Raw genomic sequence first — 288358 nt, 5'->3', positions numbered from 1 at the left:
GCATAGGCTCAAAAGTTTACAATCCGTGAGAAGAAAACCAAAAACTGAAGTGGGAAATTGGTTCTTTCTGTCTGTTGTGACTCTTTCTTCAAACAAAAACCCCTGGGGTTTTAATGATGCGTGCACAGATTAAATCACTTAAATCACTTCTTTCACTTTCTATCGTTGAAAACTAAACAAAAAAACAAACAAAAAGAAGCGTCCGATTGGAATATACAACAATACATTCACGTAAACGCAGCACGGCACAGTCAAAAAACTGTGAAAGAAAACTGATCACTTATAACAGATCAAATAGACCTCGCACCAATCATGTATGACCTCACTTCCTCTCAGGAAGCTCACCAAAATAAAACATCAATGCAAAAATGGCTTTTACAAGGTCTTTAAGTGTGAACATCTCTTACACTCACCTGCACATGTATCAGACAAATAAAATAAACTCAATAAAAAATAATCAAATAATCCCTTACTGTAGGTGGCAAAACATTCATACTATGGATCAAAACCAGTATGAAGATGTTGAAGAGTGAATGTTAAACTTTGGCTCATTATCAACACATTTTAATACAAAAACATTTTAACTTTGTTCAGTGTAAATTTAATCAAGTGTCTTAATAAGTTACTAACTGGTATTTCATTGTATTGTTTCATAAAGCCTGCCCAGGGACAAAGACGCCTGATATCGTCACATGTTCCATATTATCTGTGGCAAAACTAAATAAATATAGTCTGGAAAAAAATGAAGCTGGTGGAGGTAAAATTAATATATTACCTGACAAGTTTTCTCATTCATGATCAGAGGCACGTTTTTTTCCCCCCCCAATGAAATATATAAAATATAATCCTCTTTTTACAAGAGATAAAATGACTTTATTCTAAAAAGTCTTGGGATTAAAGGAGGTGAAATATTTCCATTGTTTTGTAAACATGTTTTTGTGTATGTGAACTCACTGAGTATGTTGGCTGTGTTCTCCGTCGTGATCTCTATCTCCGGCTCTGTGAAATATTCTGACGCCACACACCTGCCCTTCTCTGGTCCTGGGAGAGACAGAGAGAGAGAGAAAAGGTGAAAAGAGTAAGAAAGAAAAAATGGAAGAGATGATTGTTGGAAGCGACTCCGGGTCACAAACAATAAAAAAAAAGGGGGGGGGGGATAGATGCATATGGAAATAAAGAAGGAGAGTAAATAAAAAACAGCAATAAACCAAGGTTAAGAAAGAAAGAGAGCGACAGGGGAAACAAACAGAAAGATTCAGAGAAAGGACGAATGATAAGAGAGGTGAAAGAGGTGAGAGAGAAGGTGGAGGAAGAAGAAAAACAGGAAAGCAGAGAAATGGAAAAGTGGAAAGTGAATTAGAAGAAGAGACGGACGGAGGGCAGGAGGTTGAGGAGGAAACAAGGAGCTGAATACAGACACAGACATTAACCCCACACACACAAAACATCTATATATGCATGAAAGTATCTCAGCTGGACGACGGTGCGTTCAGGGACAGACAAACATGTCAGTCTCTCTCTCCATCCTCTGGACGTCGGACATTCAAATTCGAGCAGTGACCTGAGGACCGAACCCTCAAAGCTTTTTTTTTTTTTTTTTTTTTTAAACACCCCCGAGCTGTGTTTCCTGCAGCCGTTGTGTCAGTTTATACCTCAGGCTACAACTCTAGTGGTGTCACGTAGGCTACCTCAGGGGATCGGGGTTCGATTCTTGGTGAATTCAAACGCCCTTGAACATCCAAAGGTTCAACACTGCAAAAACTCAAAATCTTACCAAGAATATTTGTCTTATTTCTAGTCAGAATGTAATTTCTAGTCAAAACAAATCTGATTATACTTAAAATAAGAGTCATCACATTAAAACGTAGCTTGTTTTTAGACAATTTTTTTCCTTCTTTCAAGCATATTTTCAATTGAAATAAGTAGAAAAATCTGATAGTGGAGCAAGTTTTTCTGTCTTATTACAAGCACAAAGAACTTGCTTTCACTGGCAGACTTATTTCAATTGAAAATTAGTTTGAAACAAGTGAAAATGATCTGAAAACAAGTTAATTTTTAGGCGATGAGTCTTATTTTAAGTGGAAAGAGATTCGTTTTGACTAGAAATGAGACATTTTGACAAGAAATAAGACAAATATTCTTGGAAAGATTTTGAGTTTCTGTAGTGAAGGAACTTAAAACAGCTCATTGAAGAACTTGACCTGAGGTTTGAGGAACTTTTTTTTTTTTTTAACTCCCGGCCGGCACCAAAAGTGAAGATGGAAAAAGTGCCCGGAGGTGAAGCTCCCTCCTCCTCACCCTCGACCCCTCCTGCCCCCCCCCACAGAGACGGAGGCGGCGGGAAGGAGAAAGGGAGAAGGAGGAGGAGGAGGTGGAGGGTTACGTCACAGAGAGCCGAGAGTAGATGACATTACACTGCAGCATGAAGGACAGTTTTCAGAGAAGCCTGCATGTGTGTGATTTTACTACATGTAGTAACGCTGCTGCACTGTGTGTCTCTGCAGAGGCTGGTTGACACACACACACACACACACATACAAACATACACACACAGACACACAAAGTCGCTCCAAATGCCACCAGCGTTTCCCTCCTCTGACCTTTTGTACCAGGCGTCCGACAACAGGGAAACACAAATATGGCCGCCTCCCCAGAGCAACACCATCATGACCCGAAACACACAGAGGCAGCTACTGCAATAAGGACAGTTATTTGTATCCGTGGTGTCCACCCCAGTGTGTGTGTGTGTGTGTGTGTGTGTGTGTGTGTGTGCATGAATGAACAGTTGTTGGAGAACCGGGATCTTACGAGGCAAAATCCAGCAGGATGTGACTCACTCCTCATGATTCATAAACTCGTATTTGGAAAAAATCATGTTAATTAAATCATATTAATCCAACATTAGATGTGATGGTGAGGGTTTTTTTTCTTTTTTTTTGTCTCTCTGGGCTTCCGTAGTGCCCTGAGAGAATCAAACATGGAGCAGCGGCTCAGCAAAGCTAACGGCTGTTTAGCACTTTCTTGCAACAGAGAAGAGACGAGTGAAACGATTTTGTGTTGATTAATAAATCGCTGCTTTACAGACGACAAGACGACACGTCTCCTCCGTGGTGGACATGTAATGATGAAGCGCCTCGTCGTCTCTCGCGCTCTCGGTTGTTTAATGGACAGCAAGTTAATGCAAGTGGACATATTTGTACTTCATGATGGCTCGCAGCGAGTCCATGTCCAGGACAGAGACGTTAACAAACCGGACACAGCTGATGTAACAGCCTCTGTTTATTTCACATGTTGCAGCTGGTGGAGCGAGCAGCGAGAGACGATGGCACTAATTTGGACTTAAAATAAAGTGTCAGATCTGAAGTTTCATATGTGCAAATTCTGTTTTTTTTTTTACATTTTTTCCTGTGCAGCTAAATGTATGTGCTGAATTCTTATCTCCAGAACAACCACAGTTTGACAAGACATGCACTTAAAGGGATAGTTCAACATTTTGGCAAATTGGCCCATTGCCATTATCCCTATAGTCATAGCAGTTGGTTCGTTACCTTTAATTGTCGGTGCAAGCTATTTTTAGAACGGCGGAGCAGAGCCGCAAGCTGCTCAGAGCTATGCTACGGAGGCTAATGGGATTTCTTGGTTTCCCTCATCAAACTCATTAAATACACAATCCAACAACTCCAAAACGCTCTGGTGGACAAGTTGTGACCTGCACATTCACCACGCTATGAGATAATAACACAACGTTACCAGACAGAGTTGTTTTAGAGGTAAATTAATGCAAAACCGCTGATGCGTGTTCACGTCGGGGGCAGTTTTTCAGCAAACAGTCTCTGCATTTGCCTCTAAAACAACTCTGTCTGGTAACGTTCTGTTATTATCTCATAATGTGGTGAATGTGCAGGTCACAACTTGTCCACCATTGATTTGTTTGATGAGGGAAACCAAGAAGTCCCATCAGCCTCCGTAGCGTAGCTCTGAGCAGCTCACGGCTCTGCTCCGCCGTTCTAAAAATAGCTTGCACCAACAATTAAAGGTAACGAATCTACTGCTATGACTATAGGGATTATGGCAATGGATCAATGTGCCAAAATGTTGAACTATCCCTTTAAATGAACTGTAGATTGACTTAAAAGAGGTTCAATCACCCTCCAATACAAAACAAACTGTCTCTGAGGCTTTTTTATAAAATCCTTTTCACAACATGAATTTACATCAAATTATGATAAATGAACACCAAATGACTCTAAATGTCACTAAAGGTGAAGCTGCTTCATGATGACATAATCATGACAGCGAGACCGACCTGCGACGAAGCAGACCCTCCACAGGCCCGAGTGAAGCGCCATCTTGACCTCGGTGGTCTGGTTCTGCTGCAGGACGATCCCCTCCTCCATCAGCAGCCAGTAGTCCGTCGACACGGCGACGCCCACCAGCAGCAAACCGCAGGCCCCAAACACCGACGAGAGCAGCGTCAGGGCCCTGGTGCTGAACGAACTCATCTGTGGAGAGGAGGAGGAGAAGATGAAGAAGAGGAGGACAAGTAAACACTTCAATAATTTCTGTTTAAATTAATAAACCAAAGGTGCACTGCAAAAAATATAATATCTTACCAAGAATATTTGTCTTATTTTTAGTGAAAATGTCTCATTTCTAGTCAAAAGAAATCTCATTCTACTTAAAATAAGACTCATCACATAAAAAGAAGCTTGTTTTTAGACACTTTTTTACTTCTTTCAAGCATATTTTCACTTGAAATAAGTAGAAAAATCTGATAGTGGAGCAGGTTTTTCTTCCTTATTACAAGCACAAAAAACTTGCTTTCACTGGCAGATTTTTCTACTTATTTCAAGTGAAAATGTGTTTGAAACAAGTGAAAATGATCTAAAAACAAGTTCATTTTTAGGTGATGAGTCTTATTTTAAGTGGAAAGAGATTAGTTTAGACTAGAAATTAGACATTTTGACAAGAAATAAGACAAATATTCTTGGAAAGATTTTGAGTTTTTGCAGTGTGGGAGCAGAGGACAGCTTCGGTTCATTATTTAAAGATTAGAGAGGCGAATAAATTAGAAAACAAGAAATATATAAAAAAAAAGAAAACAGAAAGGTGACCCCAGGACAGAAGAATTGATTTAATTTTTCTTTTTTCTTTTTTAAAGTACACAGAGCAGCGAGGTATGGAAACGAGGGAGGGGAATCTGTGAGTTTAATCTGTCTTGACTTTCATTGACTCCAGCCGTTAAATATGGATGTGAAATTGGACAGTGGAGAGAAGATGGAGGGAGACGAGAGGCCAGAGGAGAGGAGGAGAGGAGAGAGCAGAACAACCTTGGCTGAATTGAACCGTTTTCATTTTCAGTTCAGAATCAGCAGCGGCAACACAAACACACCAGCTCTCAGGTGCGAGGAGCCTCCAACGGCTTCTTCACACTCACATTTCACTGTGTTTCATCTTCACATGTCGAAGGACAATGACTACAGAAGCTTTGAAGAAACTCAGACCACTCGAGAAAGAGTTGAAGAAGAAGAAGAAGAAGAAGAAGAAGAAGAAGAAGAAGAAGAAGAAGAAGAAGAAGAAGAAGAAGAAGAAGAAGAAGAAGAAGAAGAAGAAGAAGAAGAAGAAGAAGATGTAGAAATGGCCTTAAGTCAAACACAAACATGGAGCTTCAAATCTGTGAGGTCAAGACGTAAAAAACTTCAAATAAAACCAGATAAGCTAAGTGACAACACACAAATACTTCTTTGGCCAATTGTTCACTTTATGGACTGAAAGTTTTTACTTCACACTTTATAATGGAGGAAAATACAGCAGAGTGAAGACATCGACAAAAACCAACAAAAAACACACTGTACAACAATAAACACAAAGTGCACAAAGTGTTTTGTGTCTTTAAAAAAGTCATGCATTTAATCTGGCTTCAGGCATTTATCAATAATCAATCCTATAATTTGTCTGGGTTTTTTTGTTGTTGCCAAAAACAGCGAGAATGTATGAAAATGACAAAAGCCTCTTGTTTATAGTTACATCAGAGAAACAGAGAAAACAAACTGTAATAAGAAAAAAAAAAATCAAAGTAAATGATTTTGAATTTGTGAGAAATCAAAAGCTGGACTGTTTGTCTCTGGAAAAAGTCCAACAACAGATTTTTTAAATTAAATTATGAATGAAACGAGACATGTATTCTATCCAATGTGCACTTGGCAATAAAAAGAATATATATATATATAAAAAAAAAAAAAGATGCTCACTCAAAAAAAAAAAAAAAAAAAAAGATGAATGAAATATGATTTAGTATCTGTGTACTGTAAATAATAATAATCATCATCATAATATTGATCTTGACTTGGCCGATCATCTGTGGTGATGAGCTCATCAGGTTACATGCAGTGCAGTTTAACACTCACTAGGTGGCAGAGATGCTGCCTCAGCTACAGTAAGCAACACACACACACACACACACACACACACACACACACACACACACACACACACACACACACACACACACACACACACACACACACACACACACACACACACACACACACACACACACACACACAATCACACAATCACACATTCATCCATCCAGTCAAAATGGAGGTCACATTCACCATTGTGTGGTTGGTGTTGGAGAAGCATCGTGTTGATGTTCTCACACACACACACACACACACACACACACACTGGGGCTTCAGAGCAAGACCAACATCTGGGTCCAAAGTCTCCTCTCAGACCATGATCTCTACGTTTTGTCGACTTCTACTAAACCACCTGAAGTTCACGTCTTCTGCAGCCACAGAGAAAAAACCTGCACTGAAATCTGAGGCTTGATCCCTGCTGGTTAATAGTATACACTTCACTAAATAACTAATGATCATTTATAAAACGCATTTTCTATTTGTCTGACAGTAATCCAGATGTGCAGAGACACTGACGAGTGAAGTATTGACGAGCTCTGACACACGACACAGCAGAAAGTGTCCAAATAAAACACAAGACATTGATTTTCAAAGCTGGGTTCTCTGAGCTGTGATATTTAGGTTTGAGGGAAATAGCAGGTCAACATAAAGACATAATGATATCATGACCAAGGTCAAGACCATTTCGAATTAACTTTATTGTAAGTTATAATAGCTAAGTGACAGTCTTTTCTTGTGGTTTTAGAGGTTTCACTGTCTCTATTTTTGTCAAAGACGACCTTATACTCTATCTTAATGTGTTTAACTTCCAATTTTTAAATCAAATCATTAGCTAATCCTTGCTTTTTGCACATAGTACTATGATCATTTTGCATGGAATATAGTTATAGAAAGCCACTTGAATTTCATTATTATTATTATTATTATAGCGGTCAGAAATATAAAAACACAATGATGTTACCGTTGCAAAAGTGTTTCTTTATCCTCTAACCTCCAGGCAGACACACTTTTTTTATTGTCTTACATCATCTAACTTGCTGCCAGTTTGTTGCAACAAGAAAACAGTCAAGTGATTAATTTGATTTTGTTAAAACTTCCAGACGGAGCACAGAGGGCGACTTGTTGACTTGAAGTGAACTCAGTGGGGAGAAGTGATGATGAACCTGGACAAACTCCAGAGGCCCAGTGGCTTCAGGTCGTTATATATGAGTTCACTGTGCATTCACAATGAATACGCAAAGAAAGGAAGGAAGGTTTCTCTTTAGAGTATCCCTGATCATAAATGACATTCAAAACAGGATGTCGAAGGCGGTTCAGTGCCTCTTAAAATGTTGTTTACGAGGCCGAGAAGGAACGAGTCAAGATAAGTGAGCGGTGCAGAACAGAACGAACTCGGCCCGACAAGATCAGAGCTGAGCAGAGATAAGCAGCAGAGAGGAGGAGGAGGAGGAGGAGGAGGAGGAGGAGGAGGAGTGACCTCATCACTGAGGCTCGTTCAGCAGCGTCGAAGAGGATTCGCTCACTCAGACATGAGTCACCTGTTACAAATATTTGATACGGTAAAACACTCGCTCACCTCGACTGAACCACCACTCGCTCGCTGCTGCCGGGTGAACCAATCAGATAATCCCCCTGCAGAGACGGTGGCAGGCAGGCATGCAGGTGTGTGGCACAGTGTGGCAGAGTGTGTGTGCAAACTGAGTGGATAGATGAACAAAACACACAAAAATACACACATAAATAGTGTAGGCCTTTTGTGCATGCACACACACACACACACACTGAGCTTCATTTCAGCTCTTCTAAGTTCATTGAAACAGTTGATCTTGCTCTTATGACCGACCACAACAATTCTTAAATCCTTAAACTTGCATAGATTTTTGAAATCCCATAACATGAAATATGTGTGTGTGTTTTTTTGAGCCACACATGCATTTTAAAACTCTACTATATTTGTGGAGTTAAAAATCAAAAACGATCTCAATGTAGTTTTACATCCTTTCTAGGGCTTTTCTGTGGAGCTCAGGTCGGTATCAGCCAATCAGAAGAGAGGAAGCTGTGAGCCTCTCTTCTGATTGGCTGACTGTTTCCTGGTGATCCAAAAAAATATTCATTTCAGATTTCAAGGTAAAACACTCAGGGAAACCAAATCCTGCAAGTGTTTGATGGTGCGTCCAGGTTGTGGGCGGGGCTTGGTTGACTGCTTTGTTGTGACATCACAAAGTGACAGGAAGTCCTGACGGCTGGTTTTAAGGCTCAGTTTCTGAATACAGGCTGTGTGCGTTTCTCTGTGGACTGAGGCTTTGATACTTTCACAGTATTAATATAGAACCTAGAGCTGCTTTATAATCACACTACACATGGACATCTACCTTTATACTGTATGGAGCTTTAACACAAACATCTACCTTTATACTGTATGGAGCTTTAACACAAACATCTACCTTTATACTGTATGGAGCTTTAACACAAACATCTACCTTTATACTGTGTGGAGATTTAATATTTATACCGCATGAAGCTTTAATACAAACATCTACCTGTATACTGTACGAAGCTTTACAGCAGAGTTTGACTTTATACTGTACTATGTCCAGACTGCAGCAGTGCACACATCACATGTAAACGTTTACAAAGACTTCCTTCTGTCTCCAGAGTCAAACACAGAGACGTTACTACACTAAAAAATGACGTCCAGCGCTTTAATAAAAATCAGTGTCTCAGAAAGTCACATCGCCTGAGTGAGACAAAGGTGATTTGTGCTTGGCTCGTGTAAATAAGCATCAGTCTTAGTGATGGAAATGTCAGGCCACACAACACGAGCGGCAGTCAGACGCTCGGCACTGCTGAGTCAAAACACACAAAATCCATCCACTTAGAGCAGAGCAGAGGGAGCCGAGGACCTGCAGGGTGCAGATAACTGTCTCACCCCGGCTTCATTCATGCAGTTTTTTACGTTTTGTCGACTAAAAAAACATACATAATGTGAAGATTTTCCAGACTTGAGGCAGCGAGCTGGGGATGAAGCCGGTTGTTTTGGTTTTGTTTGGTTTGGTAATTTCGTGAGATCTGAGAGTTTGCTCATGTAGCTGCTGTAGCTCTTTGAAAAGCACAAACTGTACCGTCCTAAAGGCAAAGAGCAGTATTTACAGAAGGAGCAAAAAAAAAAAAAAGAAAAAAAAGGAAAGGGTTTAAAACTTTCAAGCTGACTGGAGCTGGAACTGTGCAGCACACACAGGCTGTAAGGGTTTCATTATAATGCCTTCTTTTCCCCCTGAACCTCAAACAAATCAATGCTACCTAATCCACATAATACCGGCATCAGCACAGTTTGCTTATGGATTTTCAAGGAACACAAGAAAAACAAAACTCAAAATCTGGTTCATCTGTGTCTTACTGATTCTTACTTTAATATTCTTAATCAAATCTGCCATATATCTGCATATGTACCTTTGACACACACTTAGATTCCACTTAACCCTCTACTGAGATGACAGTACTGCTAGCCTGCTAAGCTAGTTACGTTTAGCAAAGCTTTAGCAATGCTAGGCCTCATTAGATATAGAGTCTACATCAGAATTAGTTGGTTTAGCGGTGACTGAAATTTAATTGGTTTTAATACACATTTCGAGTAAATTATTGACTTTTCTGTTAATGCTTTCTGTTTCATTGTGTTTTGCATAAGGTAATACATTTAAAAATGCTTTTATTTTAAAAATGTGTGCACTGAAATCACACTGGCAGGAAAAAGGGAAAGATTTAAGAGTTATTGAGTACTATATGTTTATGTCTTCATCCTCAAAAAGTGATTTGAACACAGCTTTTCTATGTGTTTAAAGGTGCAGCGTGTCAGATTTAATGACACCTAGTGGTGAGGATGGATAATGCAACTAAATAAATAATCATCCACTTTCACACATCTACAGAGAATCTACGCAACAATTCTCAGTTTCAGGTGATTAAACGCTGAAAACACTATGTTTTATTCTACTGTATTTCTGCAAATTGATTCAGCTAAATTTAGCTTTAAAAGAATATTTTTATATATATTTCAACTGCCATATTGACGGGCGCTATCGGTTTCTTTCAGAGACCTTCTAACGTTTCTTTTCAGCATTTATGGTCTGATTTAGTTTTTTGTCACTTTGCTGTTGCCTCGGTATTTTCTTCATGTGAGGAACTTTGTTAACTGTAAACAAAGTCGACGGATGTTTGGGCTTCTGGTTTATCTGCATTAAACTCTGCACACCATTTTTTTTTCTTTAACTGTGACTTTAAAACTGCAGAGAGACCAAAGCCTGGAGAAAATGTGGGTTTACAGGACAAGAACTGTAGTGATGGGTCAGTGCACCAAGTATTTCAGATAGCTCTCTCCCTCTCTCTCACACACACAGACACAGACACGTGCACACACACACACACAAATGAAACCAGGCCTGTGTTTGCTGAGATAGCTGACAACAAATGGGCTGGGATCAGGTTGTCTTTGTAGTTTAAGCCCTGAGAATATAACCACAATTCCCAGGTTGCACCAGCCACTAACTAACTCTGTGTGTGTGCAGGGGGGGGAAACCCAGGAGCAGAGGCGCTGTAATGAATTCCAGATGAATGGAGCAGCCGTGCTTCGGAGCAAACAGTCAGAGGTAATGATACGGGGAGAAAGGAGTGAGAGAAGGTGAAGGAAAGAAGAAAAGGAAAAGGAGAGCAATGGAGTAAAGGGAGAGAAGGTTGGATGCTTATGAGGAAGAAGGAAGGAGGTGAGGAAAAGGGAAACTGAATGAAATGAAGATAAAGAAAGTTATAGAAAAAGGGGGAAGAGAAGCTACATAAGAAAAAGAAGAAGACGACGGGAAGGTCAACAGAAGGAGAATAGAGAATGAAAAGGTGAATGGAGGTTATAATACAGAGGGTTGGAGGAATGAAGACATGATTACGGACTGATTAAAGCAAACTCTGAGGGAGATAATAATTACTTCATTTCAGTGCTGACAGATTGAAATGGAAGTTTCTTTCCAGCAAATCAAAAAGAAACGTTTTCCCATCAGTGACTGTTGTGCAAATATCTCACAAGAGTCCATAATAAAAAATAAAAAAAATGATGCAGCTAACTTTCTGTCTGATGCAGCATGTTTTAGTTTGGTACTGTAGATCGTCTTTTTTCAGGAGGCGCAAACGGTAAATGGAGCAAGCAGGTGTTGCTAAAGATATATATTTCTTTACTTAGTCGTCTCCATACATACAGGTCAGGATGCATCGTGTAATGTTTATTTAACAGTGTGTAACCGTGTGAACGCAGGAACTTTTGTCTCTGGTCCAGCAGTGAGCAGCAGACCGAGGAGCTGTCCACCACCGTGGTGCTGAAATCCTCACTACAGTCGACTGCACTGATTCCCCTCCTCCCTCCCTCTCTTCACTCACTCGCTTCCTTTCTCTTTCTTCCTCTCCAGACTCGATTTTTGTCTCTGTTATAAATCAGAAAGCCTTTTACGGAGGATTTTGCTCTTAATAGCAACAAAAATGATGAAACCGCAATGGAGAGAGAATGGGTAAAAAAGAAAGGACTTTACCACAGTTAATACGACAGATTTCTCTTTCCCTGCTTTAGTCATGTCATTGTTTTTATCTATAATGACCTTTATGAGTAATGTAAGCTTATTTGTTTCAAGTTATTAAATGTAATAGTGATGAATGTGCTAATTTATAACCAGTAGAAGTGGTATGACACTGGATAACACGCTTCTTATGACAATTTATAAGGTATGTTGTTATTAATAGTGGAAAATAAACACATCTTAGGATTGGGAACAGATGTAAAACATGTTATGAATGAAAATTCATGTTACGAGCTTTCACATACCCTCTCTCTTTGGTTCCTAGATTCAGACACTGCTTTTTGAACCAACGCCTCTTAGAGAAGAAATGGAGGTTGGTAATTTAACATTGAATAAACACAGGTTTATTTCCACTACAGCTCTCAGTCTAAACCACATGACTACAGAGATTTATTTCTGTGATATTTTCTCTCTTTCAGAAAGAAAGTGAGTTTCCAATAAGGAGGGAGGCTGCAGAGAGCTCAGAGCTCAGAGGTCAAAGGTCAGCTGCTTCTCTTGCTCAGGGGCACTTCAACCGTCTCTGATTTCATTCGTTCTTGTCATGCCGTTGTATCGCATCTGAGTATTTGTCTCTTTTTTTTTCTTTTTATATCTCCGCTAGCCGACTATGTAAAGTCATTCAGTTTGCCATTTTATAGTCACAGACCTGAGGCGCTGTGAGCCAGTCAGCTGTGGCCCCTCAGCACAGGCTCCAAAAGTAGAAAAAAAAAAGAAAAAGAACATTGCAGTGGGTTTCACTTTATCCACGGGCGAACTTCTTCATTACAAAGCAGCAGCAGCAGCAGGCGCCGCTCTGTACTCCCCAGCACGATTTAAATTTTTGCTCCGATTCATTATTAATTCTGTTTAATTTTATTGGAGGCTTAGAAGCATCCTCAATGAAGTCCAACTTAATGAATGAGTGTGCCTTGCTAATTAAGGCATTAAAGCAGGGTTGTCAGTGTAGGAGTGATAATAAGTTCCCTTAATCAGGAGCTTTGTACATATGAATTAATTTCCCGGAAATAGGCAATTTACTTAATAAAGAGCCCATTGTGCCGTAGAGTCCGTAGTAGAGATGGTTTTTATCTACTTATCAACAAGCCTCTTTACCGGTGATTATTGTGTTGTGTTTGTGTTGGTAATTGTGCGTCTACGGTCTAACTTAATGAGTAAAGTCTCAGTTTGAGGCACAAAAGAAGATAAACCTGTAATCAGATGAAAATGGACTGATAATGAGGCTTTAATAAGAGATACAAAGAAGTAGGACTCATTAAAAAGTGGTGAGTGAGTCACCATAAGAGACGGATCGATGATGTTAAAGACAAAACTTTCATGTCTTAAAGGCCGAGGAAACTTCCTCATTCAGCTTCAGTGATGAGTTCCTGCAATAAATCCTGCAAAAAAAAATTCAAAACACTCACTGTCACATTTAAACTGTGAACCACCAATCAGGATTTTTAGCTACTGAATGAGAATCTGATGAGTGTCAGTGGATTGTTTGGTCACTGTCAGTCACATCTGATCAAAACACACCCACACAGTCCAGATGAAGCAAATTAACTTCTGAGCTTTTGAAGGTTCAAAACTTCAAAACACTGTTTTTCTTTTAATTCTAATTTCACTAAAACTAACAGAAAGATGAAGAAGAAACCGCACAGACCGAGGTCATGGCTGAAGTTCTGGGAATTTTGATGGTTTTATATCATGGGGAGATTTTTGAAACATACTGTAAACATTGACAAGTATGGTTTTTAAAGCCTGTATTTGAATATCATAGGCTACAGCTTCCCAAAACAACAAATAAGCCAATACTAAAAAAAATTGGGGATAAAATAACAATACATGACTAAATAAAGATGAAACTATTGCAAAATAAGAAAAACTTCTTTAGGTTAGTCATATTTTTCCTGGATTGCTGTAGTTGCATCAATCCATATTCAACTAATAATGTCAGTATTACCAAAATACTAAACCAGACAAGCATCATGACTTTAACGGATGTAAATACTCTCTTTGGAAAAAGCAAATACTTCTTTAAAACCACAAAGCCGAAGTGACATTGATATGAATCACATCTCTGTCTCTGAGCTCTTCAGGACTCTGAGACGCTATCTGAGGACTAACGATGCTCCTGGCTCCAAAAATTAAGAAATGGAGAAGAAACAAAAGAGAAAAAAAAAAGAAAGAAAAAGAAAAAGGGAATCAGCTGGAGCCGAGATGAAAGACGCCGCAGCATCGACGTGGTCAGTGTGGAGCAACTGCTGAGCATCGCCAAACTACATGTCCCATGGTGCCGGGCGGGACTCCACAGATGGCGTTCCCAGGTTCGCTATAGCCTATATACCGTCGGAGGAGGTGGTGGTGGAGGGGTAGAGGGGCGGAGGAGGGGAGTGGGGGGAGGGGGGGGAGTGGGGTGGAGGGGGCTGTTTTCTGTTGAGAAGGCAATATGTCCCTCTGTCAGCAGTGAGAGGCTCGAGCCAACTGGCAGGAGAAGAGATGGATATTTAAGGATGGGAAGAGTGCAAGACAAGACGGGGAGAGGGAGGGAGAGGTGAAGGAAGGAAGGAAGGAAGGAAGGAAGGAAGGAAGGAAGGAAGGAAGGAAGGAAGGAAGGAAGGAAGGAAGGACAGAGGATGGAGGAGTGGAGGGGGAGTGGGGGGTGAGAGGAAGAGGAAGAGGAAGAAGGAGGAAGTAAGTGCTCATCAAAGGGAAGGACATTTGCCAACTAAAGTACGGTGGCCCTGAGGTGCAAATCACAACAGCAAATGAGAAAACACACAACAACAAAAGAGAAAACACAACGGCAAATCAGAAAACACAACACAAAAAGAGAAACACAAGAAGAGAAAACACAACGCAAAAAGAGAAAACACAACGGCAAAAAAGTAAACACAATGGCAAAAGAGAAAACACTACAGCAAAAGAGAAAACACAACGGAAAAGAGAAAACACAACGACAAATAGTTAGTAATTTGTCATTGTGTTGTGTTTTCTCTTTTCCGTTGTGTTTTCTCTTTTGTTGTTGTGTTTTCTCTTTTGCCGTTGTGTTTTCTCTTTTTCTGTTGTGATTTGTACCTCAGGGCCACCGTACTAAAATGCCAAAAACAAACAAACAAACAAAAAAAAACTGCATAAAAAATTTTCTAGGAACGACTCTGAAACTTGGTTCACGTCTCCGGTGACGTGAACGCGGCGAAGACTCTCATTTCTCAAAGCGGTACTTAAGACGATGAAAGCTTTGGGAAACAAACCCCTCGTCTTGTAGTCTGTAGAACGACTGCTGGACTGATAAAGATAATTAGCTTATGCGGCGGGTAAGAAAACACACACACACACACACACAATAGAGAAGATGAAGCAGGGCCTGAGAGAGACTGTTAATGTGGCGAGGAGGAGAGGTAGATAAAGGAGAGAGGGAGAGATAACGGAGAGATACGGTGAGAAAGAGAGAGAGAGAAAGAGAGAATAACCAGGGAGAAGGAAAGACGGCAAACAGGAAAAGACCTTGGCCCAAAAAACTGAGGAAAGTCCTTGTTACCACACACACACACACACAGTCTTTACGTCACACCCACACATATGCACCAGGGCTGGCAGGCAGGCAGCGTTAAGTGTGACACATCCTACATGCCAGTGCCTGTGTGTGTGCAGTCACACACAAACCGAACACACACACAGACACAGACACACACACACACACACATCTCCATTCACCTTCACTCAGTTTGAACGTTGTGTAATTTGAATATGAGGTCACATTGGGCTTTGACTGACCTGAAGGGGAATTGACCTTAACTGTGCCTGATCCAAACACTGAGGATGTATCTGATGGGTGGAAAAGCTGCATCTCCCTCTGTTTTCCTCTTCACTGCTATGATGCGTGCATGTGTGTGTGTGTGTGTGTGTGTGTGTGTTCTTGTACATGCTACGTTGTGAGGACTGGAACGAGTTTTTAACCAACAGAGTGAGGACATTTTTGGGAGGTGAGGACATTTTGGGCTTTTTCAGGGCTAAGACTTTATAAATATAAATAGTTATAAATAGGTTTAAATTAGGTTTAGAGTAATGGTTAAGTTTAGGCATTTGTTTTGGATGGTTAAGGTTAGGGTAAGGGGCTAGGGAATACATTATGTCAATGACATGTCCTCACAAAGATAGATTTACAAGGATGTGTGTGTGTGTGTCTCTGTGTGGTTGTGTGGGTTCTGATTTTCAGCTTGAACATGAACGGACCTGACCCAGTGGCTGAATCTGGGCCAGGTTGCATAAAAGAGAACAGAACAGGTCGATCCCATAAACAAACCCACTTCACCAGGTGAGCAAAGCAAAAGCAAAGACACCCTGTCACATTTAATCTTTTTTTTTCTTTTTTCTTTTTTTTTTTGGTCCTTACTTCAGTTGTTGTCTCTGCTCTGCTCTGCTCTGCTCACACAGCTCCTTTCCCTTTCATCAGTTCCTGTTCCACAGTGAATCCCGTGGAGGACACAGTGTATGAAAGCTTCTTCCCCTTATCCCCATTTGTTGGATTAATTGTGTCGAGACAACAAAGACGCAAGAGACACAGCACTTGGAGGAGGGAGATTGGAAAAGCAGCAGAGTGGTGCAGGCAGAGGAGAGGAGAGGATTTCTGCCTTTGGCCTTCAACCATGGCTTCTCATAATGAAAAAAAAAGAAAAGAAAAAAAAAACACTTTTGTTTTTCGGTGTCATTGGAGGACATGAACTACTGCATTGTACTGAAACTTAAACTGCAGCAACTTCTTAAACAATCCTTATGCATTTTCAGATTCTGCTGCAGTTCTGGTTGGATGACATTGTCGGTCAGTTCCAGCTCTTGTATGAAACGTTCACTGACACAATCTCTACACCCTCTATAGATCAGGTTTGAATTAAATTAAGGCAACTAATGTACAGCTACTTGGTCAATGGGAGGGAAAGATCACGGTCAAATTCAGAAGAAACCAGCATCACAGGTTGAGGGGTCAGGGTCAGATAGATTAGGGCCGTACACTCCCGTCTACTCCTTAAAACTGCTTTATGCTACTTCTGCCTTTGCTATATCTGAGCAACCACAAGAGGAGGAAATAACATAAGTTGCTTTAAGTATTTCAATTCTTTTGTTTCTCCAAGGAGAACAGTGTCACAAATTAGCAAACACGCTCTGGATGATTAAAGACCAAACAACATGCAACAGCAAGCCAACACAGCAGGAGCACCTGGCTCCAAGGTCGTCCCTTTCTCCTTTATACTGGGACCTCAACTCATCATGAGCTGCTGTTACCACGTTTCATTTGCTGGTCAGTATAAGTGATGTGGATTGTTTCAACGGATACATCTGATCAGGATTTAGTGAAAAAACTCCAAACTAATCAGTCCTGTCAAGCTCCCAGAGGTCTGGATGAATCTGGAAGTCAGGAAAGTCTGGCCAACACCAAAGAAAAACCAAACGAAGGTGCTGTTACCTTCAATTGTCGGTGCAAGCTGTTTTTAGAACGGCAGAGCAGAGCCGCGAGCTGCTCAGAGCTACACTACGGAGGCTAATGGGATTTCTTGGTTTCCCTCATCAAACTCATCAAATACACAATCCAACAACTCCAAAACGCTCTGGTGGACAAGTTGTGACCTGCACATTCACCACGCTATGAGATAATAACAGAACGTTACCAGACAGAGTTGTTTTAGAGGTAAATTCATGCAAACCGCTGATGTGCGTTCTCATCGGGGGCAGTTTTTTGGCAAGCAGTCTCTGCATTTACCTCTAAAACAACTCTATCTTGTTATTATCTCATAGCATGGTGAATGTGCAGGTCACAACTTGTCCACCAGAGCGTTTTGGAGTTGTTGGATTGTGTATTTGATGAGTTTGATGAGGAAAACCAAGAAATCCCATTAGCCTCCGTAGCGTAGCTCTGAGCAGCTCACAGCTCTGCTCCACCATTCTAAAAATAGCTTGCACCGACTATTAAAGGTAACGAACCTACTGCTATGACTATAGGAATTATGGCAATGGGCCAATTCGCCAAAATGTTGAACTATCCCTTTAAGCTTGACCTTGACAAGACCCAGTGCAGATCCAGGTGTTTTATAACCTCAATGGTTCCAGCTGCAAGTTGCAGTTTGTCACAACTACCAGCTGATCTCTGTAGAGAGAAGCTGTTGCATGTAGTTGACCATAAAACACTGAGTATCACTCCATCTGACATCCTGCAGTGTTGATATGGCAGCGGCGCTGTGTTGTTATTGCTGTGCCGGACAAATGTCTTTGAAACACTTGGAGTGAGTGACCCCCGGTGGGAGAAAATGAAGCACTGACCGCGCCATCGTCAGTGACTCACGCCATTAATCAACCGTTTAAACAACTTAAGTTCACGTGTGATTCATTTCCCCGTGACCTGAAGAGAGCAGTCCAGCCAACTGACGACAATGACACTTCATATTTCATACAACCACTGACTGCACAGCTGCACAAGGCTCTGCTCACGTCCCTGCAGGTAAAATGTATTGTGTGTGTATTGTGTAGTGGACATTCTTACACAGTGTTCAGTCCATTATAGCTCGAATCAATTCACTAATACCCACTCACACTTTCAAGAGCAACTTGTGCTTTGATGCCATTTATATTCCACAACTGAAGGGTGAACTACAGTATGCATTACGTAAATTCTCAAATAAAAGCCGAGTCTCAAACAGACGTAGGTCCCCTATACTGACAGAAACCGGGTCTATTTTCCGTGCAAGTTCTTGTGAATGTATATAACCTCTCAAAAGCCAACTAGATCCGTCCTATCTGGATCCGTTTGAGCAGTTTCTAAGCTGCTTAATTCATGCAGACAATAGTTAGACGGTGCTGCTTAAAACGCTCTTTTTCCATAGTGTAACCGGATCCCCACTCCTGGTTAGTACGCTATAGGTTCGTGAGGAGCTAAGGGACAGGACTGCTGAAACATACAGGAAAGTACACACGACAAGGTAGGTTGCAAAATGTATGTTTTAGTTAAGTAACTTGCAGGTGATAATTCACAACATGAAATAACATATGAATTACAATGAAATAAAAATGGGCCCTTTAAAATAATAAATCTGGTCAGTCAAAAAAGAGTCAATCTGTCAAGTCTGTACTGTGATCTCTGTCACAATAAATTGTCTTTCAAATCCAGTGTCTGGAGATTCCTTAGTATTCAAGTGTCCAATGTTCTCATGAATGTTCCTGGGAAGAGTGAATGTGAATGTGTGAATGTGTGTGACAGTCCTGGCGGCTGACACCACCCTACCACCAGGTGGAGTATTCGATGAATCGGGTCTCAGTTCCAAGCAGAATCACGCTGGGAGGCTCGCCATCAATGGATCTCCTGAAGAAGTTCTCACTCTATCCATAAGACCTGACCTGTTTAGTTTTACAAAACAGGAATTTATTGTCTGATCTTATCTATTTGTTGTACAACTATCACTCCAAAGCATAACAATAATGTAACACTAAGCATAACATATAGTATAATACTTAATGAACACATATTAAGGCCTTTCATTACACTTCAGTTCAATAACTTTAAATCTCAATCATTGCAGTAGTATTATACAGTCAGCAAACATTACCGTATTTTACTGTACAGATTATAAACTGTAAACCTGCCACATATGGCTCTGCTGATGTTTGCAATGCCTACTCTTAAGTGAAAATACAAATACATTTAGGCTAAATAACTCACATCTCTCACAGTAAACTGTTTAAACATTCACATCTTCAAAAGAATAACACAATAAAATGAACATATTATGGTATTTCAATACCCTCTTCCCATAATATACTGTTGAGTTGACTAATTAGCAGCATTAACATTACCATTCTGCTTGATATTAGCAGCTAGGCCGCTAGCATTGACCGACTCAATAGCAGGCTGGCTGCCTGACACAGTACACAGTTAGCAACATTAGCACAACACTGCTATCTTACCGAGATCGACCGATGAAAAAACCGAGACTTCCTCACTCCGGACCGTCTCCAGGGATTTCACCGGCGGGTTATATTGATTCACTGGCGTGCATAAACTATGTGTTTTAGCAGCTATAACCGTAACTTGTTAATTCTCTTCCCTTTCCTTTTTTTAAGCTCCGTCTGCTATGAGCTCGTCTCCGCACTTCCACACACAGCTGATCACGCAGGTACGTCGTGATCTGTCAATCACGCTCAACCGGAGGCGGGACTTGACCAACTCCGTGTTTTGATTGGCTGTCATTTCTCACTCTCACAGCATAGAAATAGTGCATCTAGATTGACACATTATTACTTTTAACCTGTGTTTTTATTCACTGGGTTACACCCTCCCCTTCTAAATAGACATGAGTCCCTTCATGTTCTGTCTTTCAGAAGGATTGTTACTTTCAAATGTTTCAACTAGAACTCTATTAAATCCTTCCACTAAACTTTGAGCAAAGGAAATCAAGGGATTTCCAAGTTGTGGATAAGTAAACTTCCCAGGTGGTCTCTTTGAACGTTCAGATCTACGTACACTGTCCATACTTTGTTCACTAATAGCACCATCTGTTTTTTCTACAGGAACATGGCCATTAGCGGTAGCTGGATGGTTATGATCTGTCTGAGGAGCATCAGCTAAGTCACATGAACTTGGCAAAGGAGTAACTTCTGCTTCTTCAATAGTCTGCTCTTGAGAACTGTTTGGAGTGGTTAACTGTTTCTGCTCTCTCTCCATTAGTTGTTCATCCCTTTCCATTCCTGATACGGATGCATGAGGTGAGCTTTGAAGTTCAGTCGTATCATTTTGTTTTTCCATCTGATCAATGTGTTTTTCTGTTTCATCACAGAGGTTGTTTTCAGGTTCCTGTTCCATTGGGTTATTTTCCACAGGTGAGTTCAACACATCTGCCGTTGAAAGTTCAGGTAAGTTCACAGGTAAGTTTCCCGGTTCCATTTCAGGTACATTTTCCAGATCAGGTGAGGTTTTTGTTTGAGGACCTGTTTCACTTTCAGTTGTTTGAGGTCCTGTTTCACTTTCAGTCGTTTGAGGTCCTGTTTCACTTTCAGTTGGTACTTCCTTCTCAGGTAAAGTCATACTGACAGGCTCAAGGATCCTTGCTTCTGTCTCAACCATTTCAACTGGATAAAATAACGGACTGTCATCTTCTTCCTCAGAATCCAGAGGTCTCTCATCGGGTTGGACTAGGGTTCGTCTTGTTCTAGGCCTAACAGTGGGTCTGGTTTGTTCAGGCTCTCCCTCTACTTCAGAGAGGAATCCGCATGGGAGTAATAGATCCCGGTGCAGTGTGCGCGTTGGGCCATCCTGACCTTCAGGGCAAACTGTATAGACAGGTAAGTCTCCTGCTCTCCGCTGCACCACATAAACAGTGGACTCCCACCGGTCAGCGAGTTTGTGCTTACTGCGCAGGCGGAGATTACGCACCAGAACCCTATCTCCTATCTCCAGACTCGACTCTCTCACCCTCATGTCAAACCTTTGTTTGTTTTTGTCCGCTACTTTCTTTGCATTTGACATAGCTAATTGGTAGCTTGCTGTCAAGTAAGACTTCAAGTTTTTCACATATTGTGAGTGTGAAGTGGCTGAGCTGTCTCTGACTGGCAACCCGAAAGCAATGTCAATGGGTAGTCTCGGCTGTCGCCCAAACATAAGCTCATAGGGTGAGAAGCCAGTTACTTCGCTCCTCGTGCAGTTATATGCATGAGCGAGCGGCTTCACATACTCACGCCACTTTGTCTTTTCCTTTTCCTTTAGAGTACCCAGCATGCTCAGTAGTGTGCGGTTAAACCGCTCCACTGGGTTTCCTCTGGGATGGTACGGACTCGTCCTGGTCTTCTTTATACCTACTAAGGTGCAAAGCTCCTTAATGATCAGAGACTCAAAGTCACGGCCCTGATCACTATGGAGACGCTCTGGGAATCCATAATGAACAAGAAACTGCTCCCACAGACATCCAGCTACTGTGGTGGCCTTCTGGTCTCTGGTAGGTATAGCGATGGCGTATTTTGTGAAATGGTCTGTAATGACCAGGACATCTTTGGTGTTATGACTGTCCGGTTCCAGGGACAGGAAGTCCATACAGACAAGTTCCATCGGTCGGCTGGTTTTGATACTGACCAAAGGTGCAGCCCTTTCTGGCTGGCTTTTCCTTTTGACACATCTTTCACAGGTTTTGACCTTTGCTTCAACATCAGATGACATTTTAGGCCAATAAAACCTAGATCTTGCCAGCTCCAGGGTGCGCTCCATCCCAACATGACCCATCTCATTGTGAAGGCTGGTGAGCACAGATGACCTCAACACATGTGGGAGAACAAGTTGATACACTGGTCTGTTGTCACATTGTCGCCTCCTGTATAGTAGACCATCCTTCAGTTCAAAACGACTCATCTCTCGCAGCATTAACCGAAACTCAGGTGACTCAGAGTTTAGTCGGGCAGGTGCTGGTTCTCCTGACTGAATCAACTTTATGATACCAATGATGTCGGGGTCTGCTTGCTGTAGTCTGGCCAACTCGGTGTCACTATACCTCGGGACCGTGGAAAGCCCTTTAAAGGAGTCCTCCTCTTCAAATGCAGCTGGAATAGCATCTGGATGAATGGCGAGTGACTCAATTAGACAAGGGGGCAGTGATGGTTCGTCCTGTTCCACAATGTGATACTGACAGGTTGCCTTGACTACATCCACAGGAGCCAGGTGGTGTGAGGTAAACTCACGAATCCGTGAACTCTCTTCTTGAGAACAGCTGTCATCAGTCAACTCTCCATGTGGCCTCCTCGACAAGCCATCTGCGTCCTGATTCTGCTTTCCCGCACGATATTTGATATCAAATGAGAAAGTGGACAGGGAGGCTAACCAGCGGTAGCTAGTGGCATCCAGTTTGGCGGTGGTGAGTATGTACCGGAGGGGGTTGTTGTCGGTTACTACTGTGAAGGTGTTTCCATACAAGTAGTCGTGGAATTTTTCAGTGATAGCCCACTTTAAAGCGAGAAATTCCAGCTTGTGGGCTGGATATCTAGCTTCACTGCATGACAACCCTCTACTTGCAAAAGCAACAGCACGACTCTCCCCATCCTGCACCTGGTACAATGCCGCTCCAAGACCGGTTGTACTTGCGTCCGTATGAAGGACATATGGTAGCTGAGGATTAGCGAACCCTAGGACTGGAGAAGAGGTAAGTTTACCTATGATTTCCTCGAAAGCCTTCTCACAATCGGGTGTCCATCTTTCTCCAAACTGCTCCTTGGGATTGAAGTATTTGGCATCGGTTTTGATTACTTTGGTCCCTTTACGTGTCGGCGGATAACCTGCAGTGAGATTTGTTAAGGGCTTCACAATCTTAGCATAGTCTTGTACAAATCTCCTGTAATAACCGGAGAAGCCAAGAAAGGACTTCAGCTCTTTCAATGTTTGAGGTCTCGGCCAGGTCTTAAGTGCTTTGACCTTTTCTGGGTCCGTTTCAACGCCGTTTCTTGACACAATGTGCCCCAGGTAGCGTACTGAGGTTTGAAAAAACCGGCACTTCTCTGGTGAGAGCTTGAGGCCATTATCTCTCAGTCGATTCAAAACATTGGTCAATCGGATCTCATGTTCTTCCAAGGATGTGGAAAAAACAATCAAATCATCAAGGAAAACGAGCACTTCCCGCAGGTGTATGCTGCCCATGCACTTCTCCATTAGGCGCTGGAATGTGGAAGGTGCATTCGTTATTCCTTGCGGCATTCTATTCCACTCCCAAAATCCCAAAGGACATACAAAAGCTGTTTTTGGTTTGTCGCTCTCCTCCATCTCAATCTGATAATACCCCGATTTCAGATCCATTACAGAGAACCATTGAGCCCCACTGAGTGCAGAAAAGGATTCCTCCAAGTTAGGTAATGCATATGCATCCTTGATGGTTTGAAGGTTTAATTTCCTGTAATCCACACACAGTCTGATGTCACCATTCTTCTTCTTGACAACCACAATGGGTGACGAGAAGGGGGACTCAGATTCCCTGATGACACCGGCATCGAGGAGGGATTGGAGATGGCGGCGCACAGCTGCATAGTCCTGTGGATGTATAGGGCGGGGCCGCTGTTTGAAAGGTGTTTCATCCTTCAATCTGATATGATGTTTTACCTTTGTTGCATGACCGAAATCAAGCTCATGATGAGAAAAGACATCAGAATAGGAGTTCAATGTTTTTGTTATTCGAGTCCTCCACTCCATGGGAAGTGGAGAGTCTCCAAAATCGAACTTGAGGCTCTCAGGCATGTTGCATGGCTGTGGATTTGTGTTGTTAGCCGATTGTTGTTGTGTCGAGGAGCTAACTGTTTGTGATCGACATGAATGACTAACTTCTGGTTGCTGCCGACTGGTGGTGTCCTGGGCTTGTATGATTTCTTGAGGAACACTAAGCTCAGCAATAACACAGTTAGTAGGTAGAACAACATCATGACTAGTTTCGTTTCTCAACACAACAGGGATCTTGTATGGAGACTGCGTTGGAATGGAAATCAGACAACCATCAGTGAAGATTCCACCAGGTAAGGATGAAAAGGTAGGTTGTTCAAGTAGTGCCCATTTCTCATTGTTTAAACTACTGACATTAACAAAACCTTCCAGTACAACTTTTTGACCAGCAGGAATAACATCTGCCTCTTGTCCTCGCAGTTTGACAAAACCAAGTTGACCATCTGAATTTTGTTTGTGTCTGAGCTGTAAGGTTTTTAAAACCTGTTGGTAGCCACAGTACGATTTAGCCTGTAGGGAACTGTCATCACAAAATTGCTCATAAAGCGGATCAAGGGTGTTAGTTCCAATCAGTACAGGTATGTCACTGTTGGAACGGACATCTGGTACTATCAAAGCTAGAGTTTGAACTTCCGGCTCAGAAGCAATAAACTCTCTTGGAAACTGCACATTTAACTGCACATAGCCTGCATATGGAACTGACTGACCATTTGCTCCTTCTATTTCTAATATGTCGCTCACTGGATGGATAGTGTGGTCTGACAGGTGTAAATTATAGAAGGACTGAGACACAGTTGTTACTTGAGATCCTGTGTCAAGCAATGAGTGGCAGTCAACTCCGTTAACTTTAACGTTAGCGGTGCTTTTACTTCCTACGAGACCTTTAGGCAGCTTTCTGGTTTGTGCTGTTCTGTGTTCTTTTAATGATGCTGTGTATTGTGTTTTATGCTCAAAGTTGGGACTTATAACTTCACCTGTTCCCATTTGCCCCTCAATAGGAACATCACCTAGTTTAAAGGGGAAGTGTCACTAGAGGTGTTTTTCTTGTCCCAAGCCTGTTGTCTTTCTTTCAGCTCTTTTCTTTTAGCATCAACCAGCTCCGGATTTGGGGGATTGCTACAACTGGCGACGACATGACCATCCTCCCCACATTTAAAACAATACCATGGTCTGGGCCTCGACGACGGGGTTTGGCCTGGTGACTGCTTCTGAGAGGTAGGTCGGCTTCCATTTGTCTTACCTTTTTGAATCTTAGCTGTTTTAGATTTCACAGATTTTTCTCCCGCTGCACCTGAGAAAGCTGAAATCTGAGCTTGGAGATTGGCTATCTGTTTCTTAAGCTGCTCCACAGTTGTTGATATACTGTTGTCCTGGATTTGCATATCATAATCATTTATCTCGTTGATGCATGCAGCTTGTGCGTTAGCCTGAACTTTGGGCTTTGTGATTCCTAAATGCTGCTTCATTCGACTCGCCTTAGCTGCTTGCTTATCTTCTTCGGTACGCAACAACAGCAGAAGTTCTGAGAAACTTGGTGGATTATTCTGCTTTTGTTCAAGTTGGAGTGTTGCAATCAATGAGTTGTTCCAGCAACCTCTGCAGAACTGTTTAAGTAGCTGCTTGTCTGCGTCACTTGCACATACAGTTTTCTTTCTCACAACTGCATTCAAGGATGACTGCAGCCTATGAAGATAGCTGGACGGCTTCTCTCCTGCATTCTGGTGAGTATTAAGGAATTTAGCGAACAACTCATCACCGTCTTCAATGGTTGCATACGCTGAGTCAAGCAAATCCAGGTAGGCGTGTGGAGGAGCCTGGGGACCTAAAGGCTTCACTACATTAGCCGCGGGAGGCAAGAGGCTGTCAACGATTCGTCTTACCAACTGTGATTGGGAAACGGTAGGATCCATCAAGTAGAAGTCGACACTGGTTCTCCAGGTGTCGTAGTCAACTTCATAGTTGGGACATGGGACTCTTCCTGAAAAAGATCTCAGTTTAGCAGGTGAGTGGAATTGAGATGCAATGTCTGTACTTTTCACAATGTGTTCCACCACTACGCGCTGTACATCTGGCGTACTGAGATGCTCAGGAGACAAGTTGAAGTTATGCATGCTCCCTCCTTGTACAGGTGAAAATAGTGGCACAGCTGATTCTGTCTGAAGTGGAGTTTCAGCAGTGGTAAGTTTTAACTCTTGAGCTTGTGTGAGATTGGGCGGAGTTATGGCAGTTGCAGAAGGGGTCGTTAACTCCTGACTCACTGGTTGGTTAGGGTTCCCAAAAGTTTCTGTTATTCTGCTAAGCTCCTCTTTTAAAATGTCCTCAAAGGACTTTCCACTCAGTTTGGCTATGTCTTTAAGCTCAGTTAGGAATGTATGAGTGACCTTAGTGCCTGCTTCACCGCTGTAGACACTAGACAGGGTTTGCACATGGTGAATGATATTAGGGTCTGCAGAACTTGGCCTATCAAATGGCAACATAGCGCTAAGGTTCTGTACTGCTTCACCCGATTCAAACTCAAAAATAGCCTGTTTATCAAATTCTGACTCAGGGTTATCAATACCAACTATCCTTGCAATTGACCCATACTGCTTTAGGTAATCAGCAATCTCCTCATCTACAGAGGTGTGAGACAACCCACTAATGATGAGCGAGTTTGGTACTTTGATATTCTCTGTCTCAACAATCTCCATTTTTACAGTGTATCACTCAAAAGCTCTATTTAAACCTGAAGTTTTCGAATATTTCTTTTCAGAAAAACAATATGCAACAAAATACTGCAATCAATTCAATTCAATTCAGGTGACCTTCATGTATGATTGCAGTCTGTCCACAACGCTCCTGGCTGCTGGCTCGCCAAGTTTTGTAACCGGATCCCCACTCCTGGTTAGTACGCTATAGGTTCGTGAGGAGCTAAGGGACAGGACTGCTGAAACATACAGGAAAGTACACACGACAAGGTAGGTTGCAAAATGTATGTTTTAGTTAAGTAACTTGCAGGTGATAATTCACAACATGAAATAACATATGAATTACAATGAAATAAAAATGGGCCCTTTAAAATAATAAATCTGGTCAGTCAAAAAAGAGTCAATCTGTCAAGTCTGTACTGTGATCTCTGTCACAATAAATTGTCTTTCAAATCCAGTGTCTGGAGATTCCTTAGTATTCAAGTGTCCAATGTTCTCATGAATGTTCCTGGGAAGAGTGAATGTGAATGTGTGAATGTGTGTGACAGTCCTGGCGGCTGACACCACCCTACCACCAGGTGGAGTATTCGATGAATCGGGTCTCAGTTCCAAGCAGAATCACGCTGGGAGGCTCGCCATCAATGGATCTCCTGAAGAAGTTCTCACTCTATCCATAAGACCTGACCTGTTTAGTTTTACAAAACAGGAATTTATTGTCTGATCTTATCTATTTGTTGTACAACTATCACTCCAAAGCATAACAATAATGTAACACTAAGCATAACATATAGTATAATACTTAATGAACACATATTAAGGCCTTTCATTACACTTCAGTTCAATAACTTTAAATCTCAATCATTGCAGTAGTATTATACAGTCAGCAAACATTACCGTATTTTACTGTACAGATTATAAACTGTAAACCTGCCACATATGGCTCTGCTGATGTTTGCAATGCCTACTCTTAAGTGAAAATACAAATACATTTAGGCTAAATAACTCACATCTCTCACAGTAAACTGTTTAAACATTCACATCTTCAAAAGAATAACACAATAAAATGAACATATTATGGTATTTCAATACCCTCTTCCCATAATATACTGTTGAGTTGACTAATTAGCAGCATTAACATTACCATTCTGCTTGATACTAGCAGCTAGGCCGCTAGCATTGACCGACTCAATAGCAGGCTGGCTGCCTGACACAGTACACAGTTAGCAACATTAGCACAACACTGCTATCTTACCGAGATCGACCGATGAAAAAACCGAGACTTCCTCACTCCGGACCGTCTCCAGGGATTTCACCGGCGGGTTATATTGATTCACTGGCGTGCATAAACTATGTGTTTTAGCAGCTATAACCGTAACTTGTTAATTCTCTTCCCTTTCCTTTTTTTAAGCTCCGTCTGCTATGAGCTCGTCTCCGCACTTCCACACACAGCTGATCACGCAGGTACGTCGTGATCTGTCAATCACGCTCAACCGGAGGCGGGACTTGACCAACTCCGTGTTTTGATTGGCTGTCATTTCTCACTCTCACAGCATAGAAATAGTGCATCTAGATTGACACATTATTACTTTTAACCTGTGTTTTTATTCACTGGGTTACAATAGGTTAAAACTTTAGCCAACATGGACCCGCTACACATTGTTAGATTGCTTCGCCACAATTCAGTCGTTCAGTTCAGTGTAAAGGAACAAACTGGTCCTTTTCTGAAGACCATCTACTTTCTGTGAAGTCCGAACAGCGTCCCGTTCATTCTTGGGTCAGTCGGTTGTAGTGGCACCAAAGGCCAACACTCTTCAGAAGTAATATCTATACTCTTTTAAACAATCGATTTGATTGTATTTTTCAATCTCTGCTGGGCAAAAGATGAATTAAAAGCCTGTCATCTATTAGAGAATTTACCATAATTATACTTGAGTCTATGGTTTTACTTCTTCGCCTTTCAACTGTTCCCTTCAGGGGTCACAACGAAACGTCTGACTTCATCTGACCCAATCCTCGTCTTCCTCTTCTCTCACACCAACTAACTTCATGTCCTCTAGTTAATGGTTTTACTACCTGTCATAAAATGTACTTTTCGTGCATTTAGTTATTCTGTTTCAAGGGTCCTTTGCAGGATTGTATGAAGTACGAAGATCAACACCTTCCTTGGTGTTTATTGTTACCTTGTGTTGTACAGTTAAAGGTTAGGAGGAGATTTTTTTGCTGTGATGCCAACCATCATGTTCGACAACAGCTTTTAACAACTTCAACTCACAATTGGCTCTAAGCACCTTCACCAAAGGTCACAAAGCAGCAGGGTCCTCCTCTGAGCCGGCCAGGTTTTTAAATGTGGGATGACGGCCCTTAAAATGGGACCCGGAAAAAAAAAAAAGGTCTAGAAAATCCTTAATGTAGTCGGATTCAAAAAATATATATATATTCAAATCACTGTGCAGCACCAGAGGAGGAGGAGGAGAAGGAGAAGGAGCTGTTCATGCTGCATTGTCAATGTCATGTGGAAGTTATCGTACCTGCACACACCTTAATGATCACTCAGAACCCAAACAGTTATCTACTCTAACCTGCACACAAGTCCAATTACAACTGGGGAATCTTGCCTCAGTGCAAATGTGTTTTAAAAGCCTGGATTCCTCCTTCAGCTTAAGTCCAACACACACTCGACGCATCTAATGCACCACAGCAAACTGAACTCATTTACTGACACACAACACTGACAATGCACACAATCTCTCGTGTGTCTGCATGACTTGAACTGTGTTGCAATTTGTAACCGTGGACAGTTTTTTCCCCCCATCTCCACATGACATGAATGCAGCATTAGGAATTCAGTAAATGGTCCAACTGGTTAAAAGGTTAAATCAATACTGGAGACTTCCTTTTTTATAAATGTGTTTCACTTTATCTGTGCAAAAAAACCAAAAAAAACTGAGTATAACTGAGTTGTGAAGCAGAAACTGTCCCGTCTTTATGCGCCGCACTGATGTTTTCCACGAGAAACACCTCTGCAGACTCCTTCTGTCTTTAACACAGTAGTAGATTCACTTTAATTACCATAAGGATGCAGAGTGGGAAAACAAGAGACTCCCCCTTTGCCTCTCACTCTTTCTTACAACACACATTATGCACATCTATGTGAGGAGGGGAAGGGGGGTGAGGGGGATGGACCCAATAAGAAGTGCTGCAGTCTGCTGGAACCGTATCACAGGATGGGTTCCCCAAGAAGGAGCCAAGAGTTTTTCTGCACATACACACATACACACATTTGCCTTATTTCTGTTTCTCCTCCCCATCTCTTCCTCTCTCTCTCTAACACACACACACACTGTAGTGACACAATCACATCATCCTCACACACGTTGCCTCACCCCACCACCACCACTCCTCCTCCTCCTCCTCCCTCCCTCCCTCTCTCTCTCCTCCACGCCGCCGCCGGGGGAGCGGAGCGGCTTCACGGTGCTCCTCTCCTCTCTCCTCTCCTCTCTCCTCCAGACTGTAACTCTGACTCTGACTGTATATAGCTACTGTGTGTGTTATACCGGGCGCTCCTTCCTTCCTTCCTCCAAATGCGCCACACCGCGATCATTGCACAGCACATTCCTCCGCTAACAGGCGAGGAAAACCGCCGTGCAGCAGACACACACACACACACACACACCATCAACACACACACACACCACCAGCAGCAGCAGCAGCAGCAGCACACATCTGTCTCTCCCTCCTCAGCCCCGAGGTGAGCGGCGGAAAGACTCCGGGCTCCTCTCTTATTATACAACATATTCTCTCTCTTTCTTTTTCTGTTTTTTTTCTTTCTTTAGAGGAGAACCGGCGGGGAGGCTACAATTATCATCATGTCAACACACACAGCCACAGTCACACAACCATGCAATGATGAGCAGCAGCAGCAGCAGCATCAGCTCTCATCTCCTCCGCAGCCGAAACTAGAGAGAGTCCTGACGTGCGCCACCAGCAGAGGAGCGGAGCGGAGCTGCGAGTGGCCTTAAGAAGAAAAATAAAAAATAATAAAACACAGAGAGCAAGAGAGGCGAGGGAGCTGTGATGGAGAGAAGGTGAGAAGATGAGGTGGAAGGAGGGAAGATGAGGTGGAAGGAAGGGAAAGGGAGGATGAGGCAGCAGCAGCAGCAGCTTCACTCACCCTGCAGAGCGGAGAGCGAGTCGGACGGTGCAGCCGAGGAGAGTCTGTGCGTACTGGGGAGCTGGACACCAAATTTGCAGTTTTCCTCTTATCTCTCTCTCTCTTCTCCTCTCTCTCCCTCCCTCTCGCCTCTCTCTCACACACACACACGCACACACACGCTCTTACTCCTGTTTTCTCTCCCCCTCTCTCTCCTCACTCCTCTTCTTCTTCTTTACTTCACTCTGCTCTTTCAGCACTGCGGAGAATCGGTTGAATGGGCTTCACTGTAGTTTGGGTGTAGGGAGGTGGGACTCGTGTGTGTGTGTGAAGGAGAGAGTGTGTGTGTGTGTGTGTGTGTGTGTGTGTGTGTGTGTGTGTGTGTGTGTGTGTGTGTGTGTGTGTGTGTGTGTGTGTGTGTGTGTGTGTGTGTGTGTGATGTAGGCTAGAAGAAGAAGAAGAAGACACACACTCTTGCACACGGAGGCAGCAGGCAGGCACTAGGCATGGCACCAGAGCGTGCTGCTGGCTGTAATTGAGGACACATCACGCGGGGCTGACAGGCAGCACGACTGATTCAAACACACAGCAACAATTAGCATCGTGTAAGTCGTTAATGAACAAAACAACCAAACATGGATCATCATCATGTGAGGAGCTGATGGTGCGTTCAGGCTCTCCACAGGATGAACCAGGGAGTCAGAGCTTGTCATAATGTTAGAAAATCCATTATAAACTGTCTTTATTATTGTTGGGGCCAACAGAATTAGGTTACATTATTGCCATGACAACAATGTAGGCCTAATGTTTGTCAGATGAGATCATTGTTAAGTTATTGAGGATGTTTAATTTAACTTAATTAAAATGGAAATCAGCCGGAGCAGTCACACTTGTCAGTCTCCATCACACCACCAACATAATTAAAAAGGTATAGAAGCAAAATTGGTGTCATTTAATTAACTAATGAATAATCAAAACATCTCAATATAGTTTCACGTCGCTCAGCTGCTGTTGCTAAGAGAGTTGACAGTAAAGTGTAGGCTATAAGAACAACAAAATGAGCATAAGTCGTTGTAGGGCAGCAGCAGAAAAACAAAGTCCAGACAACTTCATGGTCCTGAGCTCTGTGTAGATGTAGAGGGAACTGGATGCTGACTATGAAGCACCATAGCATGAAGCAGATGCAAATCAGAAACAGTGATGTGGCTTATTTAGGTTTAGGGACAGTTCAACATTTTGGCAAATTGGCCCATTGCCATAATCCCTATAGTCATAGCAGTAGGTTCGTTACCTTTAATTGTCGGTGCAAGCTGTTTTTAGAACGGCGGAGCAGAGCCGTGAGCTGCTCAGAGCTACGCTACGGAGGCTCATGGGATTTCTTGGTTTCCCTCATCAAACTCATCAAATACACAATCCAACAACTCCAAAACGCTCTGGTGGACAAGTTGTGACCTGCACATTCACCACGCTATGAGATAATAATGTAACGTTACCAGACAGAGTTGTTTTAGAGGTAAATACAGAGACTGAGAGCAAAGCAAAAAGCGAAAGCATTTTCCAAGAATGTTTTCACTAATCAAGAATGAAAGTCAGAGGTAAGATGATCAGATACCGTCGTAGTTCCGACCATAAACGATGCCAGCTAGCGATCCGGTGGCGTTATTCCCATAGGCGAGTCGACCACTAAATAATATCAAAATAACTATAAAGACAAAACAATATATTCATCGAAAATGGACCCATTAACAAGTGTGGGTAACGTAGATTCATCCACATTAATATGAGACTCTTTTATAACCAAAAACAAACTCCTCGGGGTCTCTTTAATGGTCTATTCATCCATTATATTCTCACAGAAGTCTTTATTGATTGACATGTGTAATTAGCTGAGGTTCCTCTGTGTCGTACTTTTAAAAATTACAATTTTCATGAGGAAAATAATGAAAAAATAAAAGTCTAATTGTGGGCCTAAGAGGGTGAAGGGTCTTCAGATTCACTTAATATTATTTCATATCATTAAAAAGTTACTATCCAGGCGTCATCACACGCCGACTCATGTGGAGAAAGTGACTAATGAGGGGAAAGGGATGAAAGCGAGGGAGCAGGTACTCTAATCTGTATTTCCAACCGTGCTCGGTGGGTAACGGCCCCCGCGGCCCCCAGGGCCCTCAACATGTGGCAATTAGTGATTAATTGCAAATTTGCCCAGTGATACGGTGCAAAAAACTAAAGCAAGAGACAAACAGTGGTAAGAGGATTTGAAATGTAGGATCATTGTTATGCAGCAGGTTCAGGCTGCGTGGATGCACATGGATTATGAGACGGGAAGACCAGGATACAGCTCCTGCATCCCTGATGAAAACTGAAACGCTTAAAGAGGAACTAAGCCCCCAAACCACTTTTTTCTGCTGAAAACAAATATATTTGGGTATAAGGTAGTGTTGTCAGTTGATTCTGGTCCAACTTTTGACATTTTAGTCAAAATATTTCAACTTGGTGTATTTTGTAGTAAAAATGCAGTGTGACTGCCCTCTATGGGTTGAAACACGGCTATTACAATCGAATTTTTCTATTGGCTGAGATGGAGGCAGATGACGTTTTGGAGGCAGCTTTCGTCATCGGCCACCAGCTCCCCGACCAATCAGCACCGGCTGCTGCCTGCCGCTAACGGTTGCTAGGCAGTCTAGCTGCTCTGCTGCGGCTAACGGCTGCTAACAGCTGCCTGAACGGGAATCGTTAGTGCGGCTGGCGCTAACGAGCCGTTAACGAGCTAACGAGCCGGCGGATCAGCTGTAGATGCACTGTGTCAGGGCTCCTAGTAGTGTCCACGCTACTAGTGCTGTTAGTAGCTCGTTAGTAGCTCGTTAGCGCTAGCAGAAGTGTCAATGTGTGTTTATTACTTTTTTTTCTCTTTTGTGTGATTTCGCGGGTGTGAATGGGGCGCAGGGGAGGGGGGAGGGGGGATCGGAGAGTGCTCCTGAGTCCCGCCCATAATCAAGGCATTTTTTGAATTTCAAGCTTAGAGCACGTCATCCAAAACTGAGGGGTTTAGTTCCCCTTTAAAGGGATAGTTCACCCAAAATTAAAATTTCACTCATTATCTACTCACCCTCATGTTGACTAAGGGCTGGGAGAAGTTTCAGAGTCCTCCGTGGCTTCTCTGAGTTACAGCGGGGCTCGGTGCAGCACTTGTCGGTTGCGAACGGAGCTCACTTTTCTTCGTCCAAAAAGACAAACCAAAAAACATCCAAATACCTCCATAGTGCTCATCTAATGTCTCTCTTGTATTGAAGCCCCAACATGAGAAATTGTTCCGAAAAATATTAAATAAGTCTATATTTCAAGCTTGTTTGTAGCGGAAGCTCCAAGTGTTGCTCTGCCGGAATCTCGCGCAATTTGCGGAGCCGTAAATTTGAATCAATGCAAATCGCGCGAGATTTGGACGGACCAGGAAGAGCAGTGCTGGGAGCTTCCGCTACAAACAAGCTTAAAACATATACTTATTAAAAAAAATTTCAGAACAATTTCTCATGTCGGGGCTTCAATACAAGAGGGACATTTCAGATGAGCACTATGGAGGTATTTGGATGTTTTTTGGTGTGTCTTTTTGGACGAAGAAAAGTGAGCTCCGTGAAATTACAATTTTGGGTGAACTATCCCTTTAAAAAAAATTTAAAAGATGAAATATGGTGTTTTTTGTTATATTATTATAGAAGTGAAAACAGATTCAGTCCATTTCAATACTGACTCAGTGCTGTTATCTCCCCCTGCCTCTGCCCTGCTGCTCTGAGGTACCTCAGCTTAACAATGAAAACGATGGTCATGCTTCAGTCGGCAGGAGCGGACGCTGTTGGGAAAGATGCAGCAACTTCAAGTTGTTGTTTTTTTTTTTTCCTTTGCGCGCTGAATCAAAAATCTGTGATTCTGCGAAAACCGCACGAGCTTAAACTTTATTGAGGCCGTGAAGATACAATCTGTAAAACACACACGGGACACAGCGAGAGAACAGGATGTCACATATTTACTCATGTTTGTGTGTCTCCCTGTGCTTATGCATGTGATATCATGTGCATAAGTGTGTGCGTGTGTGTGTGCATGTGTGTGCAAGTGTGTGTGTGTGTGTGTGTGTGTGTGTTGTGCCTGTTAAGCCTCCGTACCCTCTTTCACAGTTGAGTGGCCCCATCAGCCCCTGGCGACCCACAGACTGATACAGTAGGCTGCGTTGCCCTGTGACTCACTCACTCCATGTGTGTGTGTGTGTTTGTGTGCATGTGTCTATGTGTCTATATGTGTGTGTGTGTCTGTGTGCACATGCATGGGTACATGTGTGGGCATCAAAGGAATTCATCCCACCTGCCAACACTAACACACACACACACACACAGTTTGGGCCCAGTATGTGTGTTGTGTTTGTTTTTGCCACTTTTAGCTGCTTCCTGTTACAACAGCGATCAGCTGATTATGGAAAAACACAATAACGATGCTCTATTTTATAATTCAATCACACCATTTAAAATGCACAATGTTAAATTAATCCATTGTTGTAACATGAGCGTAATCTTTAACTGCTCATAAATGTAGGGAGATTTTACATAGTGACATAATGAGCCACATGGAGTGAGTGATGCTGTTATTTCCTTATGGTTAAATAGTTTCTAGTATGTAGTAGTAGTAATTTATTATAAATTACTGCTACTATAATAGTAGCAGTAGTAAAAGTACAAAATAGTAATTGTGACCAAATCTGGGAACAGAAAACAAAACATGGCTCACAAATTTAACCCATGAGATGTCACAACAGTTTTGCCAAATGTATAGAATAATAATAAAAATGGTGATTGCGACTTGTTTATAATTGATAGTTGAGACTTTAATCAAGCTGTTTGACTTGTTATCTAAACCTTAACTCAGTTCAGTAACAAAGGTACAGTAATTGACAATGTAATGTAAAACAAACAGCAAGATTGTATTCATTTTTGTCCACTGCTTAATGTTTTGCCAATGCCCACATTGGCAAAACACTATCAGTGCATGAAATCTATAAAGTGGTTACTGTCAAATAAAGTTAATGGAAAATAAGCCTTCAAGGGATGTAAATTGTAGATTGTGTGCTGCTCACATAAAAAAGAGAGGTACAAAAAAGGTCAATATTGAAAATAGAAGTTTTAACTACTTTTGATTTGAATTAGACACGGACACAGCTGACTTTAGAGAATAAGAAACATAGATTTACCGACTTACAGCCATTCCTTTTCAGTGCACTGCCTCTACACTTGATATTTCAGCCCAGAGAGGAACGTTTTCCTGCAGGACTGGTGCAGCATGGGAGCAGCTGAAGGACTCTGCAATGACATACGGTGCAAGAACCATGAGGAAAGATCTATAGCATCTTAAATGAATATACTGCACATGCCTGGGTCCATACATCATCATCCTTTCAACTGCAAACCAGAGCCTGATGTGATCTGACACGTGCCATGTGGTCTCTATAGGGGGCAGAGTCAATGGTATAGTCACATCCTCACAGCCCCCCCCCCCCCCCCCCATACCCCTCCAGCCTACATCCTCACACACGTTTAAATACTGTCTGTCGTCAGAGGGAAATGATTCACTCAGCCTCAAAATGGGTCATCCCCACTTCAGGTGGGCTCTCATTCCTCTGCATCGCAGGACGAGCAATCTGCTTCCATTAGTCCCGTTCCCAGGGGAAGAGGCTAAACTTCTAATCCACAGCTGAAAAAGTGTGTGAGCTGGTGGGAAGATGGTTTCATTATCTGCACAGCTCAGACTGTATGGACTGTTTGCTTCTTATTGTAGATGTGTTGTGTTTTCTTTGGCCAGTGATTTGTTGGTATTTTTAGACTCCGGAAATTAAATCAACCTTGAAAACTCACAATCACTCTTTTTTTTATGTTGCATGTCCAATCAAATAGAGAAAGCGTTGACAATGGAGCACCACAGGGATCTATTTGAGGCCCCATTTAATTCTATTTACACAATGAGATCTTGTTTTTAGACAATTCTGATGATACTCATGTGAAAAACAATGTTTGTCTGCAATTACATTTTGTTGTTAGGCGACATCTAGTGGTTGTAGCTGTACTAGCATATAATAAGATTCTCTTCTCTTTTTGTATGTTAAAATATTTACTTATAATATTCATGCATATTTTTTGCATAGTTTTTCTTTTCTTTTTGTTTTTGTCTCTGCTCTGTGAAACACTTTGGATGACTGTTACAGGTCTTTTTAATTGTGCCATACAAATAAAAATGAACTTGAACTTGAACAAAACTCTTTTATGGTGAACCACCTCTAGAGTGGGTGACATCAGTGGGAGAAGTTGTCTGAAATTGTCTGATTTTCTCATTTTTTCTCTCTACACGCTCCTCACGACCACAAATTACACATTATTTTTTCCCACAGTTGTAGACCAGCTTGTCCTCTCTCTCACAATGTGCTTAAAAAAGCTGTGAAACTCACAGAATTTGAACTGTGAGCCTCTGAGTGCAGCCAGATTCCCTCTGGCTGCCCATTGACTCCAATACAAAGATTTTCGGAGACAAACAGAAGGAAGTCGTGTTTTTTAGCCTGTGAAGGTTTCCAAAATTATATTCTAGAAAAAAAACCCCAAAAAATCAACATGTTGGGGAAGTCCTCTGGATCGACACAGTCTGTTTCTTTTCCCGATTGGAGCTACGGTTTCGTTGCAATAAGCCCAAATGTGAGACCAGTGCCGAGGTAGACAATCACCCAATCACCCAGGAGCCACAGCTGTTTATGAACCTCAGCAGCTCCTGTGGCGAGGACATTTTCTAGTTACATTTTGTTGTCAGGTGACATCTAGTGGTTGTAGACACCTAATGCCTATAATTTTTAAAATATGCTTAAGCATATGATTATTATCTCCTCTTTTATAGGTTAAAATAGGCCTACTTGCTTTCAACATTTGTGTTGTGCATCTTAAAAAAGTTTAAGATGCTTTAAAAACAAAACTTCACGCTCAGTCAGTCCCAAAAATTCTGGGCATCAGATAAACACGGTTTTCTGCATGGTGGTTTATTTTCTGCTCCACCACATTGGAAACCTCAGACACACTTGAAATGTGAAGTGAAAGTCGGCTTCCTCGTGAAAACACTTCTAATGAGGCCCAGAAGAGCAGAGGGTTAAGGAACCTCCTGCCATTTATGGAGTAATGTGTGACTCATAATCACAAACATAGTAATAGCGAGGGAGCACATGGCCTATTTAGCTGGTTATTCCCGAGTCAGGCCAACTGGTCCTCAGTCAAATTGCCTTCTGCCGCTGCACAGATCGGTGGGGGAAAAAATAACTTCTGATGCAGCCGTCAGACACTTTTACTGTTTCACAGCTGCTCTAAAACCAAAGAAAATTCCACGGCAGCATTAAAAGTGTATAACGACAATGAGCTGTGAGTCATAAACTTAAAAACAAGAGGAGCTTTACAAAAAAAGGTCAAGTTAACTGTATATTTTGCGCATCAAAATCACCATTAAGTGTAAGTAAATGATTAAATATATTGTGACTTTTAGCAAACTGATATTAACAGACAACAGTGATGTTTGTTCTTGTAAGACTCTGGTTGGTAGAGGATGCTGAGCTTGCATGAATGGCAAAGTTTGTATTATGCAGTGTGTTTGCATACCTCTGCATTATTGGTGCATTATTGGTGCAGTTTCAGTTGTCTCACATCCCTCAGTGGAAAACAGTACAACATCATGTTCTACTGTTTACCTGTTAGCGTTTACAGCCGAAGCCTGCGTTAATGTATTACTTTCTATTACAGTTAGGATTCTGCTGAGAGCGACGGTAAATATCACTGAATCAATACTAATACTCCTTCAGAGAGGCAGGAGTCTATTTTAAAAGACAAAACGATTAATCAATAATTATACAAAAGGGTAGAGTTCAGAAGAGGCACTGTATTGGCTCAGGGGAAACATTAAAGTGACCCATTCATAATCAATATGATATGTTAATTGATCCAATCCCAATATATGAGAAAAGTTACGTCAGCATTTAAAGAACTATAGTTTCCAGGAAGAAACTGCACAATACATAACTTGAACGATTCTTATGTGTAAAAATTCTTAAAATATATATATATATATAAAAGATGCATTTTAACCATTTACTTGCATTAAATTTGCAACCATTTACTTTCATACTTTCAAATCTAACTTTACACATTACGGGGAAGTAGTTGGAGGCTGTGTCGCTATATTTCATGGTTAACTAGAACATGGCGAAAACATTTAATCAAGACCTCCTGAATACCATCAATTTCCAAATTAAGTCAATTTCAACTGAGATATGGTATGTTACGATAGGATTGGATACGATACAATGCGGTACGGTACGATAAGCTTTATTGATCCCAAGCAAAACAAAAAATGAGAGAAAGGATAGAATAAAAATATATACATGTAAGAAAATGTATGTAAATGTATACAATGTAAGAAAAGAAAACGAATAAGGAACAAATGGATAATCGAAGACAAATGTTAACAATTAGACAGTTGCAGCCTGAGTCCTGACTTCTCTTTAGCTCTAATAAAACACTTCATCTCAAAGAGACGCTGTAAGAGACGACTACAACGGCTCCTGAATTGCAATGAGCCTGATGTTCAGATGTCTAACGTGACGCTGAATGGCTGTAACTGCCTCTGTGCAGCAGCAGCAGCAGCTCTGAAACAGAAGCTTCTGCTTAGCGCAGCTCGTAAAAAAAAGAAGAAAAAAAAAAAGAAACTCCCAGTGGACATGGAAACCTACTACTTCAGCCTGAGGCGTCTTTTAAAAGCTCCACCTTTGTGCCAAACTCCCTCTGCACTGAGGTGCTAAAGGGATAAGTGGGCACTGATCCACAAGTGTAACACTGTCTTTTCTTTTTTTATTCTTCACAGCCCTGTCACACCACAATGCCATTAGGACTTTTTTTTTTTTTTTTTTTTGTATAAACATAAAAAAAACACACATCAATTTCAGAGAGTGGGGAAAATTGTAATGGTGAGTTTATTGCCAGTCACCTTGCAACAATAAAACTCAGTTGGGAGGAAAACCTGTAAAATGAGAGCTGCATGGTAAGAACAGCAAGCAAAGTATAGATCCTCCTCTTCTCCTTCCTCCTCATCCTTTCATCCCTCTGTGTTTGTCTTATTCCTCCGGGGTTTCACAGGGGTCCCTCTCGCCCCCTTTTTTCCTCGCCCCTCGCTCTATTTTTAGCTCGCTGCCAGGGAAATCCAATACATGAGCAGCGCTATATATAGCCCGAGCTGTACATTGATCCACACATGTGAGCCGCTGCATTGAAATGAGGGATTTCTACATCAATGGGCTGCAGAGACTGGTGGTGTTTTAATGAGGGCCACTTTACTGGAAGGTCCTCGCTCTGCAGTTTATTGGCACGGAGTCGGTGCATCGGTGTAAACACAGCAGTGGAGCTTTGTTTTATGTTTTTTTGAAATATAAAATGAGCTGGTTTAGTCTGTCGGGGGGGTTTTATGGCCTTTGTTTGTCTTCTCTTTAATAATCTTTAAACAGGAAGACAAAGGTGTTTACACATTTTTGTTTTCTGTGGAGGATTCACAAAAGAGTTCGACCTCTTAGTTTGTTCTCTCAGGCTTTGTTAGTTAGTCTGCACCTTCATTTATTTAATCTAATATTGTTTTATCGCCTTAATCATGATGAAAATATGCACGACTGGACTGACAGATTATTTCCAGTGGAGTCAAAAACACAAAGAATAAGAAACACACCATACTGTACATACAAATGTCCAACATTAAGATGCAACAGCAGCTCCACAACATTTGTGTTTATATTTGCATGACTCTCATTCATGTGTGTGTTCAGCTTGTGTACATAAACACACATGCTGCTCTCCATGTGTGCAGTAGTTTTACCTTCATGTGTGTTTGTGTGTGTGTCTTTGACTTGGCTGCCTTCACGTGGCATTTACATGCACCCTGGGTGATCCCACTGTGTTCATGTGGAAGGAAATGTATTAAATCCTTATGTTAAACCACCCGGCCTTGATTTTTTTTTCTTTTTTCATACCTCTGTTAAATGTCAGACGTTTCCCAGAATGCTGTTTGAAAAGTGTAAATAGAAAAACAGCCTTTATCTGGTTTTCTGTGATGCTGCCTTGCTGAGGTTTTTCCTTTTAAAAGGGAAGGAGGAAGCCAAAACATTCCCACAAATCCCACCCTGTCTTGTCGCTGCAATGCATTCTGGTCTATTGTGGTTTCTGTTAGTGAAGAATGATGATGATTTTTCCTATCTGTTGATGCACAGAGACAGTTGATTTAAGAAGATGTTAACAACAGATCAAATGACCGCTAAATCTAATATTATTATCAGATATCCCTGTTTAAAAATGTCATGCTAATTATTTGATGTTTTCAGCTAAAAAGCTCAGAGAAATCCTCCGTATGCAAACTGCACAGGACCAAACAGCAGCAGACTGAGGCGATTAACAAGGAGCTGGTAAAGAAAGTGCAAAATCTAGTTTCTTCATTGCAGCCAGAACATAATCAAAATCTAATTTAACAAATGTATGCAAATGGAAATTGGTTTATTAATGTTCAAACATGAGTCTGTGGCCCACAGTCACATATTCCTATTTTATATAACCTTTAATTATTAAGTTCAACTGATTTACTGAACTGACTCTCATCTGACCTGGCTACACAGTGAAATACAGAGCTGATGCACTGATGGCACCACATGTAATGGACTTTGAATTGTTATAGTTACCATAATAAACACTATCATCACAGCCACTAGATGTAGAACAAAACGTAACTATGTGTTTGTTTTTTACTCACTGACTTGTCTCTCTTAACAGAATCTGTTAAAGGTTTTTCAGAATAAAAGCTCGTAATAGCTTGAAATAAGCCGCGGTTGCTCATGCACTTCTATTTCTTTGGCAAAAATTGCTAAAGATAAAGTTACTTTGCAGGTTTCTGCTGCTGCCTCCGCTATTCACTCTCACTGTGGTAAGTGTCAGGTGAGGACAGATTCTCTATGTGGTGTGTCAGTTGTTGATCAAGTGATGATCAAGTAGCTAAATACTTGTATATGTGATATTTGTCCCTGAAAAGAAGAGTTAATACACCGGCAGTGAGTAAGTTAACACTTGAAGGTCCAGTGTGTAATAATTGTCAAGGTTTATTGGCAAAATCTGACTATATTACCCATGAATATATTTGTATGAGTGTATAATCGCTATAAAATAAAATTTGTTTGGTTTCCGTAGCCTTAATTATTCTTTTATATATACATATAGCAAGTGTCTTGCTTAAGAGAGTGTCACCATCTTGCACCGCCATGTTTGTACGGCAGCCCGAGAGGATTAATCCAGCCAACCAGAGAGCGAGTTTCAGTTGTGGTAAACAAGTTTTTTCGTCCTCGGAGGCCACCGTGACTTTACCGACAGGAGGGGTGAGCGCTGCAAACTAGAATCTGAACGCTGGATTATCACGGTTTTACCCCCATTTTACACACTGGACCTTTAAGAACAACGGTCTTACTCAGACTCTGCTACAAGGAAAATCCAGAAATGATCATGTTACATCGATTTTGTTCTTAAATCAAAAACATAAAAATTCCTCTTGTGTGCGATGCCGCTACATGAACATGTAGGAACAGTGATTTATTGCAGAACAGTAGTAAACCTGGTTGGAAACTATACCTTCTTCTGCTTGTTTTGAAAACTTTCATCATCTCGTTGCTGTGACAACAGCGATTTCAGAGAAATTCCTCCAGGAAAATAAGACGTGGTGCGGAAAGGGGATGAAGGATGGAGGGAAGGAAGGAAGCGGTGAGGGAGAGATTATAAAAATGTGTTTAAATCAGAGGGGAGGTCTGACAGTGAGGAAACGAGGTGTTGATGTGATTAGGGGAAGAGAGGGAGGAGGATAGAGAAGGGGAGTGTGGGATGAAGGGAGGGAGATAAGAAAAGAAGGGGGAGGAAAAAGGCAGATGAAGGGATGGAAAAGAGGAGGGATGGATAAAGAAGGAAGGAGGGAACAACAGGGAGGTCAGGAGGAGGTAGAGGAGGAAAGGAAGGGAGGAGGAGGAGGAGGAGGTAGAAAGTGAATAAATGAACAATGAAAGAAAATTGGGTTGAAGTGAGGACAAGAGGAGGCTGATGAGGAGCAGAGAGGAGAGCAGCGGGAGGGGAGGAGGAGGAAAAATGTTCAAAAAACGGAGATGAAAACATGATTCGAATGCAAACACGCAAATGAATTATGTTTATTAGACATGAGTCAGGGAGTGTGACAGACAGAGAGAGAAGGAGAGAGAGAAGAACAGCTCTGAAAATATGAATGAAGTCATTTGTCTTACCGTGTTTTGATGATGAGGAACGTATCGTCACAGGTTTCCTCTCGTCACGGCGTCTCGCCTCTTTAGCATCTACAAAAAAACAAAACAAAACGTTAACGACCCTTATTAATAATCAGCACAAACAAACAAGAACACTTGAGTAAATGAACGGCCCCTGGCAGCGTCTGAATCCCGGGTCTCATTTGAATGAGGGGGAATCTGCTGAGTTACCACAAAAAAACAAAAAAAAACAAAGATGGTTTGTGATGAACCAGAGGAAAGGAGAGCCGGGCCGGGCCGGGCGCTAAAATGATTCGCTGGCTGGTTTTAGGGGATTAATTACCACTAAACCTTCGAGCTGCAGCTTCTACTAATGGGCCTCACGCACAATATTCACTAAACGGCAAACGCCCTGTTGGCCAAACAAGGAAGGGATGCAGGAGAACCTCCTCTCCTCTCCTTTTTCCTTTCCTTTCCTTTCCTTTCCTTTCCTCTCCTCTCCTTTTTCCTTTCCTTTCCTCTCTCCTTTTTCCTTTCCTCCCCTCTTCTCCTCTCCTCTCCTTTTTCGTCTCCTCTCCTCTCCTCTCTCCTCCTCTCCTTTTTCCTTTCCTCTCCTCTCTTCTCCCTTTTCCTCTCCTCTCCTTTTTCTTCTCATCTCTTCTCCTTTTTCCTCTCCTTTTCTCTCCACTCCTCCTCTCTCCTCCTTTTTCCTCTCCTCTCCTCTCCTCTCCTCTCTCCTTTTTGTCTCCTCTCCTCTCCTCTCCTCTCCTCTCCTCTCCTCTCCTCTCCTCTCCTCTCTCCTTTTTGTCTCCTCTCCTCTCCTCTCCTCTCCTCTCCTCTCCCCATTTGGCTCCTCTCCTCTCATCTCATCTCCTCTCCTCTCCTCTCCTCTCCTCTCCTCTCCTCTCCTCTCCTCTCCTCTCCTCTCCTCTCCTCTCCTCTCCTCTCCCCTCCCCTCCCCATTTGGCTCCTCTCCTTTCCTCTGCTCTCCTCTCCTCTCCTTTTCCCTCTCCTCTCCTTCTTCCTCTCCCTCTTGACATTTGCGACCGATCAAAAATGACAAATGACGACTCGTAATCGTTACAGAAACCTAAAGAGTTTTCAAATCTTCATGGGACTGAAGACAGATTGACCTCCCAAGAGGAGACGTCCTCTCTTGAATTGGAGTTGGATTTACAAGGTGTCGGTCCTGTAACATGTCCGCCGGGCAGAGTTTAGGGGAGGACGACTTGAATTATTACAAACGACTGATTCACAGTTGTATCATCATCTCCGAACCAGTCTGTTCTCCAGGAAGTGGAAAACTTCCAACAATCTCTACACAGCACGAAATAAGGAGCAGTTAATAAAAACTTCATTTTTCTCTCAGCTTTCTCTCCTTTTTGTCTTTTTATCGGGTACAACCAGAGGTTCACTGTCAGGATATGGGCCAATGGGAGGACAATGGCCCCCAATGGCCCCTCATTGGAAACTACGATGAAACCACCCAAACCCAACTAAGTGGGCCCTAATGTGGCATTCAGGGGACATCTGTAAAAGTCTAGCATCTTTACTCTATGTGAGGATCTGTATTGTGCTGTAGCATCTACCACAAGTCTCTAGATGAGGCATTCAGGGACCATCTGTAAATAGATTCATCTACTGATGGTCGTTGTGTAAAATTGTACTGAAAGTGTGCATATGAAGGGTTTAGGGAACATCTATACAGTATAGGATACATTATAATATCTACCACAAGTCTCAAAATGAGGCATTCAGGGACCATCTATAAATGGTTGCATCTACTGGTGGTCTTTGTGTTAACTATACCATCTACTGATAGTTTGCACAAGGCATTTAGGGAACGTCTGAATATCTTAGGGCAGTGGTTCCCAACCTTTTTTGGCTCGTGACCCCATTTTGACATCACAAATTTCTGGATACCCCGCGATCACGTGACTGCGGCCGTCAATCAAGATGCGCCAGCTCAGATATTTCTATATGCTGCATTTTATTTGAACTCGATTTATATTTGAGAAAGTGAAAGTATAGAATACAGTTGTTTAAGATTGTGTGTGGTGTTTTTAATCATAACAATTATTAGACATTTCAGGCGGTCCTATTTGAATTCCAGGCGACCCCATGGAGTCTCGACCTATGGTTGAAAAACACTGTCTTAGGGTCTGAATGCGAAGTGTTTTGGTTATATTTTGTAATATCTACCACAAGTATCCATATGAGGCATTCAGGGACATCTGTAAAATCTAGTGTCTGTGCTGAGTTTGAATATGAGGCATTTAGGAGAAATCTGCAGGTTGCTACGTCTACCAACAGTTCGCATGTGCAGCGTTTAGGTGACATCTGTAAATTATAACGTCTACTGATTGCCCTCTGGACACAATAAAATAAAAAGAGGAAAGAGAGAGTTGTGAAAGTTGCGGTATTTACTCATGTCATTGTTTTGCCCCCTGTTTGATGGCAGCCAATGGTCCCATCTTTTAACTGTGGCCATTTGATCGAGTATGAAACATCTTTATCTTTTAACAACCCACCTCATATTAAAACGTTAACACCCACACCAACAACACACACAGGATGCGACAATGTTAGAATCACAACCGACGTGACAATGAGATACTGGTGTTGAAAGAGGCTCCACATCATCCTCCTTTTTAAAATGTATATGCTCTTGAACCGTACTTCATAAAGCAAACTGGGCTAAGCCACGGGATAGCGAAAGAGGATCAAGGGAAGGGGGGATGAAAGAGGAAGATTGACTTGAAGGAGGAAAGAGTGATTCTGCTGCTTCGACAGTCTCAAACAGGAAGGTCAGCATCTTCAAAGGACAGTCAGGAAAAAACGATGGACGAAAAAGAAAGGCAGGAGGAGGAGGATGGAGAGAAGTGCACGGGGCGGTTGGGGGTTGGGGGGGCTGCAGTGGGATGTATGCAGATTATACCTGACCATGCTGACAAGCACAAGAGAAAATGGACTGTAATGTGATTATAGTGTTACACAAGAATAAGAGCAAAATCCCTTTAAACACCACATCAGATTATGATTATTCTTTTTGTTCGACCAGTCAAAGAGACACACAGCATGAGGAATAATACATTTCTGTTATTACCATTAATCATGACAGCACTGGTAGGTACATTAACAATACCAGCGATGCACATTAGTGACGCATATTCATCTTGAGCCATTCGGTACATGACTTTGTTTGATTTGATTTGTCCTACAGTATAAAGTGATTAATTACACTACAATTAGTCTGATATGCTCTAATAATGTCTCTCGCTGCTTTTCATATTCAGGAGCTGCATCCTTCAGAGGACACGGATCACAAAGACGCTCCAGTCGTAACCCCACATAAATCCAATGGAAGTCTGACCTACAGGAGATGTTGATGAAAACAACTTTGACAACACAGTGACTCCTTTCTTTCACAACTTAGGCTACTTTTACTTTTATTCATATGTGTAATTTTCTGGCTCTCTAGTTGTGTTGTTTGGTTTCATTACTACAGTGAATCTTTGTATAGGTTGGGCGATGAAGGATTAACCTGCCAGGAAAAGAGAAAAGACAGAAAAGAAGAGTTCAAGACCCCATGAAATAAAGAAAATGGATTTCCCCAGCTTTGCAGCATGTTAATTGTTCATTTATCTCTTGATAGAAACCAAATTCGTGTCAATTATTTTATAATTTGAGCATTTTTACATCAAAATGGATGTATTTCTCTTCCTGATAAAAAAAAAAGAGGTGTCACCATGACGCGTGGTTAGGATTTTTTGGAGGGGCATGTCAGGCTACGGCATAGGGGTCCACGTCGACAGCGTAGCTATGGCATAGGTACGCCATCGACATGACACGAAACCACCCATAAAGGGGTAGTTCAACATTTTGGCAAATTGGCCCATTGCCATAATCACTATAGTCATAGCAGGAGGTTCGTTACCTTTAATTGTCGGTGCAAGCTATTTTTAGAACGGCGGAGCAGAGCTGTGAGCTGCTCAGAGCTACGCTACGGAGGCTGATGGGATTTCTTGGTTTCCCTCATCAAACTCATCAAATACACAATCCAACAACTCCAAAACGCTCTGGTGGACAAGTTGTGACCTGCACATTCACCACGCTATGAGATAATAACACAACGTTATGAGACAGAGTTGTTTTAGAGGCAAATGCAGAGACTGCTTGCTGAAAACTGTCCCTGAAGGCAACGCACATCAGCGGTTTTACATGAATTCCCCTCTAAAACAACTCTGTCTGGTAACGTTCTGTTATTATCTCATAGCGTGGTGAATGTGCAGGTCACAACTTGTCCACCAGAGCGTTGTGGAGTTGTTGGATTGTGTATTTGATGAGTTTGATGAGGGAAACCAAGAAATCCCATGAGCCTCTGTAGCGTAGCTCTGAGCAGCTCACGGTTCTGCTCCGCCGTTCTAAAAACAGCTTGCATCGACAATTAAAGGTAACAAACCTACTGCTATGACTATAGGGATTATGGCAATGGGCCAATTTGCCAAAATGTTGAACTATCCCTTTAAGAGTATACAGGCCGGCGCTGTATAGTTGCGTGAACTCTAACAAACTTTGCAAAAACGCTACTGGCTGCCGTAGAAGTCCCTCCATACCTGTGTGTCCTCAAAACTGGTCAGCCTAGTTGCACTCTGAAGGACGTAGGTCCCTCGATTGAGACGCAGCTTGTGTCTCAGATGTTGTTGTATGTACCCAGAATGCTTTGTCAGAGTGATGTTAGCTAAATAATGCTTGTGTGGCTCATAATAACAACCTTCCATCTCATCTAATTATATTGTTTAGAGGTAATGCTTTCTCTGAGACGGAGGTCCCGACTTCACTTAATCAATATTCATCCCAGAGCGGGGCAGTTTGAACGAGCTCACAAATCCTGAGGAGAGCGAAGCAGACGGCTCTTTAAACAGGCATCACAACACGAGTAGCAGTTATTATCAGGAATGAAATTAGTACATGACAGAGGAGGAGAAGGGGAAAGAAAAAGTTGCTTATTATACTGGTGAGAGATTGAGAGACAGGTGGATGATGAGCAGGTGAACAGGTGGACGTGGAGGTCAGGTGACCAAGAGCATCTGAGTGAGAAGTGGTTTGGAGACAAGGACAGAGAAGCAGAGCGAGTAAGGCCCGACTTGTCCTTGAAGAATGTGTGTCAGCATGGGCATGTGTTGTGCCTGAGCTGTCAATACCGTATTGTTTGTCTCTGCACCAATTATGATCGTTGCCGTGGAGCGAAGGAGAGGAGGGAGGATGATGGAGAGGTGAGCGAGAGGAGAGAGAGAAAGAGGGGAAGTGGGGGGGAGGTGGTGGTGATGAAGGACGGAGAGAACAATGAGACAGAGAGAGACACAGAGAGGAAGGAGGAAGGAAGAAGGAAGCGCTGCTGCACCCTCCGAAAATCAGTTTTCTCACATTTGCCACAACAGCCGCTGGTCATTTCCATCTCATATGCGTCTGGAACTTGTGGTGTGAAATTATCGTCTTGAATTAGTTGGACGTTGAGGACGTGAGGTGTCACTCTGTCTCTCTGTGCACCGGGACAAATTCACTGTCTGTTCACTGAGCAGCAGGATTTTTCTTTCTTTCCTTTTTTTTTTATTACACCGTAGTTTTCAAATGAAGGAAATCAGCCGGCGAGATCGGTTTAGTCACAGGAACACAAACATCATACACATGATGTCAACACGATTTAGCAGTGACATTAAGAGCCGGCACAGAGAGATGCAAGGAGACAGGGGAGAGGCGAAGAGAGAGGGAGTGAGAGAGAGATAGGGAGATGGAGGAAGAGGAAGATGGAGAAGGAGGAAGGAAGGAAGAGAGTGGATTTAAGCAGAGAGGGAAATTAGTCGTCTGCGGGGGGTGTGGAGGATTTCAAAGAAGCATTATGTCTTGGCTCAGGCTTTTCTCTTTCTCTTAATCCCTCCAACTTCCATGTACTGTAATGCAGCAAGGGAAAGTCTGTGCAGAAACAACAGTGTGGATCCTCTTAATTTATTCCCACTATGGCGTCGGCGCCTCTTATCGCAGAACTTTCGGAGCCTCGCTGATAAAAAAGCAGCGAGCACAACGATTAATAGCAGAGGCGCTAATGGAGGGAAAAGTGGCGGTGAGGAGGATGCTGCAAAATGAAGAAGTCAAACATGCTGTGTAGTTAGATGCCGATATCTGATGTGAACTTTTAGGCGATGTCTCTTTCTGATGTTTGTGGGAAACAGCAGCAGCAGCAGCAGCAGCACACGCCTCGGGCTGCCTCCGTCCAAGAGCTCGCAAACACTTGAAGTGAAATATGGCAGTGATCAGACTGGAGGCTGAGATGAAGCACACTGACGTGGTCGTATAGTTACATAAGATGTGACACTGCAAACCCCCCCCCCCCCCCCTATTCCCCCTTCAAGTGTTTTCATTGACTTGGGTAGTAGCATTAACAGTAATAGGAGTCCCAGCGTTTAGTGACCAACACGTTAACAACACCATGCATCCCCTAGGAAAAAGGTACAATGTTGATTGTATCATACAAGAAAGGGATGCATTGATGCCAAAGTCAAACTACACAATTTCTAGCATGATTTTTTACAAATAACAAAACTTTGGAGTCTAATGTTTAGACCCTGTATCATGTAGGCTAGCCTATAGACCAGAGCGGCATCCCTATGCAAATGAGAATGACTGAGGCATCCTGGGTAATTTAGGGGCAGCGCCCAGCATTTTTAAATTGCACTCAGTGGCTTTTTGTGTTTTGTTGGAGCGTAGACTAACTAACTAACAATCAATTTGAATGTTTTATTTTTTGTTTCTTTTGTAGCACTATGTCTCATAATTATTTTGACACCTTCCTTGAAGCCGACCGTTCATGCTATCTTGAAGAATTACAATTAGCTAATTAATCTACCGGACGCCCATTTCGCCTCCCACAATCTAACTGGATCAATGACCCCACACAGTGGCCAGCTTCACCGGACATCTACACGTATTTGGTGGAATCACCAGGTAGGTTTTGGCTAAGTGTTGTCTGTAAATGGCCTGTTAAAGCAGAAGTAAGTGATATATTTGTGTTAATATAAGTCTTAAATAGTTATATCTTCCGACAGCAATCACTTACATAGAGTGTTTGGTCTGAAACACGGGTCTGTCAGTCACTCTGCTCTGCTCTGAGTCGAGGAGAAAACATTTATCGTATCCTACAGTTTTTATCCAATGAGGAGAGAGACCGGCATGCAGGGCTGTGTGTGCAGCCAAGGAACGCCGTGAATGTGGTGACGTAGCGACGAGGACTGTTATGGTGCGTTCAAGGAAACTCGTATTTTTCCGACCGTGAAGTGGTACCAGTTCGATCTGGTACGAGTTCATCGGTCGGAAGTTACGAGTGGCCGTTATAGTGACTTTCACAGGTAAAACAGGTCGGAAAAACACGAGTGGGTTGCCTGGAACGCTACAAAGTCGTAAGTTGTGACTTGAAGCTGTAATTTACGATTTCAAAAGCCTGCCTGGAACGCAGCATTAGCGAAAACGACCGGACCACTTACTTCTGCTTTAATAACCAACTTTTTGTTAGTTAGTTTGTCAAGCCAGTTAGGCTAACTAACTCTTCACCATGTTGAACTTTTCAATGGAGGGATGCCGGGCGCTGCCCCAAAATTACCCAGAATGCCTCAGACAGTCACCCTCATTTGCCGCGACTGGTCTATCCCTCACTTTGTTCAAACAACAGAGAAGCAAACAAGCTAGCTGACAATGCAACACGGTTAATGTATTAAAAATTACAGCACCAGACACAAAAAAGTCCTTTTCAGGCAGAACCACAACAGCAAAATAACCCACACCACCAATAAATGGGTCAAAGACGTATAAGGCCTTTGAGTGGCCCATTTTAAAAATACTTAAAATAAAGATATATTTGGCCATTTTCCAAACATTTGGAATGTAGTGTACACATACATGTATGTGAAAACTTCAAACAAATATATTTTAGTGTTTTTAAACTTAAATTAATAGGGCAACGACCTTAAAAAAGTCATTTGGGGCGACCATAATTTATCTCAAAATTAATAGATTTCCTTAACATAACTTATATTTTAATAAGTATCAGTAATTAAATTAACTGTTCAAGAAAGATAGACTCAAGTGTCCTTTCAGTTTTTGTAAACCATTTTTAAATACATTTTATCTATAATGGCACTGTCTCCCTCATAAAGCCATTACATATAATTTTTTTTACTCTAAAATTCATAAAACTGATTTAAAATGTGTACAGATAGTATCCACTTATGCATGCTATACCAATGATTTATATTTGAACCAAAACTGATAGACATTAAATTTTGAATTTAATACAGAATTGCCAATCGTTGGTTACCCCACATGACAGGTGGTCGCCCCAAATGATGAGAAACAGCAGGCAGTTAAGGCTAATCAATAATTTACAGAGTTGAGACAAATTTAAAGAAATTTTATTAAAGAATCAGCATAACTATTTAATTTGACACATAAACATCATAACATTAACATTTTCCTCACTATTTCATAACATTAAAGGGACAACGAGGGGTTTTGGAAAAGCGAAGCGTTTTCACACTACATTTATGAGCCTCCGTGCTCACCGTAAAATTCTTTGACCGGAGTCAGAGGTTCAAAGACGCAGTGTTAATTTCGTCAGACAAGACGAGACGAAAAATATTCATCAACGATGGTTTTTTTCATGACGAAAACAATGCCCTTAAACACTGACTGTGACGAAATTAACACACATTTTTTGTTGACGAAAAAAGACGAGACGAAATCCACTTAATCAAACAAAAACTTAATAAAATGTCTCGTTTCTTTCTTGGTCGGTCGCTTTTGCACTTTGTGTGTGCGTGTTCATCTCTGTTTAGATAATGACAAATAGCCTACATAAACGCACACACAAGCTGGAAAGTTGGCTCATCTGACAGCTGTCAATAATGACATAAATCTTGTGAGATGAGTGAGAAAAAGACTAAAATGAATCTATTGGTTTGAGTAGATTAGTTGTGATTAGGGTCATTCCATGAAAACTGTTAAATTTGGGCTTTGGAAATTTGAGTTTTTTGATCTCAACGTTTTTTGTTTTTTTTTGTTTCATTGCATGAAGAACATGTAACACTTGCAAAAAAACATATTTTTCAAGCTCAGACACCCTTTTCTGACGGTCTTTTATCACATTAAAATCCCAAAATCAGAGTTTCTTTTTCCACCCCGTCACAGGACAAAGGTTAACAAATTGAACAGTAATTTTAGATTAAAATAAGACAAACAAAAAGTCATTCACTTCAGAAGTATTCTTTTTGTTCAAAAACACCAATAGTTTGTTTAAATTATTTTTTTTTAATCTTTTTTTTTTTGTTAAATCACACTGTGACGGGGTGGAATATATGTGTGACGGAGTGGAATATTGTGACGGGGTGGAATGGACAAAATTTAAGAACATACTGATAACACAGAACAAAGTGTTTAATTTGATGCTGGGGGAGGGAAATGTGAAAGTGATAGAGATTTAAATATTTTATACTAATTCAATATGAAGAACAGTGCCACTGATTCCACCCCGTCACTTTAGTGTGTGACGGGGTGGAATGTGACGGGGTGGAAAATCTAAAGCAATATGGCCGAAATCCTGGATGTGCTAAAAGCTAACACTGCAGTTAGCATGGAATTACATCGTAAAATTAAGGATTTATACAAATGTAATTTGAAATTTTGATTTAAAAATTGTTTTCCCCACTTTTTGTGTGTGACGGGGTGGATATGCTATGCTTAACGGAGAAGGTTTTGAAAGAAAAATTTACCAAAAATGTTCTAAAAGAAAAATCAGAACTCATCATTGTTTGCACTTCCCTCCTTCAAACTCTTGAATGATGTCACTCCCTGTTTCCTGTTTCCTTACAGGAAGTTTATTGCATTTTGGCGCAAAATTACATTGGTGTGACGGGGTGGAATATGAAATTGATGGACATGGAGAAATTATGCTATTTTAATTAAAAAATATGACATTTTAATATAATTAACATATTTCCTATTAAGAAGAAAGTATTTCTAACTATAAGAACAATAAATGTTTGAGATTTATTTGATGTTTTTTAAGTTTTACATTACATGAATGAGAAAAATGGTCAGAGCGGACATGAGAAAATGACTGTAGTTTAACACAAAAAGTTATATATGTGCAAATTGTATATTTATTATTTACTTTTATTTTACCTCATGCTAGAAAGTAAACTTTAATTAATGGCTTCAGACACTGAAAGTATTACTGACAGTTTTATTATGCCTCCTATACCTCTTTGAATGTTGGGGACCCAAACTTAACAGTTTTCATGGAATGACCCATTAACATTACTGTCAATCTGCTTTCAAAGACTAAAAAAAGACTATTCACTGATTTTCTTTGACTAAAACTAGACTAAAATACTTTGGATTTTCTTTGACTAAAACTAGACTAAAATGCCAAGACTTTTCGTCGACTAAAATGTGACTAAACAAAAAAGAATACAAGCTGACTAAATATGACTAAAACTTATAAGGGCATTTGACACAAGACTAAGACTAAAACTAAATTGAAAAATAGCCGACAAAATGAACACTGCAAAGACGATCACATACCGTCGTAGTTCAGACCATAAACGCCGATTCGGCAGCGTTATTCTCATGACTCGCCATGAAACCAAAAGTAAAGAAACGCTGGTCGGCTCGCCCAGCATTTCCACCACCACTAATAATAACAAAATAACCATAGAGACAAAACCATATATTTATCTTAAATGGGCCCATTAACAAGTGGTAACGTAGATTCATCCACATTAATATCAGACTTTTTTATAACCAAATAGAAACTCCTCGTTGTCCCTTTAACATTTTCCATACTATTTCATTTGACACTTAAACATCATAACATTAGCATTTTCCATACTATTTCATTAAACACTTGAACTTAACATCAGCATTTTCCTTACTATTTCATTTGACACACAAACATCATAACATCAGCATTTTCCTTTTTCATTTCATGAAACACTTCAACATAACAACATTAGCATTTTCCTTACTATTTCATTAAAAACTTCAACATAACATTTGCATTTTCCTAACTATTTAATTTAACACTTGAACATAATCACTGATTCTGGTGGCCTTAATAACATACATATGTCATATGACATTTTATATACTGCAAGTTACTTATATATTTTTACCTTTCTTTTTTCCTGGCAAGATACTCAGCTCTTGCTACAGGATCTGCATTGATCCGCTGCCTGTAGCGAGCAGTCTTTTGTTTACTTGTTAGTGGGGCCATCTAGAAAAAAGTTATATACAGTAGTTAAACATACATAGAGCTAGAAAAGGAACTGAAAAATAGAATGAATGCTTAATATTCACACATTTCTCTGATAAAGACACAATAATCAAAAAGAAGCGATCATCTCTAAAGTAGGATGGAAATGACTGAAATTTAGAAAAATATATGTTGAAATATAGAAAGAGTTATGTTAAAACAAATAACTAAATGCATGAAAACATAAGCATGCAGAAACTACAAATACAAGATATGTATTTTCTATCATTTATACCGTCAGCGGTGGTCGCCCCACATGATGCTCGGTCGCCCCAGATGATGTTTTCAAGTTTAATCAAATATAACAGGCTAATGCTTAGCTATAGAATCCAAGCTAGCTACTTCTCACCACATATCACTAACAAATTTAACTTCAAAATATAGATTTGCAAATAAAACTCATTATTCACAGTTTTAGGGTGGTCGCCCCACATGATATCCAATTGTGACGTATACATTGCAGCAGTTAGAAAGAGGATTTATTTGTAAAGATGAGAGAGTCTACTGACCTGCAAGTTGTCTCTCTGGGACCCTCACAGTGTGGCTGGCAGATGTAACATACTCCTTCAGATGATTGTCAAAATAAAAGTCCCATAATTGTATTTTCTTGATGGTCGCCCCAGATGATATTTCAGACAATGAACATATTCGGACAAGATTTGTTTGTGTATTATGATTTAAATGTGTGTACAAATGCTTCATAACTTTGTCAATTAATGGAAAACAAGTTTGAAATTATGCCAAATAGGGCAAGGATTATATTTAAATTGTTTTAATGTGATTTAAAACCAGTTGTCCAAACAGAAGTCAAGGCCGGACGGTCGCCCCACATGATGTTTTCACACTTCAGATGGCAGAAAATGACCAATAACCAACATGTTTAAATAAAATAAGAGTGGGCACATGTATAAGGAAGGTATTAGACATACATGTTATATTTTTATTCATTTTAATGTTTATTATTCGGTAAAAAGTTCTGTCGGACAGAAAAAGCAAGCGTCACGTCTTTGACCCAAATAACAAAAACAGTTCAGTTCAACAAACAGAAAGTTTTGTTAAATGTCAGTCCCGTAAAAAAACAACAACAACAAAAAAACCCGTCAAAGTAAGCCCTCTTCCTACACATAAAATCTTCAGTTCAGGAAAGTCTCGTATTTCCTCTACAGAGTAACTCATCTTCATTAAAAACAACGAATAAAGGATCTTTGATCTAACGAAACTCTGCTGCTAGTTAGGCTAGTAGTTTGCTACCTGTTGAGGAGATTTTGATGTCGGCGTCCGGCGTCAGGTCCAGGCTTTGTAATCCACAGGACAAGGGCCGTATGATGGATGTGACACGGCCGTGGAGTTGTACGAAAGCCACGGACACGCACGACGACGCTGAGGACGGACACTACTACTACTACTACTACTGCTACTGCTGCTGCTGCTGCTCCGGTACGGTGAGCCGCCATCTTGTCTGTAACAGCGCATTTTTGAAAAAGGAGAGGCCGTTGGATGGTGCTGGATTTGTGGCGGTGCCGTGAATTAACGGTAGAGGGATTAAAGACGATTAAGAAAAACGCTTTATTTATTCATTGTTTATTTATTTTATTATATTATTATTTATTTATATTGTTTTTATTTATTGTTTTAGTTAATCACATAGTTTGTCAAGTAACACCACCATACTCCTCCCAGCAAGAATAACCTCTGTAAAAAAACAAAACAAACAAAAAAACCCCCTGTAAAGTAAGGTTATTTCCCTACTATTAACATGGTGGCTAATGTGTGAGTTGTATTAGCCTTTTCATAGGACAGTCAACGCTTAATGTCAATGGTAAAACACATTAATAAACTTGTACAGATCAAAGACTTAGCCTACTCATTATATAGTTGACTATAGTGACTATGCCATTTTGTAGTGCTGTCTGAATGATAGCATTCCACAATGCAGCGTGAAAAGTAGTGTAGGTTACAACCGTGGATGTAGATCTATCGATGGTCACTAAGCAAGCAAGATTTCGCCTACCATAATGCAGTACAGTCATGCATTGCGGCCGGCATTGATCTGCAACGTTTCAATTATGTGACAGTAAAAATGTAATTGTGTGGTGGGGTATAGTGTCAAAAGTGTTTTTACATTTTACCAGTGAGGTCCCTACATGGACAAATATGTCAGACACTGATGGTCAGAGGCTAAATTGACCGACCAGCCCATCCTTCCATAACATCTATTAGTTATATGTGAGAGCAAAAAAACAAACAAACAAGTAAACAGATGTCCTTGTTTTTATTTACAGTAGTGGACGTGTTTTGATTTCCATGAGAGGAGGAGTGTGATAAACAGCATCTCCCTCTTCCTCGCCGCTTCCTGTGAGAGAAACGCCGGGAGCCATGTTGAGTTGGCAGACGCTGCCAAAGCCTGAAGAGACTCGGAGCTCTGAACCGACTCCTTCCCTCCATACTGACGGTATTTACCCCTCACTCATATTCACACATACACACACACACAGACACACAAACCTGCCTGAACAATGGTCTGTTAACTTATTTTCCAAAACCAAAAAAGAAACACAACATATTTTTTTTTAATTTAAAGTCATTCTTTATTATATAACTGCAAAAAATGTTGTAATTTTCTTTGGAATATCTTCAGAAGACATTTTTCACTTTTTGCTGGTAATGGAGCTGTCAGTGGTGAATAAAGACTGGGAAACATTCATACAAAGGCTTTTTTGACATCTTCCAACAACTGAACATTTAACTTTTAACACATTGCTCTGGACAATATTATGAAAATAACTGTGTAGCCTTACTAAAACTATCCAGAAAACCATTGCAGTGCATTATAAAACACATTAAATCTTATATTATGACATCTTATCTTATGGTTAAGGGATGGAGGGTCGGGGTTAGACTTAGTTTTGGTCTGAGTTGGGATTAGCCGGCTACCTTTTGGTCACCATCGAGTCAGTGATTTCACTCTGAGCTTCTCAGTGACACTTTTTTCATCCTTCTGTTGGATGTTAGACTTAAAATCCACAAAGTCTGATAAGGATTGAACCGAGGCCCCTGACACACACCAAGTAATTTGTTCAGAGACACTTGAGCTGAAGAGTCCTTCAGTCTTTTTCATCTGGGTGCTGAACTTAAGCCTTATATGAAGTGAAGCCACATCATTAGGACTTTCAAGCAGACCAAAGCTTGAACCCACAAATAAAAAAACCCAACTATTCTACTGCCACTCCTGAGCTGTTTTGTTCAGACACTTCTGAGCTGTATTTCTCTGAGCCTATAGATGTCGGAGGCTAATAAAGATCGAACCCGCGTCGTCAAAACTTTCAAGCACTCCTCTAACATCATGATGTAGTTGTAAATGACACTTGACAAAGAATTTCAGACCTTTTGTGTCGACTTTAAGGGTTGAACTCGATCCTCCAATATGCTGAGCTATTACTGTAAGAACTATCTCAGTTCAGACCGAGTATAACGACACTGCAGTAATACAACAGATAGATAGATAGATAGATAGATAGATAGATAGATAGATAGATAGATAGATAGATAGATAGATAGATAGATAGATAGACTTTATTGATCCCATTAAGCTATATATGATATGATATATGATATATGATGTTCTCCAAAGATGAACCCAGAGAAAAAAAAATCTGATATGTGACCTATGAATAGTAAAACATGGCTGCTTGTGTGTGTGTGTGTGTGTGTGTGTGTGTGTGTTCAGGTTTATGATGATGCCTATGACCCATTTAGGGGCCTCCTGCTCAGCCACATGAGAGACTGAATGTCTGAGTGGCTGGATGTTTTTTAGCCTTCGGCCACTGAGCTCAGGCACATCTGTGACAGACTGCTGGACTGGAGGCTGGACCTCCAGTCAGTGTGTGTGTGTGTGTGTGTGTTTGTGTTTGAGTTGACAATTTGAACTTGAACTTATGTGACTCATATAAATGCTGCAAGTGATGTATGCATGGATGTATGAATGGTTTTCAATGGAGATATAGTTTTTTTTTTTTTTGTCGAGACACCTCATGTAACGTTGTGTGTGTGTTTGTGTTGGCCTTACAGTCAGAAAAAACAAAGAAAAACATTGTCATTCAGGCTTCATGCAACCACATGTGTTACGACACCACAACATGAAAGTGTAGTTGCGGTGTGTGGACACCAGCTGGCAGCAAACCATCTTCCTATTCCTCCATGTGCATCATGTACAGTGTTTCTGTCTGGTGCTGAGATAAAGCAGGTCTGTCAGCGGCAGCAGAAGTCCACCATTAATCACTGCTGTAATTTGGTGTCACGCCTCTGACTGACTGCAGCAAAAGTAACGACCCAGACAGCTGCAGCACAGAGATCAAACGTATAACACAGTATTTTTTAATTGCCTTTAGGCAGCTGGCCAGATGTTGGCATATGTATGATTTTTATATCCTATAACATTTATTTGTGAAGCTCATGTGATAAGATCGAAATCTCCAGAGCAGACACTTAATGGACCTTCTGGCGTGGTTGTTTTCTTATCTACAGCTTCTAGGGTCAATGACTTTTTATTTATCTTATTGTTTTTTTTTCTTCTCATCGTTATGGAATTCACCCAATTATCTTTAGTTAAACAAAGAGCCACTTGAAATAATGTGTTTGGCTCAATGCACCAAATTAAATGAAAGTAAGCTGAATGAAATAGACGTATATGCCCAGTGGCAAAGTCATTGTGTTAAATCTAATGCATTTCAATACAACTGTTCTGCCATTTTAAATGACAGGGGTATTCATTTAACTATATATTGAGCTTCTGTGTTGACTTCATTATGCTGAGATGTGTTTTAAGGCAAAATACTGCACTCAGTATTATTTTTACATCAAGTTTTAATTAATGTCTCTGACCCTTAATGACTCTTCAAACTTGCCTCGGGATGTTTACACACTGCTGCCTCTTGATATTTCGGTTTCATTGTTTTGATAAAGGATGTAAAAAAAAAAAAAAAAAAAGGAACACCTCGTCCATACCAATAACAAAATCTGCCCATCTTTCGTTTAACATCGCATTTTACAACCTGCAGCAGTCAGAGTGAATTATACAGCGGCCCAGAGAGCTGAAAAACAAGCAAATCCAAAAAAAAAAACATCTTCATCAAGAACTACAACACAACTAAATCCACTCACGGCGCAAGTACAGACAACAAAGGCTGTGTTCCCAGGGGATGAACTGGTTCAGACACACTTTGATTGTTGTATGTGATACTGTCAGTTTGTCGGTCGCACTGTGGAATATTTGCAACGTGTCGGGTTGTGTTAGGGGTCAGGAACAAAGTATTGGTCAGTGTGTCTTCCTATGATGCCTGACAGTGACAGTAGAGAACCAAAGGCCTCCAACAGTGTCCAAAAAATGTTCATGACAATGGGACAAAAACAGGAGAAAAAGCTTCGAGACCAAACCAACAGAGAGGACGGGTGAGACTAACCCTAACCCTAACCCTAACCCTAACCCTAACCCTCCAAAGTACAAAGTCCCAGTCCACATAAACCAAATATGGTAGATTAGAATTAGAATTAGAGAAAGTTGAAGACTAATGGGTTAGGAATAGTTTTCCTTTACGTACGACAATAGAACCATACTTTCTAAATGTTAAAGGAGACATATTATGCCCCTTTTTCCACAAATTAAAATAGTTCCCAAGTGACGACTGGTTTCAGTGCCTGTCCCTTTAAATGCAAATGAACCACTGCTTGCCCCGCCCCCTTCTACTGGTACCAGCTAGGGGTGGTATTATGCAAATTCGAAAACTAATTACATCATTGTCAGACAACTGAGGGAACAGGTTGTAAAACCACATGAATTTCAACCTAGGGAGCCTGAAAATTACACTTTTTTGTGTGTCACTTCTCACATTTTAGGGGCCAGAGGTCAAGACAAACACGTAAAGGAGCCTTCAAAAAGTGATATTTCCATAATATGTCCCCTTTAAGGGTTAGAGTTTGCGTCAAGGCGTAGGACTCTAATTGAGTCCCGAAGGGATCAGGGGCACAGGCATAACATATCTGTCAGAAACTTGACACTTGAATATCTTGATTAAAACCCACAAGACAATGGTTAAATTCACTGTATGAAATAAAAGAATGAAAAAGATTAAAAGTGCAGGTTCAGAAAATATGGAAAGTACGGTATCGAAAGAAGGCTCTGTCCATATCCGCATACAAATCTGTTAAAGTTAAGGTTATGTAAAGGTTAACAGCTTTTGGAGCACACACATTGTCAGATTCTTAATTTGCTTGTGTTTGTTTCTTGCAGTGCTTTGAGCTCTCTGGGACACCGTAGAAATTCTGATTTGCATATCCAGACTGAGCTGCACCGGGCCCCGGGGCGCTTTACCTTCTGCCAGGTGTCACGATGAGCTCCCACCATCTGCTGCTCCAGGTGAGGGCGATCACGTATGATGCAGTGTTTACAAGAGGGCCACCGTAACACCACGATCACCTTTACTCCCTCCAACACACACACACACACACACACATATAAAGAGAAATCCCACACATCAAGCATGGAAATATTCCGTCTTGTCGAGGCCGGTTAATGACCCCGTTATGAAACTCAGAGCTCGTTAACTCGTCCATTAATTAGCATGTTTTAATTGCAGCAGTGATGTATGGCCGTGTCTTGCACCTAAAAAGGCAGACTTGCCCTTTTAGATGATTAATTTTTTAGAGGAACGTCCATGTATCAGTTAAAGCTGCAGCTACAAAGACGTGATGATGAGTTGCCTCTGTCACAAACTAGTCCCGCTGTTGTTGTTGTCGCTCTGAACCGACATCTTTGTGTTCACTAAAGAGAATAACAATACTGCAACGATTTGTCCCAGACACCACTGTCAGTGCATAAAAAACACACGTCTGCTGTCATTCAGCTTTATACAATAAAACATTATAGCGAACTCGAGTGGTATTGATTAAATGCTCCTCGCATTTTGAAATCTCTCAGTAAAAATGTTTGGAAATTGAATCTTTTGTGCGAAGGATTTAAAGTTGAAGTCAATATTTTCATGTGAAGGTTTATCGAAATAAAAAGAGCCGCGGAGCTGCAGTTCATCTCGGCCTGCTGTGAGTACGTATGTCATTATCATTCCTACTGTGGTATTATCTCTCACTGTGCCCACTGAAATTGGACTGCGTTTATCCTCAAGGACAAACAGATCTGACAAAGTTAAGTTTCGTCAGCTTTCTGTCTCTCTCGCATTCTTCCTCCTTTTATCTTAAGACAATCCTCCCAAGAAAATGTCCACAGTCCACCTTGAGCTCTTGTCTGTGATTTTCTTTACCATTCACGACTTAATGTGACTTCAAAGGCCCCGGATTTTATATGTTTCCAGTGTTTTATTTGAAGTCTTGAAGACTTTCATAAGAAAATTTATTTTTAAGAACCAAAAACCATCTCAGTGGCTTTTCTCTGGAACTTTAGCCTTGTGTCGTTTACTCCGAATTTTGTCTGCATTCTGGTTCCCGTCTGTAGCGGATACCGAAATCACCAAATTCACCAAAATAAAAGTGTTCACCAACATAAAACGTATAAAATAGACATTAACTTTAATACAATAAAAGCAAAATGTTAACTTAATGGCTCGGGGACTTTGTTGTAAATTATTTTCCTTAAATTAAAGAGTTTCACCGCATTTTATTAGCTTGGTGCTTTTATTTTGACGGAAAGGCCTGTGTCTCTCGCCCTGGTTCTATTTCCTACCAAAACAGCGAGTTAACGGCCCCAGACTACTGGAACTCTAGTAACAACGGTTTGGTATCAGCCAATCAGAAGAGAGGAAGTTTGAGCCTCCAATCGATCCAATAAAAATAGAACAGATTTCATGTAAAAACACTGAGATAAACCAAAATCCTGCAAGGTTGCATTTACGGCATGGCTGGGAGTGGTAACTGCTTTGTGACATCACAAAGTCACAGGAAGTCCTAACAGCTTGTTTTGGCTACAGCTAGTTTCTGCATACAGTCTGTTTGTAGACTCAGCTGACTGAGGCTTCACATTATTCAAATAGAACCAAGAGCAGCTTTAGAATAAACAAAAATAATAAATCTACGTTTATGCACAAAGGCACCTTTAAGGTAACACAAAAATGCAGGGAATTATCAGCTTCACAGGATTCATGACACGTATCTGAGGAAGGAAACACTTCAAGAACAACCTGAGAGATTCACCTCACCGTATTAATATAGAACCGAGACCTGCTTTATAATCAATCAACAGTTATCTGCCTTTATACTACAGTATATTGGAGCTTAAAGTGAAGGTGCTTTAGAGAATCCTTTCCAGCCTCTCTGATGCTCTAATTGCTTGTGTTTCTTGCCCTGTCTGATTTTGTTGCCCCGCTGTCGACTGAGCACCTTGTTTCCAAAAATCTCATCATCGTATCATCAATCAGTATTACAACCGATAAAAATGACGGTCAGCGCTATAAAAGCAAGATTAAAGTTGTAAGTAACTGGAATTATGCTCTAAATCTTACACACTTCCTGCACATTGTTGCCTGTTAAACGCTGGAGAATGTCCTCCCGAGGAATTTACAGGAAATGCCAAAAAAATAATAATAATAAAAAAAAGACATATGCTTACATTCAAGTGACAAATCCCTCCAGCAGATGTTGAATTATGACTCTTGTCTATCAGAAGCAAAAGACTGAACAGTGTTATGTCATTACAGAGACACAGGGAGGAGGAGGAGACTGTTTCTGAATCATGATGCAAACCTTCATTAACCTTTTTTTTTTTTTGTCTCATTAGTGAAGTTGTTTTTGTGCCTAAACCAAACATACATTAACCTTTAGGTCAGATAATGCAATATGACACAATACAATGTGTCATCACGGAGGCGAATATCAATTTATTTTGACATTTAATTTAGAGAAGTCCTCGTTTTGTTCAGTCACCAGCAGCCTCCTCCGTCCTCATCGCCGCTTGTCTCCTCTTTCTGATGGAGTCAGGCTCGGAGGGGGCGCTGGATCTCCTGCTGGCTGTCATCAAGGCTTCACACACACACACACACATACAAACACACACACACAACCTCTGTCTCCCTCGCCCTCCTGCAGATGCCAATATTAGGCAGCCAGCTTAGACTTTATTACTACGCCATGAGATTAGATTAAAGGAAGTTTTATTGTTCTTCTCCCTTCAAGGTCCTTAAAGTCCTGATCTCCGTTTGACTTTGCCACCTGAACCGTCTGAACCACTTATTTATATTTCTAATAGGCGTCAGTCTTGGATAAAAATTAATTGCACAATGACAGTAGCTCGTCATAATGAAAGTCTCCGCATCGTGAACGTGAGGTAAAGCCGGATGTCATTTCCAGAGCTCTCTGTGCTCAAACTGAGACGTCAACAACAACCATTGGGTTTGACAGGCTGTCGTTGGCTTTGACTTTAGGTTTTCAAACTAAAGGTTGTAAAATATTCAATCAATTTTCCATGGATTAGTCATTAAGTCAGTAAGAACTGTTTTAAACATCATATTAAAATGTTTCTGTTTTCCATTTTTCTTTTCAATAGGGCTTTCCCACATTAAAATATTAGTAATTTAGAGGCTAAAATACTGAATATTCATGATTTATTTTGTCTGCATTCGGATTCAGCATTAATGCTCTCTGTGCCACACATCCTCACTGTTTCCCAAAAAAATATTAAAACCCTAGTAGCACACTCCTCCATCACCCAGAACAAACACACTGCAGTTTATTTATTTCTTAGTCGCTCATAAACTCTACGGTACTTTTCGCTTCAAAATCCTCACTCGAGCAACAAATGACGCTGGAAACGGTCGCCAACAAACACACCGTTTTCCTGCATGAAACTGTACATTAGAGAACCATTTCCATAGATTAATGAGCCTATGTAGGATATAACTGGATGGATATAAAGGGAGTCTCCACAGATATTGTACATCACAGTGAAAATGGCCTCAATCAGACCTTTAAAACTGTCATCCGCTGCCTGCTTGTCATTTATTAATCTTTAATGTGAGCTATGATGTATGAAATTAAATCACAAGTGCCATAAAATACACTCTAAACAGGTGAGATGTGGTGCCGGAGGTCTGTGTGTCTCCTCTCAATAGAGGCGTGGTCGATCCGGATCGTGCCACTTCCCATCTCCTTCCCTCTTCATCGTAACCAACATCCAGTCCACTCCATTGGATTCCTGTCTCTTCCACTCTGCCGACTCAACTCCAGTCCAGTCCAGTCCACGTGGTCCAGCCCAGAGTTAAAAAAAAAAAAAGGCACGACAGCTGGTCAGTAATTACACTGCTGGCCCCGGTAATGTGATTTATTAGGTCAGGCTGGAGCAGCGAGTAAGTCAGTCAGGCAGGCAGGCAGGTAGAGCAGCGGAGGATTCCCCTCTTCCCTCCTTCACTGGCTGAGAAAAACCACTGCGTCTGGCAACCTCTGCTGGCGGGAGCAGTGAAGTGCATCCTGCGTCTTATCTCTCAAACATCACTGAGATGTTATCAGAGGAGGAAAAACAGAAGCTAAAACAATAATAAACTGCAAAAGGAAGATAACCACTGCAGGTCAGTAGGTGGACAGTAAATACATATACGTATACAGCTCTGGAAAAAAATAAGAGACCACTTTCACAAATGTTTCTTAAAAGCATCTCTACATGTATGACAGTCATTCTTTTCTTTTCTTTTTTAAACACCAACACAAACACAACTCATTCTACTGAACCACATCTGATTTTATAGGAAGATTATAAAAACCACTGCTGGGATTAAACATTGACATTATCCCACAAAAACGGATTTATAAACTCTTCCCGAGTTAAAATATTCTTACTGTGTTTTTTAGGAATAAATATGAACATGTTTTCTTTGCATTATTATTATTCAAGGTCTGAAAAGACTTGATATATTTTGTTATTTTGACCAGTTGTCATTTTCATCTAATAAAAGCTCTAAATGACAATATTTTTATTTCAATTTTGGGAGAAATGTGTCAGTAATTGATAGAATAAAACAAAAACAAAATCAAATTGAATTTTACTCAAACACATACCCATACATAAAACCAGAGAAACCGATCATTTGGGAGTGGTCTCTTTATTTTTTTCCAGGCCTGTATATATTATGCAAACAGCCTGGTTCATGCTTTGGTTTCAATGCATGTTTTTTTCAATCACTCTCAAAAACCTTTAAAGCTTCTTAAACTAATAAAAAACAAAAGCCATTTCTCCTCATTTTTGTTTTCCCAATGACAAAAAGATGAATGATGGAATAGTAAGGAGACTTTCTGAAGGGCACAAAATGAAAAATAATGGACAGACGAGATCGAAAGACAGTACAATTGTGTGTCTGGATGTCGAGCAGTCATTCAGTCACAAACCACAAAGCCACTTCTTTCTGTTCAAGTCAGAACATGTTGTAAAGATTGTTCTCCACAAGGTCCGGATGCTTTTGAGAGGTTGCTGTGTGAATGCAGCTTGTAAATGCAGCGCAACAATGATGTATTACAACAATATGTGGCGGTATGAGAATAGATTGTGTTGGAGAGGCTGCTGAAATAAACAGCTGCACTTTGTAATTGATTTTAAAATGTTTCCACCAGGGAAATCTTACTCTCTCAAACCCACGGTCAGAAGTATGTGGTCAGCATCTGTGTTTTTGGTTAGGATTATTCCCATTGGATCCCTTTTTACAGATTTTTTTATTAACAATCTTAACTGTAACGTGGCATAATCAATTGTCTGTATATTAAAAAATAAACACAGTGAATCTGAGTGAATGAAAAATAAACAGGGTTAAAATGTTTTACACTTGAGATCATTGAGCGTGAAAATGGAAAGTTAATGTGCAGCCAACGGTTTCCTGACGGTCACAGCCAATAACTGATCAATTTTACATGTCTGTGTTTGTTCTTTTGGTTTTTGATATTCTTAGTTTCTTATTTAAAATGAATCACTCATCGTACATTAAACATCACACAACAGAGCACGATCAATACGAACATAAAATATGGAGAGGTGTGTGTTTTTTTGTTTGTTTTTTTCTTGTGGGAATTTATGATAACAAAGGTTAAAACCCTCTTGTTGTCCTTCTGGGTCCAATTGACCCAATCTGTTCCCTTCCTCCATCCTCCCTTCTTTCCTTCCTTCTTTCCACAATCCCTTTTCCCTTCCTTCCTTCCTTCCTTCGTTCTTCCTTCTTCTTCCTTCCACTTTTGATCCACTTGACCTGATTTGTTCCCTCCCTCCATCTTTCTTTCCTTCCTTTTCCCCTTCCTTCTTTCCACAATCCTATTTGCCCCCCTTCCTTCTTTCCTCCTATCTTTCCCTTCCTTCCTTCCTTCCTTCCTTCCTTCCTTCCTTCCTTCCTTCCTTCCTTCCTTCCTTCCTTCCTTCCTTCCTTCTATCCCTTCGTCCTTCCTGCCTTCCTTCCTTCCTTCTTTCCCTTTGTCCTTCCTTCCTTCCTTCTATCCCTTCGTCCTTCCTGCCTTCCTTTCTTTCGTCCTTCCTTCCTTCCTTCCTTCCTTCCTTCCTTCTATCCCTTCGTCCTTCTTGCCTTCCTTCCTTCTTTCCTTCCCTTTGTCCTTCCTTCCTTCCTGCCTTCCTTCTATCCCTTCGTCCCTCCTGCCTTCCTTCCTTCTATCTCTTCGTCCTTCCTGCCTTCCTTCCTTCTTTCCTTCCCTTTGTCCTTTCTTCCTCCCTTTCTTTTTCATCCTTCCTTCCTTGACCCAGGAGGACAACAGGAGGGTCAAGGTGGATTTAAAGATGGTTTTATCCAGTTTGTTGTGGCCTCCACAGATCTCAGACCTCTGACTCCTCTCAACACCTTCAGAGCAAACGGGAGCGCCGCTCTGAGTCTGGTCTCATTGTCCAACATCAATGCTGGAAGATCAAATCCCAACCGAGTCCAGAGTCCAACATCAGACCTCTCTCTCTTTCACCCTCTCTCCTTATTTTTGTTTTCTTCCCGCCTGTCCATCACAGCGTGCTCCTTTCACTTTGCGATACCGTAATTAGAAATGGATTATTCATGGTACATTTGCGGCATATCTCAGGCCGCTGCACCCCATCAGCCGCATGATACTTCAATCAATGTTAAATCAGCTCATAGCTTTCACAGGAGCTGCCGGGGTCACGGGTCAAACCCAGCATAGTACCATTTAAGGTTTTTCAATCGTGCCTGAGGGATAGGTGTGTGTATGATGGAGGTGACGGCGATGCATGAAAAGATATTATTCATATACTGTATGTGTGTATCGTGAAGGGATTTCAATTAGATATGAGGTTTCTGATCATATACAGTCTATATCCATCCGTGTGTGAGTGTGTGTGTAAATGATGAACATGTCACTCGCTGCTCTCTTTCATCTCGCACCTCCGCCTGCAGCTGCGTGCGGTCACCCAGAGGCCGGCGAGGAGCTGATGGGGAGCGTGAACTCCCAGCAGGGTGCCCTCCTCTGGTCAGCGTTGGGATTATTATTATCTGGACGACCCGGTTCAGGGCCGTGAGTGAGTAAGGTTTCTACTGCACCGTGATGTTTTATCTGCAGCAGCTTGATAGAGTTATTGATCCATGCAAATTGCTCAGCAGGAGTTCTGGGAGTTCTAGGATCCATGCCGCTCGCTTTTTTTATGGTTTATTTTTTGTGCTGGAATTAAAAAAAAAAAAAAAGGAAACTGTTAACTGTCAAATCTGTGTTTTAATTAAGTGGCATTATCTCAGTTTTTATGTAAAATTTCCAGCAGTCCTGAAACAGTTGGAGGCGTGAGAGCTTCTTAGATTTATTTACTTCTCCAATTATGTGTTCAGTGGATGTTTGGACTCAAAAGTGAAACCCAGTGTGAGATTAAATTCACTTTATTTGGTCCATATTTAAAGATTTTATACTTTTTCCATGTTTTCTTAGAACTCTTGACAGTACATCCTAATATCCTACATCTTACCCAACATCCTATACCCCAGCAATGGTCTATTATACAGAAATAACAGACCGAAGAAGACAGTGATTGACTGAATACAGCATTTAATATACTTGTGTAATAATAATGTGGGTTGTAAAACCAAAAACCATCTCAGTGTAGTTTTCCATCTCCTCTCTCAGCTTCTTTCTGAAACTCTAGTAACAACAGGTTGGTGTCAGCCAATCAGAGGAGTCTTTGAGACTCTCTTCTGATTGTCTGAGTGATTTAATATAAATATAAAACATGTAAGGTAAAAACTCAGATGGACCAAATCATGCCGGGTTGGAAAATGGGTCCAGGTGGGCGGGGCTTAGGACATGGCAGATAATGGCTGTGACATCATTACAATGATCTTTATGCCTCATTTTAAAGCTCAGTTTCTGAATCCAGAATATGTGCATTTCTCTGTGAACTGAGCACTTTGATACCTTCACAGTTTTAATATAGAACAGCTTTAAACACAAAAAAAACCCTGGAAATCTCACTTTATACATCCAGGGACCTTTAATCTGCAGGTTCAGTTCGGCATCACACAAATTAAGGAAATTATCGGCTTCACAGGATTCATGACACGTATCAACGGAAGGAAACTGTGAGCAAACCTGATAAAATGACAACTTTGACTCCAAATCAAGAGATTTGCCTTTTAACAAATGTAACAAAATGCAATTATAAACAGTCGGAGCTGGATGAAAATCAAACTTCCCCATCACAGGAAGTTTAATTAAAACACTTGAGAACAAAAACCTGCTCCATAAACTTGAGATAGTGATGACTTCCAATTAAGCAGTCCAAATGTAAAGGATTAAATGCACTCATATAAGAAACTTACTACAAATAAAGCCTTTGTTTTCATCTAAACTTTTAATGGGCCTTTAATTTGATTTACGGTGTTTGTTATTGTTCACACCGTGCTTGAAAGTCCTGCAGTCCTTCTGCAGGTGTTGTATATTTAACTTCATGCTGCCTGAACAAGCACAGTGACTGTGTGTGTGTGTGTAGCATCTGAGCAAGTGATTAAAAACACAAATTAACAGAAAAAACAACAAAACTGCAAGAAGTATAAAAACAAAGCAAAAAAAATGTATAAAAGAAAGGCCATAAATAATAACAAGGGTCAGCGTACATACACAGTTTTCCTACCAGAGCTGCAGATCCATGACGGCCAATGTGCCAGAAAATAAGGTAAATCCCAAACTGTGAAATGGATCATTTGGAGTAAAAAAAGGTTGATGACAAAGCTGGAAACTTCCATGCACTAAAAAACATGTGAATAAAATGTGAAAACAACTTGAAAATAAAAGCAGAGTTAACCAGGATTCGTGTTGTTGTTTCATGGAGAGCTCCCAGCCAGAGAAAAGCCAGATAAACAGAAAAATAAAGAAAAAATCAGAGAAGAGAAAATGAGCTAAACACCATTCAACTCTATTATACCAAATGAAAACCATGCATCACCAAATTTAAGAACAAATGAGATCATTTGTACCAATTAATGGAATTAAATTAAATTAAAAAAGCATTTTAATGAGTTGATTCTTTTAAATGAATCACTGAAACACCTGAAAATGTACTGTATCTTAGTGAATGGTTGCAATGGAAATTATTATTTGATATTAGATTGGATATTATTAATAGATTTTGGTTAAATATCTTCCAAACTATGGAATGGATTGTAATACAATTTCGACATTACCTTTAGGCATGAATCTGATCATCCTCTGACAGATTTGCTCAATATTTTTGGATTTCTGAACAAAAATGTGTAAAAACGAATCATATCCCTGCCTTGGTTTGGCTGCACTTTGTATTTCGTGCTAATTAGCAAATGTTAGCATGTCAGTCTTTTTTCTTCTTATCCTGTTAATTAACTTGCAACCCCTCAGATTTATCTCTGAGATTTTTCTTTTTTTTACTTCGAATTTTTAAGCTCTGTCTTCAGGGAAAAATTAACAGGGACACAAGGGATCAAAGGAATTAAGGGAATATATCTACAGAGGCTTGGTGATGATCAACCTTACACACACTTCTGCTTCTCAGCTTATTAAGACCTCTCAGTGGCTCACTGCTGCAGATAATTGGAAAGTTTTTTTTTGAGACATAGAAATTAAGTATCACATAATTATTTTCATGATTTTCCACAACTTTTTTTTTTTCTTCTGGTAAAACACCAAATACTTCACAAGCCATTCAGCACACAGCCCGATAATCATCCAATGGGAATAATTATAATAATAATTCAAAAAAAAAAAACCTGGAGGGGAAAATGACTCTATTATTCACCACTCTTGCATCTGTAGCCTGTGAAATTAAAGTGCACAGTGCCAACTCACAGAATTTACAGACTGCGAACAAAACAGATGCTATTAGTCAGATGTGTTATGCAAAAAAACTAAACAAAAAGAAAAACAGTTTTACAGTGTTAACAGGCGGTGTATGGACTCGAGTGCTTTGCAGATATCATTAGTATTATCAGGAGAGGTCTGACATTTGGGTTCGGGTCATCATACACATTAACAATTACAAACTGTCGTCGGGGCAATAAAATAATCTAAAAGGCTGCAAGTAGTGATCCCGCGACACAAGGTCACTTCCCTTTTAAAATGAGCTGACCCGTGTAATCGTGCAAGGTGATCAAACGGATGAAATACCAGATGTTCATCAGGCCAGAAGTCAAGTTATTGTAGTAGCTACCTCGACAGTGAGTCAGGATACAGTGCAGGTCATTAATTGGACCAGAGTGCGAATTTCTCTCTTTAATTACCTCCTTTTATAGAACTGGGTCAGAAGGAAAATCCACACTGAATCTAAACACTTAGGTAGGCTATATAAACCTGTTGGTTTTCTACCTTTGAAAAGGTGCAGATTAGTACGAGCTGCAAGCAAAGCAATCCAGTCCAAATTAAAACATGTCACATAACACCTCTGCAGAACAACCTGCTCTGAGCACCAAACACCCTTTGGCTACATCATTTACATTCATCACAGTGGCGTGAAAGGTTGTTTACATTATCATCATCTATAGGCTACATTTCACAAAACACCACATGAAATGACAGAAGTTTATAAGAGAAACAGAGATAACCATTCAATAGGCTACAATTTCAAAAAACTGTTTTCATTAAACTTTCATAGTTTAATTCTTTAAAGAACCATTGGTAGCCTAAGTTTTGCTTTTGCAATATAACCAACATTAATTACCAGTCTTGCTAAGATCTTGAGAACGAGAGGTTAGCCTATAATACAACCTCTTCGGGAATCTTCGGGCTAACTGAAGGCTACAGTGACTCGGTATCGGAAATTGTTGACTTGGTCTGTTTGGGCTGCGGCTAGCTGGTTAGCATGCTAACTTCAGTTAGAAGAAAAAAGCATCAGACACAAGAGCTGGAGACAGTTTGACACTGAACATGCAATATTTCTCCTAAACTGGCATCTGTTGTGTTCCCGGATTATATTATTGCTACTTTATAACGCTAGGTGGCGGTGTTGTTAAGCAGATACTGTTGAGATGTTGCAGATAGCCTACAGGAAGAAAGAGATTCAAGATGGCGACTAGGGGAGCGCCGGGTCGATTGATACACGGGACGATTGATACACAGCGATTTCCTCGAAAACCACACAAGCTTGAGCCGTCAGATTTGGTCACTACCTTCAGCACTCAACACCGACCAATCCTGGGAAAGCTTGTGAAATTACGTCACGCCATTCAAAAGTTATTAGCGCGAACCGGTTTTTGACTACGGAAAGTAAAATGTTACGTGCGGTAGTTTTTTTGTGATCAAAAGTTGTATTGTGTGTTTCATGCAATAATAATATGACCTAACAACAGATGAATTCGTACATAAACAGGTCCTAATGTACAATGTCATAGTTTTGAAGTTTAGAGGCAAAACAGGTTGAAGTGTCAGTAGTCGCTGCAGGGACGATTGATACAGCTGTTTCAACTGTCCCTCACGCCACCGTGCGTAGTGATTGTGGTCACACTGCGCGATCAATATCTGTATAATCACTGAATTAATACCCTATTGTTCTGCAATGAACAACAACCGATTTGAATTAACAACATGTATTTTTAATAAACACCACATATTTTTAATGTTCGTATGACATGAATCAACAGATATTCAGCAAAGTGAGGGGAAAATGCCGAGGGTAAAATGACAATATGTTCAACTGTGTATCCATAAACATGACTTAGGACAGGGAAATAAGTCAATGAAATGAAAATGCAGTTGTCCAACAACTCGTACAAAAGAAGAAAGGCGAGTTTAATCGAAATGCTGATCTTGACAATTACACACGGGACAAATATATTTATTTGACCTATTTATATTTTGAGAAATTATGTGACATTTTGGCAATAACGACTCCACTAATATGTTGTCCGATATGCTGCATAAAAACTAGAGTAATGACAGTAGTTTCTGTTTAAAACATGCTGTTTCAACCGCCCCTCCTCTGTGTCTCAAACATCCCGCATAGGTGGGGCGTTTGAGACAAATGTCAACTTATGTTCAAAGTTATAAAACAGCGCGATCATCCAGCATATGTGTTAAATTACACTTGTAACTAAGAGAATACACATGTGAGTTATTGATCACATGATAAAAATGTTTGTGTACATAACGTCATCTTTGAAAAAGACATTTAAATGAAAAGTGTATCAATCGACCCGGCGCTCCCCTACTGAAGTCTAGGCTTACGATACGATCTGCTGCTGAACTAATGGTTGTGGTACTGCTAGCCTGTTAAGTAAAAAGCATTTTGTTCAACCCTCTGGCCTTTGTTATTCATGTGCCAACACTACAGTATGTAAACTGTTAATGCTAATGCTAACGATAGCTACGTAGCATTAACAAAACTAATGTGCAACTTGCAACTAGAGATCTGGGGCCGTATTCACAAAGAATCTTAAGGTTAAAAGTAGCTCCTAAGGGCAGAATTTAGGAGCAACTCAAAAAAAGTGGGCGTGTCAGTCTTAAATTTAGGACTCCTAGTTTTTTAAATTAAGAGTAATTCACAAAGTATTTTAGGCCTAAAAGTAGCTCCTAAGTCTGGGAGAGCTTAAAAGTCCTCGTGAGGACTCCTAACTCAGTAAGACCTATTCACAAAGAATCGGAAATGGCTGCAGCCAGGCAAATGTATGGAGGACTGCGAATTGCTGCAGAGGGGGGTGCTGGAGCACCTGCCCCTTTGCCCATTGATGCCCAAAGTGCCTTTTTGTCGGTGTTTTTTTTTTTTTTTTGTCATCTACAACATTTTCACTATAAAACGGTAAAGTAGTGACGGTGACGAACTGTCCAATATAGGCGTCACAACGGTCGGACCCAGGTAACTGCGACCGCTGCGATGCAGTCATGCTGATGTGAGCCATGTGGGGGGGCGCCGGCACTCAACAACCAATCACCGTGTTGAGCGCCTCGAATTCGTGCACGAGAATTGACGTAATCCATAGCAACGGGGCGTCACCAGGGCTTCACTCTTAGTTTGCTCTTAGTGATTTATCCTTAGTAAGAGTAGGTCTCAGCGGCTTTGTGAATAACTTTTAAGAAAAAACTCCTATGTAAAAACTTTTAGTGCGAGTTAGGAGCACTCCTAGCGGTAAGATAAAATGCTTTGTGAATACGGCCCCTGAATCTGAATCAGACCCTGGAAAAATAAAGATGCAGATTTCCCTCAAGTCTCGGCACGTTCTCCAGCCACAGACAGTAATTATGACAGAGTAATTCCTGGAGAGCGTTGAGCACACGGTGTAACAGTCTGTGTGAATTGTCACTTTTCATTTAGCGTCCTCTCTCAGCACCGTGAGGTCTGTCGCCCCTCCAGGCTCCAACAGAGAGGGAGAGAGAGAGAGGGCTGAGCGTCTCCAGAGTGACAGCACCTTTATGTGACCGACTACCTCTCCTGTTTAGTGTTTGATTTATCATCTCCTCTGCTTATCATCAGCCTACTATATACCACAACCCGAGGTCCTGTCTTCTCCTCGCCGTGCGTCACCGTACATTGTGTTCTGATGCCATGGAAGTGATGTGTCTCTGCTCAGCTGTCACTTGCGCTTGGCAAGTGAAGTCTTGCTCTGCCTGCTGGATACTGAGCCCTCAGAGGAGCTGAGCTGTGGGTGAGACATCAAAGATTTCTCAAGTTTTTTTTTTTTTTTTCTCCCATCAAGATGCTTTCACGGCCCCCATTTGCAGCCTGGATAAAAGTGGCCAGCAAATCAAAACTCAAATTGAATTGCAGTGGAGAGTTGGAACGTGTTGCTAAAAACACACTCAGTATTATATTCCCCAACTGGCTCCAAAATGAACACAAAAAACTAAACTAAACTAAAACATAAGAATTCAATAAAGGCAAACAGAAGATGTTGTCTCTCATACATTTCTCATCCTTAAAACTATTAATTTTTGATGGGAAACATTGTGTTGAAATCATGATGACAATTTCCAACAGCACTGCCAATAAATTATTTAGCAACTATCGTTATTTCACCCAATAAAATAAAAATAAATGGGAAATAAAACGATTTAGCAACTTGGCACATTTCTCAGCCAAGTGTTAAGACGCCATATCCAAGTATCGTTCACTGGCAGCGTCGCGTTCGCTGCTGAAATTAGAAATAGATGGGCTTTTTATTCACACGTGAACATTTGAAGTGGCCACTGTCGCTCTGAGAGTCGCCTCAGTCAGAGATGGATGTTGGACACGGAGCTGCTTAGTGTTCACGTCAGGTTCAGGTTCACAGAGTTTCCATAGAGACGAACACAAATGTGTCAAACAGAGCATCTAATCATTATCAAGGGAGTGGAAACTCAGACAGGCAGGAAAGGGCTTCAGACTGGTTCAAACCTACAACTGCTGCAGTTTGGAGCCTGAATGTCACGGTGTCGACCAGGTGAACCACAGGGGGCGCTACAGCAAATAGACAATGTAATGTTAAGGTTTTTCTAAATGGATGGTTCAGGTGGGTGAATCTGCACATACGGTACTATATATATATAGTAGGGTTTTTTTTTTAGTACAAATAGTACAACATTTTGGCAAATTGGCCCATTGCCATAATCCCTATAGTCATAGCAGTATGTTCGTTACCTTTAATTGTCGGTGCAAGCTATTTTTAGAATGGCGGAGCAGAGCCGCAAGCTGCTCAGAGCTACGCTACGGAGGCTAATGGGATTTCTTGGTTTCCCTCATCAAACTCATCAAATACACAATCCAACAACTCCAAAACGCTCTGGTGGACAAGTTGTGACCTGCACATTCACCGCGCTATGAGATAATAACAGAACGTTACCAGACAGAGTTGTTTTTGAGGTAAATTCATGCAAAACCGCTGATGCATGTTCCTGTCGGGGGCAGTTTTTCAGCAATCCGTCTCTGCATTTGTCATAGCTTGCACCGACAATTAAAGGTAACGAACCTACTCCTAAAACTATAGGGATTTTGGCAATGGGCCAATTTGCCAAAATGTTGAACTATCCCTTTAAGAGTGTGAGAGTGTGTCCTCTTTCAGCTTCACCCTCAAATATTTGGTTTAGATTAGTAGTGATTAATGATTAACATTCACACTGGCAAACTTCTAATTTCATCATCATTTCTGTTTTCCTATCTTAACATGACCGCTGAGATTTCTCATGAAGCCCCTTGAATTAGTCTCTCACACACACACTTAGTTTGTGCATATCTGGTTTAGATAATGACTCTTGCACAATCTCCAGAACCAATAGGAATAAAAGTTACAAAAAAGAGTGAGATAAGGTAGAAAACAAAGTCGATAACTTCCGTCTTTCTTCATTACGAAGCCACAAACAGCAGCTGCTTGACATCTCATTTATACTGTAGTAAAGAGCAGTAAAAACTGGCCATAAAGGCTTAAATAAAGAGGTGAGAAGAAGAAGGGCAAAGATAAGGAGCAATAATGGAAATAAAAAGCATTCAAACAAAGTGATGAGAGAGAAAAAACACATCTTCATCTATCCTCCTTTTACTTTATCTGTCTACCTGTCTCCCTCCTCCTCTCTCTCTGCCTCAGCCTATATCTGTCTGTCAGCCATTTTTCACAATCAAAAATATCTCCTCTCACTTCCCTCTAACTCTGCAGGTCGATCTCAGTCTCTTTATTTCTACTTTCTCCTTCTCTCCCCTTCCTTCTCTGTCAATCTATCTCTCTCTTCGTCTCCACCTCGGCCTGATTTCCTCTCCACTTTGTCTAACCAACGATGGAAACAAAAGAACAACATGTTTTCTTTTTGCGTTTCATTCGCCACTATGTCACTGAACCATATCTGAAGAACACATAAATACATCTTCAACTGGAAAATCATCTCAAAAACAGCTTTCTTACTCCCGCAGAAAAAAAAGGACAAAGTGCTGCACATTACCTGTCATCTTTTTTTAGTGGCACATTTCATCATTGGCAGGTAGAGCCACAGAGGCAGGAGTCTGTCTTTTCTCTGAGTATGTGACAAAACTGACAATCAGATTTTACGTACAATGGTTAGCTGAGATAAATATAGGCCCTGTCACATCCTGTGTACTGTATAGGCATGTGTGACAGCTAAGGGGAACAATTTGGATAGAAACAACGAAAAGTTGTTCGGTTGGTGAGATAAATGTTTAGGAAGCACTACTAGGCTACATGAGGTTTGTTGTGTGTGTTTATATGATTCGAAGTGAAGTTGTTGTATGAGATCATGATCTGAGTTTTACCTGCACAATCACGTATTCAGCTCTGATGTGTTTTCTCCTGGTTTAACATTCTGTCGTGGCTTTTTGTTGCATCTCATAGTATCTCATAAAATGCATAGGTATGGCAGTTCAAAGACAGTTACATAGAGTAAGTAAATACAAAACCACCACAGAAAGTGTGAAACCTTAACACAGCTGATACACAATGCAAATTCAAAAAGTGACTTATTTAATAACAACAACAAAAAGTTGTTAATTTGGACCAGGCACATGTAGGTTTCGCTATCTCTTATTAGCAGCTTTAGCATTAACTGCTGTATCATTCCAGTCAGGAGCTTCAGCCCCTTTTATGTCCACAAGACAAGTTTTAATATGTAGCCTACTCTGAGCAGCGCTACTTCCTCATAGCAGCCTGGAAGCTACAGTGACTCGGTATCGGAAAATGGCGTGAGCTAGCTATTAGCATGCTAATTTAATAACAGAGGAAATAGAAGCACTGGGGGCAGAAATCTTAATCTTTGGTGCTCAACGCCCAACGTTTCATTTATACTGCCGCGTACACAACCGCTAATGTTTATGCTAGATATGTGCATACAGTAGCTAAACTTAGAAATAGTTGGTTAAAGCTAAACACCGGGATGTTTCTTAAGATTAACTCAACCTGCAAATTGGTCAAACTTCACACCTCCATCAAAACATTAATTTATTTCAATTCACATATAATTAGCTATAATATGTGATCTTCTCCTGAGAAAACACGTTATTACAGGTTTTTACGGTATCATGATCTATCAAAAGTTTGAACATCTTATTTTTTTCTTTTTTGGCCTTTCCTTCGGGTTCATCGCTGAGTTACTTGGTCAGATTGTCTCTTTCCTTCTGCCTTCGGAGATTCACACAAACAAAATAACAAGTTTATTTCTGCTCCCACAGCAGTTTCACAAGAAACACTTTTACTGCTGAAATATCAACCATCAACAAAACCGGGGAAACTGCCTTGTGAAAGAAAACAGACCGACTTTAAGGTGAAAATATTGTTGACCTCCTGTAACCCAGAGAAGTGAGATATGGCAATTAGCTTGATTTGATTATGAACCATAACTTATGTATTTATTATTCTAATTTTTCACCTCCAAGTCTATAATAGTCAGATATACGAGCACCTGCGGAACCGTAGAGGCTTCACAATCTGGTAATGATGAGACATGAAGGCAGCAGAGTTACTCAAGAGTTATGGTTTTTAATGAAACTGTAATGACTTACTCATAAAAAATCTGGCCTCTCCTGTTTGAATTTATCACTTAATATCGCTGAATATATTTAAGGTACAAAAAAAAAAAAAAACCCAAAGGAGAGAACAGAGCAGAGTTACATCAGCTGAAAGCAAAGGTGGGCAGGAGGGCTCCACAATTTGCTATTTTAAATTATTGTTATTATTATGAGCTGGTACAGAGGTGAAATGGGAATATGCTCACTATATTTATGAGATTCACTTTCATTGCTATCGCCATTAGAGTTTTTATACCCTTGGCTCCCAATGAGTGAAACCTCCAAGGACTTTGCTTTAGTGTTTTACTTTAGCTGAGAAGTTTCTTTTGTCTCTGAATACAACTTTATGGGTTTAGGTACTGTAGCCAGAGCAGTGACGCCTTCATTACAAACCTAATTTCTTATAATGGTGGCGATGATCAGGGAAAACCTAATTGACTCCTAATTGTCTGAGAATCATCTCTGGAATTTGTTTGTTGACCTTTCCTTCAGCGTTTTATTCGCTTCACTAGTTTGTTACGACTTTCCCCATGACTCCTTGTTGTCTCTTTCTGTCGACAACATTAACGCCACACTGTGATCACAACAAGGTCAAACCCTCAGTGAACAATCAAACACGTCCCGCCTCGTTCTCCTCAACCGTCCTGTCAGGACGACAAAACAAGATGCCGACCGACGACACCGACATCAATTTCCCAGAAAGTAGGACACATCGGAGGGATGGAGGAGAGGACTTTTGGAGCTTTTAGACTCACCCAATGGGTCTCATTTGTCAGTCTGATCCCGCTCGTATCCTCTGAGTATAAAAATGTGGCCGTAGTAGCACATCGGTCCACATTTGTCAGCCTGGTGACAGCACAAGGTTTGGGAGTTGGGGACCTAAATGAGACGGGCAGTGTTTGAAAAAGAGTTATACTGATTTTTAAAGTCACTGGCAGGAAAGTTACACAGCAGATAAATCACATTAAAACCCCTTTACTTTGTCAGGTACATGTTACAAGTGCAACCGTTGGGCTTACTTTAATGTTCTGGGCCCAGTATTTCAAACGTGATCTGACAGGATTATCCTGGTCGGATTGGATTAAATCTAGATCTGATCTGAAAACTGGGTATTTCAACACAGATCAGGAGAATCCTGATCCTGAAGATCAGGGTTTCAGCTCTGGTAATCCAATCCTCCCTTGAATCCAGATAAAAGGCTGATTTGGGTATTTCAAAAGTTAAGTCAGATATCAGGATCAACTTGATACCAAAATTTCAGGATCATTCTGATCCCACCTCAGAGGTGGATTTGACTTGGATTGACAATGTCTCAGCTCCACTTTCCTTGATTTTGTTACTCAATATGTTCATTACACTTAATCTAAATTGTTAGTGTTTAAGTTTTAACAAATAATTGAAGTAATTGAAGAAATTTAAAACATGGCAAAAAATATTGTTTGGCCATACATCCTGAAACTGCTGTATGTATTAATTTAAATCACATTCAAGCACTTCCCAAGCATTTACAAGGCATATTTTCATGCTTCTGATTTAATGAAGACAAATTTGACTTCAAAATAAACTTGAAAATGCATTTTTACAATGCTTGTAAAGTGAATGATATTTTAAAACATGCAGTAATGTATTTCAAAACGTGTTTGTATACAAACTGATTATTTTACTTCATCAAATCAAATGTTATTGTGTGATAAATGAACATACGGTAATCATGTTTAGTGAGAGGCTTCCATAAGGAAGACAAATTAAGAGTAAAGTGTTTCTAATCGGGTCACTGACCAAGCTATAGGTTTATGCTATGAAAAATAATGCAATCACAATTTCAAGCAGTTTCAATGGCTTTATTTAAAGTACAGTTTCAAGCACTTTATTCAAAATCCAAACACCAAGGTTTCCAAGGATTTCCAAGACTCTTGTTGCACTGTTGTCCAGTGGTATTGCTGAGTGGTCTATGGCTGTGAGTAGGCTCTGAAAGTAAAAAGAGACGGTGTATGAGTATATCTTTGTCATAGTCAGAAATAAACAATAGCCACAGAAATGGTCAAAACATGATATCGCCAGCATTACTGACACTTCTGAATGAACTGTATTGTTCACGTGCTGTGTAAGTTAATATTACGTTTCCTAATTAACGTTACTGCAGCAGTGTGGTCTGCAGTGCACACAGCACAGGTAGCCTGCTTTAAAAAGTAAAAAAGTCCCCTGCATAACGTTAATAAACTCTGAACAGATTGGTGTAAGTGTAAAACAGTTGAGGTATGATGTACGTCAGATTAATTCCCTTGTAAATTAAACCAAAGTCCGCAAAATTGATCAACACAGCAGCTACGTCGCTAGCCCGCTAGCTCCTTAACACACAAGTGAATGGAGCCGAGTTAGCTCCCGTTAGCACGGCCGTGGATCAATTAGGGATCGTTACGCTCTCGTTTCAAGTAGGTGACAAATCAAATAGTTGGCTTGCATGATGTGTTGGTTGGCGTTCGTATGGTCTTAAAACCGCTACACATTAGACGGCGGTAAACTTACACTTTTGACGTGAAAGTCGCGCTCCCAGCTGCTCCTTTGGTGAAGTAGTCCGCCATGTTTCAGATCCGGAGGCGGAGACTTGAGATTTGGAAATCCGTATCCGGCCAGGTAGGGATCACGGTGATCCACCCTGCCAGTGTTTTGAAATACTCAGATAAAGTCAGCAGGATCACCGTGATCCAAGACTGAGAAAAGGAGGATTTCATTATCCGGATTATTCTGATCCAGATTACAAGTTTTGAAATACTGGGCCCAGATGATTTTGTTGCTGCATGTTGTTCTAAATACTGTATTGCGGTGCTTTATTTGCTCTGGTCTTGTGTTAATGAGTGGATGTGCTTCAAATAAATAACTTTTATAATAACACAAAAGTTGTAGTTGATGTGAGCCAGGTGTAAACCTGATCCACTTTGCATTGCTGCAGCCAGTTTGGAGGATCCTTAAAGGAGCTATGTGCACGTTTTTCTATGGCTACATAGCTAGTGTTAGCATCAATGCTACAGTGACTCGGTATTGGAAATGTCACATCGGTCCATGTTTGTGTTTATGTTTGACACTGGACAGAGGTGAGACTACTTGTTTTTTACCTGAATGTGTTGCAGTGCCGCAGGAGAAGTGAACCTCTTTCTATGCATTAACTATGTGTTAAAATAATGTTATATAATAAATATGTATGCGGCTACTGTGCAAATGATGCTGTCTATGCGTGAAAATAAACTGCTATGCGTTTATGCACATTTGTAGATAGATTCTTCCCTGATGTGTGCAGACCTGTGGCCCAGTAGCTCTTCAGGATCGATGCTGCACACTGCAGTGTAGCTGTGTAGCGGTGGTGAGGTGGAAGGCATAAATAATTTGTGTTGCTCTGTACTGAGAAGAAACTACACTGAAACAAAAAATATATATCTATATCTATAAATAAAATATGAAAACATGAAGAAATAATATTATATATAAATAAATGAAAGCACATAGGGCAATGGAGAAAATGAGTTTATTGACCCCTCGGGGTGAATTGGTCGATGATGAATGGATGGAAAAGGGAAAATAATCCAAATTTACATTTCAGCTCAGAATACAAACTCCATCTTTAACTAGTCCAAACATTTCTAATAAACATGAAACTACTGCAGCCTCACAGCTTTTATCATATTGTCATATCATGGTTGATAAATTGGATTTAATAGCGTAGTATAGCAGTGGTAGAAGATCTCAATAGGTTTTTAAAGGCTTTTCACGTGATCTTTAGGACCTCGGCGATGCTGCAATCAATCAGCCGATTCCACCAGAACACATTTGTGAAACTACAGCGAACATAACAGGAGGAATAAAACTTCTTGTTCCTTTAAACATCCAGTCAGATCTGTGAGTTCAGACCCGAGAGAATCAGACATTAGACTGTGTTTCAATAAGTCTGAGTGTGAATCTAATGTGTCGTTGGTGACAAGGGGCTTGAATTAAGATGTGAAGTGAAACCGGGATGTGCTCTGTGAGACTGATCAGGTTGACCGGGGTCAAAAAATCACTTTTTATTGCTCCTGGGAAAAATTGAAATAATGAGCTCGGGTGAAAATTTTAAATCTCAGATACGAGGATGAAAAAGACAGAGGAGAACAATTCAAATACATTTTTTATCTGAGGCTGCACCAGCGATGTTCTGCATCAAAGAGGAGGAGGAGGAAAAATGGGAGGGAGAATAGTTCTGTTTCATTAAGTGTCGGGACTCACTGGGATATTCCAAAGATGATTTCCTGCTGATTTTCTCGGCTCCGACAGTTCGAGGGAGGAAAATCCTGGCGTTTTTATAAAACTACAAGTCAACAATCTCCTAATAACCATCATGAATGAGGCTATGGAGTCAATTTAGATCCAAAAAACTGAACCTGAAACCAAAACGCAAAATTTAAACTTTTTTTTATCTTATTTATTTATTTATTTATTACCATTTTTTGTTGGATTTTGTCATGTTTGGACAAAAAATATACAATTACAGTATATAATTGATATGCTATATAATATATGTATACTATACACTGTTTCCCATGAAGTTGGAATAAAATACTCTTCTTCTCTTGAAATGATTCTGGCAATGTGATTTATTCTTAATAGATAAAGTTTATATCTTTTCAAAAATTGCTTACTGATCAATCTCTTCCAAACATATCACTGTCAAAATTAAACCACAATCAACCTTTGCAGACTGTACATTCAGGCTTCAACAAAACTGAGGGCTTTGTTTCAATTTTTCAACCTTGGTCAGTTTAACAGAAACACATGGTCGAGGGGAATTTCATGCATAAGAACGTCCAATATTCCTCTTTCAAATGTCACTCAGTCACTAATATTGAGTGCGACCACCTCTGACACAGATAGCTAATGTCTCGCTTTTTGTAGCGCCAACTTACTGATGTGTATAAATAGGAATTAAAAGAGGAATGTGTCTGAAAACAAAATTATTCCAACTTTATGGGCAACGGTGTATTTATGATTATTAATCATGACAGATTTACTGTTACTTTCATTTTACTTTACTTTGAATTCTTTTATAAAAACTGGACACGTAAACAGAAAAGGACACAGTAAGAAAATAAAACAGCGTCTTGATTGCAATGCATGAATAAATGTACTGTAATGTTCATGTCTTTGAAGAAGTTAATTTGATGAAATAGGTAAATGATCCAAAACAATCCAAACCTCAGACTGATGAACTTTTCTAACAGAAAAGTTTTTTTTAACTAAAACTTATTATGAGACTTTTACAGTACAAAGAGTAAAAACAACAACAGTGAGCGTTAATTGTTTTTTCTGGTGTTATCAGGACTGAAGCATTTGTCGTGTTGCACTGATGTTGTTTCACTTTGTATTTCTGAGACCTGACGGCTTGTTAATGTTTTTTTAATGCTACAAATATAAATATTAGGTTTTCTTTATTGTAGGTTTTGTCGAGCAACTTTCCAGCCAAATGTTTCCCAGCAGTAACGGGAGGTTCAGGAGGTTCAGCGGAGAGAGAGTTTCACTGAGAGCTGATGAGAGTTTGTCATTAGCAGATTGAGTGTGATGGAGTAATCATGAGTCGTAGAGCGCCGACGATCTCCAGGTTAAAACTCCAACCAATCAGGCCTGCAGGTGATTTCACTGATGAATGCACCGTCAACCAGACAGGACGGACTAATCAGTGAAATCAGCTGCTGGTGTGTGTGTATATATGTGTGTGTGTGTGTGTGTGTGTGTATGTGTGTGTGTGTGTGTGTGTGTGGAGAGGAAACAGTGTGGAAGCTGTTTCCTGTAAAAACCTGACAGACGAGTGAAGCTCTTCATTACGTGACTGATGCAACGTGTTTTGTCAGAAATCCTTCAGGGGGCTGTGGAAGTCTTCCCGAGGCTTATATACTATATGGATCGGATCGCAGCGGAGGAGAGTACGTCCTCGCTCGCAGTCATCGCCGCCGCTTATCCTCCTGTTACCTGCGTTGCCCCTGGATACGGGAGTGATCTCTTTTCTTCTCCTCCTCCCATCATCATCATGCCCTGCCTTGTATTCCCGGCACGCAGCTGCTCCGGGTGTGGGAGTGTGCATGTGAATGTGTGTATGTGTATGTGTATGTGTGGCAAGGGCGTGCACGCATGCAAACACAGCGAGGAGAACACACAAACACACACACACGACTGAATACATACACCTATGAACATATACACACATACACACAACACAAACAAGGTGCCAAGACTGTCAGGTTGTTGCATCAGAACAAACAAAGCCCCCTCCTATCAAAACACTGGGGTTCAGTGCATCCATGTGAGGGCAGTGTGTGTGTGTGTGTGTGTGTGTGTGTGTGTGTGTGTGTGTTTGCATATCGATACATCACAGCGCTACTACAGTAGGAGCTGTAAGTGTTGAGAGAACATGAATACTTGATGCTGCGCAGGAGAACATGTGTGTGAACTGCTGGACTGAGGTTGAAATCAGAAGCTGCAGGGCACCGAGTGCACACAGTGGTATATCATTATCTCTATGTGTGTGTGTGTGTGTGTGTGTCTGTGTGTGTGTGTGAGTGTGTGAAGTTGAAAGCAAACAGCAGCAACAGTGTGTGCGGTGAACAGATCATTTACATGATGGTTTTACTGTAGGTGCAGTGTGTGTGTGTGTGTGTGTGTGTATGTGTCAAACAGCAGCTCATTATTTTCTCCTCATACAGAACAAGATGTTTGTAAAAAGCTGCTGTTTGCCTGTTGGTTATGTAAACGGAGTGAATATTGAATAAATAATACACTTTTTTTTTTTTTTTAAAGAAGTGAAAATCTGACATTTACAAAGACAAGCACTGTCGTTTGTTTTTTCTGTCTTTAATTTTGCATTTTCTACCGTTTTTTCTCTGCACTTCCTTCAAGCAGAAACAAATCGATGGCGTTTACTGTAAACTGTCACGATGAGACGACGTTAAAGATGCTATCATTGATTTCTCTTGGTCTTTCTTGGTAACTTGGGAGCCTGTGTGAACATAGACGCACCGACCAGTGATTTCATCTTTGCAGATCTGTCTGGAGAAGAAGCCGTTGAGGCCGACTTCCAATTCCCACGAAAACTGGGAAGCCAAGCCAATCACATACCACATACCGTAAGTGGTTGTAATGACAACAGAGAAGCAACAGCGGCCACCTAAGAGCAGCTATCGTACCGCTGTAATGTCTCGTTCATACCGGCAGAAGCTCCTGCAAAACTACAACAACAACCACATTTGTTGACATGTTTTATTGTTGCTCTGCGATCGTTGCTCTGATCCAAATGTACAGTGGCGTTTAGATCTACATCCATTAGTCATGCCTTTTGGAAGCTGGAGGTGAAAACACCTTCCACAGATCCATACTAACCAATACTGACGCCAATGTGTGTGTATGTACAGTACTGTGCAAAGGTTTTAGGCAGGTGTGGAAAAAAGCTGAATGCTTTCAAAGATTCCAGGACTTCCAGGACTTGTTATTCTTCTTTATGCTGATGATAGTTCTAAGTGACACTGGCTGAATGTTTGGGGTTGTTGTGAATACATTTGGGTCCAATCAGGCGGCCTCACTGATGGTATTGCATGATGGATAAGCATTCTGACTTAAAGCCTTTGGAAACCCGACTATATATAGTAAAAATGCTTATATTATATCAAAGTCAAGTGCCTCATTAAGCATCCACAAAAGTCTGAGTGACAATAACTATTCATAACTATTAGAAAACCTGGTTTAAAAACAGCTCATTATGCTATTGAGGCACTATTGAGGCCACTGGTAGATGGCCTCAATAGTGCCTCTATTGTGTTTAAGATGATGAAATGATGAAGACCTGAGGATGACGAGGAAAGTGTCAGATGACATGAAACTGGTGGTGAAGGGGTCGCAGCAGTTTGTCTGAAATGAAAACTGACAGCAGAAGATTTAAAATTGAACAACGTGATTGGATGGCTGAGATCATGGTGGAAAGAGACACTATGACCATCATCGTCTGATTACAGAAGCAGAAAGAGAACGAAGTGTGATAAGATGATGCATGTTGCAGATGCAGATCAACATGGATGTATTTGAGGCCTCCTGGGATATGAAAGTCCATTATCCTCTCTCTTTTAGCTCTGTGTTTGGTCTCCACTGCCTCCTGAGAGAAACATCTGGCTCTTTAGCTGCTAAATCCTCCAGCAGCTGCTCAACTGACTTTAGTCTGTTTTGCAGTTTTGCTGCTGAGCAGGTGGTGGACTGAGGCTCCTCAGAGCTTTTTCTCTCCTCCACTGGAAACAGAGAAGAAATAAAAGAAGGAGAAGAAGCAGCAGCAGTGAAAGTGAACAACAACAACAGAACAGTTCTGGCTCTGAAATAAAAAACAACGAGCTGACAGACGCCGTCACCTCTCTGACATACACAGGCTTCAAAGAGCAGAAATCACTGCATTGTATTAAACTGTACAGGTGCATCTGGAAACATCAAAATCAGTTTGTTCCATACTTTGTATTTTATATTTTAGTAATTTCCCTGTGAATTTGTCCTATAACGTCTTCCACTGAACGCTTTGGGATCTTGAAGAAAATAAAGTTGTGTTTGAACCACATCTGGCTGCTCAGCAGGAGTTAATGCCTCACCAGCAGGGAAGTGAGGATTAGGAGATGAAAAAATATATATAGATATATAGCCAGATATGTGTCTTTGAAATGAGTGTGTGTGTGTGTGTCGTGCTGCTGATATGTGGATTATCATTACAGACAGATTGTGAGAACGTGTAAAAATAAAAAATAAAAAACTTAAAATATATATGTATATGCATACACAAACATTTAATGAGACGCCTACACTTCCAACCAGCTGCTAACACCGTGGCAGCATCATCTAACATATGCCGTTTCCATCAGGCAGATGATCAGAGTGTGTGCTGCTGTTGTGATTGCACCTATTAAGAGAAGACAGCAGTTTATGAGGCCTCAGGAGGCTTCAAGTGAGAGGCAGATACCAGAGGAGAGAGGAAGGGGGGGTGGGGGGTGGGGGTAAGACATTTACTGCATGTGGAGGTTCAGCGCCGACGAATCATCTCCACAATAATTAGTGTTAAAGAGGAAACAGCAGCTTCACAGCTCTGGTTTTACTGGGACCAGTTCTGTGTGTGATGATGTTTAAGATGCTAATTATTGGCTAATGATCACTTTAATTTGGTTTTCAGCTTTTTCTGATAAAAAACAAAGTGAAACTGAGCAGATTAGAGGTCGACACGTTAGACAGAACATAACACACAAAGACCAGATGAGCTCAGGATGAATATTTCAAGTTGTATTGAGTTTTTCATTCTGTAAATGGAATTTTATTTGTCATATTTTAAGAACAAGTGTATTGAGAAACATTTATTCTGTGGCAGTGTGATGTTATGTATGTAATGTTGAAAGTAATGAGTTACTTCACTGTATTTCCGCTACTTTTTGCAGTAATGAGTAGCGTAATTATTTACTTTTGCAAATTTAATAACACAATTACACTTATCACCATTTAAATGGGATTGTTACTCGTTATTTTACGTGAAAATAGCAACAACTTCAGAGGATGATTTGTTTGTTTTAGTTATCGATAACCTGACTTGGTGGTGACGGCCATCCACCGGTGGAGCGTTCAGGTTCCAGTTTACTGACGTGGAAATATGGACGTTTTTACTCGAGAAAAAGAAGAGATGGTCTGTCATCTGTGTCAGAAGTTTGTAAATGTTTTATTTTCCCACTGATAATGGGAGCAGTGATGGATGAGCTTTGACTGTTGTCTTGTCTGACAGGAAATACCACAATAAAAGTCTGTTTGAAAAGGAGAACTGAAGATTTAATTACTTTTATTCCTCTTCCTCTTGTGTCATCGCTACTTTTCTATTGTTCCTCCTCAGTTTCATCTTGTAAAGCACTTGTTTAGCACTTAGCTAAATAAATAACGCTCATTATTATAGTTTCGAGAAAAGAAGGAGGGACTTGTAGCTACACCTATGAGACAATGAGGATTATGGGAAATGTAGTCTTCATGTAGGAACATCTGATCTGCTCCATCTGAAACATGGACATGTGAACTTAACTCACGGTGTATTTATCTGTCAAAGTTCATTCATTACAAAACCTTTATACAGTATGTAAAGTGTTTAAGTATAAAGTGTCGGGGCTTCAGGTCAAGTGTGTGTGTGTGTGTAGAGGCCTGGACCTGGACTCACACCTTCACAGCTCAGCTCAGTGAATCAATGTGACCCGGAGCTTCCAACCATAAATCAGACACATACACGCCTGCTAATGTATGACGCCAGGAGAGGCCTTCCATACATCAGGCTACTGTAGTGTGTGTGTGTGTGTGTGTGTGTGTGTGTGTGTGTGTGTGTGTGTGTGTGTGTGTGTGTGTGTGTGTGTGTGTGTGTGTGTAGCCATTTCTCAGAGTGCTTCTTCTGTACCAGTGTCCATCTGGTCATTCTTCATATTAACTGACTCTGGGATAACGGACCCTCCTGCCGCCAATGGTTGATGGGAAAAATGCCCTCTTCATAGGTGTGAGTGTGTAAGGTCGACACACAGTGGGTCCACACACACACACACACACACACATGCATGTGTTTGTGTGTTTGTGTGAAGCTTGTTCTGGTCATGCAGAGTTACAGCCTGGACGTAAGCTGTTGCTGAGTGAAGCCCGACACTGACGGAGCTGATGATGCCTGAGCAACGGTCGCTGCTGCAGCTAAGAACAAAACGTTGATTCACCACACACATCAAACTTTGCTGGTAATGTACTGTCTTTAAAGGACAATTCTGGGCAAATTCAACTCGGGGCTGTATTTTCCTAACATTTTAGGTCTAAAAGAAGGAATTTAAAGATTTTCAGTTTAAATGCTCCTGTTTTGCAGTAGTTGTGTCTGTCCCCACATCGCCACGGCAGCAATGAATGGGAGCGGATGGAAGTTCCGCTGCTTAGGCTGTTTACATCCCTCAAAGCTGCTTTTTTTTTTCCACAGACAGCATCAGATGGCTCCTCAAAAACATGCACCGAGAAGTTTATTTACTTCAAGCAAGCCGATGTGTTTGTAAACTTTATTCTCCCTTCATTCTTTTATTCAAAGTCTCAAAGCGCGAGACCCAAGTTGACGCTCGGTGTGTTCACGTGCAGTCGGAAGCTCCCATTTGTGTCATAAACACAGGAATATCAACTCTTGACTTGCTTGAAGTAAATAAACTTCTCAGTGCATGTTTGAGTAGCCATCTGACGCTGTCTGTGGAAAAAAAATGCGGCTTTGAGGGATGTAAACAGCCTAAGCAGCGGCTCCCATTCATCGCTGCCGTGGCGATGCGGGGACAGACACAACTACTGCAAAACAGGAGCAATTAAATTGAAAATCTTCAGATTCCTTCTTTTAGACCTAAAATGTTAGGAAAATACAGCCCAGAGTTGAATTTGCCTGGAATTGTCCTTTAACTCTCTGACCTCTAACTCTGAAACTGGTCTGCAGTCTGTCACAATTCATTTTGTGACAGAGTTGGTTACTCAGAGCCCGTCCACACGAATACAGATTTAATGAATCTGCATACGTATTTTGTCGTTTCGGCGTCTCGTCCAGGCGGAAACAGTATTTTTTTGGAAACGGGTTACTCTGGACTACTCTGTGCACTTCTGATCATATTGTATTAGTTGTATAGATAAATACAGTTGTCCCACTAAAGAATTGTCTTAATGCTGCGGTATAGTGGGTTAGGGGTAAGGAAGACCATATGAGACAGATAATAAATAGTAGCAGTAGATTTAAATTTGCATTTGTTAAATCAATTCCATCAAATATGATTTTTTTTTTCCAACTCGTTGGGTCTCAATTTCTATTTCTGTTGTTCATTTTTGACTCTGATTTGTGAAGATTTTATAGATTATATAATGTACAGTATAATAATGGAAGTGCTTTCCAAATGTTAAATACATTAAAGTAATGAATACAGTACGTTTGTAAAAATCCAACCGACAGCTTCAGAAAATTAAATTAAACTCTGGCAGAATCAGGGCGGTTTGTGTTTTACAGAGGGATTTTAAAGCCGGAAGAGAGACAGTGTTTTATGAATACACACTCGTTTTCTAGTTAATGACATCAAAGTAAAAAATTAAACAGTCCTGCAGTAAATCCGACCTTCATAAAGGACACGACGTTCAGCTGGTGTTGAATCAACTTTATGATCAGTTTGTTCTGCTGCAGATTTAATTGACCCTTCATCATCAGTCATCTCGCTCGTTCTGTTTTTTTGTTTTGTTTTGTTTTGTTACCATGACGTCCAGACACACAGACAGGTGTAAACAGGTGACCTCCATTACAACCAGTTGTCTGTGAATCTGTTGAAGAAATGAGGTATGACCTGTTTTTGTTTCCAGTGCAGGTGTTTGCTTTGTCTCCGCACATCTGCTCAGGTCAGCAGCAGCAGCAGCAGCAGCAGCAGCAGCAGCAGCGGTGAATGCATTACCACATGTTGGCATTTAGTGTTGGTGCAGGTTTAAAATGACGGCCACATTAAGCCGTTTAACGTGGACGTGGGGCCGTCTCGTAAACATGACACCGTGAGTGCTTCACCGGTGGGAGAAGACGCTCCATCTTGATGTACTGCAGCCCTGACATTTTACTACCCTTCAACACAGGAAGCTACAGAGCTGCGCGTTTTATGGTGACACACACGTGTGCAGGTATACACCCCAGGGGAGACATTAGGAAGGGACATTAATCAAACACACACACACACACACACACACACACACACACACACACACACAGGACAGCGGGTATAAAAGGTGTTGCCTTTCATAGTGTGTGCTTTGTGCTAAAATCTCATTTAGAGTCAACGCGCCTGAACTCCTGAACCTATAGCGTCTAATTATAGGAGGGTAAAACGGCAGGCAGGGGGAGCATTAGAGGGTAATTCCTGCTGTGAGAGTGAGTGTGTGAGTGTGTGTGGCTGATTATGTGGCCGCAATATGTCTGAGTGAAGGAGGGAAAGTGTGAGATTTATCCATATCTGCAGTGTCTCTAATACAGGCGGCGCTCAGCGGTGGCCTATTGTCGCCACAAATGACAAGCGGCTCTATCTCAGCCTGCAGACGGCACGAGAAACCGAGCGTCGTCTCTTCTCTCCGGCTTTCCTTCTTCCTCCCACCTTTCATTTATTTCCTCTCTCTGTCCGTTTTCCCATTCTTTATTCTATCAGTGTCTCTGTCATGAACTGTCCCTTCTTCTCTCAACGTCCCTTTATTCTTTTGTTCATTTACTCTTTTGTCTTACTGAGCTTCTGTTTCCCTTTTTGTTTTTCACACTCCAACGTCTTCGACCCCTCATCATCCTGTGTCCTTCTCTCTCATTGGGTGTAGTTATCAGCGACACAGCCAGATATTTAGCATGTTAGATATTTGCTTGGTAAGCCTCAACAATCATGCGTTTGATTGCCGATTAGCCTCTGATCAAAGGTCTAGTGTCAATTTGTTGATCTTCTAACAGCGATTGAGGTTGTAACAGAAAAAAAATGTCTTTATTCTGACTAATTCCTCACGTTTGGTTATAATAATCTTCAGTCAACTGGTAAAAGGTCACATGACGAAACAAACCAAGTTTGGATGTTGCAAGAGCCTCCAACTGTGAGATCAGATCAGTACAAGAACTGTGTTGGAAACATCTGGATCTGTTGAGTGTTCAAACGTGTTGACGTGAAACTCAACTGTGATTAATTATGATGAGAAATGTTGTAAAAAATCTGGCAGTTGAGCTGAAAACAGGAGAAAAAAATGGTTTTTAATGACTTTACTTCTAGATTCTTGGTCAGATTTAGAAGAATTCAGCTGCTTTGTCCTGCAGCTCTGATTTGTGCCTCTTGGTTCCCTCAGAGCAGCACCAGTACAACTCAAGACGATCTTTGAAAAGCATAAGCCCCTATGTGAGCGCTCGGCATTGTTGGTACATTGTTGTCTTGAGGCAGTGAACAGTGATTGTTGTATCGACCAGCAAAAACCTGGTCTGGCATCAATGGTGCATGATGCTGTTCAAGTGCATGTAATCAAGACAGTAACATGCGACTGTATATGTGTGTGCACAATGTGGTGAAACACAAACACACAGACACAGTCGTGCATGTTGTTTGTGTGTGTGTGTGCTGCTTGCAACGTTGTGTTTTAATTTAAATGTAGGAATAAAGTCGGGATTATTAAACCAGATCGCCAGAACATGAAGCTAAAAGGTCGGTTCATTATCTGGGAGAACGTCTTCATGCTGAATAATACTGATTATAATATTAAAATAAAAACTGAAGCTTCTGACAGCTCGGTCACACCAGCGTTTTCACTGAGGTGAACCACAGATCAGTATAATCACAGAGAACAAGTGTTTTTTTTTTTTTTTACTAAGAACGTCTATGCAGATCAAGCTTTCATGAACTTTAACCACCGGGTGTTTCTGCTGCTTCGTCTCTGTTCAGTTATACAAGCTGTATCTCTTAAATAACCTCAGAAGATTATATAGATTATACAGAGTATAAGTCAAAATAAACAAACCAGGAAAATACAAAACTCAGACATGTTTCAGTTCTTTATTAAAATCATCTTTTTAAATCTGTCCTGCTTGTAGTGCTGCACAATATTGTCAGTCATGTTCCCACTGGTGGGGCCCTCACCTCTGTGTGTTTATGTATGTGTGTGTTCTTGTGGATCTTGTGTTTGCGTGTGTGTGTGAGAGGCACTGACAATAAAGTGCAGCACAACGAGCCATCATCCCGTACAGTCAATCAATACAGCAGTATTAATACAAGGCCTTGAGGCATTGTTCAGAGGTGTACAGGCAGAAACTGTGGATGTGTTTCCACTGCAGGCTAAAACTGGGCTCTCCAGGGCTCAGGGCCGCTAAATGCTTCATTTATCTCTAAACGCAGCGTTGAAAAACTCCCATTGTGACTTAAATTAACTTTTATTAATCATAAGCAGGTAAAAGTGTAACGTCGGGCAACAGCAGGGGAGGATCTCCTGTCTCAGGCAGTGTTGTTGTTGTTGTTTCCATGTTCTTATAGTCGACCAATCAGGGATCTCTCCCCCGCCGACAGAGGAGTTGGGGGCTTGGACTGTTTTTTATTTGTTTGTGGACGTGATTATCAAAAGAAAAGCCCTGGTTTGGCCACTTTTGGCTGTAGTGGAAACCATAGCTAGCGAGGAGCTTTAGCCCTGCCCCGCACATGTGTCGTATTAGCTTCACCAGTTATGTAAAATTAAGAAAGAAACAGTGTGTTTGTTGTGTATAACTCTTTTTTTTCTTCTTCATTTGTTTTACAGCACAGCAGCTTGGCAGATACAACACACTATGTACGTATATCAAAGTTCTTATATATACCGTATAGGTTGGTTGGCAGGGGTAGCTGTGCATGTGGGTTTTCTCTTTTTTTTTTTCTTTTTAAATACTAATACAGCTACTAAAAGATGCAAAAAAAAGCCTGTGCTGCTCGCTACATTGTGTTTCAAAGAGGTCACCTCACTGTACACTGCGGTATAAACTCCAGGGTCCACCGTGGACCGCGGACAGGGTCGAGAACGTGACCCCTACACAAGTGAGAGCTGTGGTAAAAGCTGCTGTATCCATAAAAGTTTTTAATTAGTCGTTTAATCTGTAGCCCAAACCAAAAATAAAGGCCCCTCTGGGTAGACAAACACACGCCACCACTGCTACAGTGACACGGTCATAAGACACTCGCGCACCCCTCCTCGTTGTCACTTTGTTGAAATCTTAGCGTTAGCTACGGTTGATAGCTAATGGAGGCGGATGGTTGGTCTTAAGTGAGCAAAAACACAGTTACATACTGGTCTCTGTTTTCGCTGTGGGGTGGGGGGTCGAGGGTGGGGAGTTGGGCAGGAGGTTCGAGACAAGGAGAGACAGACAAACAGACAAAAAAGACATATTCATTGAGATAATACCGTAAATTTAGTAGACAAACTTATATAACATAGATCTTAGCGTCTTGAAATATACTATCATATATATTTAGATATGCTATTTTTTTTTTAATAGATGAAATAAATATATCCACAGATAATCTTCTTTTTTGAAAACAGACCAGCTTTACAATTGCAGACACGCACCAACACAATGGATAGACATGAGGAAGAAGGAGGCGAGGGGAGAGGAGAAGGAAGGATCAGTGGCTCATTTCTCTGAGCTGTCTGTTCACACCGCTAGCAGCCGCTTTGCTGCGCTAACAGGCCGTTAGCTGCTTATGCTAGCAGACGGTTCAGCTGCAGCCCCTCCCCCAAAAGGAGGCGGGGTCTCCACAGGTTGTCGATTGTTTCGCGTTTAGGTGGGGAACAGACTTGAGTTGCTGACGGTGTGAAAACACAGACGCTCGACACATTTGCTCCACGCTTTTCCTGGTTTCTCTGAAGTTTGTATAAGCTGTTGATTGTTGACTGGAATAAGCGAAGCACTGAACTGTCTCCAATTTGGCTTAATACAGTCAGTCTATGAAGCAAAACCTCTAATCTGAACTAAAGATATTCCCTGTTGCCAGTGGACATGAGGGAACGTGTGTTGGTAACACATAATATTCATATTGTGATGGACTTGAAATGAGAACCAATATCCCCAAATGTTAAGACTCTAAACAACAATTTTTCTCTAACGCTACCCACCGCCACAATATATATATATATGATATATATATCTAGATTTTTTTTTCCATAAATAAAGTCAGACAAACTCTACACAACAACTTTATGTTAAAAACTTAAGTTTTCTTTTGTTTTCTTCAGTTGAAGTAAATTATGGCTCAGATGCAGTTTCCAGGCAAACAACATGAGCTGACCAGGCTGTTATGGGGGAGATGGCTCAGGCTTCACAACCGACTGAGCGTTGTATGCACAGTGGCTCTTTGCCTCCTCACAGAAAAATAACACCCACCGATGTCCAGTTGTCCTGATGCTGATTCTAATGTCGGACGATGTTAAACAGGCGACTCGGACTCTAGCTAAGTGCTTGACATCGGAGTGTAAGTGCTGGTGTCAGCTCGGTCATGGATTAAAAAGCTATAGCTCTTGGTTACACATTTACAAGGTGAGAAATACTTTAAAAAACAAAACAAAAACAAGATTGCACAGGTGGTGCTACTGTGTCTTTCATTCGCCATCACTCAGATCAGACCCAGCGCTCCTTTTTCAAACCCTTGCCTCATCTACTAGCTAGCATCCGACATAGGCACATTTCTCGTTGACATCAAAACGGCACTCGCACAAGATATAATTTTGCACCCCTCTCCATCCAGTCACACTACTCTTGTTAGCATTACGCTAACCCCATACATTAAAATACAAACCTTCATGGTCATACTTTACACAAAACATATGGCAGGAGCAATTAGCATAAGGCTATGAGTATTTATTTCCCTGCAACAACCTGTCACCTTGTCTAACAAAGCTGTATAGCTCCACCTAGCATCTCCTGCTCGATGGTTAGCAAACCTGGGTTGGATATTTTGCAAATATTCGCTGTTGTCCCGCCTTGGCACCAATCGGACGCCAGCTTACAGACACAAAGATTAAATTAATTTTAAATTGTAACACATCATGGATTTACCCCTCAAGCTAACTCCTGCAGACTTTACCTGCGAGGTTAGCTTCCTGTTGATGACGAACTGAAGTCTACTCTGTTCTCAACCATCAGAAATGCTACAGTTTCCATCATCAAGTGTCTTAATTGTTGTTGCAGCGCACGTGTCGGTGGCTGACTTTACATTCAGTCGAATACAGGGAGGGAACAGACACCGCCGCCATCGCTGTCGTTAGGTAGTTAGGAGAACGTTTTGTGTGCACCCAAGCTCGAATAGTATGGCACAGTGCTTACATTGTATTAGACTTAATACGTGTCTTGATATATAGAACACCATCAATAACAACAACAACAACTACAACACAGAGGTAAAACAAAGGTTTTAACGTATTAAATCGTAACATGAACAGAGGATGGGTAATGTATTGCTCAAGAAAGAGAATAGATGAGTTGACTTGCTGGGTGCGCGCAACCTTACATGTGAGTGTATGCAAGTTTTTGTGTGCATTTTGAGGTGTGTGTATCTATGTGTTCATGTGTGTATTTGCATGTGCACATATTTGGGAGATGACGGACTACTCTGCAAGATAAAAAGGAAACACAGCAGCTAACGTTATACAGATTGATGTCGAGCTCTACTTAAGTTTGGCACTCAGCTTTTCATTAAGCCAGCAGAATATCAGTCACAGTTGACTTACCCTGTTGTCAAGAATACAAACACAGAAAAGCACAGACACACAGAATAATCACATCAAGGAGAGAGGATCCAAGAGGGCGGGGGAGGAGGACAGGAGAAGAGAGATGACAAGAGAGATGAGGAGAAGATAGAGGCATGAATAAGCAAGAGAAAGACAGACCGAAGAGAAAGACAGAAAGAAAAATAGAAAAAGGTAAGAGTATCGAAAAATGAGTGAAAAGATAAGAGAGAACAAGAGAAGGTGCATGGATAACACAGAGAAGACAAAGTGGTTATCACCCTCCTGTCCCTCTAGACAAGTAGGTATTGATCATACACAACAAAGGTGCCTTGGGCGGGCGTCACAGTTCTGCGGGGGTGTAAACAGTTTGTTAAGGAAAAAAAAGGAAAGTAGGGGGTAAGCGATTTGTTTCAGGGGGAAAAAAAACATAAGAACACTGTTCTGTGTTAAAGGCTTCCGAGAGCAGCAGGCATACAGTACTACAAAGTTCCTGAGCCCTCAGTAAGCATTAAGAATCCTCTGAATACAAACTACCGCTCTGCTTCAACATCCAAAAAGCCCTTCACCGTCAATAGCAAAGGGTTCTCCTTCAGTTGTACCACTTTAAAGTCTGATTTAAGTGTATTGGTTGACCCAGTTCAGAGTAGAAGTTGTTGCTGTGGTTGTAGTCTTTCACATACTGAGAGGAATGAGAGGAAACATCAGTAAAGCACAAGATTGCTCCTGTTTCCCTTTGACCTACCCCCAAATGGGGTTTGTTTGGCTTTCTGGTTTGTTTGTTTGTTTGTTTGTTTGTGCAGAACTTCAGGAAAGGGCTCAGTGCGTATGCGATACTGACTTGGCTGTGCAGCCACATTTGCTGCCGGGCAGATTCAGATCCAGTTCGCCTGCTCAGTGTCACCTTTGCAGGTTTGGCTCTCTTATGACTTTTGATACCTTATTGAACTTCAGACCTCACTCTCCACGCTGGAGAAATGGGCCGAGCCCCTTCGCGAGCAAAGGCTCTTGGCTTTGAGGGGTAAGTGAGGGGACTGAGGAAACCTCTGGGGCTGGGGTACAGAGCGCAATCTCTGGTACTGCAGTTTGGCACTTGCCGAAGCCATGGAGGAGGACTGGGGCGCCCCCGGGGTGGATGAGACCACAGAGGGAGAGGACACAGAGGAGGACGAGGTAGGGGGAGGGACGTGGATGGGGTGAGATGTGGATGGGGGAGCTGGAAGGGCAGGGAGCGGAGGGGGCAAGTTGGGTAGGAGCGCCGGGGGCGGGGACGGTTGCCTTCCTCGCTCTCGATCCCTATCTGATCTCTGTGTCCGCTGCTGGATGCTGCTGAGGTTTGACTGGCTGCCGGATTTGGATGGGTTCTGTGAGCGATCGGGTTTGGACGAGGAGGACGAGTCATGTTTGGGCTTCAGGGGACCGCCAAAAGTCTGGCAGTGTTGGTACAACTCTTCCTGGCTTCGCGAGGTAACACGGGCCCATTTGGACGAATGGGAGTGCGGATGGTGTCGGGGGGAGTGACAGGAGGAACAAGCCGCGTGGCCCCGCCCCTTGTCCTTCGACTTCCGTTTGCTCTTCTTCTCGTCCTGTATGTGGAGCTTGTCCACTGACCAGTATCGCCGAGGAGGCGGCGGCGTGAGAGGAGGTGGAGGCCAGTGCGACCCCGATCCCCATCCTCTATCTCCTCCATCTGCCCCGCCGCCGGCGCCACCTCCACCTCCGCTTGACCCCCACCCGCTCTCTGCCGTCCCCCACCTCTCTCCTCGTTCCAGAAACAGGTCGTCTCTACTGTTGATGCTGCCGGCTTTATCCCTGGAGGGGTAGGTGCTGAAAAACCAACCTCCCCCTCCGATCCCTCCCACCGCCCTGCCTTCGTGATCCTCCCAGTACCTCTCAAACTTCCCAAACTCCCCCGAGGAGCCGTCGTCATCGGAGTAAATCCCCACTACCTTGTCACGTTCCCGCTCCTCGTCGGACATTGTCCTTCCTCCTCCGCGCCGCTTACCGCGCTCCGCTTTCCTCCTGTCCTGGTCGGACTCTTCGTCGTCATCCTCGACCTCGGACTCCCACTCGTGAAAGGACAACCCTTCCTTGGAGTGCATCTCCCCTCTCCCGTCGCGTCCCAACAATGGCCTCCTCTCTCCCTCCACTCCCACAGCATCCCTGTCGGAGCTTTTACTCTTCCTCCTTTTGGAGGAGACAGGCAACAAGGGCAGGAAGGCAGATGGGATGGTGTCTGAGGACGGGTTTCCCCCTCCCCAGAACTTGACGGATGTCGAAGGCTTACTGCTCGAGCTGGGATAGTGCTTGCTGTTCCTTCGCCTGTGGGGTTTCTCCTTTCCTCGGCTGTCGTCCCCATCGTCCCTCTCTTTCTCCTCCCTTTCTCTCCTCTCCTCATCGCCTGGGATGTTCCAGCCGTAGCTCCTGATGGAGCTTTCACTCTTTTTCCGAAAGGACTCTCGTCTCAGGGCCGGGTACGACGGGAAGTCTGGTGTTCCCGACTTGAGTTCCTCTCTTTTTTCAGGATCTCCTCCTTCCTGCTCCGACCTCTTACGCTCTCTCTTTCTCATCTTATCATCTCTCTTCCTCTTCTTTTTTGCTTTGCGCCGCTTACGCTCCCGCTCTCTTTCCCTCTCCTCCCGCTTCTTCTTCTTTCGGCCTTTCTTCCTCCTCTTCCTTTCACGCTCCCTCTCCTTGTGGTGCCTCTTCTCCTCTCTGCCCACTCCTCCTTCTCCCCGACTTGCCGTCCCTCCCCTCCCTCGCTCCCTGTCTCCCCATGAAGCCCACCACTCCTGCAGCTGGGCCAACTGGCTGCCAGTCCTCTCTCTGCCAAAATCTCTCAGAGGACGTGGTTTCCGCGGAGGGACTGGTGGAGGTGGCGGACTGCACGGCAGCGACCGCGAGGACATGCGGCGTGAACGAATCTTCCTCCGCGACCCCAGGAGGAGGCTGGACTCCTCTGTGAGCAGATCCGAGTCGTACTCCTCGTCCACCGTAAACTCTCGATCCCCCGCTCGGTAGCGGAAACTCAGCGAGGAGTTGTAGGAGCTGTCGCTGGAGCAAGAAGAGGGTGAATTCGACCGAGAGAGCGAAACATCGGATGAAGAAGAGGATGAGGACGATGAGGAGGTGGAGGAAGATGATGAGGCACTGGAGCAGGAGGAGTAGAAACGGCATGGCGAGGACGGAGTGGTGGGGGTGTGTGTAGGGGAGGAAAGCGGGACAGGCAGAGGAGGAGGTGGAGGAAGACGCCGTCCTCGTCTTCCGCCTCCATCACCGGCTGTGTACCTCCCACCTCCTCGCCTCCCCAGAGGGAGAATATTCTCGTACAGGGGACCTCCTGAACTTTTCCTCCGTGCCTGAGCGAGGCTTCCTCGTCTCCAGAAGGGAGGCCTTCGTGGAGAGGACGGGAGTGGCGGTGGAGGCTTGGGGATTAAGTGGCCTGGGCCTTGTTGGGGGCCTTGTTGGAGGCCTTGTTGGAGGCCTTGCTGGAGGCCTTTTGGAGTTGGCCGTGGCATCCCTGAGGCTTTGGGGCCTCGAGGATTAGTTTTGGGAGTCTGTTGAGGGCCCCCTGCCTGTTGGTCCGAGTTATTTCCCAGCCCCTCTGGATCTATAGGACCATAGTAGCGCTTATATTCATCTAGCCCTGTGTCGCCTGCTCCACCTGTTACAGCTGCAACTCCCCCCTGTAGGGTCCAGTGTTGTCCTAGGTTTTGCTGATACTGCTGCTGGGCCTGGATTTCCGTGATGCCTCCCGCTATCCCCCCAATGCCCACCCCCCCACTGCTGCCAGCGCTCATGACTTTCTCTGGCTTCGGCCTGTTCCAGCGATCCACTACGGCAAGTCTGCGGTCATGGCGAGGCAAGAAGGTGGAGCAAGGCATGGGGCCTTCCAGCAAGGGGCTGTTCGAGGGACCCAGAGCCATGGCCGAGTGTCCCGTGGTCGGCGGCGATCCGGGCAACATGGTGGTATAGGTTTGTCCCTGTTGCTGCGGCTGGTGGTGCTTCTGCTGCTGTTGCTGCTGCACCATGGCGATAGCAGTGGTGTTGTTTACTGTGGCTGTAACGAGGTGCTGTTGGGCAGCAGTCGGCATCGTCGTCACAGTGTGATACTGGGGCAAAGAGCTTTTGCTGCCTCCTGGTGCTGTCTCATCCTCAAACTGGCAGCAACTGTACATCCCCTGGGTGGAGAGATAAAAGAGAGATTGTAATTAGACCAGCAGGCTGCCAAGTATGATAAGAAGGAACTGTGTGTGTGTGTGTGTGTGTGTGTGTCAGACAGAAAGAGAGCGAGAGCCTGACATCACCAATGAAACAGAAACCTACAGAGCAGCTGTTGATCTGGTGCCTACACAAACCATATGAATGTGCTCCTTAGAAAACAGTGACTATATCAAACACATAAACCATATTGCACCATATCCAGATGTTTTGTAAGAAGCAGAACCTGTTTGTGTGTTTCCTGTTATTCCTGTACCTACATAAACAATATTTATGATTCCTGCGAAAAGACACTAAATACCTCACAAAACAAAGATATTTTATTGGACTGACAGGTGAGAAACTGCCTGAAAGAAAAAGCAAAACGTCATAGAAGGAAATAAGACAAAAAACAAATAACCTGCTAAATGCACTAGAGTTCAAGTGATTGTGCAGAAATTTATGATGTCACAGTGAACTTGACCTTTGACCGTAATCATTTCATCCTATTAAATGGTTGCAGTAAATTTTGTTTTGGTAATTAACTAATTAATTATTGAGTTATGTTTGAGATATTTCAGTGAAGTAATTTTATATTTGAGTCCAAGTGCTGATGTGTGATGTAATGAAATTCCCACTGGATGCTGATAAACCTATGATTAAGTATGTGAGGTCACTGTGGCCTTAACCTTTGACCTTTGTCCACCAAAATCCAATCAGTTCATCCTTCCCAGTCCAAGTGAACGCTTTTACATAATCTGAAGAAATGCCCTCTGGACAGTCTGGGGATGTCACATAGAAGAGATAAAAACCTTTGACCTTAAACCACTGAATTGTAGTCAGTTCAGACTAAAATTGAAATGAACTTGAGGAAACTCCACTGAGATGATACTGAGATGATGCATTCATGACAGTTGGACATAGCTCTGTCCACAGCAGCAGGAGCTGCTGTAGTTACAATACATATTAGCTGGATTCACCCAGTTGGCGTCTTCCAGGGAAACAGATGGTGCTTTTAATATTTTACTACAGACATGAGCACTAATCCAACATTACAATATAACTGGTTCACTGCTGTGAGTTTTAGTCAGTCGCTGCACAAACACAGGATGGTGTCTCGTATGTCTTAATGAAAACCAACACGCTGTCAGACAGCGACAGTGGAAACCTTCCAGAGGATCCGGATGAAACCTGAGAAAGGCCGATGCATCGAGCGCATGCTGCAATTTTATCTGGGCTGCAATTTATGTATTTTTATTTTCCCTCTATCTGCTCATTTTTTCCTTCATCTTTATTCTGTGCATTGCATAACCACAGTGTGTAGACGATCGTCTGCTCAGCACATCTCCCAAAAAACAAGAGTCAATTTCGAAAACAGGAAAATAATTTATCTTTATTCTTTCTCTCAGCATGGTGGGAAATTGCTCGAGGTTGTTTCCCTCCACCTCAGGTTCTCTGTGTCCCAGCGTCTCCTAAAAAGACAGACAACGGGGAGCGCTGACCGTTAAATATTAATGAGAGTTTTGGAGAAACTTTGGACCGAGTTTACCAAGCTACTTGGAGCGTCAATTTTCACAGTATCAAACTAAACAAGGCTTTCAGCAAACAAAAGCATCACTCAGCTAGAACAGAGCTGGGGTTTCTCCACAAGCACTGAGAAAAACAATCGTGAGAGGAGATGTCTGCACCAAGACTTCGCCATTTCTGCAGAGGAAGTAAAACAACGGGTGAGAGCAAACACAGCAAATCCCATTTTTATCATTGTGCAAATAAAACTCACAGAGACAGATGCTGCATCTTAAGAGGATCACCTTTCCTCTCGGCTGCCAGCTCTCACTAACTTTACCCCAACAAACACAAGCTTCATGTGTCCTCGGCCTGTCTGCTTCCAGAGAACAAATTAAGATTAAACATCCGATTTCCTGTGATCCTAACTGACCCAGACTTTTCACCAATCACATGAGGTGAGGGATTTTAGTTGGAAACAAGAAAACTCATTGAGTTGATTTCAGTTCCTTAAACGTTACATGGACTGATCTGGTGTGTGTGAAGAGAAACTGTGTTATAAAAACATCTTTTAAAGGGCAAACAAAGAGATCAATTTGTTTGAAGAGCCTACAAGAAGTCAAAGATATTGCATCTTGAAACTTACAATATAGTGAACTGTGGTATTTGTAATTCTTACTGATGAAGAGGAAGAAAGAAAGAAATAAAAATCCCAAAGCCAAAGGATTGAGAAATTGTAGAAAATAAAGAGAAGAAGGTAAAATGTGGAAATTATCTTCTCATTAAAATAAAATTGTACATTTTATGGTCATTTTCTGTTGTTGCTTTGGACCAGTGGTGATCTATCTGGAGCCCCTGACAAAGGAGACCATCGAAGAGCCCCACGTGGAGACACAATAATTTACACCAGTCCCTGAACGCCTCACATGAAGAGGTTGGGTAGATGCCAGCTCCAGCTCACATCACCAGGAGACCCACTTATAGAGGTTTTGGGACATCTGCAGCCTGCTGTACAGTGTCTTTATGGGAGATTTAAAAAGGTTTATGGTTGTCACGGTGAAATGTGCTGGTGTGCGGGAGGAGACTTTCATTCAGGGCCTCGTTTCCTCCCCCCCCGAGGGCCCCAAACACTGCCTGGTTTGTTTCTCCCAAATGAGAACAGAGACTCATTTCCACATGTTATTTGTTGCTACTTGAGTTTAAATAAGATTGTTCTGACTTTGGTTTTAATGAACAGCCTTTAATCACAAGTCTGGCCCTTTTCCCCCCATTTCTGCTGCAACATCTCATGAATAAAAACATGAAGCGAAAGAAGCAGAAATACGTGTAAATTATCATCTCCTCACAACCTCTTTTGAAATTTTTGAACCCAGAGCAGACGGACTGAATTATCAAACCCTGTCAGCTCCACCTCCTGCTCCATCTGCCCGGCTGCTCTTTCCCCGCACCTCCGTACAGTACAGTATATTTACACCTAGATGGCGTTCAATTAGCAGCACTGAGGAGGACGGCTATGTAAATCACACAGACTCTATTATTTCTTACATGTGGAGATGATTCAGAGCCTCCACCGATATCTGCCACATCTTAATGACAAAATGTGTGGGGGCCTCCTGTAAATCTCCACTCCCCACCGGGACACACAGATCTGATGGAGAGACTGTAATAATGGCCCTTCCGGACACATGAATCAGCAGTCCCTCCCTGCGGCACAAGTGCTATCACAGTCTCCAGAGCGCGGGGCGCAGCACACTGTGAAATTGAAACTTGGGTGAGTCACTGATTGGGTTAAAGGAAGCCACAGAGGCCAGCTGCAGAGGCTTTAAAGCCAGCACAGCATATATAGCGCAAGGAGATAGAAGCTAACTGGTCTTGGGAGTGCTCTTAGCATGGAATTGATGTTTTTATATTCTCAGAAGGAGGAATGCTACAGATAAAGAGTGAGAGTCTGCTCGAGCGAGAAAATATGCCGCCACGCTCGAGTTTGAAGAGAGGTGAAACTGTGCTCCAGAGACCCAGCAGGGAGCCAAACAGGAATCAGGCATCTGCACCGCACTACAGGACACACAACTGGGTCTCACCTCCACGATCGATAGAAATACTGTACCGTGAGTTATCAATGAAACAATACAGCGTGTTCAGTAAATAACTTTTCAGCCGCGTATCAGTACAAACACACGAGCCTGCAGGGTCAGTGTGGGGTTAAAAATCACCACTAAACACAAAGTGATGAGACCTTTATGTAATCCAGACTGATTGTGTTTGCAGTTTTGTCATTAAAAGTCAGAAACTATTTCTTTTTTTTCCGTTGAACTGTTCAGATCTGTGTCTCTCCGGGTTTCACAGCTAACTACCTCGTTAGCGCTTTGTGCGACACGTATCAAGGTTTTCGCTGTTTATTACAACTTTTCTGTCGCTTCAGTCGTTATGTAACATTATCTGATAATTTTTTAGCAAACGGTGTGTGAAGAGTGTGTCAGAGAGAAAAGAGCAACACGGACACAGAGTTTCTTTTCAGCCACATCCATCACTGTACCAGAATATTCCTTATTTCATTTTTGATTAATTAGTATTGATCAGCTGGATTTACACACTATTTATTTATTTATATTTATTCTTTTGAAATCTGGGCAAAACTTTTTGGGACCATGAATTATTTAGAAGAACATTTATTGTGCACTTATACATACAATGGTTTATTGATTATCTATGACAATTGATCTTGTGAAACACCATCGTCTAAATAACTGGTTTGTAATTGATTTATAAATGCTGAATCCATCGTTATCAAAGTAGTGTGAAGAGTATGAAAATACACTAATTTAACACGTCATTAATGAGCTTATTGATCCAAAGTTGAACATTTCTAACGATTTTAAATATGAATGTGAAACAAATGCTTTATAAATGATACTAAATATCTGATAATGTTGAACTGTGTGTGGTTTTATAAAGAGTTAGCCTTTCTTTCATGGTTTTATGAAAAAACAAAACATGTTTGTATAATTAAAGATTAACACCATTTAGTTGAGACTCTGTTGAGTGTGTAGTTTGAATTGCAGATTATTTTGAGTGTGTACTAATTCAGCGTTCTGCAGGTTAAACTTAGTCTTGATTTAATGATACTTGTGTTTGTCTCCTCGTGTTTCTGAAGCACACAAGTCAGAAGGAAAAAAGCTGCGGTGTTAATTCCACTCACTATACTTTTTTAGTGCAATTAGCGCACTCGTCATCTGCTGCTGCTGCTGCATAAATTAGCTGTTTTCTCTGCTCCGTCAGGCGGGAGGAGCTTATAAATCACCATCTTTCAACCAGCTGCAGCAACACACTGAGCCTTCAATCACGGCGTTTTCTGACAAACAAGAATTTCTCCCTAGTGCTCGATTAAACCTGCTCCTCCCTCTCTCCTCCTCCCTCCTTCTCTTCCTCTGCCGTCCAAACCCACAGCTGAACTTCAGTTTTTTCTTTTCCTCCCCCCTAGGCCTCCCTAGTACTTCTTCTCACCATCGCTCCCCAATCACACCCACTCATCTATTTCCAATCCCTCTCCTGATACCTGCTCCTCTCACCTTTCCAACCCTGTCCCCTGCTCTCTGTTCTTATTACTTTCATCTTCTTTCATCCATTCCGCTCCCTGCGTTTCACCTCAGTCTTTCTTAGGACCCGTATTAAACATTTCCAGCACTGACAGAAAGTGCATTGGCTCTATAAGAGAAATAGATGTGTGACAGCAAAGTGATCACTTTGACCTGGACCCTTCAGGTTCCTCTTGGAGCTCTGCCAAAGATAAATCCCATTGATGTTCGTCTTTTTTTTTTTTTTTTTGGCTTCACCTCCTCGTCCCTGCTGAGTGCCAGACTCGAGCGCCTGTTCCCGCGCCGTCCATCGTGATTGTGACTGAACGGCGTTCATTAACCCGCCTTCAATCTACATCTACATCTGCATCTTCCTGAATGAAGAGGACCTCGTGGCTGCAATCAGCACAGGATCTTCACTTTTATGCGTCGAGAGCGGCAGAAGCCGAGTTTAACCTCCGTTTCCACACCTTTAAGTCGCACTCTTAACATCTGCTCCTGCATAAATCACTCCCCGACGCTCCTTCGAGCACTGTATCATGATTTCTCAGCGTGGTTCACTGATTGGTTTTCACCTTCTGAGGTTGAGAGTGTACAAATCAGGGAGATCAGCTGCTCTAGTGTTTGTAGTGTTGAAATTAGAATTTAAAACCCGTCGTGCCTCAGAGTCGACTCCAATTGGCCTCTTCGGCGCCTTGCCAGAACCTTTACAGATGTTTTCATATCGGCTGCAGGTAGATCGTATCTGTGCTCTTTTTTTGGGAGCATGTCTCTGATGTTCTTTCATCGACCTCAAGGACAAAATGCGCCCGACATTAATAAATGCATACCCATGAGGAAGGCGGCATGGAAGCGGATCTATAAGAGCAGCCATTTTTCCAAGTGATGTATGTTTTAATTTGAAATCTTGTCATCTAGGATCCACTCCAATGAGAAACGACCTCCACTGAGAAATGGCCCGACTGATTCTAGAGTTAATCTGGTGATTGGTTTTCACGATAACTGGGTTTCGGCCAATGGGAATGTAGGTGAGGGTATTGCTGATAAAGTCTGTGGTTAGAGGAGAATCAGCACTGTGGATAACATGTGAGATAATACACATGATTCCTGAGCTAAAGGCTACATATTAATAGAGTATATACATAAAGAGAGGGCAGAGTTTCAGCCAGACACAGTGAATCTCTCTCGTGGTGTCCCTCAGGCATCTTTCCTGGGCCCAGATGTTTTTGTTTTTTTCTGCGTGAGCTGCAATCAGGTTTGACCTTTGTAATCAGTGTCTGTTGTTTTGTTTTTTTTACATTCATTCTTCACATCGTGTCAACAGACTTGTTATCTGTGGTTGAGGAATCAGTGATTGGACTCGCTCCGAGGTTCAGTTACATCAAAACAAAACAGTGATTATGGCGACTTTGTTTATCACGTCTCTGATAACAATATAATCATCTGATCCGAGTCTTTCTCAGCGTCTGCGTTGAACAATGTGTTGGCTTTTTTTGGGCTCTTCAGACTTTACAGGTGAGCTACAGACTGTCTTCATTTAGAAATGATGTATTTATTTGGGGCTTTTCACCTTTTTCTACTTAATTTACATTTTCCAAGAACTACAGAGCTACACTGAAGATGTTTTTAAGAATAGCTGTTGAAGCTAAATCTGGTACAATCATATTTTTGTTGCTTTACAATTGATCAATGCTATTGTACACTGTCCTGTATTAAACTAAATTAAACGAAATAATGATATTTATTGTAAAACAGTAAAATGTTTAACCTTCAATACAGATTCATCACTGTTTGAATCATTGCAAAAATATGTGTTTCTGTAAACATGAGGCATACCTAATATTAGCATAGTTCCCAAGAAATCCCATAATTGTACCCTAATTATTACACTTATTTCAAGATATGATAAGTGGACTAAGAAACAGGAAAGGAGGGGGTGGGGGCGCGGTTTCTCTCACCCTGCTGAGAGCCAGAAGGAAGTCCATCCCACCAGATCTCTTCATGCAGTGCCGCAGCTTCCAGTAAACCAGATGCTCCCAGGCAAACACCAGGAGGCTGAGGCCCATGGCCACCAGCAGCATGTAGAAGACCCCCGCCATGTTGTCGATGTCCAGTTTACTGCTCATCACCTTGGGAGAGGGAAGGGAGGGGAGGGGAGGGGAGGGGGCACAAGATGCAATAGATAAGTTAAGACAGGAGGTGAAAGGAGAGAGAAGAGAGAAGTAAAAAACCAGAGGGAGGTAAAAGGAAAGGATAACCAGCAGGAGGGGTCGAGATGAGACGGCAGAGTGTATTTATCACCAAAAAGGGCCAATTTGTCTCCGAGACAGCAGATAAAAAGTTAATTACAGCGAGCAGCACAATGGAGAATCCTCTGCTGTCACTGGATGTCAGCGCAGCCATCTGTGATATTTTATTTCTGCACTCAGACCACTGATGCAAAGACTAAAACATGTCAGTCACCACTAAATATCTGGCTGCCATCAAACTAAGAGGTTTTCACGCAATTTAATTTATTCAGTTTCAACATTCATGTCTCTCTCCTCCTGTTCAGCAGCCGGCCTGTGTTTATTCTCCAATCGATAATTATTATCAGAGGTTTTGGTTCCTGTGGGGGGGGGGGCTGCACCCAGCGTGAGTGCGGGCGGTTATTCAGGGGCTGGTTTTTGTTTGTGTTGTTTGGCTGAGTGAGAACAATGTAATTTGAACCAGGAGGACACCGAATAATTGAGCACACCCAGGCTTGAAAATTGTGAGTCGCGGCCCCTCGTGTGGTGCGGTTCTGTCGCGGGGCCGAGGTTATAATCAGAAGCAAAAAAAACAGGAAACAAGCGTGAAATGCGAGGCGACTGTAGACGCACAATCATATGGACGCAAAACCAATCTCATGATGACGGGTCACTGACACTCGATGCAGTAAACAAACCACTGTTTGCTGTTTACATGTAGCGGACACTAAAAAAGCTCTGGATTGAAATGCAAAGATCTCAAAACACTTTAAACCAAGTGACGTATAGTTTTTCTACTTTGTTTCTATTAGAAAAATCAGTTGTCAGGATAAAATCTATTTCATTATCATCAGTATCATTATTATGAGGCTGTTTTATGCCTATAAAGGACATTCATAGAGGTGAAACAGGAAACAGTTGGGGATTGGCATGCAGCAAATAATCAATCAGATCAGGAATTGAGCCAGTGCCCACTGAGGGCACTTTTATTTCTCTAAAAATAGGTTTTAACCAACTACTTGTTTTAATTTCTTTACTTTTTTCCTTCTCTTTGAAACCCACCGATTTTATGTCCCATTTATTTTATTGCTGCCTTTGTCAAATATGTTGTAAGTGTTTAATAAAGATACTTATTTCTATGAAGTTGTTATGTTTTATTTCATTTTTCTCATTATAACTTCAGTTAGTCTGGTGGTTGGTGTTGGCGATACCTGGTTGTTGGCCCAGTGGGAATACAAGCACAAACACCACAGAGGAAGTTTCTGTGGTTGTATTGAGATCAGCACCATGGACAGCTCTGATGTGACAAACCAATGACTTTTACTGGCAGAAATGTGAGTAACTTATGTATAATGATAATTCTATCCATATGCAACATAATGGAGGATGTAGGTTTAAGCCTTTAAGACCATGGTGGTCTGGTGTGTCTCAGTTTGTGGCCTTTCATGTGAGATTATTGGATGTTGAGTTCATTCATTTAGTTCCAGGTGGAAGGAGAAAAGGTGGGAGAAGTCAAACCTCGATCTTATCGTTGTGGCAGATACCGGAGAGCCAGAGGCGCTCCAACATGTCGATCTCATCTGCAAGAGAAAACAAAAAGAGGAGAGAAGAAGAGGAGGAAGGTTAAAGAGAGGAGAAGCTCAACATGAGAAGGAGGGAGTCAAACGAAGGGAGGATGAGGGACGAGCGGAGGAAGAGACAATTGATGGAGAAGGAGTTAAACCAGAACGAGAGGAGAAAATAAAAAGGAAGAGCGAAAACTGAAAAAGGGGATTACCGCCCCTTTGTTAAGAGAGGAAGGTGTTTGATCCCCTGAGGGAGAAGAACGAAAGAAGCACAAGAAGGAGAGCTGTGGAGATGAAGAGAGAAAGAGGAGGAACGGAGTCTATTGTGTTACTGCGGAGAAAAAAAAGAGAGGGACAGATGATGAAATGCAGCACGAAGAGAGAGAAATGAGAGGAGATAGATAGAGAGAGAGAAAACCTTGTTTGTATGACATTAGAAAAAAAGAAGAGAAGAGAAAGAGGGTGGTGGTAAAATACCAAGGAGCTGTACTAATTATAAACACAGGAACATAAAGTACGAGTGGAGGATGAGGAATTAGAAAAGCAGGAAGAGAGCTGCAGAAATGGAAAAAGGTTGCGGGAGGAGAAAAAATTAAAGGCGCTTCCAGCGAAAGTTATCAAATCGAAAAGAGCAACTGGGAATTAGAGGCAGCGGCCGCAGACGGAGGAAGCTCTTTGAAGAGGTGGAGAAACGGTCGGAGCGTCTGCGCCGGGGCAACGGGCAGCGGGCACGCCAAGGACGGAGCGGCGAGACGGCGACAGAGCAACGGGAGAGATGAAAGCAGGAGAGGAGAGAGGAGAGAGGAGGGGAGGAGGGAACACACTAACATCACACTTCCTGCATGAAATACACACTGATCTCATGTGTGATGGGCCATCAAATATCTCTGGTACATGACTGGAATCCTTATGACACACCACTGAACTCATATAGTGTACAGTATAAACAGTATAAACTTTGTGTTTTTGCATGTAGTCACTCACCTCAGACAGCCGAACTCTGAAACATCCTAGAAACAAACACGTTTTCCTTGTTGTGATGATTTCTTTACAAAAATAAACGGTCAGAGATATTTTGGACGTTACCACTGCACTGCTCCACCGTTTTTATTTTTGTAAAGAAAACATCACAACAAGGAAAAAGTGTTTGTTTCTGTGGCGGGGAGAGCAGGCGCTCTGCGATCGGATAGTAATGTCTTTCCAGGATGTCATAAGGATTCCAGTCATGTACCATAGATATTTGATTGTTTTTTGAGTGTTTGTTGTGGTTGAAAGTAGGCTCCTATAGTATTTGTGTGCAGATAAATGTTAAAAAAGGCAGACTAAAAATCGAGAGAATCGGCAATATCATAGAATCGCAATTTAAATCGAATCGCCATCCAAAAAATCGTAGAAGAATCGAATTGGGAGAAAAGCATATTGTCCCAGCCTTAGTTGAAAGAATTGCCCCCATGGGTTAGCGTTGTCGCTATCCCTAGCGCCGGGACACTGGGTGACCATCAGGAAAACGATTTAGGGGTCAAAAATGACCTGAATTCTCCTTTAATGCGTTAATCAAAAAGAACGAGGGGAGAGGAAGGATCATATCTACAGAGGGATGCAGACAGATGTGCACTGAGCCGGTCTGCAGAGGACTTGTAGGAGTAGCACACACACACACACACGCATGTACACACACACACACACAGACTCAGTCCCAGTCCCAGTGCTCACAGTTACAATATGAACCGACCCCCGGGTTAATTAACGCCGTCTGGAGACCCCTGCCTCTCAGATTAGACCTCCGCTGCTCCGCCGTGTTGACTGAAATGTCAAATCCGCTCAAACAAAACATAAATCTCAATCCGGCATGTATCAGTGTGTGCCACATTTCACTTCCACCCTATCCCCCAGTCATATGTGGGAATCCAAACGTTCCTTGACAGCTGAATTAAACCGAGCGCGGCTCCATCGACCCCCCCCCCCCCCCTGCTCCCTGCACAGACCCTCCCACAATAGAGGCTAATACGCATGTTCATTCTGTGTGTGGCTCACTCCCATAATCTAATTCATCGAGTTTCAATGAGCGCTCGGCTGATTTCCTCCCCGTCCGGCTCTCTCTCTCTCTCTCCCTCCCTTTATCTCCCTGTAAATACGTTAATCATGGCAGTCGGCGGCGCATAAAGCTGCTCTTGGGGGAGAAATCTTCCCCCGACAAAGAGCTGACAGACAGACAGACAGACAGGCAGAGTTTGAGCTGGATCCTCTCTCACCTGCTCCGAGGGGAGGAAAATACCAGAGAGTAAAAAGCCGGGGTGGGTGGTGGGTGGTGGGTGAGTGGTGGAGGTGGGGACTCGTCTGCAGGAATGAAAGCGGCAGACGAGGACGAAAAGAAGCCAGAGCTTAAAATAGAAATCGCGTTTCGTTCTGTTGATTTTTGACAGTTTAGCCGTGATTTGGGAACAATCCAATTCACCTCTATTCTGACACAGTCAATGTGCCCGTCTGCCTGTAATGGCTTTACATCGGTCAGCGGTGAAGATTTAAAACCCCCCCTCCCCTCCCCTCCCCTCCCTCCTATTTCCAAATCCTCTCAGGAGCATTATAAATATCTTCTTCTCTATCCGGCCTGTGCAGGTAAATTGCATTATGGCAAAGGTTATTATGCCTCGGAGCCGTTCTGTGGATTCAGTATCACCTGGGATTCCTCCACAAAGAAGCCCGGTCACCTCAGCTGGCTTCCCTCAGTGCAAATGGGCAGCGTTTGTCTTCTCAGATCGTTTCACCCTGTCTCAAAGGTTCAATATTTGTTGGCCACATCAAGGAGCTTTGTGTCATTTGGTATTTGCAGTATAGCCAGAACATGTCGATTTGAGAGATTCTGAGAAGTTTACTTGGGTCAAACCGGGAACTAAAGACAGTGATGAGTCCTTTTAACCTGCATTAAAACAATGTTCTTACAATAATAATACACCAGGTGACACTAGAGAGTATTTCCCTAAGGCTGAAACCAGACACTTTAATGAAACCTCATTTAACACTTGGATGAGCAGTTGTTTAGTTGCCTGTTTGTATGTCCTCTTGATATCTGAGCATTGCTGCCATCTTCCTCATAGAAGTCTAATTGCTTACTATAAAAATGGAAATCAGAAATGACTAACATAAACAGAGTTATGCACAAGTACGTTTCTCTAAACCCCAGGACCTTAGATACAGATTAGGAGACAGATCGACTGGTAAAACAAGAGTTTTCCCTTCAGGCTCAAACCTTCTTCTCCAACAATGATTGCTAATTGTCGACCAATCAGCCTGTTCAATGAGCTCTGTTTCACTCTAATTCCTGATTAATTAACAAGAGTTTCCCCAAAAACAACTCTGCAAGGTGATCAGCAACCCAGTCCCCGCTTAGAGGAGGTAATCCACCATCCTGAGCCTCACACACTGGGCCAGAAAACCTCTCCAGTGCACATCGATGGGTCAGAGTCTGGTTTAACGAACAGAAGCACATCGTCAACAAATGTCGTGAACTTTTCATCCTGAATACACAGCTAGGAAGGCAAAGTTTTCTTCTTTCAATTTTGGGAACACAGTTTTAGTCATAAATGGGGCTTAATCTTAGCCTGACAAACCAGACTATATCATTACCATGTCTAGTCTGGCAACAAGCGGTAGACGTCGGCTCAATCCAGGGGGCGGGATGAAGGCTGTCTTTCAAACTGCCTCTGCACGCAATAGGGTAGCGCTACGACCAATCAGAGCAAAGAGCAGGATGACGTTAGCCTGACAAGCCAATTAAAATGTATGTCGTCATCTCGTTAAGCCCGCCCAACGACTCTCTACACAGATAGAGCGCTGTGATTGGTGAACACAAACGGTGTTCGAGACTCAACAAGTTCCTATGGCTCGTTTCTAGACCCACCTACCTACGGAGCAAATATATTATTATACAAATATATTATATATTATATAATCTTGAGTTGTTTTTACATGAGGTCTTTGTATAAGCTTTTACCTTCCGAAATATCCAGCACAGATTAAAGGGATAGTTCAACATTTTGGCAAATTGGCCCATTGCCATAATCCCTATAGTCATAGCAGTAGGTTCGTTACCTTTATTTGTCGGTGTAAGCTATTTTTAGAACGGAGGAGCGGAGCGGCAGGCTGTTCAGAGCTACACTATGGAGGCTAATGGAATTTCTTGGTTTCCCTCATCAAACTCATCAAATACAAAATCCCAAAACTCCAAAACGCTTTCGTGGACAAGTTGTGAGCTGCACATTCACCACGCTATGAGATAATAATAGAACGTTACGAGACAGAGTTGTTTTAGAGGTAAATTCATGCAAAACCGCTGATGCGCGTTGCGTTCAGGGACAGTTTTTCAGCAAGCAGACTCTGTATTTACCTCGAAAACGGCTCCGTTTCGTAACGTTCCATTATCATTTCATAGCGTGGTGAATGTGCAGGTCACAACTTGTCCACGAAAGCGTTTTGGAGTTTTGGGATTTTGTATTTGATGAGTTTGATGAGGGAAACCAAGAAATTCCATTAGCCTCCATAGTGTAGCTCTGAACAGCCTGCCACTCCGCTCCTCCGTTCTAAAAATAGCTTACACCGACAAATAAAGGTAACGAACCTACTGCTATGACTATAGCGATTATGGCAATGGGCCAATTTGCCAAAATGTTGAACTATCCCTTTAATGTATGATGTGAGTATATGTAGGTAAATGTGTATTTGTCAATATGTTAGCATCTCTGCGTACATATCTTTTACAATAACTGCATTTTTAAGGATTTTATTCATGGACATTTTATCTACTTTTAACACAGTAAACAATGACACTTTTTAAGTACACAGATGATATGACCCTGACACAATACCAGCAGGAAGTCCACACCCTGGTTCAAACCTTTGCTGAAAGCTCGCTTGAGCTGCACATCACCAAAACCGAGGAGCTCTGCTATGGGTCCACGGGGAAAAACCCAGTGCATCTACTTGAACCACATCCAGGTTCAGCTGGTGGAACAAGTAGAGAGTTTTAAATATCTTGGAACACAGATTGACACTGTCCTTCTCACAACATGCTGACTCTGTCTACCAAAAGGCACAGCAGCGTCTCCACCTGCTCAGGAAATTGAGAACTTTTAACGTCATGCAGCAAAGACATTTTAACTCTGGTGTACAGATCACTCATTGAATCCATCCTCAGCTACAACATTTCATCCTGGTTCAACTTCCTCACTGCCAAACATAAAGCAAAACTCCCCCGGATAATAAATCAAGCAGCAAAATAACTGAAACACCTCAACATCCTCTGTGTGAACTGTACAGGCGCTCAGTGATGAGGAAAGCCACCCTCATCACTAATAAGAAAACACAGACTGCACTGCACTTTTCTTTTTCACTGTTGTTGAATGTGTTTTAGTAAGTGTGGTTCTTTTATGTGTTTTAATGCTTCATTGAGCTGTTTTAAAGATTTCGCTTCGATATTCAATCTTCAAAACATGCAAGCTGTTCATAAGCTTTCATTGCTCTGAAACGAAGGATATAGAAAAAGGAGATTGCTTGTTTCGAAGTTCAAAGTTGTTCATTTTCATATAACATTTACATTTTTCGTCTGTCCTTTTTTAGATTGGATTACATTTTATTCTCAGTGCCGCTCCGGACAGCAGAAATATTCAGAATATTAATGACTGCAGATGAAGCAAAGTGAACTTTCCTTTGGTGAGAAATAATATGGGACAGTGAAACATTTAAAGTTATTATAACGGCTCCTTTGTGAGTGACAGAAGTAAATGATGAAAGCTGCTGCTCTGATTCCTGCTGTTGTGTCACTCGCTGCACAGTCTCTCTATCTCTGAAAGGAATTGTTTTGTCAGACTGTGAATCAGCCTGAGACACTGGAGGTGTTTCTGGGGTGGGAGGGGTGGAGGGAGGGAGGCTATGAAGTCTAATTGATCCCTGAAAATATTAATCTTTTCAAGGGTGCTTCTGTAAGTCACTTGGAGTTATGGGAGATATCAAACCTCCAACAAGCCCCAATGCCAGAACATTTTGTCCAACTGCCAGAACAATTTCAGCTTTTACAACGGTCCCATCTTTTATATCCACTCCTCTAACAAAAAGACATTGTGAGGTGACTGCAGTTGACCTGGGAGGCTAAATATTTCACTTAGCTAAATCGGCACCGAAAGGAACATTTACAAGCTATAGCAGAGCTCAACATTGATCAAATAATGAAAAACTGTATACATTACAGTACATACATTTAAATCAAATACCAAGGAATATAATCCTAGGTCCAGACCTCAGAAACAAAGTAGCAGTAATAAGATCCGTACGACACTGAACTGATAATGAGCTAACAAGTGCCTATAGGCCCAAGGGAAACAACACAAGCACCTGGAGGATGCACTTAAAGGAACAGTTCACCAAGAAATTAAATTCAGGAGGGGGGCTCGTAGTCCAGCGAAATCCTTATATGAGAGTCAATAGTGCCCGACACAAAAACGTCTATAAAACTACAAAAAAAACCTTGTAATCTTCCTCCTTACTGCTCGTCCACTGCAATCCAAGTGTCCTGAAGGGATATAGTCCAGAGTTTACTCGAAACGACTTCATTTAGGACATTTTTATAGCCTAAACAGTCCTGTATTGCCCTCTGACATTCACGCACGTGAACGCACCCCAGGCAAATTCAATACAGGACTGTTTAGGTTGTAAAAATGTCCTAAATTAAGTAGTTTCGAGTAAACTCTGGACTATATCCCTTCAGGACACTTGGATTGCAGTGGATGAGCAGTGTGGAGGAATATTAAATGGTTTTTGTGTAGTTTTATGGATGTTTTTGTGTCAGGCGCTATTGACTCTCATATAAAGTTTTTGTTGGACTACAAACCGGCCTCTCGGGTCTCCAGATGCACTTTGAGGAATAAAAAACTACTCCAGAGTATTCATCAGCATGAGGGTGATTTCATTTTTTGGTGAACTATTCCTTTAAAGGTTGTAAATATCCACACTAAAATCAGATACAAGATCCAGAGGGAGTATTTGAAAATCTCAGGAGGATCTGTTCTTCAAACCAGTAGCCAAACCTCTAAAACTGGTCCATTTAAAAGACCCAGAAAATAAATCTAATTCATGCAGTGCAATACAGTGTAGACCTGGGTGAAAATAGAAAACCAGTAAGGACTGTATGACTCAACCGCACAAGGGCGAACTCCTCAGGTCAGAAGTCGTCCCTGTCCAGATGGAAAGTGAAGGAAGTGGTCCGTGTCCAGGCAGAGACACAGAGGAGCAGGTCTGTGACACCACTTATCCTCCACTTACAAAACTGTCAGCGAATTCAGCTTCAGCTTCAGGTCCCTCCGACAAAACCAGCAAACCAATGAACCAAGTGACATCAACGACCTCATTGAGGTTTAGAAGTTTCTTAGATAAGAGGCTCGACATCTTCATTTCCCTTTGATTCAACTTTTGGTGGATAATCATGACTGATTGAGCATCTCCACAGATCATCCTTAAAAGAGAGATTTTTGTTTCTTTATTCTTGTATTTGGTTTTAGATGTTGATCCCAAATGATCTGGAGGTTTTTTTTTTGGTTTGACTGTGGAACTAAATATAAAAACAAAATTGCAGTTTCAGAACGAAAACCCTTTATTCTTGGTTTATAAAATTAAAATCAACATTGTGCTCTGAAGACTGAAAGCCATCTGAACAAAACAGAATGGGAAGAAAAAGGAAATCGATTTCCCAAAGGTGTAGCGGGCTGTCATGGTGAGCTCCACCCTTAGTGTTGCTTAGCTGTTTGTTGCATTCACATTTTCTTTTTTATTGTGTTTTGTTGTTTATTTTATTGGCTTTGCTCAGTCAGCATGAGTCAGTGTGAGTGACACAAAGTGTTGCAGGGGCAGAAGTGAACTTTAGATACAAGGTGCTGAGGGATTTAAGTCCAGGTGCAACATCAGCAGTTGTAACACAACAGACTCCTGCTTCTCTGCTGTGACACTTCGAAGACGATTTATTTCTTGGAAATCTGTTGGAACCAAGTGGGACTTGATACACAACCGCCTCGTCTTTAAAAGGTTTTTCCTTTTATCAAATGTAGAGCTGTGCATCTGCTGTCTTCTTCATGATTTTGCAAATGCTGGGTCAGCAGTGCCCTGAAGAGATATCAATGAGTAGAAGCTACAACTACAGCGGATAACTGAAGCGAAGCACAAAAAAAACAGAAATTCCTAATCATTATTTTGTTGCTTTCAGCCAAATCTAGGACAAACTTAAAGTAATTCATACTTTTTGTGGAATCAATTCCTTTTCTAATTTTCTGTTTAACTTTTTTAATTAAAGGTTTCATAATTTACATTTTTCTTGTGTTTTTGTTGATATATTTATGGTTTTAAAAGGTAAAAACCATTTCAGTGTAGTTTTAAAACTCCTCCCTGAAGCTCTAATGACAACAGTTCAGTGAACCAATCAGAAAAGGGGAGGATCTGAGCCTCTCTTCTGATTGGCTGACTGTTCTCTGAGTGACTGAATACAAATCAAGCAGATTTAAGTTAAGTAATCAAAGAAACTAAACCCTACAAGGTTTCCTGGTGGGTCCAAGTGGGCGGGGATTGGGGCGTGGCTTAGTTGTGACATCACAATGTCACAAGAAGTCCTGACGGCTAGGTTTAAGGCTCAGTTTCTGAAAACAGGCTGTGTGGCTTTCTGGACTGAGGCTTTGGTACTTAAATTGTATTAATATTGAATCCAGACCTGATTTATAATCAAACAACATATTGGCATCTTCCTATAAGCATTATGGGATCTTTGAATAAAACACTTTTACATATTGAATAAGAGGGAAGTAAAAAATCTTTCTTTTAATATGATAATAGAGGAAGTGTTGAGTTTCATTGAGGGTAAAAAAAATAATGAAGAGGTAGAAACAACCCGGATTTTGTGAATAATTAGTGACAAATAGTTGTAATTATCAGTATCCACAGTTTTCCTGTTGGTGTCACATGCCAAGATGTCTCATTTAAAAGAAAAGCTTTCATACTGTGAACATTTTTCCGTAACCACGTGCCGTTCACCCTCCTGTGTTTTCAGCCCATGGGAGCTGCTGTCACTTCCACCACTGAGGCATTTCCCGCCCGCTCCTCCAGCTCACTAATTGCAAACGGGCTAAATTGCTCCCCAGAGGTGCCAATTTGGTGACTGACCATTCAAGTGCTAAAAAAAGCAACGGAAAGTGCTCCGACAAAGAGACGTATTACGAGGTAACAATTACAGGACCTGTTGGAGGCCATATGGTGCACAGGCTGTGGATAATGGACCTGTGATGTCTCCGGGACAGGATGGTGATGAGGTTACCGAGCTACGTTCACAAACGATGAAAACATTAATGAAGGTTCTGACATCTGTCCATGTTTGTTTTTGTTGTTGTAGTTGTTGTTTTTTACCCTCCATCACTTCTGTGACAACTGAGTTATCTCCACAGTCCAGGACGAATTTCAATTTCACTTCAACGTGTGTGTTGTTCATCATCCTAAATGATCTACAAACATCCCTGCACAGCTCTTATATCTGTGGTTATTCTGGTTTTCGAAACTATTTTTGTTTAACTTCCTTTTCAGTGTTTCATTACTGAAGGATTTAAGGTTTTAATGCTTCTGTAATTCAATCTCCACCACCTCTAGATGTTGCATCTCACACCAAAAGAAATATTTCAGTTGCTGCAGGTTCACTAAACCTCGAGAAGCACAACTCAGAGCTAACAACCCAGCTACAACTGCCTACAAATGAAGCTAAGCGAAAGTTCAGACAGGAAGAGTATCTCTTTAAGCACGCCTCAAAGCCCTTTCCCAGTTTTCCCTCTATCCTCTCGTTCCACCCTTCTTCACATAATTCAACCAATCATAGTCTGCCATCCTCTTTCTCTTCTACCAATCAGTCATTAGCTGTCAAATTTAAAAGTACTCTCTCTCTCAGCTGGTCTACACCCTGTGGTCTAAGCGCCAAAGTTGATTTTGTGCACAATAAATGTAATTTCATCTTCATCTTCAAACCTGGCTCTCTTGTCGTAAATAGTCTGTCCTGATTGAACTACAGTTTCCTCCTCCACAACAGGTATCCAGCTAGAGTTAGCTGCAGAACAACTTTATAATATCGATTTCTCCATCATGTCTACTGTAGCCGTAACAAAAACAGGAAATGCAAAACATATTTAAAACAGGTCGTACCTCTTCGCTTTTTTTTCTTCTTTTTTCTTAGCCAAAAACACAGTTTCTAACATACATACAGTAAACTACCACATCAGAGGTGTGTGTGTATATGTTTCAAACTGTATACAAATGTATTTTATGTATATTGAGGCAGCTTTTACCATGCACTTGAGTCCACAATAAATTTCCCCAGTGGGACAATAAAAGTTTTTATTCTATTCTATTCTAATTCATCCTCTGCTCATACACTTTATCTTTGCATAGGATGAAGTTGTTTCCTGCCATAAACCATCATCGTTTTGCCTCCTGTGATTCTGGGCCGTGGTGTTTCAGGTGAACGTCGGTTCCCCGGTCGAGCTCTGACGGCAGCAGGAGCTGAACGACTCTCCCTTCATTACAGAAGTGAAAGAGACGGGGTGATATTTTAATACTGAGAGTCCTCCTAACCACTGCAAAGCAAATTACCGGAACCTGTCAAGGTCACGGTGTGGAGTGTGTTCAGCTGCTCTCTTCATCCTGCTCTATTTAACGAGTGCCACCAGTGTGAACGGAAGTGAGCAAATCCAAGTGTTAATTTAAATACTGCTCACCTGTCTGAGGGATTTAACAGACTCTTTTACTTTGATAGGGACTGCTGAATTGGACGACTTAAGGGATTCAGTTTTTTTTTTTCCCCCTCTAATGTTTCCCCCGACCCTTCCTTTGATCGCTTTTCAGCCTCCTCGTTTTCCCGCCGACTTAGAAGCCGAGCCGTGCGACATCAAGAGGCCGTGATTGACACAAACAGGCATCAACAGACCGGTTAACAATGGCAGCCAGTTAATTATGTTATTAAAGCTACGAGAAGCAGCAGCAGCAGCAGCAGCAGCAGCAGCGTGTTGTGCACCTCGGCTCCTCCATCTTCCCTCACATCTGTCTCTGCTCTTTGTCTCTCCTCTCCTCTTCCTTTTCTCTCTTCTGCACGAATCCCTTTCATGACAGAGTTGCGTTCACGGTCTTTTGAAATGTGACCATTGGATGAAACATCAAAGTGTAAATAATGGCTGAAACGCATCAGTGTGAATAACCGAGAAGAAAGTCTGGGCTTTGAATGAGTGTTTGTAAATGTTACCTGCCATAAACATTTAACAACAACCTCCATTTTCTGCAGTTTCAACTTCTAATGCAAAACCCAAAAGCTTATGTGTATGTGTGTGTGTGTGTGTGTGTGTGTGTGTGTCCTATTTCTGCTGTTCAGGATCAGATATTAGATATTTTTCTTCTCTCATGTCATCAGCGTCTTTATTCATCTTTATTTTCAGGTCCAGTTTTTCTAAGGAGCTTTTTCTAAATCCATCAGACTCAGTCTTGACTCGGCTCTTTGGATGATGGTTGATAAAAATAAAACAAAAATATGGACCGTGTGCAAACTCCTGTCTAATGCACGACCTGCTGTCGTCTGCCCTTTGTAGTGTTGAAAACAATGAGACTTCAGCACTGACAGTTTCCCACTAAATTTAAAACTCACAAAACAAAAAGTGAACCAGGCAGAGACTAACTGAATGAAAATAATACTCACCACGCACACACTACATAGATTAATATACTGTATGTAACACCAACAGATGGCACAGCGTTGGTCATACAAAAGTCTGGTGTGAAATGACACAAGGGGAAAAAAACGCTAATGAAGTACAGTACTAGTTAAAAAAAAAGTGAAACTGAGAAACAGAATTTAAGGAATGAGAAAGGAGAGAGTCTGAGGGGACATGCAGGACACAGGGAGGAGGACGACGATGACAAATGAAAAGAAAACCTATAGTCTGGGCTTTCTTTGCAGTTTTTGTGACAACTTTTAATTTTATGAAATGCTTCAGCCCATTCGGGGTGTAGCCGGCTCTAAACCAGCATCAGCCGGCAGTGGCACCAGGGTTTTATAGGTATTTCGTCCGAAAGAATCTTGAATTACGTCCAAATCTGTGTTTTATGAAGTGATGAAGTGACCTTGATATCAGGAACCAGCGGCTTAGTGTATCGGCCGATATCCAGTACCTCTGTTGAATTAGTAAACTGTACACCTGATCTTGCTATATAGTCAATATCTGGGCTGATATCTGATCTTCAAGGGATAGTTCAACATTTTGGCAAATTGGCCCATTGCCATAATCCCTATAGTCATAGCAGTAGGTTTGTTACTTTTAATTGTCGGTGCAAGCTATTTTTAGAGGGCTCATGGGATTTCTTGGTTTCCCTCATCAAACTCATCAAATACACAATCGAACAACTCCAAAACGCTCTGGTAAATTCATGCAAAACCGCTGATGCGCATTTCCGTCGGGAGCAGTTTTTCAGCAAGCAGTCTCTGCATTTCCCTCTAAAACAACTCTGTCTGGTAACGTTCTGTTATTATCTCATAGCGTGGTGAATGTGCAGGTCACAACTTGTCCACCAGAGCGTTTTGGAGTTGTTGGATTGTGTATTTGATGAGTTTGATGAGGGAGACCAAGAAATCCCATGAGCCTCCGTAGTGTAGCTCTGAGCAGCTCACGGCTCTGCTCCGCCGCTCTAAAAATAGCTTGCACCGACAATTAAAGGTAACGAACCTACTGCTAATGACTATAGGGATTATGGCAATGGGCCAATTTGCCAAAATGTTGAACTATCCCTTTACAGTAATATTGGATTAGTGCATCCCTATCTGGAACTGTGACGTTTGGATTCACACAGACATCGGATTTGCAACAATAGGACATAGAGGTGAACGTTTGGATGGGGACTGATGAAAAAACAAACAAAGTGAAGAACTTTCACTGAGCTGTGACGACCATCTCCTGAACGGGACAGACAGAGGACGTGACAACATAATGTGTGTGTGTGTGTGTGTCCTCCGCTGTCGCTGGTGTGAAGACGAAGCAGACGTGGGAAATAGATTCAGAGGGAGAGAGACTGTGTGTGTGTGTGTGTGTGTGTGTGTGTGTGTGTGTGTGTGTGTGTGTGTGTGTGTGTGTGTGTGTGTGTGTGTGTGTGTGTGTGTGTGTGTGTGTGTGTGTGCGTGTGTGTGTGTGTAATCATAGAGATGAGACAGAGTGATGTGTGTGAACAAAGAGAGACAGAAAACCAACACACTTGTTATCTGACAGCTGAACAGAGATCAGCCCTCCCTCCTCCTCCTCCTCCCTTTAACCTCCTCTATTGATCTCTCTCTCTTTCTCTCTTTCTCTCCTTCCTCTTTCATGTCTGTGCTGACCCTCACCCATCATCCCATCATCCCATCTTCCTCCTTCCTGAGCATCTCACTCCACCTGCCTCCCTCGTCATCCTCTCCGGCCTGATGGATCCAAACAGGCAACATCACATCTCTCACTTCCACTCCGACTGACTGATGGACGTCCGACTTCAACACAACAACGACAATAAATCTACATTTCACCGACACTAAAGAGCTTTTGTTGCCAGACAAACCACAGACAGGACTCTGATGGCGCTTTGTCGAGCTGCCAACCGCCACGACCACAACCTGGCAACGCAGCTGCTGTTAATAAAGTCAGAGCTTCATTAAAAACAAAACCGCTGAATGTAACTTTAATCCAAACAGAGACTCGATCAGATCTGTCGTCACCACAAAGCGACGAGAGGGGGAAACATATTTAATGTCACCACCACCGTCACAGTTCTGCTTGTGTGCGTCTGAAACTCCGTCCCTCTGTGACGTACAGTACACAACACAACATCGTGTACTGTACACAACATGGTGTACTGTACGTCCACTTGTTATTTTCACACCCACGGGGTCGGGGGCGACGCACACACATCGATTTCTGGAGCGTTTGAGCAAACAAGCAGAGAAGTCGCTGCACATTCAGACCTTCTGTTTGCTGCTGCTGCCAGGACGTCATGACTCACCGCTCGCTCTTTCTTTCTCTTTCTTTCTCTTTTATTTGTGTTCTGACTTTTTTTTATTGATGCCGGACGATGGCGGAGCAGCAGGATGTGAGAGTGTGACAATGTGAGACAAAGACAAAGTTCCCTGGTTTGTGGTGAACGAGGACACGACCGATGTGACAAATGTTTCTCAGTTTCATCAGCTGAGTGTGTGTGTCTTTATTCTCTTTACGTTCCACATTAAAACAATAAAACACTAATATTTAAAAAAGCAGAGCGTCCAGAGACATGAACATTATTTAGATTGGCGACTCTAAATTGCCTGTAGGTGTGAATGTGAGTGTGTGAGGTTTATCATGTCAGCCCTATGATTGATTGCCCCCCACCTCCCCCTCACCTGTGACCCCACGCAAATATTCTTGCACTATTGATCCGCCCTTTTTGCACTCACATCTACAGGTTTCCACTCCACTGTTGAGGCTGAATTTACACAGTTTACAGTTTTATTTATTTATTTATGTCCACCACTACCATTTTTGTGTACAAACTGCACACCTTACTCCTGTACACTCCCATACACCCCCCCCCCCCCATATGTGCAATAGTATATTCTATTTTTGTACATAACTGTATATACTCTACAAAAAATGTGATACGTAACTGTACAGAATGTCTCTCTTTTTTGTTTTATATTATTTTTTCCTACTTTTTTTCCCCCTTGTCTGCTACTGTAACAACCACATTTCCCATGTGTGGGATGAATAAACAGTCTTATGTCTCTTCTGTCTTATAAGCAGTACAGAGAATGGATGGATGGATTTACAGTAAAAAGTGCAAGAAAAAGAGTGTCTGAGATCTGAACTGATCTCTGGTCACATGATCACATGGAATCGCATGTCTGTGTCTGCTGTGCAGCTGGTTGGCTACAGAAAACACTATGAATGAAGAACAGTCATGGGAGAAAGTTAGATGAAAGAGAAATCACATGAGAAGGTGGAGGAAAAGAGAAAAGGGTCATGTGACAGGAGCCCGACGAATCAGGGCAAAGGATGCAACACAAAAGAGGAACTAAGCAGGATTTCTCCCGTGGCTTTGCTACATTTGTATCTTAATTAGAAAGCTCAGGAGTAATTGTGATGGTTAACTACATGACTTGTGACTTGTTACAGTGAGAACAGAGGCTCTCTGCCTTCATGGCGTCTCATGGCTGAAAACCAACCTGGCAACATCAGTTACCTGGCCGCCGCCCCGGTGTCCCAGCACTCGTCTCTGCAGCACCGCGACACAAATACGCTCCGTAACCCGTAATCTTACATACACGTTGTAATATCGTATATATAACGTTATCCACCGCTCCATTGATTGATTTTTCGCCAGCTTAGTTAAAAACAAATGCACATGGTCAGGAGGAGGGTTAGCAACACAGAGGAAAGCGACCAGACTTGCATATGGTAGTTTCTCTTTAAACAAAAGTTTAAGGTTCCTCTCCAGTCCTTGAGTTTTCGAACTGACCCTGGGTCAGCAGTGTATTCACATCTATCATGGAAATCAGACTTTTTACCTTTGTTCATCAGTCAGTAGTGAAGAAATAGACGAGAAAAACAAGAAGAGAAAGAACAGGTGAACAACCTGAATCAAACTACAGCTGTGAGGCTCTACAAAGTGAAGCCTTTTAAAGCCAACACGTATTAGTGTGTGTAGCCTCTGCTGCTTTCTTTCTGTGCTCTGTTACCCCTGTAATCACCCCCCCCCCCTCCCCCCCCCCCCATCTCGCCCCCCCTGGTTCTCACCGTCTCCAACCAGCTGCAGCAGAGCCAGGTCCAGCGGCCGTTTCCAGCGGGAGTTCTTGTTCAGGGCGATGCCGTAGCCGGTGGTGGCGAACACCTTCCCCGAGCCGATGGTCATCACCTAGATAGAACAATAAAAACACAAACCAATAAACTCTTCCTCTTTCTCCTCCTCCTCCAGAGTCACATTCAAAAGACAGAGACGCTGCGAGTTAATGACAGTTAGATTCTGTAATAAACTTTATCTATTGTCACTGATGCATAAATGCAAAACAGGTTCATTTCCAATATTGATGCAAACACACAAACATCCCAGAGCTGCAGAGTGGGATATTGTTTCAGGAGGGGAATTAAATTAATACAGATGCACATGAGCTGTGATGCGGCTGCAGCAGCAGGGCTCAGGCTCAGGCCTCTCACCGACCGCGTTACAAATGATCGCTGGGCTGGATTTTCATTCTCGCTGAGGGAGTCGTATCAAATGCAAACTTATAAATAAATCAACACCAGCTCCGTCCAAAAGAAATGACAATATTAACTAGCTGCAGCCCTCAGGGGGTGTAGGGGGGGGTGTGGGGTAAATATGAATCCATTGGATGTGTTTGATTTATTTAATGCAGATGCAGTCGGGCCTCATTTGGCATGCTCGTTGTCGCGCTGCTCGTTGTTTCTTCCTCCCACAAGAAGCTGTCCAACGTTTTGTAGCGTGCAGTCGCTGCAGGGCAGGGAGACCTCAGTGTGTGTGTGTGTGTGTGTGTGTGTGTGTCAGGGCTGTGAAATGATGGGGGGATCCGTTTCTTACCTTGCAGCCCTCGTCCTTCCTGGCCATATAGTTCAGCACCGCAGCGTCATAAATGAAGGCATCCAGCTTTCTGCAGGGGTGGAGGGAGGGAGGGAGGGGGATTACAATACAATAAAGAGATGGAAATCACTGACCTGGAGCTAAATAACAACAGAGGAAAGTGCAACTGGTGAACAAAAAAAAATGACAGAGATGATGGATCAACTGATGCTGAGACAGCGACTGCTGGAAAAAGGAAAACACACACACACACACACAAAAGCAAGAGTGGCTTCTCTTTCTACAGCGTTTTGCACCAGAGTTCAACAGTCGTGCAGAGAGATATCCATCACGGCAGCAGAGCAGAGATGTCACTTCTCCTCCTCCTACAACAGTCTCAGCAGAGCAGCAACACCGAGTCTGAGTCTCACTTTTAACTGAGAAGGAAAATGCTCAGTCTGGTGTTAAACCTCCGTCTGCAGCTGTTCTCACATCTGCACCAGTTAGTTAATGTGTCGACAGGTTTAAACAGCACTTAGAGTCTCATGAGTGAAAACGCCCCCAAAAGTCAGTTTGGTGTAAAACCGATTACTGACCTAAAACAGTCCACACTTCAAGCATGGTGTCACATAAACAAAAGACAGGAACAGCACATACAGTAACATAATAAACATGTGTCTCTGTGCGTCTTCACTGAGTTGTTTCTCATGCACAAAGATTTTAAAAGCGGTAAAGAAAACAAACACACTGTAAATTAGCCAATATATAAGTTCCAACATGGCTGATCAGGCCATAAATAAAAGAGCAGTTGATATTACTGTAGCTGTTTCATACAGATGTTTCTCTTTTGTCAACAAGTGAAACAGATATTAAAGAGACCCAAAGGAGTTTGCTTTTTGTTATAAAATAGTCTCATATTACTGTAATGTGGATGAATCTACTTTACTCATACTTGTTAATGGGTCCATTTTCGATAAATATATAATTTTGTCTTTATCGTTATTTTGTTATTATTATTTAGCGGGTGGCTCATCCCAACATTTCCTACTTTGGGTTTCACGGACGCTGCCCGGCGGGTCATGGGAATAACGTTTATGTTCGGAACTACGACAGTATCTGATCGAAAACATTCTTGGAAATGTTTTCACTTTCGTCCATCTTGCGCTGGTCCAATAATTTCACCGTGCGCACGGAGGCTCATGGGAAATGTAGTGTGAAAACACTTTGCTTTCCAAAACTCCACGTTGTCCCTTTAAAACATGTGGGTTGATGACTACATTGGTGTTTTTACAGTAGACCTGAGTGACAGAGTTCAAATCCAACTCACAAAAATATTATTTTATCATTTTCTGGCATCAATATTTATCACAATATATCACATATATGTTTGTAAATTGCAATGTAATACTAAAAAATATATTATTTATTTATTTTATTATTTATTTATCTATTTTGTAACAAAAAATACAATAATTGATATGAACATTTATATGTAAAACTATATAATGTCAGATAATAAGCTGTTTCTACAGTAATTTATCCCTCGATGTCAGATTCAACTCCTAACTGCAGGAGGCAGATCATCTACACACGGTGTTCGCTGAGTCAGCTGTTTGTTAAGTCGTTAGTGCTGAAATAAATCACTGATCGATCAATCAACAGAAATGTATGGGAGTAGAACTTCAGTTATTGATCACGAGTCGTGTTTGTTCTCGTGAAGCTTCTCACATTCGATTATCTTCAGAATTTCACCAGTTTCATGTCGCTGCAGCTCGGCAGAACAGGAAGTCTAGTAGTAGTGATCCTTCACAATAAAAGAATGAATTAACCAGCTGATTGAAAAATAATCAAGAGATTAAACTAAACAGCCGACGTGTTGAAGTGGCTCAGTGCTGCAGAAACAGCAGCAGCAGCAGGAGGAGGAGGAGGAGGAGGAGGAGGAGGAGGAGGAGGAGGGAAATCAATGTGCATCACACAGCAGTTATGACAGTTCACTGTGAAATAATGGAGCCGAGCTCAGACTGATGATGTAGATGTAACTACACCTGCTCCTCCACTTCACATTCACTGCTATTCACACTGAGAGCTGCACTGTTCAGGAGAGGAAGAAGAGAAAGAGGAGGAGGAGGAGGAGGAGGAGGAGGACTGTGTTACTGTAAAGGATGGAAGATTGAAAAGAGGAGGAGGAGGGTGACAGGAAGAGGAGAGAAAAGAGGGGGCTGGAGATAATGATTGCAGGGAAGGGAAGGAAGTGCAAAGCAAGAAAAAAAAAAGGAGTTGATGAGCTGAGAGGAAAGAGTTAATGAGGAAGCAGGAAAGAGCCAGAGATGAAGAAGAAAGAGAGAGAGAGAGAGAAGAAAAAAGGATTAAACAGAGACAGAAAGAGTTGGAGGGTGAAGGAGACAGAGATGGAGAGGTGACGTTCTGCACCTCAAACAGAAAAACCTTCCCTCCGCTTCCCCACCGCCGCCGCCGCCGCCACAACGACTCATGTTTCCTCCGTAAATAACGACGACGGAGAGAAAAATTAAGGAAAGAGAGAAAGACGGAGGATAATGAGAGAGAGAGAGAGAGAGAGAGAGAGAGATGATGTAAGAAGAACAAGGATGATAGAAAGAGTGACTTTTAATAACACGCTACGTCAAGTCTGCTAAGGAGCTGCTGCTGCTACTGTGTGTGTGTGTGTGTGTGTGTGTGTGTGTGTGTGTGTGTGTGTGTCGCTGTGTGTGTGTGTGTCGCTGTGTGTGTGTGTGTGTGTGTGTTGCTGCTTGTTCCATTAACACTGATCTACATCGGCTCCTCCCACCACCGACACCATGAGCATGTGAACTGTACATTTCACAGAGACACTTTGTGGCCCCACGGGCTAATAAACACCCCCCTCCTTCTTCCTCCTCTTCCTCCTCCTCATCCTCCTCCTCCTCCTCTTCCTCCCACCTCCTCCTCTTCTTCCTCCTCTTCTTCCTCTTCCTCCCTCCCCCTCCTCCTCTTCCCTCCTATTCTTCTTCTTCCCCCTCCTCTACTTCCTCTTCCTCCAACCTCCTCCTCCTCTTCCTCTTCCCCCCTCTTCTTCCCTCCTGTACTTCCTCTTCCTCCAACCTCCTCCTCCTCCCCGTCTTCTTCTTCCCTCCTCCTCTTCCCTCCTATTCTTCTTCTTCCCCCTCCTCTACTTCCTCTTCCTCCAACCTCCTCCTCCTCTTCCTCTTCCCCCCTCTTCTTCCCTCCTGTACTTCCTCTTCCTCCTCCCTCCTCCTCTACTTCCTCATCTTCCTCCCCCCTCCTCCTCCTCCTCCTCCTCCTCTTCCCTCCTCTTCCTCCTCTTCCTCTTCCCTCCTCTTATTCCTCCCTCCTCTATTTCCTCTTCCTCTTCCTCCTCCCACCTCCTCCTGCTCCTCCTCTTCCCTCCTATTCTTCTTCTTCCTCCTCCTCTACTTCCTCCTGTTCCTCCCTCCTGCTCTTCTTCCTCCCTCCTCCTTCCTCCTCCTCCCCATCTCACCACCTCTTCCTCTTCCTCCCTCCTCTTCTTCCTCCTCCTCTTCCCTCCCACCTCCTCCTCCTCCTCTTCCTCCCCCTCTACTTCATCTTCCTCCCTCCTCCTCTTCCCTCCTCTTCTTCTCCCTCCTCTATTTCCTCTTCCTCCCACCCCCTCCTCCTTCTCCCTCCTCATCCTCCTCCCAATTCCACCTCCTCCTCCCTCTTCCTCCTCCCTCCCTCCTCCTCTTCCCTCCTCTTCCTCTTCCTCCTCATCCTCCCTCCTTCTCTTCCTTCCCTCCCACCTCCTCCTCTTCTTCTTCTTCCTCCTCCTCCTCCTCCTCTTCTTCCTCCCTCCTCTTCTTCTTCTTCCTCCTCCTCTCTCCCCCCCTCCTCCTCCATCCTCCTTCTCCTCCTCCTCCTCTTCCTCCTCCTCCTCCCACGCTCACGACACGAGGAGCCTGAGTGGCAGCCGATGCTGAGATGGCGGGATGATCCCCCTGCACTGCGGTTGCTCCTCCCAGCATGTTTTATTTAAAATTACCCCCCCGACACATACACACACTACACCACCCTCCTCCTCCTCCTCCTCCTCCTCCTCCTCCTCCTCCTCCTCCTCCTCCTCCTCCTGTTCCTCCTCCTCCTCCTCCTCCTCCTCCTCCTCCTCCTCCTCCTCCTCGGTGGCTGTGGAGCCGTGATGCTGATGAGGCTGCACAGGTTACAACAGTTAGTTACAACCGGCTCCCGGGGGCAGAGCAGATGCAGCTGGTTGAGTCCTGTAATTGAAACGATGTGCGGACAACACGGCAGCCTGCAGTCACACATAAAAAATATATGAAAGCAGAGGGAGAGAGAGGAGGAGGAGGAGGAGGAGGAGGAGGTGGAGGTGTCCGAACAGGAGGATCTTAGCAGAGAGTGGAGTTGAGCCTCTCTCTCTCCCTCCGTCCTCCTGCTGTTTTCATCCTGGACTCTAAAGTCACATAGTATTTCACTCCTGCACCGTGTTTTCTTTCTCTCCTCAGTGCACAGCAGCAGCAGAGTTGTTTCTGCACCGGGTTTCACACATTTGTTGCTCATTTATCTCAGTGAGCAGACGCAGCTCTGCAACAGGATCAGTGCATGACAACTCCAGGAAACACACGTGACTCCTGTCTGTGGATTTTGATACTTAGTCTATTTTTTTTATGTCTATATGTTGTATGGCTCTAACAATTAACCATTTGTTAGCCAATCCAGTCCAACTTTATCTTTAGATCACATTTAAAGGGATAGTTAAACATTTTGGCAAATTGGCCCATTGCCATAATCCCTATAGTTTTAGGAGTAGGTTCGTTACCTTTAATTGTTGGTGCAAGCTATTTTTAGAACGGCGGAGCAGAGCCGTGAGCTACGTTATGAGACAGAGTTGTTTTCAAGACAAATACAGAGACTGCTTGCCGGAAAAACTGCCCCTGACGGGAACGCGCATCAACGGTTTTGCATGAATTTCCCTCTAAAACAACTCTGCCTCATAACGTTCTGTTATTATCTCATAGCGTGGTGAATGTGCAGGTCACAACTTGTCCACCAGAGCGTTTTAGAGTTGTTGGATTGTGTATTTGATGAGTTTGATGAGGGAAACCAAGAAATCCCATTAGACTCTGTAGCGTAGCTCTGAGCAGCTCGCGCCTATGCTCCGCCGTTCTAAAAACAGCTTGCACCGACAATTAAAGGTAACGAACCTACTGCTAAGACTATAGGGATTATGGCAATGGGCCAATTTGCCCAAAATGTTGAACTATCCCTTTAAGAATGAACAATAAAAATCCTAAAATGAACAGGAAGCCGGTGCAGGGAGGTACTGTAAGAACAGAGGAGATGTGGCCTCGATTACCAGTTTCAATAAGAAGATGTGTAGCAGCATTTTGGAGAGAAAACGAGACCTGGTCGACACCGACTGATCTGATGTGGTTTAGTTCAGAAAAAGTTCACAGTGAGTTCATCACAACATGAGCGTTTGCATCTGCAACAAAAACCACCAAAGTCGAACCAAACTTTTTGTTGCCTGATCCACCGACACAACGACTCTGGATGTGAACTCTGGTCTCTGGTGTAAAACCCCCCTGAACCTCCTCCCAGCGACTCTCCAAGCTGTTAATAACCGAGCTGCATTATTCACTGGGAAGTTTTGTCCTTGAACATGAAGCGAGCGGAGAGATTACACTTCTACACAACAAACACGCTGAACATTCATCATCTGCAGGAGACAGAGGTGGAGCTGCTGCACATGGCTGATCTGAAGGTTGTTAGCGAGCTCCGCTGCAGCGTCACTGCTCCACCATCTCTGTTGATACCGATCCAGAAGGTTCTGCGCACACACACACATACACACACACACATCTGGGTTTTCTGATTAAACTCTGATCTGCTCAGACTAAAGGTGGGCGGAGCTACGTGAGCCATTTCGATGAGGTCACCAGACTCTAATCACAGATGATCGAGGTCTGAACGAGGCAGGTCCAGATGTTCCCCAACCAGCTGTTACACCTCAAATCGTCAGAGTGAAGGTGGAGGAGGCCGGACACATTCATCAGTGTCACCAGCTGTGCCTCCTCTTAGCGTCACCTAGCAACCATGACACCAAACTTGAGGTTTTTAAATCCTTTGGTGTTAACCCTTTAATTTACAGGCCGCATATTACGTCATAATGTCAAGAAATAGCCTATAAATAACGGTCAATTTCGTAGTAATGTCATGTGTTTCATAAAGGCAAGAGATCACACATGCTTTTCATACTCTGAATTTTTTGTGAAAGGTCAGAATTTTTCTCCACCAAGTCCTGGCAATTGTCTGTTATTTCTGGGCTATCAATCCTTATTTCTTAGCCATATTTCTCAGAAAGTGGATTTAATATTGAGCAACAGTAGAAAGACTGACTAGAAGGACTGCAATGGCTTGCACCTGGTGGAGGGAACCACATCACATTGTTTGAACTTGACAAAGATCACGCTGTTGATCAGAACGTTGTTCTTTTAATAATAAAAGTCTGAAACAGAGTACTGGTGTGCAGGCTCGACGTCTTTCTGCTCAGCTATATTTCTTGACATTACTATGAAATTGACCGTTATTTCTTGGCTATTTCTAGAGATTATGACATCATTAGTGGCCTGTAAATAAAAGGGTTACCCCTTTGGTTTGGTTGTTGTTTGCTTTAATTACTGTACTGATGTGTGATGAGTCTTGAGAGCGTTTGGACCAACAGTGGATCAAACCACTGGAGGGAAAAGAAGGATGCATTCGAAATAGGAGAAACAATTATCTTCTGAAGTCATTGGCTCCATTTTTTATTTGTTTACTTCCTGTTTTGTCCTTGTGCATCATTTCCTGTATTTACCACCTTGTGGAAAACTCCTGCCCCTCCCTCCCCTCTCTCCCTCTGTTTTCCTGCTCCTTACCCGGTCTTGAGGTTCTCAATGGCCTCCTCCACTCCCTTCTGATTGTTCCGGATCATGTACTGGTGCATGTTGGGATAGTTGGAGCGGATGTTCTCCTCGGTGCTGCCGTTTGGCACCGTGCCGAATCGCAGCGGCGGGTACTGCTCCGTCGGCTGCTGGAACTGCACCACAAGAGAGGAGAGAAGAGAGAAGAGAGAGGTGGGCGGAGATTAAAGCGATAGAAGTGATGGAGGAGGTTAAAGGGAGGTGGAGGTGGAAGTAGTGGGAGAAGGGGGGGGGAGGGAGGGGCTGAACTCTGCTGCAGAGTGCTCACTTTCAAAGCGAGGCACTCTCTGCTACAGTCTCTTTTTTTCCAGGAGAGCTGAGGGGTGAGGAGATAAAAACAGACGAGGGTTTAAAGTGTCGGAGCAGCAGGATACAGGTTTATGGGTTCTGCTGAAGCTGCACCGAGAAATAACAGGAGGAGGAAACATCTCCACGGCTCGTTTACAGGATTTCACTTTTGTTTCGTTAACTCCAGCGTTTCTAAAGTTTCCATCTGTTTTTGGAAAAAAAAAAAAAAAAACTTCTGTAGCTCTCTGCATCATCTGTTTCTATTTACATTTGGGGATTAGCAAAAGCTTTGAATGCTCTGCTTCTGAAAGTTTAACTTAAAGGGACAGTTCACCCAAAATTCAAATTTCACTCATTATCTACTCACCCTCATGTCGACTAAGAGCTGTGATAAGTTTCAGAGTCCTCCGTGCCTTCTCTGAGTTACGGGGGGGTCCGCGCAGCAGTATTTGTCCATATAATGGTTGTCAATGGATACCAACTTTCTTCGTCCAAAAAGACACACCAAAAAACATCCAAATACCTCCATACTGCTCGTCTGTAATGTCCCTCTTGTATTGAAGCCCCGACATGAGAAATTGTTCCGACAAAAATTAAATAAGTCTATATTTTAAGCTTGTTTGTAGCAGAAGCTCCCAGTGTCTCAGTTCACTGCTCTTCCTGTGTCAGTGCAAATCTCGCGTGATTTGCACTGACCAGCGGAACAATTTCTCATGTCGGGGCTTCAATACAAGAGGGACATTACAGACGAGCAGTATGGAGGTATTTGGATGTTTTTTGGTGTGTCTTTTTGGACGAATAAAGTTGGTATCCATTCACAACCATTATATGGACAAATACTGCTGCGCGGACCCCCCCGTAACTCAGAGAAGGCACGGAGGACTCTGAAACTTCTCACAGCTCTTACTGTAGTCGACATGAGGGTGAGTAGATAATGAGTGAAATTTGAATTTTGGGTGAACTATCCTTTTAATGCAAACATCAAACTTATTGCTCATCTATCTGTCCATCTGCTGAGCCACCTGTTCATGAATACATCAATCAGTCACCCCATCCATCCATCCATCCATCCATCCATCCATCCATCCCGTACCTTCTTGTCCGACAGGCCCGACACCGTGTCGATGTACTCCTCCTGGATCATGAAGGCAGCCAGGTTGGCAGTGTAGGAGGCCAGGAAGATGACAGCGAAGAAGGCCCACACCAGCACCTGACACAGGAGAGATCAAGCAGGCTCTGACAGCTGTGGAGGAAGTATTTTAAGACTCCACTGACACTACTTTCACCACTGCTGCCACTTGGCTGCTAAAAAAAACAAAAAAAAACAACCCCTCGGCTGCAGCAGGTCCGTCCTGCCCGGAGGGTGGAATCATATTTGTCAGGCTGCAGGAAACAGACCTGTAGCCTCAGCGTTTGTCCCTGTCACAGACTGAATTTATTTTAAGACGATGACAAGGTGACATGTGCTGACTTTTCCCAACTACACTATTAACTTGTGTTTGCACCCAGGTCAGCTCTTATAACAGGGTTTTGGTCCTTTTATGCAATAGGCTATAGAAATTAAAGGGGGCATATTATGGAAATATCACTTTTTGAAGGCTCTTTAACATATATTTGGGTGTTTTTCTTGCCTTCCGGCCCTCGAAATGTGAGAATTGGGACTCTCTAACGATCTTTATGTGTAGCTGAGCACCTTTAAGACCAGAGGATGCGCACCTGCTCCACAAATTGACAAAAAAAATCTGTAATTTTCAGGCTCCCTAAATTGAAATCCATGTGGCTTAACGAGCTGTTCCCTCAGTTGTCTGACAATGATGTAATTAGTTTTCGAATTTGCATAATACCACCCCTACCTGGTACCGGTAGAAAGGGCGGGGCAAGCAGCGATTTGCATTTAAAGGGACAGGCATTAAAACCAGCCGCTCTGAACAGGGCTGTTCTGAGCGGATGAAAAGAGCTGTGATGTTTGATCCTTGGGGTATTTTGACCTAAGCATGTCTCACACACACATGTCTTTAAAAGGATAGTTCAACATTTTGGTAAATTGGCCCATTGCCATAATCGCTATAGTCACAGCAGTAGGTTCGTTACCTTTATTTGTCAGTGCTATTTTTGGAATGGCGGAGCAGAGCCGCGAGCTGCTCAGAGCTACGCTACGGAGGCTCATGGGATTTCTTGGTTTTCCTCATCAAATACACAATCCAACAACTCCAAAACGCTCTGGTAGACAAGTTGTGACCTGCACATTCACCACACTATGAGATAATAACACAACGTTACCAGACAGAGTTGTTTTCAAGGTAAATGCAGAGACTGCTTGCTGAAAAACTGCCCCTGAAGGCAACGTGCATCAGCAGTTTTGCATGAATTTACCTCTAAAACAACTCAGTCTCGTAATGTTCCGTTAGTATCTCATAACGTGGTGAATGTGCAGGTCACAACTTGTCCACCAGAGCGTTGTGGTACTGTTGGATTGTCTCCTTTAAGAATAAAAAACTCTCTCCACCACTGGTTTACAAGAACTGACCCAAATTTCTGAAGCACAAATCACAGATTTGTTTTGGAGTTGGCGCGGAAACATTTGGCTGCTTCTTCATTCCTGTGAGGAGCTGCACTGTTGACATTCAGCCAGGGAGCAGCAGCAGCAGCAGCGGGTAAGAGATGTGAATTAGCCGCAGCAGTAAATATGCACACATACGACTGGCTAATGAACGGAGGCTATTTGCTTCCGCGGTACTCTGTGTTGATGATGAATGTTTATTTGCATAATTTTCTTAATGAATAACATGAAAAATAGAAACGCTGAGCTCTCGCACAATTAAAAAAAAACAAATCTTAGCCAATGAGGATTAGATGTTTTGCTCAAGGATGCTTCAGCAGGAGGGGTGTAGGACTGATTTAAAAACTTTAACGCATCATATTAATAATACATAGTTGTCAATTATCCACTCTGTGCATGCGGCGGGCTGCGCTGATGACCCTGAACAGGCTTAAGCAGGTACGAACAATGAACAAATACATTCAGAGAAATAAGCCTCTATTAAAGATTAACCTTATCTTGTAATCTTTCTTTGTTCCTTGTGATTAGCTGTGATTGTCTGATGAGATGTTTCAGCTGTTGTGGAAGTGGATCAGATTTGCTGCTGTCAGAGGATTTCCTCTTAAAGACACAGCGTCCTGTAATTAAAGGGAAGTGGAACATACCTGCAGGCTGCCGCACAGAGTAAACCCACAGTTTAACCCACGACCACAGCGTCTCAAACACAGCCAGCTAAAAATAATCAGCTTTCCTTCTCCCCTCTGACCTCTTTTCTAAAGCCTTCTGAGCAGCTAATGAGCTCTTGAGACGATTGGACTTGTTGTGAAAAGAACTCCACAGACAGCAAAAGAAGAAGAACGAATGGTACGTTGAGTCGTTCGCCTCCCGTGGCTCTTTACTCTGCAGTGAAAGGGGCAAAGCCTTTCCACTGATTTTTCTTTTTTAATGTCGTAGCAGCAGGTATTAAACAGGCCACCGCGGTGAGACAAGTGAATGAACACTCTCGAACTGATTGCACCAGTTAATAACGCTTGGAAGTTTTGAGTTTCTTTTCTTTTCATTATCATGCAAATCAGGGATGATGTCAGTGTGAGTGTGTGTGTGTGTGTGTGTGTGTGTGAGGACAGAGTCAAGATGGAGCGGCCTATTTTCATGTTACTGTATTGCCTTTTTTTGTTTTTCCCAATCGATATCTAATCACATAGATAAGAAAACTGTTAAATTACTAAACTAAAACGTAACAGACTCTTCTAATAAAAGGCCTCATGTTGTATAAAGTGGGATTCCTGTATTGATTATAAAGCAGCTTTAGGTTCTGTATCAATAATGTGAATGTATGAAGATACAGTTGAAGTCTCAACTATATCTTCTTATGGATCAGCATTTCAAAATTAAAGCATCACTGTAAAATGTAGGACCTTTAAGCCTTTAAAGATTTTAGACTGAACAGAACAGATTATTATATTATTTCTATTCTAAATGTTGATGAAACAAAAAATCAGTATATCTTACAAAGTTTCAAATAATTGATGCTCATTGGATGTCAACTGCTGAAGACATAGCTCACTCAGCTGATGAGCGAGTGAGTCAGTCGGTCAGTGAACGCATCACGTGTGGTGTGTTGTTTACCATGATCTTGCTGGTGGTTCCTCTGGGGTTCTCCACAGGCACAGAGTTGTTGAAGACCAGAGCCCACAACAGCCACACCGACTTCCCGATGGTGAACTTGGATCCACCCAACTCTGACAGACAGAGAGAGAGAGATGAAGGTCACTGATACGAAACCTTTAATGTCTAGTACATTGTTGTTGTACCCTGGTGGTGGTGTTAGACACTCTACAGCCCATGGTGTCCAGTCTGGTACGTATGGTTACGTCCATATGTGAGGGTTTAACATCTCTACACTACCAGTCAAAAGTTTGGACAAACCTTCTACTTTATTTCTTTTCTTTATTTCTATTACTTTCTACATTGTAGATTCAAACTGAAGACATCAAAACTATGAAGGAACACATATGGAGTTATACAAAGCAGTTACATAATGTACAATAATAAACAAAACACAAAATACTCCTTTATAAAAGAAAAAATAGATGTTCATATAACTGTATGTGATAGAACAATACAGGTACTATTTTGTGTCGTTCCTACTTTTTGTAAAAGTGTATGAATATATTGGTGCTCTGACAACTGTGCAGTTAATAATTGTAATGTATAATATTGGCTTTTCTTTCTTTCTTTGCAACAGTACTTCTGTGTACTGTAATCTTATAATGTTAAAAATGTTTGTTTTCCATTTTTATGTGCTGGAGCCCAGGGGACGTTATTTGTCACAATATGACCATAAAGAATTAATATGTTTTATATTCTAGATATTTTGAAGTAGCCACCTTTTGATGGTGACAGCTTTTTGCACATTTTTGATTCTGTCATCAGCTTCATAAGGTCGTCACCTGGAACATCTATGGATATTCTCATTCATCCAGGTCGTTATCTCTGGGCAACAAATTGAATCTAAGGCAACTGGACTTGTATTTGTGTAGGAAGATGCCTCGCCTCTTACCTAATCTTGGTCAGACTAGTGAGGACTAGTCAGACCGATGCGTTGCGAACTGAAGAAGCCCCTTGGAGGCGCCCAAGGCGAAACGTCTTCCTAGACAAATACAAGTCCAGCTAGGGTTAGGGTTTCAATTTGTTGCCCAGATATAGTCACCTGGAAGGAACGGTTTTCCAACAATCTTGAAGGAGTTCCCAGAGGTGCTGAGCACTCGTTGGCTGTTTTGTCTTCATGCTGCAGTCTGACTCATCCCCAACCATCTCAATTGGGTTTTTAATGAACACTTTTGTGTTTATAACATAACTCCATATGTGTTCCTTCATAGTTTTGATGTCTTCATTATGAATCTACAATGTAGAAAGTAATAAAGATAAAGAAATACCACTGAATGAGAAGGTTTGTCCATAGTACATCAGAATCCACTCCTCTGGTTTTGGGCTTTACACCAGATGTGTAACCTGTTGGCTGCTTATGTAACACTGAAGCTGGATGAGAATATCAGACTTGTATTTTGTGCTTCAGTTCACTGCAGACGTCTCGGTTGGGACTGAGGTCAGATCATTCCAAGTTGGGGGAAAAAAAACGAAACATGTCTTAATGGACCTGGGGGCATTGTCACATTGAACCGGGAAATGGTTTTCCACGGACTTGATGCAACAGCACTGATGCCACACACTTTTGGCCATGTGGTATATATTCTTTATGATGTCGGGCTGCAGTGATTGCAGGGACAAAGTGCCCGGCAGTGATCTGAGAACCGTCTGATGTTGAAAGTTCAAACAGGGGGAGACGGAGTTAAACAGGGTAGAGCAAAGACCTATATGGAGTTATCAAAGATTAAAGCCGGCTGCAGAGTCCCTTGTGTTGAATGTAGAACCACTATTAATAAAGATGAAATGTGGATGTACAGTACGTCTCTTCTGGAGAGAGAGTTGTTATTCTCTATTGATGGGATGGTTGGCGATTGAGGGAGGGACTGTGACAGTTAAACTGTGATCACACTGATGAAAAGATGCAGAAAAAAGATGGAAGAAAGGAATCTATTAAAACCAACAGACTTCATTCTGCTTAAAAGGTCATTAAAAACTTTCGAAAGCTCAAAGAGATGAAAGGAAGGGTGAACACGTTTCCCGTTTACTGTAATTGTGTTACAGTGGTGTCTGGTCATGCAGGGCGTTTTTTATTAGATGTGTAATTATTGCTCCGCTTCTTCCTCCTGTTGAAAGTGGTGGAAATTAAAACGTCCACGGAGTCGTTTCCTGTTGCGTTTAGTACCGCCAATGAAAACCCATTGTGTTGGCATTGCAATGGAAAGCTTGGGATGGATTTTTAAAAGCGTGGAGATTTTTTTTTTCCCCCACAGGATGTTCATTTGTGACCTTTGTTAAGTGAACATAATAAAGAGAGGACCTGCCCAAGGTGGAGGCTGTAACCTCTTTAATACTGGACGACAATGGCGTCATTGACTTATGTTCATCTAGATCATCTGCTGATCAATTTGACTTCGACTTTTGAGCTTCTGAAAAAATCAATCACCATCATTTTCCTCCTTTAAATTATTTAACTATTCATAAAATGAAGTGTAAAGTGCCGTCAGTTTGACCCAGATCATGCTTTCAAAATCCAGATCCAGTGGAAGCTTCTGAAAGGTTTTCTGACCTCTTCAAGTCACGATTTCCTTGTAAATTTTATAATGTTGGGCCGCAAATAAGCAATAATAATGTCTTCAGACCTTTAACCTGGTCGGTGCTTTGTAGAAACAAGTCTCTTCAAGCTTAGCACACGTGAATTTGGGCAGTTTATTCTCTTCTTGGTTGACTGTCTATGAGTCGTCATCTTCAGGTCTATTAGCCAGGTGATGAGCAGCGTCGTTAGCCAGGTGTAGTGTCTTCTGTTCGGCCACACTCCCATAAAGTTTGGATTAATGGGTTAGACCCGTTGAGGTGGTCATTGGTCTGACAGCTTCCTCCGTCTCTACAAGCCTGACCATTAAGTTGTTGGTCACCGACCTGGAAAAGGTTTTTTCTCCGCTCAGATTGACTGAACTCCAGAGGGTCCTGGTGCTTCCAGACTCCTGACCGACACATTATCACAGGATTAAAGGTCTAGTGTTGTATAATATTGGGAAAACCGTGATATACAGCTTTCAGATTCTAGATTGCTGCCGTACAAACATGGCGGCGCAAGATGGCGACACTCTGTAAAGCAAGACCCTTGCTATAATAATTATAAAGCTACGGATAACCAAACAGAATTTCTTTTATAGCGATTGCACACTTATACAAATATATTCATGGCTAGTATAGTCAGATTTTGCCAATGAACTTTGCCATTTATTACACACTGGACCTTTAAAAAGAGTTCCTGGCTTGAGTTTTCTCTTGACATGTTTGTGTGAATTATGAGAACAGTTATGCACTGAACTATGTTAATTCACTTCAATCAAATTCTAGGCATAATATCTCAAGACTCATTAAAGCAAAGACGAAGCACCTGATAACTTTAAAGACTTCAAGTCTTTGATTTTTAATAATTAAAATGTCTTAAAACTTGTACAGTACCTTTATGGATTCCTGAGTAGTTTTGGGGCGAACAAGGGTGATTACCATCCATTCAAAATAAAATGTAGAAAATGTGAAAGGGCCTCAACATTTTATCTGCTGGTTCAACCCGACAAAGTAAAGTAAAGAGAACTTGAGTGAGTCTCCTGGTATGAAATGAAAGTCTTGCATAAGAAAAACAGACAAATGGATTAAAAACAACATTTAAGCTCAGAAGAGGCTTCAGAGTTGACAGGCAGCGATGAAGAAACACCAACCTGTCGCTCCAGATCAGTATAATTCCCCTTGTGTCAGTTTATTAGACAAGTAATGAATAACTTCTCTAAATGGTTCTTTAGAGTGAATGCATCTGCACAGAGGAGCAGCCGGTAAACATTTGGTATAAATGACGAACTGACAAGTTCTGTAGAAATGTCAAAGTCGAACCGCCAGCGTCGGTGTTTGTCTCATTAAAAATAAATACGGCTGATGGTGGGAGTGGGGCGGCTGTTTGATTGTTTTGACTCGTGCACAGTCAAGAAAAGTGGGACGCTTTGCATAATTTGAGCGAGCAGCACCCACCCTCCTCAAATCAACCCCCTCCCCTCCCCTCTTTCGTCTCCCACTCTCGGTTACATAACTGACGAAGTGTCAAGTCGGTAACAATGCTGAGGAATGAGCAGTGGCAGCGGGTTGATTGGCGTGCAGATGGCGGAGCGGCTCTTGTCTCTTACTCTTGGCGCTCTGCAGGCTGCGGTTGTATCCCACGGGGCTGAAGAACTCGAAGATGAAGACGGTGACAGCCACCACCGACAGGCACATCACGAACATCATCACCCACACCGCTGGGCTGTACGGCTCTGCAACACACACACAAACACAAACACAAACACACACAAAAACACATGCATAACATTAGATAGAGTTCAACAAAGTTTAAGCCCGTCATCTCCGGAGGATCATTTCATTAAATCTGAAACAGTCACGACTCTGGACAAGTTTAAAAAGTCTCTGTTGTTTAGAGAATTTGAATGTTTTAGCTCAGATTTTGGTCTCCAAACTTCTGGCCCAACATAGTCCTCGGTCATACAGTATATATCCACATCTGTTTGAGAGCTGCAACTGATCCAGATGTGGAAGAAGCATCTTAGAATCATGGACCAGATTCGGCCCATGAAACCTGGACCTAACCTAAGGACTTTTTACTTTCCATAGGAATTATCTTTCCCTACTTGCTCTTTTCTCTGTCATTGTTCTGCTTTTCTCACATTTTTTTGCTGTTATTTGCTTCAAGTCCTACCTTTATTCCTGCTGCTATTGATCTTTTGTCTTTTGTTTAGCTCATGTATGTTGTCTGCTTGTCTCTTGTTTTGTGTTATTGACAAGGGTAGATCCTTGTACAAGTTCGCTAGGAATTCGTTCCCTCCTTGTGCAGCGTTATACGCATTTTTGTGTGCTAAATAAATAAACCTAAACCTATATACGGACTCAAAATCGAGCCTGACTTGGTTTGAGTGTAAAAGACGGTTCAACTTTATTCCACACAGTGTGTACAGTCCTCAGACGGAGGGACCTCACAGTTTGGGGCTGATGCGACAGGTTGTGTTTAGATCCCAGTCGTGTCGCTGCACGCTGAATAATGCAGGTTAAACTCTGCACCACGTTCAGCAGCTCGCCTCAGACCGAGGCTGTCGTGCACGGTGTGTTTTCAGAGCAGAGCTGCCTCTATTAGGTGCAGCTGTGGCTGAAAACAATGTTGCATGTGCAGAGAGACGGATGCAAAACATACAAGACAATGTTTGGACAGAAAAACAATGAGCTCGACTGTGAAGGTTCAGTTTTTTCACCGACTTTCTGCAGATTCATCCCTAAGAACCAAACCCTTTCTCATTGATATAATTATATTAGCATAAATACACATTATTTCCTTTTTAAATGTTCTTTTTATGGGACATTTATACGTCATCATTTTGCCCTGCAGCGATGTGTTGAAACCCCTGGAAATTGTTTTTATGACACTTAATGTTCATGAACAAGAATTAAAGTCAGAGTTTGTCGAGTGTTTAGAACTAATCAGAAAGTAATCAGCTTCATTAGGACGATTTCATCAGCTTTGATTGACAGAAGCAGCAAACACACACACACATGGAGAGCTGGGCCCCGCCCACTTCAAACTGCACGAACAAAACGGTGCAGGAAGAGACGTCTCCTGTGACATCATTAAACCTGCTGCAGAGGAAGTGTGTGTTCATGTAGGACGGCTCTGCTCATTGTAAGGAACAAACTGGGTACTGTAAATGTGTGTTCAGGGGTTTTAACCTCTAATGTGTTTGCTGAACTACAGTAATTATGCAGTTGTGTGCATTTTCATAGCAGGTTGTAAAGCTGCTGCTGTTGTTGTGCGCGTTTCCCTCTGAGGAAAGACAACAGTGATCACAGCTGACGGAGCTCTTGTACTGTACGGTCGACAATGAAACATTATTTACATATCCTTTATACGAGGAACCAATGAAACATCAGAACAGCTGCTGCACGTCGTGTCAACAAAGAGACGCAGACGTAGCTGCAGGTCTCCTGTGTTGGACGTGACGGATCGCAGCAGCACTTAATCAGCTGGTAACAACAACGTTCAGCAGAGACGTTTTTTTTTGTTTTGTGTCTTGGCTCGACATAATAAAAAGCACATCAGTGTGTCAGCGCAGAGAGTAGATCAATGTTTAATAAATAAAGAACATGTTTGCAGCGTGTTAATCTCTGTTATTGTGCCTCTGAGTATTCAGTGTTTTTTATTAACCACATCATCATCAGCCGTTTACGTTTGAGTTGTTATCTGCTGGGGTTTTTTTCTGGGGTAAAAAAGTGTGTTACGCCAAGTTTCTTTGTCTCATAGCATTTGTTCAGTGTAGCCTGAGGGGAGTGATTTAAAAGTCATCCAAAATAGCGTGTGTGTGTGTGTGAAGCTTTTTGAACCACAGAGCTGCTCAGTTTACTAAAAAGCAAAAAACCATCAGCTCCTGTTACATAAGATCCAATACAAACAGATACAAACCGCATGTTCTGAGGGATGCTGTTTAAATTACATATTAAAGACCCCCTAAAACCAAAAATTGACTTTTTGAAATTATTAACATGTCAATGTGGTGTTTGGGTTCTGCTACAAGACATTTCAGCAGCAAAGTCGCTAATGCAGCCACAACTGAGTATTTTAGATTTGAAAATTAATTTGCATACTCATGAATATTCATAGAACCTGGATTTTTCAATGAGGGAGAAATAGTAGACCTGTTTTTAGTCTATTTGGGAGCTTTTGTAAACAACTTTTTTGTGGGAAAGCAATTTTAATCAAAAAATAGTTATAGCAGAGCATTTTTACAAATTTTAAAATGCCTCTATAGGGGGACTTTAATATTCTGACTAAGCATCAGTTTCCTGTTGGAGGATAAACTGAATTTATCGACATATCGTCATCTGCTTATTTGAAGTCTGTTTTTTTTTTCTGTAGAAATACTGTCTGTTGGCTTTAATCCAGTCACACACTGTATTATCCCCCGTAGTTCAATCAAAACGGCCTTGGTGGAGGGAGCGTGTAAATAATTACATGGTGCACTGCAAACACTGAAGGTGGCGTTTGATTTATTTTCCGTTGTTGGGGAGGGGGTGTAAAGCAGCTGTGTGTCCCTGCTTTCAAGTTGCTGTCAATCTTGAGTTAAGTTTATTGTTTTACTTCACATTCACACATTCGCTCAGTCCCAGCAGCTGTAGATCTGCTCAGCACAACAGTAGATCTGGATTCAGCCCAATACATCAAGATGAGACGCGCACTCTCTGTCTTTACAGGTCCCAGGGCCGGCCCAAGCCTCCATGGGGCACTGAGCGAAATTTTATTTTGGGGCCCTCAATAACTGCCAACAATACTGATTATTGATCATTTACACACTTTATTTCAATTTGTATAACCTGTCATTACCAATCACCATTTTAGCCTGGCATGGTTTTACTCATCTCACTTAATATTCAAAGTTATATAGTGGGATACTGAATGTCATATAGACCTAGAAGTGTATACTTTTATTGTTTTAGACATTATAGGATACATATCATCATATCCTTCATCATCCTTTGCACAATTTCCTATCTATCTATCTATCTATCTATCTATCTATCTATCTATCTATCTATCTATCTATCTATCTATCTATCTATCTATCTATCTATCTATCTATCTGTATCAAAATAAACCAGTAGACAATGCATTTGCTGTCAACACATTTTTTAATTTTTAGTTTTAAATAAACTGTAACTGCAATGTGCAACAACAATTTGAAGTGCAACAACAACAATTAAGGGTTTTTGTAATTATGCAGAATTTTTCTAGGTGTCGGCAGAAGTCACGCACTATAGCCTCAAAACGTTTATTGCCCTTATTGTTCTTTGGGGCCACCTAGTGGTCAGGGGGGCCTCAGCAGGTGCTTAGTTTGCTTAAAGGTCTGTATGAAATGAGATTTCCATGTCTCTTCTGAGTGTAAAGAAGATTTATTTATATTACTACCGTGGGGGGGAAAAACGAGAGAGAATTGAACACTGGATTCAGAAAATGAGCCTTAAAATGGGGCATCAGCACTTCTGTAACGTTGTGATGTCACAACTGAGCAGTCACAGTTCATGGCCCAAGCTCTGCCCACCTGTACTGTAAGTGTTTTTTACCTGAACTGTGCCACATCAATATTCAATCACCGAGAAAAATCAGCAAATCACATGAGAGACCCAGAGCCTCCTCTCTTCTGATTGGATCCAGAGAAAGGAAATATAAAAATACAATCATAAAAGCTACAAAATCTTTTTATGGATAATAAAGTGTAAAACATGGGCCCTTTAATGCGCCACACATCAGAGCGTCCAGCTGCGACCGCGGTCTGGTTCTGGTGCTGCTGGGGTTGCAGATGGGGTCAAGGTTCTGGGTTAATGGGGTTTATTCGCCCTTCCTCAAGGCCGTTTTAGCAGCGGTGCCGCAGTAAAGTGACAGCATTACTTATTCATTTCCTCTTGCCAACACGTTCCCCGCAGCGCCAGGGAATCAAACTGGCGAAAAAGCAGGAACACAGGCTCTTTGTTGTGGGTCACTGCTCCTCCTGATAGGACCAGCTCGGCCCGGCTCGGCTCGGCACAGCTCGGCACAACTCGGAGGTGGCTGATCTCGGAGCAGCAAAGGGCACAGTCTGTGTGGCATGCCACCGCCTACGTTTACATTACCATAATAATGTCATTAAGGCCAATAATTAGAGTGAGATATTCACTAATTAAAGACATTTACATGGATATCATTAATATTCCCGTCACCATATGGGACGAGAACGGTCTCCCTCCTCCTATTGTCATAAAGACGCCTGGTGGGGAGTTGAAGTGGTTATTATGCAAATAGTATGTGCATACTGTATATTATGTGATTTAATGCACACCTGGAAGACAGCTGCATGGGTAATCTAGGACATTTTATTACTCGCTCTTTGTGAATCAGTGATTTAACCCCTGAAACGAAACTCTGTCAGACTTTAAACAACAGACAGGAGCACAGACTCATCATCACTGACTGTTTGCAGAACAATTCAAGGCCTTTTTCTAATGCACTTGTATATGAGATGTAAGATGTTACAAAGTGGACAACAACCTCGACTCTGCACCGAGTACAACAAAGTCACTACTTCATAACCGTGTCAAACTTAGTGAAATACATTTTAATCGCAGAAACACCACGATCGCAGCAGCAGAGAGTTTCAACGATCTGAATACTTTCAATTTTCTAACTAAAACAGGAAAAACTAACACCGGTTTGACTCAGCAGATGTTCCTGGGAAGCTTTGATTACGACTCCTCTGTCCTGATTGGACAGTCGCTGGAGGCTCCATCGCCACAACTGTTCATACCCCACGTGTTTTTTTTTTTATATCTGTGACCCAACATCTGATGTTTTGTGTGTGTGTGTGTGTGGATCAGAGAGCGAACAGAGGGACAGAGCTGATCCGGCTCCGTCCGACTGTCTCTGCCTCCTTTGTAGATTCCTGTTGAATCACACGAGCTCCTGGCAGAGTCCCGGTCCTGCAGAATAATCACTGTCTGTTTGTTCTTTGTTTAACAAGGTGAGTCTGTTTAGAGCAAATTTATTTCTACAGCAACAGCATGACAACAGCTAACGCCCCCTCACACTGGCATTATAATAATAATATTAGTCTGAGGAAAGCCACTCTGACTGGTTGGACAGATGGAAATGTGGGCTGATTTCAGTCTTTCTCAGATATACTGGATCAGAAGCATCTTATTCAATGGCCAATAAAAACCTGTGTAAACACGTTTTGTGCCTTCAAACTTTGCAGGTGAACTTGTGAAATCAAAGTGTGTCATTATTAATTAGATGCTTTTGACCTTTTTGTAGTTATTTTTATTTATTTTATCAACATTTTCCCTTATGTTACTGCAGTGCTGCATGGTTATGCATTAGTTAAGCATTAATAAATGCTGAATTCTTCATTTATAACACATGAATACTAATTAGTATGTAGTTTATAAATACAGTTAGTGCTTCTTAATGATGAGTAAAACATTTTTAACTGTGATTAAAAATTACATTCTAATGAGTATTCATGTGTTATAAATGATTAATTCAGTAGCCTATTTATTAATGCTTAATAGTGCGTATAACATATAAAGTGTTACCGACAACCCCGAATATAAGACGACTCGTCTTTTTCAGACTTTTTTCGATGGAAAAAATACTGTCTTATATTTGGGTCAATGCGGTAAATTGTTGTGAGATAGTAAAAGGTTGAGCCTTGGATACATATTTGTAACAACAATCCATATTTGAGGGATCATTGTGAGAAAATTAGCTGAGGATTTGAACCTGCCGGATCCTCGAAATAACACCTGTGAAACTAATAATATTCCCATGAGCCTCGGCTTTAGCCAGCACGCTAACAGGCTAAACTTAGGAGTTGCAGCTTCACAGAGGCGCTAACTCAGCTGTGAGCTGGTTGACAGGGTTGTTGGAGGTTTGCTTCAGTCTTAAAAGTTTTTACAAACCTATACGAGCAGCAGACCCACTACTAAACACACACACACACACACTCACTACACACTCTCTCTCTCTCTCTCTATACTTGTTCAATTTCCACCTCCATCTTTACTGAGTCCCTCGACACTTTGGCTGTTTGTTATCGTCCAGACTTCGACTTGGTTTCCTGCCTCACTCTGTCCTGGCCTCTGTGTTTGAAACGAGGTTTCTCATTTCCTCAGTGCGCTGAAGTGTTAGCAGATTGATTGAGAAAGAAATATCTTTTAGCTGCTTGTTTAAAAATACATGAATTTCAGTTTTACTGTTCTGTTAAAGTACAAATATCGTACACTCTCAGCAGCACCTCTTTTTTTCCCCAGCCATCCTGAACTCTCACTGACAGTCATGAGGCTGCATCGCCTGCAGCTTCAGGTGGATGTGATCCTCGGCTGGATCTCACACTACTTTGATTTTTCTTTAGAGACCTGAATGGGAAACGTCTGAGTGGCTTTTCAAAACGCTCCAAGGTTGTGAAGGTTATTCAGAAAATTCATCACAATTAGAAACACTTTGATTCTGCCGAGAGTGACTGAGGAAAGACTTGTTTAACGAAGCGGAGCTGACGAACAGGACGCAAAGCGAAAATGTAAGAATAAGAGCACCGAGGATTTTTACAACATTCACTCCGAGGTTTGTGAATAAGCAGTGCGTCAGGAGGCTGTTATTGGAGTTTGACGGATATTTAGATGACAGTAACTTAGAAACAGCTACATGTCTATGTCTATAGAGCTGATCTATAATCAAACAACACATGAAGCATCTCACTGGGACCTTTAACAAATGTCTACAACATGGTACAAAATAAATGGCAAGAAAAAAAAAGAGATAAAGATATATAGAGTCATAAAGTTGGAGGATGTGGAGTCCAAAAAGAGTCTTAAATATTTAAACAGTCATCAAAAATGTTTCCACACTCTCGAGACGAGTGTGTGCGGCTGAAAGTCTGAATGAGACATCACTCTGCTGAAATCAAAGAGCTAAAGCTTCTGATTCATTTGGAGCTGATAAGAGGGAATTATGATCCATTAGAGTTCAGTTTGTCATGGTGTCTCAGTTTTATTTATGATAATTAACGATATAAAATGTGATTAATTTACTGTTAACTTTTTTTTCATTTCTTGTATTTGCATTTAAATAAAGACATACATTTAAGATGAGAGTCATTTGTTATTATTACACCTGTTGACTTTGACTTTACCCATTAACAGCTGTTAACAGTAACACACTGTTATTTCCTGTTCAATAATCAATCAAATCAGCTTCTTTTGATCTCCTACAGCCAGCTGATCACTGCTGTCAACGGGTTCACTGGTTTCTATTATTTCCCTTAATCACTTTTACTGAGCGGTTGAGAAAAAAATGTTAAAGAAATCTACTTTTCTCCTCCTCCAGTGTTTATTAAGTGAACAAAAACAGCTGAAAACTGGACAATGAATTAGGGGGTTAGGGTTAAAAGCTGCTGGTTTGATCAGTTCTATGGACTTATTGATTTTAATGACTTATTTGTATAGAGTGGAAGCAACCTTCACTGTTTTGAATGTGTGTCAAATGTGTGAAAGTACTTTGTATGAATGTCTTGTATGTATTGTTTTGTGTATGCAGTGGCTCTGAGCCCAAAACAAATTTCCTTTCGGGACAATAAAGTACAATCCAATCCAAGTCAACCTCTACATCTGCAACAATCACACATTGTAACTAATTTTGAGTTAAACTATGCTTCATCACCCAAATGCATCCACTTTTCTTCCTCAGCTGTGACCAGAGAGTCATTATAACATATAAAAGCTTCTGCTGATCAAACTAAAACTAACAAAATCTGACAAACTTACAATTTTTTTTTACTTACACTAAATTAAAACTGACACTAACATTTCTTCAGTGTTATGCCTTCATCAGTAAATGGCTGCGTAGTCCCAGTGTTATTGATAAAGTTACTGTCCTGCTTGATCTCATATAAATAAACCGGCTCTGATACTGCAGGTCCTTCAGAAATCTGTGTGTGACACTGGGGTCGGACTATATTTACTTATTTCTACACTGAGGCTTCAACCTCCATTACAAACAACGTCCTCTCTGCACTTCATCTTTTCTTCCTCACTAGATCGTCTTTCTGACCTTTGACCGTTCCTGTGTGTGTTTCTGCTCACTCGTACCTTCTGTTTGGCCTTGCTTACTGTAGCTCTTTTTCGTTTTTTACCTTCGCAGCAGGCTCACCCACACATACAGTACTGTATTAACACACACACACACAGACACACAGAAACAGGTGAAGCTACAGTACGGAGTCACTATGGCCCAGCGCTCCTCAGATAAAAACGGCCTTGGGAGTCGAGCATCTCCGTCCAACCGTGTCGTGTTTCAGATTGTCTCCTAAATCTCCTCTGACAGATGGATGGATGTACTGCTGCAGCTGTGTAACTATGAAATAGATCCCTTAAGGAGAGCGAGGGAACCATCAGGTCTTTAAAGGCCGAAACACAAGTCTGCTCGCTCTTGAGGCAAATTTGTTTTTTTTGTTTTTTTTAAATCATGCGCTTGAAAAAGAAATAAATGTTATTGAAAACACAGAAGGCACCTTTTTATGGCGGGTGGAGCCTCCAGGTTTATGAAGTGGTTGGGGGAAAAAAAATGTGATTAACAGGAAATAGCAGCGAGACTTTGCTCGAAGGACGGTTCTACATTTGGAGGAGAAAATGCACTTATTTGTTTTTTTTTAAGAGAAGTTAAAACCACTTTCATGTCTGTGCAGTAAACATGAAGCGACCGCCGGCAGGAGGGAGCTGCACTGACATCGTATTAGGAGATGTAATGTGTAATAATAAAGGAACATTAAAGCTGCTGGATTGTTTTAAATCCTTGAAGAGAGTCTGACTGTTTGTCCATGTTTCAAGCTATAAAAGTGCAGCTTGATATGAAGTAAATAAGCAGATGTGTTGTAGATTTGCTATAATGTAAAAGCATTAACAGCTGTTTATGTACCAGACAAGAAGAAACATTAGTAATTTAACTTCATTCAGTCTCCAGAGGTGGAAAGTGACCGTCTTGTTTTGCTTCTATTTCTATCACTTCTTCACACCTAGTGGAGTTAGCATGCTAACTTTCCGATACCGAGTCACTGTTGCGCTGAATAATAAATAACAAGATTGGTATCTAAACAGATGGTAATGCTAATATTGACTATGTAGCAATGGAAAAACAATATTTTATAAAACTCTATAATTTATTATTTACCACTCATTAATCTTTGTCTTGGTTTATTTCATCTCTTCTTTGCAGAGTTTATTCTGTATTATATTTTTGGTGATTTTAGGTCTTAATCATCATATCTCCACTCAAGCTAATGACAGTGCTCAGTGCTAATGCTGACGAAGGTTGCAGCTAAGTGTTTGTTCATGAGAACAATTTACCTTTAATTTATTAATCTACACACAAAATATTTATCTATGAACTTCAGTGATTCATTGTGAGTGAACATTTCATTATAAAACCATTAAGCATAAATATAAATCCAAAGAAAAAACATATAAACGTAGCGACTTCTCAATCATGATGGTAAATGATCTAGTTGCTACATTTCACCAAACTGCAAATTATTCAAATGTAACGAAAAAACATGATTTGTCGTGTAGCAGAGAGGTTAAAAAGTTGTCGTCTGAGACACTGCTCTGTGCCAACACGTCGCTTTGGCTGCGTTATTATCATTGAGTTATCTCATCTGAATAACACACACACACAGAGCAGCTTGTCAACCAGCCACTGCTCAGATTAAACCATCTGAAAATATCTGACGTTGCTCTCTCTCTCTCTCTCTCTCTTGCTTCATTTCCATTTACATCTCATTTTTACATCTCATGCTTTGAAATGTCTGAAACTAGTCGGAGAAGATTCGTAAATTAAAAGGTGTCGTTTTACGAGAGCATTCGACAGAGTTATATGCTTTATTTAAAACAATTAATAGATAAATAAATAAATAAAAACGCTCCCTGCTTCAGTGTGAGAGCTCGTTTGAATACCGAGCACATCATCAAATCTAAATTCTGCGTCGGCGGCTTCGCTCTGAGATGCGGAGCCACGAGTGTGAACCTTTTCAAGTGCGAGACAAAAGCGTGTCAGAAATGAAGGCCTCTTACATAATTGAGGATCATTTACACGGCGCTGTGTAAGTGATCAGGGCCGATGTAGCACATTAGTCCACATCTTCAGATTAAAGCTCACACACTCACACACACACACACATAGATTCTGAAAACACTTCAAAACAGCCACTGATCATCACGCTGCTTCCATCGCCTCCATCTGCTGCTCAGGTTTTACTTTGCTCATGTTCTGTATGTTCCCTCTCTGATTAAACCACATCTGTAGGAAGACATGTTCAGATTTTACGGTCGTCTACTCTTCACCTCTAATGACGACCACAAGGATCCATTCAGAAACCGCTCCAACTCAGATCTGACAGCATCAGTGGTGATTAAATGTTGCTGTGTCACTTTAAGTCAGATTTAGACCGGCAGCCAATAAAAATACGGATTCACAAGGCGTCATGTTCAAGACATCACATTAGAAAAATAAAATAATTAACAAATACATGAACTTAGCATTAAGAAATGCAAAGAAAGTTGTATTTGCGCCACACAAGACGATGGGTTAGCAGCAGTATCTCTGTCCATGGTGCTGAAAGACGAACACTGACTGTCCTGTTGTTGTTCATATTTTAGTAATGTGATCATTATTGATGAATTAAAGCCAAATCAAATGAATTATCAATGTTGTATTTGACTAATCTGACTATGCCTTTCATAAAAACTACTCAAAATAGTGAACAGCAGTGGTTCCCACTGAAACTGTAAAAACACATTTGCTAAATAAAGTTTAGAGTTTAGAGAATATTGAAGGCAGGGACGAATATCTTTTTATAATATCTTTTATGCACAATAATAAAAAAGATAAGACTCATAAAAATAATTTATGTGTTTTAAAACATTAAAAACAGTCATTATTCTTTTTCAGTTTTGGTCTATAATTACATCTTTTCACCTGCTGAGACTGTCTACTGAGTATTATTTATCATTGTTACAGTTACCACTATTATTATTGTAATCATTATCATTATCACTATTATTATCATTACAACTGTGGGCGAGCGGCGTCTCCAAAAGCTGCTTCAACCTGTTGGTCCGGGAATCGAAGCAGCGATCACTGTCATATCAATTAGTGTCAATATACAAAAGAATGGATGGGACTTTTCATCTGTATCTGTGATGACTGTCAGGTTTACAGCAGAATTACCCCCCCACCCACCCCGCAGGGCATCATTCATTAAAGGGATAGTTCACCCAAAATTGGAATTCCACTCATTATCTACTCACCCTCATGTCGACTAAGGGCTGGGAGAAGTTTCAGAGTCCTCCGTGGCTTCTCTGAGTTACAGGGGGTCTCGGCGTAGCAGTGCATGTCCATATAACGGTTGCAAATGGATACCAACTGTCTTGGTAACAAAAAGACACACCAAAAAACATCCAAATACCTCCATGCTGCTCGTATGTAATGTCCGTCTCGTATTGAAGCCCCGAAATGCGAAATTGTCCCGAGAAAATTTAAATAAGTCTATATTTCAAGCTTGTTTGTAGCGGAAGGTCCTCTTCCCAGTTCGTCCAAATTTGACAAACTGGGAAGAGGAGCTTCGAGAAGCTTCCGCTACAAAACAAGCTTGAGAAATAGACTTATTTAATTTGTTGGTATCCATTTGCAACCGTTAGATGGACATGCACTGCTATGCTGAGACCCCCTATAACTCAGAGAAGCCACGGAGGACTCTGAAACATCTCCCAGCCCTTAGTCGACATGAGGGTGAGTAGATAATGAGTGAAATTTCAATTCTGGGTGAACTATCCCTTTAATAATCACTGTCTGACCTGAGCTCGTTAAGGATGACCTCGTTAAATCCTCACGATTCTTTGACTTTTACATGTTTTCTTGAAGTTCTCCTTGAAGAATCGGACTCGCAGCGGGTCGTCAGTGATTTTCTGGTGTTTTTTAAGCTTCTACTTTCTTGTAAACACGGGAACAATGAGGAGGTTTCAGAGAGATCTCCCTCAGCAGCAGTAAAATACCAGCAGGTCAATACTCCGGGAGCTCCCTGCTCTTCACCATCATCCCTCTGTAACCGCCGCTGCTCCATCACTTCACATTATTAAGATTCATGTTGTGAGTCATGACATGTTGTGTAACAGCTGCTCTCACAGTGAAAACATCTCCTCCACTGGCAGGAACACGACTTCAGCTTGATTTCGGTTCCTGAGTTTTAGGAGAATAACACAACTCTAACATCACAATGGTATTGTTTTAAAAAAAAAACACAAACACAACAGTAAGTAGGACACAGAGAGAGAGTAATATGTAAATCAGAGAAGCTGGAACGACCCAGTGGGATTTTTCGTCTGGAATAAATGCACCTTGAGTTACTTCTGGATCTGAATCGAGGTGTCTCTCTCCGCATCTTTTCTTTGTGTTTTATAATGGACACATTTCCTTGACTTTATTAGAGGACTAATGCAGCACTCAGAGAGCGGCTCAGGCTTTGAACTGCCTCCCTCAGATGTGTTTTCCACTGAGTTTCGGCGTCTCCGTCCTCTTTGAGAAGCCGGTGTGTGTCTGTAAATCCCCCTTTTTAATGCTGTGCATGATTCAGAGAGACGCCAATAAAGTTTTTTTTTATTAATATAAAAGAGTTCTATGTCCCTGTTTCAGAGTTGCACCTGTAGAATAAACAATCCTGGGTTTTTTTAGATTCGACTGAGTCAGTTTTCACTCTGAGCTTCAGGATTCATTCAAATAGACTTGAGACTGTTTGGTTTCCTCAGAGTGGGAGAGTTGTCTGTGCTGCTAACGTTGTAGCTCTCGGATTTATCAAAGCGAGGAGGGGAGGGGGTTTCCTCTCTGGTTCAAATCCGACATAGTCACATAAGCAGCTAAACTCATTAAAAGTGTAATTTATACAACTCATCCTGGATTTAGTTTTTTACAGGCTAAACGATTAAACTGATTTGATTTGTCACCACCACGACCTCCGAAAAGGCTCCCGTGAGCCGACGACTCACCGAGGAAGGCGGAAGGCGAGACGGTGCCGTTGCTGCGGGAAACCATGACGCTGATGCCGGTCTCCACGAACGGGACGGAGAACTCCACCACCTCCGAGCGCTCCTCGTTGATGGTGAGGGAGCCGATGGCCATGTCGGCCCTGTTGGACACCACCTGGGAAACAAGACGATGAGAGTTAGAACAAATCTGTGGGTTTAAAAAGAAACACGTCTGACTGGGTTTATAAAGATTCTTTTTCTGAATGAAGTCAATAAACCAGATTTACAGTGAAGGTTGAAGAACATGAGGAACTGAGGACGTTACATGGAGACAACTATCAACCTGCTCGAGGTTTCTGACTCTTCAAAGGAAGTTTTTCCTGTTTCCACTGTTGCCATGTGTATTTGCTCTTGGTGGAATCTGATGGGTCTACGCCTTCTCTATTTGTGCCTTCAGATAACTAACTAAACTGACCTGACTTGCCTTAAAGGGATAGTTCAACATTTTGGCAAATTGGCCCATTGCCATAATCCCTATAGTCATAGCAGTAGGTTCGTTACCTTTAATTGTCGGTGCAAGCTATTTTTAGAACGGCGGAGCAGAGCCGTGAGCTGCTCAGAGCTACGCTACGGAGGCTAATGGGATTTTTTGGTTTCCCTCATCAAACTCATCAAATACACAATCCAACAACTCCAAAACGCTCTGGTGGACAAGTTGTTACCTGCACATTCACCACGCTATGAGATAATAACACAACGTTACCAGACAGAGTTGTTTTAGAGGCATATTCATGCAAAACCGCTGATACGCGTTCCCGTCAGGGGCAGTTTTTCGGCAAGCAGTCTCTGCATTTGCCTTGACAACAACTCCGCCAAAATGTTGAACTATCCATTTAAGTAGCTTCTCCTAACTCTTATGAAGTGAGAACTTGCTGATCCGTGGCAGGTGAAGGTGGAGCTGGTTCTAAATATGAAATCAAGAGGAGACGGGAGCTGGTGACCCTGTTGAGACGACTGAAGTGGGTTTTTTCTTTCAATGTAAAGACAGATCTTACATGTTGACAGCATCTTTGTTTCAGATGGTTTGTTGTAGTGTTGTAGTGTCAGGACCGGTCTTGAGACACCAAGGTCAAGGTCTTCATCTAGTCTCAGAATCCACTACATTTTTACTTAGTTTAACCAAAGCCTAAACCCCCTTGGTCTTGGTCTGGATTTGTTCTAAACCCCCTCAAAGTCTTGGTCTGGTCTCGGTCTTGGGAGACAACGTTTCAATAAACTGGCACCAGGTCCAGTTCCTGTTCTTCTGTGTGTCCATTTCATTTACCTGATGTTTACACGCTGCAGCCTGACAACCGAGCTTTGAGCTTTTAAGTTTCTGAAAATGAAAATCCAAAGCTCTCTTCTCCCTCAGTGATTTGACAATAGTAATATAAATTTGTTTTTAAAAAAAAGCCCTCTTAGACGTGATCAGTGGGGTGGATGTCAGACTGAGCGCTCTGCTCCGGCAGCTGTAAACCAGGCTCAGGCGGTCAGGAGGTGACGGAGTTGAGGGGATTCACAGCTCCGTTGTGTTTCACCTGGCAGGAAGCAGAGGTTTTTCCCGGCGGCAGCGAAGGGAGCGCCGAGGTTAAAGGAGCTGGCAGCCGACCAGAAGTTCATTAGTCTGAGTCCTGGCTCGGCCCCCGAAAAAAGTCTGCGAAAGACAAAAGGCTCTGTGGTTCCCCGAGCAGACAGAGCCGAGACGCCTCTCACCACGCTCTTAAAGTCACATCCTCAAAGTCGTTTCTCTCTCTGGTTTCTGTGTTGACATCTAAAGTGCCGGCTGCAACACGCTGGTGTTTCTGTGCTGTGATCAGCCGTCACTCAGAGAGCAGCGACGGCCGGACGACGTCTTTATGTTACGTTATGAGTTTCTAAATTCTCTTTCTGTGTCTCTTCCCAGTGTTTGGCCACGGCGGCTTTTTGTTGGAGAGTTACAGTGATGAAGACAGAACCAGAAACTCATCCAGAACAACAGTTACAGTATATTACTGTACAGTCTTTTCTCCATTGGTTTGGCTCATTTCTCAAAACAACATGGACAAACCTCCAAACCACTTGGCAACTGTTCACAACAGAATTGTATTTCTCATTCATTTCATCAAATTGCAAATGCCTCAGTACACCTTTGCAAATGATTAAGTACAGGTAGCCTACATTTAGCACAATTTCCAAATGAATAGATCTTGTTGATCTAAACTGATCATTGATTTCTCATTCTTATCCTTTTATTTCAGTTTTATACACAAATGTATCTTGTCATCTAGACAGAAAAAAACTCAATGAAGTCAATGAAGCACTGGGCTCAGACTGAGAGGTGGACATGAGGGACATTTCAGTGGTCATCTTACAGTAAATCTAAACATTTTACTTGCAGTGCTCACACAATGCCAAAGGGACGGAGCATTTTGGGGGCACTGACTATTTATATGAGAAAGAAATTTAGTTTTGAACTGTTTTGAGAGAGATATGCGCTTTTGCAAGTGAGCTACTGTATGGTGTTGTGCTGAACTGTAACACTGTTTTGCCAAATGATCTTAGAGTTTTGAGAATGTTTCGAGAAATGAGCCAAACTAATGGAAAACTGTAATGGAAATAACGACAAACCTGATGTTTGATACTTTACATGTCTGGATCAGAAACTTGATAACAAGACAGCACAAGACACTGTCACTGTTGAGCAAATATTGGATTTTGCTCATAACTAGAACCTTGCATGCATTGGATGTAGAGCTGAATCAGTAAACAAAAAAAAATGTCACTATGGTCCTTCACCTGCAAACTAAAACCTCTGTGAGCACTTTATGGACTCTATTTTTTTTAAGCATACATTGGTATGAGTGTACAGCTGAACGTATGTCTGTTTTTTGTTTTTCATACATACTGTATATTGTAGTGACACTAGTTTTACTATTTCTGTCAAACAGCCTGGGAACATCAGCTGATCAACGACACATCACGGTCGTCAGCAGGTTGACAGTTGAAACATGTGAAGGTAAAAGAACATCACCTAATTTATTTATCTGTTTAAACGAAACAGTAAAACTGGTGATAAAAAGAAGATAAAATGAACATTTTTTAGCTTTACTGAGCCTCTACTGAGCCGTTGTTGTTTTTGTATGTTCTTGAATCCTAAAACTAACATTGATTTATCTTGTTTATCTTGTGCAACACGTTCACATGATGGCCTTGAAACTGTGAAATTACAGCTTTGAAAGTTTTCTGCTGAAATCGTTTTAGTTCCAGGTGACGATGTGAAGTGAACGTGTTATAAAACCCAATGACCTGGTCCGGTTTCCTCCTGTGACGTCGTGGATCTCAGAGCTTTTTCTAGTGCATCGCCATGAAATGACATCATAATACAATTATGTAACATAATTAAATCTCAGTAAACCTCCACCCTGATGGATCACCTATCTGAGGCAGGTTTCAGGTCTTTGACTATAACATCATTATTCATACCATAATGAATCATTATACTATACCATAATGCAATCACGAGATTAATAAGAATTAATGGCGGAGAGGCGGAGAGCAGAAACAACGTGTGCTCAGCGAACCTCCTCTGGATTAACAGCAGCAGCAGCGCCGAGCGAACAAACTTCTCAACTTTACTTTGTGAAATCAATAGTTTTGTCTTTGAGGACTGGAAACACTCTAAAGTGTTTGTGTGAGAGCGCGGTGACGCACGGGTTTTACACTTCCCACAGCGTGTGATTAGTTCCCTCTCTGCTCGTCGAGATCGATCAATCCACCGTGATTATTCCAGCTAATGCGGCGAGGACGTTTCAGATATTTCAATGCAGCCACGTCTGAAAGCAGCAGCACCTGTCACACTCCTGTTCAGGAAGTGCTTCGTCACCACACACTTCACACCGGGAACAAAAACACACACACACACACACACACACACACACACTCACAGAGTTGAAGATGAGAAAATATTAACGGCTAAGAAAGAAAAGGACTGAGTGACTGACGGCGAGGCGTTTAAGGACGGACAAAGAGTCCAAGGCTGAGTGATGTTCAGAGAAACGACAGGAATCCGTAAGTGGGCGACGACGGAGAACAGGTGAGAGGGAGGAGGAGGAGGAGGAGGAGGAGGAGGAGGAAGAGGAGGAGGAGGAGGAGGAGGAGGATGAGGATGAGGAAGAGGAGGAGGAGGAGGAGGAGGAGGAAGAGGCCTTGACGAGACTCAGACAGGAAGGGAGAACATAGATAGATAGATAGATAGATAGATAGATAGATAGATAGATAGATAGATAGATATATTATTATAGAATATATTTCCATCTCCATTTTCAATAATAACACTGAACACAACACAGTGTCTTCGTAAACAGTGTAAACTGCCTGTGACCTTCAGGCCGAAGCTGCAGGCGACAGAGCAGCAGGAAGCGTCAGAGCTGTGATCGCTGGAGTAAAACCAGTGACCTCAGAGCTCCTTCTCCTTCTCCTTCTCCTTCTCTGCTCCTCACAGTAATGGAGTTGTTGTGTTTGCCAGTGAAAACAGGCAAAAAGCGTTTGGATGAGTGTTAATAAGAGCTCTGCTGCTGTGACAGCATCGTGACCTGACTGTGAACGAAGGTCACACACCTGATGTCCGTGCATTTTCTGTTGGATACAGTGACGTTCAGGTGCATAAACTCCTCTTTCTCCCTGTTGTACACAAGCAAATATGAAACTGCAGGTTTCCTAAATCTCCACTTGGGCTAGAGTTTTCAGTAATAATTGTTTTCAGTGACGTAAAACTACATTTTCATGTGGATTAACGCAGAAATAGATGAGATAGTCCATCAATCAACCATTACACTTCAGATTTCTACAGCCCCATTCATACAATTAAAAAATGCAACACAAAGTGCTTTAGGTAATAAAAACACCTCATTCCACCCACAATCCTACTACAGTAAGTATATATAGTATACAGTAGAGGATATAAGTAACTCAATCAAACAAAAATAGGCGAGTATGAGGGTAACACTTTATAATAAGGACACACTATTCGGTTAAGGTTAACATCGGTTAAGCATTAATAAATACTGAATTCTTCATTTATAACGCATGAATACGCATTAGTATGTAGGTTATAAATACAGTTCTTATCAATGATGAGTAAAACATCTTTTTTTTTTTTTTTTTTTTTTTTAAAGTATATTTTTCGGCTTTTTTGCCTTTATTTGATAGGGATGACAGTAGAGATAGACAGGAAATGGGGAGGCAGAGAGAGGGGGAATGACATGCAGGAAAGGTCTGCCCGACGCGGGATTCGAACCGGGGACGCCTGCGGCGAGGACTGTAGCCTCTACATGGGACGGCCGCTCTACCCACTGCGCCACGCACCGCCCCGAGTAAAACATCTTTAACTGTATTTATAAACTACATACTAATGAGTATTCATGTGTTATAAATGATGAAGTCAGTATTTCATGCTTAACTGATGCTTAATAGTGTGTAATTATTATAAAGTGTTACCATATATGAGATATTTCATAATAATAAAATAAGTATAACGATCAACATAAAAAAAAGTAATAATGTCCGACGCCTGGCTACATCTGGACCTGACAGTGACCTCTGAGACTCCACATCTGTGTAGCTGCAGATGTTCATGAAAGGTCGAACATTAAAAAAGAACTACAGTCCGTCTCTCATCTCTGATCCTGCCCCAACACTGACCTTGTAACACACACACACACACACACACACACACACACACACACACACACACACACACACATCTGTCAGCGCCTCGTCTCCACGCTGTGTGTGAGGAGTTCAGCATCCTTCCCTCCGATCAAACAATTAAAAAAAAGGGATTTGCAATGCATTGTGGATCCCGTCGGCGCGCTGGCTGACATCTGGTGCTGCCACAGAAAGTCTCATTGACAGGTGTGTAGGATCAAACCGCCGCCGCCTGTGAAGGAGCCGAGGATCCTGCACAGCCGTCACTCATCGCCATGGTTTTCTAACGGGCGTGTAAAGCTGCAAACACTCTCAGATCAGTCTCCACACACATACACACACACACACACCATCACCACCACTCATCACTACACAAACGTTTTCTGAACCTGAAGACTGAGGAGGAGTGAGAACCAGGAAATACACCTTTTAAAGGGATACTTCAATATTTTGGCAAATTGGCCCATTGCCATAATCCCTAATCCCTATAGTCACAGCAGTAGGTTTGTTACCTTTAATTGTCGGTTCACCACACTATGAGATAATAACAGAACGTTACCAGACAGAGTTGTTTTAGAGGTAAATAAACAGACTGCTTGCTGAAAAACTGCCCCTGAAGGCAACACGCATCAGCAGTTTTGCATGAATTTACCTCTAAAACAAGTCTGTCTGGTAACGTTGTGTTATTATCTCATAGCGTGGTGAATGTGCAGGTCACAACTTGTCCACCAGAGCGTTTTGGAGTTGTTGGATTGTGTATTTGATGAGTTTGAAGAGGGAAACCAAGAAATCCCATAAGCCTCCGTAGCGTAGCTCTGAGCAGTTCCTGGCTCTGCTCCGCCGTTCTAAAAATAGCTTGCACCGACAATTAAAGGTAACGAACCTACTGCTATGACTATAGGGATTATGGGCCAATTTGCCAAAATGTTGAACTATCCCTTTAACATAAACTATGATGCCAGTGCAGGACCATACACACACACAGTCACACACACACAGACAGAGTCACGTGCACACTGTGATAATTTGCATCCCCTGTCCAGCCCCGTGTTAAACCAACTTCATTAATGCAGCCACCAGAGGGGGGTTGGCATGAGGGAAACAGTCGAGTATCTGCCAACACACACACACACACACACACACTCACACACTCAGTTATGTACGAGCCGTGTGTGTCGTCCTCTCTTTCTCTCTCTCTCAGTTTTCCCAGCACTAATCTTCCTGACAGCCTCGCTCCATATTTTCTCTCTTCTTCCTCTTCCATTCGGGTCCAATCCTCTCTCACTGGGTCGCGTTTTTTAAGGATTTCAGGCAGGATAAAAAGAATTTCACGGGAGCTCTCTCTCCAATCAAACCCCCGTTTTTTTTTTTTTGTAAACACAATAAAACGGGTAAAAAAAAGAAAAAAGAAAAAACAGAATAAGAGAAATGATGTTGGTGCTACTGTACATGGGAAACAGAGAATTAAAAAGACACACATACAGAAAAAAGGGGGTCACGCTGTGTTTCTGACTCAACTTTGTAAATGAACTCCCAGAGGAAGCGGCGTCTCCGCGCTGCGTCGTCGTCCGACTAAACACACACTCACTTCTATAAACTCTTGTTTAATCTCTCACCTGTCACTGTGATGTTTATTTGTTTGCAGCGAGTTCTTCAGTGGGGAGATGAATCTTTCATGAGAGGCCATTTGCACTACGTTCAGGCTCCGCTGTGACTTTGAGGAAACGGTTTAACATAAAACAGCTTCACACGTTTCCAGGTGAAGCACATTAACACCCGTCTGATGCAGCAGCAGCAGCGGAGTTTCTATCTCCTCACATTTAAGTCAAATAAACAGGATGCAGCATGTTAACAGGTGTAGAAGTCTCTGTGCTTCTGAGTCAATGCACAAAATAAATCTATAAAACACCAAATATTACTTATGGACGACACAATAAAGGAATAGACACATGTATTGTCTCTAAATTACAGTGATTGCTACGGTAAATGGAAAACTGGAACGTCGTCCCTTTCAATAACAGAAGGCCCCCAACTGTTTTAAATCCACGTACACTTACTATCTGTTTATTTGGATAATTCACTTACATTGTTATCAGAATTTTACGACGGAGTATTAGGGCCACATTGACAAATAAAAAAATCACAAACTTCGAGAATAAAGTTGTAAATTTAAGACTTTATTCTCGTAATGTTATGACTTTTTTCTTGTAGGAAATGTACAACTTTATTCTCCTAAATTTACGACTTTATTATCGCAAATTAATGACATTATTCTCGAAGTTTCTCAATGTGGCCCTAATACTCTGTCGTGGTATTTAACTGTTTGATATATTTTCTTATTTGTGTTGCCATTGGCAGGAAATATATAAACAGTCAACAGTGGGGATCTACTGGTGGATCTTCAGGACACATGTGCAGCGCAGGTTCATGCTGACTTTTCCCTACGTGACGATTGTAAACACTGTGAAAGTTTGTATCCGTCATTCCAGCTGCAGTTCCACCTTCCACCACAATGTGTGCTGCAGCAGCAGAGTGGCGCTGTGTGATTCATTTTATTTGTTGACTCCACAGGAAGAAGAAGAAGCAACAGTGGAAAAATGAGTCGATACTCCTCAGAAAAATGAAGAAGTTTTTATCCAAACCGTGATGAAGGAGGCTCCACGAAAGGAGGAGAAAATGTTTCTTTCACCGCTCTGAGAGTTTTGTTGTTGTTTCTGTAACACTGTCTGCAAAATGCTGCAGAGAATTTTGTTGGAATAAAAAATCAATTTCGAGTCAGAACTGAAAAGTGTTGTTACTGTACGACTCTGGGTTGGATATATGTGAAGGCTGAACCTAAACACTTCATGTAATTCAAAATATTTAGACAGAATAAAGAAACCTCAGGTTGGAAAACCAGTCTGGGTGTTTTTCTCTTGATGTTTCAATGGGTCGATGTTTACGTTCACTCAGCTCAGGGATCTCTGTCTGAAGACGGCTGGTGAAGGTTTAAAACTCAAACCTAAGGTGTTTGTGGCAGATATCAATAAATACATTGTGATAGGAAACTGCTTAAAGGGATAGTTCAACATTTTGGCAAATTGGCCCATTGCCTATAGTTTAGTAGGTTCGTTGCAAGCTATTTTTAGAACGGCGGAGCAGAGCCGCGAGCTGCTCAGAGCTACTCAGAGCTACTCTACGGAGGCTCATGGGATTTCTTGGTTTCCCTCATCAAACTCATCAGTAAGGGACAGTTTTTCAGTAAGCAGTCTCTGTATTTACCTCGAAATCAACTCTGTTCCATTATTATCTCATAGTGTGGTGAATGTGCAGGTCACAACTTGTCCACCAGAGCGTTTTGGAGTTGTTGGATTGTGTATTTGATGAGTTTGATGAGGGAAACCAAGAAATCCCATGAGCCTCCGTAGCGTAGCTCTGAGCAGCTCGCGGCTCTGCTCCGCCGTTCTAAAAACAGCTTGCACCGACAATTAAAGGTAACAAACTATACTGTTATGACTATAGGGATTAAGGCAATGGGCCAATTTGCTAAAACATTGAACTATCCCTTTAAGTATTAACATGGATCTTATCAATCAGAGTTAATCAGAGGAGGCAGCATTTTGACCTTGACCTGGAGCCATCTGGATAAATGATCACTGAATGGATCAAACCTACAGAGATCTACATGAAATCTTAGTCAATATTCAAAAAATGCAAAGCATTCTTAAAGCATATTATTGAAATTAAAAGTGACAACCTAACCTCTCCGACCATGCCGTTCCACTCCCCGTCGATGTTCTTCCCGTGCCGGCCGTTGGTCACCAGGTAAAGGTCGTAGGTGAAGCCCACGATCTTGGCGAGACGCTTCAGGACGTCGATGCAGAAGCCTTTGCAGCAGTGCTTCATGGGCCCGGTGCTGTCCACCACCAAACTGAGGAGACAATGTGAGAGAAGACAAACAGATGAGGTGAAGCAGCTTTTTCTTTTGTTTGTTTTTTTTGTTTGTTTTTTTGTGGAGGTTTCATCAAGGGCGCTTTGACCTGGATCGACTGCTCGTCCTGTTGTCGAGATTGAAAAGGAGAGTGTTGCTGGGGGAAGTGAGAAAAACAAACAAATGAGCGCCGGAGAGACAGAGGAAGAGGGAGAGGGAGAGGACGCACGCGGACGGAGGTGAGGAAGGTATGAATTATTGGCGAGGGACTGTGAGTGGATCGATAGTGACAGTTTGAGCCGAGAGGAAACGCTCGACAGGTCAGACAGCTCAGGAGGAAAAGTGCTGCATTATTAAAAAACACCAGCTAACTCCATTTTGTTGCTGCTGGACGCCGTCGTCTTCGTCAAAACTCTGTGGAAGCTTCGCCCCCCCTACTACCCCTCCTCCTTCCCTCCCACAGAGAGCGTCAGCAGCAGGTCGCACATATGGGAATCCGAGTGCATTTAAACGACTTATCGGTCAAGTGGCTGCAGCCTCCTCCAGCAGCTCTTCAAGTGGCTGTTTGTCGGTCCCTCAGCTGCGACCTCGCTGTGCAACTCACATTTAGTAAATTGTTTTTACTGCAGCCAAAGTGGGGTCGAATGGAGAAATCTGTTTTTTGTTTTTGTGATTTTTTTTGCCACCGCAGAAATGGAAATGGAAAGAAAATACAAGTTAATATCAGGATTTCTCATGGTGGTGATTTAATATATTCTCTCCTGTATGTGCAAAATAAATGTTTATTGGTGTTATTTTATTCCTCCACTTGGATTCCCATCAGCTGCCAGGAGACCAGCAGCCTCTCCTGCACATCCGCTGGTCCGCGTACGATAAAATATACATGAAATACATAAAACCTAGACGTATTAAGCATGTAAACAAGATTATCATCATGTACCGTATATAAATGTGTCGATCAAAATAACATCACCTCACTTCAAATTAGGGTTGACTATAATTATTCACTTAGGTCCATTAATGTTAGAGTTTGTGGCGCCACATTATGTAATAACGCTGCATTTTGTAATCATTGTAACAAGATGCAGCAAACTTTATTACATATTGCGTTAAAAAAAATTATAACAATATGTGGTAGATTATTACAAATTGTGTCATTATTACAGCATGTGGTGGAAATGAATTACATTATCACATGATGCGGCGCTACAGGGTTTCTAAAACTGGCCTGTATAGTTGCTAAGTTATTCCATCCTATATTTAACAGATGTGCACAAAGTATCAGTCGTGGGTTTGAAAACAGTTAGCATGACGATGCGCTCTGCACAGTTCAGATGCAATGTTGTTTCTAGAAAACAGATGAAAACAGCTAATTAACAGACTTCAAATCTCATTTATGTGACGACAGATGGAGAAGTAGCAGAGGAACAGTAGAACAAGAGATAAACACAGTATGGACCGGACCTGCTTTTAGATTATAACTGTGGATATACTGTAGCTAACAAGTGCTTATTTACAAATCAATAGTCACTTGAAGCCATTTTTATTTCATCTTTACAATAATTATTATCCAGTTTACTTTGGTTTTGATCTTCATCACCTGCTGAGGAAAATCTCTGGAGGCTTTAGCAGCTCAAACCTACAATATGCTCACTATAGCTTGATGCTTTTACTTTTGATTCATTCACTGTAACACATTAAAACAGCTCGTTGGTTGGTTTAGTTTTAAAATTACTACCGATTATATTTATGACTTTGGTAACTTACTTTTTCCCAACGACAGATTTATACCTAATTCTTTATTAGTTGAATTATTCACCATTTTTAAATGATAATTTCAAAGCCCAGCAGCTCAGTAAGTTTTAGTATGCAGTGGCCCAAGTGCTTTACGTGACTTGTAAGAAATAAGTTCAGGATAAAAGTTAGATTAAAAAAAAACAGTGAAGTGGAGTTCAAGTGTCTCCAGCGCCCTGGTGATTATCTGTGCTTTTATTTTAATGAGCACTGAGCAAACGACTCGTGACCTTGGTGGTGACAACAGGAGGAAATAACAGCATCAAGTCTCTCGGCCGCTGCGGCGAGAACTGAGGTGTAAACACAGCAAATCTTTTACAGAGTGAGACATAAAATATACATTATTCAGGACAGAGAACGAGACGAGTAAAAAAAAAAAAAAAAAAACAGGGTCAAAGACGATTCACTAACAACGAGAGGAAACTTCTCTCTCAGCCAATAAAATTGATGGAGGATGAAGTCGTTATCTTCCCATTGGCCAGGTCATGTGTTGGCTGGAAGGAAGCTTATCTGGGATAAAGCAGGAGGCCAGAACACACACACACACACACACACACACACGCACACGCACACGCACACGCACACACACTTACTGACTGTCTGTTGCTGCCTGTATTGAAACTTGTACATAAACCAGGAGAAACACTGATCATAAAGGATCCTGCCTGATGTCATGATGATCAAAGTTAAAGGGATAGGTCACCAAAAATTTAAATTTCACTCATCATCTACTCACCCTCATGTCGACTAAGGGCTGTGAGAATTTTCAGAGTCCTCTGTGCCTTCTCTGAGTTACGGGGGGGTCCGCGCAGCAGTATTTGTCCATATAATGGTTGTGAATGGGGCTCACTTTTCTTTGTCCAAAAAGACACATCAAAAAACATTCAAATACCTCCATACTGCTCGTCTGTAATGTCCCTCTTGTATTGAAGCCCCAACATGACAAATTGTTCTGAAAAAAATTAAATAAGTCTATGTTTTAAGCTTGTTTGTAGCGGAAGCTCCCAGTGTCTCAGTTCACTGCTCTGCCTGTGTCCGTGCAAATCGCACAAGATTTAGAATACAAGAGGGACATTACAGACGAGCACTATGGAGGTATTTGGATGTTTTTTGGTGTGTCTTTTTGGACGAAGAAAAGTGAGCCCCGTTCGCTACCGTCATATGGCAGTGCAGTGCTGCACGGAGCCCTGCTGTAACTCCAAGAAGGCACAGAGGACTCTGAAACTTCTCCCAACCCTTAGTCGACAAGAGGGTGAGTAGAAAATGAGTGAAAATTAGAATTTTGGGTGAAATATCCCTTTAAATCATTTCATGGCTGCAGCTGTGGTTCAGACGCAGCAGCGATCTGTTGCTCCATCTTTAAAAACTCTATTGATTTGGTGTGAAACTTATTCTCCCTGTTTCTTATCTGGATTGATTAAAAGATAATTAACCTGATGTTGCTGCACAGTTTCAACCATTTCCATTATGGTTATAAGAACAAAAAAAACAAAATGATGCTTGCTCGTAATTGCACGCTTTGATGTGGTACCATGTGACTTTTTTTTAATGCATCTCCAGCTGCTGTGAGGAAACGTTATCTTCTCCCCGGGATAATTAGATTATTTTGTGATGTTTTAATCTATCGATCCCGGAGGGAAAGTCTCTGTCTCCTTTAAGCTCCTCCGCCCCTGTAACACAGCTCACGGAGATGGTAAAGATTTACGGGCTTGTTCACTGACGCTCGGCCGGACGTCTCAATTCCTTCATGAGATCAGAGCCGCAGCTCCTCCTGGTTTCATGGGTTCGGTTTGGACTCTGGTAAAAACCACTTTGTTGAACTTGAAACTCTGTTTTCTACTTTCCACTGAGGTTTATAGAGTGATAAGGATTTAGAGGAAGAACCAGCAGGAGACGTGGAGGTTGGAAATCACTGGTTATATATATATATATATATATATATATATATATATATATATATATATATATATATATATATATATACTATATATAGACTCCTGTTGTGTGTTAAAGTGTTTTGGTCCATTCTCAGACAGAAAGAAATGCAACATCTATATCATTCTGTTCCTCCTGCTCGTGGTCATAATAAACTGCAGGTCGTCCTGTTCTCACAAAAAAAAACAAAAAAAAACACACTTAAACTCCATTTACACTTATTTTCAGAGCAGTTGTTTTTCCTTTAGTAATATATTCATTACTACCCTCTTGTCAGCTGCTCTCAACGAGTCAGAACAAACCAGAACAAACCAGAAAATTGACTGTTCGCTGCTGTGATGAACAAAGTGGCATTTGGCCGTATGTAACAGCCGTAATGGGCAGTTTGACTGTCGTTAAAAGCCAAGAAGGTTGGAAACTATTGTGCAGAAACTACTAATTTCTAATACCACAAGAGCGCGGCCAAAATGGAGCTCTGCAGAAACATTTTCTGTTTCTGATAGCAACCATTATATTCAATCATCAATGTTTGGGCAGCCTGTTGGATGGATAAAAATTAGATCCATTAAAGCTGTTTTTTCTTTTTATACGTGCATAAATGAGGAGCTGTCAGTCAGTCCTGGGGCCTCATTTATCAAACAGGGTGTAAAAGTGCTACTAAATTTTGATGTACGACGGAAAGCCAAAAAATGGCGTACACCGAAAATATTTACACCCTTTTCAGATCTATCAAACTGTGCGTACACACAACTGTCCGCAATTTCCATTGATAAATCACACCGGACCCAAGAAAAGTGCGGATGTGAACACGCCTCATATCCCGCCTGCTAAACGGCCCAACACAACCATATATGGTCAATGCAAATCAGCACGTGCATATTAAGTAGCCATGTGCACTCAGGAAACGTGTGGAATGATGTCAGTGGAAGACGGTGAAGACAACGGACGAGCGGAGAAAGAAGCGGAATTTCTCTGAAAGCGAGATACACGGTAATATCAGTCAGAAAAATCATCTTGCATTGACAGGCTACAATAAAAACAAAAAACTCCCAAATCTAAATGAAACAGAGCAGAAAGAAGAATAATTCTAGGAGCAAACTAGTGTAAATGCACAGGGGAAAAATGATAAATGAGGCCCCTGGTGGAGGTGGTGGTGCTGGTAGTGGTGGTGTTACCTGGAGTTGACGGGCATGCGACAGGGAACCGAGTCCCGGATGCAGGAGCTGGTCCCGGGGTCTGCAGGCTCCACGATGACGAAGGGCCTCTCCTCCAGCGTGACCACCCTCAGGTGCTGCGAGTCGTCCAGAGGCTTCAGGAAGGAGCCGTACCGAGACCAGGGGTGGTACCGCAGACGCAGGTGTCCGTTCTCCCACCAGCCCACCTGGAAAACACACAAACACACACACACACACACACACACATATGACCTCATGTCTGCTTAATTCATCCTTGAGTTCATGTGAATGTTTGAGCGATCCGGTCGTTTTGGCTAACTTCTTGTCAGCCGATGGAGTTAGCAGTCCCCGCCCTCGTCCCTACGTCACCACAATCACGCGCATCCCTTGGCTGCACACACAGAGAGGACCGCCCCTTTATGCCGTTCTCTCTCCTCATTGGATAAAGGTTGTAGGATACTAGGAAAGTTTTCTCCTCGGCTCACAGCAGAGCAGAGTGACTGACAGACCCGTGTTTCAGACCAAACACTCTATAGAAGTGATTGTCGTCGGAAGATATAACTATTTAAGACTTATATTAATACAAATACTCCGCTTACTTCTGCTTTAAGCTGTTACTAAAACATCACAATCACTGAAATGAGCCTGACGACATGAAAACACAATGCAGCTGGACATTTTTTGTGTAAGGCTGATTACACACTGGATGAGTCTAGGCAGGATTTTGGACCTGATTTCTGCTGCAATTGATTATTTGTCCAAATAATCCTCAGATCCATTATTTTACTGCTCCTTATCCACTCAGAGCTTTTCCAAATCTTGAATTCAAATCAAACACAGCTGATAAAAGCGAACAGATAAGGAAGCGTCACCAACCGGGTGTGAATGATGTAGTTTTGATTGCAACAGATTTTCATCCATATTGTTTTTATGCAGCAGAACAGAGGACGTCCAGAACCGTCCTCCACATTCATTCTCTGTGGTCTCATGGTTTGGACGAATCGTGAAGTGTGTGTGTGTTCGGAGGGTTATAATGGACTTATATATGTGCTGAAACTTATGTCTTTTTAATAAACGGTTAAAGGGATAGTTCAACATTTTGGCAAATTGGCCCATTGCCATAATCCCTATAGTCATAGCAGTAGGTTCATTACCTTAAATTGTCGGTGCAAGCAATTTTTAGAACGGCGGAGCAGAGCCGCGAGCTGTTTAAGAGGTACGCTACGGAGGCTCATGGGATTTCTTGGTTTCCCTCATCAAACTCATCAAAGACACAATCCAACAACTCCACAACGCTCTGGTGGACAAGTTGTGACCTGCACATTCACCACGCTATGAGATAATAACACAACGTTACCAGACAGAGTTGTTTTAGAGGTAAATTCATGCAAAACCGCTGATGTGCGTTCCTGTTGGGGGCAGTTTTTCGACAAGCAGTCTCTGAATTTCCCTCTAAAACAACTCTGTCTGGTAACGTTGTGTTATTATCTCATAGTGTGGTGAATGTGCAGGTCACAACTTGTCCACCAGAGCGTTTTGGAGTTGTTGGATTGTGTATTTGATGAGTTTGATGAGGGAAACCAAGAAATCCCATTAGCCTCCGTAGCGTAGCTCTGAGCAGCTCACGGCTCTGCTCCGCCGTTCTAAAAATAGCTTGCACCAACAATTAAAGGTAACAAACCTACTGCTATGACTATAGGGATTATGGCAATGGGCCAATTTGCCAAAATGTTCAACTATGCCTTTAAGGTTTGAGAAATCGTCTCATAGGTATCCTAAAACCAAATTCAGTCTAGTTTAAACGCTGACACTTTCAAATGGACAAATCCATACTTACTGAGAAGGCAAGGCAAGGCAAGGCAATTTTATTTGTATAGCCCGTTTTTACAAACAGTTTGTCTCAAAGGGCTTTACATGGCATCGTAGCAACATCCTCTGTCCTTAGACCCTCACATCGACTGAGGAAAAACTCCATGGAAAACCCTTTTAACAGGGAAAAACAGGAGAAACCTCAGGGTGAGCAACAGAGGAGGGATCCCTCACCCAGGACGGACAGACGTGCAATAGATGTTGTTACAGACAAGAAAACAGTTTACAGTTTGTCACAGAATGTGCTTAACAACTAGCTTCCTGCAGCAGATAAAACAACACTCTTTAATTTCCCTCCGACAAGAAACCGCAAAAAAAAGAAATAGATTGTTTTCGAAGTTTGGTCCGGTAAACGTTCAGTGGATTACGACTTTGACGTCCTGTTCAGGTGAGAGTTTTATCCACTGCAGATAACACTCAGTCACCTGTTATTCTTCTTTTTGTGTGTTGGGTCATATCGTCTCCACCGGGGGATTCCTATATCCACACCCAACAACAACAACAGCGACAAGCGACACTACACATCAGAGAATAACAGGTTCCTGACACCTCCCATCAGTGTGTTACATGAAGACCACAGGTGTCTGAGCCCATCTGTCTATTTACTGTAGATTATCACTGTGCGACTCCTTTGTTAACTCAAGCATCTAATCTCACGCTCCGTCCTGTGCAGTCACCGGATGTTTCCCAACACAAACACTGAGATGTTTGTGTGTGTGTGTGTGTGTGTGTGTGTGTGGCTCTGCTGTATAATACCGAGCAGTGTGTTCATGTTAACTCAGCTGAATATTCTCCTGCTGCGACACAGTGTTTTTTAAATGCAAACTAACACTAAGACTAAGACGGTTGACAGTGTCACGGTGACCTACTTGTGCAAACAGATCGGCTGCTCGCGTTGACGGATGGAGGATGCCACTGGATGGATGTGCAAACACAACACAGCAAAATGTGTGAGGTATTACGACGGTATTTTCTAGCCGTGGTGTTAAATATTTAGTAATTTTTTATATTATTGTATAACAAATTCCTCCCATTGCCGTTGCCAGCGTCTGTTCAGAATGATGATGTATTAGCTTTTCTTATTCCTCAGTGTTAACAGTTCATATATCAGCGGGATGGTTTTGTTGATCGGGTCAGAAACCCTCCAGGTAGCTCCACCTGGCAGTGAGGTGGTGTAAATAATTACAACAACAACTAATCTCGTCCAAACAGATGTTAAAACTGGACCCAGCTTATTTCCGTCCTCACTTGGGGGTTGAGTCCCCGTAATGCAGCGTGGACAAAGACGGACCCCACAACGTCACAAGGTTTAGGTAAAAACACAAAAAAGGACATAGATACATACAATAGATGCACAAAAACATATTATGTGAAACACAGGCACAAAAAACAAAAGTAGGTGAAACTGGTACTCATCCAGATTATTATTCATAATTATTCATTTTGGCCACTTCAGCACATTAACACAACAACTAGAGACACAAACTAGAGAGTGATGGAAATCTGCAGCACCTGGCACTTTGGACCAGACTCACTCGCTCCATCATTTATGCACTTTCTCTCCCTCTCTCTCTCTCTCTGCATAAATAATAATAATAGGTGGATCCAATAGTTCATTATAGGACGGCATGATAATTTCCTCTGCTATGCTCATTTGTCCTCCAGTTCACCCCCTTACACGTTTTGCATTAACTGAGGTAAATGCTATCTGACGCACTTTAAAGACAAAAGGACTCGCATTCATATGCATGCAAGCACACATACACACACACAGATGCACACACACATCTTTGTCTTTGTGGGGACCTATGATCTAAATAAACAGAACCTAATTCTAATCCTGATAATAAACCAAAGTTTGGAGTCCAGTGTTTCGGTCCTCATAAGGCTCAAACCTTTCAAATATATCAATATCTCATTTATTGGACCCCATTAATATACAAAAACTATACAAAACACACACACAGATGCACACACACATCCTTGTCTTACTATATTTGTGGGGAACTATGATCTACATAAACAGAACCTAATTCTAATCCTGATAATAAACCAAAGTTTAAACCCTCAATCTGTCATTTAAAGTTGTAGAGTCCAGTGTTTCGGTCATCGTAAGGCTCAAACCTTTCAAATATGGCAATATCTCAGTTATTGGACCCCATTAATATACAAAAACTAAACAAAACACACACACAGATAAATCCTAAACGTCTTAATGGGACCCACCTCTGCCCAGATGTAAATAAAGTGTTTAATCCTGACTTTAAACCCAGATATAAAGATATGAACAGTCATCTAAACTTCTTGGGTTTTCATTGGACCCCACAGATGCTGTATAACAAAGGCCACACACACACACACACACACACACACACACACACATACACACAAACAGCCTGGACAAGGACTGAATCCCTGGATTGCCAGCCCAGCAGAAGACAGGAACAGGGCAGGATTTGATTTGGTATTTTGTAGTTCTCAGTTGCCATGGAGCTCAGACAGACCTCCAGATATTTATCAAAATGTTATGAGACTCAAATATTAAATCAAATTTTTTTGAAACTGAATAGGTTCTATATAATTTTACATGTAATATTTACTGGAAATTCTCCATCTCAAAGAAAATCTCAATTAATCTTTAATATTTCCATTAAAATCGATATGCTGCTCGGTGGACTCCAGTTATTTGGTGGAGGGGATAGGATACTACCTGGAGGAATCAATGAGTGATTGTGCATTACTCTCAAAATCATCACTAATCATTGCATTTCCAGTCACTGCTTCCAAAAATGCTCAGTGGAATCGATAATTTGATCCGCTACCCACCTCCCGTCAATAGTCTGACATTAATTATCCCAAATCATCCACCATCTGCTTCGGAGCGTCCGCGACTTTCAAAGGAATATTTGATTTTCTCGATGTTCTTCTGTCTGTCTCGTTGCAACACAGCTCGTCTTTTGTTCATCACAAACACATAGTATCACTGCTGCAGAGGTAGAGCTCTCCACAGTCTGAGCACCGGAGGAGTTATTTCATACAAAGACCAAAATCTCAGCGATGATGAGAATAGAAAACTGAACTGTACCGACTGGGAATGAGCTGAACCGCTGCTCCAGTCGTCTGCTGGTGCATTCATTCATAAACAGCCTTAACGTCATTCAGTGCAATCTCAGTTCATGTTTCTGCCCTTTATCTCCTGCTCTCTGTACTTTGTCAACACTATACAGTGTTTTAATACAGATGGATTCACAATAAAAGATTCACTCTCATTTACATGTTTTTTTTCCCCGTTTCCTCTGAAACAGACTTGACGGAGGTGAACAGAGGACGCGGAGCTGCGCTGGTGGTTCTCCTCTTAAGTAGCTTAGGGTTTGCCCCCCCCCCCCAGAAATCTAAGTGCTGCAGCTGTAAACATCCCATAATAGTAACTGTTTGTGCTAGTTCATTTTTGAGACAGCGACAGCCAATGGAGGAAACTATCATCACTCAGTCACAGGCATTACTTTGTTGCCAGAAACACAAGGCCGTGTGCAATTTTGAGTAAATTCAAATTAGTTGGCACCACTAGAACAACCGTTTGTTTTTAAACATGAATTCAAAATAAAGTTATTGAAACGCTATGAATTTTTCTTTTAAATTCTGAAACTTCACAGACTTCCCTAGTGTACCGCTACTATGAAATCAAATCAGACACAAACAAGCTGCTTTACAGGCGATGCATTTTGTCGATCAATCACCGGTATTAACATCATATACCGGTAGTAACACAAATCTATGGTGAAAAAGAGACTGTATGGAGTTTTGGGCCCAATTCCGATTCTATTTTTCATCCCTACCCCTACCCCTAGCCCTTACCCTTGCCCTTGAAACGGAGCTACAAGGAGTAGGGTTGAAAGTCAACCCCTACGAATTGGGACACCACTTCAACAATCACATACGTCATCAGTCGTCTCTGCTGGCTTTCACATAAGCAGACGTGACAAGCTTTTGCCACAAATCCTCTATTCAGAACCACGTTAACTTAATAAATTAAAATAAAATGTAATGAAGTATGATCGGTTAATTGTAAAACATTTATTTATTGATGTAAATGTGGTGATTTCTGTATAGGCTACAGATCCCCCAGGCAGTGCTGCTTCTGTGTCCAAAACACATGAAGCTTCATTTTTAATTCAAACAAATTAATGCGACAATTGTTACATTTCATCAATGAGACGAGCATTTATCTCCTAAAAAGAATGTAACTACGCGGCGGTAAACCTTTAAAACCCTGCGGGTAAGTTAATTAGCGGTCGTCTTTTCTACCGGGACGAGGTCGGGAGGTTGGCCGGCTGACGAGCTCTCCGGACGGGGTGGTGTCTCCGTGACGAGCCGCTGATCTGCTCCACAGGTGGAGGCTCCACCGTGGAGCTTCACTTCTCCCAAAAACATCGGAGCAAACGTCTAAACAGCCTCATGTGGATAAACCGGCCGCACATTGCGGATCTAAACAGCTACTTTCTCGCATGAAAAAATATTAAAACTTAACAAAATGACGTAATAACAGCGCTACAGTGAGAAATAAATCAGCTGCCGGTTGCCGCAAGATGCATTCTGGGAAACTTGCCATAGCCCTCGGTCCGTAGTGTGCCCCTGAAAAATCTCCGTTTCGAGGGCGAGATAGCCCTACCCCTTCCCCCTAACCCTCGTCTGAACCAGAATTGGGACACCCCTACCACTTCACGTGAACGCGCAAAACGAAGGGTTAGGGCCAAGGGCTAGGGCTAAGGGGAGAATCGGAATTCGGCCTTGCTCTCTGTTGTAATTGCTCCTTTTGTCCTTCTGGGTCAAATTGACCCAATCTGTTCCCTTCCTACATCCTTCCTTCTTTCCTTCCTTTCTCCCTTCCTTCTTTCCACAATCATTTTTCCATTCCTTCCTTCCTTCCTTCCTCCCATCTTTCCCTTCGCCCATCCTTCTGCTTCCTTCCTTGACCTAATCTGTTCCTTCCCTCCATTTTTCCCTTCCTTCCATCCTTCCTTCCTTCTTTCCCTTCGTCCTTACTTCTTCTTCCTTCCTCTTTTGATCTAATTGGCCCAATCTGTTGCCTCCCACCATCTTTCTTTTTTCCCTTCCTTTTCCCTCCCTTCTTTCCACAATCCTTTTCCCCTTCCTTCCTTCCTTCCTTCCTTCCTTCCTTCCTTCCTTCCTTCCCTTTGTCCTTCCTTCCTTTACTTTCTTCTTTCCCTTCGTCCTTCCTGCCTCCTTCCTTCCTTCCTTCCTTCTTTCCCTTCGTCCGTCCTTCCTTCCATCTTTCCCTTCGCCCATCCTTCTGCTTCCTTCCTTGACCTAATATGTTCCTTCCCTTTTCACTTCCTTCCGTCCGTCCTTCCTTCGTTCCCCTCGTCCTTACTTCTTCTTCCTTTCTCTTTTGATCTAACTGGCCCAATCTTCTTTCCACAATCCTTTTTCCCTTCCTTCCTTCGTGCTTCCTGCCTTCCTTCCTTCTTTCCCTTTGTCCTTCCTTCCTTCTTTCCCTTCGTCCCCTTCATCCTTCCTGCCTGCCTTCCTTCCTTCTTTCCCTTCGTCCTTCCTTCCTGGACCCAGGAGGACAACAGGTGGGTTAAGCAGAAGAACTTCTATAAAATCAGCAGTGAGTTCAATCTTTCCTCTTATATTAGACAGGAAGGAAGTATTGTTTGTTGTTTGTTAAGAATCAGATTACGGCTGTGTTGATATAGACTGATAGACGAGCTCCACCGGCAGCACGTTAGTGAGAAATTTGGCGTTTGTTCATCTTTTTTTTTCCTTTTATAACCTTCAGTATTGAGGGAAAAATTCTATTTTACGACTGTAGTTTTTCAAATGATGATTACCGAGTCTCCTCCTGTCTGGACTTTCTGTCTGCTTCTGTTGAGTCATTATTTATTTTGGTCAGACCGTCCTGGTTTCTGTTCTGCTTCCAAACGACGTCTCTCATCTGGAGACGAGTCAAGGATCTTTAAGTACCAACACGACTAATATTTAACCTTGTGGTTTCCCTGAATGCTAAGAAGTTACAGCTCTCATCCAACACTGAAATGTCAGCGGTAAAGGTGGAAGGACTGAGAGCTGCTGCCAAGGAATCCCAATGAAAACACAGCCACTGATAATAACAAGTGGAGACCCAGTGTTGTAAATATTTTTCTCTGACACTTAGGGTAATAGGTAACAAATGCTGTTATTTTGAAATAGAACTGTGTTGTGTTGTCTTCCGTTAGTGTAGCGTTTATACGTTAAGTTGCTACAAAATGATCTTATGGTTGCTATGTCGCCGTTGTTGTTTTTCTTCCGTGTAACAGTGTTTACGTATTTAAATCAGTAAATATGATCGGCTTGAATGAGAAGCGGTCGTGGTTGTCGTTTTTTTAAAGGGATAGTTCACCCAAAATTTAAATTTCACTCATTATCTACTCACCCTCATGTCGACTAAGGGCTGGGAGAAGTTTCAGAGTCCTCCATGGCTTCTCTGAGTTACAGGGGGTCTCGGCGTAGCAGTGCATGTCAATATAACGGTTGCAAATGGATACCAACTGTCTTCGTAACAAAAAGACACACCAAAAAACATCCAAATACCTCCATGCTGCTCGTATGTAATGTCCGTCTTGTATTGAAGCCCCGAAATGTGAAATTGTCCCGAAAAAAATTAAATAAGTCTATATTTCAAGCTTGTTTTGTAGCGGAAGCTCCTCGAAAGTCCTCTTCCCGGTTCATCAAATTTGGACGAACTGGGAAGAGGAGCTTCCGCTACAAACAAGCTTGAAAAATAGACTTATTGATTTTTTTTTTCGGGACAATTTCGCATTTTGGGGCTTCAATACAAGACGGACATTACATACGAGCAGCATGGAGGTATTTGGATGATTTTTGGTGTGTCTTTTTGTTACGAAGACAGTTGGTATCCATTTGCAACTGTTATATTGACATGCACTGCTACGCCGAGACCCCCTGTAACTCAGAGAAGCCACGGAGGACTCTGAAACTTCTCCCAGCCCTTAGTCGACATGAGGGTGAGTAGAAATTTCAATTTTGGGGGAACTATCCCTTTAAGAAGCTTCCTCCAACATTTTTGAAACAACACCCAGCAACCAGTTTATGGACAGAGAAGCATCAGTGAAGGGGTCGGCATGAACTCCTGCTTAAAGTGGAATCATTATTACAACCTAAGTGGTTCATTGTATTGTTATTGGTTTTATCAGGGGGCAGGTAAAAAACATTAACATTAAAAAAAGATTTAAGATTTAGCTACGAGCTTATTTCCATCTGAGCAGACAGCTAACGGTGTTAAGTGAACCAAAAGAAAACAAAGTTTGATTAAATGTTTTATTTAATCAATATGGTCCCCGCTGACCTCAAGAGGTTGCTCTAGGCTCTAGGTTTGAAGTGCTGCATTTAAATAAATTCTGCTTTAATTATGGAAACATGGATTTGACTGTGGAGACCTGGACAGTTTCAACAGCCCAAGGTCGCTCGACTGCATGAGCTCAGGATTTACCCTGGAAAAGTGGGGCAATAGCAGAGATTGTGACAAATTAGCATACTCCCAAAATGGCGCATTATGGGGATTAAACTTTCTCATTTTTTACCAATTTTAAAAATCCTGCATACACTGCAGCTTTAATAAGGTGATGTAGTGAGCAGATAAACTCCCTCAGTTTAATATACGTCTCAGATAATGTCTGATCTCTGCTGATAGCATGTGATCATTGAACACTGGATCCTCATTACTCTCTTAGTCGTATTACCACCTGGCTCAGTGTGTGTGATGTTTCAGTAGCTGAGGGTTAAATTATCAATGTTTTCAACAGAAATTAAACAGAAACGTCTTAAAGGAATAGTTCACCAAAAAAATGAAATTCAGTCATTATTGACTAACCCTCATGCTGATGAATACTCCAGAGTAGTTTTTTATTCCTCAAAGTGCATCTGGAGACCCGGGAGGCCGGTTCGTAGTCCAATGAAAACTTTATATGAAAGTCAATAGGGCCCGACACAAAAACGTCCATAAAACTACACAAGAACTATGTTATATTCCTCCACACTGCTCGTCCACTGCAATCCAAGTGTTCTGAAGGGAGATAGTCCAGAGTTTACTCGAAATGACGTCATTTAGGACATTTTTACAGCCTAAACAGTCCTGTATTGAATTTGCCTGGGGCACACTCTCGCATTCGTGCCGGACACAAAAAGGTCCATAAAACTACACAAAAACCTTGAAATATTCCTCCTTACTGCTCGTCCGCAGCAATCCAGTGTCCTGAAGGGATATAGTCCAGAGTTCACCCGAAACAACGTCATTGAGGCGAGGCAAGTCAGGTCACGTCCGTGTGCGTCGCGTGAACGTGAGAGCGCGCACCAGGCAAATTCAATACAGGACTGTTTAGGCTGTAAAAATGTCCTAAATTACATCGTTTCCAGTAAACTCTGGACTATTTCCCTTCAGGACACTTGGATTGCAGTGGACGAGCAGTCTGGAGGAATATTAAATGGTTTTTGTGTAGTTTTATGGACGTTTCTGTGTCGGGCCCTGTTAGTCTCATATAAAGTTTTGGTTGGACTAGGAACTGACCTCCCGGGTCTCCAGCTGCACTTTGAGGAATAAAAAACTACTCCAGAGTATTGAACTGGTGAACTACTCTTTTAAGTGAATGTAAAGCATCTTCATGAAAATGACTGTTAAAGGTCCCATATTATATATCATCACAGTATCAAAGCCTCGGTCCTCGGTGTCATTTACTTGTCCTGCAGTCATTTATTGCAGCAGTGGAGAGCAGGAAGTCAGCTTTAAGGCCGGCTCCCTCATGAAGGACGGCCTAAATCATTTTAATCGATTAACAACCCTGTCAATCCCCCCTCCCCCCCCACCCCGAGTGATTATCTCCTGTGTTGTACAGTAGGGTTGTAAAACTCTTATTGCGCCTTTTTGAACTGCACTGAAATGGGATTCAGCTTTGTGTTGTGGTTTCCACCCTCTCCTTTGTCAGGTTGATTAAAAACTGTACTCCTTACTGCTTTTCTTGGCCGATTCACACTGTACTATACTGTACACCTCCCTGTTCACGCTTTGGCTCCAAGAACAAACAAATGTAAAACAAAAAGAAAAAAAACGACTTGCGGTATCGTTGCATCATGTAACGCAACAACTTCATAGACCTCGAGGAATGAGATGTTCAAAAGCTTGGCTGGCTGCAACAACACAACAACAACAATCAAACAGCCCAACGAGCCTTCCACTGCCTCTGAAGCACAAATACACCACTAATAAAACAAACTCAACAGGATTTGATTTGATGTTTAAGTGAAACACCAACAACATTCATCAAACATTTACCTTCTGGCTGACACTTCTCCTACAGTTTGTCTCTAATGCTTTGCACGGTGCACGGATCTACAGTAGAAGCAGGTGTTTTACACACGTGTGGAAGCTGTGGTATGGATTATTTCAAAATGATGTTATGCAACGTATTCATCCGCCTAAAAATATCAAGAAATTAAACCGGCTCTTATTAAATCAGGTTGAGCAGAGAAATGATTCACTTTGTTCTGCTTGAAGCAATAAGACACTTCATGCACAATTAGCAGTTTAGAGAAACTGAGCCTTTTTATGCAGAGTCGGTAACAGAGTGTGTGTTTTTTCTTGTGCGAGCGGGACATTTAAGGTAACTTCAAATCAAAAGTTGAACATTTTTTATGGTCTGTGCGGTAATTAACCATGTAAATGAGGCCCCGGCTGCCGCGTCCTCCCGAGCCCTGCAGCAGATAAGAAGATGCTACGACGCTTCACAGAATGTGCTCTTCATCGCCTAATATCAGGAGTGAGTGTTCATCTGTGGGGATTTTCCAGCTCTGACACTCTTGATAAATACAGTCCCTGCATGATCTCCCTACCGGCGCCGCAGTCAGCTCTTGTTCAGCCGCCCTGAGGTTCCTGCATGCGCTCGGCAAATACACTCCATGACTCAGTTCAGCAGAGGTTAATTCAGCAAATGTGCCGGCTGGGAAACAGGGATGTTCGGATAAATGAGGTCGGAGAGCGACCGCTGGATAGTACGGGTCAAGTGCTGATGTCTGAGGGAGCTGTGCCGACACCGTTTGCCCTCTGTGTTTTTTTTTCCATTCGACCTTGTTTGAAAGCCGACTTCAAAAATGGACGTTTACAGTATACCATTTATCCCAAACTGTCGTCCACCATGGAGGTTCACTATCTGTATTTTAAAGGATGATTTTATGTGTTCACTGCTGCTGCTGATTTGCTGTTCAAGTTTAGTTTTGTACAATGTTTCTCATTATAAATAACTTATACCAGTGCTGCCCTGCTAAGCCAGACCGCAGTAACTACGCGAACAGTGAAACTGAGAAAAATGGCTTTAAAGTTTTTTGATTTGCCTTCCAAATGTGTTGTAGGTAGATTAGTGAAAATACACAGATTTGACAGGTTTTCATTAAGTAATATTTATGCAATAAAATATATGACCACATATTTTATATTTGACCCCTAAAAAGCAGATACTGCGCTCTGGTGCCAGGTTTCCTTAAATAAATACACAGGTAATGCTACGGCAAAGTGCAGTAACTACAATGTTGTTGTTTTTTTCCAGCATGCTTCTAGCCTGTCTAGCCTCTACCTGGTCTTTTTACTAAACTTAACAAACTTCTTTCTTCATGGCCTAAGCTCAACCAAAGCATCAGAGCAGAGAAATATATTTTTTTCTCCCCCAGTCTGCTGTCAGCAGGAGCGGGGGCTGCAGCAGACTCGCGCCCGTGTGGGCTGAGCTCAAGCCGCATACAAGCCGGGTTCAGCCTATGGTTCAGCCGCGCTGAGCGGAGCGGGGAAGGGGGAAAAAAAGTGTAGCCTACCGGTATTTCTTCTACTCTGTGGGACGGTAGATCATAACGGAGTGGGGGAGAAAGCAAGTGGGACAGATCTGCCCAGTCCCTGCAGCAGCGCACGTTTCACAGACAGGCGCACAGTGTAAACAACGTCACCGGTTCAGCACCATGGATAGCTGGGGGGGGTCCGACGGTCCGAGGGTCCGGGGGGTGGGGTGGGGGGTGGGGCGGGGGGGGGTCCGAGGGTCCAAACAGCGGTGTTTCTGAGTGGGGAGTGGGGCGAACCGGTCCCTGTGCTGGTGCTAACCTGCCGAAGCTAACGTTAGCTAGCTACCGTAACTGGCTAGCGGTGTGTAATAGAACGCAGTAACTACAGGTGGAGTGCAGGCGAAAAGAGGCAGAGTGCAGTAACTGCGCAGTTACTGCGGTTTGGCTCAGTTTTGAGCGTGATTTTGTACAGGGAAACAGATACAGAGTGCAGTAACTGTAGTTACTGCGGTTTGGCTTAGTTTCAAGAGTGATTTTGTAGTTACTGCAATTTTTCATACCTCATATCTCCAAAACTGAGCAATATTGACCGCTGAAAATTTTACACAAGATAAAACATTTATTGACAAGTTAAATTTCACAAAAAAATCAATTTCGAATTTTCGGTAGTTACTGCGGTCTGGCTTAGCAGGGCAGAGTGGTTCCCAAGCTTTTTTGGCTTGTGACCCCATTGTGACATCACAAATTTCTGGCGACCCACGCCGTCAATCAAACATTTTTTTATGCTGCATTTTACAATACAATACAATAAACTTTTATTGTCCACCATGTTGGAAAATTGTCTTTGCCAATTGCCATTGCCATTTTATTTGAACTCGATTCATATTCGAGAAAGTGAAAGTATAGAATACAGTTGTTTAAGATTGTGTGTGATGTTTTTAATCATAATTTTTTAAAGAATAATAATGTTTTTTTGTTTTTTTTAGCAATTACTAGACATTTCAGGCGACCCCATGAGGGGTCCCGACCCCAAGGTTGAAAAACACTGATTGATCGTAAGGCTGCAAAAGTGGTTTTACAGTGAGCTAAAATAGAACTTGTATATTTTATTTTTTAGACAAATTTGCTTTAAATCTGAATTTATAGTTGATGAAACTATAATGTAACCATATGAAGTCGTGTAATATTAGCTCTGTCAACCTGATTAAACAAATTCTAACCGCTAATTTACACATAGGCTACTCTGTTTATGATTTGTGTGCACAGTGGTTTTGCTGTGTATAAAGTGAGATCAATAGATGTGTTGTATTGAAAAATGTTGCAGTCTGATCATAAAATGTTCTAATTTGTGTTTTTACAATCAGGAGTTTGTCCATTGTGTGGTATTGTGACATTAACAGGAGGCTCAGTTTGTGTGACTTCCTGTTTGGAGCGATCGGGCTCCACTCAGAATAGACCTGGTGTGTATTTCTAGTGGAGCAAAGTGGTGTTTTCCAACCAAAACAATGAGCTGAAAGACACTAAACCACTCTGTGAGTTTGTCCTAAGTATTTAAAGAACAAACAAACTTGCAGATTTCAGTCTTTAAGCCCATCGTATGTACAAAAGATGAACCCTAGCATCTCCAAATTCCTTGATGAGTGTCTGAACCAGATCGTATGAACAGTTAAGCTGCTGCAGGTCACTGTGAAATCCTGAGGGACGTTTCCCGTTCGATACCCGACACGGCTACCCTGACGATTCCCTCCTAAATTCATCTTAACAGCAGATACAAAAGAGCAGCATCGGAAGTAAACCCTTATCTGTCAGTTTTCTCTTCCTCTATCTTCCCCTGATCCCTGGAGGAGAAGCAGACGGAGTAACCTATCTCCTCCGGCTCTATCTCAGTCTCCATTCAGTGAGAACTCGGTGCAGGAAAGGTGAGATGCATCAGAAAAGGGCAGAAAACACCATCACGACTCCCACAGATGAGCGATACTTCAGTTTGCTGTAGCTCTGTGCTCTTCTCTGAGGTTCTGCCAGGAAAAAAAAAAAACTAACTGGAGGCTGGATGTGTGACAAAGTGAGGTAGAGAAAAAACTTAAAAACATGAATAAAACAGCTGAAACTGGCCAAAAATACATGCCCCTTGTTCGGCAATCAAATGATAAGTAGAAGTAGAAGGAGCTCTTTTATTTTTCATGAGGGCTGCTTATTTGTATCATCACTAAACTTGAATATTTGGCCTAATCTGAATCTCGCTCTGAGGCTTGTTATCATCTGCAAAAACACAACTGGGGTCAGTTTCAGATCGCTGCATACGTGATGAACAACAACCTGCACCAACATCGCTCACTGAGCAAACCGCCGGCAGGAAGTCAGAGTTTTAAGGAAACAAGGAGGAAAGATTTACGCCACATTGTCATGTTAAAGGAGTAATTCACCAAAAAATGAAATTCAGTCATTATTGACTCACCCTCATGCTGATGAATACTCTGGAGTAGTTTTTTATTCCTCAAAGTGCATCTGGAGACCTGGGAGGCCGGTTCCTAGTCCAACGAAAACTTTATATGAGATTAATAGCGCCCGACACAAAAATGTCCATAAAACTACACAAAAACCATTTAATATTCCTCCACACTGCTCGTCCACTGCAATCCAAGTGTCCTGAAGGGAGATAGTCCAGAGTTTACTCGAAGCAACGTCATTTAGGACATTTTTACAGCCTAAACAGTCCTTGATTGAAATTTTGTTTTGGGTAAACTCTGGACTATCTCCCTTCAGGACACTTGGATTGCAGTGGACGAGCAGTGTGGAGGAATATTAAATGGTTTTTGTGTAGTTTTATGGACGTTTTTGTGTCGGGCGCTATTGACTCTCATATAAAGTTTTTGTTGGACTACGAACCGGCCTCCCGGGTCTCTAGATCCAAACTACTCTGGAGTATTCATATGAGTCAATAATGACTGAATTTCATTTTTTGGTGAACTATTCCTTTAATGTTTTTTCATCCTGAGTGTTGACAAGTGAATGAAGACGGCTTTAGAGGCCGGACGCTGAGAAGAAAAAAAAAAAGAAACTGGTGACAAAAGAATGAAAAAAAAGAAAAAAAGAAGTCAAGTGAAGTGACCGATTTGACATCAAAAGTTTCAGAGTTTGTTCCCTGCAGCGTCTTCACTTTCTTACTCATTCCTTCAAAACGCGGCTGAGCTTTTACCTCAACAGGAGCTCAGCCTCTCCAGCGTCGGTGTCCGTCTTGGCCGCGTGGTGCTGAGTGTGTTTCAGTCTGGTAACACAGGTGTGAGAGCTGCTGCTTAGAGAGCTGTCTGGGATAAAGTGAGTTTACTTATTCCTTAAATCCCACTTAATGCGCTCTAATCTGAATCCTTTATTCAACCCTCTCATCCACGGCCAGGCACCTCCAGGATGAAGTTCAGCTCCGACAGGAAGGTGAAGCTCTGCTGGTGAAGTTTTTCTCTTTTTTTTTTCATAAGTAGATTTTTTTTCTTCTTCTTCTTCTTCTTCTTCTTCTTCTTTCATTTTCGGTTATCGCCCCTAAAATGAGGGAAGCCTTGAGTCTGCATTCAGCGGTAAAGGTATTGAGTCGTTAAAGGTCAGGAGCAAATGGAACGCAGCAGGAGAGAGCAAAAAGGTTTACTTGTTTTTCTCGGGTCGAACGAAGCCTCGCGGAATTGAAAGTGCCCTCAGAAGGCCGACCTTGGATTTGGTGCTATTACTGTACAAGTGTTGCTGCACACGGGATGTGTGACTGTGGGTTAGCGCCGCCTAACAGGGCTGACAGACCCACAAAGAGTGGAGGCAGACGTGTGGGAGGAGGAGGAGGAGATCTAATGAGATTTTGTGGGATAGACTGAGAGGAAGGAGGAAGGGAGGGGGGAAGACAGAGGCAGCCAGAGGGAGACAGACAGTGAAGCAGCAGAAAGGTTAAACTGAGCACTGATGAGTTAGCATGTTTGATGGGGTGTGAAATTGTGGTTAGCTGACACGCTATAATAATTAGCACCGACTCGCGCAGCACACTGACCTCCTCCCAGCCCCTCCCGTTGGTGTAGGAGATGACGTCCAGCAGCGGGTTGGACAGGTAGCCGTCGCTGTTGAAGGAGTAGTCCCGCCCACCGATGGAGATGTTGGTGAAATACCTGAGAGAGGAGAGAGGAGCAGACAGGAGGAGTCAGAGACCAGTCAGGAGGAGGTGAAGCAGCTGCACTGATGGTTGTGCAGATCATATAAAGCAGAAGTAAGCGATCCGGTCGTTTTGGCTAATGCTGCGTTCCAGGCAGGCTTTTGAAATCGTAAGTTACGGCTTCAAGTCACGACTTACGACTTCGTAGCGTTCCAGGCAACCCACACGTGTTTTTCCGACCTGTTTTACCTGTGAAAGTCACTATAACGGCCACTCGTGTTTTTTCGACCCGTGAACTCGTGCCAGATCGAACTGGTACGACTTCACAGGTCAGAAAAACACGAGTTACGGGCTGCCTTGAACGCACCAAAACTTGTAGGATACAAGAAAAGTTTTCTCCTCGGCTCAGAGCAGAGCAGAGGGACTGACAGACCCGTGTTTCGGTCCAAACACTCTATGTAAGTGATTGCTGTCGGAAGATATAACTATTTAAGACTTATATTAACACAAAAATATCGCTTACTTCTGCTTTAATCATTAACTCAAACAGGTGGAGGGGATTTTCAGTCGAGGACTCGGAGCAGGAAACTTTACTGCTGCTCTGGATCTGCTTTGAATAAAAAAATCAATGTAGTGTAATGCATCTATAATGAATACCTCTATCCACCTTTTTCCGAACGTCATCTATGGTCAAAACTGGAAGCCGGTTTTGCATTTCCGGTGGAATTGTACATTGACTTTTCCATGGTTTTCAGTCGTTGTCAGTTGGGTTGCCATCCAAGTCGTATCGAATTTAAAAGCGGATTTTGTGAAAATGCGCAAAAAGCATTTCCATTCATTATTGTTTTGCGATTATTGGGAGAGGAGGAGTGGTGCGCCGTGAGATTACGTCATAAGAGAGCGTGAATGTATCCAACAGTTGACACTCAACTGACAGCTGACACTCAGCTGACACTCAACATCATGGACAATTTACGTACTTTCCGGACTATAGACGCACCTGTATAAGCCGCACCAGCTAAATCTTAAAAGAAAATACACTATAGGCCGCACTTGAATATAAGCCGCAGGTTTTCATGTTGTAACATGAGATATTTACACAGAAAAACAGTCGGGAACTGTGCAAGTCCGCTTGCTTTTCCGCTGTTTTGGTTACGCTCCTCTCGCCCATGTGCATCTGTTTACATACGAAGCCGGTGAAAAATCAATAAATGGAGCGGTGGATAATGTTACATAACGATGTTACGGCGTGTGTTTGTGTAGTCTTAACCGTCATAAACAAAAGATTATGGGTCGCAGGGTGCAGAGCAGGCCCGGCTCTAGCCATTTTGGTGCCCTAGGCGAGATTACTCCCAGGCGTCCCCCCCCCACTGCAGAGAGGAGAGCTGGGACACCGCGCTGTTCTCCATTTGTTTGAACGTCGCTGGGTGAAGTCCAGCAGCACTTCACCCACAAACTCTGCCTCAATTCGCATAATCTGTTTCCATCACAAAAACTCGCATTTCCTTTAATCGATACGCTGACAAATCCACCCCCTCCAAGCGTATAAACTTTTATGCGCATTTACTGCCTTTTTTCGAATTTCTGGCGTTTCCATTCAAGTAATTATTCGCAATTTTTGAAAATGCGAATAAAAAAAGGTGGATGGAAACGCAACTATAGTTGTGGTAAATGCATGGATCTATTAACGCTGGCTTTTAACACGGATATCAATTTGATTGTCAATGTGATATCCATTGTTAAAAGCTGGCGTGATGATCCATGCGTTTTACAGATTTTCATTGAAAAAAAAAAAAAATCCATGCATTTACCGCGACTACCGAAACCATGGAAACGTAAACATAAAATTCCACAGGAAGAGCAAATATTCGATATGATACAAATAATAAAATATATGTGCTTATGATAAAGGAGAAAGCGAAACAGAAGGGGGAAAAAGCAAAAGTTAAAATAAGTGTATATGATAGACAAATTGTGTTCATTGCTGTTTGTTTTGTTTGTTCTCTTTTTGTTATTATAGGTTTCCTCATCTTTAATTCTCTGGAATTGTGTGTGGTATTGGTGTTAATGCTTGGTATCTAAGCTAATGTAATTATAACTACAGTATAGAAAGGGGCAGGTATCATAAGCTTTTCTTCTTCCTGCTCCTTTCCATTACTGTATTATATGTAGATAAAGAAAAGAAAAGAGAAAAGTTAACATATGTAATCATGTAATGTCTGCATGTGCTCCATGAATGGAATAAATATGAAAAGAAAAATGAATGAAGTGGCTGTGGAGTCCATTTATTTTTAAATTATGAGAGGTCTTTTGTTGTAAAAACATTTTCTATGACCAGAACAGAAAAAAAATCTGAAATATTTTCAAATGAATGAAATGAACTCACAGAGAAACAGTACAGTTTCAGTCCAGACAACAACAAGCCATCCAGCCTGTGTCTGAGTTATTTTACTTATTCCATTATTTTTCTGAAAGGACCCAGAGGACGACTTCTCTGTTGAAAATCAATATCAGGGTGGTTAATGGTTATAATAGGTGGCTGCCGTGGTTACAGTCATAATGACGTGGTTAAAGTTACATAACAATTGTACTTGTGGTTAAAAGAAAACAACTCTTGACAGTTTTGAAATGGGAATCGAACAGCGGTCGACCTCCAGTGTCGTCATTACATAGAGAACGTCACCTGACCTCCTCCTCTTGGCTCCTGGTGGTGATACAGGTGAGTGAGACGTTAAACTGATGGACAGTGATGTGGTCAAACGCCTCCATGAGCCGGGGCACTCAGAGTTCACTCCTCTGTAGAGTCACGCCGTGAGGAAAAAACCCAGGTGGGTTCAAACATTCAGTTTACTTACACTCATTCATGCCCAGACCAGTGAAGGCATCGTAACCACATCAGTGTCACCAGCGTCTCTAGGAAACATGAACTGTTCACACACACTAACAACCTGTGGGGAGAAAAGTCGCCATGTAACACCAGAGTCTGCTTCGTCACTTTCTTATTTCTTCCAGAGCTCAACGATGTGGATTAACACCACACCTGATTTGCAATTGACATTAATTTCCGCCCTTTAAAAGGTATAATGTGCAAGAATTCCCCCCCTCTAGCGGTGTGGTTGCATATCAGAACGTATTCTTGATGTTGCATTCACGTGAAATCGGGCAGACGTCAGACAGACAACATACGCTGCATGTAACAGGATAAACAAGTGTCTATGTAAACAAGTGGTCCGCCAGCACGAGGCAAAACAATACAGGCGTGACAATATGTTGTCATGGTGATGTCGTATTGTTTACCTGACCCACGTTTTACCGTCTTTCTCTCATCAAGTAAAATGACATCCGCCTGAATGCAACATCAGTGCCTCCATCCTTTCTCACACTACACAGTGGTGACAGTTTTAACAGGCCGAGCCGACAGCTCCGGTGAGTTTCCGTGGTTACCTACAGTCACGCTGCCACTCAACATAGAAAATGGCGATGCAACATGGCAGCCTCGGTTTGGTGCATCGCCCACTTATGTATTTGTAACGACTTGTAACAACTCATTCTAAGGTACGAGAAAGCTTTCATTTGTATGCGGGTGTGATTCCACTTAAATACATATTTAAATACATAGCCTATTTATGAAAGCAATATTTGATTTTTGCTAATAAAAAGCCAAATAAGTTACATACTGGGGCTTTAAAAACACATTTTCACTTCTAAATATGGCTCCATATCTTTGGAGACGTGAAACACCACCTCATCCAAAATGCTTCCATGTAGACTTCTTCTTCTTTAGCTGCTGCCTCTGTTTGAGATGCTGAGTGAATGAGTTGTTGTTGCTGTTTTCAGTCTCCACAGACTTAACGGTGGCGGTGGTTCGGCTCCAGATCGAACGCTAAAAACCTAATGAACCGACTCCAGACGACTGAGGAGACTCTAAATAGCTCAATGTGACGTTTCACCTGTGTCTGAACAGTTCGCTCATCTTATAAATTACATAAGCTCAAGGGACCTGCTGCAGCTCTGTGCCATGTTAACCAAAGTTTAAAGGGGACATATTATGGAAATACCATATATTTAAAGCATATTAACGCCTATGAATGTGTATTAAATAAATGAAAAGATTGGTTAAAAATCTTTTTGGTGGCCAAACTGCATAAAAATGGTAGACTAGAAAGAGTGAAGCATTTAAAAGGGAAATATTATGGAAATATCACTTTTGAATGCTCTTTAACATGTATCTGGGTGTTTTTCTTGCTTTCCGGGCTCCAGAATCTGAGAATTCACAAAAAAAATAGTAATTTTCAGGCTCCCTAAGTTGAAATCCGTGTGGTTTTACGAGCTGTTCCCTGAGTTGTCATCCATTGATATCATTAGTTTTCAAATTGGCATAATACTACCCTTACCTGTGAGTACAGGTAACGGTAGTAGAAGAGTGGTCTCTGGTGCAACTTCACCAATCCACAAGGTGCATGGAGAGTGAAAACACAGTGGAAAATGTTCAAAGGAGCTCCAGCAACACTTGTAATGTTCTGAACAGGGCTGTACTGAGAGGATTGAAAGAGCTGTGATGTTTGATCATTGGGATATTTTGAAAAGGGACATAATATGTCTCCTTTAACAGACTTTTTTACGGTTATATTTCCCAACAGACACAAAGTAAATGATCATCCTTGTCAGGGATTGAACCAGCGATCTCCTGCACAAGGGCCAGAGCCGATAAAAAACATGCTCAGTAACCACTCATCTACCAGAACACAGAAGTATTCCCAAGAGAAATAAGACTTTCATATAGATTGGTCCTTATCTCCTCTGTTTCCAGGATGGTGAAGGTCTAAGAAAAGCACAAAGTATCTGACTGACTGAGGGATTTTGGAGTTTTGTAGACTTTCATTTTGGGGGGGGGGGACACCGGCACTAACTCCTTCAGGAAATTGAATTAATGATGTTCAATCAGCGCGTTAACAAACAGAAAATCAAGTCAGGTAATCAAAGCTAAGGAGGCGGAGGCGACGCCTTCGCTGCAGGAGCCAAACATCAGGGATCCTGCACCACAGACCAAACACATCTGTGTCGGAAAACCACCCGGAGGCCACGATGTTAGAGACAAATCCACTAAAACGTCTTCAGCTGAATCTGTGTGTCAGACGACAGCAGGAGGTTTGAAGAGGAGAAGAAAAAAAGAAGAAGCTGAAAGAGAGTAAACACTGGAGGACAAATACTTGAGAATACTTTTAAAAGCAGCAAAGACAAAAGCAGCGACGGGGCAGAAGAGGGAGAAGGAGAGCAGAGTTTTACCTTTGATGTGTTTTAATGAAACATCTACCTTAAAAGCATCTGAAGGAAAAACACACACACACACACACACACACATCAAAGCATCCTGATGAAACCATCCCACACACTAACACAGGCGACCTCGCTGAGAGAAAATCTCAACAACATCTCAAATAACACTTAATCAACTGCAATCAGCTTCAAAACAGAAAATATGCACGGCAGCACCCACTTCAAACACACAGATACTCTGTCGTAGCTGCGCAGCCCAGAGACACATTATATATTCTTCAAGTGCTCAGATATCAGATTTTCATATCAAAAAAAAAAAGAAAAGATAAAGAAAAAAGATGGGAGTCCTGGTGAAACTGTGTGTTGCTGATATGTTCAACATCAGAGAGATTAGCAGAGCTTTATATGATCTCTGAAAACCAAGGAGCTCTTTTCCCTGGAAATAAAACTTTTTAAAAAATGACGAAGACGAGGAATGGTTTAACCACGAGAGAAAGAACGAGAGGAGGAGGTTTCAACAAAACCTGGAAGACTTTTCCATCTGTGGTCAACGGATACGAAGCCTCGTGTTGGCGTCACTGTGAAACTTTTCCTCTTTTAAACCAGAACTTTTTTTTTCTCCACAGTTTAAAGACAAGAGGACACTTTGCTGTAAGATCCACTTCACTGTCCTGTCACATGTGAAAGCCGTGTGATCGCAGGTTTGTGTCAAGAGCAACGCGTCCTTCAGAGGTTGTTGTTTTTTTTTTTCAACAACTCTCTCATAAGACCTGTAGCAGAAAGGCCAACTAGACCTTGGTTGTCATGGTTTCGATTGTGGTGACAGCCTGGTGACGTCAGGGTTACATGACTAACAGCGAGGTAAAGTAGATTACACATGACTTGGTGAGAGTTATTAGACACATCACTGCTTCCTGTATCAGAAAAACAGTTCAACATCAGTTTGTATTGATCTGAATGAAAACTCACCATTAAACATCAGCTCCTGACTCATTTGTTTTACTTTTCTTGTTGGATTTTCCTGTTCAAACTTCACCTTGATGCCGTTTCTAATGAGGGAACTCCAACAATGATTTCTCAAGAGTGAAGAAAGGTTGACTGGATGAATGTTGTCACGGTTACAATGGTAACAACGCGCTCGACTTTCAAAGTCGTCCTGGAACACACCAGATAAACAGCTGCTTTCACACGGGAATCAAACTTCTCGACTCTTCTTGACCCGTCCATTCGTCTCCTTTTACTTACTTTTGTCATCTGACTTTTTCCTTTGCTCCTGTCATAATCACTGCAGCCAATAGATAAAATAAAAAATAATAACCTTTTTTATATATCACCTTTCAAGGTGCTTGTGCAGACAAAAGTAATTTAAGATATATTCAAACAAGAGAGAACAGTGACAACAAACGACACAAAGAAGTAAATATCGCAACACAATGCTCGTGCTTTTAGTGTGTGATATTTGCCTGGTCTTGGAGTTGCCGGATGTACATGTGCAATGTATGCTTTTCCTTTTCCTGTGTGCTTTGCTTTTGTTTTATATTTGCTCTATGTTTTTGTCTCTATCACCTCTATTTTGATTTTGTCCTTTCATGTTTGTCTTATCTCTATTTTGCTTCTGTCTGTATCACTGCTGCTTGTTGAGATGCTAAGGATCCCCCTTGAAAACCAGGTGACCCACCTCAAGGGGCTTTCCCTTCAATAAATAAAGTTGATATATTTAAAATCAAAAAATTACAGTACAAAGACTCAACAAGAGAAAATTAAAAGAGATTTTAAATTTGTTCATGAGTTAACTAATCAGGGGACATTGATGGTTAAACCTCTCCTAACTTAAAAACCTCCCTATGGGTCAAATGAAGCTGCTGCACAGACGTGGTTTTTACTGAACCGTCTGGATGTTCTCTGCAGCGCCAACGTCCATGTGAAGCATCACACTTATTACATGCAACTCTGACCTGCTGCATTGCATCGACTCACATCTCTGGCGTCACATTTGCACGGACACCATAGAGTTGTGTGCAGTTAAAACGAGCGACCGGACCAGAGCTGTGCAACATTAAAACCTAACGACTCAATATATACCTCCAGTCATGTGTCGACTTTACGTTATTATGGATCCAACGCAGCGTGGAGCAGAAATAATGGAGAGCAGATTACAGAGGCAGCACATTATACAGATATTATATTATATTCTGCTTTCTAATAATAAGAGAAGGAGCTGATCCCTGCTACTGTACAGGAAATATGCTGATTACGGATATTTCCATTTCTGGAGTTAAGCAGCAGATTTTCTTCACAGGGAAATATTTGGGCCAAAGATTGTCTTTACTCAACTAGTTGATTCACTTTGACTCCACTTTACCTGTCGGGTTTTTGTCAATGTAAAAGAAATGATGAGTTCACCAACTGGCTCAGAGAAAAGTGAGTGTGTCCTCCACAACGTGAGGCAGAGATCTCAGCGCTGTGTTTTGATATGTGATGGATTCAGGGAGGAGAAAGAACATGAATGGCTCCGGCTGCTTGTCATTCTGAACAAACGCTATACGACCCGGCGGAAACACTGGGGGTGAATGGATCGTGAAATTGCGCCGTGTGCACTCTGGGAAACTCATGCAAATAAGAGCACCGACGGGGGAAAGTTAACATTCATAGAGCGTTTGGCAGGTTCCATTGATAAACAGCACAGTGACCGTTACAGCAGGAGTTATATGGTGAATATCAACAGGGCCGGCGGAAAGTGAAATAAAAACACAGCTGCAGATTGTGGTATATTATCCTCAATTTAGGTTAATTCAGGTCAATTGAAATCTGAAGGACGATAGGAACTTCATTTGTGACGATTGACAGTTTATATTCAAATAGAATAAATATAAATGAATGCAGATGTTATAAGAGAAAAGACGCATATACGTATATTTACAGCATATACGTATTTATAGATGTTGGATTAGGTGTTTAGTAGTCGAATAGATGAGACAATGAGGGACTCTTGTGAAATGTGTTTCTTGTTATTCACTCTTTTCCTGTGAGGCACTATTTTTGAGGGTACTTTATGTATGTTTGTGTTAGCCTTGTCAAGTGGTTGAATGCAGGATTGTAAATTCTATAGGAGTTTTGAAATTAGAAAGCATACAGTATATAAGGTTATGGCTTTGAGCCAAGGAGAGAGATCTCACATTGGCACCAGAGATGCTCCAAGATTCAACATTTTTGTGACATGGTTCTTTTTTGTAATAAACTCTTTTTTGACTACAAGAAAAGACGTGTCAGCGGTGATCACTTCTTCTCATCAACACATCAATATACCACACAAATACAAACACACATCTGTGTAATCTCTGAGGCCACTTTGACAAATAAAAGGTGCTCGTGTCTCAGCTCTGGGATCCGTGCACCGCCCGCTCCGAGACTGGAAAGTGTTCAGGAGGAGGCGGCGAATCTGCTGCTGCATCCACACCTGCCTGATGCTGTGATGACTGCGAGGACTCGAGTGTTTATTCCACCTGAATTTTTTACCCCAGAGAGAAAATAACCTGCCTGCAGTTTCAGAGAGGCTCCAGTCCAACTCCTCTGAGTGCTTCACCTCCTCTGGCTTTTATTCTCCACCGTCCCTCTCTGCCTCTGCTGCCTCCCTCTCTACCCTTCAATCTCAAACTCTCTTCATCCCCACCTCCTCCTCCTCCTCCTCCTCCTCCTCCTCCTCCTCCGTGGTGGGTACGGTACAGTGCAGAGGAGAAGAGGTGACAGCAACAAGAAAGTGGAAAGAAAACAACAGGCGGGTGAAGAGGTGGTGAGAGCAGAAGGAGCAAGAGAAGAGAGACAGCAAGGAAAAAAGATAAAAAAGACAAAAGAGATAGAGAGAGGAGAGAGGGAGAGGTGGAGGCGGGGGGGGAGAGAAAGACTGTGCCATCCAGAGAACGAGAGGCCGAGTGTGTCACACCGCACAGAAACAAGAGGAGCATCAAGCTGCTGCACTGGAACAGGAAGAAGCCGACGACGAAGCAGCTGATGAAACCAGGATCATCTCAGTCCTGCTGAACGTTGGTGCTGCAGCCGTGAGCACGATGCTCAGTGTAGGTGTGTTGACGTTGTGTCACAGAGGCTTAAGATAAAGATCGTGGGGTTTTGTCTTCTACTGCAGGTAATGGTGGTTACAGCAGGTGGATCAATATAACATATCCCAAGATCCATTGCACCCGGGAATGAACGCAAATACCAATCTAAGTCTTTGTGACTAAGACTTAGATTGGTTCAAGATGAGTTGATTTCCAGATCTTAACGTAGTTTAAAGGGGAACTATGTAAGTCTGGTCTCTTCTCCTCTGTGTTGCTAACCCTCCTCTCGGCCATGTGCATTTGTTTTTAACGAAGCCGGTGAGAAATCAATCAATGAAGCGGTGGATAACGTTATATATCATATACGATGTTACGATGTGTATATTTGTGTAGATTAATCTGTCATAAACAAGAGATCACGCGTTACAGGGCGTTTGTGTTGCGGTGAGCTGGGACACCGGGTCGGAGGCTCTGACATTTAACCATCACTATTACTCTGTGCTGTTTAATTAGTATAATTATAATAATAATAATAATAATAATAAATAGTTAAATTACAATCAAGTGGAAGTGGTTAAATTGGGAGAAGGCCTACAGTACTACATCTTATCTATATAACATCAAGTATGAATCGTCATGTGATTGTTTTTTAGCTCCCAGCATCTCAGTTTTATTTTAAACCTGTAATCTTGAGATCTTTTGTTTTATTTCTCAGGGGAGCTTTTTAGAGTTTCTTGCTCGAGTGAGAAGCCTTTTCAATCACATTTAAACCCATTTACAGCTCGAATATTCTTTCGCTGTCACTTTCACTCTGTTTTATCTGGTTTATCTGACAGGAGGGTGCAGGTGGTTGTTTAAATATTCCCTAATTCATTATGATAATTTCGATTTGAATCATCAAATTACCTGGATCATTTTCTCTGCCTTACGCGCGGCAGCGAGAAGCCGTCTGGTCTGATTACATAATTCATCAGGAATATCAGGGATTCTGTGTGATGCTCATCCCACAGTCGACGGTGTGAAATAAAAAGCGGCGGAAAAACACGAGGAGTTTTTAAGTCTTATTCATGAGTTTTCATTTTGTTTCACTTGATTCATTCAGTCTTACATCATGTAAAACCAGTTTTTCCTCTCACAGAGCGAGGAGGAGTAATTTGTTTTGCCACAACCAATCATCAGCGAGCGGCGGATCTGCTCCGCTGACATCACTTCCAGTCGACGCCGATGCTGAGACTCAGCGTTTTTTTCCAGGATGATCAAAGAAATAAATATGTCAGTGTTATTTCTGGGAGTTGAAACTATTTTTTTATTTATTTTCTGGCTCACACACACAAAGAGACGATGACATTCATATTTTTAGCTCTGATTGGCTGGTTGTTATTCCCTGTGGGAGAAGCAGACCTGAAACACAGAGGTGGGGCTGCAGCTATTAAAAGGCATCACTGAAAACTGGTGTTAAAGGAATAGTTCACCAAAAAATGATATTCAGTCATTAGTGACTCACCCTCATGCTGATGAATACTCTGGAGTAGATTTTTATTCCTCAAAGTGCATCTGGAGACCCGGGAGGCCGGTTCGTAGTCCAACGAAAACTTTATATGAGAGTAATAGGTCCTGATACAAAAACGTCCATAACACAAAAACCATTTAATATTCCTTCCATAGACTGTAAAAAATATGGACGTAGCATCCGTGACGTCACCCATTGGTTTTTGTGAGTCGTTTTTGTGACTCAAATATGGCGGCCTGAACAGCGCCATGTTGGATTGGCCGGCCGAGAACCCGCCCACTGGCCTCGAAGCAGCTGTCCACGGACCTGTCACTCAACGTTTCCGCGCCCTAATTGGCCAGAATTTTAAACCTAATAACAGTAAAACGGTAGGGGGGTAAAAAAAAAATTCACCCCCCTCAGAGTGTGTGCGGGGGTAGAAACTATCGGTTGAGACCAAAAAATGTGATGACACCGGGCTTTTAACATGTTTATTGAGGGTGTAAAATCGGCGATTTTAACATGGGGGTCTATGGAGAATGCTCCCTTCTGGTACCAGCCCCCAGAGGAAGCCGAGGGGATTGCAGTTTTTTGAACGCGGAAGTGAGCTTCACTTCTCAGACCGACAACTGCCCCCTTGATTCCTCCACACTGCACGTCCACTGCAATCCAAGTGTCCTGAAGGGAAATAATCCAGAGTTTACTGGAAACTACATCATTGAGGCAAGTCCGGTCACGTCCGCGTGCGTCGCCTAAACGCGAGAGCGCGCCCTAAATGACATCGTTTCAAGTAAACTCTGGACTATATCCCTTCAGGACACTTGGATTGCAGTGTGGAGGAATATTAAATGGTTTTTGTGTAGTTTTATGGACGTTTTTGTGTCGGGCGCTATTACTCCCATATAAAGTTTTGGTTGGACTAGGAACCGGCCTCCCGGGTCTCCAGATGCACTTTGACGAATAAAAAAACTACTCTGGAGTATTCATCAGCATGAGGGTGAGTCACTAATGGGTTAGGGTGAATTTCATTTTTTGGTGAACTATTCCTTTAATCAATATGAAAATATCAGAATATTAGTTTAAACTCCTCCTGTAATCTAAGAAGTAGATCCATGGAGAGGACAGAAAGAGAGAGAAAGAGAGAGAGGGAGATTGAGTTGCTGCTCTGGTTCTCTATTCTAACCTCCACAACAGCAGAGCTGAGACGGAGCCTGATTTAATCACTGAATTCATTACTGGGACACGTGACGGACGAGAATCAGACGCAGAGAGGGGAGAGGAAGAAGAAGAAGAAGTTCCCTGTGGAATTAGTACCTGTGTTATTACTTTATAGAGCTGGAGAGAGGAGAGGGAGAAGAAAAAAATTAGATATCAGGAGAATTACAGGTGAAGAATAAGAGATAAAGGAGCAGAAAAGCAATAGAGAGGATCTGACCAGAGGGAGGGAGAGAGGGGAGAACAGCTCACCTCGACTCATTTAATCCACCTTTTCATTCGCGGGCATGACGTTTACCCAGAAGGCCATCTGCTCCAGCTCTCAGGGAGACTGGAGGAAAAGAAAAAAAAAACCTTGTCACGGTGACGAGGTCTGCTGTGATTCACACGTTCACCTGTCTGAGCGGGAACACGCCGCTCTGAGTCACAGCTACAGGAAATACTCTGCCTCTTATTTTGATTTGGTTTCACAATAAAACAAACTGAGTGGTTTTTTTTGCAGCCAGCGGAGCTCCGGCTGCACGCTGCATGGCGGCCGCCGCTTTTTATTTGCTCTCATTAAAGTGCTGGATAAACAGCAACAGACATAAACAAACAGAACTGATGGACTCGTAACGATGCTCAACATGTGACAAAACAGTCGGATCTGTTTGAACGCATCATCGCACGGTGAGAGAAGCTCGACCTGCAGAAGATTTTCTTATATGTCGTATATATAAAAACACATCCATCACTTAAAGACACAAATTGAATTGAAGGCTTGAAAAAAGACGGAGAAGACGAAGACAGAAATATGAAATGTGTTTTTTTTTTTCCTTTTTATATTCATCATTTCTATGAATTCACTGCAGTTTCATTCATGAGGAAACAGAAGGAACAGAAATGTGGAGGTAAAGACCCATCTGCAGACGCTGCACAGTAGAGACAAACAGATAAAAGGCTAAGTGTGTTTCTGTGTGTGTGTGTGTGTGTCTGCTACTAATGGTTTACACTCCTGCTCTAATATGCATCAAACTGTGTGTGTGTGTGTGAGGAAACATGTGATTTTTCCATCAGTGGAAACATTTCAGCCCTGTCTCTTGGACGGCCCGCTGCCTCCTGATACGAGAAAGCTTTCCGCGTAACCATGGCAACCTCTTAAAAAGTAACAGCGAGAGCGAGATATTGCGAAGAGTCGAACAGGAGGAGATGAAAAGAAAGAGAGTGATACAGAGAGAGAGAGAGAAAGAGATGAGGGTGAGTTAGCTGCAGTGATCAGGAGCTGTTTCAGCATTTATTCTCCATCTCTCTATCCTCTTATCTCTCTCTCTCTCGTGTTTCTTTGCAGGAATGTTGATGTTACTATAAAGTTAAATTGAATATATAGACAGTAACAGGTTTACAGGAAGAGATGTGAACACTATGATGAATAAACACGATGACATCACACACAGCGAGGTGCTTTAAAGATCGGTCTGAGCTCAGAGCTGCTGTTCGTCTTTATAAGGAGTAAAAGCCTGTGAGTGTAATGGATGGAGAGAAACAATGGGAATGATGTGTGTGTTTCTTGATACTACACACACACACACACACAAACAAACACACAGGGCAAATGAAAGGCTTGTGACCATGGCCACAGCAGAGATGTAAAGAGCGTCACAGTGAAGGAGGCTGATTGGACCGAGCTGCATGCGGCTCTTTAATATTCATCCATCGTTATGAGATTTAAAGTTCTGGAGAAAAACCAAGAGTCTGCAGCTGCAACAAACCAGGAAGTCAACAGCAACACAACACAACACAATCAATATCCATAACATGACACACAAGAATGTGAAACTGTAGGTTGAGGCCTCTCACAAAAATGACATACATTAACCACCTGATCACATTCATTTGAGCTGATCGCCATCATTTTGCATCATCGTTCAAATGGTTTCCATTCATTTGTATAAAAACAGCTGGATGAAACTGACAGAAGTGTCGTATTTCCATCACTATTTCCCTGTTGTTTCCCAACGGTGGAGATTTGACTGTTCCTATTTTAATGACATCATCATGTTGCGTCCCCCTTTCTTCTACTTCTACGGTTTTAATGGCACATGAGAGGAGAATTAGCGCCACAAACTGTTTGTCAATATTCGATGACCGCATTTCAATGAGCATCCATTGACATTAGCATCATTGATTTAGTGCACAGCCAATAACTGTCTCTTCTTCTTCCTCTTGGGTTGTATGTGTATTAAAGGGACACAGAGGAGTTTTTTTTGTTCTAAAAGAGTCTCATATTAATCTGGATGAATCTACATTACTCACACTTGTAAAGGATCCATTTTTGATACATATATTGTTTTGTCTTCCTAGTTATTTTGATATTATTATTTAGTGGTCGGCTCGCCCAGCATTTCCTACTTTCGGTTTCCCGGACGTTTTCCGGTGGGTCATGGGAATAACGCAGTTTATGGTATTTATCTGATCGTCTTCAAACCTCCGACTTTCATTCTTGATTAATGAAATGTGGCAAATGTGTTTTTCCGCTTTTGTTCGTCTCGCACCGGTCCAAGAATTTCACCGTGCGCGCGGAGACTCATGGGAAATGTAGCATGAAAAAACTTCCGCTTTCTAAAACTCCTTGTTGTCCCTTTAAATATTCAGGCTTATACTACAGTAATAGTGGCATAAAACGATCAGAAAAAGACAATCAAATCGTTAATCGCAATTATTTGTATGGCAACTTATCCTCAGCTCAAATGTCATGACTGTGACAGCTCTAGTTTCACGACGCGTTTAAAGATGGACCAGTAGATTATGGTGGACAGTCTGGAGACTTCATCACAGACTGGTCCATTACATCAGAGTCCTTCTCTCCGTCACTGTGTCCGCTGCTCTGCCGTACAAACTGTACCAGCGTTTTGTCGACTCCAGAGACACTGATGGATCGAATCCAAGGGCACAGAATTGGGGACAGTTACGCTCCAGTCATTTTTCATCCCTGATCGTGAGGCTTCAACAGCTGCTGCTGCCTCAGCACAAACCTCCATCACAGGGACGGGGGATGAAGCGCCGATGGCTGGACGGACGGGCGGGGGGCTGACGCATATTGATGACAAAACATGAGCTTTCAAGGCTCTCCAGTCCCCTCTCTTCAAAAACCCATAAACTTTCAAGGATTTCCAAGTCCCGCGGGAAGAAGCTCCGCGGCAAAGCCGACGTCTGAAGCTGCGGCTCGGCTGGAGAACGTCTCTTGTCTTCAAATGACGCATGGACGCGTCTCATGAGCCCCGAAGAAAAGCCAGAGAGAGAAACAAGATCAGTACGATCAAGACGTACGCAGCCCGGCCGTCACCGTCGAGAAGAAGGAAGAGCAGGCGCTGCTCCAGAAATTAAAGGAAGAAAATATAAAAGAATAAATAAGAAATAAAAAAAATGGAGGCGCTGAATGAAAGGAATATACAAGTCGTATACGCCTTGGTCTCTGGACTGTAGCAGAATAATTATTTCATGCTTTGGACTGAAGAAGAAGGAGAAGAAGAAGGGAAAGAAGAAGAAAAAAATCTGTGCTGACAAATAAAAAATTATTCATCCGGTCAGGGCTTTGATTACTCTGAGAGTATTTGGCTTCTCCAACACGATGAAAACAGGCAGCGCATCAATGGAAACACACACTCCAGCATCCTGCTCTGTTACATCCGCCACCTCAACCTCACACTCCATCTCCATCTCTGACTTCCTCCTCCTCTCATTTCCCCCCTCTCTCTCTCTCCTCTCTCTCTTTCAGCCTCTTGCCTTCCTCTCTCTTATCTGAGTCAGTCTATCAATCTCCATCTTTCCCTCCGTCTTTTGTCCCATCTCCCTCTAATCCCAACAGGGTTGTCATGGTGACGTGTGCAGCTTGTCAGTCAGCCTGCCCCCTCGGAGCCCACGACGACGGACCAGAAGGAGAAATAAATAAGAAGACACAAACTGCAGGTCGAGCTGTGGGACCTGGTGTGTGTGTGTGTGTGTGTGTGTGTGTGTGTGTGTGTGTGTGTGTGTGTGTGTGTGTGTGTGTGTGTGTGTGTGTGTGTGTGTGTGTGTGTGTGTGTGTGTGTGTGTGTGTGTGTCTGAGATGAATCCCGTGCAGACAACGGTGGGATTTCTTCCTGTCAGATTCCACATCATCTCCGTGAGAATGCGTCTGACCTGCAGCTTTAATGTTTTCCACAGATGACCTCCCACTCTCTCCTCTGAGGAGGCAGCGGTATCTGTTCGACGTCTCAACGCTCTCCGACCGAGCCGAGGTGCTGGGAGCCGAGCTCAGGATATACAGGATATGTGTGTGTGTGTGGATGTCTCAGGACACAATGTGTTTTGACCGGTCACTGAGACGGTGACGGGCAGCTGGTGGCTAAACGTCCCAGAGTACGGTGGCCCAGAGAGCTCAACACACTCAGACTTAAAGACACAAACACGTTGCAAATCCAGTGCTACAGGCAGGAAGTCCTACAAGACCTTTGAAATTCTCTATAAAATAGGGCTGTCAATTAGGGATGCACATGATTAACCGTTTAACCGTTAACCGATAACAAGAACTTTGACCGATTAATACTATCGGTTATTTATTTATTTTATTAGATCCTTATGTCGTCAACTCATGGGGGCGTGTCGACACGTGCAGAGTTCACGTGCCTTCAGTCATATTTCACAGCAAAAAGTTACACAGGAGGACTGACAGTATGTGCAGCAGCCCCTGTGAAGGAAGATCAGACAATAAATGTAACCTACACGGACATAGATGTGCATCACCTGTAACAACGGCGCTGGAAAAAAAAAAAAAAAAAAGAGGACGTCGCTGCTCTCCAGCCTGTTCACCTGCAGCTCTCCAGCCTGTTCACAGATGAGCTATCAGAGGAGCTCTGCTGCTCCTTTAGCCTGGCGTTTGGCTGCACTTTGTATAAAAACAGTTCTACATTGGACGATCTAAGGGCCGGTTGCACCACCTCTCACTAAGTGTTTACTAACCTTAGTAAATGTGTAAGTGTTTACTAAATCAAGATTTAGTCATTACTAAATTAAAATGGGTTGCACCAGTTTTACTAGGAATCACGTAGAGCTAGTAATTACTAAGTGTTTACTAAATATTTACACCTACCCTAGGGGTGGTGTAACTGTTTACTAGTTACAGTTTGTCGACAAAACGACAAAACCAACTGAAAAAACCAACAACAACGACTAGCTTATAACGGCTCGTTTAGAGAGGTTTGCTTTACAAAACAGAGAACCTGCCATTAGGAAAAGGGTTTTGAGAGACAGATATGTATCCACACCACTTTCCGGAGAACGACGCTGGGTGTCGCCATGACACTCCATTCATTACATTTTAGATTAACGTTAGCTGGGCTAACTGTTAGCTGTTAGCCGTTAGTAGTGTCTTAAATAACTCAATAAACAGCCCAGAAAAAAAAAATTCCCAGCGGATATCCTAGTTACAACATGATTGAGTTAACTGGAGTAGTTTCATGTCGTGTCCGACAACGGGGGGGGGGGGGGGTTGTCAGCTGACGTCCTGCTGTTAGTTTACTGCTGCTGTTAGCTGTCAGCGGCAGCGAAGCTAACGGCTACGATAGCCATGACTAGTTGCAGAGGCGTGCGCACAGAAGTGGTGGTGTTTGTTTGGTAATTCGTTTTGTAGACTTGACAAACATCAGATTAGTCAGGGCGGTTTTGGCAGCCCGGAGCCCCCACATTTGGTGCCTACACCGGTGGCTAACGCTATCAGTTAGCCGCTCTCTAGAATGCTACTACGGGGTGAAACGGAAGTTGAAAACCGACTTCCGTTGTGGTGTGACGAAAATAAAGTGGTGGATATGATGACTTTTTTTACTGTCGGTACCCAATACGCGACCACATAATGCTAACGTTAGCTGCGGCAATTTAGCATGGGTCCGAACGGGGCTCTACCTCCGTTGTTAGGCTGCGATACATCACTATGGGTTCGATGCAGAATGTGGTTGGGGACACAATTCAAGTCTACAACGGTACTGTGTGTCGGGTGGCAGTGTGAGTACCTCAACGAGTACGTGCAGCTGCCCGTGCAGGCAGAAATACCACAACATTGCCGGCTTCCCGGATGTGGTGGCATGTGTCGCACACTTCAAAATAAAAGCGCCCAGCTGTTCCTGTGTACATTCTGCTCCACACGGAGCCCACACTGGTGCAACCGAAATTAGTAAACAACTAGTTGCAAACTAGCTAGTAATTACTAAGGGTTTAGTAGTGGTTTAGTAATTACTAAATCCTGAATTTAGTAAAGAGATACGCCAAACTGGTGCAACCCCACCCAGAGCGCGATCAGCTGAGACAGAGCGCACTGATCAGCTGTCGCGGCGCACGTGTGTATTTAACGGCAAAAAAAAAAAAAAAAAATTTGAAACCAAAAAAGATTTTTTTTTTTGGCCGTGCGCCGCAAGATTCTTAATCTTATCGGTTAACGGTTAATAATCGGTTAACGAGCGTCGGTTATCGGTCAGAAAAAAATTTCAAAATGTGCATCCCTACTGTCAATCGATTAAAAAAAATTTAACTAATTAATCGCACAATTTTATGTAATGAATCGCAATTAATGCAATTAATTTATTGATGTAAATGAGGTGATTTGTGTACATCCAGAGCCCCGACGCAGCGCTCTGGTTGTAGCAGAAGGACTTTGGTTGTAGTGAGCTGGGAAGCGGTGGTAGCCGCGGATGCTAACCGCTAGTTAGCGGTAGCGGTTAGCATCCGGACAGCTAGCAGGGCTAGTACAGTAGCTCTCCTACTCTGCTGTCAACATCTGTGACTTGTCTCTTTTAAGTTGTTTTGTGAGCACTTTGAAAACTTGTGTTTTTAAAGGTGCTATATAAATAAAGTTATTATTATTATAATATAGCAAAAGACCAAACTGCAGAGGTGCCACCACACAAGACTAACCCATGTGATTAAGCTGGATTTCATTTCTACCATTTATTTAGTCTAGACTGTACCTTTCAAATATGATTTATTGGTTCGCCCTGTAAAAATTAACCAAATATAGGCTACATCCTTCAAATTGATACAGAGAGTAAAGCAGAATGGTATTGAGGTAATAAACTTGATGTGGGAAGAAACTCTCATATCAGAACTGTATCAAACATCATATCGAACCAAATCTCTTTGTAATTAAGTCATATCGTCTCAAATCGCATTTGAATCGCATCGCATCGTGAACAGGAGTGAATCGCATCGCATCGTATCGACGAGAGCTTCAGTGTATCGTTAATGTATCGTATCGGTGGCAGTGTATCGAGATGCGTATCGAATCGGCCTCAGTGGTGGAGATATACAACCCTAATTCACAGACATAAATACAGAGTCAAACCTCTCGTCACCCTCACAGCAACAAGTTGTGGTGTCTAAAAAATGTCCAGAAGTTTAGTCTTAGTTTAGTTTTGGTACAGTTAGTTTTATTGCAGTGAGGATGAACTGAACTTGACGTTTTTCCAGGTTAACGACCTGGAACATAATATGCAGTATGGGTAAAGGGGTCGACTGGGGTCAAGTGTGATTGTCTGAGCTCTGTGTGCAGTAGTCGACAGTTTCCAGTTACAATAAATAGATAAATCAATACACACGATGCATGGCCTTGCAACTATAGCAACAATGTTCCAGTGTCAGCTCAGTATAAACGGTCTCCATCAGTGGTCGTATATATATTCATGGGTTTCACATGCAACAAGATGAGACACTGACTTCTGTTCCTGTCAGCAGTTCAGTTCTCTCTGAACTGCTGATAGAAAAACACAAAACTCAATCGTCAAACTTCAGACTCTCATACAACAAAACTGTTCTCATCTGTTTACAACCATCGGTGCCGTCGTCCCCTCACTGTTACAGAACTTGGTCGGTCACAGTTTCTCTAATTTCACCTGAGAGAACTTTTCTCCTCCTTTTCCTTTTACCACTCTAATTATTTTCCTGCATCCCATCATAAGAAACTGTTGTGCTGTAACTGAGTTTCACTTCTTCTTCTTCTACCATTATGCATCGCAGTGCGTCAGTGAAAATAGGTTTTATTTGCAAAAAAGGTGACAAAAAAGAAAAAAAAGTTAATGATTTTGCAGAAGGAGTGATTGATTCATTAAATGTGTTCAAATCTCTGAGGTTTTCGCTCTGAAAAATTGTAAAAAACTGAGCTCCGCCCACTTCCACCTGAAAAAAATGCACAAATACAAAAAAAACATCTGTTAAATCTTCTGATTCTGTCAGAAAACAGTGGGTTCATGCTGAGGCCTCGTTGCTCACAGCGAGGAGCCGGTGCAGGAGAGAGAGAGAGAGAAAAAAAAACAATAAACAGAGTGAAATAAAAAACCAAATTAAATGGCAGGTTGTAACGACGTGATTAACTGTCTCCAGATCAGGTGTAATTTGCATAATCATGTAATAATTATGAAATGGAGCCTTTAGCCTGACAGGGAGAGGAAAGGAGGAGACGGACGAGGAGAGGGAGAGGAGAAGACGTTCTGACAGAGAGATGGAGGAAGATGAGAGGAGGAAGATGAGAGAAGCTGAAGGAAACAGCTGATGAGGAAACTGGAAAAAGAGGAGAGGGGAAACGAGAAGTGATGGAGGAGACAAGAGGAGACAATTAGAGAGGGAGGGAGGGAGGGAAGGAGGGGAGGAACATGGAGGAGGAGGGAGTGGAGAAGAGCAGCTATTTCAACATCAAACAACATGGGGAGGAATTTAATGTTCCTTTTACGGCTCCATTTGCATGTTTATAAGCAGGAGTGGCAGCCACACACACACACACACACACACACACACATTCATATTAGCGCTTCACTCCCATCACCGCACTGATGTGACGGCCTTCATTAGCACTGATAGGACAGGTCGCGACAAGGAGACACAGGGAGAGAGAGTGTGTGTGTGTTGTGTGTTTCACAGCGCTGACAGCAGGAAGTCACCGAGCCCCGAGGAGAATCCAGCTCGTCGTCACCGACAACCGCTAATTTGACTTTTTTTTTGCAGCAAACGCAGCGAGCTACTGTAGCAGCTGCAGCAGATCAGTCTGATTAAATAACGGCTCAGGTAATGTGATTGTTTCCGCGGCGACCTCTGTTCTCCTTCCTCCACGGTCCAGGTCGGAGTTCGCCTCACGCAGCAGAGGGTCATGGGAATGTTGTGGGGAAAAGTGGAAAACCACAGAAAAAGGCCGGGGAGCGATAAAGAGACCGAGCTCTGAAGAGAGAAACGTGAGACCAAGAGAGGAAAACGTCTCGTCACCGTCACAGCAACAAGGTGTCGTGTCGAAAAATGTCCGGAAGTGTTTTGAAGATCATTGTGATGTCATAATGTAGCAGGACTTGGACCATGTGGATTTAAAATGTCACAATCCATCATTTTTCCTCCTATTATGATTGGTCATGATATGATTTAGCGAATGATTTCAAGAGTTGCGACCAAAAACAGATTTTTCTTTGAGGTCTCGGTGATCTAGAGAAGTTGACGTTTGACCTTTTGGCCAAGAAATTCTACCTCTGTCTAAAATATCTAAAGAAATGTCCTTGAGTTGTTGCTGTGAAAACACAGGAGTGTGGCCGATGTGAGGACAAAACCAGCCAGAAGTGTAACGTCTCCAGTTGTGACACAAGAACCAGAACCAATTTAAAAAGGGACTCATGCAGAACCAGAGCAGGGTCGTGTTCTGATCCAGGTCTGAATAAAAACTACCACAGAGTGGGATAAAACCCTTATCAATGTCGACCCCATGTAAACTGTGAGATCCAATATATTTAAAGCATATTAATGCTCATAAAAATGTATTAAATGAATGAAAAGACTTTAAAAATCCTTTTAGTGGCCTAAACTGCAGAAAAATGGTGGACTAGACAGAGTGAAGCATTTAATGTGGTGGTTCCCAACCTTTTTTTGGCTCGTGACCCCATTTTGACATCACCAATTTCTGGTGACCCCCGTCAATCAAGATGCGCCAGCTCAGATTTTATATGTTGCATTTTATTTGAACTCGATTTATATTCCAGAAAGTGAAAGTATAGAATGCAGCTGTTTAAGATTGCCTGTGGTGATTTTAATCATAATTTTAAAAAGAATAATAATTTTCATTAATAATTTAATGTCATTTTCTTGGCCATTGTATAACCCACTCAATCTATAACATTATCCAAACAGTGGGGTTTTTAAAACAAATTATAATCTTTTATTTTTGATGTGTGGGTTTATGGTGTGTTTACTACAATAAACCTCAAGCACTTAGTGGTTTTTATCAGGGAGAGGTGCTAGTATACACAAAAGATTTGTCCTACTTACTTACCAACTAACTATGAGATGAGAAAACTGTAGAAAAAAAGTGTTCATCCTCCAAAACCAAACGAATTTCCATCAATGTCTTCTCACTATCTTAAATCCAAACTAAAATATATACTATAGTTTGGAAAATAAAGTAAATCACAACCTGAACTCAACATATAGTGCTGGTAAAACTGAGAAGTGTTTGGACTCTGGTGCAGCAGCAGCAGCAGCAGCAGACAGATGTTCCTCCAGGGAAATAAATATCCACAGCAGCTCTCACAGGTACGACCTCTTTAAAGAGACGCCGCCACGGTCATGCTGGGTATTCCCTTGTTTCCACGGTGATGTTCTCACTGTCACCTTAAACATAAGCTTGGGATTTAATTGGGCGTGCATCTGTGCCCCCAACCCCCCCCGGGCGCCTCACCTGGCGGAGCACAGTGCAGGTAGAGCACGATCAATTGATTCAGCTTCCAGCTAATCTCCAGAGAGGTGCATGAGACTCTGAGATGCATCTGTGTCTCCGTCGGTCTCTCTCTGTGTGTTTATCCGAGTGTGAGCTTCGTATCAGTGTGTTTACATATTAATCCTGCATGTGGACGAACCCGCACGCCTTCCTGAGTGCGAGAAGATCCATAAATCTTTAAAGGGATAGTTCACCCAAAATTGAAATTGCACTCATTATCTACTCACCCTCATGTGGACTAAGGGCTGGGAGAAGTTTCAGAGTCCTCCGTGGCTTCTCTGAGTTACAGGGGGTCTCGGCGTAGCAGTGCATGTCAATATAACGGTTGCAAATGGATACCAACTGTCTTCGTAACAAAAAGACACACCAAAAAACATCCAAATGCCTCCATGCTGCTCGTATGTAATGTCCGTCTTGTATTGAAGCCCCGAAATGCGAAATTGTCCCGAAAAAAAATTAAACAAGTCTATTTTTCAAGCTTGTTTGTAGCGGAATCTCCTCTTCCCAGTTCTTCCAAATTTGACGAACCGGGAAGAGGAGCTTCGAGAAGCTTCCGCTACAAACAAGCTTGAAATATAGACTTATACCGAATTTTTTTGGGGACAATTTCGCATTTCGGGGCATCAATACAAGACGGACATTACATACGAGCAGCATGGAGGCATTTGGATGTTTTTTGGTGTGTCTTTTTGTTACGAAGACAGTTGGTATCCATTTGCAACTGTCATATGGACATGCACTGCTACGCCGAGACCCCCTGTAACTCAGAGAAGCCACGGAGGACTCTGAAACTTCTCCCAGCCCTTAGTCCACATGAGGGTGAGTAGATAATGAGTGCAATTTCAATTTTGAGTGAACTATCCCTTTAACTTTTCCACCGTCTCCTTCTCCAATACTCCCACCATCTCTCCTCTCCTCTCTTTGCTCTTCTCATTTCCCTCCATCCCACCTTTCCCCCTCCTCCTCTCCTTTACTCTCCGAGGGCCGCTGTGCATTATACGTCCAAATCCAATTATCCAATTTACATGCAAAACGACACATCAGATGCCTTTGTGACCGCGGCCCCTGGGGGAGCCGAGATGGGAGACAAGGATGGGCAGGAGGAGCCAAGCAGATAGGTAGATGGATGGATGGATGGAGGCAGGAGATGGAGTGAAAGGAGAAGGGGGAGGAGGGGGAGAGAGGTGGTGGGGGTGATTTAATAAGCAAGAAGGGGAGAATGAAAAATGAGAGAGATGAAGAAATGGAAAAGAGGGGAGCGGTCGCGGGGTGGGGGTTTATATTTGAATGGGAGGGATGAAGGGGAAGGAGAGGAGGAGGAGGAGGAGATTGATGGCGGACGCCCGGTTGGATGATTGAATAACGGAGCGAGTGATGGACTGAACGACAAATACCCAGTTAACTGACTGTGCTAATGGATGATTGAATGGACGCATCAATCAACCGATCAATCAGTGGGACATCTTGGTTTCAAGAAGTTGGGTTTTTTATTTTGAAGGATCGAGCCTCACTTCCTGTCACAGAGAAGCTGGAGGAAGGACAGGTGGAGGTGAAAACTCTGGTCTCTGTCGTCCACATGTGATCCAACAACATTTAGTCTTCAGCTTTGTCTCCATGTTCCCAGATCTCAGTGAGTTCTTCATGAACGAGCTGCGTTTATGTAGCGTTTTTCACCCCGAGGCTCTTCACAGTGTTTTTCCACTGTTCGATGAATCTGATCTCATTTCCTCGTCTCTCTTTTTCTCTCTCTGCTTCTTCTTTTTTTTGCTTTCTTCCCTTTTTTCTGAAGCTTATAAAAATGATGTTCAGACGGGGCTCCTGGTCGCTGTGATCGTTCCTCCCTCTCTGGGAGAAGAGTACTGTATTGTAAGAGATGGGAAACTAAAATGCTCCATCCTCTTTCTGTGCAAAATACATCCCAGGGTTCGGCTTTTTACAGAAAGACTCTCTTGTACGACTCGGCCTCCGCGGGGAAAAATGCTTTCCAGGTAATGTGCAGGAGTGAATTTTCCCCTAAAAAGGCCGTAACTCTGGAAGAAACCGTCTCCATTTAACTCAGTCTGACTCCCACAGACTCCTGTTAGAGCTTCAACCTGAAATACAGTTACTCACGGAGAAAGGATTCACCCACTCAGCTCTCTGGAGACACACGAGACTGGAAACCAGAACGGAGAGGAGGCGGGTTCAGGGAGTCTGGAACACTTCTCTGAATGAACGAATGAAAAAATGAATGAATGAATGACTGAATGAGTGCTTCATGTGAGGCAGATCATCATGAGATTTTTGAACCAGAAGAAAAAGGAGAGAACGACGGACTGAGATTATTAAAAAAAACATCAATACAGACTCATTCAACATCAGCTGTGATTGGATAAAAGGTGCAGCTAGTGGATGGATGGATGGATGGATGGATGGATGGATGGATGGATGGATGGATGGATGGATGGATGGATGGATGGATGGATGGATGGATGGATGGATGGATGGATGGATGGATGGATGGATGGATGGATGGATGGGATGACAAAACAGTTCTTATTAATAATAATAATGGTTTACATTTATGTAGCGCTTTTCTATTGATACCCCAAAGCGCGTAAAGAAACCATTATTCATTCATATCACATTCATACCAGTTACTATTAGACAAAAGAACTACACTTAGCGCCTTGTAGTTGTTCACTTCAGTCGAGGTTTCAGTTTACTTCCATGTCTGTCTGGACTTCAGTGAGATATGAAGTGACGACTTTGAAGGAATTTGGAGGTGTAGATGTATTTTATTATAATTAGCATATGAGATCTTTAATAATTCAACTAATCAATCATAATCATAAACTGTAAACTGTTTTCTTCTGTCTGTAACAACATCTATTGCACGTCTGTCCGTCCTGGGTGAGGGATCCCTCCTCTGTTGCTCACCCTGAGGTTTCTCCGATTTGTCCCTGTTAAAAGGGTTTTCTATGGAGTTTTTCCTCAGTGGATGTGAGGGTCTAAGGACAGAGGATGTTGCTACGATGCCATGTAAAGCCCTTTGAGACAAACTGTTTGTAAAAACAGGCTATACAAATAAAATTCCCTTGCCTTGCCTAATGTTATTAGCTTTCGTCAGCACTTATACATCAGTGAGATAAATAAAAGTAGAGTAGAGAGTTACCTTTAATTTGATATTGCTGCTATACTAATATTACTATATTATTATATACAGTTATTGCCTGGTGGACACCTCCTCTGTTCTCGCTCTCTATCGCTTCCTCTCTGACCAATCACGTCGAGGCAGACGGCCCCGCCCACTCTGATACTTCTGGTTCTGCTTGAGGCTTCGGCCTCATTAAAGAAACTTCTCCTATGACTGTTGAACTGTTGAGTCTCTGTAAACACTCTAATGAAGAGACGGTCTAGGTCTGCCTTGAGATAAATTAATTGAATTGTCATGATATGAATAAACACTTGACTTGACTAACATGGAGTTCAGCGAGGACACTGACCTTGAACGCACCACAGACTACAGTATAACATCTACTGGAAGGAGGCCTCCAGTGATGGAGACTGAGGAGAAACTCAGGTGTGAGCAACAAGAGCTGAGGACGACGACAACACAACACGAAACACATCTTCACTTTGTCACAGCTGTGAAGTCACAGTGACATTTTATGTTTAAACCACCTCCGTCAACACTGGTGCTGGATGTGTAGATACATTCTACACGTTGCTCCTGAGATTTTGTGTTAACAGGAAGACAGATGGACGGACAAAGGGACGAGTGGTCCAAAGACCTGAACGCCCTCAGTAACATGATTTGTCACCAGCACTGAGACATAAAAAGCTGCAGAGGCGACTCTGCAAAGTGAAGCTGGGAAAAGCTTTTATAAGAAAGTGTGTAACTAACAAGCAGCTGTGCCTATTGTGCAAATTAATCTGTGTTGTTTTCTTTGTATCAGGGTCATAAAAAAATAAAAAATAAAAATTCACTAAAAGCAAAAAAAAGAGAAATTTAATGGGAAAAAAAGCCCTGAAACTAAAGTAACTTAAAACATATGCAGATCTCCATAATGTGCTGTAAGAGTGAGTTTTGTTTTTTATTTTTTGTTGCTGTGTGATTTTGACTGAATGTGTTTGAGAGACATAAAGAGACGGAGGCGTGAGCTCGTCACATCGCTGGTCGGAGCACACGAGGGGAAAGAAAGCATTAGAGCGGCCGTTACCGTCGGCAACACCATTAACCAAGCCTCCACATAATTACACAGTAAAGTTGAAGCCCCCCCCCCCCCTCCCTCCCTCCCTCCCTCCCTCCCTCTGAGCACATATTACAGAAGTGACTGTCAGCCTGTTCTCCCACAGGCCCCCGAACGCCTCAATAAATTATCACGATTGTTAAGACATGAGTCATGTAACTTTAACGTCCACTCAGGGGGAACGCACCTCATGTATGTTTAAGACGCAACATGACGGGTCAGCGCTGACAGCCAGAGAGAGAGAGAGGGAGGAAGAGAGGGAGGGAGAGGAAGAGAGGGAGGGAGCGACAGATGAAGAGTGTCTTCGCTAGCAGCTACGTCTGTCAGCATCTGATTGAAGACATCAGCTGTAAAACGTCAGGGGGGTTTTTTTGGTATCAGAGATTTTTTTTGTGTCTTTGAACCAAAAACACGAGTGAGAAACAGAAAATGAAACAAGAGACTAAAAATCTCCACAGGGCGACGACAGGCCGGAGTGAAGTGAGGACTCAAAACCTCCTGAGAGTCTTCACACTGGACTCAGAGAGAGAGGGAGGGAGGGAGGGAGGGAGGGAGGGAGTAATGCAGCTGTGAGAGGATGAAGGAAACATATGGATAAGGAGGAGACGAGATAGTGTGGCAGGAACCAACAATGTGTGACACTGATAATCAATAGACAAATAATAAATCTAATAGATATATAGATATAGAAAGAATACATATATGAGATACACCACTGCTACTGTTCAATCACATAGGAGGAAAGGAAATAAGCAAGAAAGAAAGTGGGAAAGAGGGAGTGAGGAGCGAGGAAAATAAAGTAAAAGACGACAGAAAGAAGGAAAGGTGGAAAAGAAAGAAAAGAAAAGGACAGAAGGGAAAGAGACAGGAAAGGAGGGAGGGAAGGAAGGAAGGAAGGGAAGAGTTAGGAGAAAGGCAGGAACAAAGGAAGGGACAAATGAATGAATAAAGGAAAGGACAGAAGGGAAAGAGACAGGAAAGGAGGGAGGGAAGGAAGGAAGGAAGGGAAGAGTTAGGAGAAAGGCAGGAACGAAGGAAGGGACAAAGGAATGAATGAACAAAGGAAAGGAAATGAAATAAGCAAGAAAGAATGAGGGAGTGAGGAGTGAGGAGTGAGGAAAATGAAGTAAAAGAAGACAGAAAGAAGAAGGAAAGATGGAAAAAAGGAAAAGAAAAGGACAGAAGGGAAAGAGACAGGAAAGGAGGGAGGGAAGGAAGGAAGGAAGGGAAGAGTTAGGAGAAAGGCAGGAACGAAGGAAGGGACAAAGGAATGAATGAACAAAGGAAAGGAAATGAAATAAGCAAGAAAGAATGAGGGAGTGAGGAGTGAGGAGTGAGGAAAATGAAGTAAAAGAAGACAGAAAGAAGAAGGAAAGATGGAAAAAAGGAAAAGAAAAGGACAGAAGGGAAAGAGACAGGAAAGGAGGGGGGAAGGAATGAAGGAAGGAAGGAAGGAAGAGAAGAGTTAGGAGAAAGGCAGGAACGAAGGAAGGGACAAAGGAATGAATGAACAAAGGAAAGGAAATGAAATAAGCAAGAAAGAATGAGGGAGTGAGGAGCGAGGAAAATAAAGTAAAAGAAGACTTAAAGAAGGAAAGATGGAAAAAAAAGAAAAGAAAAGGACAGAAGGGAAAGAAACAGGAAAGGAGGGAAGGAAGGAAGGGAAGAGTTAAGAGAAAGGCAGGAACGAAGGAAGGGACAAAGGAATGAATGTGGGAAAAAAGCAAGAAAGTAAGAGGGAAGGGTGGAGGGAGGTAGGAAAGAAGAAAGGAAGGAGAAGAAAGAAAAGAAAATGAAATATGTGAGAGCAAAGAAAGAAAGAAAGAAAGAAAGAAAGAAAGAAAGAACATCAGATCCAAGAGAAAGTCAGAGGAGTGAGAGAGACAGAACCTGAACCAACACCACGGCAGGAAGTGCAACAGATGGGAAGGTGACAAGAAGACATGTTGATGAGCATCGAGGGAAGGTGTGAAAGAGAGAGAGAGAGAGAGAGAAGGAGAGAAGGAGAGAGAGAAGGAAAGACGACACTAAGCACCATGAGAGACGTGGAGTCCTCACACTTCCTGATCCTCCCTCCTGTGTTTCAGAGGAACTGTTGCTTTACCTAAACAGCAGCAGCAGCAGCAGCTTCTCCTCCTCCGGCCTCGACACCGATGTGACAGGAAACAATACAAACCGTGTTTATGACAGTTTCAATCACACGTCGTTAATTAGCAGCTTAACGTGTTTTAAAGTCTGTGGCTCTACGGACGGTCAACCTGATGTAACGTCTGAGTCACTGTTGAATCCAAACTCACAGCATCTTTACAGTATTTTAACACATTAAAGGGACAACGAGGAGTTTTGGAAAAGCGAAGCGTTTTCACACTACATTTATGAGCCTCCGCGCACCGTGAAATTCTTTGACCGGCGCAAGACAGACTCATGTTTTCATTCATCAAGAATTAAAGTCAGAGGTTCGAAGACGATCAGATACCGTCGTAGTTCCGACCATAAACGGCGATTCAGCGGCGTTATTCTCATAACTCGCCGCGAAACCGAAAGTAAAAAACGCTGGCCGGCTCAACCAGCATTTCCACCACCATTAATAATAACAAAATAACGATAGAGACAAAACGATATATTTATCGAAAATAGGCCCATTAACAAATGTGGGTAGCGGAGATTCATCCACATTAACGTGAGACTTTTTTATAACCAAATAGAAACTCCTCGTTGTCCCTTTAACATCAGCTGTTGACTCAAAGTGTTACTTTAATATCTGAAGCAGCAAAGTGAATAAACGGAGCCAGTGAAGGCAACAGAGAGGAGGTAGAGAGGAGGTGGAGAGGACGGAGTGACGGGGTCTCCCACAGCGTCCACACTGTGGTTATTAGAAAGAAAGAGTGAGACAGAGGGAGGGGGTGGTGTGACACTCCTCCGCCACAGATGAGCAGTCACCAGTCCCCCCCCCCCCCTGAGGGTTTGAGGTGACTGTAGCTTCAGTCCTCTCTGCTTTCATTTCCTTTTTATTATTTCTCCATTTTCTGCTCTTCCTCCTCTGCTGCCATCTCTTCCTCTTCCTCCTCCTCCTCCTTCGCCTCCGTTATCTTTGTTCTCTCTGTATTTTTAAATGAAGCTTTATCATCTATTATATACATACAATTTTGTAATTAACAGTCAAGACTAATATCCTCCTCTGTCCTACATTCAGCATCTTTGTTATTTCTATATTTGAGCTGCTGCTTCATCTTAAGAGAATTAACACAACACAACGACAGCAGAGATGTTCTTCATGTTCTGGTTCCTGTTGTCAGACTGAACTACATCCTGGTCTCCTCTGGTCTTACAGAGAACTCAGTGTAACTATGTGGATGCTGTGGCCTTCAATGAATAAAAAAAATTAAGTTATTGTGTTTTGACCGACAAAGATGGTTGTTTAATCGAGATATCAGCTGAAATCCAACACAAAGGACGGCGGCTACAGAAGCTGCTCGGTGATGATGGTTGACGGTGATCTCCTCCACATTCAGTCCTGTTTCATATTCTACTCAATACTAAACATAATGAAATGTCCTTATGATAATAAAAGTGTGTTTGAAGCTAACATTGTATTGACGCTGCACGAATGTCAATAAGCACTTCATTTTGAAAACCTGTTTATGGTAGTTTTCTGATTTCTGAAGTGTGAAATAAAAAGAGAAAGAAAAGGTCAAGTCTTGACAACGTGAACTGAACACGTCCTGAAAATACTGCTTTTTAAATAAGTGCTTCCATCTTTAGAAGAACACTGAGTCAGATGTTTTCATGTTCAGTGAATAACGAGTCACTTTGGTTTGAACGTCTTAACGTTACGAACTCCATCATCCTGTGTGGTGCTACTATGGTTGAAAGCTGCAAAAATGATTCCTGAGCAGAAATATAATCATCATCATCATCATCATCCCTTATCATCTTCCATCTTCTCTTTCTATCCTGTCTCCTCAGCTCCTCACTGCTCCATAGTCTAAGAAACTGATCCTAATCAACACTGTCGCTGGCAGAAAACCAACACGTCCTATGAAAGCTGCAGCTGAAAGACCTTCACCACCAGTTTTAGTCAAAAACAAAAAACCAGCAGGGGCACTGCTTGGAGGTATTTATCTTACGAGGCAAACGACCAGGGAGAGGCTTAAAAATAAGCTTCGTCTCAGTTCAGAGGCTTCAACCTACAGAGGACGAGTCTAGAAGACTCTGTCCTCCGTAGACCATGTGGACCGGGACGCAGCGTTGGTAAATGAGACGGTGTAAGTTTCAGAAGAGCCTCAGAAGAGTTTCCAGGCCGACTCCGAGCACAGCTCCCTTCGCTGAGCAGCGTTAACAGCTGCAGCTCATTCAGACGATCACTCACTGGGAACTCTCAGCAGACCAGAGCAGCACATTCACACACCACTCGTATCAAAACACAAAGGACCAGGAGATAGAAAATCTTACTGGAATTATTTCAATTCTGCGCAATAATCCAAGTGGATCGAAATGCATTATGGGATTGGGTTGGGAGATGAAGTCTGCAGTTGAAGGACCCTTGGGCCCCATTTAAACATAGAAAATACAGTGATTTTGGCCTTTTATTTACAAGAAAACAGAGCTTCAAGTCACCAAAAACAATTACATCTGAAATCTTCAGCAAAAGTGGAGAATCGGAAAAACTGAAAACGGAGTGTCAGGCTTCAGGAAGTAACAGTATGGGACAGAAATGACCTGTGTTTACAGTTTGCTTGGCTAAGAACAAACTTCATGCCACCTCTGAAGGAACAGAAGTAACTCGTGTCATCTGTTGTTGTTGTTGTTGTTGTGCTGTTTCCAAAATACTGATTGGCTAGCATGGCTTTATGCTTATCGTTACAGAGCCACCTACAGTATAGGCTTGGCGATCTCATAGTAGGTATTAACAGTGTATTTATGTGGGTTCGTGTAAATGAAGAGTTTTTTTTAATTATCTGTTGTGAATGACGTTATTTTTGAAAATGTAGAGGAACGATGATTTGCCTCATGTGTGTTTATGATAATTTTGACAGGTCTCTTCCTAACCCCCCCCTTTTTGGCTTTAAAAATGTTAAAAAAATGTTAAGAAATTCGAAAAAATGTTTAATGCTTGCAGTAAATGATTAATGTTTGTATTTTCGATATGAAATGATGTTATTTTCGATATGAAATGATGTTTTATTCAGTATCTTTGACATGTAGGCCTATTTCAGATATGTACTTCAATCGTTGGATGACTTCGTATTTTGTCAGAAATATGTTTTTCTATATTCTTTGTTTCCCCGAGTGCCCCTCAGGGTCTTAAAAAACTTTTAACCAATACGTGATTTGCTCCGATCTAGTCTATTGTTTGGTATGGTTTCCCTGTATACTGTGTACTACACCTGTGGCAGCTTAGCCTAGTGCTGGACTTTATTTATCTGACTGTCCAGTGATGAATTACTCATTGTTTATTTATTTTTTTCGATACAATGTGTATATTTTATTGGTACAATATGTAACTTTTCCTCTGTGGTGTTGTCACGTGAGGACGCTGATTGGTTCCGAGGTTATTTATACCGTCCCCTCCCTCACACACACCTTCAGAACCTGACGAAGGTCTCAGGACCGGAACGTTGTTCAGCTTAATAAAAATCTTTGCAAGTGATGACAGTGTGCGGGAGCTTTCTCTCACGAAAATGTAGAGGTGAAATATCTGTGTCAAGTATCAGTGCTGGGTTTGAAATTCTACTATCATGACGACTCCCGTTGCCAGAGAGTAAACGTGAGCAGCTGGATGTTCGGAGGGTTTTTGGCTTTTCAGTGGATGTAGTCATGCAGCCTCTGTATGTGTATCTGTGTGTGTGTTTGTGTGTTTGTTAAATCCACATCTGTTTCAGCTGTCAGCACACAGAGCAGAACAACTGACTAATGGAGGTCGTTAGGAGGCAAAGCAGCTCTAAAATGTCTGTAGTCTCTTCTGACTTCTCCTCTGCGCTGCTGCTGTTTTCTAACGTCTCTCATCCTTCCAACAGACAACACATGATGCCTGTGTGACGCTCTTCAAACACGCTCGGTGCAGAGGATTGATGCGCTGCAGTGCCGCGCCGCATGCAGAGGAACGCCGCCCGTCCTCAATATTTCATAATCATTAAGTCCATAAATCCACAAGATAATTAATGATATCAACTTTGTTTTAACGTCTTAATGATTAATTATTCAGGGGAGATTTGCTGAGTGTGCATTTGTACCGATTCCCACTCACTCAGTAGAAAACTGAAGAGCTCTGCTGGCGAGAGAGTCGCTCCATTAATCTGCAGCATTTTCAGGTTTATGAACGGCAGAATTATCAAAAGCTCAAACTCAGTTTTTCTGAAATAAACAAAGCTGAACAAAGCCATTCTTACTGTAAACAGAGGAGCAAACTCACACTCACTGTCTGTGAGCTCAGGACAAGGTTAAAAAATGAACTTGGTATTTGTACCAAGTTCATTTTTTCATGTTCAACCATCGCTGAAGGTTTTTTATTTTTCCTATCATCAGATACAAGTGTGTCCTTTTATTTAGTGAGATAGAAAGTAAAGGTCTGGAGGAGGATGAGTGTTGTAGGCTGATACTGTATCATTGTTCATTGTTCATTCATATTATTGAATTAAATAATGAATATCACAATATTTCCTGCCATAAATAATATAAAAATAAAACTGCTGTTAAGTCGCAGCATACCTGATACATAAAAAAAACAACTCTATGATCGATTGATTAAATACTATGCAGTTGATCATGATTAATTGCAAATAAATCATGTTTTTTTTAATAGTGGACAGATGTGCTGCTTTATGCAGATGTGACTTTATAATCCCTGAACCATAGACGCTGCAGATACTGTCCAGAAATGCTCAAAGGCTTCACTGTTTTTATCATAAAAAAAATCTGCTAAAATGAAAACATGAGGGCTCCATCAGAGTGGGAACTGTCCACAGAGACGCTTTGGACTGAGACTGAGAACTGATTTATTGATTAGAGGTCAGGCCAAAGGTCAATATGACAGAACACACGTTAATCTTGTTTATCGATATATACATACCTCCACCATGGAGTGTGTCAGACCTTCAGAGTGGATGTGCTTCAGCAATAACAGATATATTAATAAAAATTCAAAGTGTTTTGCAATAACTATGGAGGGAGATGTCGTCTTTTGAACTCACAGTGTCCAAAGTTCAAGAGTGGAAATCCTTGAGTTTGTCATTTCTTTGCCGATGAAACCTGCCATTCGTTGTGTCCTCAGTAAAGATTGAAGACGTAGTTCAGTTATGTTTCTTGAGCAGGTCAAGTTGAGTGCAGAGATCCAGATTGTGCTGGATTTATCTGTCAGTGTGAGGAGTGAGGAGGTCAGAGGAACATCTTCATCGACACAGTTGGGTTCAGTCCAAACAGAGCAGCAGGTGCTCACAGGAGAAGCAGAACGTGTTGAGTGACCTGGTTCATGAGCGCCAGTTATTGTTGTTGTTGTGGATGACAGGAAAATCCTTCACAAGGCGAAGACAGCCCGGCACAGAGAGCTCTCCTCCAGGGCCGAGGCAGACACGTTGTCAATGATCAAGAGGAGACTTCATTGCCAGAAGCTCAGAAGATTCAGCACAAGCAGCGAAACTCCAGGTGAACGTCATCTACAGAGACGCTTCAGGTCACAAGACCACAGGTACAAAGAGAAACCGAGCACAAGTCTGCAACAAAGTTTGAAACAAACATCAACCGCTGTCAAAATGATGGAAAAGAAAGGAAAAAGAAGGAACAGCTCGTGACCTGCAGCTTTAGTCCACCACATCATCTGTCAGACCGACGGGGCTCTGGTTCTGGACGTGAATGGCTCCAGTGGAACCGGTAAACAGGCATTTATTGATGGTTTCACCGCTGACGGCAACAACAGGGTGAAGGAAAAGGAACGAAGAGGTTTACTGGAGCCTGGACGCCGTGTTCTCAGATACGCATCAAAACTCACTGGTGCGACATTTCATCATTCAACAGTTCATTAAACTTAAAGGGACAACGAGGAGTTTTGGAAAAGCGAAGCGTTTTCACACTACATTTATGAGCCTCCGTGCACCGTACATTTCTTTGACCGGCGCAAGACAGACTCATGTTTTCATTCATCAAGAATTAAAGTCAGAGGTTCGAAGATGATCACATACCGGCGTAGTTCCGACCATAAACGGCGATTCGGCGGCGTTATTCTCATGACTCGCCACGAAACCGAAAGTAAGGAAACGTTGGTCGGCTCGACCAGCATCTCCGCCACCACTAATAATAACAAAATAATGATAGAGACAAAACAATATATTTATCGAAAATTGACCCATTAACAAGTGTGGGTAGCGGAGATTCATCCACATTAACGTGAGACTTTTTTATAACCAAATAGAAACTCCTCGTTGTCCCTTTAAAGCCAGAACAAACAAAGAGCTGTTCATGGTGGATATCACTTACCTGAGCTCAGTCTGACTCCACCGCCTGTGTGCTGAGAAACTCCAGCAGCAAAGTTTCTGTGGGTGGAAGACGTCATGCTGTCACTGACTGCAAAGGATTTCAGAATATCAAATGTGAATATTTTGTTTGACTTCATGTGCATCTGTCCAATTACTTTTGAAGCCCTAAACTTTGGGCATCAACTTCTGGTGATGTAAATCCAGTCAATTAAAGCCGAGAGTCGACAGTTTGAGGCACTTTTCTTTATTCCGTGTCAATGTGAATGTGCCAGAGCTCGGAGGCAGAAGAACAACGGAGGTACGACTGTCCAAACACAACAGGTGGAGGACTTAAGTCAGACTCAGCTTCACCAACACTGAGCAAAGACTTTGATTTTAACTTGACTCGCTCTCATATTTGCACTTTACGAGACATTGAGGAGTGTGTTTGTTGTTTTTTTTGAATGATTTAGTGATGTGTGGTGCAGTGCCAACAGACCTGAGACCAGCCAGAGAGCAGAGTGAGCTGCAGAGATCTATAACTACAGTGACACCGAGGCCAAACAAACCTACACATAAAAGACCGTGATAAGGACAAGTCCCTGAATCTGCCCCTTCAGTTCTTCCACCGCCAACAATTCCTTCAATAACAACAATAAGAAGTCCAATACTAATAATTACAGCATGGGTGGCTGCTATTTGCAAGAAAATATCAATAAGTACCTTCCACCCACTCCTCAGAGCCCTGTGTAAACACTTGAGAACCTAAAGTTCTTCCTGCCTGTGGCCATTAAACAGATTGATCTCAAACTTACCTCCATCATTTACCTTTTTATAGACTCATACAAGTGAGTACAAACATACTGATGACTATATGAATGAGTGACAGAAAAACAGAACTTGAGAATAGGAAGAAAAAAAGTATCTTGAGTGAGTATTTTTCTTGCAAGAGTGCGTGAAGTTTTGTGGTTTGATTCTGAGCCGTCTTCTTCAAGAGCACCTGCATTTTCTCCTTGAGTTTTTTGCACAATAATCATCAGTCCTTTTGTTTGTATTTTCTTTTTTCATTTGATGTGTTTTGCCTCTTTTTATTGTATCACTTTCAGATGTAAGTCTTCATGCATTCAGTCTTAAATCTTGAATTTAAATTTACATATTCCCTGTCTTCCCGTATAAATTATCAGAGTCCATCCATCCATTGTTGATACACCAAAGGCTCGGGAATTCAACCAGGAACCTTCTTGTTGGGAGGCAAGAGCGCCAACCAACACGCCACAACTAAACAACTAGTATAAGGACATTTTTGTCTTTGTATATATATGCACTAGGGATGTACCTGAACCCAAATACGTTATTCAGAAGTAAATAAATAAAAATAATAAATAAAGCTTTGATCCAGAATAATTTTTCTGTCCGAAGTTTCACCTCATTATTCGGGAGCTTTTTTCTTAAGAAAAAGAAACGTTTGGATGCGAGTTTTGAGCATGATTTTGAGCCAACTACAAGAGATTACAACATAACGGAACGAAAAAATCCAATCACATCCATGCACGAGACACTGCCACAGTTTGGTTTTGGGTAAGAGAACCCTCAGGCTCAGTCACTGCAACAGCACATAACCAGGTGACTCTGGTTCACACTCCAACACACTAGGTGGCGCTAATGCACCTTAACGGGAAAAGAAGCGGCTATAAAACGGTGGATACATTTTTTTGAGTGCACAACCCGCGAAACGACTTGTTCCAAGACCAGAATTTGATCCATTCAGCCGCACAATAAATTATTTTATTCCCGTTCTAGTTAGCTGAGAGCTAAAGCGGAAGTTAGGGGCTGTGTCCACCAGACGCGCTTTCAGCTCTGACAGCGCTCTCAGCGCTGCTTTCCCAGCGCTTAGCGCTCTCTCTCTCCCTCGTCAGAATGCCGCTGTTGCTAGGTTACAAAACGAGTCCTCTGACACTTCCGTGTTCCTGCCTTGTTTAATGTAAACACTACAACGAGTGTCAGAAATACACAATAGCATTAGCAGCAGCTTTTGACATGGACCCTGAGGTCGGCCTACCTTCAATACAAGTGTGGGTCATGATATAAACCGAGCCACGTCTCCGGTTGTGTTGCTGTCGGTAACGTATGTCCCGCCCCTTCTTGATTCTGATTGGTCAGTGCGGTGAAAAGTGACATTGACGAGCGCGGGGCTGTTCTAAAAGTTGAACAGATTTCAACTCGAAGCGCTCTGAGCGCCGCGACAAAAAGAAGCAAGCGCCCAGGGCGTTTTACCGCCGAGGGCGCTGAGAGCTGTGAGCGCCCAACTCAATAGGGTTTGAATGTAAAATAGACGCCCAGAGCGCTGAAAACGCGTCTGGTGGACACGGCCCCTTAGCCGGCTAGCTCGGAGGAAGTCTCTAGTGCTCCCACTTCCGGTTTCTTCCCGAATACGAATAACGAATACAATTTTTTTTTTTAAAGCTTGAATCGGAACTGGAATACAAATAATGCACTGGCTGTACAGCCCTAATATGCACATGTCTTATCTAATCTTTATCCTCTTCATATTCTGTATTCTAAGTGCAACTGCTACATTTTATAATTTAATTTTTTAATTCTGATTCTGATTGAGTGATTGATGAGTTGCAAGCCGCCACAATAGGTTTATAACAAACTGTACAATCATTACAGGCCTGAAGTGTGTCTAATCTAAGCGGGTTTCTATCCAGACATGAGGTGTTTAAAGTTCAAAGTGCAGCTTTCACACTCGTCCCACAGTGAAGATGTTTACATGTGAACAAGTCCATGAAATCAAGCGTGGATCTCCCTGCAGAGTGAAACCCCTTCACGTGTTACAGGTGTCATTCGTGGCGCCGCGGCGAGAACTATCACTGCCACTCCACCAGAGTCCCACGAGCCCCGCTGCCTGTCAGCGTGACAGACAGCCCTGCTGCTGATTGAGAGCATTCAAATAAATAAATAAAGAGAGAGAGAGAGAAACGCCTGAGTCTGAGGGGCATGAAATGTTTAGCCGAGTTTAAAATGAACCTCCTCGCTTCATTAAAGAGCGCAGGCAGGCAGGCAGGCAGGCAGGCAACCCGCGGTAACCATCCATCTGCAGTCAGACTTGTTGTCTGTGCAGGGACGATTTCTCTGACGCTGCCATCAATCTGTCATATCTGCACCAATCTGTTATTTTTTTATTTATTTTTGCTGTTAACTGTTGTAATTTGGTTTCTGTTGTGCCTGCTCTGCCTCATCTATGTTTATTCCAGGAAGGACTTTGCTGCGGCTCCCAGAACGCCTTCAAATACACAAATAGGAAGAGGAAAGAGCCAATCTGAGCATTTATAGAGTAAACTACAGTATAGACTTTCCATTACAGTGACATACGGTACATCTGCGACAACCTCGGGTTCAATGTTTCTGCTCAGACACGACGCATGTGGACGGTTCAAACCAGCAGCGCCGCAATTACTGACAAACCGGCTGCAGCACCTGAGCTTCAGCTGCACGACGAGAGGCGAGTCACATCTGCACGAGCGGACGCACAAACACACGCTGGGATTTGGTGGTTCAGAGAAATCATTTAGATTAGCTTCTCCGTTGTTTCCTCATTAACATTTTGTCTTCATCACCGATCAGTCGGTGACATCTCATCTTCAGACCTGACTCGACTCAGAGGACGAGCTGGTCCTCGTCGCCTCCTGCAGACAATTTGTGAATTTCACACAGAAACCACTTGCATTAGTGGATCTGAACACAGATCTCCAGAGCGGGCGGAGCAGCAGGTTACCAGCCGGCTGCTGTGGCCCTGACAGCTGCAGAGCAGAGCACGACTCCTCCAAACGCCTCCTACAGGGGGTTGTGTCAGAGAGGCAGCAGTCAATCAAACCCACAGTTCAAAAGTTTGACTCATCTGTTCGTTCCCCCTCCACACACTCACAGTCCCACTGGGGAAGAAGAGCAAATGGTTTCAAAAATGAAAAAAAATATTTTTAAAATTTTCTACAATCATTCGTCACACTGCTTTTACATTGAGGTGGAGGTCAGGTTACATCCTGGACGGGTCACCAGTCCATCACAGGATTGATCAACCACTCACATGTCCGGGTAAATTAGAGTTGCCAAATCCGTCTTTGGATTGTAGAAGAACAGCCTAACCTTTCCAACCTTTGTCAGGTTTCATAGTTCATAGTTAAGATACAATACAATTCAATCTCAGTCTTCAAGAAAAGATTAAAGGTGCAACTTCTTAACTCATATGTATCATTGTAATCTGGGTATGTCTGTCTGATGTCTGTATGTCTATTTTTGAGTTATGATCTGTCCAGTGATTTTACGTTATGTTTTTGTTTGGTACTATGTATTGTCTCATTGTCTACGTGTATTCTGTGACATATGTTTTGTCTTGTATTCCTTCATGACTTGATATATGTATAAATATGTATTTGTTAGCATTATGTTGGAGGCTCCTGCCATAAACTCTAAGTAGCTTCTTGGGAGACCTGGCGCTTCACACATTCTGTTTTGCCTACAATTATCATGTGTGTTGTGTAAAATAAAATACTGATACTGAAAAATTAAATACTGATACTGACTTGAAATGAAATGAAGTGTCAACAAAACACAACTGGGGACCAAGAGTCCTCAGTTGGATCCAAATGGTTCAATCCATAGCCTTCCACAATGATGTCACACTTTTGCAAGAGGCCAACAGCATGAGCGAGGAAGTAATCATGGCAGAAAGAAGTGTGAGGTTTCATTTACAGTAACACAAATTGACACGAACAGCACAGTGTGCAAAGTCTGTGGCACAAAGATTTTACACAAAGAGTGGAAACACAGAAGTGTTTGAGTTGAGTAAGTTATTACACAACAAAAAAAGAAAAACTCATCCTCAACCTAGAAATAAAAAACAACATCCAAGCACAAGTCACACACTAGGGAAGGAATCACAAAATAAAACAGGAAATGAAACCAAACAAACAGAGTCCGAGAGCTCAAACATAAATCGTCTCCCAGAGAAAACCATGACAACCTCCTGGCAGTGAGGGGGCGGAGCTAACGAAGCAGTGAGACGTACAGTAGTAAATGTCAGTGGGTGGAGCCTCCTGCAGCGAGCAGCGTTTATTATAGGGTGCAGAGCAGAACACCTGCTCAGGTCAGGTGTTAGATCATTGAAGGTTTGTATTTAAAATAAATGTGTTGTAATGCAGAAAATGCCAAGTCCATGACATAATTACATGCACTATGTTGAACAGGTGTGACCCAGTTTGCGAAGATTAACCTCGAGTCGCTTGGGAGATGGATCTGTGTGTAACAGCAGCCTCTCCTAACTCTACCAACTGTACATCACAACGTCACAGTCATTCACTCTCCATGTGAGCCCGAGAACATGTTCCCATTAAACTCTGCTTATAGAGACTTGAATAAAGAGATGATGCATGGACAAAGGAGTCGTATACTGTGGGTGAGCTGAAGTGCAGTGACATGTCAATATTCCTGTACATGAAGGACAACACTGCTTATCTCCATCATCTCCATTAGAGCAGATATGAACTCCAACAAAAGCTCTTTAAAGGAAAAGAAAAGAAAAGAAAAAACATAGGAGCTGCTGTTCCCTGCTCCAGCAGCAGCAGCAGCTCTGGTGTTGTTCTCCGGGACATGAATGCAGCATAATGTTTTATATATGTCTACATTACTGCGGTGCTGAATGTGACCCTGAACAATGCCGCTGAGCTTCAAAATCAATACTCCCTCAGTGTGGAGGTCTTTCATTATGCTAACGTCCAATAATAATCATACATAAAACCAACATTTGTTCAGGGTTGTAATGACGACCATAAATCCCCCAGAAACACGGGAAAGCAGCAGCAGCAGCATCATTTCACATGTAAGAATGTGACCATAGAAACACCACAGCTGTTTTTTTTTTGTTTCGTTTCCCAGGCCGACATGACTCAGCTCTGAATGTGGAGGCTTCATTAAAGCTGCTGGCCACTATTTACTTTTCCGTGCTGCTCTGCTGTTTGCTCGCTCACTCTGCTGCATGTCAGGAGCTGCTGAGAACGACATCGAAATTCAAAGTCACCCTTCGCCGTCTTTCCCTCCCTCCCCCTCCTCCCCTCCCTCCCTCCCTCTCTGCCTCTCACCTGATCCTGTCTGGCACTCGATGGGTCTGGTTACCGTCACTCTGGCAGTTTCCTGCGTACTGCGACCGGCTGGTGGCCCCCTGGTCCCTCCGCAGAGCCATGGCTCCGTGGGTGAGCACAGAGACGCCCTTGGCAATGCGCCTGAAGGATTAAGGAGAGAACAATGTGAGACAGAGACAGTGGGACGTTTTCAAAGGTCTTTTCTTTTTAAGGAGAAAGTTAAAAAAAAAAAAAGAAAAGGAAGAGACAGTAGTCGTTGTTTGAATAAGTGCGTATCCTGTGACAAAGGAAATGCAGCAAGACTCAAAGTTAATAGCAGCGAGCCCACAGGGGGGGAGATGAATGAACTCCTCTCCTCGATAACTCAAGAGCTGAACTGGGCCAAATTTTAAAGAACGCTCATCTTGGCTCATCTCCCACCGACTGAGACACAGAAGAATTACCCACTTTCTATAAATGAGGTTGTGGTGGTGTTGGGTGTGAGCGCTTCTCTGCACCAGGAAAGAGACAAATCGAGAGTAAAATGCAAAACACGAGCCGTCGTCCCCTCGTCAAGCTCAAGAACCGGACTCACCAGCGATAGATAGATCACTCTCTGCTTTCAGAGACGAGCCGGGGAACATTTTTTTTCCATTTTTGAGAAACACATTTGTTTTCCGTCTTGCTGAGAGGCAGAGGAGAAAAGTGATATTACTTTGATCTGTGTGAGGACGGAGCAGAGATTAGTCGACCGTATGTTTAGCCTCTTTGCACAAAGGCCTGACAGAGAGGGAAAGCTCGAGAGAGAGGAAACACCTTAGAAAAGGCCTAAAATGTGATTATTTAAATGTCGCATCCTGTAAGCTAACATGCTAGCCACCAGTACACCCATAAACTACCATGGTGCAGAGTTATGTTCAGGTACATTAATGTTAAAGGAGTTCTAGATGTGGTGTTTTTTTATATGCTCCACATGCAGCATTAGGTAAACACCAGGTCCAGATTACATAACTCTAAAATACAGCATTGGAAGAACTCCAGATACAGAATTAGAGGAAATCTGGGGTTCAGGTTGGATGAACTCTAGACACAGGATCATACTACACATAGCACATAAATCCTAGATGTGCTTTTGGATGTACTGTACTGTACTATTGGATTAGATTAACTCTAGATAGATGCATGATTGGATTAAATCTAGATACAGTATTAGATTAACTCTAGATATACTGTATTGGACTAACTCTACAGTAGATAGAGAATTTGATCAATTCTAATACAGCATTAAATCTGGATTACATAAACTCCAGATATACATTATTATAGATACAGTAGTAGATCAAGTATGCACAGTAGCACAACGTATTGGATAAACTATAAATGCAGTATCAGATTAACTCTAGATACAGGATTATAACTATAGATAAAGGATTAGATTAACGCTAGATACAGTGTTGGATTAACTCTAGAAACAGGATGAGGTTAACCCTAGATATAAAATTGGATTAACTCTAGATATAGGATTTTATTAACTCTAGATACAGCTGTAGATTAACTCTGGATACAGGATTCTATTTACCCTAGATAAAGGATTGGATTAACTCTACAGTAGATACAAGATTGGATTAAATCTTGATACAGGATGAGGTTAACTCTAGATAAAGGATTAGATTAACTCTAGATACAGGATTGAATTAACTCTCGATACAGGATTGGCTACAGCATTAGAAGAACTCTTGGGTTGGATTGGATAAACTATGTGATACTCGAATACTGCTAGACACAGTATTAGATGAAGTCTATGCACAGTGGCACATAAATCATAGATACAGTACATGAATAAAGGATTAGATGAACTCTACAGTATCAAATAAACCTTAAGATATAATATTAGACAAATCCTAGACACAGTACTGGATAAACTCTACAAACCGCATTAGAAAGTAAGATTTGCTCTGCTCTTTTAAGGAGATCTGAAAGAACCAGAGAAACAACAAGGTTTGATGCCTCTTTAACCAACACATACATTAATATTAAATCAATTAAAGCCAAGAATCCCAAAAGCTTAAACACAATAAGAGGAGGGCGGTTTGTATTCATTGCATTAGCCGAGCGCTGTTAAAGGCCGCCTCACAGACTTGTATGAATCTGAATGGATGACACCGGTGATGAATGAGCCACAGCACGATGAAGCAATCACGCTAATGCAGGCACGACCTCAGCACAACAACCACGATCCAGATTCTGTATTTATTTAAGGATCCTTCGCTCTGATAAATAAATATTAGCACACACACTCTCTCTCTCTCTGTGTCTGTCTCAGGACAGTTTAATAATAGATCAGACTTTGATCTGCATGAAGTTTTTTTTCAGAGCCTTTTTTAAAAAGGCACCGCTTTTTATTATGACTGTAAACTCAACTCTGACTTGTAATTCAACGCTCAAAAAACAACACAGAACACCTCTCAGGCCTTATTATACGAGATGCTACGATGTATTATGTAAAATATACATTTAAGTACGGCGATAACTTCCTGCTGATGAGGCTCCATCAAGGCAGGAAAAAGGCCCGGCTAATGATGCCAAATTTAAAAAGCATTTCAACGTGGGGGCTTGCTTCTATAATTCAGGGTTATTAACACTTCAAACAAGCTGGCAGGCCAGGACGGGCCGGCGAGGACGGACGGTTGGGGAGGGTTCAAGAGTTCAAAAGTGCTCTGTGAATAAATCGTCGCTGTCACAGACGCTGTTCCTCTTCACAGGGAACTGATTCATCATCGTCCTCGGGACAGGAAGCGTCGGAGCGCCGGCGTCCGCGCTCATCTCCTGCCAGTTGCTACTGGTGCAGGTTCTGCTCAGATGGTTTTGATTATTACAGTGTGTGAGTCAGGGAGGGGGAGGGGGCAGGAGTGATGAAGTTTGCATGTTGCATGTTATAATGTGAATCAGTTAACGAGGTTGGATTTAATTTCACATGTGACTTGAAGGAGGTGTTTAGCGGTGCAGCGGGGCGAGACGCCGCTCCCGTTTCTTTAATACGTTCACAAAAAACCACTGGTCCACAACATCACACACATCGTTCTTTACTATCTGGAACGGCTCTCGGAGGAATTCAGCAGCAGCAGCAGCAGCTTTCATAAAAACCCTGCAGCCAGAGATGGACAGAGTACTCGACCCCAGTACTTGAGTAAGAGTACAAAATTTACTCAGTTACAAGTAAAAGTAGCTCAGTCGACATTAGGGCTGACCCAAAAAAATCGAAGCTTTGAAGCTTTGTTCGTTGCCATGGAAAATCGATCATGAAGTCCGCGATCGATTGTTTTTTTTTTCTTCCTTTTTTCCTTTTTGACACCGGTTCTCATCGGCACTTGTTACATTAAAATTAATAGGCTACTTGGCATCCTGGAAACCTGCCTGATTTTGGAGATATGCAGTGTTTGTTTGCCATTACTTTCAGTATTTCCGCTACAATCGCACGCGCTTTAAATTTACTTTAAGTAAGAGTAAATTTCTTATTTTTCACATCAATGAATTACTATAATTTTTTCTAAATGAATTTAAGGACCTTTTAACTCTTGTTTCTGAGAATTAACTCTTTGAAACCACCTGATGTGCTGCTTTTAGGGGTTAGGGTTTCCTTCTTTGACAAACGCAGCTTGTGTCCAATAGGATTTTAGAAAAAAGAAGAAAAAAAAGAGCAGACCTGAAAGTAACAAGTACTTTTCAGACTTCCTAGAAATTAACTCGAGTAAAAGTAAAAAATATTTGCCTTGGAAATGTATTCAAGTAAGAGTAATAAGTACCAAAGAAATCTAATACTCAAGTAAAGTACAAATGTACTTAAGTACAGTACTCAAGTAAATTTACTCCGTTACAGTCCACCACTGCCTGCAGCAGAGAGGAGGCTGTAGCCTTTTACGCCGCTCACTTTACAACTCTGTGAACTGGTCAATTGACTAATGGTGCGTTCAGGTGATCGCCATCAACTCATTAGGTGAGGAAACATCACATCACATGACGGAGCTGTTGGTCTCTCATCAGACCAGAGAAATCAAACCAACAGAGCACAGAAAACCATGATGTGAAAATACTTCATTATTCACGTTCCATCATTCCTGCACAGCAAAGTGTAAAGATGCAATTATCATCATCACCAAGATGAGATAGATATTCACATTATTTACATCATTAACCTGCAGGTTGTTGATTTTCTGTAACTCGGCTTGAAAATTGATTCTTTGTTTGAAACTACAGCTTCATAACAAAAACTTTTGAAAGTTTTCTGTCTCATATTTTGACCTCAGAGCTGCTCATTTGTCCCAGAGAAGGTTTAGTTATCAAGACATGACGTGTTTTAAATACTGAATGACAGAAGTCGTCTATGTAGGTCACATGATGAGATCTAAACCATCACAAGTGAACAACTCCATCCTCTGTGGAGGAGCTCCATTGACTTGAAAGGCGTTCTTGTTTTTATTCCTTATTTGTCAAGCTCCTCTATAAATGTTTGTGTAGTTAAAACTCTGAAAATGGAGTGAAATATTAATGACAGCTGAAGAAAAGTTGGTGCTTTATTGTAGAGATAGATGGTTGTGTAGTGTTTATCCAGTGTAAAGATGGACGGAGGCTTCTGGAGAGGGTTTCGAGTGGGCTGCTCTGTTGCATCTTGGCAGCACCTCAGTCTGTTTAACTCCCAGTTAATCCAAACACAAAATAATGTTTGGAGCTGAGATTTTGGAGTCTGCACAACGCTGCTGTAAAGTTTAACCATGGGCGTCTATTGGACTGACTCACTGTTGGAAACATTGTTTACTTACTGTGGATCTATTACCACTTTCAACTAGGGATTTGCCGATTTGTCCGATATGCCGATGCTGTCAAACACTTCATTTCCAATTCCGATAACAACCTGTACTAGGGATGCACACTTTGAATTTTTTTTATGACCGATAACAGACGTTCCTTAACCGATTATTAATCGTTAACCGATAAGATTAAAACGCTTGCGCGGCGATCGCTGATGGTTTTCCCTTTGTTTTTGGCCTTTATAAAATACACACACATGTGCAGCAACAGCTGAACAGCGCCAGATCCACTGTGCTCTGTCTCAGATGGAAGTTAGATCTCACAATGTTGAACTGTTTTTATACAAAGTGCAGCCAAACACCAGACTGAAGCAGAGAGAGAAACAGCAGAGCTCCTCTGCTACTTAAATTGCTGCCAAATCCAGGCATTACGTTATCGGGTTTTCATTATCGGCAGAAAAACTGATAATGGGACGGACAGATATTACATTTTTAAGATATTATGGGACATCCCTACTTTTAACCTGGTGCGTTATTTCATTATATTAAATTAAAGTTATAACTATGACTGTAAATTCAGACATGATGGAACCAAATTCTCCCGGAGTATTTGTTTTGTTGTGCAGCATCTGTTGGAAACATCTGGTCGTATTTTGTCCCTGTGCTGTTTATTCATATATGTAAAACCAGTGTGATATGAAAACAACTCATGAGGATTTTAACGTTTCTGTTTGAGCCTGACTGAGGCTGAACTGTGATGCTTTGCTTTGAAAGAAGTAACTACTCTGCTGCTCACTGGTCTTTCCCTTCCAGCATGGATCGGACAATGATTTCATAACCATAGAAACCAGATGCTGCTTGGCACAGCAACAAGGAATCCTGCATATGAGTTTATGCAAAATCTACCCAAGGTCATGTGTGGGATGCTGTAAAAAAAAAAAAACTAAGCACTTAATGTATCTAAACACATAGGAATAAAAGCTGTGATTTTGTTGCAGCTGGGAGTCTTTCTATCCGACCCCCCGCTGCATCTCCTCTCTCGACTGGGGTGGATTTAATAGTCAAAATCAATAAAGGATTGCACCTTTCACCTGGATTCACTCGGTCGGTCTACTTAGATTAGATTAGATGAGAATTTAATGATCCCTGGGGTGAAATCAGATCATCCCCGCAGCAGATAATACATCACCGACAGATCAGGTGGTCGTAAAGGTTTACTGCGTGCCCTCATGCGTTGAAAATAAAGAAAAGAAAAAGATTTTAAAAAACTCAAGAGTGGATGTTTGTTTTCTCTCTGACCCTCATGAAGATATTTAAAATCATAAAGTTGTTCAGCAGCTTCAAGGGTTCGGCCCTGCAGAACTTATGAATGAATGATGGCACCGCTCAGCACAATCAGGATTTGTGCTGCTACAGATTCAGATTTACATTAGCGTCTCGCGGTGGCTCAGAAGGTCGTCGACTTATAGATGCATGAATATTGAGTGTACGGATTAATTCCTGATCTCTGAAAACACATTTCTGTGATAAAACCTCTGAACTCAATGTTCACTTATGAAGATTTTCCTGAAGGCCGTGGAATTCAGCCAAAACCATCCGTGTTAGTTTATTAAACCAACCTTGAGTTTTATATAAAAACAAATGGTACATATATAATATATATTCTTGTGGGGCAGAAACTTAAAGGGATAGTTCAACATTTTGGCAAATTGGCCCATTGCCATAATCCCTATAGTTTTAGCAGTAGGTTCGTTACTTTTAATTGTCGGTGCAAGATATTTTGCTGCTCAGAGGCTAATGGGATTTCTTGGTTTCCCTCATCAAACTCTTCAAATACACAATCCAACAACTCCAAAATGCTCTGGTGGACAAGTTGTGACCTGCACATTCACCACGCTATGAGATAATAACGGAACGTTACGATAGAGAGTTGTTTTCGAGACAAATGCAGAGACTGCTTGCTGAAAAACTGCCCCCGACGGGAACGTGCATCAGCGGTTTTGCATGAATTTCCCTCTAAAACAACTCTGTCTTGTAACGTTCTGTTATTATCTCATAGCGTGGTGAATGTGCAGGTCACAACTTGTCCACCAGAGCGTTGTGGAGTTGTTGGATTGTGTAATCGATGAGTTTGATGAGGGAAACCAAGAAATCCCATGAGCCTCCGTAGCGTAGCTCTGAGCAGCTCGCGGCTCTGCTCCGCCATTCTAAAAACAGCTTGCACCGACAATTAAAGGTAACAAACCTACTCCTATGACTATAGGGATTATTATGGCAATGGGCCATTTTGCCAAAAAAAATGTTGAACTATTCCTTTAACTCCCAGTGCATCACATTCTGCTGTGTTTAGTAAAGCAGATATGATGCATTATGTTCTGGGTCTGTTTTATATTCATCTAAATGTGCACAGGAACAGGAAGTCCCAAACGTCTGTCAGTGCAAAAAGGGAAAAAAAAGTGTGTGTGTGTATATACTGTATAAATATGAATGCACTGCAGTACATCTGAACATCTCTGAACCTGCTCGTACCTGCGAGGCTCGTCCCTCCATCCCTGCGGCCGGATGGCGAACAAGGCCTTGGGCAAACCCTCCAGGCCCAGACCGGACAGAGCCGGCCCCACGGCGAACCACATGTGACTGGGCCCGGCCTGTCCCGCCGCCCAGGCCGCCTTGAAAACCAGCTCCGCCTCCTCCAGGGAGCAGTACAGCAGACGCACCTTAGGGAGCAGGAGAAGGAAAAAAGGGGGGGGAAAGAAACAGAGGAGGAAATAAGGATCCGAGATACAATTTAGCAGAAGAAGTGGCAGAAAATACCCGAGGAGGAATAAAAAAGAGCGACAGAGCAGGGGGGGATTAGAGGAGCAGAAAGAGAGTTGATGGATTAAGAAAAGAGGGAGTATAAGTTTAACACGGCGGAGAGGGAGACGTGAATCAATTAAATGAAAGGGAGGAAAGAGGGAGGGAGGGAGGGAGGGAAACAATGAAAGTGACAGAGGATGAGACAGAGGTGCAGAAGGGAGGAGGATAAATGGATGGATGGATGGATGGAAGTGGAGAAACAGGAGCGAATAGTAAACGTCCGTCCCGTTTCTCATCCTCAACTGTTTGTCCTTTATAAAGCCGCTCTCCCGCTCCCTTTACAGTTATGGATTAGGTTCATTTATATTTCAATACATGTGGTGAACTTATACATTAATACTCATCATGTCTTTTCTTTTCTTTTTTTTTTTCTTTTACACACACAGAGCTGCTCTTGAAAATCAGCACCTCTCGGTCTGCTTGTGTTTCCCCTTCATACATTATTAAAACCCTGGGACTGGATGGAGGAGCTGGATTAAAAAGACAAAGTGAAAGTAGGAGGAGAGAGAGAGAGAGAGAGCAAGCCTGCAGTGTGTGTATGTGTGTGTGTGTGTGTGTATGTGTGTGTGTGTGTGTGTGTGTGTGTGTGTGTGTGTGTGTGTGTGTGTGTGTGTGTGTGTGTGTGTGTGTGTGTGTGTGTGTGTGCAGTTGACGCTGAGGGTACTTCAGATGATTACACAGAGGAAGCACTTGAGGAAAATTTGCGCCACAGTTCTGTAAGAAAATTGACGAGGTTATAAAACTGAAATTAGTCAAAAGCAGCAAGTGAAATGCTTTTACTGACACACACACACACAATGTACCGGCAGGCGTGTGTGTGTGTGTCTGAATCATGTCGCACATACAGTACTCTGCACATTCGCTGCTTTTTACTCGCGTCAGAACGAGGACGGCGAGATGACGCCGATCCCTCCCACTCCGCTGACAGCAGAGAGGATCGTGGGTCGGCGTCGGGGTTCAAACTCCCTGTCAATCACAGCCTCCGAGCATTCTGGGTATTATATATTTAGATGCTCTTTACGTACAGCATCGACGTCGTGTTTCAAGTCTCGATACGTTTGCATTAAAAAGAAGGATCCAGTTCCTCCTCCTCCTCCTTCTCCCATCCTTCACACTCGGCTCTGATTCGTCCTAATTTGTCGTGCCATCGATCACTTTGTTAGAACAGGTGTCGCATTTTTTCAAACGCCGGCCATCTCATTTTGGAAGAAAACATTTCATTTAGATTCCACTCGCGTCTTCATATTTCATCATGTCAGAGCCAAACAGCATCCACACAAACACACACACACACAGAGGCAGGAATGAATCAAGTTGTGAAGAAAATCCGTCATTCAGGAGAGAAACCAGGAGTGGATTTAATTTGATTTAATTTAATTTAATTTAATTTAATGCTGCTAATTATTTTTGCTAGTGTTTTTAACAGGTAGTTATTTATTTTCAGAAATGAAACGGCTCCATTTTCCCTCCTGACAGCTGTTGTTTAAAGACGTCTCCCATGAATACTTTCACACCTACAGCTCAAAGCGCCCGATGAACTGAAAGTCAATTCATTATCCAACAAAAGCTCGAAGCATCCAGCAGCTCATCGTGTGACGTAAAGCTGCACTAATCTCAATGTTTACAGTTCAACAGTGAATTAAACCACTGTAATGTGAAAGTTTACATCAGTCTTTCAGCCGTTTTAGCCTCTTTTAGCTCTTTGTTTTGGTCGCCCCGCTTGGGCATTTAGTATTTTAGTAACAGACAGGTCGGTTATTCAGGACGGGGTGGAGACCAAACAGGAGCTAAAATGTGAATAACTACTAACCAAATTTAGTTTTGGGGGTAAAATCAGAGTCAATTTTATTGTGAAAGTCCTGATTAAATGTTATTACTCACTTCTTTCGGATATCTCTTTGATCATTTGTAATTTTTTTTGGCTTGGTGTTTTAATTTGAAATTAAACCTGGTGTATAATAACCAAGAACTGTACAGGAGCTGGCTACAGTTAGCAAGCAACTTTAAAAAATAAAAATTTCAATGACGCAATTGGTACAATTGAGTGGGATATGTAGGATTTCAGTATGTGGAGTGGGTGGAGACCAAACCAGAGCAAAAAATGTGAATTACTACTGACCAAATTTTTATTTTAGGGTCGAATAAGAGTCTGAATCATGATCTGCTTAGTAGTTATAGTCATAGCAGTAGGATCGTCTGTGCAAGCTATTTTTAGAATGGCGGAGCAGAGCCGTGAGCTGCTCAGAGCTACGCTACGGAGGCTCATGGATTTCTTGGTTTCCCTCATCAAACTCATCAAATACACAATCCAACAACTCCACAACGCTCTGGTGGACAAGTTGTGACCTGCACATTCACCACGCTATGAGATAATAACGTTCCGTTGATGCAATTGGTACAATTGAGTTGGATATGTAGATGATTTTAGTATGTGGATTTTATTACTACTGACCAAATTTTTTATTTTAGGGTCGAATAAGAGTCTAAATCATGATCTACTTCCTGTTGTCACTCACTTTTATTGTGAAAGTCCTGATCAGGAATTGTTACTCATATGTTTCAGATATCTTTTTGCTCACTTGTCATTTTTCGCACCTACTGCTGTTTAAAGATCAGCAGTGGTCCTTTTTTTTAATGATGCAAGAAATCACTCTTACATAGTATCAAAAATGTATATTCACACTGTTCAATCTTTAATCTTTAATCCTCTTCTTCAGAAAATACAAATCAATAAGCAATGATACACGCTCCATGATTTGTATTTCAGTGCAGGAGTCTTTTGTGAAGCTGGATGTTAATGACTGAAGTTGCTCGCAGCTGTGATCGGACTCTTAAATATCAAAGTGTTAAAAAAAAAAAAGAGTAGTACAGTAAAACTACATAAGAGATTTAGCCTCTGTTGCTGCGCTCCTTCATTTCTCATACATTTATTCTCCTGTAACGATAAACTAAAGTGAATCCGACACGTACACACCGGCTCTCCCGCTCACCAGTCACAACGCCGAGATGCAGATCACGGGCTGACGCCTGGGGTACGCTAATTGGCGAAGGCAAAGCTTTGAAGTAAAATAAATGGCCCATGCAGCTCCACAGCCTCCCCAGTGCCTCCCAGATCGAGTTAAAAAAGAGACGTAAGATAAATTATGTTGTGTTTGCTGCAGAACGGGGAAGTTTCCAGGTGTGAAGGCAACAGTGAAGCACCAACACTGATCTTTTTATTGGTCTGTCAAAGCAGCCAATTGAAAGAAGACGGTGTTACAGTAGCTTCACTTCACGGCCTCCCAGTGTGTTTAAGAATAGATCTGAAGGCCCTTTCACGTGTTTAATGGTTTGGTTCTTAATGGTTTGTGCGACGAGCTTACGTTGCAGATTCTCTATGGTTTTATAATCCTTCACTAGCTCTTCGATCCTCCACTGCCAAGCTTTTAAATACACACATTTTTAGGCCAAAGAAAATAGGCAGTGCAGCTGTTTTAAACGGCTCACCGTCCTGCCAGCAGCTGGAAGAGATGTGGACGCTCTGTGCACAGTTTTTTTTAAAGACGACAGCTGAAAACTTATTTATTAACTTGGCTTTTAATTAATTTCCTCATGTTTTATTATTCGTACTTTCTCTTCATCTTCATTTTATTGTACTATTTCATTTTTTACCGTGAAGCACTTTGCAGAGTGCTCTATAAATATTATTATAGTCGTATTATCAATAGTTGACTTGTTCACACTGCTGTGAAACTGCTGTGATGATGATGCAGCTCTATTTGCCGGTTGAGTCCACTCACTGACGGGTTTCCAGGACATGAGTGAGTGTGGTTGTGATGATAAACTTCTGAACAGCTCAGGTGTTTTCTTCTCTTAAACTTCCTCGCTCACTCATCAAGGAGCATTTCAGCAGGATAAACCGAATCCTGATTTTTGGAGTTCTGCCTAATACCGAATCCACTGTTTAAGATTTGGCCGAATGTGAACCGAATCCTACCGTAAACACATTATAAATGCACTAAACATCACACAGTGTGTTTAATTCTAACTGTAAAAAACAATGAGCAGTAATTTTCACCACTATTTTGCATTTGAACAGAATGATCACACAATATCACTGAACATTTAAGCTTCAAGTCATTCAGGAAACAGGCTTCAGTATTTTGTCTCTTTTAAAACAAGAAATAAAAAGACAAAGAAGTGAAATTATTTCCACAGAGCAGAGAAAATACATGTCTGTAAGTATTATTGTGCCATGTTAACATGTTTATGTTGAAATAAAATTGTAGCGATAGCGATGCTAATTTCCATTAGCCTGTCTATGATGTTTTCCATTATATGTTAGCATCAAGCTAATGGACTTTATAAGTAAGTATTAGTTAAATATATACTTGCTTACTTTTAGTATTATTTTGTGATAATGACAGTGATGCTGGCTGTCGATGCTGTCGTTCAGGGAGAAACAAACCTCATCAAAAGTACAAAATTCAACCAAATACGAAACTGAGTCCTGGATTCGATTCATCCCTAATTTCAACATAGTTTGTACAGTAACCAGCTCAGGCTCAGAATCAAAGGGTCCAGCTGCTTCACAAACACACCAGCATTTAAAGCAGGTAAGTAAATACAAAAGCTCTGAGCTCTTTTTCGTCAAGGACATGCACTAATACACTGCTGCAGAAAATAGCACATTTAGATGGATCATATTGACCCTGGGCGCCCAGCAGGCAAGACCTCATAATGCAATAATGCATCTTTGGAAACTGTTCAAAAAACGTATGTCTCCTGGAAATTTATGTTTGAGTCTGGGGCTTTTTATAACACTTCAGCTGAGAGGTGAGCATTAGCAGCAGCATGTTAAAGGGGACCTATTACACTCATTTCAAGGGCTTTTAATATGATATTGGATCCCAGTGGGCCACTATTGAATGTTCCCCCTTCCTTCTGCATAGTGGCACGCCTCCTCTCACATTAAAGGAAGTTGTTTCACCCGGTAAAACTGTCGACTTCATTCATACAATCGTACGTCTTGAAACCCAGAATCCGATCCAGACAGCGAAAAAACAAACAGCCAGAACCTCTTTCGCAGCACGTCTTTTGCAAGACGTCTCTGAATGGTAAACGCTAAATTCCACCACATCTAATATTATCATTGTATGGTTAGATATAACAACAACCTCCTACTAAAAGTCTGCAAATGACACTGGGCACTGAAGCCAGAGCCAGAACCAGGGAACTTCCCCTCAACCTGTGAGGTATCCAAGTGAGACTTTAGAAAAAACGCTCCAAACTCGAGCATTTGCTGAAACTTCAACACACACCTACCTCATGATATTTAGGTAACCCTTTAATTTACAGGCCGTTAATTACATGATAATGTCAAGAAATAGCCAAGAAATAACAATTAATTGTGTCATAATGTCTAGAAATAGCCTAGAAATAACGGTCAATTCCATAGCAATGTAGAGAAATATAGCAAAGAAATAATGATTGATTGCCTAGAAATAACCCAGAAGTAACGGTCAATTCAATTCAATTCAATTCAATTTATTTAAAGTGGGACAATGCAAGTTCATGAACGAAACAAAATCGTAAACAAGCCGGATTGTAGCCACAGGCTAATTTCCATCCATCAGTTGCAAGGACTTGGTGAAAAAAAATTCTGGCCTTTCCCAAAAAATTCAAAGCATGAAAAGCGTGTGTAATCTTTTGCCTTTATGAAAAACATGTCATTACTATGAAATTAATTGTTATTTCTTGGCTATTTATTGACATTGTCACGTAATTAACGGCCTGTAAATTAAAAAGTTACCCATATTTATAAGTCTGAAAAGCTGGACAAAGCATAATAGGTCCCCTCTTAACGTGTCGGTTCTTTATATAAGGTTGAACATCCTTCATCTGGTCGACATGAATGGAGGTCAACGGCCGTGACACAGAGTGATGTCACTGAGTGTCAGTGTGTCACCTGCAGTGGATCCAGGTCAGGGTCGGTTCAGAGAAGCAGCAGCAGCAGAGTGAAGAGCGGCTGCAGAGCGACGGGAAGTGAGCGCTTTATGTTGAATATTTTCACCTCTTTATCTTCTTATCCAACAGCGCTTTACTTTGAAATTACAGTTTGTGAACCACTGTGTTTCTGTCTTCTGAGTCATGCAGCTGAGTGGTAAGTGTTTGTGTATATAGTAACACAGTGGTCCGACTGTTCACACACTGCAGCTCCTGTTTGGTTGCAGATCAAAAGGAGATAAAAGGCAAAATAAAAGTGTAAACTTCAGCTGATACGAGTCGTTTTTATGGTTATTTCTTCTGACCCGGTCACAGCAGCTTATCACTCATCTTCTACTCTGCTGCTGCTCCCGCTGCTTCACTAAAGTGGGAGAGCACTGATCTCAATCTACTGCACTACATAAACTGACTGTAGTACTGTATATATCTAACCTATATGATCTAGATATACACATAATTGACTATAATTACAACCTGAACTATCAACAAGCAACATGGATGTTCAAACCAGATGTGGGAAACCGTGTTCAGCTCCTGCACCTGTGCAAACGTCATCTAAACGAGTTCATCTCCACCTTCACTCTTCAGCATTTCATTTCACTTTCATTACCTTACATCATGTTCTCTCCAGCCCTTTTGCTTCTGGTCTATTCTCCACCCTCCTCTTTCCTTTTCTTTCTCTTTCTCCCTTTCATGGATTTCATTTTGACAAAGGTCATTTACGCTGCAAACTGTAAAATGATGAGAGGAAGTAACGAGTGAAAAGGCTGCAGTGTGAAACGACAGAGGAGATATCGCTGATGAGTGTTTGGGAGGAGGAGGAGGAGGAGGAGAGAAGAGCTCCGTCGTCTCCGTCAGGTGTGTCGGACCGTGGCCGAGGTCACGTCAGGTGAGGTCCATTCTCACTCTGCTGTCCGTTTCATCTGGACTCTGTTGTTTCTCTGCGGCAATGATGCAGAAAAACAACATTTTCATTTCTAACCTTTTATGTTGTAAAAGGTTAGAAGTAAAAAAAAAAAAAGGAAAATAAGCAGCTTCCTGGCAGTGAATTATTGTATAAATATCCAGCTCTGAACTCATTTGTACTTTACATCTGCAAACCACCACCCAAGAGTGCTGGAACATTTAGCCTGACACCAAACTAACACAGAGACTAAGATGAATATTTAAACTTCACACACGCTAAGTAGTTTCTGTATTTTTCTTCGGCCTGTTGCCAACGGAAACAACACTGTCAATAACCTTTAAACAGTTCGCTCCTTCACTGTGGTTGGTCAGTTTTAGAAAACTACAACTCCAGAGCTTAACAGAAATGAAATGTGGTCTCCTATCTATCTATCTATCTATCTATCTATCTATCTATCTATCTATCTATCTATCTATCTATCTATCTATCTATCTATACTGTATATACGTATTAGTCTACTTGCCAAAAATGAGTACCCGGAAATGTTGAGTACCCCAAAGTTTTATGTTAGAAATATATAGTATGGGTCCCCAGTATTCAGAAACTGCCGGATGCTAACTTATATATATTGGGCAATTAGCACAATTGACATAATTAGCATAAATTAGCATAATTTCCTATATGGGCAATATTTCAACAAAATTGACTTGGCTGATCTGGGCAATATTGGAGTGGTTTTAGGGGTTATTGATGATGCTGAATCCATTTCTGACATTTTCAAAATTCAAAATGGCTGTCTAAACCGGAAGGGACCAGATTGAAATCCATCAAAATCGGCCCAAAAATCAAAAATGTCAGAAATGGATTCAGCATCATCAATAACCCCTAAAACCACTCCAATATTGCCCAGATCAGCCAAGTCAATTTTGTTGAAATATTGCCCATATAGGAAATTATGCTAATTTATGCTAATTATGTCAATTGTGCTAAGGCAGTTTCTGAATACTGGGGACCCATACTATATATTTCTAACATAAAACTTTGGGGTACTCAACATTTCCGGGTTCACAATGGGGCCCTATGGGCTGGCAAGTAGACTATATACAGTATATACTGTACATATTTATACATAGTCACCACTTGGATTTAACTAAGCTAATACTGTAGGTCAGAGCCCCTCATTGGATAATTACTGCACAAATGATTATGTTTCAGCTGGCAACAAGTTAATTAACTCTAACTGATGCAGTCAGTAGCTTCTCGTTTCTTAAACAACCATGTTGGAAGACACATCTTGTGGTCGTGGAGAAGATGTTCATCTGTTTCAGAAGGGTCAAATTATTGACATCAAGCAAATAAAACATCTAAGGAGATTACTGAGACTAAAACTGGGTTAAGAACTGTCCAACGCATTATTACAAACTGGAAGGAGAGTGAGGAACCATCATCTTCAAGGAAAAAAATGTGGTTCAATGTGAACACAGAGTCCAGACCTTCACCCCACTGAGAACCTTTGAAAAATTAATACAACTCTGGACGGGAATAAATGTTGTGACGTTGCAGAATCTTATCAAAATGATGCTGTAATCAAAGCTAAAGGCGGTCCAACAAAATATTAGAGTGTGTACAGGCAGTGTATGTATATGTATATATATATATATATATATATATACACACACACACAGACTTCATGTACTGTATATGTATATTATGTATGAGCCCCTCAGATCAAAGAGTGTTTGTGACTCTGTCCTCCAGCGAAGAACTGAAAAAGCTCCATGTTTCAGACGCGACAGAGACACAACAGTTAAACACTGATGTTCTACTACAAAGCTCCCAGGTGTGTGTGTGTCTTTGTTTGTGTGTGTGTGTGTGTGTGTGTGTGTGTGTGTGTGTGTGTGTGAGTCTTTGTGTCTGTGTGTGCGTGTGTGTGTGTGTGTCTGTGTGGTCCCAGAGGACGTTGGTGTAAATGACTAGTGTGTCCTCCGTCTGCCTCCCCTAAATAACTCTTCTACTGTAAGCCCGGAGCTTTTTTTTTTTTTTTTTTCCTCGCTACAGTAAACAGAAGAAAACTCGGTCAGAGAGAAATTCATATTTCATGTTATGTTTTCTTTTTTGTTGTTGTTGTTTTCTTGATCTCAGCAGCTGTCAGTGCATCAGAGCGCCGTTGTTTATCCGTATGTAGAGATCTAAAAATATTTGTATGAAGCTCCTCAAATTCTAAATCACAGTGTTCAACCTTAAAGGGATAGTTCAACATTTTGGCAAATTGGCCCATTGCTATAATCCCTATAGTCATAGCAGTAGGTTCGTTACCTTTAATTGTCGGTGCAAGCTATTTTTAGAATGGTGGAGCAGAGCTGCGAGCTGCTCAGAGCTACGCTACGGAGGCTCATGGGATTTCTTGGTTTCCCTCATCAAACACATCAAATGCACAATCCAACAACTCCACAACGCTCTGGTGGACAAGTTGTGACCTGCACATTCAATAATGGAACGTTATTATCTCATAGCGTGGTGAATGTGCAGGTCACAACTTGTCCACCAGAGCGTTTTGGAGTTGTTGGATTGTGCATTTGATGTGTTTGATGAGGTAAACCAAGAAATCCCATTCTGAGCAGCCTTCCGCTCTGCTCCGCCGTTCTAAAAATAGCTTGCACAGACAATTTAAGGTAAAGAACCTACTGCTATGACTATATGGATTATGGCAATGGGCCAATTTACCAAAATGTTGAACTATCCCTTTAACAAGCTTCAAAACGTGGCTGAAACTACAACTGATCAATGCTTTGATCCGTCTGCGCAACATAAATGTGATAAATCACCATCATAATTATAGTATCTTGTGTTTCTCCCCTCTATCAACAGTCCAAAGCTCACAGATATTTCATTCATTATAGGGTAAGAAAAGGTCAAAACCACACAAAGAAACTGAAACCATCAATTTGTGTAGCGTTTTTTCATGAAAATTCAATAAACTCTTTAATTATCTGACTAATTACTGCAGCTTGACCACAGCAGTCTGCAGGTCAGATAGTTAAAGCACTCGTCAGGTGAATCAGACTGCCAATATCAGGCTTGTTCAGATTAGATGTTTAATACCTTGGACCTGTCTCCTTGGCATCACTGAAGAGAACAAAGCTCTGAGGCTGAAGGAGCAAATATCTGCAAATATCTCCTTTTTTTTTGGGGTCCTGTCACCAATAAAAAGCTTTAAAATGTGAAAATGTGATTTTTGACAGGAAGAATACGATGACATTTGTTGTGACATTTACTTCAAGGACTTTAGAGTGATTTTACTTTTGGCTGAACTTTTTGCAAAAACAAGTCCCAATAACCTGTTTTTTTTATTTTATTTATTAAAGCAGTTTGATAACGCTGCTGTTTCTTTGTTCAAAACACACAATAGATGATTATTTTTATATTTAATTCACCCTTTCTTCCCTTCTTCGCCCTGAATAAAGTCTTTTCATGTCCACGACTTGTGTTTTTTTTCTAAATTATTGTCGCCCCGTGATGTTGTAAGTGCATAATAAACCCTCTGGACAAATAGAAGTGGACTTTAGACGAATCAGGCTGCAGCTACAGGAGCAGCTGACGGGAGGCAGGAGGTCATGGTGACAATGGAGGACAGGATCCCTTTTTTAATCTAGAGACTGGCTGCGTTCACCGTCTGTTTCCTCCAGGTTTGCGGAGCCTCAGGCGACAAAGAAGTAATTTCAAAACAGGCAGCTCATCAAGATGATTGACAGGAGTTATATAAAACCACTGATTTCACAGGTTAAATATGGAATATCGCACTTTTGAGGAAAAATTGCAATTATAAGACTTGACATAATATGAGGGAGTTTTTTTCTGTCTCACCTGGGCCTCGTTGTCTTTGAGCAGCCGTTTGGTTCGCGCCCCGCCGGGGTCGTCCGTCACGTTGAGGACCACCACGCTCTTCTTCTCCCAGCCGATGAACGAGCCGTCCGTCATGCCCTCCACCATGGCCAGGAAGTCCTCGTAGCCGTGGTGACGCGTGGTCACCACGGAGAAGGCGGTCCAGTCGTACTCCTCGAGCACCTCGAAGATGACCTCGAGCTGGAGTGCGGTGGAGCAGGTGAACTGGAGGTAGATGGAGCCGCTCTCCTAAAGGGGGAGGAGCCACGGGTGAGTTTAGACACCGAGGTGGGAACAATAGGGCAAGGGAATCAATTTGAATCTGATTCACAAGGTCCCGATTCGATTCAATTTTCAATTCGATCCGATTCGATTTACAGTAATTTCAGTTTTAGTACCCATTTTTCATGGTTGTTAAAGAGATTTTCACAGATCTAATGCTGCAAATTGTACAAAGATGGAACTGTCTAACCTGGTGCATTATTAGTAGGGGTGGGAGAAAAAAATAGATTCACATAAATATCGCAATATCTTTTTTGACGATTTTTAAATCTATTATTTTTTTCAAAAATCAATTTTTTTTTTTTTTTGAAATTTTTTAAATATTGTGCAACGTGGATTTGTTAGCCTTTTTTACATACAGAGAGTACAGGTTTTGAAACGGGTTTAAGTTGACTTTAAATGGAGTATGTTCATTTATAGGCTCTTTCTGTATCTGTGTGCAGATAAATGTTAAAATGCATAGACAATGCAGACTAAAAATCGAGAGAATCGGCAATATCGTAGAATCGCAATTTAAATTGAATCGTCATCCCAAAAAAATCGTAGAAGAATCGAATCGGGAGAAAAGCATATAGTCCCAGCCCTAATTATTAGTTACATTATTATTATTAGAATACAAACATAAGTATGAAGTGACAAATAATATACACGAAGGAGACCAACTTCCGGTTGGGATTTCCGGTATGGATTGGATCTATGGCAGCGCCCTTGTCCGCCATAGATCTTTTATACTTATTCAGTTTTAATCTCTGTAATCTACTTGGTTTAACATACTTTTTAAATTCTCATTTTATAGTGGATTGCAAACTTTAGTTGGGTTGCAAACTGTAGGTAGATCAGAATATCATTATGGAGAGACGAATAATATACACGAAGGAGACCAACTTCCGGTTGGGACTTCCGGTATGGATTGGATCTATGGCGGCGCCCTTGTCCGCCTTCTTCCCTGCAGACGGGTCGTTTTGAAACGCTCTGTACAGCAGCAACCTCGTTCTCATTGAGCTGAATAACTGAGTCTGTGTCCGTCAGATGAGTCCTTGTGAATGTGAATGAGGATTTCAGTGTCAGTGAAAGAAACAATGATATGAACTGTCTGCTTTGTTCCTGCTGCTCCGGTCACATTTAATCTGGACAGATGAGTCACTCTGTGGCTGAAAGAGAGAAAGACTTCATTTCTATAGGTTTATTGTAACTAGACCAAAGGATCTGGATGGAAAAATCCATATATAGGGGTTGAGAAGAATGTGACAATGTGAATTTGCCTTTAACACTGTCCAAAGTTTTCTGCAGTGTTGTTGACAGTTAATTATTTATCTCTTTCTCTCTCAGCACAAAACAAAGGGCGATATTTAAATTAATCATCACGACTCTGCATGTGTGTGTGTGTGTGTGTGTGTGTGTGTGTGTGTGTGTGTAGACGATCAAAGAGGAAACTAGAGGGAGTATCACACAGGGCTCACCCCAGGTTACGCTGAACCGAACTGGGTCAAATATCAAAACCGGCATCAGAGTAATGATGTAAGCATGTCTGCTTTTCTAAAGGAAAAACGAATGAGAGCAGTGCATGCTGGGAACACGCTGGGAACATGTTGGCTTGGTGGAGTCGAATCAAACATAAAACAAACTTTAAACACCCCCCCACCACCCGAACACCCCGGTGGAAACTGGAGCTAAAATAAAAACCAGCACTCATGTCAAGTGAGCACTCACCGTAAACAATGAATGAGTGATGTTCAGTCCCAAGTCTCAGTTTTAGAAGAAACACTCAGGGTTGATTGACTCCTGTGTATCTGCTGTGTATCAGGAAACACGCTTCACTTGGTTTCCCAGAGGAAATTAAGATCTGATTACAGTTTAGTTGAACAAATATTTTCTGAAATGCAGAGATTTCTCAGGAGGAACGAAGGCCCCGGGGGTCCGGGTCAAAGAACCGTAGCCTCTCTGACTAACTAACCAACACTTAACTCCATCAAAGAGGAGAAGCACAGAGCTCGGCTTGACGTCTGTTTATGGAGAGTTAGACCAGATGTCTTTAGAAATACGAGCTCACCTGTTGCCGTTTCTACGAGACACCGAGGTGCAGTCGCTTATCAAGAACAGAGCTGGATAAAATACACAATTAAATCCTCGCTCTTGTCTCTGCCAAGCAGCCGAGGAGGGAGAAAGACGGTCACAACCTCCTCCACCAGAGTAACAGTAGCTACAAGTGTTTTTTCTTTTTCTTTTTAAGTATTTTTGGGGCCTTTTGTGCCTTTGTTACCATAGGAAACAGAGAGAAACAGGAAATGGGGAGAGAGAGAGGGAGGGGGAACAACATGCAGTTGGACTAAAAAGGGTCCAGAGCCTTTTCAATTGTATCACTGCATATTTATCAACGGACAAATACGTGATTTCAAAAGGCGCTGCACACTGAACATTGCACGTTAGTGAGTTTTACGCCATCTTATTTCACAATAAAAGCCCAATTAAGAAATGAATGAATGAAGACTGTCCACTGACACGCACACAGGAAGTGTTGAGTTTGTAGTAACGACGTACAGCAGTTAATCTAAAAAGACAAATGAGAGTGAATCAAAACCATCTAAATGTGGCTTCTTTTATTAACTCATTGAGTGCCGCGCTCCTTTCCAAAGTTTTAGTCAAGTGTACCGGCAATTTAGACCATTTTTGACTTTTTATGTAGAGCCATAGTGTATTCTATATTATTGCCACCAACACATACTGTAGCTCAATTGAAAGGTTTATCTTAATGCTTCAAGTGGCCACAATCCGTTTGTTTCTACGTGCCTCCGTTCCTGAGAAAACTCAAGCTAAACATGGCTGGGTTTCACCAAAATCCCTCCTTTTTTTCTAGAAAAGGAGATAGAGCGTCTTTTATGAAAGGTGCGCTGTTTGTGTCTGTCGCTCTTCTGACACTCGCATTTCTGGATCAAAGGGCTCGTATAAGATAAATATATACAACAATGGTTGTTCTATTCACAAAACCACCAGCGGGGGCGGGGGGGGCGCCACTAAACAACAATAACACAGACGCACCGTGCCGTGTCACAGCTTCTCGCCGCGGAGCGTGAGGGTCTGTCGGCCACCGCGGCTCGGGAAGACCGGTCCCGCCGGTGGTCGCGGTCCGTCTGTGGTACGGGTCGGTGACGGCGGTATGCTTTGGCCCAGAGACCATCAGATTTTACCGCGGGAGGACTTTGGGGAGGACACGGTGTTGCTCGAGGTGAAGACCGGGCGGACAGTCGGCTGAGAGCTTCCTGGTTCAGCTCCGAGCTGCTGCAGCAGCGCGGGTGAGAGCAGAGCAGCTGCAGAGCAGCTGCGCTGCATCTGCATGCAGAACTCCGTTTGCAGAAGCCGAGTTATGATAAAAACTTCCAGATCATGAGCTGTCATGTGACTTTGATCGTCATCTATTGCAGTTCTCCTCGTCGTAGAGTCCCCAAATTTACATATAATGTGTATTAAAGTGTCTATTTTCATAATTTAAAAAAAAAGCAAAAAACGAAAAATCTCCTTTTTGGCACTCAACGCATGGGAACGAAAAACGAGAAATTACGTGGTTGGCACTCAATGAGTTAAAATATGACAAATTTCCCTTGAAAAAGTTTGGAATTAAGGAAAAATGCCAATTAGCTAATAAGCTTCTGCAGTTTAGACAGTAATGATGGTACTATTTTTACTGAAATAGTAAATGTCTGTTAAAAGTCACTTAGTGCCCCTTGAAATGACACCAGGTACCACTAGGGGTCCGGGTGCCGCTGGCTGAGAAACACTGTAGTAGAAGATGTGATGTCACAGTGAACTTGACCTTTGACCATTCAGATATACAGCAAGCATTTGAGATAAAAGTGTCAGATGATCGCTGGTTCGATTCCAGACTGGACAGATCATTTAACACATGTCAGTCCCCCACTCTCTCTCTCTCTCTCTGTTCTGCACCTGCCAATAAAGACATCAATCAGCCCCAACAAATAATGGAACTGTCTCATAATTAGCGCCTGAATTCACCAGAAGTGACCATGACCTTTGACCTCTGACCTCTGACCTCTGACCAGCAAAATCGACTCAGTCCACCCTCGAGTCCAAATGGATGTCTGTGACAAATTATAAGTATTCCCCTTGACTCAAGTATGACGAAAAGCAACATGGAAGACATTACGGTTTGGTTTGTTCGCCTGCTTGCACAAAGATTGATATTGCTCCCAAACTCACCTTTTTAAATTAGCTTTTAATTTATCATTTTGTGTGTTTTATACTGTTTTATTGCTGTTTTTTAAATTGTATTTCATTCTAACTTTGCTCTATTTTATTATTTTTAAAGTGTAAAGTGTCCTTGAACATTTGTAAAAGCGCTTACAAATGAACTGTATTATTACGGTATAATTGGAAACAAAAGGAAGCCCCAATTTATTCAAATCTTATGACAGATGTTATGAGACATTTAGAGCTGGAGAAAGCCTGATTCTTACTGAAAATCAGGAAAGAAAATTCTATCAAATCTGGCAGCTGTCTAGTCTGATGGCAAGTTTTGGAAGTGCTCTTAATCCCCAATAGAAGAAAAAAAAATGTCTCTCTTTGTTTCGGTTTGTTTTATGTTTTTTTCTTTCTTTGTGAGTGTATATACTATATATATATATATATATGGATAATCTATTTTAATTAATCCCCTTCATCTGTCTGTTTAGTTTGTATTTTGAGATACATATACAGTACAGTATATATAACTTATATACTGTATAATGTAACTTTAATGACCTTCATATGTAAACGTATATGTGTAAATGTGTATCTCTTGTGTTTTATGAGAAAAATCATTAAAGAGAGTAGAAAAAAAAGAAGGGAGCTTTATAGTGATTTTGCAGGGTAACCGTGACCTTTGGACCTTTGAACATCAAACATGAATGTGTTGATCTTTAAAGTCAAGACAGGAAGCTGCTACGACGTCTCGGCTCCTCTCTGGTCATCTTTATCTGCAGCATCGTTCTGTAAAAGCGGCGGCGGCAGCACACGGCGCCGTCATCACAGTCTAAAGTCGTTCTGCACCTCATCCGGCTTCAAAGCTCAGAACTCACCTCCCACCGCAAACACAGCTGCTTCTGATAATGACACGTTCTGGCGCTGACAGCTCGGCGGCGGCGAGACGAGTGTGTTACCGTCGGCCCAAAGTTACAGTCATGTAAAATTACAATAACCGCATCAAAGCGTCGAGGGGATCCACTTAAAACAAATTGGCCAACTTATTAAATATCACACCTGTCAGGCTAAAGCGCTTTGTTAGCTTGATCTACTTATCGCTAATGTCCGTCAGCAACACATTACCTTTTGTCACACATAAATTACCCACTCGGAGAGATGACACCCATTAATTTAGCCCGTAACAAAGAGCAAAGCCAGCATTATTTAAAACAAGGTGACACACACACACACACACACACAGTCCTGATCAACTAGATAGTGAATTTTACTTCCACACTGGTTCTGGTCCAGCCAACAAATCAAAAATGGTTTAAAATACTGTATATAAGAAATCTGTTTATTATTACAATCTGCAGTCAGTGCTGCAGCTCCTCACACAGCGTGCTCAGACGTGTCAGAACGTAGCAGCATGTTTTTCTTTTCCTCGGTAACGAAAACCAATTCTGATGCTGATGAGTTCAGGAGCCCCTGACAGAACTGGAGCAATTCCGACTAAATTTTTTTACTTCCCTCTTCTTCATTACTGCTCCATGATGAGGTCGGAGCGGCGGGTTTCCTGAAAATGTTTCGGATTTAGAAAAAAAAAAAAAAAAAGCTTGTTTGCTACAAGAGACTTGGGGCTGGAGGAAATTCACTCAGCTCCATTTTCTGGTGTGGCAGCAGATGTCTGCATCACACTCACAGCCAGGAGGCAGCTGGACACACCCAGAGGTAAAATGCACTTTTTGTTGTTGTTTTTTTTTTTTTTTTATATATATATATTAAAGGGATACTTCACCCAAAATCAATAATTCATCAATCATCTACTCACCGTCATGCCAAGGAAGGGTTCGGAGAACTTTCAGAGTCATCAAAACGCTTTTGGAGTTCCAGGGGGGGTCCGGATGGCAACACATTTTCATATAATGGCGGTGGATAGAGCTCACTTTTGAATCGTCCAAAACACACACTATGAAACATCCTGATACCTCCATACTGCTCGTCTGTACTGACCCAAGTGTCCTGAAGCCGCCACATGTTCGTTCATCATTGTAAACCATTGGATGTATGATGTAAACACGGACGAACATCTTACGCATGAGCACAAACATCAACAGAGCCATGGGAGCTACTGCTACAACAAGGATAAAAACAGAGATCACATTAATTTTTTCGGAACAACTTTTTCATGTGGCGGCTTCAGGACACTTGGGTCAGTACAGACGAGCAGTATGGAGGTTTCTGGATGTTTCATAGTGTGTGTTTTGGACGATTCAAAAGTGAACTCTATCCGCCGCCATTATATGAAAATCCGTTGCCAGCCGGACCCCCCCTGGAACTCCTAAAGCGTTTTGATGACTCTGAAAGTTCTCCAAACCCTTCCTTGGCATGACGGTGAGTAGACAATTGGTGAATTATCGATTTTGGGTGAAGTATCCCTTTAATGTGAAAAGCAACATCTGAGCTCTTTGTCTTTGTGTATTTTTTTAATGGTTCAGTTTCACTGCTCAGTTTGTTTTGAGGCGACTGTGCAGACTGTGCAAACAGCAGGCGGAGCGAAGTCAGCAACTAGTTAGTGGAGCATTTAACGGCCGAGGAGCCGAGCGTCGCCCTCAGGAGTTAGTTAAGACCAGAACGGAGCAAAGAGCAGAGGTAATAGACTCCAGTGTTGCTGCCGCCTCTGTTAATTATAGCTGCTTTAATTCTAAGGCAATGTTTTATTCCATATAGGACTTAGGTCTATTTCTTGTGTGAAAATTAACACTTACTTATTTATAAATCAAACAAATTATTAAGTATGAATTACTGACTAACTCGCAGAGTCGATAATGTAATTTTAATAAAGAAACAGCCCATTAAGAAACAGTCGTCAGCCAGTGATGGACTGTAGATCGCATCATGTGGATGAACCACAACCAGTGAAATGAACTAATCTGGATCTATAAAAAGGAGATTACCCAGAATTCCCAGGTCAGCAGAGGTCAAGAGGTGATTTACAGTCACTTGACTCATCGTTTCGTACAGCGTGTGTGGCCGAGCTTTAAAAATTAAAATGATGCAAAGTTTAGTAACACATCTCCTCTTTACCTGTGGCTCTCGGCCCAGGCTGGCCCCGCCCCCGACAGCCACCACGGGAACCCCCGTCTGGGCGGAGACGAACTCCAGCATGGGAGCCAGGGGGGCGCGGTTCGGCGGCGGCGGTCTCTCCTCCTCAAACACCAAACCCTGGAAGAAGTAGAACAAAGGTTTTTTTTTTTTTTTTTGCGCGACGAAACAAAAGCACACGAGACAAAAAAAAAAAAAGACGTTACATCAGCCTCATTGAGACGCAATTTCATAAGCTCCTCATCACACTTTCATCCATCAAAGCTGCTGTTTCTTTTATTCCCATGCACCAAACCCTGAGAATAAATTAAGGGTCGACATATATTGGAACAATGAGTGGGTCCGTGTGCTGAGATAACGGCTCACGTGCTAGTCGGAGAAGGAGGAGGAGGAGAAAAGTTTGATGCTTTCTTTTAAAAAATGACACTGCTGCTTTGCTGCTCTGCCTGGCAATCAATTTTGACAGAGATAAAAATCAGAATTAAGTCCCGGCAGCGGACTGGCATCCTGTCAGGAGGAGTGTGTGTGTGTTGTACCTGTACAGCTTAAGCTGCTTCACACCACAGAAACAACAGATAAGCTCCTGGCTTATGGGCCGGGGACCTGAGCTCCAGCTGGGCTTTACAAACACACACACACACACACACACACACGACAGACAGGAGCAGCTTTATGCTCACTTATTCTGGTGGCCACTTATTTTTTCTATTTTTTTGTGTGTTATTACCCTTCAAGAAAGAAGTGTCAACGGCCTTAATGAATTCAGGATGGATGCATGACGTCGTGGCGACTGCCATTACTTTATGTAATGATACGACGAGCAGCGGCGGTGATTTGAGGCCGGCTTGATGACTTAACGCTTGTTTTCTTGTAGCGATTTCGGGGAGGCAAATTGAAGCTAAGTGTAGCTGACAGCTCAATTCTCACAGGGAAGCATTTGATATGCAAATAGGCTACAGACAGGACCTGGAAATAAGATAGCGAGCGTTGCTTAAAAGAGTTAATATCATATTTGATCTAAGGCGTTTGGAACAAGACCCCTCCACTGTTCAGACATGAAAATAAATCCAGAGATAGACGACTAGACAGGGATTTGACAGATGCATGCATAATGTAGAGTCCTACACATGAATTAATGAATAAATGAATGGGTAAATAAATGGAGAGCGTCACATGTGGCGGTGCCGTATTACCTCCGTCAGTATGATCACAAGCGTCTCTCAGAGATCAGGTTGCAAACGCAGATCTGCTCCCGTCACAAGTGTCATACTACGAATGAATGAGTGAAGTCATGATTAAATGGAACAAAGTCACACAGTGAGCATGAATGAAAGAACAGAGAGTGTGTGGTTTTATCTGAAAACACAACCGAGAGAATGAAGGAACAAGGAAATTATGCAGACAACATGTTGAATGTCGGAAAGAGTTTCCCTCTAGAAGACGAGTTCCTCCTGAACGTCTTCAGAGGTTTAAAGGAGCTACTTGTGTGGCAGCTTCACTACAGTGACTCGGTATCGGAAAATGTCAAGACAGTCTGACCTAGCGGGGGCTAGCTGGTTAGCATGCTAACTTCTGCATGAGGGCTGATTTCTACCATTGAGGACGGCTCCTGGTGAATAAATGAGTCAAGTTTGTTTCACTACTGCCAATGCTAAAGTTAGCAAAACTTACAAATAGCTCCTTTAAAGGGATAGTTCAACATTTTGGTAAATTCGCCATAATCCCTGTTCTCATTCATCCAGGTCATTGTAGTATTAAAGTGCTGAATTGAAGGCAACTGGACTTCAATCCATCACTTTAATACAGCAAGAAACATCCCACAATGCCTTGGTTGTTTCCCCACAAAGTTTGAAACTTGAAAAATGTTTTAACTTCCAGTTACTATATAAAAGTTAAGCACAGATGGGCCTTTCAAAAATGATGTGTAACTGTGATATTAGATTTAAAGGGATAGCTCAACATTTCCTCCTACCTTTAATTCTCTGTGCATGTTGTTTTGAGATCAGCGGGGCAGCGACGTGAGGTGCTCAGTGAACACAATGGAGGTGAACGGTACAGGTCTCCTGTCCCTCATCACACTCATCAAATACACAATCCAACAACTCCAAAGCGCTCTGGTGGACAAGTTGTGACCTGCACATTCACCATGCTATGAAATAATAATGTAACATTATGAGGCAGAGTTGTTTTCAAAGCAAATGCAGCCGGAACTACAGTCAGACACAGCTGCTGGGCGGAGTGATTTCAAAAGTGCAAGTAGTTCAGTATAGTTCAGAAGTTCAGTTCAGTATTTGCTTCATGTGTCGTAATGTTACATAATTATACAGCATGGTGAATGTGCAGGTCACAACTTGTCCACCAGAGCATTTTGAAGTTGTTGGATTGTGTATTTGATGAGTTTGATGAGAGACAGGAGACCATATCATGTTAGCCGAGGAGCTCACGTCTCTGCCCTGCGGATCTCAAAACAACATGCACCGATAATTAAAGGTAATGAACTGCTATGACTATAGGGATTATGGCAATAGGAGAATTTGTGTACGTTATACGCTTTTCTAGTCAGAAAAAAGTTGTTTATCTGGAACTAACCAACTAACCTCCGCACAGACAAATACTGAATGAGTTGGGTAGTTCCAGATGAACGGGAGGCGCGGTTGGGCGAGTGCAAGTAATGTCACATATTTGAGCATTTTATAAAAAAGTAACACAATAGTGACTTTACCGTACTAATTTAATTCAGTTACTAAGTTTTTTTTGGGGGGGGAGTAACTATAGAAACTACAGTATAACTTATTACTTTTGAAAAGTAACATTGCCCAACACTGATGTGTGTGTGTGTGTGTGTGTATCTACCTGCAGTGGTGTGGTGGCCAGCAGCTCACACAGCTGCAGCAGGAGGCTTCCCGGGCTGCTCTCGTTCACAGCCAGGTAGATGACGTTGGCCTGACCCGACGGCGTCATCACCGTCTCCCCCACCAGCGCCGCCAGCGACAGGGACGACGCCACGGAGGAGGAGTAGGACGCCATGGCAGCCACTCCCAACGAGGCTGTATCCGTCACTCCCCTTCCTCCTCCTCCTCCTCCTCCTCCTACTACGTCTCCTCCTCCTCCTGCTCCACCACCTCCTCCTCTTCCGCCGCTGCCACCTCCTCCCGGACCGTTCCCCGGACCGTTCCCCGGCCCCGGCCCCTGCCCCGGCCCAGGCTCGCCGCCGCCCCCCGCGCCTCCCGCCGCCGTCGTCTCCGGGAGCAGGGAGGAGCCCGAGTGGACCACGGCGATGTTGACACCACCCGAGTCCCTCTCTCTCTCCCGGGGCCGGAGCAGCAGGGGGGGCGAGGAGCGCGCGGGCCCCGTGCAGGCCAGGACAGCCAGTAGCAGTGAGAGGGCGGGGGGCCGTGGGGCCACCATGGGGTACGGGGGGGGCCAGTGGCAGCCGTCAGAGGGGTGGGGGGGGGGGGTTTACAGGTGCAGGCCGGGTGAGGGTCGGAGGGGTTCGGGGACGGTGGGTGACGACGTCTCTGTCGGGGGAGGAGGGAGGGGCGGGGGGGAGGGAGGGGGAGGGTCGGCGGCTCACGGTGCTTCACCTGATGAGGGGGGAGGCTGGAGGAGGGGAGGAGGAGAGGGAGGGGGAGACAGAGAGGAGAAACAGTGTCATACGTAGGGCTGGGTATCAATCAAAAATTTTCGATACCGGTTCCTGAGCGAAACTTTTTTCGATACCAATTTTATAATATCAGTTCTAAAACAATGAAAATGACATCACACATTACAGTACAAATCTTGAGTTGTATTTTTCTATTCCAACCAGCAGCTTTGGGTAGATCATAGGGCTAGGACGATATGCTTTTCTCCCGATTTGATTCTTCTACGATTTCTTGGATGGCGATTCGATTTAAATTGCGATTCTACGATATTGCCGATTCTCTCGATTTTTAGTCTTTAGCATTTTTAACATTTATCTGCACACAAATACTGTAGGAGCCTATAAATCTAACATACTCCATTATAAAGTGAACTTAAACCCTTTTCAAAACCTGTACTCTCTGTATGTAAAAAAGGCTAACAAATGCACATTGCAAAATATTTTTAAAAATATTTAAAAAAAAATAAATAAATAAAAATAAAAAATAAAAATAATCGATTTTTGAAGAAAAAAAAATCAATTTAAAAATCGTCAAAGAAGATATCGCGATATTTATGTGAATCGATTTTTTTCTCCCACCCCCAGTAGATCACCCTGGCATGTGTTACAATTACACTGTAGTCACTTTATTTAGATTAATTTTACAACCTGAAAATATAACTTAAACCCACTTTCATACATCATTTTTGTAGTTGACACATTAAGGTTTTTAAATAGGCTAAGGGTTTGTTGAGGGAAAAATGCAAAAAGTGTTACAACTGTCCCTGGTCTCCCCTAAACATGGCTGTCAGGTAGTCCTATTTAAAAACAAAACAAAACAAAAAGAAAACGGTGACTATGTGGTGGCCACTGGCCGTGTTGTGATCCTCCAGAACACAGAGATGGTTGGTCCGCCCCTGTGTACAGCTACACTTGCTCGGGGAGGGGGGAGACAGAGAGGAGAAAGAGTGTCATACGTCTTCGTAACCACACACAGATGCCTCCACGTGTTGTTATCTCAAGTGGGACGTTTGATTTATGCGGCCGTTATGAAGCACTAACTCTCCGGTAAACAATGTAAATAAATGACTGACACACACAGACAGACACACACACAGAAACCTACTCATCCCTGTATTTACTGCTGCTTCTGAGACTCCCTGTAAATCTGCAAACACAAGAAGGATTTCAGCCGAGTCGACACGCGGCACACACACACACACACTTAATACTGTTTACATGCCTAATAATGAAAACCTGCCGACGATTAGAATTAAACAGGACACAGGAAAAGTTCACAGATAAAGATTTGACAAAGCGCACTTCAAAAACTCTGCGGCGATTTCACTGTTTGTCTCCGACTGCGACGCCGGCGAATCAGACTGATGATCTAGCGGATTAGTGTTTTAATTGGTGATATTGTACCAAACTAAACGGCTGTGAAGTTTCTCCAGCTGTTTGGGTTCCCATGGTAATTGAGGTTAGGACCTGATTTAGGGAAAAAAAAAAAAAAAGCCACAACAGATGATTAGTTTCTGAGTCAACGCTGCTCTCATAACTTCAGATGGAAAAACTGTATCACACAAACTTCATCTTCTACACAAGCAGCAGAAGTTATTGATGATACTCATGGTTGACCCTGACGACGTCAGAGGACGCAGATACGATGGTCCAGTGGTTGTCTGATCACTAATGGAGATTTTCAATGAGAAAACCTCTGTGGTTACAGAAAAACCAAAGACTTCAAAGCTCTTAATGACCGAGACGAAGGGGAACGAAGATCTTCTGCTTCTCTTTGGACTTTTACCTTCCTCCATGAGCCTTTGTTTCAACATGTTGCTCTGGTGGACAAGTTGTGACCTGCACATTCACCACGCTATGAGATAATAACAGAACGTTACCAGACAGAGTTGTTTTAGAGGTAAATTTATGCAAAACTGCTGATGCACGTTCCCGTCGGGGGCAGTTTTTCGGCAAGCAGTCTCTGCATTTGTCTCGAAAAACAACTTGTCCACCAGAGCGTTTTGGAGTTGTTGGATTGTGTATTTGATGAGTTTGATGAGGGAAACCAAGAAATCCCATTAGCCTCTGTAGCGTAGCTCTGAGCAGCTCGCGGCTCTGCTCCGCCGTTCTAAAAATAGCTTGCACCGACAATTAAAAGTAACGAACCTACTGCTATGACTATATTCAGGCCAAGAGACGCTAGGTGGAAGACAGAGAGCCTCCATTCTCCCTGGAACTAGTCATTTTACCATCACAGATACTCTGCAGCTGTTTAATTTAAGTAAATATCTTGCATAGTTCCTCTTTAAGGTTTCCCTGAACTCCAGATTAAGTCGGAGCCTCCCCAATCTGAAATCCAGATATCAACCATGTTTGGTATTTAAGAAACTGTCCTCATATTTATGAGCTCCAACGATGTGAAACTGATCTGAGCCGAGATAAAGACTGGAAACCTAAAGGATTCCTTTCTGCTTTGCTCCTCTGACACCAACCTGCCTCATTCCTTACTGTCCTACCAGAGCACTCCGCTCCCAGAACGCAGGTCTGTTAGTGACTCCCAGTATCTCTAAAAACAGACTGGGAGGTAGAGCCTTCAGTTACCGGGCTCCTTTACTGTGGAACCAGCTCTCTCCATGGGTCAAAGAGGCAGACACTCTAACTACATTTAAGTCTAGACTTAAGACCTTCCTTTATGACAGGGCTTTTAGTTAGGGCTGGTTCAGGTAGCTCTGAACCATTTTATAGCTACGCTGCTATAGGCTTAGACTGCTGGGGACACATCTGGTTACACAGAGCCCTCTCCTCTCCTCCTCTCTCCTCCTCTCCCCTCCTCTCCTCTCCTCAGTATATTTTTGAACTGTCATTTTCTGTTGTACTTTGTAGTTTGGCCTTGGTGTCTCGCACTCTCTCTGTGTTTCCGCAGATCCACCGGAGCTCCATCTCTCTGCACCAGCCGTCGCCTACATCGCCCCCCTCCCACCCCTTCCCCTGCTGTTAGACCGGCCTCCCCTCCCTTCCCATGGACCAGTCTGCCACCCAGTCCTCCCATCGAGCTGACCGGCTCTCCCTGCCCCCCCCCCTCCCCTCACCAGAGACTGCCCTCATCAACCCCTGCTAACATTTCCATATTCCGCACATTCTGTGACAAACTGTAAACTGTTTTCTTGTCTGTAACAACATCTATTGCACGTCTGTCCGTCCTGGGTGAGGGATCCCTCCTCTGTTGCTCACCCTGAGGTTTCTCCTGTTTTTCCCTGTTAAAAGGGTTTTCCATGGAGTTTTTCCTCAGTCGATGTGAGGGTCTAAGGACAGAGGATGTTGCTACGATGCCATGTAAAGCCCTTTGAGACAAACTGTTTGTAAAAACGGGCTATACAAATAAAATTGCCTTGCCTTGCCTTGCCTTGCCTTGCCTTATGCACTTCCTGTTATGACACTTCAGATTCAGCGCCATCTGCAACCTACCAAGCCGTATGATTCCTTGTGTTCAAGCTGCACTAAAATACACTTGAAAATGTAGCAGCTACTGTACAGTGCAGTGCAGCTGTGGTACTGTGCACTAATGGAGCGTAGTATGGGATCCAAACACAGCCAAAGGTTCCTGGCAGAAAAGTCAGCAGAGAGGGGAAGAAAAAAAAACAGCTTGTGTCTGGTTTGCGGCGGGTTAGGTCACCTCCTCCGAGACAGAGCAGTTCAGAAGAGCGGTTTTCATTTCTAACAAATTTATTTTCATTTTTTCCCTTTCCCCCCACATCCAGCACACACTGTAGTCCAGTGACAATGGCCCCCCAAAATTGAGATACCCCTACCGGAGGTAGAACAAAATCTAACAATGTTTTTCCTCATCTCCAAGGTCTCCCATATATGAAATGGATTCTTAGGTTAAAATATTTTACTGCAAACATTGTTAAATTGATACATATTGTCATACACCCCAAACATAAAAAAGAACAAAAATACAGCCTGGCCGTATGGGAGTTAAGACACATAAACTCATGTAGATTAATAACACAAGCTCTGACAGCTTTGAAACTTGACATAATTGTGGCCAGGAAGTTCCTTTACCTATTAGAAAAAACTGGATGTGAATATCTTGATGTGTGTAACATATAGAGACCTATAAACACTTGTCTTAAATAAGCGGACATGCAAAAAAAGAATATCTATGCAGAATATTCTCATTTACTTTGTAGTTGCTCGGCCAGGGATTGTCATAGAAACACATATGATGGCTTGTTTGAAAGATGGATTTGTGCAGAATCCAGTGATACCAAATATGTGAATATAGCATGCATAGTCAGCATAATTCATCACCAAATGTATGAGGTGTCCCAAATGAAAGAAAGTGAAACATTAACATAATCAAGTCTCCACAGCCCATTATCAATGGTGACAAGAATGTTGACCAGTTCAATCTTACTGCAACCTAAGTAAGTAACTTTGGGTAAGTACTACTCTTTTTTATAATACATTAAATAATAGCATATTTCATGATGACACCTTATATAGTTCATATGGAAACAAATATCCAGTAGAATCAGTTTAAATTGAAATGGAACACCTCAAAAATAGGCCCACTTGAATTTATTTTTAGTCAAGTCATTACTGCATAATGGAAAATAATTCTGATGTTTTGTAAGAAATTTTGTAAGAGCCGCCCATTGCCATTTGCCATGAAGTCAAGAGTGGATGCTGAATTAGATCGACTCGAGAGGGCTGGTACGGTGAGTGGGCTACGCCAGTGGTGCCTGTAGTGAAAAGAGACAACATAATTCGGCTGTGTGCCGATTATAAATTAACAGTAAATCAGGCTGCCACCACAAAGACCTATCCCTTGCCCCGAATTGAGGAGCTGATGGCGGGACTGTGTTTTCAAAGATCGATCTTGCCTCACCATATCAGCAGGTCCTTCTAGAGGATGAGACAAAGAAACTACTGGCCATCAATACACATAGAGGGTTATTTGTGTACAATAGACTGGCTTTTGGTGTTGGTTCAGCACCTTCCATTTTCCAAAGGATTATGGAAAATCTAATGAAAGATCTGGATGTTGTTGTCTATTGGGATGATTTGTTAGTTACAGGAAAAACTGAACAAGATCATCTCAAAAAGCTGCAAAAGGTGCTACAGAGACTCCAAGAGAGAGGCTTGAGAGTCAAGAAAACCAATGTGAGTTTGGTAAATGCAGATTGAATACTTGGGACATGTTTTGAACAGCCAGGGCATTCATCCATCTTCAGACAAGATAAAAGCAATCAAGGACGCACCAGAACCATCCTGTGTGAAAGAACTGAGAGCATTTTTGGGGTTAGTGAATTAATATGACGATTTATGAATAACCAAAGCACTGTACTAGCTCCTCTCCATAGGCTGTTAAAGTATGACGGGGCATGGGTGTGGAAGAAACCAGAGCAGGCTTTTGAGGAGTGCAAGAAGTTGCTAACAAGTGACAAGATTTTCCTGCACTGTGATTCTAACCTACCCCTCACTCTGGCTTGTGACTCCTCAGCTTATGGTATAGGAGCTGTCATTCAGCATGAGAGGCCAACAGGAGAAACCCGTCCCATTGCTTACGCGTCAAGGACGCTATCCCTTGCTGAGGACAAATATTCTCAGATTGAAATAGAAGGACTGGCATTGATTTTTGTAGTCAAAAAGTTCCATCAATATTTATTGGGAAGGAAATTCAAGCTTGTCACTGATCATAAGCTTTTGCTGACTCTTTTTGGAGAACACAAAAGCCTGCCCACCATGGCTGCTGCCTGGATTCAAAGATGGGCAATCATCCTCTCTGCTTATGACTATTGCATTGAGTACTGTGCTTCAGAAAAACACAGCACACGGACTGTCAAGGGTTCCTTTACCTGACACAAGCAATGTAGGGACTGAAGCCATAGCGCAGAACATTCATGCATGTTCTATGAACTGAACATTTGATGCAAGTGCCAGTGGATGCTGATCAAGTTGCACGTGCCACATGCACAGGGTGCTAGCCAAGTTTCTGAAATACATTACGAATGGTTGGCCTGATGATGTGGACAATAGTCTGAAACCCTTCCACACATGCAGATATGAACTGTCAGCTGAACGTGGATGTGGTTTTGTCTGAGAAGCTCAGAAAAGTTGTGTTGAAAGAGTTGCATTCTGGTCATCAAGGAGTTGTGAAAAGCTCTGGCACGCAAATATGTATTGTGGCCTAAGATTGACACGGATGTAGAGCAGGTCTGCAAAGCCTGTGAATCTTGCCAGATGGAACAACGGATGCCTCGGCAGGTGCCTCCTTGGGAGTTTCCAAGCCAGAGCTGGAAAAAATTACACGTGGACTTTGCAGGCCCCTTCTTACTGTAGTTCACACCTTCATGATTGTCGTAGATGCCTACTCCAAGTGGCTAGAAGTATTCAGAATGCCCAGCACCTCATCACAAGACTAAGGAGATTGTTCGCAGCATATGGTCATCCGGAGCATGTTGTAACTGACAACGGAACACAGTTCACGTCTGCAGAGTTCAAGAACTTCATGCATCAGAATGGAATTCTGCACTCTACAAGCGCCCCAGGCCATCCTGCTTCTAATGGTCTCGCAGAGCGATATGTGCAGACATTTAAGAGTGGAATTAAGAAGCTTTCTCAGACTACATTCGACATTGAGGACAAGATCTCTGTGTTTCTGATGCAGTATTGCTGTACCCCAAACTGCTACTACCCCACCACTGGTCAGTCGCCTGCGGACTTGGTCCCAAATAGACATATGCAAACTCGCCTGGACCTGATGCATTCTGACACTGCAGTCACAGTTCGCAGAAAGCAGTACATGCAGAAGTTCTATCATGACCAGCGGGCAGTGATCAGATCTTTCTCTTTGCAAAATACAGCAGGGGGGGGAGAGAAGTGGATTCCTGGAGTTATAGAGCACCAAACAGGACCAGTGTCCTACAAAGTGCAAGAGACAGACACAGACATAACATACAGGAGACATGGGGATCAGTTGAGATCCTGTGTCACAACTGATGGACTCATTTTGGATACTGACTGTACAACCTCTAACACTGACACGTCCACCCAGCCAAGTGTGCTCCAAGACAACGTGTCAGTCAGTGCTGATCTTCTGCATATGGACAGTGCAGAGGTGCCAGCAGCATCTCCAATGCTGCGCCGCTCAGCCAGAGAAAGGAAGCTGCCTGAGCGCGACGTGCAGATTGATTGTTCTTTACAAGCAGGTTGACACTTGGACTAAGTTGGTCAGTATAGCTTTGTTACATTATGCCTGTCTTAAAAAGGTACAGAATAAAAAAAAAAAAAAAAAAGGCAAGACAAGGGAGTTTGTTAAATTAACTTAGAGACATTTGTATGAGTTTGTATATTAATACAAGGCACTGATATTTTATATCATAGTGTAACAAAAGTGTACTTTCATTTAAAGGGGGGGGGGGGGGATGATGTATCAGATTTTGAGTTTTAGTATTCTGTGTGACCGTTGTGACGTTGTTATCAGTGTACCAAGGAATGCTGGGATATGCATGTGAAGTTCCGGTTTTGCACGAGCTGAGTAAAGGTGCCATGTGCAGTAAGAGTCGCTGCATCCTGTGCGTTATTAGGGAAATACACAACACTAACACTATTATTTTCCATTATGCAGTAATGACTTGACCAAAAATAAATTAAAGTGGGTGTATATACAGTATATATTTAAGGTGTTCTATTTCAATTTAAACTGATTCTACTGGATATTTATTTCCATATGAACTACTGTATATAAGGTGTCATCATGAAATATGCTATTATTTAATGTATTATAAAAAAGGAGTAGTACTTACCCAAAGTTACTTACTTAGGTTGCAGTAAGACTGAACTGGTCAACATTCTTGTCACCATTGATAATGGGCTGTGGAGACTTGATTATGTTAATGTTTCACTTTCTTTCATTTGGGACACCTCATACATTTGGTGATGTATTATGCTGACTATGCATGCTATATTCACATATTTGGTATCACTGGATTCTGCACAAATCCATCTTTCAAACAAGCCATCATATGTGTTTCTATGACAATCCCTGGCTGAGCAACTACAAAGTAAATGAGAATATTCTGCATAGATATTCTTTTTTTGCATGTCCGCTTATTTAAGGCAAGTGTTTAGAGGTCTCTATATGTTACACACATCAAGATATTCACATCCAGTTTTTTCTAATAGGTAAAGGAACTTCCTGGCCACAATTATGTCAAGTTTCAAAGCTGTCAGAGCTTGTGTTATTAATCTACATGAGTTTATGTGACTTAACTCCCATACGGCCAGGCTGTATTTTTGTTCTTTTTTAAGTTTGGGGTGTATGACAATATGTATCAATTTAACAATGTTTGCAGTAAAATATTTTAACCTAAGAATCCATTTCATATATGGGAGACCTTGGAGATGAGGAAAAACATTGTTAGATTTTGTTCTACCTCCGGTAGGGGTATCTCAAAAACTAAAGCCCTTTTTGACAGTTTGTCACTAGCCTACTGAGGGGCCGAGTCGCAGCATGCGAGCGCGTGGACGGGCTCAGAGGAGCAGCAGAGAGCGGGACCACAGAGAATAAATGGCGAGTACAAGCAGAATAAGGAAGCAGAGGAAGACCTGCAGGTGCTGGAGGGATAGAAGACGAAGTGAGGGGTGGAAAGAAGGGAGGGGTGGAGGGATTAGACAGACGAGTGTACTGTAGATTCCTCTGCAGTGGGAGGACAGATGCAGAGTCTGTTTGTTTGTTTGTTTGTTTGTAGAGAAAAGGAGTTAAAAAATAAAAGAATGAAAGCTGCGTATGAGAGAGAAGAGGAAAACAGAGGAGGGGGTGTGAGGAGGGTATACAGAGCGTGACAGTATGGATGTGTGTGTGTGTGTGGAGGAAATGGACATGCAGTGCATCTGAATCCAAACAACACGACTGCTGCTGCATGCTACAGTAGACAGGATGATTCACAGCCATGGGAGGCTGTTTGTGCACAATTTAAACAGTGATTAAAGTCTAAATGTTTCTAATGAGCTTTAAATGTTCACAACACACAAAGATCATTTAGGTTTTGGCTCAGGAATCCTGTGGGGAAATCCTGTTTCTCTTCATATTTCAGTTTTATGATGCTGACGATGAAGCTACAAACACTTTTAAATAGTTTATGTGTTGCTGAACTCAATCTGACTTCATGGACATCTCCGTCATCATCATCATAATCATCATCACCACCTACAGTACGTAAAGATGAACTGCTGAGTCATGTTTCATCACCTCTCATCCCTCAGTGACTCGGCTGTTTCTGGACATGACGGAGAAAACAAACAGTTGATCTGCCAGAGGGTCGATGGAGTCAAACCCAGGTGATGTAGGAAGAGGGCGGAGCTTAGCAAAGACAAACCTCACACACTCACATTCAATCAAAGATCCTCTACTACTATCAAGATGGCTCATAACAAGCTGCGAACAAAGGGAATGGTGTGCTCGACTCTTGTGTAAAGATAAAACTGGGTGCCGGCTCAAAAATCGAAACAATGAAAAAACTGAAATGGCAGCACTCACAAAATAATCTTGAAACATTTATTAAACACACAGCAGTGCCTGACGGACGCGTTTCAGCCCTTGGCTTTCTTCAGCGTGAGGACATAACAAGCTGCTCCAATGATGTGTAATGGTTCAGCTACACTTCCTGTCTCCTAAAGTGGGCGTGGTCACCCGTCCCCCCGCCTCGTGTTGTAAACGTCTGTGTGGATTTATAAAAGTTGTAGGTAGATGAAAGTGAGCTACTTAAACTGGCATAAATTAGACCACAGACCCCCCCATTGGACAAAATTTTAGAGCTGCAACAATTAATCGATTCAATGCACAATAATAGATGAAAATTAAATTAATCGTCAACTATTTTGATAATCGATTTGGGTAGTCCAAATTCTTTGATTTCAGCTTCTTAAATGTTAATATTTCTGGTGTCTTTGTTCCTTCATGATAGTATCTCTTTGCTTTGTGGACAAAACAAGACATTTGAGGACGTCATCTTGTGGTTTTTGGAAACACTGATTGACATCTTTTCAACATTTTGTACATTTTATTGACCAATCAATCAACTAATCGATAAATTGTTTGAATAAACGACAGACCCCCTTGAACCACTGGCCTAGGAGATTGGTGCCAAATCTAGCAAGAGTGAGTTGTTGAGACAGGACTTGAACAAAGTTCATTTTCTCCTGATGTGTCCGTCTGAAATTTGACATTTTCGTGTCCAAATGTTCAGAAGAGATGTGGCTTGTGAAAAACGAGTCCAATATTTATTTTGGAGACTGTGGGACTAAAGAATCGACCATAATCTGTGTTCATGTTCACTTCTCCCATTGGAGTCAATAGACTCAAGGCTGCTGCTGGTCTCCTAAAGGGGGCAGAGTCTAGGAGAAACCCACGGGACATAGATACAGGAAACTGACTCATTGTCATTGTTTCTAAACCGTCTTTGATTCAATTAATGTCTCTATTTAGAGTCACCTATTATCCAATCAACACAAACTTTGAAGTGTGGGAGGAACATGAATTTGCACATGGAGAGCACGCAAACTCCCCGAACCGCTGCACCACCTCCCTGAAAAAAACTGATTAATATTAGATTTTTCTGTCCATTTCACAGCTGCATATGGAGGCAGTGGAGGCCACACACACTGTACGGTCATAGCAGAAACCTGATGTGAGTTATAATTATATTATGTCAGTAATTTAACAGGTGAAGGGTTCTCTCTCACTCTGTGTGTGTGTGTGTGTGTCCCTGTGAGTGTTTGTGTGAGGCTGTGAATGAGGGTAAATAAGGTTAATAAGGTTTATAATGAAAAGAAACCAAACCCTACGTGCAGAGAGCTGCAGCCGGTCAGGGAGTAACACACAGTCACACACACACACACACACACACACCTGGGATGGGTCCAACATGTAGCGAGCGCTAGCTGCTCGGGGTTAAGCACGGTGCTCGGGGGCATCTCCACAGACGCTGAGGGAGTGAAGAAAGCCTCTTCTTCACACTCAGATTAAATGTTACAGCAGTTTAATAACACTGTGCACATTGTGCTGAGCTGCAGGAGGAAACAGGCGCCTTTTTTTTGGCAGCGGGCCCCTCCAACGCTGCTGGTTTATTAAAGCGTCCCCCAGCAAGGCAGCGAGGCACCGAGGCTCCGAGGCCCCGCGCTCCTCACTCAGTCAGCGGGACTGGAGGCAGAGACGGAGCTGCTGCTGCTCTCTGCACAACACCGAGCTCATGCTAATGATTAAAGTCATCACCACTGACAACCACAACACAGACGACCTCAGTGCACAGATGCATGCAAGTTACTAAAAGGGATAGTTCAACATTTTTGGCAAATTGGCCCATTGCCATAATCCCTATAGTCATAGCAGTAGGTTCGTTACCTTTAATTGTCGGCGCAAGCTATTTTTAGAACGGCAGAGCAGAGCCGCGAGCTGCTCAGAGCTACGCTACGGAGGCTAATGGGATTTCTAGGTTTCCCCTCATCAAACTCATCAAATACACAATCCAACAACTCCAAAACGCTCTGGTGGACAAGTTGTGACCTGCACATTCACCACGCTATGAGATAATAACACAACGTTACCAGACAGAGTTGTTTTAGAGGTAAATGTAGAGACTGCTTGCTGAAAAACTGCACCCGATGGGAACACGCATCAGCGGTTTTGCATGAATTTAACCTCTAAAATAACTCAGTCTCGTAACGTTCCTTTCTCCGAGGGGACCGTGAAAACTGCAACAGGAAGGCGGGACTTCCGCTAGGTGGCTTGTTCCGGCCAATGAGAGGCTAATCACAGCAGCGAACTTCCTCCAGCTCAGACTGCTTAAAGAGGAACTATGCAAGTTTGGTCGCTTCTCCTCTGTTTTGCTAACCCTCCTCTTGGCCATGTGCATTTGTTAACAACAAAGCCAGCAAGGTGTATAAATGTGTATTCTTATCTGTCATAATTAAGAGATTAAGCGTTTGTGTCGCGGTGCCACAAAGAAGAGAGCTGGGACACCGGGTCGGAGACGCTATAGGTGGAAGGCAGAGAGCCTCCATTCTCCCTGGAACAAGTTACAAGTCATTTATTTAACCAGCACTCGGACTCTGAAGGTGTTTTATTAAGGTACAAATGTGGCAGAGTTAAGCTAAAAATCCTGCATCGTTCCTCTTTAAACTATGTTCCAGCAGGTCGTTGCCCTTTGCAGCAGTTAAGTGCAAACTGACATGTTGTTTTCGAGGCTGCACTTAGATCACAGACACTTTCATCAAGGAGCTGAGTATTTATAGCAAACAGTGACGCACTATGACAGAAAAGATTCTTCTTCTTCTTCTTTGAGGGGAAACTAACTCTCTGTGAACAAACACACGTGTGATAATTAAATTTTATTCAATATCAAAAGATTAAAAGAGGGCAGAGACGGTTGTGTCAGGCTGCGTGTAGGTGAATGGATGAACAGTAGCTGGTTGGCTGGCAGCGATGGCAGCGATGGCCACACAGGACAAGAAGGGAGACAGAGACAGTGGGTGTGATGTAATGTAGTGAATGAAAACAGCTGATGCAAGCAGGACTTCCACTGCTTCGGTCCATTTGGGATTTTGTCTCGTCAGCTCACGGCCTCATGGTTTGTCAAACGTATCCAAACAGACAAATGAAAGATGTCAAACTGTGCTGCTAACGGTTCTGTCACCTCAGACCGCCACCGATTCTGAGTCTCAAACATGTGGCTGATGTTTGGTCACCAGACTTTTCTTTTTTTACATTTTATAAACTATCATTATCGGCAGAGGTTTTGGCTCCAGTAGTAATCGATAGCTGCACATCCTCCACTAGTTGCACCGTCAGGCTGAATCACTGAGGCCAACTCTGTTGTGTATCTGAGATAATTAGTATCAGCCGATTAATCAGCCCTCAGCTTCTTCCTGCTCCAAACTATCTTCATTATATCCGCCTTTAAAAATCCAACTGTCACTCAGCATCTAATGGAGAGGATTCTTTAACTTTTTATGTGTAAAAACTGGGGGTGTCACGATTTCGATTTTTTATCGAAATCGATCGAAATTACGTCACGATCTCGAGCATCGAAGTCAAAGAGAGGATCGACGATGAATAAAACCAATGATCGTAGACTAGACTAGTCTGAAAATAGCATAGGCGTCTGTGCTGTAAGAAAAAGAAAAAAAATCGAAAATCAAATCGAATCGAGGATTTGGAGAATCGTGACACCCCTAGTAAAAACCAAAACTATGAATTATAGCAAACTAGTTTCACATGATCTTTAATCGGAAACTTAAAATCATGTAAAACCACTATTTAAACTTTAAAGGGATAGTTCACCCAAAATTGAAATTTCACTCACGGTTTTAAATGGACACCAACTGTCTTCGTAACAAAAAGACACACCAAAAAACATCCAAATACCTCCATGCTGCTCGTATGTAATGTCCGTCTTGTATTGAAGCCCCGAAATGCGAAACTGTCCCGGAAAAAATTAAATAAGTCTATATTTCAAGCTTGTTTGTAGCGGAAGCTCCTCTTCCCGGTTCGTCCAATTTGGACAAACGAGCTTCCGCTTGAAATATAGACTTATTTAATTTTTTTTCGGGACAATTTCGCATTTGGCGGCTTCAATACAAGACAGACATTACATACGAGCAGCATGGAGGTATTTGGATGTTTTTTGGTGTGTCTTTTTGTTACGAAGACAGTTGGTTTTTGCAACCGTTATATGGACATGCACTGCTACGCCGAGACCCCCTGTGACTCAGAGAAGCCACGGAGGACTCTGAAACTTCTCCCGGCCCTTAGTCCACATGAGGGTGAGTAGATAATGAGTGAAATTTCAATTTTGGGTGAACTATCCCTTTAAGATTGCTTAATGTACTAAGAACAGAAAAACAGAGCAGTGGATTAACGGCACATCGACAACAAATGCAGCTACATGTTAATGTCTCTCAAAACTCATATGTCATATTGGTTGTGAAGCTAATTCAGAAGAGGTTTAATTATATACTCCAGAGCAGTGAATTGAGGACCTTGAAATCAACAAGCTTTGTGACCCATGTCTTGTGTTATTACACTTATTCACATCATCTTTCTCTGAGAGCCCTCACTGTGAGCACTGCACAGTACATTCATTCAATATGAAGGCACATTCACTGGAGCACTACATTAATTCATCACCGCGCTGCTAAAATGTCGACGAGAACAAATTTCCTGAGCGAGAGCAGCAAAGTCCCAGTTGTATCTTTAAAAGAAAAATCCATCCTTAGATCTTTTTCTTTTCTTTTTTTTCTTTTTTTTGCACTATCAAGTCTCATCAGCTGGAAATGTTCGATACGTTCAAGAAGTTAATTAGTGTTGTTATTTCCTTCTTTGGATGTTAGCCGCTCTCTCTCCTCAAATAACCTCATCTGAGTTGATGATTTCATCAGATTCCTGCAGGAGTTTTACAGGAAAGGTGTGAAACATCTTTGTTGTTGCTTTAGGTTGATTTTTTTTTTTTTTTTCCTAGAGTGACGATAACGCAGTAGGAGCCAAAGAGCATGCTGGTCTATTAGAGCTATTGCAGGGAGCGAAATTAGGATCCCAGCCACTTCGGTAAAACCTCGCTCTTGTGCAACGCTCCCGGCGATGGAGAAGGCGGCGTTGCAGGGCATCATGGGAATAAACTGCAGCAGGAAAAGAGCCACATGTGGCGTTCTCAGATGGATGAAATGAAATAAGCCTGAAATCAGGAAGCAGGAGGGAGTCAGGGCTCATTGTTAATGTACAATATGTAGAAGGTTCTAGTGATTAGGAGGTAGAAAACCTGGTATTAGACACATCCGGCAAGTCAATGACTAACTGTACAGCGCACTGACAGCAAATCGAAGGTCAGACCACCAACAAACTCCAGATGTGATGTGCACACGGAACGTATGATTACATCGACATGTGATGATGAAATAAATTGTAATTTCCTGAAATGCATGTCAGTGAGGGGGAAATCCATTATGGGAAATGTATTTTGTTTGTTTGTTCAAGCCTGAAAAAAAGGAAAATCAAGCTACGGTTCAACACTGACAGGCAGAGATAAGATCTTTGGACGTATTAAAACAGACTCTGATGCACCAGTGAGACAGGAGGGATAGATTTCGATGAGTAAGTACGAGTGTTGCAAAAACCTCTGATTTCTCAGCCTCAGAAAGAGGCCGAAACATGTGCCACCGTTCAAGACCTCAGCCCTTTGGTTTCTATTGTAAATCACTGACCTCGCTCTAAATATTCTCAACATTTTATCATAAATACTCAACTGAGATTATTGACAAATGTGCCTGTTTTTTTCCAGCCATACACAGTTCCCAAGGCAAAGCCAATGATTTCAGATAAAAGTCAAAAGGTTTCAGCTGCCAAAGCGTAAATGTACATGTTCTGTTTCTGTCCACTGAAAACCCTCAGGAGGTTCAGCAGCTTGTTTTAAACATCGCTCACCCATGGCCTTTCATAGGTTAATGTGAGATTCAACATAAAAGGTTCCTTCATGTGTTTTTCTTTCCAATTGTGTGTTTCACAGTTGCTGAATGTTGCTGATGCGCTGCATTGGGGGGAAAAAAGAAGGAGAAAATAGCCGTTTCCATCTTGCAGCCTTGACCTATTTAAAGGACGTCAAAGCTCCTCATGCAGATAGAGAGTGCACTCTGTGAAAGCTCATAGTGCCGTCCATCCATTCATTCATCCTCCGTGGCCGCGTTGGAGCTCTGCAGCCCAGAATGTCACAAAGGCTCGTACACGGCTCATGTAACATCTGAAAGTACATAATCACTGCAGAACTTGTTGAGTTGAAGCTGGTGGAGCGGCTGCAGGGCTCGACGCTGCCATGCAAAAGGTGCAAGTGAAACATTTACTGGCTTGTTGGGAGCGTAGAAGATCAGAAATGAGGAGACGGCCTGCAGCGGTTCCCACACGTCTGCTCCAGCGGTCAGTTTACACAAGCTGAGGAATATGGATGCATGGATTTCTGTCTGCTCACTTTGAGGATGCTGAACTTCAAGCAGACTCTGTAAAGAGGCGAGGTTTGGGGTTGTCAGAGGACCGGGTGTATGTACGCACCGTGAAAAAATCAAAATAAAATCAACTCAGCACAATGTTACTAATCTAATCTAATATCTCAGTCATGAAAGAGAGTTCAGGTCCAGAGTGACTCCAGACTGCAGGTAAACAACAACACCTCTGTGAGCAGCTTATCACCCAACGTCAGTGTTGGACGTCAGCGACTCTCTGGTGGCTGAACGGGAGAAAATCCCCGAGGCAGGTTTCAAAATCTTCCTCCCATGAGGAGTCGGGGTGGTAGAGGGGTTCTAGCAATGAATAATCTGTTGTATATCATTATATCCTATCACACCGTAGCCACACAGTCACTGAGTGTGACTGCAGATTATAAATCTACACTTCCTTAGGCGGGTTTGAAATGTCAGACACATGTTGCAGAGGTTGGATGAGTCGGGTCACAGCTCCACTGTCAACGCTTCAATGCATTTAAAGGAGATTAGAAACTAAGGAAACATGGAGGTGTCAAAATCTGCAATTCCTCCAATCATCACTTGAGGCCTCAATCCCTCGGCCGAAATAAACATGTTTACAAGTTTCAGGGTTTCTGCTATATGCATTTATTGCAGCCTGATGCACAATGATAATCTACCAGTTACCTTGCACCCTTTAACACAGTTACAGCTCTACTCGTTTAGGTCCTTCTCCATTACACCTGAGTTCTTCATAGCTCCTCCTCAGCCTCCTCTGTTGCTCACCCTGAGGTTTCTCCAATCCTCAGTCGATGTGAGGGTCTAAGGGCAGAGGATGTTATGTAAAGCCCTTTAAAAATGGGCTATAGAAATAATATTGCCTTGCCTTGCCAGCGTGGGCGGGGTCGTCATATCACGGCGACTACGGCCACATTGTCTCGCTCTCTTTTTCCGATCCTCAACAACAGACTCAGTACAGCTCAATGGTCGCTGTTGCCAGTGTGTTTTAATTAGCGGGTTAGATTCTCGTGTCGGATGTTGCACTAGTGCTAATGGAAAAAAGCCATAAATAATAACCCCCCCTAGTTTGCTTTATGCTTTTTCTTTTATGAGAGCTGTATACAGGGTGAATTTTTATATAACTCACCTGTTTACATTTTATGTTGGCGCCAATTTAGGTACAATTGAGTAACAGGTTGGCTAGCTTGGTGTTAAGCTGTTAGCTGTCCTCTAATTAGTCCAGCTCATTGAACGTGACCTCTTAGGTCGCAGACATCCAAATATCTGACAGGTAATCTTATAATCATGTTATTGTACCTGTTCTAATTAGCTGGTATCAGTGCTCGCTATGAATGGCTTCTTAGCTCAACTAGCTAATTAGCCATTACACCTTTGTTTACAGTCTATGAAATCTCAGATTCCTTCACTCCGAGCTTTCCAACTGGAACTGGAAAGAGAAAACTGATTCGTCAAACCTCAAATTTGGATGTTATATGAGCAAGAAAACAAATTTATCAAAAGACGGAAGGATGAGATTTTCTGTAAATAAAAATAAACTCTGTGCTTCCGATTGTGTGCGTCCGCCATCACGAGTCCATCTGGACGTGAAGCGGGGTGCACGGAGCGCCTGCCCTGCACGTTGAATCATACCTGTTATGGTACGTAGCTTTAATAGCAGCCCATTAGTCATATTAGTTGGCCTTGGCCGTGCCGTCTGTGCAGGCTCAAGCTGTTGACACTCATCATCAGCCTCGGATACACGGAGAATGTGAAGCAGTGTGAGGAGCGCCGGCTGCCAAGCGCCGGAGCCAGGCAGCTGCCGGGCCGGCGGAGCACTGGCGCGCTCCGAGCCTCGCAGGCTGGATCTCCATGTGGAGGAGCAGTAAACGCTGCCACCTAAACTGTCCTCATATTATTTAAACATTTGTTTTCTCGCCGGTGAGAGCAGCTCTCACAGATATTCAGTGTATACGTGAAGAAATACTCAGCTGTGCTCGGTTTATTCACCCGTATAGGCTGTTCCTCTTTTTTAATAAAGTCGCTCTGTGCGTTGAATAAATTTGTTATATTCCATAAACTCAGGACATTTTGGTTTGTAAATAAAAAAACTATATTTTGTGGATGTTGCCAGGTTGATTAATGACGATAAAGGCTCCTTGTTATCTTTTTCTCCCATCTTCAATGTGCTCTACTTGTTATATTTTCTTCAAGAATCCCGCTCATTGCTGCCGCTCTGACCCATTTTCCCATCAGTATCATTAAAATCTCATCCCGCTTTATGTCGTCTTATCTTCTCACAAGACAAGATTATCTCCTCTGTATCGATTAAAGTTAACACGAGTGTTTGTGTCGTGGGAAGAGACGAACCAACTATTGAGAAGATTTTCTCCTCTTCTCAGCCGCTCGTTGGCGTTCCTCCACCCTGACGAGCTGTGGACGTGCGTTCAGGTGATAATTTCCCAGCGACCCCGACTTCACACGCATCACTCTCACAGGTTACATTTTATAAAACGCTTATCTTTTCTGACGGGGAGTATCTATAAGTCTCTGCATGCACCGGGACATCGTGCACCTGCCAGACACAACTGTGTGAGGAGACGGATGGAAACAGACGGAGGAGATGGAGATAGATGGAACCAGGTAGAAACAAACAGAGCAGGGTTTTATCGATCTGAAGGGAAAGAGACGGAGCTGTTTGTAAAATATTCACGATCCTCTTTGTCTGTCTTCCACAAGCAGCAGCAGCAGGATGGTTGATGGTCGATGGGTTAAAGGGATAGTAGCATTTTTTTAAAGTGGGGTTGTATGATCTACAAATAGCCCCTAAGTACTTTAATTGCAGTAGAAGACTCTCTGCACTCCTCCCGTTAGCAACGCCAGCCCATAGCCCTGCCCAAAGATTTACAACATACAGTGTTGTGAACAGACCCAAAGAAACGGCCTATTTTCACAGCCTAAAAGAGGTTTTACCTGAAAGAAAATACACAGTTCCATTGTTCGCTAGAATATAATTTTTTCCAGCCCTTCAAAGTGCAGGAAAATCGCAGTTTTTATTTGGACCTAACCAACTGCTGATCGGCGGGCGCTAAGGGATAGGTGAGTTGGTTAGGTCCAAATAAAAACTGCGTTTTAGAAAATAGGCCGTTTCTTTGGGTTTGTTCACAACACTGTGTTGTAAATCTCTGGGCAGGGCTATTATGGGCTGGCGTTGCTAACGGGAGGAGTGCAGAGAGTCTTCTACTGCAATTAAAGTACTTAGGGGCTATTTGTAGATCATACAACCCCACTTTTAAAAAATGCTACTATCCCTTTAAGGTGAAGAGTGGAACATCTGATGCCATTCACCCATCTTTGTCACGCAGCCTAGAGAAACAGTTTATTATATTTCTACAGTACAACAGGTGATGAGTTTCTCCTCTCCACAATGTCGTCGTTTTAAAAATCCGGTGTGATGATTTACCGCTGGAACTACCGGCCAGACGCAAGAATCAAAGACGGGGAGAAAATCTGTTATAGGTGAGACGGCCGGGAGCCGCCGGACATATTTGCACGGAGCTCAGCGTTGGTGTGTTGGATGGATTACAGGCCGGACGTTTTAATGGGTCTTAATCAGAAGCAGCGTGGAGAATGTGGAGCCAACAGCTGTGGTGGCAGCGAATGAGTCAAAACCTGCATGCGAATTATAAACTGTTGTTGGAAAAACAAAAAAAAACCACATCCTACACACACGCCCTCTGGAGGGATTAGAACAAGAAGCCCTGTCACAGAGGGCTGCTCATGGTTGGAGGGGGGGATGGGGGGGGGGGGGGGGGGGTGCTGTTGTGTATTGTGCTTGTATTGACGGTTAGATGGATTTTTGTTTTGTGCTTTGCTTGTTTGAAGGCTGCTAATGCATGATTGATCGTCAATCAAAGACAGGCAGGAGGTGGGGGGGAGGGGGGGGGGGGAACCAGACCTGGAGCGTTTGAAACATCTGCAACTCTGAAAAGTTACAACAACACCAACAACAAAAGAATAAAAACTCTAAAGATCTGTGGAGATAACGACATAAATTTAAACAATTAAAATCCACCGAGTAAACAACACAACAGCTGCACGCAAACAAAGATGCACAGGTGGCGCCATGCAGGAGCAGCAACAACAAACACTAGATAGATAGATAGATAGATAGATAGATAGATAGATAGATAGATAGATAGATAGATAGATAGATAGATAGATAGATAGATAGATAGATAGATAGATAGATAGATAGATAGATAGATAGATAGATAGATAGATAGATAGAGTCGGGAGTCTAGCCTGCGATCAGTCAGCATCAATTGAGGTCAGCCCCCCCACAGAGCTGAGTACAGTAGCGTGCGGCCGCTCCCCTGCGTATTAATTACATCTCCTTACGGCGCCCAGGAGTTTCATGTTACTGGAGCTTTCTCCTCCTTTTTTTTTTTGTTTTTATTTTATTTTATTTTTTTAATGAACTTGCTGCTGCTCTCTTGCCGGCACCACAGCTCCCTCCTCCTCCTCCTCCTCCTGTAACTGACGCTGCGACAGTGTGAATTAGCTCTGCGGCGTTGTGCCTACATCTCTGGGCCCGGTCATGGTTGGTTTTAAAGGATATAGGGAACATACAGATCCTGCTCACTGTGAAATTACTGATTTTTTTTTCTTTTCTGTCTTTGCTTTGTTGGTCTCTGAGAAACCTGTAGCTGAATCCAGCCATGTTTTTATAATGAGCGTGTTTTCTTCAGTTCTTTTATATCTTCTGCTCTGAGGCTGATGTTGATGCAGGAAGAGCTGCAGTTATTCACCACATGCTCGTCTCCTGCAGGACGAGGGCTGAGGATGGAGGAGGATGGAGGTGGGTGGGTGAGTGGGTGAAGGAGGGCAGAGTTCCCGTCTCCAGTGTGGAGAGGTGGAGGCACTTTGTCGACCTGCCAAAACAGAGTCTGATCCAGTTCTCAGCTTTAACTGAGATGGTTTAAAACTACAACTCTGGCTCATGATCCTGGAGGACCTGGTTTAAAACTACAAAGTCCATCTGAGCCTTTCATCAGGTCAAGTGAAGCTTTTTGAACCGTAACCCAACAGCGACAGAGACGATCAGCAGTGAAAAAAGTGTCAAATACGATGAGTAGCTCAGACCTGTATCCTGAGCTACACCACTAGACCTAATGTAACGTAATGTAACAACAACAATGGCGGACTTCTGTCGGGTCCCTCGTATACCACGCCTGAAACGCGTCCATGTGGCATCGATCGGCATATTTGTACTAGCACGACTCGTGTTTAGTCGGCGTATAATGTTTGGAGTTTGTTTAGAGTGGGGAAGCTTTCCACTCTTCTTCTTTTTCTCTGTTTGTGGTGTATTTGTGTGGCACAGGAACTATATGTTTTTGCTTAATTATCACATCGTCATTGCGATATTGAACAGTGTCATCACACATCAAATATCGGACATCATGCAGGCCTATTTCGAATGTTACCATGAAGCGTCACCACTTGGAGCTGTCTTCTCAGCCGAGATATTCTTATTCTCTTTTCTTATTTTTAAATACATAACAAAGAAGACACCAGTGGTGTGTCCCAAATTGCGCACTTTTGCACTTACACTTAATATTTTGAGTACATAAGTGCGTTCACAATGAGCAGTGTGCGAAAATGTAGTGCGCTATGAACACTCAATTGGCGCACGCAAAGTTGTTTCTGCTACGTCACTACTTTTTCAAATGGTGGAGCAGCGACGGAGCTGACACCAGCGTAAATGTCTTAAAAAACAATCAAAACAGCACAACAACAATAATAACACAACAAAACACAACTTAATAGCTCGTTTTGATCGGCAAAAAGCGCTGTCAAGTGTCGGCGATAGAGCTCCAACGGCCGGTTGCAATCAGCCTTTAAAAAAGAGAAGAAGTAGCTGTCGAGTCATTTCTGGTAAGTGCACAGCGGCAGTGATTGATTTGAAGAGAAGTATGCGATTTGAGACACACTACAGGTGAAAACATAGATTCTCTTCAAGTCACGTGTGATCACGCGAGTCTCAGCGAGATCTCGTCTGGTGAGTCTGCTGTGTTGCAGCTGTGTTGTCTCATGGACGTCAAATCTAAACCGTCCTCTTATCTCGTCTTGTCTGATGTTTTTAAAGATCGGTCCAGATCCATCAGCGGTCCAGTGTGTAGCCTCCGCTCTGACACTCTCCTGTTCGATTCCCAGCAGTCCATGATTAAAATAAACCAAACATTTCTCATTCATGTTTTGCAGCGATTCATTAGCAGGACTGTGGAGACGCAGGAGAGTGTGTGTGTGTGTGTGTGTAGTCTGTGGTGTGTTTCCTTTACAGAGCCCTGAGTGTGAGGACTAATTTGTGTTTTTCATGATCAATCAATGAGCCACACAGCTCAACAATGTGCTTCCTTCCTCCCTTCATCTCACTCCGTTTCCTTCCTCCCATTTTCTGTCTAACCTAAATTTTCTTTTCTCCCCCCCTTCTCCTCTTCCTCCTCTTCCTCTTCCTCTTCCCTTAATCTCTTCTCCTCCTTCACTGTGCCTCCTCTTCCTCCTCTGCCTTCTTCCTCCTCTTCCTCCTCTTCCTCTGCTGTGGGCCATCAGAATTCATTACAGGCTGAGCTGATTCATGGCTCAGTCCCACATCATTGGAGAGCATGGAGGCATGCCTATAAATCTGCTGCTACACACACACACACACACACACACACACACACACACACACACAGAGGGGGAAAATACCACAGAACACACTTCATGCATACATATCAGAATATCAAAGACATGGATAAATGAACACAGGCCATGAAACAGAGCGTGAACGCCGACACGACACACACATACACACAACATGCAATTACACCTATTACACAGACACATGAAGAAAAGCCATCAGCAGTGTGTGTGTGTGTGTGTGTGTGTGTGTGTGTGTGTGCGGCGGCGTCATTACAGGCAGCGACCTGCTGTGTGTCCTGTTCTGTACATTTGCAGCAAATGACTCCTGGCTTCATAACAAGCCGGGGAGCTTCAGGTCCCTCTACTGTACACACACTCTGCAAATAATGACTCTGCTCCCCCGTGTGTGTGTGTGAGTGTGTGCGTGCAGAGAAATAATGGCTATGTGAAGAAACACACTGGTACGTGGTGTACGCACAACTTCGCAGCAGCAGAGTACGTGTTTTACTGGATACATGTAGGGAGGGCGAGTGCAGATAGCTGTTGTTTTTTTTGCTATGTAGCCGCTGCATCAGTTGGAGCAGACGCACAAACTGGTTACCATTACTTTGTACGCTTAATAATAAACCTTAAGTGTCTCAACCCGCAGGCCGGCGCTCGGCTCATTGATAAACAACACAGATGAGGTTATTACAGCCCAAAAGTTTAACACCACGTGTCCTTTTCTGTGTATAAACTCCTCCTCTCTCCACTCACATTGATAGACACACGGTGAAGAAATCCTTCAAGAAACACTGCAAACACAAAAACTCTACTGCAGATTGACTGTGCTGCTTTCATTCAGAATAAAAAGTCTTTGTTCAAAATTATCTGTCACTGTGCGTTCACACCAAAAGCTTCCAAAGCTTCAAAAACACCAGAAGTCATTCATTTTCAGTGAGAGCCCGGCTACCTGAGCCACCAAAGCTTCACCAGACAAGAAGTTGAGTCTTGGTTAACCTTATGGTAATTAGCTATGATGTGGTTCGGTGGCAACAGGTCAGAATAGAGGTTTCCTTCGGCTGCTTTAAATGACTAGAGCAATCGAACTTTGACGTCACGTCTTTGCTCGGAGTACAGTGGCCCACGAACTAAACATTTTGAGAGCACAAGCAGAAAATTTAAGGGCGCACACTGTAAATCAACGTGCAAAGCAAATATTCATATTTCCTTTTCTTTCCTGATGCCTGTAATGACAGATTTCAGATACTTTAAGTCGCCTCTTCCACATTTCACCAGTGTTTAAAAAAAAAGCAACCCAAAAAACTACTTTACTTGGACTGTTTCAAATTTTCAGGGCAGAATGCCTCCATTTTGGGTCAGTCTGGAGCCCTATGGAGACAGACACAGTGTGTTTACAGTATCCAGTGGCTGGAGGTGAAGTATCTGTCACAGTAATGGAGCGTTGCATTGGAGAGTCGAGGCAGCAGAACATTTGCATCGAGGGGATTTGGCATCATCACCGTCAGCGGCTCATTCGTCAGCGGCTCGGCCACCAGCTGACGAGTGAAATCCATTTATATTCACGGAGGTGCACGCCGACCTTTATGGCTCGGCTGCGTGTTACCGTTGGCGACGACGCAGCTTCACTCGGCTCCTTTTGTGTCGAAGCTTTTCTGGGTTTTGTCTGTTTCACACGAGACATTTTGACGTGTCACAGGTGTGAATGACAGAGAGAAGCTGGGTGACTGTCATGGATAAGTGCTGCGCTTCAACAGGACTGACCCGTGGTAAATGGTAACCATTAACACCGGAGCTGTTCCAAGTCAAAATAACCGCTGTGAAAAAAAATATTTCAATTTTAGTTACAAAATACAACCGTGTGTGAGCTACACACACAAACACACACACACAGCTGTAAAATCAGTGTACAGGACTGTTGCTGCCAGTCATTAACTCCGTTTTGATTTTGCCACGTGGGTCGATGTGACTAACAATGCAGGATCACTGCAGGTTCAATAAATGATTAACCTGTTCATCCATGTGGCTTTACGTCTCAGTCCAGGTCTAATTACTGTGAAATCACTCTGTAAAAGCACCGAGCTGAACAAAACCACAACACAACACAACAGCAGCTTCACGTGATGCAGTATAAATGTCAGGGAGGCATTAAAATGAGGCAGTAAAGTAAATATCAACGACGCGACCAGATGGTGAGACAGCGCGTGTACGTACAGTGGAAGCTCTCCAGCTCACACCTTTACGTAAACACAGCTGGGATGCAATATTTACACTGAATATGTCTTTTCACAGTTCTTTCACATTCTGACACAGCAGGAAATAGACCCCTCCCTCCGCAAAGAGCCAATGGGCTGAACAACTATCATGATCTTTCAGTCTAAATACGGAAAAACCTACAACGTCAGTCGTTTTTTTTCAACCTCCTACTTGAAAAAGGTCAATCGAACGCCGCCTCAAGTCGGAGCTGCCACTCGGGAAAGTCGGCTCCAAGAATCAGTTGTTTGATGTCACACAAACAACCGGCACTGGCCCAGATCCACAGCGCCAACGATAAAACAGCAATTAAAATGCATTTTAAATGGCAAAATACATTAAAATGTTATGAAATATACAATATTTAATTACAGTTACAGATTTTGCACTGATGTTGTGGAACACAGTAAATTCATGTTGTTATTTCTCTTAGATTTTAAATTATCCGTTTCATCATTTTAAAATGCTTCTTTTTTAATTGTTTTTGTGCCCTTTGAATGCAAAGTTTGTCCCGGTCCGCCATGTTTTTGTGTTATTCTGGCGTGGTGTGTCTCTTTGAGCGCTTTGAAGTCGGAAATCAGAGTTTTCCAAGTCGTCTCGAACGCAGCATTAACTTCCAACTTTCCAGCGTTCACCTGTTCAACAACAAAAACTTTCCACAACAGCCTCTATAGTCTCATTGAGGCACTTGTTAGCAACCACAGGGGAAATTAACGACATATTCTTGTTGTAGGATAAAATCTGAACATGCTCTAATGTCCTTATTTGTCCAAAAAACCTGAACATCAATTAAGGCGGCGTGGCGTCCCATTAAGACGCCCCAGTTCCATTGCGGTGCTTTAGTGCATGTTTGCTTCCTCACTGTCACGACTTACTGGAACAGTTAATTAGAAGTGAGTCATTGCTAATGTTATTAGCTCCACTGTGTTTCCCCTGTTGTCCCAGGTCTGTCCAATGGGAACGGACCATCCACACTAGTGCTTCTGTCTCTCTTTTGTGTGTGTGTGCGTCTATGTTTTTGTACGTCCATCTTGGGGTATGAATGAGATATGGCCCAGGCAGGAAGTGAGCCAGCCGAGGCCTTACTCAGCACACAGGACCGTACGGGGATGTAAACAACACCAGTCAATGTATCTTCCTCAAGTCACTGAGCTCGCCAAACGCGCATGCGCACACACACACACACACACACACACTCTTCTTAAACACAGCCTACACACGCCCTCCATCTTTCCCCCCTCACTACCCTCCGTTACACACTCCTTCATTCCACTCACTCTCTTTAATTAACCCCCCACCCTTCTCCCTCCTCCACTCTCCCCTCGGGCGTGCACAAATGCATGCCAAGGTGCCGAAACACACACATTTTCCTGACTAAATGCTAAGCACTTTCACTTTCCCGTAAACACACAGAGGGGAAAAACAAACAAACACACACACACACACATGACACACTAAAAACTGTAATAATTACCTGGACCATTGTATTTTCTTGACTCTTTGTCATTTGTCATTTCTGGTGTTGTTTGAAGAGCTCACAGGTAAAATACCACGACAGCTTTAAGATTTATTGGAGGCTAGAGTGAGATGATATGGGAGCCGATTCGGATACTACGGGCTAGCTGGTTAGCATGCTAATTTAAGTAGCATGTGATGACCTACTGCTATGACTATAGGGATTATGGCAATAGGCGAATTTGCCAAAATGTTTAACTATCACTTTAACTAATTCTAATGACGAGGCAGCGCTACTTCTTCAGGACAACCTGGATGCCACAGTGACTCGGTATCGGAAAATGAAGAGAAGGAACAACTCAAATGAAGCTAGCTGCTTAGCATGCTAACTTCAATAGACGTAAAGACGTGATAGAAAGAGAAGAATGAAAGAGGATTTGTTTGCAAGGCTGGAGACATATGTTGGGGAGTAAAGGAATTAAGTTTGATGGTGTTTTACATTGATACGCAAACAGCTGATAATGCTAACGTTAGCAATGTTGCAAGAGGAGAAACAGGAAAAGGGACACTTAATTGGGAAAAAATGAGGAAGATTGAGCTTGGACACAGCTCAAATCATCCAATCAAATGTATAAAGTATTAGACCTGTAGTCAAGGATTTCCACTGGTGCTGTAAATGTTGAGGATCCCTGTTTCCCATTCCCCACACCACAGATCTAAGACGTGACTGGAGTCGGTGCGATTCGGCTGACTAGTAACTGTACAGAGGTTTGAGTAATGAGGGGGTGAGTTTCTGCCTCCTGGCCAAGTGTCTCTGCACCAGTTGTAAAGAAAACAGCACAAAAATTCATGTCTTATGAGCTTAAAAAAAATTAAATAATTAAAAAAACGCCTCATTAACCTCTAATTTGAATTAAAAGTCAAGTCAATATTATTCATAATTCACACTTTTTACAATCTGCAAATTACGAGGCGCTCCTTCCCCAGACCCCTGGGTTTGGCCCGAAGAAACTTTTTCTTTTTTTTTTTCTTGAAATTCAAATGTTCCTTTTCTTTTAACAAGTTCTCACTAGTTTTAAGGTTTAATTGTAGTTTCTTGTTGAATCTCATTGAGTTTATTTCTGTTGAGCCCATTCACAGATTCTTTGGTCTGATAGTGGCCGTTTTTCTTTTTCTTCAACGACACAAGCTGATTGCCGAGGGATCAAAATGGGACAAAGAAAAACAAATTAATGAAATTGAGATGACCTGAGGTTTAATTAAGAGATGCAGCTACGGTGCAAACTATTGGGGGAATACAGGAGCTCTAAAAAACCCACATCTCTCTGCAGACAAGCCTGCAAACACACACCATTCATAACTGCCACCCTCCTCCGAGACTGGCTCCATCTTTCCCCCCCAAAAAAACACTCACTAATGTCATTGCTTTCAAACCAGAAGGCCTTTCTGATGTAATGCTCTCTCTTTCTCATCATCTTTATTTTCTCCAGCCTCTCGTCTCCTTGTTTTCTCCTTCTAATTCCATTTCCGCATCCCTCCATCCTCCTGACTCTCCTCCAGCCTGTGAGGAGTCTTCAGAGTGAGGAAACAGATGGGGCAGGGGGATTAGGATGATGAAAACTGTTCATTTTGGGAATGAAGAGCACTAACCTCAACAGATGAGAAAAAAATGTACTGTAGCTCTGAGGCTCTGGTGGAAATAAAACAGAAATATAACAGAAAAAAAAAGAAAAAACGTGTATCCTGGGCCTCAGAGAGAAGGAAAGAGAGAGGGAGAGGGTGATTGAGAGAGGAAATCAGAGCCATGGTGAGCGTGTGCACATGACTATATTTTTTATTCACACCTTTTTTTTGTGTGTAGCGAGGAGGAGTGAGCCTAAGAGCCAGAGAGAAAAGAGACACGCTGGAGTAATAAACTACTGTATAAGTGCAGCATATAATGAGTGCAGCAGCAGGAGTGAGATAGAGGGAGGGAGGGAGGGAAAGAACAGGGGAGAATAAGAGATATTAAAGCAACGTGGGGGGAAAAAAAGAAATATTCTTGATATCTGTGTCTCGGGCTGCACCGAGGCCTGGACCGAGGCGAAGAGGAGCAGCTCCTGGTTTTTAAAAACGACGCTGCATTATTCAGGCTGATAGTAAAGGGCTGCCACGGAGGGAGGAGATGGCGAAAGAGATGGTGTGTGTGTGTGTGTGTGTGTGTGTGTGTGTGTGTGTGTGTGTGTGTGTGTGTGTGTGTGTAGATAAGGAGTTGTCATTCATGCAAAAAAACAAACATTTGACTACTTTGCTAAATAATAGAAATGACACATGCATACACAAGAGTGAAGTGTGTGATTATTCTGCAGAAATCCTGCTTCTCCCTGTTCCCACTGTACATTAGGCAGCAAACAAAGTGCAGCGACAACGACAACAACAAGGCTCCTGCCTCCTTTTCCTTTTCTTCTTCTCATTGTGATGTTGCTCACCGCCTCACCTTCATCAGAGCAGCCGTGCAGCAGCAGTACAGTGGAGCGAACGCCCGCCGTCCATTCATGTTCAACGGCACATAGTATACGCTGCTGCTGCAACAATGGATGAGCTCATCGCACTGTATTGTAATGGAAAAATGCTTCTACAGTACGCCACCACCGGGCTTGTGCCAAAGCGAGATACCCATCATTACTGCCAGCGGTGCACAGTCGACCGTCATTACAAAAGCAAGTTAATTAGGCACAACTGCGGCGGTTGATGGATTTCCTAACGCGGCCCTCCTCGACTGCTGAGCCTGACCTTTACTAGTTATTTTCATTTCTGCCTTTGTAAAAAATACATCTGTCTGCCAGTTCCCCGGCCTCCACCGAGCTGCAGTGGCAGAGCACCAGCAGACAGCTCATGCAGTGGTGTAAATATTTCACTTTTTTGTTGTTGCACAGCGAGTCTGTTGATCCGTCTTACTGGAGAGCCCTTGTAAATTATGAAAGACAAGGAGGATGATTATCTGTGTAATGTTTGTTTACACCCTGAATACTTGTCCTCGCAAACGATCTGGCGTCCAAATATTTTAATTATCATTCCAAAAGCATTAAACTGTGAGTCGGCGGAGCAGCAACACAGAAAAACACATTTTCCAAAAAAAGAGATCTGTTTGTGAGTTTTATTATTGCTTCTTAACTAATGGTTGCATTAGTAGCTGTTCATCTATCAGCCTAAAAGACACAAAGACATCTGCAATCTGTAGTTCTGTTTATATAACTTTTTCTTCTTTTTTTTCCACTTTCCGATACCAAGTCACTGTAGCGTCCACTCTGCCCTGAACAAGTATCGGCTAAAGCTCATTACAAGACTGGTAACTAAACAACAGCTAATGTAAGTCAAAACTTACAAAAACCATAAATTCTCCAATAGAAGGCCGGGCTTTTATTTGCTTCAACTGACCCAAACTGACCCGGCTAATATTACAGACAGGTGTCTAAATGGGACAGGGTTTTATCTAATTTTGAACAAATCTTATGCGCAGCAAAGAAGAAAAACTGGTAACCGTTTAATTTACAGGCCACTAATTATGTGATAATGTCAAGAAATAACAATTAATTGTGCAGCAATGTCAAAAATAGCCTAGAAACAACAGTCAATTTCATAGCAATGTCATATTTTTCATAAAGGCAAGA

General features: G+C 42.2%; 2 protein-coding genes across 3 annotated transcripts in view; both read right to left on the bottom strand.

Moving 5' to 3' along the window:
* The window catches only part of LOC310994193 (voltage-dependent calcium channel gamma-7 subunit-like), a gene marked incomplete at both ends in the record, with an annotated part of 102025 nt that extends 17312 nt beyond the window's left edge, over nt 1-84713 (bottom strand). The window contains 3 exons of one of the 2 annotated variants that reach the window (XM_083982791.1): nt 955-1041; nt 4307-4502; nt 84690-84713. In XM_083982791.1, the coding sequence (XP_083838917.1) occupies nt 955-1041; nt 4307-4502 (283 nt within the window). Of the gene's footprint in view, nt 1-954; nt 1042-4306; nt 4503-84689 lie in introns of those variants that run through there. The other variant, XM_083982790.1, reaches the window with a different exon arrangement.
* A 13223-nt stretch (nt 84714-97936) lies between these two features.
* Nucleotides 97937-258091, bottom strand: grin2da (glutamate receptor, ionotropic, N-methyl D-aspartate 2D, a; the record flags this gene model as incomplete). The annotated part of the gene is made up of 21 exons (XM_083982355.1): nt 97937-99474; nt 99670-100040; nt 100275-101167; nt 108226-108396; nt 110014-110075; nt 125906-126023; nt 126705-126774; nt 133589-133749; nt 135015-135131; nt 138090-138202; nt 142292-142417; nt 155760-155913; nt 165204-165372; nt 170277-170482; nt 187006-187120; nt 228704-228844; nt 236017-236204; nt 247103-247369; nt 254666-254803; nt 257537-257718; nt 257803-258091. The coding sequence occupies 21 exons, from the start codon at nt 258089-258091 to the stop codon at nt 97937-97939; spliced, it is 5589 nt and encodes a 1862-aa protein (XP_083838481.1).
* Between the last annotated feature and the right edge of the window lie 30267 nt (nt 258092-288358).

The sequence above is a fragment of the Trachurus trachurus genome (assembly GCF_905171665.1).
Source record: "Trachurus trachurus genome assembly, chromosome: 11".
NCBI classification, from domain to species: domain Eukaryota; kingdom Metazoa; phylum Chordata; class Actinopteri; order Carangiformes; family Carangidae; genus Trachurus; species Trachurus trachurus.
The sequence above is the reverse complement of the archived record's forward strand: the minus strand, read 5'-3'. Positions and strand labels throughout refer to the sequence as shown.